General features: G+C 41.4%; 5 protein-coding genes and 1 pseudogene across 12 annotated transcripts; 2 read left to right on the top strand and 4 right to left on the bottom strand.

Moving 5' to 3' along the window:
• Window positions 1-26,171: 26,171 nt before the first annotated feature.
• rpa2 (replication protein A2) lies at window positions 26,172-43,759 on the bottom strand. The gene is made up of 9 exons (XM_052036315.1): window positions 43,612-43,759; window positions 41,245-41,363; window positions 38,164-38,265; window positions 35,302-35,415; window positions 32,378-32,452; window positions 29,941-30,051; window positions 29,145-29,267; window positions 27,213-27,307; window positions 26,172-27,130 (listed from the first exon to the last, which is right to left on the bottom strand). The coding sequence occupies exons 1-9, from the start codon at window positions 43,625-43,627 to the stop codon at window positions 27,046-27,048; spliced, it is 840 nt and encodes a 279-aa protein (XP_051892275.1). The 5' UTR covers window positions 43,628-43,759; the 3' UTR covers window positions 26,172-27,045.
• LOC127581904 (uncharacterized) lies at window positions 39,339-39,433 on the bottom strand (annotated as a pseudogene).
• A 42-nt stretch (window positions 43,760-43,801) lies between the features above and the next one.
• Window positions 43,802-64,938, top strand: LOC127581576 (acid sphingomyelinase-like phosphodiesterase 3b). The gene is made up of 8 exons (XM_052036049.1): window positions 43,802-44,014; window positions 52,672-52,882; window positions 55,284-55,381; window positions 58,468-58,611; window positions 60,682-60,851; window positions 62,400-62,580; window positions 63,229-63,362; window positions 63,758-64,938. Exons 2-8 carry the CDS (start codon window positions 52,839-52,841, stop codon window positions 64,121-64,123), a joined length of 1,137 nt encoding a protein of 378 aa, XP_051892009.1. The 5' UTR covers window positions 43,802-44,014; window positions 52,672-52,838; the 3' UTR covers window positions 64,124-64,938.
• Window positions 64,939-77,723: 12,785 nt separating this feature from the next.
• Window positions 77,724-99,405, top strand: LOC127581575 (XK-related protein 8-like). 3 transcript variants are annotated; one of them, XM_052036047.1, is made up of 5 exons: window positions 77,724-78,252; window positions 82,845-83,035; window positions 86,764-87,060; window positions 90,345-90,464; window positions 99,159-99,405. In XM_052036047.1, the coding sequence occupies exons 1-4, from the start codon at window positions 77,924-77,926 to the stop codon at window positions 90,449-90,451; spliced, it is 924 nt and encodes a 307-aa protein (XP_051892007.1). In that variant the 5' UTR covers window positions 77,724-77,923; the 3' UTR covers window positions 90,452-90,464; window positions 99,159-99,405. The 3 variants fall into 3 exon arrangements, with proteins under 3 accessions (XP_051892007.1, XP_051892006.1, XP_051892005.1); XM_052036046.1 differs by lacking the exon at window positions 99,159-99,405 and having other exon boundaries at window positions 90,345-93,106; XM_052036045.1 differs by lacking the exons at window positions 90,345-90,464; window positions 99,159-99,405 and having other exon boundaries at window positions 86,764-88,652.
• Window positions 96,875-166,395, bottom strand: LOC127581574 (eyes absent homolog 3-like). Of its 6 annotated transcripts, none has more exons than XM_052036043.1 (19): window positions 166,129-166,372; window positions 142,308-142,458; window positions 140,602-140,651; window positions 137,020-137,135; window positions 135,165-135,242; window positions 128,081-128,147; window positions 126,601-126,737; window positions 124,684-124,806; window positions 123,494-123,573; window positions 123,214-123,391; window positions 119,980-120,104; window positions 117,994-118,077; window positions 112,348-112,437; window positions 111,086-111,144; window positions 108,012-108,172; window positions 107,787-107,901; window positions 106,487-106,608; window positions 99,707-99,807; window positions 96,875-99,007 (listed from the first exon to the last, which is right to left on the bottom strand). In XM_052036043.1, the coding sequence occupies exons 2-19, from the start codon at window positions 142,338-142,340 to the stop codon at window positions 98,927-98,929; spliced, it is 1,800 nt and encodes a 599-aa protein (XP_051892003.1). In that variant the 5' UTR covers window positions 142,341-142,458; window positions 166,129-166,372; the 3' UTR covers window positions 96,875-98,926. The 6 variants fall into 6 exon arrangements, with proteins under 6 accessions (XP_051892003.1, XP_051892001.1, XP_051892004.1 ...); XM_052036041.1 differs by having other exon boundaries at window positions 96,877-99,007; window positions 106,487-106,605; window positions 119,980-120,119; window positions 165,972-166,395; XM_052036044.1 differs by having other exon boundaries at window positions 96,877-99,007; window positions 119,980-120,119; window positions 137,062-137,135; window positions 166,129-166,393.
• Window positions 166,396-177,680: 11,285 nt separating this feature from the next.
• Window positions 177,681-196,814, bottom strand: si:ch211-195b13.1 (STKc_SGK domain-containing protein). The gene is made up of 13 exons (XM_052036437.1): window positions 196,187-196,814; window positions 195,259-195,334; window positions 187,841-187,907; window positions 187,715-187,758; window positions 187,253-187,310; window positions 187,012-187,095; window positions 186,756-186,887; window positions 185,368-185,480; window positions 184,465-184,588; window positions 183,317-183,412; window positions 182,978-183,133; window positions 182,063-182,152; window positions 177,681-179,888 (listed from the first exon to the last, which is right to left on the bottom strand). Exons 1-13 carry the CDS (start codon window positions 196,254-196,256, stop codon window positions 179,721-179,723), a joined length of 1,278 nt encoding a protein of 425 aa, XP_051892397.1. The 5' UTR covers window positions 196,257-196,814; the 3' UTR covers window positions 177,681-179,720.
• Between the last annotated feature and the right edge of the window lie 76,306 nt (window positions 196,815-273,120).

Genomic DNA, 273,120 nt, shown 5'->3' with positions numbered 1-273,120 from the left:
AGACTGAAGGAGGAATAACAGCAAGAAGGGTTGGTGAGGGGGCAAGATGCCTGTAAGAGGATCCAAGTAAGATGTGTTTTGTCCATGTGTGAGGCAGAGTGCATCTAGAAGTGTTTAAAGTGTGTCCTGTGTGTACATAGGTCTCCATATGCCTTGGAGTTCCTTGCCATTAGACTAAGACCTCATTCTGTCAAGTCAGTCTGGTAGTTAGTGTGCATAGGCCTCCCACATTTAAAAAAAAATCACCAAAAGCACTGCTTTTGACCTTCAATTGACCTTTCAACCACCATGAAACTTTTGACCTTCACTCAAGATCAGCAAAATGGCAAAAAGTATGGTAGCATTCTCTTGTGTATATTTTACTTTTCATTGAGACAACAGAAATATTCAGAAGGACAACTACTCCAACATTAATATAGGAAATGAAATAAATAGGGCTATTGACTCTACAGTTTCTTCTAAAATTCTCTTTTCATTTGGCAAATCTTTTGATATTATTGGAGTCAGGGTGTGCCATTCAAGAATTGCAAGGATGTTTCAAAACTTGGTGCAGTTTTATTAAGTATTACCATAAATCACTAAAAGATCTGTAATCATGATCATTCTGTATATAATCTACAAGTTCACAGATCTCAGACCTAAGATGGTGGGGGGGGGGGGGTGGGGGGTTGGGAGACAACCCTGTCCTCATCAACGGAGGTGCTGTAAAGATAGTTGACAGCTTCAAGTTCCGAGGCATCCATATCACCAGCAACCTCACCTAGTCCCTCTATACTGAATGCGGCGATCAAGAAAGCACATCAGCATATGTACTTTCTTAGGCTTCTGAGAAGATCCGGCTTGTCCATGAGGATCCTCGTGAACTTCTACAGGTAGGCTATAGAAAGTATCCTGACAGGTTGCATCTCAGCCGGGTATGGCAACTGCTCTGCTCTGAATTGAAAAAACCTGCAGAGTGATAACATTGCCAAGTCCATCACAGGCTCGTCATTTCATTCCTTTCAGTCCATCTTCACAGTGTGTTGCTTCAGGAAGACTAATAGAAACGTCAAGGAGGCCTACTACCCTGGCCATTTCCTTTACTCTCTTCTATCTTCTGGGAAAAGATCCAGAAGCTAGAAAGTCCAGATGACCAGACTCAAGAACAGTTTCTTCCCCACTGCTATCAGACTTCTGAACTAATCAGATGCTGAGTATTTAAAAAGTTGTGTTTTTCTGCGCAGGCATTTTCCTTACAGGATCAGCCCGGGAGCTGTTGGATCAGCGTGCCTCTAGCAGGTAGGGGCTGAGTATTTAAAACAGAGTGTTGATTGGTTAATTAGAGGGAGTGAGTACTTGAGATAATTGGCAGGGACAAATATATGGAGGGGTAACTGAAGAGGAGCAGCCAGTGAGTAAGCGGCTCAGGGTAGGAGTGGAGCTCTGAGGCTTTGGCTCGAGAGGCTTCAGCGAGCAGAGGCTGAGGAAGAGCTTGCTCCCAGAGAGGCAAGGCTGGTAAGTTCCTTTAATTTAATTAACTTAGGAGTAGGTTAGGAAGGCAGCAGTTAGGGCAGTCGTGTGCTCCGTATGCAGTATGTGGGAAGTCAGGGACAGCACACTTGTCCCTGATGACTACACCTGTAAAAGGTGCATCCAGCTGCAGCTCCTGACTAACCGAGTTAGGGAACTGGAGCAGGAGCTGGATGAACTTCGGATCATTCATGAGGCAGAGGCAGAGGCAGACATAGACAGGTGTTTCAGGGAGATAGTCACCCCTAAAAGTCATGAGACAGGTAGCCTGGTGACTGTTAGGAAAGGGAAGGGGTATACACAGCAAAAGCAGAGCACCCCTGTGGCCGTTCCCATCAACAATAAGTATACCATTTTGGATACTGCTGGTGGGGACGACCTACCAGGGACACGTTGTAGTGGTCACATCTCTGGCACCGAGGCGGGACCCTTAGCTCAGAAAGGAAGGAGGGAAAAGAGGAGAGCAGTAGTGATAGGGGATTCAATAGTTAGGGGGACAGAAAGGAGGTTCTGTGGGAGAGATCGAGAATCCCAGATGGTCTGTTGCCTTCCTAGTACCAGGGCCCACGATATCTCAGATCGAGTTCTCGATATTCTCAGGAGGGAGGGTGAGCAGCCAGATGTCGTGGTTCATGTAGGGACTAATGACGTGGATAGGAAGGAGGAGGAGGAGGTCCTGCAAAGAGAGTTTAGAGAATTAGGTGCAAAGTTGAAGGACAGGACTTCCAAGGTTGGAGGTGCTATGTACTAGTGAGGCTAGAAATAGGAGGATCATGCAGCTAAATACATGGCTAAGGAGACGGTGCAGGAGGGAGGGCTTCATGTTTCTGGACAATTGGGCTTTGTTCCAAGGAAGGTGGGACCTGTTCTGAAGGGACGGTTTGCACCTGAACTGGAGGGGAACTAACATACTTGCAGGTAGGTTTGCTAGTGCTGCTCCGGGGGGGTTTAAACTAGATTTGCAGGGGGAGGGGAACCGGAGTGTTAGAGCAGATAGTGAGGTGGAGGAGGAAAAGGGTCATGCTAGAACTGCAGGTATAGACAGAAATCAAAGGTTTGTATGTGATAGAAATGTTCTCAGGTGCATCTATTTCAATGCAAGGAGTATTGTAGGTAAGGTAGATGAGCTTAGGGCGTGGATTGGCACGTGGGATTACGACATTATTGCTATTAGTGAGACTTGGTTGCTGGGGGGCAGGACTTTGGCAACTCAATGTTCCGGGGTTCCATTGTTTCAAACATGATAGAGGGGGAGGAGTGGCATTACTAGTCAGGGAAAATATCACAGATGTGCGCAGACAGGACAGCCCGGAGGACTCGTCTACAGAGGCCATATGGGTGGAGCTGAGGAACAGGAAAGGTGTGGCCACACTAATAGGATTGTATTATAGACCGCCCAATAGTCAGAGAGAATTGGAGGAACAAATCTGTGGTGATATAGCAGACCGATGTAAGAAACAGAAAGTTGTAATAGTAGGGGATTTTAACTTTCCACATATTGACTGGGACTCCCACACTTGGAATTTGCCAAATGTGTTCAGGAAAGTTTTCTAAATCAATATATAGAGGTACCAACAAGAGAGAATGCAATACTTCATCTCCTATTAGGGAACCAGACAGGTCAGGTGACAGAAGTATGTGTAGGTGAGCATTTTGGGTCCAGTAACCATAATGTCATTAGCTTCAAGTTAATTATGGATAAGGATAGGTCTGGTCCTCGAGTTGAGGTTTTAAATTGGAGAAAGGCCAATTTTGTGGAAATGAGAAAGGATCTAGGAAGAGTGGATTGGGATAAGTTGTTTTCTGGCAAGGACGTGTTCAGTAAGTGGAAGGCCTTCAAAAGCGAAATTTTGAGAGTGCAGAGTTTGCATGTTCCTGCCAGGATTAAAGGCAAAGTTAACAAGCATAGGGAACCTTGGTTTTCAAGGGATATTGCTGCTCTGGTTAAGAAAAAGAGAGGGGTATATAGCATGTACAGGAAACTAGGAACAAATGAGGTACTCGAAGAGTATAGAAAATGTAAGAAAATACTAAAAAAGGAAATCAGGAAGGCAAAAAGAAGACATGAGGTTACTTTGGCAGATAATGTGAAGGTAAACCCAAAGGGTTTCTACAAGTATATTAAAAGGATAGCAAGGGACAAAATTGGTCCCCTAGAAGATCAAAGTGGTCATCTATGTGTGGAGCCTCAGGAGATGGGGGAGATCTTAAACAGTTTTTTTGCACCAGTATTTACTCAGGAAACTGGCATAGTGGATATGGAAGGAAGGGAAACAAGCAGTAGTGTCATGGAACATATAGAGATTAAATAGGAGGAAGTGCTTGCTGCTTTACAGCGAATAAAAGTAGATAAATCCCCCGGGCCTGACAAGATATTTCCTCGGACCTTGAGAGAGACTAGTGTAGAAATTGCAGGGGCCCTGGCAGATATATTTAAAATGTCCTTAGCCACGGGTGCGGTGCTGGAGGACTGGAGGGTAGCTCATGTTGTTCTGCTGTTTAAAAAAGGCTCTAAAAGTAAACCAGGTAATTATAGGCCAGTGAGCCTGACATCAGTAGTAGGTAAATTATTGGAAGGTGTTCTGAGAGATCAGATATACAAGTATTTGGACAGCCAAGGGCTGATTAAGGATAGTCAGTGTGGCTTTGTGCGTGGTAGATCACGTTTAACCAATCTTGTAGAGTTTTTTGAGGAGGTTACCAAGAAAGTAGATGAAGGAAAGGCTGTGGATGTTGTCTACATGGACTTTAGTAAGGCCTTTGACAAGGTCCCACATGGGAGGTTAATTCAGAAGGTTCAGTCACTAGGTATCCACTCACTAGGTATCCATGGAAAGGTTGTAAACTGGATTTGAAATTGGCTGTGTGGGAGAAGAGAGTGATAGTGATAGTGAATGATTGTTTCTCAGACTGGAGGCCTGTGACTAGTGGTGTGCCTCAGGGATCTGTGCTGGGGCAATTATTGTTTGTTGTCTATATCAATGATCTAGATGATAATGTGGTAAATTGGATCAGCAAGTTTGCTGATGACACCAAGATGGGAGGCGTAGTGGACAGCAAGGAAGGCTTTCAAAGCTTGCAGAGGGATCTGAACCAACTGGAAAAATAGGCCAGAAAATGGCAGATGGAATTTAATGCAGACAAGTATGAGGTGTTGCATTTTGGAAGGACAAATCAAGGTAGGACATACACAGTAAATGGTAGGGCACTGAGGAGTGCGGAGGAACAAAGGGATCTGGGAGTTCAGATACATAATTCCCTGAAAGTGGTGTCACAGGTAGACAGGGTTGTAAAAAAGGCTTTTGGCATCCTGGCATTCATAAACCAAAGTATTGAGTATAGGAGTTGGGATGTTATGGTGAGGTTGTATAAGTCATTGGTGAGGCCAAATTTGGAGTATTGTGTGCAGTTCTGGTCACCTAACTATAGGAAGGATATCAGTAAGATTGAAAGAGTGCAGAGAAGATTTACAAGAATGTTGCCGGGTCTTCAGGAGTTGAGTCACAGGGAAAGATTGAACAGGTTAGGACTTTATTCCTTGGAGCGTAGAACAATGAGGGGAGATTTGATAGAGGTTTACAAAATTATGAGGGGCATAGACAGAGTAAATGTGAGTCAGCTCTTTCCACCTAGATTAAGAGAGATAAGTACGAGAGGACATGGCTTTAGGGTGAAAGGGGCAAGGTTTAGGGGGAACATTAGGGGGAACTTCTTCACTCACAGAGTGGCGAAAGTGTGGAACGGGCTGCCATCTGATGTAGTACATGCGGGCTCACTCTTAAATTTTAAGAATAAATTGGATAGATACATGGACGGGAGAGGTCTGGAGGGTTATGGACTGGGTGCAGGTAAATGGGACTAGTGGAATAACGTTTTGGCACAGACTAGAAGGGCCGAATGGCCTGTTTTCTGTGCTGTAGTGTTCTATGGTTCTATGGACTCCTTCTAGGTCACCGCTTCTTGGTGTTGCTGCCACTCTCCTGGGCCCTAAATTCTACCTCTCTAGATTATTCCATTATTGTCACTTTAGCATTTCTTTTTGCACTACTTCAGATCACACTACTGTCTTTACACCATTCTGTTGCTTTGCACTCGCTGTATTTATTATTACCATGTATTCTGGTTACTATGTGAGCTTCATGCGAGCAAGGAAGTTCATTGCACCCTGGTGCACATGACAATAAACTAATCTGAATCAACCAGATAAAGGCAATCCCGAGCACGGTACTGAATATTGCTGGCCACTCCAGTACACACAATCAACTGAACCCAGCTAAGGTAGCCATGGTTATACAATTTTCAACAGAATCCAGACACTGAAGGAGAAAAACAATCAATGCTCCAATTCTCAGCCAATAACCCATCAGTGATGTGTTAGAATGCTCAGCAACCATAAAAATCGAGTGGCAAAATATAATAGGAATTTGGAATACTGCCTGGTCTTCCATGCACAGAACAATCACAAAGGTGATGACCATCACCTGCAGCAGCATTTTATAATGTGGATCAACTGGCTGCATGGAAAAGGTGAGAAAGTTTAAGACCAAAGATAAATGTGCATTTTAAAACTAAAATCATCCATATGGATATAGACTTTTCAGCGAAAATTTTCAAGAATGGCCCATTGTCATTGGAATGAGATGAAAAGAAGTTTGTCAAACAAGATAGAGATGTACAAGATAGAATGAGTGATAAAAGGGGGCACGAAATTATGCTTCACTCAGTTTTGCTTTCCATAGGCCAGAAACACTTCTTATATGGGCAATGATTCTGGAGGGAACTACTGTCTGTACGCACTCCCATAGTTAGCAAACTTAACTTCATATTTGCTCACTGAAACACAGAAGTCAGAACCTGGCACTTCTTTCCTTCCAGTCTGCTGCTGGACTCATCACCGAGCTTTGTTACAAAGGCAAGTCTCAGGTTAAGTTTATTTTTCTTTATTTCTTAATTTACAGTAGTTTAAAATATTTTTAAGGGTCTTATAACCATTCACAGACCACATCTGTGAGAAAAGCCATAGCGATGATACCTGCAGCACAATGGATCCAATTGGTACACCAAGAGCTTGATACAGTCACAGGGATCATGTAAGGGAGATTGTGGTAACACAGCTTACACAGCTAATCAATTCTTTCCAGACTTTGTGAACTGTACTAGCAGATTGCCCACAATACAGAATCTGATTGAGATGAACGAGCATGGGTACAACTCAAGATAATTCTGAAACTTTTCCCCAAACTCCCTTTGATGCCAATCAAATAGAAAACATTCACACTGACTTAACATGTGTATCTTATTTAATATTTGACAATCTCTTTACAACAGCTTTTAAATTTACTTTTGATGGAAAGGCATCCAAAGCTTCCTTTTTAAGAACATAGAACACTACAGCACAGTACAGGCCCTTCGGCCCACAATGTTGTGATGACATTTTATCCTGCTCTAAGATCTATCTAACCCTTCCCTCCCACATAGCCCCCTATTTTTCTATCATTCATATGTCAATCTAAGAGTCTCTTAAATGTCCTTAATGTATCTGCCCCCACAACCTCTGCAGGCAGTGTGTGCCACGGACCCACCACTCTCTACGTAAAAAACTTATCTCTGACGTCCCCCTTATACCTTCCTCCAGTCACCTTAAGATTATGTACCCTTGTGTTAGCCACTGTCACACTGGGGGAAAAAGTCTGACTGTCCACTCAATCTATGCTTCTTATCACCAAGTCACCTCTCATCCTCCTCCTCTCCAAAGAGAAAAGCCCTAGCTTGCTCAACCTATCCTCATAAGACATGGTCTCCAATCCAGGCAACATCCTGGTAAATCTCTGCACCTTCTCTATAATTCCCACATCCTTCCTATAATGAGGCGACCAGAACTGTACACAATACTCCAAGTGTGGTCTTACCAGAGTTCTATGGAGCTGCAACATCACCTCACAGCTCTTGAACTCAATACCCCGACTAATGAAGGCCAACACTCCATACGCCTTCTTAACAACCCTATCGACCTGCACGGCAACCTTGAGGGATCTATGAATGTGGACCCCAAGATCCCGCTGTTCCTCCACACTGCTAAGAGTCCTGCCATTAACCTTGTATTCTGCCTTCAAATTTGATCTCCTGAAGTGTATCACTTCACACGTATCTGGGTTGAACTCCATCTGCCACTATTCAGCTCAGGTCTGCATTCTATCAATATCCTGATGTCATCTACAGCAATCTTCTATACTATCCACACCACCAACCTTTGTATCATCAGCAAACTTACTAACCCACCCTTCCACATCCTCATCCAAGTCATTTATAAAAATCACAAAGAGCAGGGGTCCCAGAACAGATCCCTGCAGAACGCCACTGGTCACCGACCTCCGGGCAGAATACGCTCCACTTACCACCAGTCTGTCTTCTATGAGCGAGCCAATTCTGAACCCACACAGCCAAGTTTCCCTGGATCCCTTGCCTCCTGACTTTCTGAATAAGCCTTCCATGAGGAACCTTATCAAACGCCTTACTAAAATCCACGTACACCATATCCACTGCTCTACCTTCATCAATGTGCTTTGTCACATCCTCAAAGAATTTAATCAGGCTCGTGAGGCATGATCTGCCCCTCACGTAGCCAAGCTGACTGTCCCCAGTCAGCCTATGGTTCTCTGAATGCCCATAATTCCTGTCTCTAAGAATCTTCTCCAGTAATTTGTCCACCACTGAACTAAGACTCACTAGTCTGTAATTCCCAGGGTTATCCCTACTCCCCTTCTTAGACAAAGGAACAACATTTACCACCCTCCAAATCATCTGGCATTTCTCCTATGGCCAGTGAGGATGCGAAGGTCGTTGCCAAAGGTGCAGCAATCCCTTCCCTAGTCTCCCATAATAACCTTGGATATATCCCATCCAACCCCAGTGACTTATCTATCCTAATGTTTTTCAATAGTTCCAGCACATCCTCTTTCCTCACGTCGACATGCCGTAGCATATCAGCCTGCCGTACACCATCCTCACAAACGTCAAGGTCTCTCTGGTGAATACTGAAGCAAAGTATTCATTAAGGACCTCCCCTACCTCTCCCAACTCCAGGCACGATTCCTCTTTTATCCCTGATCGGTCCTACCCTCACTCTAATCATCATCTTATTCTTCAAGTATGTGTAGAATGCCTTGATGCTTGATCCTACTCGCCAAGGATCTCTCATGCCCCCTTCTAGCTCTCCTAAGTCCATTCTTAACCTCCCTCCTGGTTACGTTGTAATTCTCCAGAGCCCTGTCTGATCCATGCTTTCTAAACCTCAGGTACTTTCTTCCTCTTGACAAGATATTCTACATCTCGTGTCAGCCACAGTTCCATCCTTACCCTGCCTCAATGGGACAAACCTATCCAGAGCCCCATGCAAGTATTCCTTAAACAAACTCCACATTTCCGCTGTGCACTTCTCCAAGAACATCTGTTCCCAATTTACGCTCCCAAGTTCCTGCCGAATAGCGTCATAATTCTCCCTCCCCCAGTTAAATACTTTCCCATATCGTCTGCTCCTATCCCTCTCCAAGGTTATGGTAAAGGTTAAGGAGTTATGGTCACTATCTCCAAAATGCGCCCCCACCGAGAGATCTGAAACCTGACCAGGCTCATTGCCTAGTACCAGGTCCAGTACAGCCTCTCCTCTAGTCGGCCTGTCCACATACTGTGTCAGGAATGCTTCCTGGACACACCTAACAAATTCTGCCCCATCTATCCCCTTTGCACTAGGGAAGTGCCGATCAATACTTGGGAAGTTGAAATCACCCATGACAACAACCCTGTTATTTTTGCACCTCTCCAAAATCTGCCTCCTGATCTGCTCCTCAGCATCTCTGCTGCTATTGGGGGGGGTCTGTAGAATACTCCTAATAGAGTGATTGCTCCCTTCCTGTTTCTGACATCCACCCACACTGATTCAGCAGACAATTCCTCCAGGACATCCTCCCTTTCTACAGCTGTGACACTGTCCCTGATCAGCAAAGCCACTTCCCCACCTCTTTTACCTCCGCCCTTGTCCCTTTTGAAGCATCAAAACCCCAGAATATCCAGCAGCCATTCCTGCCCTTGCAACAGCCAAGTCTCTGTAAAGGCCACCACATCATAGTTCCACGTACTTACCTGCACTAAGTTCATCAGCCTTGTTCCTGATATTTCTCACATTAAAGTAGACACACTTCAGCCCATCCAAATGACTGCAAATGCACGTAGCATTAGGAATAAAGTAGATGACCTAGTGGCACAACTACAGGTTAATAAATACGACATTGTGGCAATCACCGAGTCATGGCTTTATGATGGATGTGATTGGGAACTGAATGTCCAGGGGTACACAGTGTATAGGAAGGATAGGCGGGTAGGCAGAGGGGGAGGTGTGGCCATGATGGTTAGTAGTGATATAAAATCAATAGAAAGGAAGGACATTGGGTCAGAGGAGGTGGAATCCTTATGGGTGGAGCTAAGAAATAGCAAGGGTAAAAGGACAATAGTAGCAGTCATATATAGGCCCCCTAATAGCAGTCAGGAAGTGGACGATAAGTTGCAGTTTGAGATAGAAAAAGCATGCCAGAGTGACAATGTGAAGATAATTATGGGGGATTTTAACATGAAGGTGGACTGGGAAATCCAGCAAGGCAGTAGAACTCAGGAGAGTGAGTTTGTGGAATGTCTAAGGGACGTTTTTCTGGAGCAACTTGTTGAAGATCCCACCAGGGGATCAGCTGTTTTGGATTGGGTGCTGTGTAATGAACCAGAGGTGATTAGGGAACTAAAGGTAAAGGAACCACTGGGAACCAGTGATCACAATATGATTGAGTTCAGTTTCAAGTTTGAAAAGGAGAAGCTGATAACTGGTGTATCGATATTTCAGTGGAACAAAGGAAATTACAGTGGTATGAGAGGGGAGTTGGCCCAAATTGATTGGAAGAGTAAGCTCGCTGGAGGGACGGCAGAGGAGAAATGGAAGGAATTTCTACAGGAAAGAAGGAAAATGCAGGATAGATATATTCCAAGAAAAAAGGTTTTGAATGGAAAAAAGGCACAAATGTGCATAACGAGAGAGGTGAAGGCTAAAATAAAAGCAAAAGGGGCGACGTACAAAGAAGCAAAAATTAGTGGGAAAACAGAAGACTGGGAAGCTTTTAAAAACCTGCAGAGAAAAACTAAGAAGGTCATTAGGAAAGAAAAGATGAATTATGAAAGGAAGTTGGCGGATAACATTCAAAAGGATACTAAGAGTTTTTTTTAAATACATAAGGAGTAAAAGAGAGACAGGGGTTGATATAGGACCAATTGATAACGGTGCAGGAGATATTATAATGGACGATAGAGAGATGGCAGAGGAATTGAATGAATATTTTGCATCGGTCTTCACCGTGGAGGACATCAGCAATGTGCCGGTTAGTCAGGAGTCTCTCGAAATGGAACTGAGTTCAGTTAAGATTACTAGGGAGAAGGTGCTAGGAAAACTAAATGGGCTAAAGACTGATAAGTCTCCCGGACCGGATGAGGTGCATCCCCGGTTTCTGAAGGAGGTGGCTTTAGAGATAGCGGAGGCATTGGTGATAATTTTCCAGGAATCGATAGATTCCGGCATGGTTCCGGAGGACTGGAGGGTCGCAAACGTAGTTCCGTTGTATAAGAAAGGTGGGAGGCAGCATAAAGGAAATTACAGACCTATTAGTCTGACGTCAGTGGTGGGAAAATTATTGGAATCTATCCTCAAGGACGGGGTTACGGAATACCTAGAGGCGCAAGGCAAGATAGGTCCTAGCCAACATGGTTTTGTGAAGGGAAGGTCCTGCCTGACCAACCTATTGGAGTTTTTTGAAGAAATCACAGGTAGGGTGGATAAGGGAGAGGCGGTAGATGTTGTGTATTTAGACTTTCAAAAGGCCTTCGATAAGGTGCCTCACAAGAGACTGATTAATGAGAGGTCATGGAATTACGGGTAGGATAACAGAATGGGTGGAGCATTGGCTGGTTGGCAGGAAGCAAAGAGTGGATATAAAAGGATATTGTTCTGGTTTGCTACCGGTTACTAGTGGTGTGCCGCAGGGGTCGGTGTTGGGGCCGCTCCTTTTTACCTTGTACATTAACGATTTGGATGATGGAGTAAATGGTTTCGTGGCTAAGTTTGCGGATGACACCAAGATAGGTGGAGGAGTAGGGAGTATTGAGGAGATAAGAAGGTTGCAGAGAGACCTAGACAGTTTAGGAGAATGGGCAAGGAAATGGCAGATGAGATTCAATGTTGAGAAATGCCCAGTTGTACACTTTGGAAGCAGAAATAAGCGGGTAGATTATTATCTAGAAGGAGAGAAAATTCAAAGTACGGAAGTACAAAGGGACTTGGGGGTACTTGTACAGGATACCTTAAAGGTTAACCACCAGGTCGGATCGGTGGTAAAGAAAGCGAATGCTATGTTGGCATTCATTTCGAGAGGTATAGTGTATAAAAGTAAGGAAGTGTTGATGAGGCTCTACGGGGCACTAGTGAGGCCTCATTTGAAATACTGTGCGCAGTTTTCGGCCCCACATCTTAGGAAGGATGTGCTGACATTGGAGAGGTTTCAGAGGAGATTTACGAGGATGATTCCAGGAATGAAAGGGCTTACGTATGAGGAGCGTTTGTTGGCTCTTGGACTGTACTCACTGGAGTACAGAAGAATGAGAGGGGACCTCATAGTGACATTTAAAATGTTGATAGGAAAGGACAGAGTAGATGTGGCTAGGCTGTTTCCCTTGGTGGGTGAGTCCAGGACCAGAGGGCACAATCTTAGAATTAGAGGGTACAGTTTCAAAACAGAGATGAGGAGAAATTTCTTTAGCCAGAGGGTGGTGAATTTGTGGATCTCCTTGCCACGTACAGCAGTGGAGGCCAGATCAGTGGGGGCGTTCAAGGAGGAGATAGATAGATATCTAAATAGTCAGGGTATCAGGGGATATGGGGATAAGGCCGGAAATTGGGATTAGAATAGGTTTTTTTTGTTTCCCCCCCTCCATTCCCCATTTCTCATTTCTTTTTTCCCTTTTCCTTGGAGCAGACTCGATGGGCCGAATGGCCTGCTTCTGCTCCCTTGTCTTGTGATCTTTCAACTGCCTATCCTTCCTCAGTCTTTCTACACTCTGCATCTAATTGTACACTAAATGAACCAAGCTCTGACCTATCACTCTGGTTCCCATCCCCTTGCTAAACTAGTTAAAACCCTCCCCAACAGTTCTAGCAAACCTGCCCGCAAGAATATTGGCCCCCCTCCAGTTCAGGTGTAACCTGTCCCTTTCGTACAGGTCATACCTTCCCCAGAAAAATCCCAATGATCAACAAATCTGAAACCCTGCCCCCTGCACCAATTTCTCAGCCATTCATTCATCTGCCAAATCATCCTATTCTTACCCTCACTGGTACGTGGCACAGGCAACAATCCAGATATTACTACCTTTGAGGTCCTGCTTTGCAGCTTCCTACCTAACTCCCTATATTCCCTCTTCAGGACCTGATCTCTTTTTCTACCTATGGCATTGGTACCAATATGTTCCACAACCTCTGGCTGTTCACCCTCCTTCATCAGAATGCTGTGGACCTGATCCGAGGCATCCCTGATCCTGGCACTAGGGAGGCAACATACCATCCAGGAGACTCTTTCACGTCCACAGAATCTCCTGTCTGCCCCCCCTTACTATGGAGTCCCCTATCACCACCACTCTCCTCTTCTCCCCCCTTCCCTTCTGCACCACACGACCAGGCTCAGTGCCGGAGACCTAGTCACTGTGGCTTTTCCCTGGTAGGTTGCGCACCACCGCCCCCCACCCCCCCAACAGTATCCAAAGCGGTATACCTGTTATTGAAGGGAACGGCCTCAAGGGTACTCTGCACAACCTGCCTATTCTCTGTCCTTCTCCTGACAGTCACCCAGCTACCTGCCTCCTGTAGCTTTGGAGTGACTGTCACCCTGTAGCTCTTGTCTATATACTCCTCGTTTATCCCATAGGAGCTTAAGGTCATCCAGCTGCAGATCCAGTTCCCTAACACGGTCTGTAAGGAGCTGAAGCTGGATGAACCTCGTGTAGATGTAGTTATCAGGGAGACTGAATGTCTCCCAGAACTCCCACATCTCACAAGCTGAACACACAACTGACCCTGGAGCCATTCTCACTACTCTGCACTAAAGGGAACACCAAATCAAAGAAAGAAAGAAACTTACCTTCGCCTCTTCTCACCGAAGCCTCTTGAACCAAAGCCTCAGCTCCCCACTCTAACACTGGCCACTTACACAATAGCCGCTCTGCTTATACTTGCCTTATCTTTATTTGCTGCTGTTAATAAGCAATCAGCAGGTAACAATTTGCATATGTGCCTCATTTAAACTCTTGCAAGGCGAAACTCACAAGCTCAGGCACAGAGACTCACCTCTTTTCAAAGGTCCCACTACAAATCTCGCTCCAGCTCCCGATTCTGCAAGGTGAAACCAAATTAATTTTATCTGATTTAGGATATGTTGTACTTCTATCTAAATATGGGTCATTTTAAATAAAGTAAACCAGAGCAATGATACAAACCATGCTTTCAAACCTAAATCCTCTTTAAATTCAACATACCGTTTAAAATAGCATTTTGACCCAACAGTAAAGCTGCTGCAACTAAAATTTGATAACATAGAATCGACATTGAAAACTCAATTTTTTATAATTCTTACCAAAAGAACTTTAAAATCCATTTATTTACAGTCAATGTTCTTAAATATACATAACTTAAAATTATCTAAGGCCAGATTTTGTGGTAGATAAATGTCAAGTTGAGGAAACCTTTTGATACAAATAATGTCCTGAGATTCTCACACCAAGACTTCATCCAAGATTTGATATGTTACTTCACTTTTTAAACAACTCAAGTTAACCACACATTTTGTCCATATGATCTTATTCAAGCCCACATGCAATGCAGCAAAAGGTTATCCATTTAAGATACCTAAGAGTACTTAAAGGCGTAAATATGATAAATTCATTCATTTGAATTAGCTTTGTCAACATTTTGTCTTAGTTCCAAGATTAGATTAGAATAATTGCCATATACACCAGGGTAAAATGAAATTCCTCATTCACATGAAGCTCAGAGTATAGTATACTTAATAATAATAAATACGAGTGCAAAAAGAGCAGAATGGTGCAGATTGTAATTGTAATCAGTTTATTATTGTCACATGCACAGACATACAGTGAAAAGCTTTTGTTTGCATGCCATCTGGACAGATCATTCTTTAAGTATATTGGGGTAGTACAAAAGGAAAAAACACAGAATGCAGAACATGTACCATCACAGAGAAAGTACAGTGCAGGTAGACAAAGTGCAAGGGGCACAACAAGGTAGATTGTGAGATCAAGAGTTCACCTTCATTGTATAAGAGATCGGTTCAAGAGTCTTATAACAGCAGATAGAAGCTGTCTTCGAGCCTGGTACTATGATCAATTCTGAAGTAGTGCAAAAAAAGATACTGAAGTGACAATAGTAAAATAACAGGGAGGTAGAGTTAAGAGTATAGGAACGTGGCAGCGCCACCAGGAAGTCTATTTTATTTTTGCAAATCATCTCTGAAGACCTTCTGCTCGGCTAAAATGCCACAGGTAAAAGCAGGTCTCTGTCATCTCTTCAATTACATTTGTTCAATGATTTGATTGAAGTGATGGTTTCAATCTGTTGTCTGACTTAAGCGGTGGTGGTGGTACTACTTTTATCCTGGACATTGAACTTATTTTGCACTTTCCTCCTTCCTTGTTTCCCCACTACCTCCACAGCAACATCCAGCTCAATTGGAACAAACACTCTATTCACTGGGATTGAGACTCCCAGGTAAGCCCAAGGCTGTTCTAATTAAACATAACATTCTAGTCAGGTTTATTGGATAACTGTCAGGAGCAGTGTTACGTACCAGCAACAGTAGAAACACACCAAGTCATGTATAAAGTGTTGGAAACTATTTTATTAATAACTACTTATGATAATAAGAAAAGTAAAAACATTAGACATTAATCCCAAAACTAAACTCGAAGTGTGTGTGGCAAATTCCCAAACCCCAAGTCTAGGAACAGTTCTCAAAGTTCAGTTCAGCAAGTCATAAGGTAAAACGTGAGCAAAGGCTTTTGCAAAACCACCGTTGACTGAAGACAAAAAATGTACAGAGAATGTAGAGAGAAATTACGAAATCCACATGTTCCATGACGGAACCCATACGACACCTCAATCTCCAATGATCTCCATTGCTTTGTTCCGAAGTATCTGCCATCCTGAAGGCATTCGATACGTGGCCGCCCACAGAATAGGTTAACGACAGAGTGGACTCCACTTGTTTGCTCCAAAAATCCATGCATGGATTGTAGTAACAGACACAGCTATTGTTCTTCATCCATTGGTACAGAGACCAGCAGTCAGTGTCTGTCTCTCTCTCTCCCTTCGACTCACTGAGCAAAACAGCCAGCACGTTATTATCTTGCTGTCTTGATGACACCACACACACTACTACTCTACTGTCCAGGTGCCTTAAAGGGACATTCACCGAATAGCAACCTGGCTCGTAACAGCAGGAAGTTTTACTAATCCAAAGTGTTAAATACAAACAACTTGAGCATAATTGAAACAAATCAGCTCAGATTCTGCAATACTTCAGACACCACCACAGAAAAAAAGAACATCCACATTGTCTGGGCAGGCACGGTAGTGTAGCAGTTAGTGTAACATTTTACAGCGCCAGCAATCCGGGTTCAATTCCGGCCGCTGTCTGTAAGGAGTTTGTACGTTCTCCCCGTGACTGCATGGGTTTCCTCCCAGATTCCAAATATACAGGTTAGGAAGTTGTGGGCATGCTGTGTTGGTGCCAGAAGCGTGGCAACACTTGCGGGCTGCCTGCAGAACACTTTACGCAAAAGATGCATTTCACTGTGTGTTTCGATGTACATGTGACTAATAAAGATATCTTATTTTATAAATCACAACTTTTGAAGCATTCTTTCATGCTAGATATACTACCTGTCCTGTGTATTTTCAGTAGTGTTGATTTATTACATTAAATGCGCTATATAAATTCAGTAAAACATCTCAATGGTTCATGGAAACATTACACAAAATTTGACATTGAATCACGTGAGATAGATAAAGCAATTAAATGACAAAAAGCTTGGTCAAAGAGGTAGGTTTCAAGGATAGTCTTAAATGCAATGGATAATCAAGAGATTTAGAAAATTCCAGAGCTTTAAGCCTTTGGCAACTGAAGACACAACCTGAAATGGTGGCACAAATAAAACTACAGCTATGCTAGAGCCCAAATTGAACCATACAGAGGTTTTGGATGATTCCAGGACTGGTGGTTATAAAAATAGGATGAAGCTATGTAAAGATTTGCAAACAAAAAATGAGAAATTTACAACAAAGATAGTTGGATGTTTATATTAGATCAATGCAGGTCAATCACTTCAGCTATGATGTGAATAGGATCTAGAGAAAGTTGAGCAAGAGTTTTGGATAGTCTCAAATGTATGAAGGATAGAAGATGAAGGTTGGGCAGAACAGCACTGAAGTATCCATGTCTCAATGCAATGGTAGATGTGTTGTACAGTCAGACAATGAGAGGAATTTGGTGATTGAACAGATAAGGTCAAGCTCATCAAATATGACATCAAGATTGTGAACAATTGCTCCCATTTCTAGCAACTTTCCCACAATAAGTTGAGCTGCTAAATCATTTCTGCTTTAATAGAATTCAGCTCTACGGCTTTAAATGAATTGACAGAGTTAAGCAAAGCTCCAGTTAAAAGATGATAACATCAAAATAGTCCCCTAAACTTTCTTGGAAAGTGTTAAGAATTGTCCTCATAAAATGCATTATGTATTTGTTAATGTTAGAGTCAGTCATAAAGCATGGAAACAGGCCATTCAGACCACCATGTCCACATCAACCAGTGGACATCCTTTCCTGTTAATACCATCTTCCAGCACCTGGCCCATAGCCTTCTATGTCTAGATCACAAGACAAGGGAGCAGAAGTAGGCCATTCGGCCCATCAAGTCTGCTCCAAAGAAAAGGGGGAGAAAAGAAATGAGAAATGTGGCGGGGGGGGGGGGGGGGGGGCAATGAGTGGAAAAAAAACTATTCTAACCCCAATTTCTGGCCTTATCCCCACATCCCTTGATACCTTGACTATGTCTAGGCAATTCAAGTGCTCATCTCAACACTTCTTAAATGCCAGAGACTCAGCTTCCACCATTCCATAGTGGAGCGCATTCCAAATACTCACTGCTCTCTGGGTGAAAAAGGTTCCCTGCAGATATCCTCTAAAACTCTTACCCTAAAGCTAGGTCCTCTGATGTGAGGAAAAGTTTCCTGCAATTTACCCTAACTCAATTTTATATACCTCAATCACGTCGCCCTCTTAACCACCTCTGTTCCGGGAAAAACAGACCTAACCTCGCCACATAACTGAAATGCACCATCCCAGGCAACAAGCTGGTGAATGTACCCTCTCCAGCACCAACATAAACACATCCTTCCTATAATGTGGTGGCCAGAACTGCATGCAATACTCCAGCTGAGGTCAGACCGATATTTTATGGATATTGGTTGGAGCATAACCTCCCTGCTCTATGGACTTGCACTAGAATTTCACCTTCTTCAGTGAAGCCTACAGCCCCAAAGTCCATTTCCCTTGTGAACAAAAAGTATTCATTCAGGACCTTCTGGTTCCATGCACAGATTGCCTTTGTCCCTAATGAACCCCACTCCTTCATTGATTGTTCTTTTGCCATTAATATACTTATGAAATGCCTTCAGATTTACCTTAATCCTGTCCGCCAGTGATATTTCATGACTCTTCTTTGCCTTCCTAATTTCCTTTTAAAGTGATTCCCTACAGTTTTTGTGATCTTTATTTACTCCTCCCACCTTTAATTTTTCCTATACCTACCATATGCTTCCTTTATTTCCAAACATCACCAAGCTCAAAGACCTGGGCCTCTGTACCTCCCTTTGCAACTGAATTCTTGACTTCCTCATCAGCAGACTTTAATCAGTATGGATCGGTAACATCTCTTCAATGATCATCAACACAGGTGCACCTCAAGGATATGTTTAGCCCCCTGCTCTACTCTCTCTATGCCCACAACTGTGTGGCTAATCACAGCTTCAATAATCTAGAAATTCACTGACAACACCATTGTTGTCTGAATCATGGGTGGTGATAAATCAGGGTAATGGAGTAAGAGTATCTGGTTGAATGGTACCACAATAACAACTTCATGCTTTAATTCTGATTCTGAATGTCAACAAAACCTAGGAGCTAATTGTTGGCTTCAGGAAGGGGAAGTCGGGAGACCACGTGCCAGTTCTCATTGGTGGTTCCGAGGTGGAGAGACCAAGCAGCTTCAAAATCCTGGGCATTAATATCTCAGATGACCTGTCCTGGGCCCAACACATACATGCAATTACAAAGGCATGGTAGCACCTCTACTTTCTTAGAAGCTCAAGGAGCATGTCACCAAGTACTCTAACTACTACAGATGCACTGCAGAAAGTATTCTGACTGGTTGCATCATGGCCTGGTACAGCAATTCCAATGCACAAGAACACAGGAGGCCGCAGAGTAGTGGACACAGCCCAGTCCATCACGGGCACAACCCTTCCCACCATTGACAGCATCTACAGGAGGCACTGCCTCAAAGTAGTAGCATTATCATAAGGGTCCCCCACCATCCAGGTCATGCCCTCTTCTCGCAGCTACCATCAGGCCAGAAGTACAGAAACCTTAAGTCCCACACCAACAGATTCAGAAACAGCTACTTTCCTATACCAATCAGATTCTTAAACTGACCTGAACAACCCTAACCCTACCTCAGCAATGGAACACTACCATGGACTTGTCTCATTGTGTCTTCCCCCTCCCCCCTCCTTGTGCAAGTAGATGCTTCTCAGTCTATCTTTGGCAGATCCTGTCTTTTTAATAAATTGGCCTTCCCACAATTTAAGACCTTTATTCCTAGTCCATCCCTATCTATTTCCATAACCACTTTGAAGCATATGGAGTAATGGTCACCATCTCCAGAATGCTCCTCCGCTGATACTTCTTCACTTGACCAGCTACATTCCCCAAGATCAGGTCCAATAATTCTCCTTCCCTTGTTGGTTTATCTACATATGGTGTCAAAAAGCTCTCCTGGACACACCTCAAATTCCACCCCCAAGGTCTCTTACACCAAACCAATCCCAGTTAACATTTGGGAAATTGAAATGCCCTTGTACTATAAACTTATTTTTATTACATTTCTCTGATAGTTGCCTACATATCTGTTCCTCTATCTCCAGTTGTTAGGTCCATAATACTCCCTAATAAAGTGACAACACCCCTTTTGTTGACAATCTCTACCCATATGGCCACATAAGAGGATCCTTCTAGGATATCCTCCCTCAATACATAAGTAATGTATTCCTTGACTAACAGTGCAATGCCACATCCTCTTTTACATACCCTACCTTGCCTGCCATGTTTCAACTACGTTAGTGATGGTAACAATGTTGCTCATGATAAAAGTGTAAATGTAGGACAAGCAGCAACTTTTTGGAGCAGCCATTGTGAGAGTGGGCCAGTGTAGGAGTAGGAATCTGAGGCTTTGCCAAAGAGGCACAGGTGAGTAGCAGGTAAAGAACAGGTAAGGTTTTTTTTAAAATAGTAGTTAAATAAAAAGACATAAAATTATAACTAATTAAATAAAATAGGGATGCAGGATCAGATGATGTGTTGTAGCTGCATTACGTGGGAGCTGGTGGACCCCTTTGTGGTTCCTGGTGACCACATCTGCAGCAAGTGTTGGTTGCTTGAGGAACTCAGGCTCAAAGATGACGACCTGGAATCTAAGCTTCAAACACTGACGCATCAGGGAGGGGGGAGAGTTACCTGGATGCTGTGTTTCAGGAGGCAGTCACACCCATTAGATTAACTACTTCAAATTCTGTGGTCAGGTACAAGAGGGTGTGACTGTGAGTGAGGCAGGTAGGGGGATTCAAGAGGTAGTGCTGGATGAGCCTCAGCCCTTGAACTTGTCCAACAGGACCAAGATTCTTGCTCCTTGTGTAGATGAGAGCGAGGGCTGTAGGAAGGATGAGCAAATGAACTGTGACACGGTGGTTCAGGGAGCCATTCAAGAGAGGGCAGAGAAGATGAATGTAGTTGTGATTGGGGATAGTATAGTCAGGGGAATAGACAATTCTGTGTCACAAGGATCGAGAGACCTGAAGACTGTGTTGCCTGCCTGGTGCCTGGGTTCAGGACATCTCATCTGACCTGCAGAGGAATTTGGAATGGGAGGGGAAGATCTAGTGGTCGTGGTCCATGTGGGTACCAACGACATAGGTAGAACAAGGAAAGAGGTTCTGCTGAGGGAATTTGAGCAGCTAGGGACTAAATTAAAAAGCAGAACCAAAAAGGTGATAATCTCTGAATTGTTAACTAAGCAACATGCAAATTGGCTCAGGGTAAATAAGATCAGAGAGTTAAATGTGTGGCTCAAAGATTGGTGCGCGAGAAGTGGGTTTGAATTCATGGGACACTGGCACCAGTATTGGGGAAGGAGGGAGCTGTTCTGATGGGACGGGCTCCACCTGAACCACACTGGGACCAGGGTCCTGGTGAATTGCATAACTAGGGCTGTAGTAAATTTAAGCTAAATAGTAGGGGGGGTGGTTTCAGCAGATAGGAAAAGTATGGATAAAGTAAAAGGAGAGTGCAGGAGCCGTTACTGAAATCTCCAGAATAAATAAGACAAAGTTTAGAAAGGGATACGAATTTAACTTCAGGCAACATGGAGACAAATTTGAGAAGGGTGGTGAATACAGGACTGAAAGTGTTATATTTTTGAATGCGTGCAGTATACAAAATAAGGTAGATGAGCTCATAGCATGGTTAGAAATTGGCAGATGTGACGTTGTGAGCATCATGGAGTCATCATTGAACGATCACAGCTGGGAATTAAACATCCAAGGATACACATCCTATCGAAAAGACAGGCATGTGGGCAGAGGGGATGGGGTGGCTCTGTTGGTAAAAAAAAATGAAATCAAGTCCTTAGCAAGAAGGATCAGAAGATGTAAAATCCTTGTGGGTAGAGTTAAGAAACTGCAAGGGTAAAAGACCCTGATGTGAATTACAGTATATACAGGCCTCCAAACAGTAGCCAGGATGTGGGATACAAGTTACAACAGGAGATAGAAAAGGCATGTAAAAAGGGCAATGGTGGTCATGGGGGATTTCAATATGCAGGAAGATTGGGAAAATCAAGTTGGTACTGGATTCCATGAGAAGGAATTTGTAGAATGCCTACAAGATGGTGTTTTAGAGCAGCTTGTGGTCGAGCCCATTAGGGAAAAGGCAATTCTGGATTTGGTGTTGTGCAATGAACCAGATTTGATTAGGGAGCTTAAGGTAAAGGAACCCTTAGGAGGCAATGATCATAATATGACAGAATTCACCTTGCAGTTTGAGGGGGAGAAGCTAAAATCAGATGTATTGGTATTACAGTTGAGTAAAGGTAACTACAGAGGCATGAGAGAAGAGCTGGCCAAAGCTGATTGGAAGGGGACCCTAGCAGAGATGACAGTAGAGCAGCAATGGCAGGAGTTTCTGGGAGTAATTCTGAAGACGCAGGATCAGTTCATCCCAAAGCAGCAGCAGCATTCTAAAGGGAGGGTGAGGCAACCGTGGCTGACAAGGGAAGTCATGGACAGCATAAAAGCAAGAGGGCATACAATATTGCAAAATATTGCAATACAATATTGCTAGAGGATTGGGAAGTTTTAAAAACCAACAAAAGAAACAAAAAAAACAATAGGGGAGAAAAGATGAAATATGAACTTAAGCTAGCCAATAATACAAAAGAGGATACCAAAAGTTTTTTTAAATATATAAGGAGTAAAAGAGGCAAGAGTGGACATCAGACAACTGGAAAATGACACTGGAGAGATAGTTAGTAATGGAGAACAAAGAAATAGCATACAAACTGAATAAGTATTTTGCTCAGTCTTCACTGTGGAAGAACCAGCAACATGCTGGAAATTCGAGTGAGTCGGGGGCAGAAGTGAGTGTAGTCACTATTACTAAGGAGAAGGTGCTTGGGAAACTGTAAGGTCTGAAGGTTGATAAGTCACCTGGACCGAATGGACTACACCCCAGGATTCTGAAAGAGATAGCTGAAGAGGTTGTGGAGGTAATAGTAGTGATCTTCCAAGAATCACTTGAGTCAGGAATGCTTCCAGAGGACTGGAAAATTGCAAAATGTCACTCCACTCTAAAGGGAGGGAGGCAAAAGACGAGAAATTATAGGCCAGTTAGCCTAACATCAGTGGTTGGTAAGATATTAAGAGTCCATTATTAAGGATGAGGTTGTGGGGTACCTGGAAGCTCAGGATAAAATAGCCAAAGTCAGCATGGTTTCCTTAAGGGGAGAACTTGCCTGAGAAATCTGTTGGAATTCTTTGAGGAAATAACAGGCAGGATAGACAAAGGAGAGTTAGTGGATATTGTTTACTTGGATTTTCCAATGGCCTTTGACAAGGTGCTGCACACGAGGCTGCTAAACAAGATAGGAGCCCATAGTATTACAGGAAAGGTACTAGCATGGATAGAAGATTGGCTGACTGGCAGAAGGCAAAGAGTGGGAATAAAGGGGATCTTTTCCGGTTGGCTGCTGGTGACTAGTGGTGTTCCCCAGGGGTCAGTGTTGGGTCCACTACTTTTCACATTATATGTTAATGATCTGGATGATGGAATTGAGGGCTTTGTGGCCAAGTTTGCAGATGATACAAAGATAGGTGGAGGGGCAGGTATTGTTGAGGAAGCAGGGAGTCTGCAGAAGGACTTGGACAGGTAGGGAAAATGGGCAAAGAAGTGGCAGATGGAATACAGCATAGGGAAGTATGCAGTCATGCACTTTGGTAAAAGGAATAAAGGCATAGACTATTTTCTAAATGGGGAGCAAATTCAGAAATCAGAGGTGCAAAGGGACTTGGGATTCCTAGTGCAGCATTCCCTAAAGGTTAACTTTCAGGTTGAGTTGGCAGCAAGGCAAATGCAATGTTAGCATTCATTTCAAGAGGACTAGAATATAAAAGCAAGGATGTAATGCTGAGGCTTTATAAGGCATTGGTCAGACCACATTTGGAGTACTGAGAGAAATTTTGGGCCCCATATCTAAGGGAAGATGTGCTGGCATTGTAGAGGGTCCAGAGGAGGTTACAAGAATGATCCCAGAAATGAAAGGGTTAACATATGAGCATTTGATGGCTCTGGGCCTGTACTTGCTGGAGTTTAGAAGGGCGAGGTGGCGGGGGGAGATATCATTGAAACCTACTGAATATTTAAAGGCCTGGATGAAGTGGACATGGAGAGGATGTTTCCAGTTGTGGGCGAGTCCAAGACCAGAGGGCACTGCCTCAGAAAGATATCCCTTTAGAACAGAGATGAGGAGGAATTTCTTTAGCCAGAGAATGGTGAATCTGTGGAATTCATTGCCACAGATGGCTGTGGAGGCCAAGTCATTGGATATATTTAAAGCAGAGGTTGATAGATTCTCGATTAGTAAGGGTGTCAAACGTTATGGGGGAAGGCAGGAGAATGGAGTTGAAAGGGAGAAATAAATCAGCCATACTCTAATGGCAGAGCAGAATCGAATGGGCTAATTCTGCTCCTTTGGTCTTATCATGGAAAGTGGACGAGTGCCTTGTGTAAACAAAATGGGAGTAAATTTTTAGGACCAGGAGTAACCGATTTAGAATGATGTACTGTACCAATTACTCAAAAACAGACAAGTGGATCACAGCACATTTTGTTGTACCTCACTATTCATAACATGTTTCCTTTTACAAAAAGTCTCCTTTTAAGATCATTGAGGAAAAAAAAATACTTCAAAGAACTCCCAACAGCAATTTCAAGCCCCCAACTATCTACTGTTTAGGCCTCTGTTTACTAAGATATACATGCTGCTTGTCCTACATTTGCACTTTTATCATGAGCAACATTGTTACCACTGATAGCTGAAATATAACAGGTCTGACAAGATATACTGTACATGTAGCTATCAATCTGCTCAAATGTTCTTAGCTCCATTCATGATGCCTAGTCCTCAGAAATACACTTGCATTCTCCCACTTAGGATGCTGAGGGTGGTAGTAGAGGGTTGTTTTCCAGATTGGGGTCCTGTGACCAGTGGTGTGTCACAGGGATTGGTGCTGGTTCACCTGTTGTCATATATATTAATGATTTGGATGAGAAGGTAGAAGGCATGGTTAGTAAGTTTGCGATGACACCAAAATTGGTGGTATAGTGGACAGTGAAAGTTTGTGTAAGGTTTCGGCAGGATCTGGATCAACTGGAAAAGCAAGGAAAGGAACAGCAGATGGAATTTAACAAGTGCAAAGTGATATATTTTGGGAAATTAAACCATGGCAAAACATACACAGGGAATGGCAGGGCCCTGGGGAGTGTTGTTGAACAGAGGGATGCAAGTACATAGGGACTTGCATGTACAATGCAAGGGATTGCATTGTACATGTACAGGAGTCAGAATATCATGTTAAGGCTGTTCAAGATGTTGGTGAGACTGCATGGAGTATCTTGTGTGGTTCTGGTCACCACATTATAGGAAGGATGTGATTAAGCCAGAGTGTGCAGAAAAGATGAGGATATTGCTGTGACTGGAGAGCCTGAGTTACAAGATAGGCTGGGTCAATTTTCCCTGGAACGAAGGAGGCTGGAAGGTGGCTTTACAGAGGTTTATAAAATCAAGAGGGTCAGCAACAGGGTAGATGGTCAAAATCTGTTTCTCCACCCCCCCAGGGTAGGGAAATTTAAAACTAGAAGGCATAGGTGTAAGCCTAGAGGGGAGATTTAAAAAGGGATACAAGGGACAAGTTCCACCCCTCCCCCCCCCACAGGCGGTGGATATATGGAACAAGCTGCCAGAGGAGGTGGTAGAGGCGGGTACAATTACAACATTTAAAAGACATTTGGACAGGTACATGGATAGGAAAGGTTTACAAGGGATATGTGCCAAAAGCGGACAAATGGGACGAGCTCAGGTAGGCTACTTGGTTGGCATGGACAATTTGGGCCAACTGAGCCCATTTCTGCACTGTACAACTCCTATGACCATTTCCCCTGCCACTGCCCCCAATTCTCATTCATCAAGTCCAAAGAATGAAAAATTGAACATATGACACGTAACACGGTCACTGGCACATCTGCCTGGGAAGCTAACCATTCCAGACAAAACTAGGAACGTTTGCAATGCTACTACCTTATTTGAAACAGAGCTTTACTGTCATACTACATTCTCTCATCACCAAGGCAACCTACTTCCACCTTTAAAATGCTACCTATATCTGCCCCCAATCCCACCTCACCTGCTACCGAAAGCAGCATTTGTACATTCTGTTCTCCACTTCCAGTGCCGCAAATTCAAAAATTACTCCAACTTTAGAATCTGTGCAATCTCAGTGCATCCATTGTTGGCAGCCATCCCTTCACCTGTCTATGCCTTAAAACTGCTGCATTTTGTTAAATTTATTCAATTGTACATAATTGCAAAATAAATAAGTTTAAAAGGCATAGAGGTAATAATATAATACAAAATGGTTTATTGCTTTATTATTCTAACATACAAAGTAAAAATCTTGTTTGCAATCACTTACACCAATAACACCATTTTTTATATCTTTATTCTATGTCTAAACAGCTTTATACAGTTAAAAAGGACAAAAATTCTAGGGAAATAATGACTGAACAAAACAAAAAACTAAATTCCAATTGCTAGACTTCCAGATGTGTGTTGTGACAGCATTTGGGTCCATATTCAATGACATATTAATTTGGATCCACCATAAATGTTATGAAACTACAAACCTGCCTTTCTCCAAAGTTTTCTGGACAACATATGCACTACATAAATTAGTAGCAGTTAACAACATCTAGCACACTTTATCCAAAGGACATACAAGGGCAAGTGAAACATACTTTTCATAAAACCATGGTAATTTTAACAGATGTTCACAATTTGGGGTATTTGCAAAGTTTAGTTATCTTTTCAGACTGTAACCAGTTAAATTATATCAATGTATTTTGTTACTTTTACAACTTTATACAACTAACAAAAAAATGCTTACGAGACTTGGTGCTTAAGACAATTTATACCTCCATTTTAGATCCAAGCAGTAGCAGCGGTATAATTTCCTCTACTATGGCCTTAGAGACACGATGAATCAGATAACATGCTGCAATACTATAGAAGAGATATTTGGAAAGGTCAAGAACATTTTTCAGTCAAGTTGCTGCATTAAAATTATAAAACAGAACCCAAATAAATTGCATAGCAGTATCACTGTTCCCACTTTCAAATTCTATTTAAATTTACCCACACTTTGTGCAGTATCCAAGAAATGGACTCTGCAGGTTTTGGAACAGTTCATGTACTAAAAGCATCCTCAATTCACATTTATTCAGCATCAGTTGATCTGAAGTGATCCTCATCCACTGTAGAATAAATGTGTCCTTCATTGCTCAGAAATTCCACAGCTTGCCTATGTAAAACAAAATTGCAACCATCAGAATTTGTTTAACATAAATTTATTGCAAGTATAAGCTAAACAAAATGACACTAACTTGATAGCAACAATGTTCATATTCTTCAGTGTTCTCCTCATGTAGTCAATGCTCATGCCTTCTTGTTCCCGGCAATTTCGAATTAAATTCAGTACCTGAAGGAACATTATTTTGCCATCACAAAAACATGCAGCTCAGTTTTCAATTGCAAATTTTACTTCCTTTTTTTAAAAAAAAGATAATTTAATTCAAAAATAGCCCAGTATAACAATAGTATAATTAAGGCTATAAAGCAACTAAAAATGTCTCACCACAATTTCAGTTATTATCACACTGTAACAATCCAGAGTGGCAGGGCAGGGGAAATTATGTTAAAGGCATTTATTCAAGTTTCCTTTCCAAAAAGGACACCATTTCTGTTAACATTTAGGTAAAATTAAAGTATTAATTTGTATTTGCATAATTACAAATAACTGAGCCTCATTTAGGACCAACATGGAGCCTTCTGGTGCTGTCAGGATTAAAAGCACATGGTTGCAAGATAAAAAGGCATGGGCGTGTGATTTTCCTTTCTAAAACTTACTTTGAGACTCATGGGCATAACTAACAACTGCTGCATATAGCACTAACTCACATTTGGTCTCTCCACAAAGAAATTGTGAAATTGTTCAAAACAACATACAGGTAGCAGCACACCAGGAAACATACTAAATCAGGACCATGCAGTTGCCAACACAACCTCAATCAAGCAAGAGTAGCTTTTGACAGTTTTCTGCATAGCAACCAGAGTAAGGCAACAGTCCTATTTCCCTTGGCAAGTTACCAAAGCAACGTGGCATAGATTTAAAGTCATTGGCAAAAGGATTACTGGGAAACTGAGGAATTATTTTTCCACCCAAAAGGCAGTGGGGTCTGGAACTCTCTGCCTTAAAGAGCAGTAGAAGCACAAGCCCACACCACATTTAAAAAGATGTGCATGTGCATTTGAAGAGCTATGATTTGTATGGCTACTGACCAGGTACAGATGGGATTAGTCTGGGTACCATCTTTTCAACCGGCACAGACATAAGCCAGGGGGCCTCGTCATTAATTTTCTACAATTCATTTCCCAGATGACCTCTCTGATGTAGTGATGAGTGGCAATTTAAAGGACATCACAGAGATCTGCCGCAGATGTTTGGAAAAATCTTACAAGCAAGTCGAGAGTCAATATGACCTTGGAGAGCAGTCTTTCCAAGAGGCTGGACAAAAATGTTTCCACAGCATTTCAAATATCTTAGTAATGACAGCCTTGGAAAACATTGTTCATCAGTGTGATATAGACTATGTGGGAGTAGTGTTTTTGCAGATGAACACATCTATGCCTCTTGGCCCAAGGTCCTCAACCCATTTTGTGTGCTTAGTTAACATAACCATTCCCCTAATAGTGGAGTGTTGCCAGTGGCATCTCTATGGAGACTCCCATCAAGTATCTCAACAAGTGCTCAAAACAAAACTGCTCTGAAGTTGTACAAGCAGCTTGCATGTATTTCCAAAGTTCCCCATTCAATTCTTCCTATATCACTAGTGTCCCCCAGTAAATAGAATTGGGGTGTTCCACAAAGGTCATATGTAGAAGTCAAAACCTCCAATTTATGCCAGTAACAGAGCATGACTTGTGCCTTCATTAGGTGTACAAATGACAACAGGTAAAAGATTAGTCACACCAAGGCAGAGAAGGATGAATGAGCCTGGACCAACTTCCAGATGGGCTCCAAGGCTCTAATTCCCCTGGAAATGATGGTAGGGCAATCTAATCCAGGGACGTGAGGGGGGCAGGGATGCAGGGGAAAGAGACAAGATTTGGGTGAGAGTCATTTTTATGCACCTTTACAGAGAAGTCAATTACAATGGATATAATTTCCAAGTATAGATTTTGGCTAAACAATGTGCATTTAAAAGGAACATAAAATGTAATGTTATTAGAGAAGGCTCATGCCTAGTTTGTTTTACCTGACTTTGTTGACTTGTTAGACCATTCATCAGTGCATCATTAGCACCAGCATACATTCCAACTGCTCCCACTTCATTTCGCATTGAACTGTGCAAAGCTGGAGCAGATCCTCCAGGTCCAGACTAAAGAAAAATAGACGTGCAGACAAAGCTTCATTGGATTACAGCCTTGAATGAATTTCAACAGTGCTGAGTATTTTTTTTACATTGGCATCCATTGCAAATGAATGAGCATTTTTCTTTCCCCAGTACTCAATCCCCTAACCTATCCAATGTCTCCTCTCCTAATGTGAAGGTGCTGAGTAGTAGCAAAGTATGTTCCGCATATGCAAACATCCCTTCGCTGTAACCAAGATGAGAAAAGTTACATCCTAATTGGCTTTGGGAATTGATCAAACAGCCCTGAATGGTCCACAATTGTTCTTGTGCACTGAAAGAGATTAGCAGTGATGCTCCTTCCTTAGCAGGAATACAAGGTTGTTGCATGGGCATTTCAGATCACTTAATATTCATTCCACTAATAGAGCTCTTCCACATACCTCCGCCCACACCTTCAAGGTGAATTAGTCAGTCAGGAGTAAATGGGATTGTCAATATCTTCGCTCCTGACCATTCCCCAAATGGAACACATTTCTTTTCCATTTCATACAAAATACCTGAAGGGCAATCTTGCGGCCAGCCACAATTCAATAACCAACAATAATGAAGTGCAGTACAATTTCTCATTTTGTTGCCGAGCCGAAGGTTAGGTACGTTATGACAGAAGGCCCAGTTTCATAGATATTTTTGTACCCACCTGTGGTTTGTTCAACAACAAGTGGGCCTGCACCACCTCCAACATGTGTGATGTTAGTTCATTCATGTCTTCCAAAGGCATTATCTTAAAAGCTACCAAGCTCTTCTTGTTCTACCAAATAAGTATAAATGCCACAAGATCAGAAAGCCGTTGAAACAAGTCATACAGGATCTCAAATAGTGTTCAGAAATTAAATACTTTACTGTAAAGCAATATAAACTTTTTTTTAAAAAGCAGAAGACTAATGGAATTTAGAGTCAGAGTACAGAAACAGGCACTTCATGTCAATGCCAATTATCAAGAACTTGCCTCCTGTCTCCATTATCCACTCAGGCAGTGCATTCCAAATATTAAACAACCTCTTGGTGAAAAAATCCCCAAATCTCAAGACCTTACCCCTTACCTTAAAGTACACTGTCTAGTTAGAGGCATCTCTGCAAAAGGGAAGTCTCTCTCACCATATACCCTACGTCCCTCATTATTTTGTATCCCTCTGTCAGCACCCCGACAGCTTCAAAGAAAATAGATCCAACTTATTCAATTTCTCAAGTGAAATATTCCATCCTGGTGAACTTCCTCTGCATCCTCATCAGTGCAATTACATCCTTCTCATAGTGCAGCAACCAGAAACAGAACTAAAATGTTTTATAAAGTTCCACCATAACCACCCTGCTCTTGTATTCTATGCCCCAGCTAATGAAGGCCGGTATCCTATATGCCTTCAACACTGTAATGCTGCCTTCAGGGATCTCTAGATATGAACACCAAGGTCCTTATGCTCCTCAGTAGCATAAAACTCTATTTGGAAATCACAGTGGTTTGACCTCTGACTTACCAGGTAATGTTTATCCCATTTCCTCCCATTCACTGGGGCCCTAGTTCTTGCACTCCTTCCCTCATGTCAAGACCCTGGTTCCCAGGCTCCCTTTAAACTTAATGGGCTCACTGGGAAATTATAATACTGTGTAACATCTAAAACAAAATTAAAAATTCTGTTAGGAGCACTAAAAATAACATCCATTTGTCTAGAAAATCTGCTAATCCAGCACAAAAGTCCAGTGTGCTGGTTTAGTTTTACTATACTTCCGAGGATCTCCTCATTCACTTTGTATAGCCTAACCTTATTAATCTTTCCAAAACTCATCACCTCACATGCTTCAGGGTTAAATTCTATAGTTGCTCTACCCGTCTTACTAGCAGATCAAAATTGTTCTATTGCCAAAGACCTCACTACCAACACCAATTTTTGTGTTCATCTGCAAACTTACTAGCAACAAGTCATTCTTCCAGATCGTGAATGTACATTATAAAAAGCAGGAGTCCCAGCACTGATCCCTGCGATACACTACTGGTCACAGGCTTCTAATCACAAAAACCCCCATCCATCACCTTCGGCCTCCTATTAAGCCAATTTCAGATCCAATTAGCCAAATTGCCCTGGGTCCCATTGCTCTTGCCTTCTGGACCAGTCTCTCAAGTGGGACCATGTCAAAGGTCTAACTGAAGTCCATGTAGGCTACATCAACCGCACTCTCAACACTTATCTCTTGGAAATATCCAATACAATTAGTCAGAAAGTGTCTCCCCTTAAAATCTCTGCTGACTATCCATATTTTCTGCCTCTCCAAGTGAAGATTAATCTAGCCCCTGAAGAGATTTTCCCCCCTCAATAATTTCCCTATTATAACATTAGAATCTATGGCTTATCCTTGCTATCCTTCTTGAATAAATGTACCATATCTGCTGTCCTCCAGTTATCTAGCCAGCTCTCGTGTCTGGAGAAGATTTGAAAATTTCTGTCAGGGCTCCAGCAATCTCCTCCCTTACTGCCCATAGCAGCCTGGGATAAATGTCATTATGCCTTTAAGCCTACTAACACACCCAATATCTTTGTCAATGGAAATGTGTTCTGGAATTCTACCACCCTGCCCTGAATTTTCCCCAATTACAACACCCTTCCAGAGCAAATAATGAATTTGTTTTGTCCAGACTTCAAGATCAGGGACTGACCATCAGAATTAACAGTTTAAATACTGTTTCTCTCCCTCAGAGAATTTAGTTCTTTTCTCCAAACAGCAACAAAAAATATCAAATGCTTCATTTATTCAGAAATACATGAAAAACCAGGACGACATTCAAGCTAACCATAATTCTGCAAATAAAATTTGCCATTTTTAAGCATAAAAATGACAAGCATTGTGGTACAGATTTTGAAGTTACAATAACAGGAAAAAGCATTTAAATTATACGTTCCTTACTTAAATAACAGTAATTAGAAGGAATAATGAGAATAACAATAGAACAAAAAGCATTATTTTCAAATCCAGATATCTCAAGATACAAAAACCGACCAAGTTTAACAAACAAATATCAACTGGACAAAGATCTACAAAATATCAATGCTCTTCATTTAAACAATTACACCATTGTGCATCACCTGGAATGATCGGAGATGTCCAGCTATTTTTACATAGGTGCCTGGAGGAACCACAATATTCTCACTTCCAGCTTCCTGCATTAAAATATGGAAAAACAATTAGAAGTAAAATTACAAACACAGTCAAGAGCAAATACAAACAAGGACAAAATAAAAGCACACAAAATTAAGACGGCCATGTTTGCGGCTAAAGGGAAAGAAAGTTGGTATCGCATTACATCAACAACAAAATGCACCTTGTTATTCAGTAATAGGGAATAAAGTATTATGCATTTGGCAAAAAGCAGCAAATCGAAGTGTGTTAATGACTAAATTATAGAAAATCATTCTCCAATGTTTGTGTTGGGTGGGACCGCCTTTATCAGGTTCCACTCAAATCTATCAAATTGTGACTGTTGCAAGGGCATCATTTCCTGTGGGACCCCACAAATGACCTTTCCCTTAAATATCTATGCAATTGCTTTTATAAAAGTTCTTCTATCACCTGCAGATTACAAAACACATTGTTAAAAAGGTTTCTCTTGCATTCCCATAACTTCTCCCCATCTCTTCAAATGTATCCTTGGTCTTTGAATCATACAACCAGACAGCTTCTATTTACCCCTAAACATTAGGACTTTGAACACTTATCAAATTTCTCAATTACTCCCCCCCCCCCCCCACCCCAAGGAGAAAAACAAGAGCTTTTCCAGTCCATCTTTGTAGCCAAAATTCTTCATCATTGGAACCATTCTAGTGAATCTTTTCTGTACTCCTCTAGGTCTTTTACCTCTCTAAAGTGTGTTGACCATAATTGCGACAATACTCCAGTTATGGCCTATCCAGTACTTTACAGAAGTTCTACACAACCTCCCTAACTTTTGTTCTCTGCTCCTGCATCATTACCTCTGGAGACCCCAAAGATTTATTCTTAGCCTTTTTCTCTCATTAGTGAGATCATTCAAAAACATGTGCACAGATCACCCACATCTGCATCACCACCACTTAACCTTTCCTATGCCACCAATTGTCCAACATCAATGTCCCATATTGGGAAGAACGAAGCAACTGTGTTGGTTCCTCCACAAACACCATTCCCTGCTATTAGAAACACTTTCCACTTCTTTATGTTATCACCTTCTAAATGTCTCTATTAACACATCTGACTGAACAACCCTTACAACTCATCCCCATAAGCTGAGGCCAGGGTTGAAATCATAAATATTTTTGTCCTATCAATCCCTCCCACCACTTCTGATCGAACTTAATTTTTTTTTTAAACTCTTTCCCAGTTCTGATAAAGGGCATCTGAGCTGAAACATTAACTCTTTCCCTAGATACTGCCTAATCTGCTGGTTTTTCCCCAGCATTTTCTTTTAATTTCATATTTCCAGCATCTGGAGGTTTTTGATTTTCAACTCCAATGCCCTCCCTAGCCACTGTTGCACTAGCCCAGGCTGTTTGCATTTTGGATATCCTATCTCACATGGACTCTGTATTTGCTCCTTCATCATCAGTGCACACTTCCATCTCCACTGCGTCTCAGCTCACTTGCTGCTCAAATCCTCAATTATTCCTTTGTTATCTCTGGACTATGGCAAGGCTTTCTAGAGCATTTTCCAAACTTGCATATGCCACTAATCAGAGGTTCATTCAAATTTCACACCATAACCTGCTTGGCCACTGGTCCAGCACACTGCAAATTTGAAAAAAGAGATTTTAAAATCTCTCCAATGTCTTGCCCCACTTTCTCTGTAACCTCCTTGAGCTTACAACCATCAGGTCAGTACTCCTCTAATTTTAGAGCATTTAGTTATTAGGCACTTTAATCCACTCAAATATGTTTTTGTACCTATAAGATACACTTTAAAGCACATTCCTTTGACAAAGTTTTGGGTCACTTAACAAGGCTCGAGGCTCAACATCACATTTGTTGGATAGCTTTTTGAAGGACCTCCAGATGTTTTACTTCATTTCAGGTGCCACAAATGTAAAATGTGCATGGGTACATGCTGAAACTACTCATTATAAAGTTTACTCATCATTTGAAATCAATTTAAATTTCGTGAATTCAATACTTTTGAATATCACTCTCTGTTCTGCTTACATTGTTCAGTTTGAAATGGTAATTCAAGTTATTTTTAAGTACAGATGACTTTGAATCAACAAGATTGGATCATATAATAGATTAAGACTAAAAGTTGAAAGAATTATGAATCTGAGAGGCTTGGGGGAATTATACAAAGCTTGAGCACATAGGACAAGATGGGTATAAAATAGTACTTAGTAATAAGCAATGGAAAGAATTAAAGAGAAAGCTTAGAGATTTCAAACAAAGCAAGATGAAAAACCTTCAGGACAACATTTGTTGAAAAGTCAGAGAATCTTTGGTTTGCGTGCAGACATATGCACTATAAATTAATTATGGTGAATCTGTACAAATTCTAGCTTAGACTTTCAATATCACATCATTATGGAATGGATCTAAAAAAGATTTTCTAGGAGATAACCAAGAGGTTACTGTTCTCAAGGTGTCCCAAGAAATTTAGGCACTTTTCTTCAGTAGAGTTATGAAAGGTTATGAACAGTTTAGAAAATAACACCATATACATGTGTACAATGTAGAATTCTCTGCTGCAAACACAAAATCATTAATTACTATAAAAGCAAAAGAGATAATTTACAGAAGAAGTTACAAAAGCACTATTATATTCTATCAGAATTCTACAACAGCAAAATCATGAGATTTTATCTCCAATTATCAGCTTCAACTACTTAATAAATAAGTTAGCACATTTGTATATGCCATCTTTTAAGAGTGTGTGCACTGGCACAGAATTAGATATTTGGTGATCTGAAAAACAAACTGCACCAGTCATTTGAGTTCATTTAAGGGGCTGAAAAAGAATGCAACACTGAGTACATCATGTTGTTTATTAACTTACATCGGTATCCACCCACTGTCTCACATCCATGGGGGGTCCTGTCATGTCATCCAACTTGTACAGAATATTCGTTGGGGCTTTTTCTGAATCTTTGATCATACCAACCACAGTTACCTGCAAAAAAGGAAATCATTATAAAATAAAAATAGAAAAAGTTGCATGCAATCAGGTCAGAAAGTAGATGTGGAGAGTATTTCAGTATGTCCAGTTTTTATTTCAGATTTTTAGCATCTGCAGTTTTCCTTTCCTCTAACTTGTATTACAAGCTGCTCATTCCACTAGATAAAATTTAGCAACATTCAACTAAAATTTTGTCAATATAACTCGTCACAAGTTAAATCTTAATTTTTGCAAGATTAAATATTACCGTTCTCTCAACTGCTTTTAAGGTTTCTGTTACTACCCAACTTAGAGTAGGGCATTTCGTCTGTGACTGTACAACATAAAAGCATTCGCTGGTTACTCAGCACCTGCAAAAAGAGTAACTGAGTAATTATTTCAGGTCCACTGTCCATAACGCAATGTCCTCAACACTGGAGAAATCAAATACAGATTGGGTGACTGCATTCAGTTTGCAGGAGTGACGCCAAGCTTCTGGTTGCCTGCCACTTTAATTCTCAATCCCACACCCAGTCTGAACTCTGTGGCCTGCAATTACAATGAGTTTTTTTCCTCCATTCGAGGGAAGTAGGCTTTGCAGGCCAAGCCAAAATTTAATTGTTGATCCCTAGTTGCCCTTGAGATGGTGGTGGCGAGCTGCCTTCTTGAACTGCTGCAGTCCTTGAGATGTGGGTATACCTACAATACTGTTAGGCAGAGAGTTCCAGGATTTTGACCCAGCAACAGTGAAGAAACAGCAATATATTTCCTAGTCAGGATGGTGCATGGCTTGGAGGGCAACTTCCAGGTGGTTGTTCCTATGCCTTTGCTGCCCTTGTCCTTCTAGCTGGTAGAAGTTGTGGGTTTGAAAGGTGCTGTCCAAGGAGTCTTGGTAAGTTGCTGCAATGCATTCTGTAGGTGATACAAAACTGCTACTACTGTGTGTTGGTGGTGGAGTGAGTGAATAGTTACAGAAGAGGTGCCTGTCAAGCAGAGTGCTATGTCTTGTATGGAGTCAAACTTCGAGTGTTATTGAAGCTGCACTCATCCAGGCGAGTACTCCATCACTCCTGGATTGAACCTCGTAGATGGTGAACAGGCTTTGAGTTAGGAGAGTTGCTCACTGCAGGATTCCTAGTATCTGACCTGCTCTTGTAGCCACATTGTATATATGGCTACTCTACTTCAGTTTCTGGTCATTGGCAACCTCCAGGATATTGACAGTGGCGGATCCAGTGCTTGTAACGCTGTTGAACATCAGGGGCTGATAGCTGGATCATCTCTTGTTGTTCCTCAAGCTTGCATTTGGACCAACACCTCATCTTCTGTCTGGGCACATTGCAGCCATCTGGGCTCAATATAACATTCTCTAACTTTAGATAACTCACTCTTTCTGTATAAAAACTGACCATTTTTACATGTTATCTATCTGTTCTTTCCTCCCTCCATTAGTATAGCTTGGCCTGCTGGGCATGTTCCACTGCCTTGCAATTAGCAACACACAACACAGATAAAGCAGCTCAATGTGTTCCAAACAGCCACATTAACTCACTTGGTCTTGCCCTATCGCAGATATTCCCCCTTTTTATCGACCCATCCCTCCCCCAACTTTTCTGCAACCAAATTAGTTTTCTCTTTCCTAGTTCTGATGAAGGGTATCAGACCTGAAACATCAAACTTTGTTTCTCATTCCACTGATGCTGCCTGACCTTGAGTATTTTCTGTTTTTATTTCAAAACTACAAAAGTGCCTTTTTCAATAACCAATTGTCTTTTAAACCTGATTAAAATAACTATATTTTTCCATTTGGTGATGGGCTCCATCAAATAGTAATCTTTCCACCCTCATCTGAACAGAAACAGTGCTCCATGTGATGCATCTGAGAATTATTTACCTTGCCTTGCTTAAACAAGCTGGAAAAGATTCTGAACAAGCCATAGGGACTGCAAAATATATTATATCTACACATACACACATATATATATATATATATATATATATATATATATATAAAAATATATATATATATAAAAAACAAAAAAGAACTTGGACAAGAAATAGGAGCAGGAGGTCATTTGCCCTTCAAGCCTGCACCTCCGTTTATCAAAGATCCTTTCTTTCCCATCCTTTGCTTTCTGTCCAACAACCAGTTTTCAATCCATGTCAGTATATTGCCCTCATCTCTGTCTAACCTTGTTACCAATTGCCTTTGTTGAACATTATTAAAAGCCACCTAAAAATCCAAGTATGCAGAATCCACTGGCTCCCCTTTATCCATTCTGCTAGTCACATCCTCAAAGAACTCTGTCAATAGTTAAAAATGATTTTGCTTTCATAATTCCATACTGACCCTATTATTCATTTCAATGTGTTCAGTTATTACACTTTTCATTATAGATTCCAGCATTGTCCCTACTACTGATGTTTACCAAACTGAATGACATTTTTTCTTTAATAACGAAGTGACATTTAGTACTGCCCAATCCACAGAAACAATTCCAGAATCAATACAATTTTGGAAAATGATAACTAGTATTTACCAACTCTAAAGCCACATCTTTCAAAACTTTGGGATATTGGTCACCCTTGAAATTTATATTGTGTACTGTGTATATTGTGTACTTCTGGAGAATTAAACAAATAATCTCAGGTAGAAAATAAAACTGTTACCAGAAAGATGTTCACCAATAAATTGATATCATTTTAAAATTACTCTAAAGATATTGAATCCAGGTATACTTAAGAGCTGAAGTTCTCATTCACCTGGGACAACTCCACCTCTCCAATTCTGAAAATATCCTCTGTTTGTGTGGCAGACATCAGCTGTGACACTGTACAAGGAACGATTTGCTGGGTCCGAGATCTCTATTAGAGTGAAAATAAAGTTAATCCTACAAGGCTATGGCTCACCAGATCCCTTATAACATGTTTAGAGAAGTAAAAACAAAAGTTCATTCACATTAAAGGATATGACTATTCACATACTGTTGCCTAAGCAAGAGACTATTAGTCTGATGGATCTTAAGTAACGAAATCACATTTTTGATTAGTGACAATGTTCTATCCTTAAAAAAATTTGATTTTTTTTAATATACTGTATTTTAAGGAAGATACTATTCTTACTAAATCATTACGGATGTTTGCCATAAATAGCTTTACTAATAAAGATGCATTTTATTTGCCTCATGCTCAGTCAGGGTAATGACTGCAGTGTTACAATACAAAAATACATTCCTAGGATACCATAATATTTCATTGTAACTGTAGTCAAACTGTTTAAACCATAGATGGTTTCACATTAACCATTTTGTTGCTGTTTAAAAAAGTGCAACCGTGCTGTTAAAATTATCAATAAGTAACAATGTTGAATTTTTCCTAGACCAACATTTTTCCTTAAAATGTAACATTGCAATCCACTGGTTAAGAATGTTCAAAGTCTACACTAGGAATAGGTAATTGGTTTATTGTCACATGTACTGAGACACAGTGGGGAAAAAAAAACTTTGTTTTGCATGTCATCCGTAGTCATTTCAAAACGCAAGTGCATTGAGGTGGTACAAAGGGAAAAGCATAACTGAATAAAGAATATAATGTTACAGTTACAGAGAAAGTGCAATGCAAGTCGATAAATAAGGTGCAAGTCCACTTAGTCCAACCCAACAGAGCACTGAAGGAGTTATGGCACTCTTGATCCTCCAATCCAAACACTCATGGATGCAAGCCCTTCTATTTTTAAAGAGGTATCTGCTTGGGCTGTGCACTGCTCTACTGGGACCCTGGCTCAAACATCTGCAATCCACTGGCCCTCTAGTCACTCATGGTTTGGTCTGGGAGGTTGCCTGAGAGAGCAGTGGGGAGCAATGTGACTGCTCACCACTGAGATGTAGGATTCAGTCTGCATTCCATCACTTTTTTCAAAATTTTTTTGTTTTTAGTTTAAAAAATGTTTCACAAATTTACATGTCATCCTTGCACAAGGGTAATACTTATCTTCTATATTATTCCTGTGTACGTATACATGCTGCCAAAGCAGTGAGTAGGGCTATTTTGGTAAATAGTGTGCTCCATCTGCAAGATGTGATGGAAGCTGGTATCACCTGGCTGCAAAGCTCTCCCCAGCCCAGAGATTTCTTTATGGTAACCTCAACACAGTCCCATGAGTTTTCACCAAAGATAAAACTCTGGGCCGAGGAGAGCTGTTCAGTCAGCGGGAGAGACAGCAACTTCTATAATATCCAACAAGAGGTGAAAAAAGAATCTGTAGGATCCAGGAGATTTGTCAATACATGTAACAGGTGTTTCAAATCCCCAACAGCTGAGCCTTATACTGCACCACTGAGTTGCTGTACTAAGCAGGCTGAAACAACAGTGGCCCTCGCAGGCAGCCTCTCCACATCAAGCCTATGGTCAATTCTTTTCTGCATGCATGCCATTAGAGGGCTGGGATTCACGTTGGGTTCATGTACAGTAGTGCATAGCAACAGGAGGGTAGTGATTCAGGCCAGAGCCCAGCACAGCATCAGGAAGGGCAAGTGTTCACCCAAGGTTCCTGGCACAGCAACTACACATCCTTTGATAAATAATGCTATAATAACCCATTTTGGTGGTCTTGTTCCTGGAAAAATATCCCCACTGTTAAGCAAGGAACCAACATACGACAGCTTTGCATAAAGACTTTTTACTGCATCTAAATTATCAGAAAGAAAATCAAGAAATCATGTCTACAAGTTTGCAGATGATACCACTGTAGTAGGCCGCATCTCAAATAACGATGTCAGAATACAGGAAGGAGATAGAGCGCTTAGTGACATGGTGTCATGACAACCTTTCCCTCTACATCAGCAAAACAAAAGAGCTGGTCACTGACTTAAGGAAAGGGGGCAGTATACATGCACCTGTCTGCATCAATGGTGCTGAAGTCGAAAGGATTGATAGCTTCAAGTTCCTTGGAGTGAACATCACCAATAGCCTGTCTTGGTCCAACCACATGGACACCATAGCCAAGAAAGCTCATCAGCGCCTCTTCTTCCTCAGGAATTTGGCACGTCCCCCTTGACACTCACCGTCTTTTATCGATGCACCACAGAAAGCATCTTATCTGGATGCATCATAGCTTGGTATGGCAACTGCTCTGCCTGGGACCACAAGAAACTGCAGAGAGTTGTGGACAGAGCCCAGCACATCATGGAAACCAGCCTCCCCTCCATGGACTCTGTCTATATCTCTTGATGCCTTGGTGAAGACCCCACCCACCCAGGTCATTCTCTCTTCTCTCCCATCAGGCAGAAGATACAGGAGCCTGAGGGTACATACCACCAGGCGCAAGGACAGCTTCTATCCCATGGTGATAAGACTATTGAACAGTTCCCTTACGATGAGATGGACTCTTGACCTCACAATCTACATTATGACCTTGCACGTTATAGTCTACCTGCAATACACTTCCTTGTAGCTGTGACACTTTACTCTGTATCATGTTAGTTTTTTTCCTGCACTACCTCAATGCACTGTGTAATGAATTGATCTGTACAAACTGTATGCAAGACAAGTTTTTCACTGTACCTCGGTACAAGTGACAATAATAAACCAACACCAAAAGTGACCAAATAAAAAGCTGTTATTTTTGTTCAGTTAAAATGATAGCCAAAAAGGGGAAGGGGGGCTGGGGGAAAGGAATCTAACTTGGATATTCTAAAGATATAGCAAACACAAATCAGTGCAACACATAAGGCTGGCCATTCAAACAAGACCAACAAGATTTTCCACATTTTGAAGAAACTTTACATTTTGCCCCTCAATTTTAGGCTGCACCCCAGAAGCAAATTCTATTGATGAAATACTTACAGTTTTTCTGTCACTCTGGCTACCCCCAGCTGGAGAACCAAATCCTCCAGGCGACTGCATGTAGCCCCCACCTCCTGCACCAGTATCTCCAAAGTTTCCATAACCACCAGCAAAAGAACCTAGTAAAATGGGTTACAAATCAGTTGTAGAAGTAGAATAATGCTGTTTCATACAAGGACAATCAGTCTGAAATCACTACCTACTGTCCTTTCCAAAGAGGATTTCTCCCCACCACTCTGACATGGTCATCAATGGTAAGTCCAGCAGTTAAAACCCATCTCTAATTGCCCTGGAGAAGTTGTTGGCAGCAGTCCTTTTGCCGCTGGGTAGGAGTTCCAGGAACTGGAGCCACTGATGAAGGAATGGCAATTTATTTCCAATTGAGGATGGTATACAACTGAGAAATCAGTAGGTGATGGTGTTTCCACATCCCTACTGCCTTTGTCCTTCTTGATAATAGAGGTTGTTAGTTTGGAAGATGCTGTCAAAATAGCCTAGGTCTTTTACTACCACGCATTCTGTAGATGGTGCCTCAGTGGTGGTAATGAATATTTAGGAAGGGATGGGGTGCCAGTCAAGTAGGTGCAATTGCATCCATGCAATTGCAGAGTATTATCAAGCTTCTGACCGGTACCTTGAAGATGGTGGAAAGGCTACAAGGTGTCAGAAGGCAACTCACTCGAGCAGCTTTTGCAGTCACAGTATTTATGCAATGGTCCAGTTGAGTTTTTGATCAATGGTGACCCACCCAAGATTTGGTAAAGGGGTGCTTGCTGACAGCCATGCATGTGGATATCAACAGTAGGTGACTAGATTCTGTGTTGAAGATAGTCATGAGCTGACACTTTTGGTGCACTGTTATTTGCCTTTTATGTGCCCATGTTTGAATGCTGCATTCAGGAATGGGCTGCTTCTTTTGCTGAGTTGCAAATATAACTGAGCATTGTGCAATCATCCAGTCGACCTCAAGATGCATAGTGATTGATGAAATAGCCAAGGTTTGTTGAGCCTAGGATACTGCCTTGAGGAAACATTCCAGTGTACATCTACAAAGTTTTGTAATGTTACAGGAGGAGGTCATTCAACCTATTTGGTCCACAAAGCTACCAGCAAATCTCCAGGATGTGGGAGGAAACAGGAGCACCGAGAGGAAACCCACAGTGACAGGGAGAACATGCAAACTCCACTTAGTCTAGATAGGTAACTGTAGCATTACCTATATCAATAATAGATTCCAAACCCTTGATTGCTACCACCAAAGTGCACGTTATTAACCTCCAAAAAAGACCCTCTTCCTTTGAACAGAGTATATAGAACATAGAACAGTACAACACAGAAACAGCCCCTTCAGCCCACCATTTCCGCACAGACCACAATGCCAATTGAACTAATCCTATCTGCCTGCACGTGATCCTTCTCCTGCTATTCCCCACCTATGCATGCATGTCTAAATGCCTCTTGAACATTGGTGTCATATCTGTTTCCACCACCTTCTGTTTAAAAAAAGAAACTTGTCTCATAAGTCTCCTTTAAACTTTCCTCCTCTCAGCCTAAGCTACGCCATCTAGCTTTGACATTTCCAACCTGGGAAAAAGACTATCTACGCCCTTCCTAATTTCATAATCTTCTACCAGGTGACCCCTCTGCCTCCAACACCCCAGGGAAAACAATCCAAGCTTGTTCAACCTCCCCTTATAGCTAATATCCAATCCAGCCATCATCCTGGTGAGCTTCTTCTGCACTCATCCTTTCCGCACAGCAGCAACCAGAACTGCACACAATACTCCAAATGTGGCCTAACCAAAGCTTTACACAGTTGCAACATGATATCCCAATTTTAAGTCTTGCAAATGTCAACACCTTTTTCCCCTTAATGCTAATGATTTCATTTAACCAGGGTTCGTCACGTCTAAAAGTCAGTCTGAGCGTCCCCTCCCAACCCCAGTGTCCCCATTGCTGTAACATTCTATATACCTTGTACAAAGGAAGACGGTTGTGGGTTTTTTGTGGAGGTAACGATTTCTCGTGCACTTTGGTGGTAGATGTCAAGGGTTTGGAAAGTGTCATTGATATAGTTTAGGTAGGTAACCGTCCCCATTTGGAGATCATCCCTATCTTCTACTCGAGACGGTATCCCTTCTTTACTCAGCCCAGTCCCATCCCCACTATGCCCCCTCCCCCAGCCCAGGCCCAAGGCCCTCCAAAGACCACGGGACCGCCCATTCTCACAAGAGTAAACTCCCAGCCCCATCCTACCGACAGGAGCTGCACACTTTCAGCCTACCACCTCCGCCCACACCAGAGACAGCGGGTAAAGTGCGGCAAGCCGGCCCCAAGCCCCATCACACAGGCCGGGGCAGCACTCACCCGCGCTGTTCCACATTCCCCTCAGCGAGCGCTCGGCGGACGAAACCACGCGCGCCGGCCAGCCACAACCCGCCAAGCAGGCTTCGTGCAGCAAGCGTCGACTCAGGCGCCTTCGTACTCAAAGCCTCTGCCAATCGCTGGCTGCGATGGCGAGGGGTGCTGAGACCGCCCCTTTAGACCTATGCATGACGCAGCGCGGGGAATGCCATTGGCTGAAAGCGGTGAAGCCGGGGGGTTGGTGGCAGTTCGAACCCCGGCTGAGCAGTTGGCTGTTTCCTCAACCTTTTCTGTGTTTTGTGCACATCTGCGTCTTACAAACTTGATATGTAGATCGGAAAAATGCACAGAAATGCTCGATAAAGGGGAAATGCGGAGAATTCTCGCAACTGCCATTGGGAAGGAGGTACAGGTTTTCTGTCTTTCGCAGTGGACCGCTCTCTCCGCCACTCCCTAGTTCGCTCCCTGTTATGTTTGTTCTTCATCAAGAGGCAAACCACGTGGGCTTAACATCTGAACATTTTATTAACCAACACCAGCTGGCTTGCTTTTCCTCTCTTTACAGCCACTTCCTGTTCCCCATGTGACGCCCCCCCCCCCTTACGTTGCCTACTGGGAACTGTAGTTCTTTATTATAAATGCATAATAACACACTACCCACCGCCCTCCCATCCCACTCCCATTCCCACCCCGGGGACTTTCCACTGCTCCCGCCATAGGCACAACACCTGCCCCTACGCCACCTCCATCCAGGGACCCAAACAGTCTTTTCGGGTGAGACAGAGATTCACCTGCACCTCCCTTAACATCATCTACTGCATTTGGTGCTCCATGTGTGGCCTTCTCCACATTGGTGAAACCAAACGCAGACTCTGTGACCGTTTTGCAGAACGTGTGTGCTCCGTTCGTAACCACGATCTGCATCTCCCTGTTGGCAGTCACTTCAACTCCCCCTCCCACACTATCACAGATATGTCAGTCCACGGCCTCCTCCACTGCCAGGAGAATTCCAAGTGCAAAATGGAGGAACAGCACCTCATTTTCCGTCTTGGAATCTTGCAGCCTAATGGCATGAACATTGAATTCTCCCACTTTAGGTAATCCCCACCCCCTTTCCCCACACCCCCCCCCCCCCCCATGCTTCTCTTCTTCCCTTTCTTAGCCTCTTTTATTCTACCTTTTTTTTCTTTCTCTCCTTACCTTTGACCCATCCCCCTGTGGATCTGTTCTCCCCTCCTCCCCTGCACCTGCCTATCATTATCTCTTACCTGCATCTACCTATCACAACCTTGTGCCCACCCCACCTCCCCTCTTTTATCCACCTATCACTGCTCTGCTTTTCCCTCCAATATATTGGGATTCCCATTTTCCTATCTTCAGTCCTGAAGAAGGGTCCTAATCCGAAACGTTGACCGTCTGCTTTTCTCCATGGATGCTGCCTGGCCTGCTGAGTTCCTCCAGCATCATCGTGTTTTTCATCTAGATTCCAGCATCCGCAGTCCTTTGTTTCTCTAGGAGGTACAGGAGCCTGAAGACCCACACTCAACGATGTAGGAACAGCTTCTTCCCCTCCATCATCAGATTTCTGAACGGTCCATGAACACTACCTCATTATTCCTTTTCTGTGCACTATTTATTTATTTTGTAACTTATAGTAATTTTATGTCTTTGCATTGTACTGCTGCTGCACAACAACAAATTTGACGATATATAAGTCAGTGATAATGAACCTGATTCTGAATTTATAGCAGGTTAGACAGTATCTTTTTTATTTCAAAAATAAGTTTTCTTCTTGAAAATGTATACAAGAAGTACAAAAGAAAGCATTGTTTTGTTTTACATTCACAGTGTCGTTCAGTCTATACATTCATAGTGTTATTGGTTCTATGTATAATGTGAGCACTTGCTGTGTATAGAGCACGACTGGACGATGTAAAACTTCTGGTAGAGACATAAGAGACTGCAGATGCTAGAATCTAGAGCAATACACAAAACACTGGAGGAACTCAGCAGGTCAGGCAGCATCTATGGAGGGACATGGGCAGTCGACATTTCGGGTCAAAACCCTTCATCTGGACTGTTGAGTTGCAAAACTACTATTTGAGAGGCTTTTATACAGGGCTTAGCCCCTCAATGTCTAGTGGCAGAAGGATCTGCGTTCCTTCCCCACAAAGCCTTTGCATAGGCAACACCAAGCTTTAGTGCATCCCTTAGTATGTACTCCTGCAGCCTGGAATGTGCCAGTCGGCAGCGTTCCCTTACAGACATCTTGGTGTACTGGAAAACCAAAGGGCGTCTTTCACCAAGTTGATGATCTTCCAACAGCGCTTGATGTTTGTCTCAGTATGCAATCCTGGCAACAGCCATTAGATCAGAGTCCTCTGTAACGCAGCTGCTTGGGATGAACCTTGACGAGAACCCTTGCATCCTTTTCCAGACATTGATAAGATAAGATATCTTTATTAGTCACATGTACATCGAAACACACAGTGAAATGCATCTTTTGCGTAGTGTTCTGGGGGCAGCTCGCAAGTGCCGCCACGCTTCCGGCGCCAACATAGCATGACCACAACTTCCTAACCCATATGTCTTTGGAATGTGGGAGGAAACCAGAGCACCTGGAGGAAAACCATGCAGTCACAAACAAACGTGCAAACTCCTTACAGACAGCGGCCAGAATTGAACCCGGAACATTAACCCCCAAAACTAAACTCGAAGTGTGTGTGTGGCAAATTCCCAAACTCCAAGTCCAGGAACAGTTCTTAAAGTTCAGTTCAGCAAGCCATAAGGTGAAACGTGAGCAAAGGATTCTGCAAACCCTTCTGCAAAACCACCGTTGACTGAAGACAAATCGTAGAGAGAAAATAGAGTAATTACGAAATCCAAATGTTCCACTTTGGAACCCAAACGACACCTCAGTCTTTACTCAGCTGTGACCACTCCACTGCATCTGCCTCACCCCGAAAGGCACTCAATTCGTGGCCGTCCACACAAATACCTGTTTCCCTCTACAGGTCAGCAACAAAGTGAACTCCACTGCTTTGTTCCGAAGTATCTGCCACCCCGAAAGGCATCTGAATCGTGGGCGTAAACACAAATACCTGTTTCTCTTTACAGGTTAATGACAAAGTGGACTCCACCAGATTACTCCAAAGATCCATATGTGGATTGTAGTGACAGGCACAGTTACTGTTTTTCATCCATCGATAGAGACTAGCAGGCTGGTCTCTCACTCTCTCTCTCGCCCTCGCTCTCTCTCTCCTCTGACTGATTCAAAAACGTTATTATGTCCTTTATCTTCTGTTGTCGTAACCATGCCAACACACTATACTCTATCTTAAAGGGACATTCACCAATAGTAACCTAGTTCGTAACACAACCATTAACCACCCATTTACACTAATTCTACATTAATCCCAATTTTTTATTCTCCCCATATTCTCATCAACTTCCCTCAGAAGACATCCCTGAGTGTTTTAATGTATTTTTCAAGTACAGCCACAGTCATAATGTAGGAAACATGGCAGCCAGTTTATCCAGCCTCCTCTACTGCCACGTTGATGCCAGACGCAGGTGATGCAGGTTGGAGGAACAACACCTCATATTCCGCCTTGGTAGTCTCCAACCTGATGGCCTCAACATCGATTTCTCTTATTTTCGGTAACCGCTCCCCTCTTACCCCCCCCCCCCCCCACCATTTTCTCCCCCCCTTTGTCTTCCCTCATTCCTGTGACCCTCTCACTCCTCTTTCCCCTCCCGTGCCCTCATGACCAGCCCATCTATTCCCCACCTCCTTCTCCTTTATCCATGGTCTACTGCCCTCCCCTACCAATTTCTTCTTCTTCAGCCCCTTGCCCCTTCTACCTATCAACTTCTTACATCAGTCCCTTTCATTCCCCCCTCCCCCACCCACCTGCCTTCCCCCTCTTACCTGGACTCACCTATCACCTGGTGGCCTGTGCTCCTCCACCTCCCCTGACCTCCTTATTCTGGTTTCTGCCCTTTCCAGTCCCGCTGAAGTGTCTCAATCAGAAACGTCGTCTGTTTATTTCCCTCCGTAGATGCTGCCTGACCTGCTGAGTTCCTCCAGCATTTTGTGTGTATTGAGCCAATTAACCTGCCTTAGTGATGTTTATCAAAGGATAAATATCAGCCAGGACATTGGGTTAACAATCTTTGATATGATATCATGAGAGAGGGCCATGATACTGGCAACTCTAGCCCACCTTCCATTGTGTGCCTCAATGGTGGGCAGAGAGGACCTCAGTTTACCATCTTATCCAAAATATGACATCTCCAACAGTGGCACACCCTCATTACTGCTTTGGATTCCAGTGTACAATTTGCATTGGAATCTCTGGACTTTGACATACAACCTTTGGACACAGAACCCAGAGTGCATCCACTGACCCCCAGCTGTACACTAACATTAAATGTCTAAATGCCAGTACGATATTTATCAATAGAAAATAATCAGGGTGGAGGAAAACTAGATTAATTTCTGCTGAGGGTAAGGACCTGCCCAGAGAAAAATGAGCTTTATCTTGAAGTGCAATAAGACTTTTATAACCTTTCAGGCAGGATATTGCCTGGGTATTAAGTTTCATTGCTTGGAGTCACAATAAAAGTTAAAATTCTAGAACTTTGTCCATTAATGCTATCAATCAGAACTAGTGAGAAAGCTGCCACAATACAATGGGATTTTTGACGAACATTCTTTTCATTACGAACTGTGGGATCATTTCTGGTCACCAAGGTAAAGCTATCTCTGGTATTATTTGACTAAATTATAGTTGAAGTCTCCTGTTCCTTCAGTTAACTTGTTAAATCATCTGGTTTATCTTTGTCACGATGGTCAGCCTTCCTTGAACAGAGTGTGCTCCTTCTCTTCCTAAGCTGTGAAGGCATCACATTTGCAATTTTTTCTCCCTTTTCCCTTTTCTCCTATGCATTATCCCTCATCCCATTAGTGAGGTGGCACATTGGTGTGTTGGTTAGCACTGCTGCCTAACAGATCCAGAGCTCTGGTTTGATCCTGACCTCTCTTTTTGGAGTCTCTCTATGATGATGCAAGTTTCCTACGGGTGTTCCTGGTTCGTCTCACATCCCAAAGATGTGTTGGTATGTTAATTCACTACCATAAATTACCCCACAGTTAAGGTTAATGGCAAAGAGAGTCAAAGGGAAATTGAAGAGCAGGTGAGAGAGAAAATAAGTAGCAGGAGTACAAAGAGAGGGGGAATGGGACTAATGAGATTGCCTCCTATACTCACGATGAGCTCAATAACCTCCTGTTGTGTCATTGCATATAATATTCCAGGTATATTCCATAATATTCCAGTCTCACCAAGCCCTGTATCATTACAGTAAGAAATCCTTGCTGCTCAAAACCTCTTGCAATGAAGGCCAACATACTACTTGCCTTTATAACTGCTTCCTGGACCAGTATGTTTGCTTTCAGTAAATGCTGTACAAGAACCCCCAGATCCCTTTGTATATCAATACTTCCCAGTCTGTCATTCTGGGAAAGAATAGATACTCTGACTTTCTGTTTTCCTACCAAAACGTATAACTACATTTATCTACATCATATTGCACATGCCATGTATTTGCCTACTTGCTCAACTTGTCTAAGTTGCCTTGAAGCCTCTTTGCATCCTCATCATAACTTTAAATCCCGTTCAATTATATATTGTCAGCAAACTTACAAATATTACATTCTGTTCCCTCATCCAAATTATTGATATAAATTTTGAATAGCACTGATACCTGTGGTGGCCTGGTAGTTACATTTGCCACCCCATTTATTCCTACCTTTTCCTGTCAACCAATTTTTAATCTATGCCAGTGTATTACTCCGAACCCCATGTGCTTTAATTTTGCAATCTGATCTCTTATGTGAGACTTTTTCAAGGGCATTCTGCAAATCCAAATACATCACATCCACTGGTTCTCCCTTATTTATTTTATCAGTGACATACTCAGAAAAAACTTCTGTAGGTTAATGAAATACAATTTTCCTTTTATAAATCCATTTTGATTTTGTGTAATCCCATTGATATTCTTTTAGTGTCCTGTTATCACATCCTTTATAATAGATCTAGAATATTCCCTACTGCTAATGTTAGGCTAATCAGTATGTTGGTCCCTGTTTTTTTTTTGAGCTCCATCTTTTTTTAAATAATGCAGTTACATTTGCCATCCTCCCAGGAAACTCTTTCAAGCTAGGAATTCTGCACTCTTTCCAGCTTAATGATGTCCTTCCTATAGCTGGGTGAAAAGAACAGATGAAGGCAAGCATGCCAAACACCTTCCTCACCACCCTGTTGACCTGTGTCGCCACTTTCAAGGAACTAAGTGGGATTGAGTTTAAGAGCCGCAAAGTGATGATGCAGCTTTACAAAACTCTAGTTAGACCACACTTAGAGTACTGTGTTCACTTTTGGTCGCCACATTATAGGAAGGATGTGGAGGCGTTGGAGAGGGTGCAGAGGAGATTTACCAGGATGCTGCCTGGATTAGAGCATATGGAATATGAGGAGAGGCTTAAGGTGCTAGGGCTTTATTCACTGGAAAGGAGGAGGATGAGAGGAGACATGATAGAGGTATATAAAATATAGAGTAGACAGCCAGCGCCTCCTTCCCAGGGCACCAATGCTCAAGCCGAGGGGGCATGGCTTTAAGGTTATGGGTGGGAGGTTCAGGGGAGATGTCAGGGGGAGGTTTTTCACCCAGAGAGTGGTTGGTGCATGGAATGCACTGCCTGGGGTGGTGGTGGAGGCAGATACATTGGATAGGTTCAAGAGTTTGTTGGATAGGTACATGGAGGAATGTGTGATAGAGGGATATGCGGGAGGAAAGGGTTAGATAGTGTGAGGGTGATGGACGGCACAACATGGTGGGCCGAAGGGCCTGTTTTGTGCTGTATGGTTCTATGGTATATCCCTAGGTCTCTCTGTTCTGCAACACTCTCCAGGGCCCTACCATTTACTGTGTAAGTCTTGTCCTAACTTATCAAAATGCAACATCTTGCAACTGTGTGAATTAAATTCCATCTGCCATTCCTTGGCACACTTCTCCATTCATCTAGATCCTGTTGTAATCTTAGATAACCTTCACTGTCCACAACGCAGCCAATTTTGGTGTCACTCATGAACTTAATTACAACATGTCATCCACATTGTTAATATAGATGACAAACAACAGTGGACCTAGCACTGATCCCTGTAGCGCACCACAGGTCACAGGCCTCCAATCTGAATAAGAACCCTCCACTACCATCCTCTGTCTCCTTCCACCAAGCCAATTTTGTATCCAATTGGCTAGCTTAGCCTGGATCCGATGTGATCTATCCTTCCAGACCAGCCTACCAAATGGGACCATGTCAAAGTCCTTATTAAAGTCCATGTAAATGACATCTACCACCTTGCCCTCATCAATCTCCTTTGTTACCTCTTCAAAAAACTCAATCAAATTTGTGAGACATGATTTCCAACACAGTAAACCATGCTGACTATCCCCTATCAGTCCTTGTCTTTCCAAATGCTAGTAGATCCTGTCCCTCAAATCCTTTCCAGTAACTTTCCCACTACTTCCATTAGGGGCTCACCAGCCTATAGTTCCCTGACTTGACCTTGCAGCCCTTCTTAAGTAAAGGCACAACATTAGTCATACTCCTGTTTTCCTGTACTTCACCAGTGGCTAAATATGATGCAAATATCTCTGCAGGGGCCCCTGTAATTTCTTCCATAACTTCCCACAGTGTACTAGGATACACTTGATCAGGCCCCAGGGATTATCTACCTTTATGCACTTTAAGACCTCCAGCACCTCTTTTGTAATGTGGATATCTTCCAATACATCACTATTCATTTCCCTTAATTCCTTGGTGTCCATGACCTTCTCCATGGTAAATACAGATGAAAAATATTAAGACTTCGACACCTCCTGTGGCTCCACACATAGATGACCACATTGACTATTATGGGGACCTATTCTCTCCCTAATTACCCCTTTGTTCTTAATATACCTATAGAATCTCTTAGGATTCTTCTTAACCTTATCTGCCAAAGCTATCACACCCTCATTTTGCCCTCCTGATTTCCCTTTTATGTGTACTCTTACATCCCTTATACTCCTCAAGGGATATGCTTGAGGAGTATAAGAGATTCAACAGATTCCATTCCATCTAGGCCCTCTGCACAGTCCCAGTCAATAAGAGGGAATTTGAAATCACCCACAATTACAACCTTATTATTCTTACAGCTATCTGCGATCTCCCAATATATTTGTTCCTCTAATTCCTGCTGACTGTTGGGGGGCCTATAATACAATCCTATCAAAATGATCATCCCCTTCTTATTTCTAAGTTCCTCCCATATAGCCTCACTGGACAATCCCCCAATAATATCCTCGTTAAATACCGCTGTGATGTTCTCCCTAATCAAAAATGAAATTCCCCGTCCTCACTTACCTCCACCTGTATCATTCCTGTAGCATCCATACTCTGGAACACTGAGCTAGCAGTCCTGTCCCTCCCTCAACTATGTTTCTGTTATGGCTATGGTATCCCAGTCCCATGTACAAATCCATGTCCTGAGTTCATCTGCCTTGCCTGTCAGGCTTCTTGCATTAAAAATAAATGCAGTTTAGTCTATCAGACCTAAGGTACATCAACAGATATCAAAAGACTGAAATAGTGGTTAACGTAACACTATTACAGCACCAGTGACCCGGGTTCAATTCCAGCCACTGTCTGTAAGGAGTTTGTACATTCTCCCCATGACTGTGGGTTTCCTTTGGGTGCTCCGGTTTCCTCCCACATTCCAAAGACATACCGGTTAGGAAGTTGTGGGCCTGCTATGTTGGTGCTGGAAGCATGGCAACACTTGCGGGCTGCCCCCAGAACACGCTGCGCAAAGATGCATTTCACTGTGTTTCGATGTACATGTGACTAATAAAGATCTTGATCTTAATTAAAACCCAATTATTGCATTGAAAATAGTTATTATGGTCTGAGAAAGTGAGATGCATATATTCACCCAGTCTACATATTTATTTCAGGTTACTTTTGGCATATCACAGATCTTCACTGGGATCCCGATTATAAACTGACAGATAACCCAAATGCTGTTTGTCCTTCATCCTCTAAACCTGTACCAAACCCAGGGGTGTGGGGCAGCTACCTCTGTGATTCCAACTGGGACCTTATCAACCTATCCATTTACACCATGAGAGACCTTCACCCTCAGCCAGACTTCATTCTTTGGACAGGGTAGGTATTTAACTATCTGCAGAAATCAGAATCTAACAGCTAGCTCACAAAATCAATACAACTGTGATTGCGTAATGATTAGCAAAGGTTACTATAATTAAAGGGATGGTGTTAACATGCAATAGGGGGCAGCAAACATTAGTTTGCATGTGGAAAAGGAAATAAGAACCAAAAATGCTGGAAATACCCAGCAGGTCAGGCAGCACCTGCGGAGAAAGAAATAAAGTTCATGTCGCTAAGCTTTAGTCATCATCTAATTACAGATTTCCAACATCTGCTGGATTTTATGTTTATATATCAGGAGTCTGATATCAAGACAATGTCATTTGTAGGTTATTCTTGGGCAGTCCCTTGAGATCAAGGATGACTTGCTTCCACTAGAATTCTGTGGGTCGTGAGATGACCAATGAGGCTAATGTGGGAACTGCAGATTCTTCCACAGTTGGGCCAGAAGGTGCCTGATTGGACAGGCAGGTGTGTAGTTTATGAAGTAGCATGATCTTTCTGTCATTTATGCAGGGCTTCTGTATGCTCCCAAAGCATGAACATAAGGTTCTCAATATCATCCTGAATGCTCCATCTCTACTTTGAGCAGTCATAGACTAGGAATTTCCAAAAGTCAGTGGTGATGTTGCATTTTTCCAAGGAGGCTTTGAGTATATCCTTGAATTTTTTTCTCTGTCTGCCAAGTAGACTATTCTCATAACAGTGCTTGGAATTTAGTATCAGTTTTGGGAGTCTGGTGTTGGGCACACAATTGATGTGGTCTACCAATGAAGCCAACTAAGCATGACTAGGGCTTCAGTACTGGGGATGTTGGCCTGGGAGATGAGACAGACATGTGGGTAATGCTGTAATATCACACAATATGGTTTCCCTTTCACCTCGTTTGTTTGGGAACAACATTTTTTTGAATAATTTCTGATGAAGGAAAAGATTTTAACAAGAATTTTATTGTTGGATTATAACCCTTCATTGTCCAAGCTAACACATTAAAGCTGTTGATAAAAGTGTCTGTAACATGAAGACTATCAGTTGCTTCAAAGTGTAACATAAGGCTTTAATTAAACTACAGGGTCTGCATGAATTAATTATGAGCCAACCTGCCTGATTGAAAATCCTCATCTCAAGATTTTGGAGGCAGGTTTAACTGTGATGGCTAACAGCTTTAAAAACCATTTAGTATCAACATCCATGAACAATGGCCATGTATGAGAGGTGGTAAGTCAGTATCTTGGACTAATACCACAGCCCAAGCTACTATCTAACTGAGAGGATCAGTAAATCTGTTGCAAAATATCTTGCAACAAGGTCCACTATCACTGAAGAACCTTTGATAATCCCCAAGTTTAAAAGTCTTCACCGTGAGGCCCATTTGAGCCAATGGTGGCTCCCATGGACTGTGAGCGTAGCTCCCATAGGAGCCATGGACTAGACCATGGCTGAGAATGGGACCAGGTATGTAGGCAGACCAAGGGCTGTTTGAGGAATCATTGTATATAAATTGCCTGGTACCTTCAGGGCTAATTCTTGGATTTTGAATACAGATCCACGAAATCTGGTTCCAAGTTGGACTTCTTCAATTGCAGCCACTTGGTTTTAGCCTACATGCCCTTGTCGGCCCATTTGCTCATTTATTGGACCAGTTGTGACAGAAATCACTTTTAATCATCACATTCCATCTCAACAGGTGCATTAAACAGGCACTGAAGCACTTCCTCAATAGTATATCCTTGTTCTCCTTCCCATGTGTGTTTGTCTAACCTCATCTTAAATGTATCTCTGCTAGTTGCCTCTACTATTTCTTGTTATAGCCCTGCATTTTTAGCACCCTTTGGGAAATATATTTCTCTTTTAGATTTATCAGTGACTGTTTATGGCCCCTAGTATTAGCTTCCATACAAATGAAAACATTTTCCCTAACTAATTCCTTAATAATTTTAAATACCTCCATCAGGGCACCTCCTTAATCCTTTTTTTTGCTCACTTCTGGTATTAGCTTTATGAACCTTTATTGCACCCTTTCCAGTGCCTCAACATCCCTTTCTCAATATGGAGACTTGAATAATGCACAGTACTTCAGATTTGTTTTGATTAGGATTGATATATGTTTAACATGCTCTCTCTGCTTTTTAGTTCTATCCATTACACAGAATCGTTCCTAATAATTTTTATTGGAGTATGATACAGTGTGTCTGCTATTTGCAGTAAATTTCTGCTATTTCTTTTTTCAAGCTTAGTTCATAGTCATTAACATGGCCAAAATTTGCTCCTGGAACACTGTCTTACAGGAAATTAAGCTAACATAGTCATAATCTTAAGTTTCTAGGGTGCACAAGTAAAGGAAAATGGGTCTGTTGTTTCGAGTAATTAATTATGTTGTTCTTCATGGAACATTCAGTGATGACACTCCACATATTGCTGACAAGAACCTTGGTGAGGATGCAGTACTGGGAATAATTGGCAAGTTAACCCACCTGATACAAGAGGTGTTTCCAGGTATGTGTCAACTATAAACAATTAAATGAACAATAAGTGTAACTGTCTGAACTGCAGTAGTGTCTGCACATAGCCAGCTTGAAACGAATGGGGACCACCAAACAGAACAATTGACATTTTCATTGTCCAATGTAGTTAGCTCACTTCACCTCACCATAATGATTTTAAAAATTTCCTCTAGTACAAACTGTGCATTTCTTGAACATAATATTCTAAAGAAAACACTGTCTTTGTGAAAGAAAAATATTGGTAAACCTTTTAAGGTTGGATGAAGAAGAGAATAGCAATATAATACACAAAATTGGAAAGCAAAGAGAATGATGCATTTTATATGATTTGACTTGGATACTTGGATTTTTTTTTTGTTTTTACAGTTTTTTAAGCAAACCATAGTTAATGTCTGCAGTTGGTTCAGGATCACGACTAGATGAAGTTTTCTATAATAGGGATTGAAAACTGAAATTAATCACTCAGAGGTCATTTGCCAGTTTGCGGGAGACTCTTGTGAAATAACTTACAAACTCATTGGCCTACTTGGATATGTTCTGCACATTGCTAGCTATTTCTCAGATAGTTATTCTTAGTGGCAGCATGACCATAGCCAGTAATGAGTTCATCTATGTAATTCACAGTGAAGTTATTTCTTACCATATATTCACCGTAAACAACCACCGCAAAAATAATTGGAGTCTACACTATAACATATGAATTGTTCATGTTTACATAGCCTTAGAATGAATACACAGTCTTGGGTAGTTGTCTATTGCATTATTATGTCATTGAATATCCACCATGAGTGTAGACTTACTATCTCTAAACACTTTTTTGACATAGTTTTTGGACATACTTTAAAGTGAACATTTACTACTACAAATTGCTGTGTAAGCATTGTGTGAATTTTTCTTTGTCCATTGTCACAAAGTAGTCTTGTAGACTAAGATTCTGAAAGTTTTCTCCCAACTCCATTGCCATTCTGTATCCATACAAGTTTATTTATATAACACAGATGTCTTATCTAATATCAGGGTGTCTTCTTTAAGAATTGTACCACATGACCACCTGTTCTTCATATATATAACTTACATTGCTAGTACTAAACTGGCTTGAACTGATTGTCTGGGAGTAGATGCACTAGAAAAAATGCTCCACCTCTTTTATTTAATACAGCTGTTTGTTATTTCATCACTGAATCTAACTTATTTTAGAAAGGGGAGAGAGAGAGAGAGAGAGAGACTGATTATATATTCATCAACTGAGAATAAACTATTTAGGCAATTTAAAAGGTGAAAGTCCACATATTATCATTGAACTTTACAGCACAGAAGGAGGCCACCTGACCTACCCTGCCAGAGCTATTCAATTAATTCTTCTAATCTTTCCCTTTAGACCTCAAATTTTTCTCTCCAAGTATTTCTCCAATTCCCTTTTGAAAGTTATTTGTGAATCTGCTTTTGCTTCCTTTTCAGGTAACACAGTGTGAAAATCTTAAATTCTCTGCACCAGGTTCTATTGCTAATCTAAAGATCTTTTTCACTCCTTTTCTCACAGTTGCTAAATTGAACATCCACTTACCTTATCAAGTTCAATATGATCATGTTATTATAAGGCAGCTAGGATTCTTTCAGCTTATCCCAATGATCATATTAATTTCCTAAGGTTACCCCTTAGGGATAACTGGGATCAAACATTTATGATGCTATTGATTATGCAACTAGAACTTTTTCTATTTTTCTGCAACTTTTTAAATTTGTTCACAGGATGTGGATGTTGCTAGCAATGCCGTTATTTATTGTCCATCCCTCAGTGTCAACCATATTGTTGGGCCAGGAGTCAAATCTAGGCAAGACCCAATAAGGATGATAGACTTACTATCCTGGAGGACATTAGTGAATTTGATGCAACACATAAGATGCTGGAGGAACTCAGTGGTCAGGCAGCATCTATGGAGGGAAATGGACAACTGGTCAAGACCCTTCATCAGGACTTTTAAAAGGATATCTAGATTCATTTAATCACTTGAATTTAAATATCCCAGTTGTTAAGGTGAGATATGAATTCATGTCTCTCAGTTAATGATCCAGAACACCGACTCCAAGTCTAGTAATTTAATCACTATACTTCCATACAACAATTACATAATATATGCCCAAGAATTATTCTCTCACAACTAGTTGATGTTAGGGATTCAGGAGTTATGGAGTAATATGTATATACCAGATGTTATTTCAATCGAGAACCAGTCTTTAGTTTTTAATGTAACTTGCAAGCAGTAATCAGCTTGAAATTAAAAGGACAGCTTTGTAAACAAACAGTACTGTCCATAGAGCACAGGGTACTGGCCCACAGCAGGAGGCAGACTGCTCAAGAGATATGGTTTGTAAACTGAAATGCCATGAGATGTTCTTATATACATCAGCCAAATGTAAGGTAACGGGAGAATATTAATTGGCCTACATTAAACCAGGCAACACTTGCTAAGTTATTTTATACCATTGTGACCATCTTCAAGGAAGCTTGCAGACCAGACTTATATTGTCACTTAGTACATCAAACATGCTCTATCAATAGTTGGGATATGTGTGTACTCAGAGTCAGCCCACACAACACTAGTTTTGGGTGTCTGGGTTCTCTGTCCTCAGAAGCTTTTAGACCATCTGTGTGAATTACTTTGTCCCAGCAAAGGTGTTTGAACATTCAGAGGTGTCTCCCATTGTAGATATGTAACTCAATGGAAGCACTGTCAGACTCAAAGTATTGAAGTAACTGATATCATTGTAGCTATTTAAATTGTATTGAATCACCTACTGTTATCTTTGTTCTTAAGAGTATAAAACTTTGACACACTTTGAGTTTGGGAGACTCTACCAAGAGGGTCTCCAGGAGAATACCTGCTTGTGGTGGTGAATAAAGACCAATTATATCAACCAGCTTCAGTGCCTCTCCAGTGACTCAGTGCAGTCACAACAGTTGAAATGCACAGTTAACTTTCTCCTCTTTGAACCTGCTTTCTAAAGATGTTACCTACTGCTATATTTTTCAATTTTAATCTAAAGATTTGTGTTTGTAAACTGAGCATATGTTCACAGATACTAAAGTCTACCCTGCAATGGGAAATCATGACTTTCATCCAAAGAATCAGTTTCCTGATACCTATCACAGGATTTACAACAGAACTGCAGACCTTTGGGCACCTTGGATGGACTCTCAGTCTATCCTCATGTTTAACAAAGGTATGGCCAAAGAAAATTACTTCATAGTTACTGATAGACAATGTAAATACAAATTGCTCTTTTTTCTTCTTACCATTGAGTCCTGTTATTTCCAGCTGTCTTCACACCTTCTTTAGCAACCTTACAGTGCTTTGTCTAACTCACCACACTTTATGTGTGTATGTAGTTAGTCACTTAATGTTTGTGGCAGGCACCTGTGTAAGGCCGGACATCAGAGCTGAGTGCAGTGTTGTCCACACCAAAATTCTGCAAATGCTGCAGTGAGTATTGAATATAGGTCTCTCCCTGTTATCAATTAGTTGCTTAACAAATCTTTGCTACAATGAGGGGTTTTATATAATTTAATTTGCAGGTTAACGAAAGTTTTGTTCACTACCACAAAGGGTAGGGAACACATCTGGAGACTTTCAAACACAGGTTCAAAAAAGCAGTAATATTTAACGGTCTCTTTGATCAGGTTAAGGGGAAGGATACTGTGAATAAACAAGCTATTTAAATAGAAAAAAACAACCCTCTTGAGCACCAATGCTCTTCCATCTGCCAACAATGACCATTGGATGAATGACTTATAAGATTCTGCTTGTCAAAACAAGCAAGGTTTACTTTTGATTTACTGCATCCCACCTGGGAGGAGATTAACTAGTTGTGGACTTTTCTCACTGTCCACAGCAACTGGTATCCCCCACAAAAATTAAGGACTTACTGTATCTCCCCCAATATGAATTTGTGCATAAGAAAGGGTTCTTTAGGAACCTAACACCTATGTAAACTGGGGAAACCCTTTATTGACAGAGTGGGAGCAAACTCCAGATGGTTGATAGCTCACTGAAATAAAATAATGTAAAAGATGGATGACAATATTTTGAAGAACAGCGAGGAAGTTCTTCTAATTCTGGGTAGTGCTTGTCGCTCAGCCAAGAAAGCAAAATGCTGGTCATGCATCTCACTGCTACTGGCGGGACTTCCTGGAGAATAAGCTGACTTCTCTAAGGGTGACTTCTAGTAAAAATGAATGGCTGTGAAACACTTTGGAATATCCTGAGGTCATAAATTGTTTTTACAAATTTCTTCTTCTTTCCTTTTGAATTCTCCCTTTCTTTTGTCAAGAGCATTGAAGCCAATTTCAACAGTCCAGATGCTGGGTTAAATATTGTATTTGCATGAAGTCCATGCTTTACTTACTGGGGCAACTTGGAATATCCTTCCACTGTGTCCAACTTCCCATAACACACAGCATTTCTCCTTACGTCATATTTAGACCATTTCAAGCCTAGGTTTTTTTAAAATTAAAACCATTTGGATCAATGCTTCCTCTTAAGTTGGTGGTGATAACTTTTGACCCATATTATCTTGGTAGATTTTCAAGAGTAAGATCAATAGATGTTGTTCAGAAAAACGTGTAGCAATGAGTTGAGCTATAAATCGATCATGATCTAGTAGAATGATGGTACAAACATGAGGACAAATGGCATGCTCTTGTTTCTATAGTAGTAATAGATTTGAGGTGGTTAAGTTTGCCAATAATAGAAATGAGAGCACATGAGTAAGTGCAGTAATAATAAAACAACAGAAATTTATAGAATAGAAACAATTAAATCTCATCAGTATTATAAACTAATCATCAGTATTTAAGATATTAAGATCTTATTGTCTGATTGTGATTTGCCTGTGATTCCCTTTTAGTGGATACTTGTATTTTCTCATAAGGAACATTAATGAACAAAAAATTCACAAAATGTAACACAGAGAATAATTGTCTCAATGTTAAGAAAATCTCTGGGATTTTGGTTCATTGGATATACCAGCTGGAGGTAGGCTATCCGGTGACAGAATCTCAATCATTGTACATTCTACCCAGGATAGGTAACAACTGGCTTTCACCATCTTTGTTCCTACCATGTGATCACAGAACTGCCTGTTCTTTGACCACAGAGAGTCCATTAGGAAGGTAAGGACCAACTGGGAAAAAGCAAGAAACTAAGTCCAATCCAAAACGGTAAAGAAATTGACAAAGGAGGAGAACCCAAGTCATAAATGGCCCTTCTTATTGGACCTTTTGATTGTCTTTAGGAGCTTTCTACACTGAAAAGCTGCTGAATCGAAATGACCAGCGTATTATTGTCCTAAACACAAACTTGTACTACACCAAAAATAGGCTTAATATTGGCCTAAGTGACCCTGCTAATCAGTTTCAATGGCTTGAAGAAATACTTTCGAAGGCAATGACAGCAAAAGAAAAAGTAAGTATTGCCTACATTTTATTTCTGAGTCCAAATGCAAAAAAGAAATATCTATGTTCAGAAAATGAATTTTCTGTTTAGGGCTTGTTCCCTATTTTAAAAAAAAGATCCAGGAGCATATAAAACTAAGATTATCTATACGGTAATTGTTAGTAATTTTGCCAATACGCAAGGGATTTCTAAGGATCCTTATGGAGGATATTGGTCATGATGGGATAGAGAAAGTCAACCTGGAACAATGTTGTAGGATAGGTCAGCATATTAGGACAGAAGGATGAAAGTTCAGGACCTAGGTCCAATCCAGAGCATTACCGGCATTATTGCCCATCCCTAAACTGCCCTTGAGAAGTTGGTGGTGAGCTGACTTCTTGATCTACTGGTAAAGGTACTCCAACTGTGCTATTGGGTAGGGAGTTCCAAGATTTAGACCAAACAAAGGTGAAGAAACAGCAATATATTTTCAAATCAAAATGGTGTGCAACTTGGAAGGGAACCCACAGATGATGGTGTTCCCATGTGCATGCTGCCTTTATCCTTCTTGGTGATGGAGTCACAGGTTTTGGAGAAGCTGCTGAGTAGCCTAGGTAGGTGACTACAGTGCATTTTGTAGATAGTGTACATTGTAACCAGTGTTGAATGGAATAAATGTTTAGGATGGTGGATGAGGTGCCCTTTAAGTGGACTGTTTTGACCTGGATGGTGTCACACTTCTTTAGTGTTGTTGGAGCTGCACTCATCCGGGCCAATGCAGAGTTTTCCATCATGCTCCTGACCTCTGCCTTGTAGACGATGGAAAGACTTTGGGGGTAACAGAAACTGAGTTGCTCGTTGCAGGGTAACTGCAGTACCAATGTGGCTGGTCCAGCTGAGTAGATAGATACCAGTTCAGGAAAAAGAAGAGTGACATCCTGAAACCTTTCTAGCGGACGGATATTAGGACTGACTGTAATATTTCCAGCATTGCCACAGCTGAGAACAGTCATCTCGCCAAAGTACTTCACAGAAGGAAACAGTATTTCTAACATTTTCTGTTTGGATTTTGGATTTCCAGCATCTGCAGAATTTTACATTCGTAGAGATCAGCAAGGATGGTTTAACGCCATCAGCAGTTTATTTTGAGCCAATTTGCCTCACAGTTCCAGGGACCCGGTTCAATCCTGACTTTGGGTGATGTCTCTGTGAAATTAGCATGTTCTTTCCTTGACTGCATGGATTCCCTCCAGGTGCTAGGTTTCCTCCCACAGCCCAAAGATGTGCTGGTAGGTTGGTTGGCTAGTATAGACTAACCCTTATTCTAAGTTAATGGCAATAAGAATCAAAATGATGTTGATGGGCATGAATGAGAGACAATAAGTTGCAAAGATGCAGGGAAATAAGGAGAACAGCAACATGACTGATGGGGTTGCTCCGTGGAAACCAGCATGAGCTGAGTAACTTCCTTCTGTGTCATTATGAGTGTAATCTGTTAAACCGCACATGAAATAATAATGGTATTGAGATGCATACAGGATCAGCTGAATATTATCTGTATATTCTCTGCATTCATAGGTTTACATTATTGGACATGTACCTCCAGGCTTTTTTGAAAAGAGGAGAAAAGTATTCTGGTTTCATCAGCACTTCAATGAAAGATACATTAAAATTGTTCAAAAGTATCACAATGTAATAGCTGGTCAGTTCTTTGGACATCACCATACTGACAGCTTCAGGATGTTCTATAGCCATTCAGGTAGTGAAATGCATTTTTATTCCTTTTTTATTTCCCTGCAAACAGGCATCAGAATCAATTGATTAACACACTCATTGATCAGCTTTAATTTTTCAATGCTTTTCAGGGAAGATTTAAGAATGGCGATCAAGATGAGGATAAGTGACTAAAGAGCCAGATGAAAAGATGCTTTCTGAGAAGGTTTATAAAGAATAGTGTCAAAAATATTCAAGGAGGTCATTCAAAGACCAGAGCTGACTGAAACTTTGCAACCAATGGTAAAACAAAGCAAGTGTGATGATGAGGAGAGATGGGGATGAAGAGGTTATGGGGATGTGAGGAGACGATTGTTCAGGAGACCGCAGCTACAAGAGCAAAATACCATGGGGAATGTAGGAAAGTAAGGTTTTAAAGGACTCTCAGAGGCAGGAGGGGGTGAAAATGTGTACACGCATGAAGAGAAGGATCTGGATTTTGAATTGGATACATTGGTGAGCAGGGAACTAGTAAAGGTCTGTAAGGAAAGGAGCAATGAGTGAGAGTCAGGATACAAGAATTTCCATTTCCCAGCAAACTCTTGAAGATCAAGGTGTTTGATAATATGCCTTAAGCTTCATGACAGGCCAACAGAATGAATACTATAATATACATCTTTCAACTTTCTCGCAGGTTCTCCCATAGGAGTTATGTTTATTGCACCTGGCATTTCCCCATGGAAGACAACACTACCTGGTGTAGAGAATGGAGCTAACAATCCAGGAATACGATTATTTCAGTATGACACAAATACATTGGAAATTCAGGTAAGAGGAATCCATACTTGCTGCAGTGAATTTGTAGAGCTTTATAAACTTGTGAATATATTTAAGATGCTTGGTTGATGTATCCAGCTGATCCCCTAGCAGTTAAAACTGCTGTACTTTCAATATCAAATCTTTCAGGCCCTAGATTTGATTCCTTGTCTATGTAGGGTAAGCTGGAGTAACAGTGTGAAGTGAACTCAGAATCCACAAGAAGAAAAGGGTAAAATAACACCTAAAAGGTGTGATTGGTGCTGCAATTCGGACACATTTCACCACACTTTTTTAATGGAATAACTCATTGGGACTGGCATGACACAGAGTAAATATTTTAGTTACTCTCACCAATAATTCACATAGACTCACTGTAACCATAATAACTTTTGACTTTCCTACAGAGTATGGTGACGTATTACTTCAATTTAAGCTATGCCAACACAGTGACTCCACTATGGCAACAAGAATACAATTTAACAGAGGCATTTGAAGTTCCAGATGGTACAGTTCAATCTATGCAAATGGCTCTGGATAAGCTGTACAATGATGACTACTACCTACAGAAATATTATAAATATAATTCTGTCAGTTATGATTTAAGTGAATGTGATAGGAATTGTAGAATTGATCAGATCTGTGCAATTAAAGCAGTTGACTTTGTTAAATACGAGGAGTGTGTACAAAGAGAGAGCTCTTCTCCCACTCATACTGCAACATTGCCTATCATTTCATTTCTGCTTCTTTCTTTGCTGCCTCTTCAGTTCTAATATTCACCAGGTCTAAATAAATATACCAAGGTATGAGGATCATTGTTTAACTTTAAAGTGATAATAGTTGTATTTCAAAATTCATATGTATTTGATTCCATTTGATTCTTCATCAAAGCCAAAACGGAAAAATCCTTTGAGGGTTCATTGTTTCTGTATAATTGTGGAACTGACAATAGAGAAGGAAGAAAAATTGCAAGTAAACAGCTATTGTTACAGTCAATCAGTGTGGAAGATGATCTTTCTGACTACTCTTCTGAAGACAACTAACATCATGGCATTACTGAAATTTTCAAAATGCTATTAAGGATCATATTTCAGAGCATTCTTTGCATGGTTGGATGTAAAGAACTTGATAATGATTCAATCATGTCTGTCGCCATTATACCTTGCCAACATATACGTGTGTACCAAGAATGGGGGCAACCCAGCATATTTTTGCCCAAGATGTCTGTTGAGAAGAGGAAGACTGTGGTAACGCAAGGGTATGACCAGTGAGGCAAGGAGGGACAAAACAGATATTACTGAAAGAATTTTGTCAAATTGCCAAACTTGGCCAACTTATTCTCATCATTTGAGCTTAGTGTTCAAACATCAGCCTCTTAGATGTGCTCAGGTTTTTAATTATGAGTGAGGTGCAGAGAGATTATTTTTATTTGATCAAAATCCTTCTGATTATCCAGGAGTAATTGTCAGGTGCTTACGTCACCAATCATTTTATAGTCAATGCTGTCTGGATTCCCTTTATTGTATCTATTTTTTAACTGATGTGCAACATGATGATATGGAAACAAAGTTTAACAAATATTGTATCAAAAAATCTTTTGTCAGTGTTTGTACTTTCTCTGTACATTGGCGGAACAAAAAATTATCGACATACAGCACAGAAACAAACCCGTTGGCCCTACATACTTCCACACAACAAATTTCAAGTCATAGAAATCAGTGACAATAAATCTGAATCTGATTCAGATTCTGATCCCATTTGATTCTCTTCACATTACCTTAAACTCTCCCCAGATTCTCCCACTCACCTACACATTAGGGGAAATGTACAGCAGCCAATTAACCTACCAATTGGTACGTCCTTGCGATGTGGGAGGAAACCATAGCATCCAGAGGAAATCCATTTACTCACAGGGAGAATACGCAAAGTCCACACACACAGTACCGGAGGTCAGGACCGAACCTGGGTCACTGGAGTTGCAAGGCAGCGACTATACTGTAGACTATTCAAGATGGATGAATAAAGGAGAACCCGCAGGGATTTATTAGAAACAAATCATGTTTGACTTGCCAATTGAACTTTTTGATGATATCTTTGCAGTCGATGTTATCTATATGGATTTTCAATAAGTGCTTGATAAAACCCCACACAAAAGAAAAGAAGGTTGCAAATCAAGACCACCAAGATGTTGCAGAAAATACAAAGCAGAATGACAGGATAAAGCAAAATAAGAGAAGCTTACAATGCTGCAGAAAGAACACAAGAAAACAGGAGCAGGAAGACTGTGGTAACTTTCTAATCCCCATAGTCTTGCAAATTCTCCCATTTCCGATATGTATCCAGCTTCCTTTAGAATGCTACAATTGAAACCTTCTCCACCACTACCTCTGGCAGAATTGCAGAATCGAGCCACTCAATGTAAAAAAAAATTCCTCATCGCATTCAGTTCTTTTGGCAATCACCTTCATTCTGTGCCCCCGCCCGGGCCCTCCCCCCCCCCCCCCACTGTTGTGTAACTGCCCAAATATGTATCTTCTGAATGAATACTTGGCATCTGATCATCTGATTTCATGGAAGGTGGCGGTGATATAGACATTGGCATTAAGGAAGAAGAATGTGAAATTTGAGATCAGAGAGAGTGGGCATATTAAGGATGTACCATATTTAAATTTAGAATAACCATCATGTCCAGGCTCTTAAAGATGCAAGGAAGAAAATGGAAAATTGAAAACAGCAGATGCTGGAAATCTGGAATAGAAACAGAAAATGCTGGAAACACTCAAATGGTCAGGCAGCATCTATGGAAAGTTTAATCCTGTAACTGTGTCCCATTGTTCATAATTCTCCCACTAGTGGAAACACCTCAACACCTGCCTTGTCATGCTCCTTCAGGATTTTGTATGCTTCTAAAAAATCACTTCTCATTCTTCTAAACTCCAAAAAATATAGATCTAATTTCTTTCGCCTTTTGTGATAGTAGTCTCAGGAATGAGCCAAGTGAATGCTGGACTGCTTCCAATGGAATGCTTCCAATGTTGGGGAGGGTTTAAACTAGGTTGGTAGGGGGATGGGAACCAGAGTGTTAGGTCAGATGATGGAGCAGTTCGTGTAAAGGCAGATGCAATGTGCAGAGAGACTGTGAGGAAGGATGGACAGTGGATAGGGCATAAATGCAGTCAGTTGGATGGGTTGAACTGTGTTGACTTAGAGCATGGATCAGCATGTCGAATTACAATGTTGTGGCCATTACAGAGACTTGGCTTTCACAAGGGCAGGATTGGCTGCTTGATGTTCTGGGGTTTAGATGTTTCAAGAGGGATAGGGAGGGAGGTAAAGGGGGGGGGAGTGGCATTGCTAATCAGGGATAGTATCACAGCTGCAGAAAGGGATCGTCTACTGAGTCAGAGTGGGTGGAATACAGAAACAGGAAGGGAGCAATCACTCTATTGGGAGTATTCTATAGGCCCCCAATAGCCACCAGCAATGAGGAACAGATAAGTAGGCAGATTTTGGAAAGGTGCAAACAGGGTTGTTGTCATGGGTGACTTCAACTTCCCTAATATTGATTGGCACCTCCTTAGTGCAAAAGGTTTAGATGGGGTAGAATTTGTTATGTGTGTCCAGGACGGATTCCTGACACAGTATGTGGACAGGCCGACTAGAGGATAGGCCATACTGGATCTAGTAGTGGATCAGCAACGAACCTGGGCAGGTGACAGACCTCTCAGTGGCCAAGCATTTTGGAGACAGTGACCAGAACTCCCTGACCTTTAGCATAGCTATGGATAAGGATAGGAGTAGACGATATGGGAAAGTATTTAATTGGGGGAGGGCTAATTACGATGGTATTAGGCAGGAACTTGGCAGCGTCAATTGGGAACAGATGTTCTTAGGGAAATGTGAAAATTGTTTAAGGACTACTTGCATGGGGTTCTGGATGGGTTTGTCCCACTGCAACAGGGAAAGGATGGTAGGATGAAGGAACCATAGTTGACAAGAGAGGTGGAACATTTAGTCAAGAGGAAGAAGGAAGCATATTTAAGGTTAAGGAAGCAAAAATCAAGCAGGGCTCTTGAGAATTATGAGGTAGCCAGGAAGGAGCTTAAGAAGGGATTTAGAAGAGCTAGAAGGGGACTTGGCGAGTAGGATTAAGGAAAACCCCAAGGCATTCGACACATACATGAAGAACAGGAGGATTACGAGACCAAGGGTAGGACCGCTTGGGGATAAAGGGGGAAACATATGCCTGGAGGCTGAGGACATAAGGGAAGTTCTTAATGAATACTTTGCTTCAATGTTCACCAGGGACGGGGACTTTGATGAACGTGAGGTCAGCGTAGAACAGGCTAATGTGCTGGAGGATGTTAAGGTACCATTGAGAGTATCCTGACTAGCTGCATCTCTGCCTGGTACGGCAACTGTAACATCTCTGACCATAGGTCTTTGCAGAGAATTGCGAATACAGCGAGAAAGATCATTGGAGTACCCCTTCCCTCCATCTCGGATATTTACAATACACAATGCACACTGTCACAAACCAGCAACAAAAGAAACACACTGAGCATGATTCAGTGTTAAAAACTATTTTATTAATCACTACTTATGATAATACGTAAAATAAAAGTTAAAAATGTTAGTATGTTAGAATTCAAAAATGTTAAACCTTGAACGTTAACCCCAAAACTAAACTCTTCGTGTGTGTGTGTGACAAAGTCCAAAACTCCCAGTTCCTGAATGGTTCTTAAAGTTCAGTTCCGCAAGCCATAAGGTGAAACATGAGCAAGGGCTTCTTCAACAACCACCGTTGTCTGAAGATAAGATGTAGATGTAGAAAAACATAGAGAGAGTACATACGAAATCCAAATGTTCCACGATGGAACCCAAACGACACTTCAGTGTTTACTCGGTAGTGACTTCCTCACCCCGAAAAGCATCCGAACCGTGGTCATCCACATACAAATACCTGTTTCCTTCTACAGGTCAGCAACAAAGTGAACTCCACCGGATTACTTCCAACTTCCATACATGGGTTTCAGTGGCAAACACAGTTATTGTTTCTCATCCATCGATAGAGAAAACAAGCAGGCTGGTGTCTCTCTCCCTTCTCTCTCTCTCTCCTTCTTCTTCTTACTTCTTCAACAACGTCATTACGTCCTTTATCTTCTATTGACGTAAGCACGCCCCACACACACATACACACAGACTCTCTATCTTAAAGGGACTTTCACTGAGTCCATAACACCTCCCACCTAAAAAAAATTTTTCCCAAGAAAAATTCAACCGCGCATACAGTTAGTAATGTTAATAATTATCATGCTACACAACTACAGACTATCAGATTAGTACAGATACATGTTTCCCATTTAACATCGGGAAAGACAATCAGCAATCACATTATCTTTGCCTTTAATGTGAGTTATCATGAGATCAAACTCTTGCAAAATTAAACTCCAGTTTAACAGCCTTCTGTTGTTGTTTTTGACTCAGCTCAGAAACACCAATGGGTTATGATCTGTATACACAGTCAATGGTTTCTGAGCGGTGCCAACATATACACTGAAATGTTGCAAGGCTAAAACAAGCGACAGTAATTCTTTCTCTATGGTGGAATAATTCTTTTGATGCTCATTAAATTTCTTTGAAAAGTAAGCTACAGGATGGTCAATATCATCAAGGTCACCCTTCTGCAACAACACAGCTCCTGCAGCTTCATCACTGGCATCTACTGCTAATGAAAATGGCTTTTCAAAGTCAGGTGTTTTGAGCACAGGATGGTAGCATAAAATGGCTTTCAGCTTCTCAAATGCTTCTTGACAAGAATCCGTCCAAACAAACTTTACTCCCTTCTTCAGAAGATTAGTTAGGGGAAGAGCAATATCAGCAAAATTTTTACAAAATTTTCGATAATATCCAACCATTCCCAAAAATCTTCTAACAGTCCTCATACCTGTGGGAATAGGGAACTCAGATATTGCTTGAACTGTTGCCTGAACAGGAGCTTGCTTGCCTTGACCTACAACATAACCAAGATACGTCACAGTGGCATGGCCAAATTCACTTTTAGCCAAGTTAACTGTAAGGTTAGCCTTGGAAAGTCTTTCAAACAACCTTTCTAACACAGAGATGTGATCCTCCCATGTATCATTCCCAGTCACTAAGTTGTCAATGTAGGCATCTGTATGTTTTAACCCATGAATCACTGAATTAATCATTCTTTGAAATGTTGCCGGAGCATTTTTCATTCCAAATGGCAAAACATTGTATTCATACAATCCAGAAGGGGTTACAAAGGCTGAAATCTCCCTTCCTCTATCTGTTAATGGAACACACCAGTACCCTTTTAATAGGTCAATCTTTGTAAGAAATTTTGCCTTTCCCACTCTGTCTATGCAATCATCCACCCTAGGAATAGGGTAAGCATCTGACTTTGTTACAGCATTCACTTTCCTGTAATCTGTGCAAAATCTAACAGTTCCATCAGGTTTAGGTACAATAACACAGAGCGAACTCCAATTTGAAGTAGAATGTCTAATAATATCATTTTCCAACATGTATTTTATTTCCTGATCAACAAGTTTACTTTTTTCCACATTCATTCGATATGGGTGTTGTTTGATTGGTTTTGCATCCCCAACATCAACATCATGGGTAATTATCGATGTTCTGTTTGGAACATCTGGGAACAGATTTTTAAATTTTAAAATTAATTCTCTCATCTGTTGTTTTTGTGAAACTTGTAAATGGTCCAACTTCGTTTCAAGGTTCTCCAGGATATTTTGGTTTTTTAGTTTCGATGGAACAATATTTGGTCTAAATTGGCCTTCCTCAACATCAACATCAGGCATTCTAGAAACAACCTTTACATCATCCACCAAGGCCACAACTGAATCCCTCTCATAATAAGGTTTTAGCATGTTTACATGACAGAGTTGTGTTTTCTTGCATCTATCTGGTGTTTTGATTATATATGTTAAATCAGTCACTCGAGATTCAATAACATAGGGTCCAGAAAAACGAGATTGCAAGGGATTATTTTGGCTAGGGAAAAATACCAACACCTTTTGCCCCACTGCAAATGTCCTAGGCCGAGCACGTCTATCAAAATATGTCTTCATTCTTATCTGGCTTGTTTTCAAATTCTCTCTCGCTAGCTGGCAGACTCTCTCCAACCGAGTTTTAAATTTTTGGACATAGTCCAACAGACTCAAGTGCACTTCCTCATTAACCCATTGCTCTCTTAACAACTCCAAAGGTCCTCTCACCCTATGTCCAAATACAAGCTCAAACGGACTAAATCCTATTGACTCCTGGATTGATTCTCTAACAGCAAACAAAAGTAAATGGATACCTTCGTCCCAATCCTTGGTGTTTTCAAAGCAATAAGTCTTCAGCATATTTTTGAGAGTAGAATGAAATCTCTCCAGAGCTCCTTGAGATTCTGGGTGATATGCAGATGATACAATCTGCTTTGCTCCCAGCTCATAGACTATTTGTTGAAAAATTTTTGACATAAAATTACTACCTTGATCAGATTGGATTTCTTTTGGCAAACCAAACAAGGTAAAAAATTTTACAAGAGCCTTTGACACCGTCTTGGCCTTAATATTTCTAAGGGGTATTGCCTCTGGAAATCTAGAAGTGGCACACATGATGGTTAACAAATACTGATTTCCAGTCTTAGACTTTGGTAATGGACCAACACAGTCCACAATCACCTTCGAAAAGGGCTCCCCAAAAGCAGGAATTGGCTTCAAAGGAGCCACAGGGGGTTTTTGATTTGGTTTACCTACCATCTGACATGTGTGGCAGGTTCGACAAAACATCACCACATCTTTTCTCAAACCAGGCCAATAGAGTTGTTTCAAGATCTTCCCTACAGTTTTATTCACACCAAAATGGCCACCCAAAGGCATACTGTGGGCCAGGTTTAAAATCTCATCCCTATAAACTTTTGGAACAACAACCTGATGAATAACTTCCCATTCCTCATTAACAGGAACATGAGGAGGTCTCCATTTCCTCATTAACAATCCATTTTTGACATAGTATCCAGTTGGCACTTTTTCAATCTCCTCACATGAGAGTGCTTTTTCTTTCAATTCTGTCAACTCAGGGTCCTTTGTCTGTTCCACCATAAAATCCTTCCTCGACAAAGACAAATCTTTAAATTCAGGCTCACTATAAGGATGTTGATCCTCCAGTGAAGACAGAAAAGTCTCAGATAAGGCATCATAATTTTCTTCCTGTTTAGGACTGTCACAAGGAACTACATCAGACTGCACCGGACTGTCTGTCTTGGCTAATTCTCTAGCTCTAGCTCGAGTCACCGCACATGATGGGTAAACATCTGGATCATTCTCAGACTCATCAATCCTTGGTTTGGTTGTTAACCGTACCACAGGAACAATTTCTCCATCTGCAAGGTCATTTCCCAATAACAAAGAAACTCCTTCCACTGGCAAACTAGGTCTTATCCCTATCTCGACTGGTCCTTCTACGAACTTTGACTTTAAAATCACCCTGTGTAAAGGGACAGACATGGTCTCACCTGTAACGCCTCGCACTAGATTTACTTCACCAGTGTCAGTTTCTTCACCAAAATTTAAAACACTGTCCAGCAAGAGAGATTGGCAAGCCCCAGTAACTCTAAGAATTTTCACTGGCACCTGGGGTGACTCATCATTCAGTGAAACAAAACCCTCTGATACATAAGAACGGAATTCCTTTCTCACCTCCTCCAACTTTTCAGCCTTTACCTCTTGCAAGGACTGATCTTTAACAGCATCTCCTAAACCTTTTTGATTTTTAATTGCCTGAAAGCAAGCATTGGGCACAGCTTCCTTCCTTTTCTTCAAAAGGGCACAATTAGATATCATATGGCCAGGTTTCCTACAGTAATAACAAGTACGCTCAACAGGTTTCTCCAGCCCTGGCTTCTTTTCATCTTTTCCTTTTTGATTACCTCCCAATTTAATCTCCGGTTTACCTGGATTGTCTTTGTAACTCTTTTGAAAGGTTTTAGGTTGTCCCCATTTGGATTTATGGGTTAAAGCATAATCATCTGTCAACCTAGCAGTTTCTTGTAAAGTTTCCACTGCCTTTTCATTTAAATATGTTGTTAATTCAGCTGGAACACATCTTTTAAAGTCTTCCACTAATATCAATTCTTTCAATTTATCAAAATCCCCATCTACATTTTTAGCCATGCACCATCGTTCAAAACATATTCTCTTTCCATTGGCAAATTCCATATAAGTCTGATCTGCAGATTTCCTCAAGTCTCTAAATTTTTGTCTGTAAGCTTCAGGTACCAATTCATAGGCCTTCAATATAGCTTGTTTTACCTTGGTATAATCAGCTGCATCCTCAGCAGACAAAGCAGAATAAGCTTTTTGAGCTTTACCTTTAATCACACTCTGTACCATAAGAGCCCATCCTTTCCTTGGCCAGTTTGAACTCACAGCAACCTTTTCAAAATGTTGGAAATACTGATCAACCTGATCTTCTTCAAAAGGAGGGACTAATCGAACCTCCCTGCTGGCTGAAAAACCATCATCAGAATCAGATTCCACACTCCTACGCTTCATTTGTAACTCATGCTGCCTCTGTTTCTCCTTCTCCTCACTATCCAGCTCCATCCTCTTCAATTCCATCTGCTTCATTGCTAGATCAGCCTCTATCTTCATCTGAGTTAGCTTTTGTTCAGTCTCTAATTTCTTTCGCTCGGCCTCTAATCTCTTTTGCTCTCGTTCAGCTTCTAATTTATTTTGTTCTCGTTCAGCCTCTATCTTTAACTGGGTTTGTTCTCGTTCAGCCTCTATCTTTAACTTGTTCAGCCTCTATCTTTAACTGAGTTTGCTCTCGTTCAGCCTCTATCTTTGCCAGCTGCACCTGTGCCTCAGAAATTGCTATTTCACTTCCAGGAAACTGTTTTAACACTTCCTTCTCAAACACCTTCTTTTCCACATAATGGCCAGCTATCAGTCTCTGAATATCTGCCTTTCTCATAGACTGCTTTACTTCTGTAAGGTTTAGCCTTGTAGCAATCTTTATCAAATTATCCTTTTTCGCCACCTCCAATCCCTTTTGGGTTGGTGACTCCAAAAATGCCTTAATATCCATTGCTGCTGGTTTCCACACACACAAGCCAATTAAAAAGAATTTATCAGACCTCCCTCAAAAATCTTTGGATTGAACCCCGAACAAATCTTGTCAATCTGGGGAACGATCCCAGACGACACTCGTTAATCTTTGGATTGGATCCCGGACGAATCTCGTTAACCTTGGGAACTATCCCGGACGAATCCCCCAATTTTGTCACAAACCAGCAACAAAAGAAACACACTGAGCATGATTCAGTGTTAAAAACTATTTTATTAATCACTACTTATGATAATACGTAAAATAAAAGTTAAAAATGTTAGTATGTTAGAATTCAAAAATGTTAAACCTTGAACGTTAACCCCAAAACTAAACTCTTCGTGTGTGTGTGTGACAAAGTCCAAAACTCCCAGTTCCTGAATGGTTCTTAAAGTTCAGTTCCGCAAGCCATAAGGTGAAACATGAGCAAGGGCTTCTTCAACAACCACCGTTGTCTGAAGATAAGATGTAGATGTAGAAAAACATAGAGAGAGTACATACGAAATCCAAATGTTCCACGATGGAACCCAAACGACACTTCAGTGTTTACTCGGTAGTGACTTCCTCACCCCGAAAAGCATCCGAACCGTGGTCGTCCACATACAAATACCTGTTTCCTTCTACAGGTCAGCAACAAAGTGAACTCCACCGGATTACTTCCAACTTCCATACATGGGTTTCAGTGGCAAACACAGTTATTGTTTCTCATCCATCGATAGAGAAAACAAGCAGGCTGGTGTCTCTCTCCCTTCTCTCTCTCTCTCCTTCTTCTTCTTCTTACTTCTTCAACAATGTCATTACGTCCTTTATCTTCTATTGACGTAAGCATGCCCCACACACACATACACACACACTCTCTATCTTAAAGGGACTTTCACTGAGTCCATAACAACACGTAAGGTTTATAGAACCATAGATGACCCCTCTCATCTCTCCCACGACCTATTTGTCCCACTGCCATCTGGCAAGCGGTACCGGAGAATCCGGGCCAGAACTACTAGATTGCACAACAGCTTTTTCCCCCAGGCTGTCAGGCTCCTGAATACCCTGGTAGACAAATGCCGTGTCAAAAGCTCTGGTTTGCACAACAGCGTGTAAGAACTTTGGCTGCTGCTGAACATGTTTATACAATTAGTACAACATACTGAGCTTGTATTTCTCTTCGTCCAATTCGGTTTTGCACTAACTCTGCACTAAATTTGTATTTTGTATATACCCTTTTTTTGCACTATTTGTACTTGCACAATTTTGTTTTTGTTTTTTGTTTGTGTTCATTGTATGTCTTCTGTTCTATGTATGTCCTCTGTTGTGCGAGTCTGGGGGAAACGACATTTCGTTCCACCATGTGTTTTTATAGCGTGGATGAATGACAATGAAGTAACTTGAACTTGAACTTGAAGGTTAAGAAAGTGGTAGTGTTGGAGCTTCTGAGAACCGTTAGGATAGATGTGTTCTATGTTCAATGCCAATATATTCTTCCTTAAACAGTGAACCAAAATCATGCGCAATATTTCAGGTGTAGCCTCACCAGCACCCTGCATAATTGTTACAATAGTTCTCTAATTCTAATCTCCAATCCTCCATCTGCCTTCCTGACTACTTGCTGCTCTTGCTTGCTAAATTCTTGTGATTCATGCACAGGAACACCCAGATCCCACTCCATTTTGCTCATTTGCAACCTTTTTCTATTTAGATAATAGTGTGCCTTTAGATTTCTCTTATTGAGGTGCATGACCTCACACTTTGCCATATTAAACCATATTTGGCAAGTTACTGGCCACTCACTCAACCTATCTATATCCTCTTGCAGAGAGCAAATATCTTCATGACAACATGCCCTCCCATCTATACTCGTGTCATCAGCAAATTTAGATACCTACACTCTGCTCCCTCCTCCAGGTCATTAATATGAATTGAAAATAAGTGAGGGTCAAGAACTGGGGTATTCCACTAGATATATCCTTGCAGCCTGTAAAATACTAACTTATTTTGACTCTCTGACTTCTACGCAATAACCAATTTGCAATCCATTCTACACACTTCCCCTAATACTATGTACTCTTGTGCATTTGTCTTTTATGTGGCTCTTAGTCAAATGCCTACTGAAAATCCAAATCCACTACATCTGCAAGTTTCCCTCTATTGACTCCATTTGTTACATCCTCAAAAAAACTCTAGCAGTCTTCATACCTGGAATGCACTGCATTGGAATCGGTGCAGCATAACTTTACAAGGTTGATTCATGGGAGGACAAGGTTGTTCTATGAAAATGATTGGAAGAGATTTGCTTATGCTCACTGGAACTTAAATGATCACCGCAATATATAAAGGATTCTAACCTTACATGCAAAGAGGCTGTTTCCCCTTGGTGGAAAGTCCAGAACTCAGGGGCATAGCCTCAAGAAAATGTCAGCTATTGAGGACTGAGATGAGGGGAAATTGCTCAACATCACTGTATTTGGAATGATAATGATTAGATCTGGAGAATATTCAAGGCATATGTTGAATATGCATTTTTTGGCACTAAGGGGATCAGAGACAAGGTGAACTTGAGACATGATTTTATAGACTTCAGGAGACTTTTGACCTACTGCTTCTGGAAACTGACCTATCAACATCAGGGAACAATGAAAGATGTGGGCAGGATGGTGGAACAGCAGGTAGTGCTGCTTCACAACACCAGGGACCTGGATTTGATCCTGACCTCGTGCGCTGTCAGTGTGAAGTTTGTACATTCCCTGTGAGTTTCTATTGAGTGCTACTGTTTCCTCCCATTTTCCAAGATGGACTAATCGGATAAAAACAAACTGCTGGAAGAACTCAGCCCCACAGATGCTGCTTGACCCACTAAGTCATGGTCAACATTTCGGGCTGAGACCCTGCATTAGGACTGAGCGTGTAGAGGGAAGATTGCCAGTGTAAAGAGGTGAAAGGGAGGGGTGAGACAGAGCTGGAGGGTGACAGGTGGATCCAGGTCAGGTGAGGGAGGGGGAGTTTTGACACAGAGACTGGTAGGTGATAAATGGAAGTAGATAAGAAAAAAAGGCAGATGGAGCCAGGTGGGGGAATACAGAGACAGAGACTGGAAGGTAATAAGAGGAAACAGATTAGCATGGGCAGGCAAGGTAGTGCAGGACAGGCACGGTAGAGTAGCAGTTAGCGTAACACCATTACAGCGCCAGCGACCTGGTTACAATTCCAGCCGCTGTCTCTAAGGAGTTTGTACGTTCTCTCCAAGTCTGCGTGGGTTTCGTCCGGGTGCTCCGGTTTCCTCCCACATTCCAAAGACATACAGGTTAGGAAGTTGTGGGCATGCTATGTTGGTGCTGGAAGCGTGGCGACACTTGCGGGCTGCCCCCAGAACACTCTACACAAAAGATGTATTTCACTGAGTGTTTCGATGTACATGTGACTAATAAAGGGATCTAAATCTAAATAAAAAAATCTAAATAAGGGAGGGATGATGGGCAGATGGAACCAGGTGACTCAAGGGATATGAAAGTTAGACCAGGGAGAAGAAACCCAGGTGGGTGGGTGTATGGCTGATGGAACCAATGGGGGAGGATAACAAATTAGGGGGGGATGGAAAAGATGACCAAAGGGGAAGAGAATCTAGGTGAGCTGGTAGGAGTGGGAAAGGAACACAGGTGGCATGGGTTAGTTGGTTGCTATTAGTTACTCCTTATTGGTAAGTGGTAATAGAATCGGAGCAGAGTTGATGGGAATGTGTGAGGGAGACGTTGCAGGGCTATGGGGGAAGGGGGAACTGCTAGAATTGCTCTGCTGGGAGCTCACATGGATCCGATGGGCTCAACGGCCTCTTTCTTTGTCATAGAAAAAAGGAATAATAATGGAAAACAATGTGATTGTAACCAATTCATCTGGGGATGGGATGTAATTTCTCCTTTCAACAACCTTGGTGGAAATCCTCAATGTGTGTGCCAAAGGGGAAGCTTTAATTTGTACAACTATGTCAGTCACTGGGGTAAAGTGGGTTTTGGGAGAAGTTCTGTTGCTCGCTTAGAGCCGCGCGTTCCAGAATAGCACTGGAAGGTATCGAACCCCGATCTGGAGTGTTCAGATACATATGGCATTAAAAAGCTATTTAGACACTCAGCTGCGGGATTTTCTTGGAGTGGTGAAAACAACACTAGAGGGTGCCACAGAAGGGAGCATTGAAGGTGTGTCCACTCTTGTCTGCTTTCGTATCCTCCTCAGATGCCATACAATTAAAAGGGGAAAAAAAGTTCCTTGTAGATCTAACAGTGGAAGAAAGTTAATTATGCAGTGCAGGCTCTGTGGGGAGAGGCAAAGTAGGCAGCAACGACGCGAAGCCAAAGTACGTTGGGGAGGGACAAATGTTTCAAAGAACAGTAAGAGACCAGCTCCAGAGTAAATAGTTGTAAACTTTTCCCCGGAAGTTTGGTACAAAAATGTATCCGAACGATGAGATTCGTTTCTCTGTCCTCGACCTGCTCTTTATCTGGCTCGGTCTGGGCACTTTCCTCCTGGACCTTGGTACCGATGCCTGGGTCGCGTTCTCCTTCTACCTGGCTGGAGACTATTTTTGGGGCAGCGCTGTGTTGATTCTGGTGCTTTTGTGCTCGGCGGTCGTCCAACTGTTCAGCTGGTTTTGGTTTGCTGGGGATCGGGAACAGTTGGAGAGTTTTTCCAACTCCGGACGACTACCGAAGTTGAAGGCCACGCCAGGAGACCGCGTTCTGGGCCTGTTGCATTGGTTTCAGCTGGGATTCCTGGTCAGGTCAGTAAAGGCATGGAGAAAGTTGGGCGTCAGGGCAACAGCACGGGGGGGGGGGGGGGGGGGGGAGGGAGAAAAGAGAGAAGAATAAACGGGACGAGGTATTGGTTTATTATTGTCACTTGTACCGAGGTACAGTGAAAAACTTATCTTACAAACCGATCGTACAGGTCTATTCATTACACAGTGCAGTTACATTGAGTTAGTACAGAGTGCATTGATGTAGTACAGGGAAAAACAATAACATTACAGAGTAAAGTGTCACAGGTACAGAGAAAGTGCAGTGCAATAAGGTGCAAGGTCACAACAAGGTAGATCGTGAGGTCAAAGCCCATCTCATCATATCTGCTTGAGATACGGCCTACAACGGTGGTATCATCTGCAAACTTCCAGATGGAGTTAGAGCAGAATCTGACCACACAGTCATGAGTGTATAGGGAGTAGAGTAGAGGGCTGAGGACACAGCTTTGTGGGGCACCAGTGTTGAGAGTAATCATGCCGGAGGTATTGCTGCCTATCCTCACTGATTGCAGTCTGTTTGTTAGAAAGTCAAGGATCCAGTTACAAAGGGAGGTGTTGAGTCCTAGGTCTCGGAATTTGGTGACAAGTTTGCTAGGGATTATTGTATTGAAGGCAGAGCTGTAGTCAATAAACAATAGTCTAACATATGTGTCTTCACTGTCCAGATGCTCCAGAGCTGAGTGTAGGGCCAGGGAGATGGCATCTGCTGTAGACCTGTTTCGGTGATAGGTGAATTGCAGTGGGTCGAGATTGTCTGTCTGGGAGGCTGGAGTTGATGCGTGCCATGACCAGCCTCTCAAAGCACTTCATGATGGTGGATGTCAGAGCCATTGGTCGGTAGTCATTAAGGCATGTTACCTTTCTTTTCTTTGGTACCGGGATGATAGTGGTCTTCTAAAAACAGGAGGGAACCTGAGATTGAAGCAAGAAGAGGTTAAATATGTGTGCAAATACCCCTGCCAGCTGATCAGCACAAGATCTGAGCACATGGCCAGGGACACCATCTGGGCCAGATGCTTTCTTCGTGTTCACTCTCTGGAAGACTGATCTTACATCCTCAACAGTGACCATGGGTTCAGTTGCATTAGGGGCTGTCAGGGTGGGTGGTGACAATCCACTTCCCTACTGTTCAAAACGAGCATAGAATGCATTAAGTTCATCAGGAAGGGATGCGCTGTTGTTAACTATGCAGCCCGTCTTCGTCTTGTAGCCTGTTATGGCACATAAGCCCTGCCATAACAGATGGCTGGTCTGGCACTCTATTTTGAGTCAGCATTACCTCTTGGCATCCCTGATAGCTTTCTGAAGGTCATATCTCGATTTCTTGTACAGATCAGGATCATCAGATTTGTGTGCAGCAGTCCTCGACTTCAGTAGGGAGTAGATCTCTTGGTTCATCCATGGTTTTCTGTTTGGGAACACCCGTATTGTCCTCTTTGGTACACAGTCCTCTGCACACTTGCTGATAAAATCTGTGATGGTGGCATACTCATCTAGGCTGACAGCTTTGAACATGGACCAATCCACTGTCCCAAATCAGTCACATAGGAGCTCATCTTCCTCAGACCAGCACTGCACAACTCTCTGTACCGGATCCTCCCACGGTGGTACGATTTCCCAAAGTGAGGACAAGGGATGGCTCGGAAGGCACCTTTGATGGTTGTACAGCAGTGGTCAAGGGTGTTAGCACCCCTGGTGAAGCAGGAGATGTGCTGATAGTATTTTGGTAACACACTCTTAGTTTGGCCTGATTGAAGTCACTTGCAATAATGAAGAGGGCCTCAGGGTATCCTGTCTCAAGGTTGTTGACCATGGAGTATAGCTCTTTGAGTTCAGGCTTCATGTCCGTCTGTGGTGGGATGTAGACTGCCATCAGCATAGTTGAAGTGAACTCCCTTGGCAGATAGAATAGTCGACACTTCACCATTGGATATTCCAGGCTGGGTGAACAGGCTCTCGCCAGGACCGTCACGTCTGAGCACCACAAGGTATTGATTAAGAAGCAGACCCCTCTGCCTTTAACTTTGCCTGAGGATGCAGTACGGTCCATCCGATGAATTGAGAAGCCCTCAGCTTGAAAGGGCCTTAGCCCTCAGGAGGAAGTGAAGGAAACAGGGAGGAGCAAAACAGGTGAAATAAGTTCCAGACAGGCAAAAAAAAGAGTAAGTTACTGGACTAATATCCAGAAGCTTGAACTGTTGATTCAGATTCACAAGTTTGAATCCCACCAGCACCTCTGGGAATTTAAATTCAGGAAATATGTTGGTATCATTATTATACGTAAGGTTGTTGTCAAACTCCATGCCTTACTAATGTCTTCAAGGGAAGGAAATCTGTTCTCCTTGCCCTGTCCTACCTAGGATGGTTGATTCTTAACTGTCCTCTGAAATGGGTCAACAAGGCACCTGGTTCAAATGGGCCGTTAGAGGTGGGTAATGAATGTTGGCATGGCCACTGAGGTCCATGTCCTCTGAGAACAGAATGTAAATAGATACAGAAAACAGATAGACGTTAATATATCCAAGAACTTATTGCACTATGGCTGGCAGTATTGTTTACATATGCTTTTGCCAAATGAAATTGTTTTATCCAGTCTTGGGCTCCTAGATTGCCTTAAGGTAAACCATATTTTTCTCAGAATCAGATTTATTATCACTGACTAGTTTGATGTAAAATTTGTGGTTTTGCAGCAGCAGTACAGTGCAAAGAAAAGGAATAATGAGGTAGCATTCATGGGCCATTCATGAATCTAATGGCAGAAGGGAAGAAGATGTTTCTGAAACATTGAGTGTGGGTCTTCAGGATCCTGTACCTTCCTGATGGTAGTAATGAGAAGAGGCCATGTCCCGAATGGTGAGGGACTTAGTAATGGATGCCATCTTGAGGCACCATCTCTTGAAGATGTCCTCAATAATGGGGAGGGTTGTGCCTGTGATGCATAGTGTTGTTCAATATTTTGCCTTTATCGGGGGGCCCATCTTTCTACATGCTGCAGCTTGAGCTTGTGTTCCTGCCTGTCAGGTACAGAGGATGGCATTGGTGCCCAAAAAAGATATTTTCCAGCTGTGGTGCAGTTGTTAGTCATTTTAAATCAGAATTGGTTCAAGTTCTGTTTCAGGGATTAGAGTGCAGTTTTAGACTGACACTGTTGCAGGATGCAATGTTGAGCTGTCTTTGGTGGATGTTAAAAGATCCTGTGACAGAAATTTTCCCAGTAATCTGATCAATATTTATCCCTTAACCAAGCGACTAATGTGGTAATTTTCTCATTTCTGTTTGTGGAACCTTGCTGTGCTCATTTTTGGCAGTTTGCTTTGTATGTCAGGTGTAAGTAATTCATTGGCTGTAAAGTGCTTTGAGGTGGTTGCATTGTGAAAGGTGGTGTTTTTTTTCTCCTTTTAAGACAAGACAGGCCAAAATGGGTTGTAACCTACAATTTTAAAAAAAGCAAATTATATTCTGGGCAGTGTAGAGGAGCAGAGGGATCTGGGGGTTCAGATACACAGATCACTGAAAGTTGCCACACAGGTGGATAGGGTAGTTAAGAAAGCATTATGGGATGTTAGCTTTCACAAGTCGTGGGATCGAGTTTAAGAGCTGCGAAGTAATCTGGTTAGACCACACTTGGAGTACTGTGTCCAGTTCTGGTCGCCTCATTATAGGAAGGATGTGGAGGCGTTGGAGAGGGTGCAGAGGAGATTTACCAGGATGCTGCCTGGATTAGAGAGTATGGATTATGAGGAGAGACTAAAGGAGCTAGGGCTTTACTCATTGGAGAGAAGGAGGATGAGGGGAGACATGATAGGGGTATACAAAATATTAAGAGGAATAGATAGAGCGGACAGTCAGCGCCTCTTTCCCAGGGCACCAATGCTCAATACAAGAGGGCATGGCTTTAAGGTAATGGGTGGGAAGTTCAAGGGAGATATCAGAGAGAGGTTTTTCACCCAAAGAGTGGTTGGTGCATGGAATGCACTGCCGGGGGTGGTGGTGGAGGCTGATACGTTGGGCAAGTTCAAGAGATTGTTAGATAAGCATATGGAGGAATTTAAGATAGAGGGATATGTGGGAAGAAGGGGTTAGATAGTCTTAGGAGTGGTTTGAAGGTTGGCACAACATGGTGGGCCGAAGGGCCTGTATTGTGCTGTAATGTTCTATGGTTCTATATCTAGCTGTGCAGAATGTCAATACAATTTTATTGCAGAGCATTTATCAAAAGACATTTTTACATCCTGGAGATGGAGCAGAGGCTGATTCCTGCAGATTGAGGATTGATGAATTGGCCTGAAAGAGAAACAGCAGATATTTCACAGTGTGGAAAAGTACATGCAGAACACTGCATTAGTTTAGGATAAAAGTCACTCTGAGAAAAGTGTGAAAAGCACTTGGGGTGTGTTTATGGATCAAGGTGAATTTACAATAATTATTTAAGGAATAGTTAGATGCTGTGGAAAGAACTGTATGCATTTGAGGCCCATCAGTGGGCTTGAGTTGAATGGCTTTCCTTGTCTGTGTCCTCAGGATTTATGAAATGACATACTGTTGTTTTTATCATTTGAATTTTGTTCCCTCAGGTACGTAGCAGCACTGGAACTAGGCTTCCGAGTATATAAAGAAAAGGAGACCATGGGCTTACAGTATGCCATTTACTTGGCCTGTGATATCAGCATGTTGCGACTTTTTGAGAGCATCTTTGAAAGTGCTCCTCAACTTGCACTAATGCTCTACATCATTATGGAGAAGAATCAGATGGAGATTCACCAGTGTAAGTGCTGAGCAAGCAAGGTTAATTAACTTGTTCAGTCATTTTGCTGACTGAGCCACCATTTAATGCATAATTCTAATTGCCATGGAACTGAATGGGCTGCTGAACCAAATATGAGGACAGTTAAGAAGTAATCGCATTGTGCTGGATCTGGAAACACATGTAACAGACTGGATAGATTTTTTAAAAATCTGAATGAATTAGTAAATCAGATAAATTTTTCTGACAAATCAATGTTTTCATGGTCACCATTGTTGATACTAGTTTTACTTTCCAAAAATACTTAACTGTTTTAATTTAAATACCTCAGTTGCAATTGCAGGATTCACAAGATCACAAGACAAGGGAGCAGAAGCAGGCCATTCGGCCCATCGAGTCTGCTCCAAGGAAAAGGGAAAAAGAAATGGGGTGGGAAAAAAAGAAAAAAGAAAAGAGAAAAAAAAAACTATTCTAATCCCATTTTCCAGCCTTATCCCCATATCCCTTGATACCCTGACTATTTAGATATCTGTCTATCTCCTCCTTGAACACCCCCACTGATCTGGCCTCCACTGCTGTGCGTGGCAAGGAGTTCCACAATTTCACCACCCTCTGGGTAAAGAAATTTCTCCTCATCTCTGTCTTGAAACTGTACCCTCTAATTCTAAGATTGTGCCCTCTGGTCCTGGACTCGCCCACCAAGGGAAACAGCCTAGCCACATCTACTCTATCCTTACCTGTCAACATTTTAAATGTCACTACGAGGTCCCCTCTCATCCTTCTGTACTCCAGTGAGTACAGTCCAAGAGCCGACAAACGCTCATCATACTTAAGCCCTTTCATTCCCGGAATCATTCTCGTAAATCTCCTCTGAACCCTCTCCAACGTCAGCACATCCTTCCTAAGATGTGGGGCCCAAAACTGCGCACAGTATTCCAAATGAGGCCTCACTAGTGCCCCGTAGAGCCTCATCAACACTTCCTTACTTTTATACACTATACCTCTCGAGATGAATGCCAACATAGCATTCGCTTTCTTAACCACCGATCCGACCTGGTGGTTAACTTTTAAGGTATCTTGTACGAGTACCCCCAAGTCCCTTTGTACTACCGTACTATCAATCTTCTCTCCTTCTAGATAATAATCTACCCGCTTATTTCTGCTTCCAAAGTGTACAACTGCACATTTCTCAACATTGAATCTCATCTGCCATTTCCTTGCCCATTCTCCTAAACTGTCTAGGTCCCTCTGCATCCTTTCTATTTCCTCTATGCTCCCTACTCCTCCACTTATCTTGGTGTCATCCGCAAACTTAGCCACACAACCATTTATTCCATCATCCAAATCATTGATGTACAAGGTAAAAAGGAGCGGCCCCAACACCGACCCCTGCGGCACACCACTAGTAACCGGTAACCAACCAGAACGAGATCCTTTTATTTCCACCCTTTGCTTCCTGCCAACCAGCCAATGCTCCACCCATTTTGCTACCCTACCCATAATTCCATGACCTCTCATCTTATTAATCAGTCTCTTGTGAGGCACCTTATCGAAGGCCTTTTGAAAGTCTAATTACACAACGTCTACCGCCTCTCCCTTATCCACCCTACCTGTGATTTCTTCAAAAAACTCCAATAGGTTGGTCAGACAGGACCTCCCCTTCACAAAACCATGTTGACTAGGTCCAATCTTGCCTTGCGCCTCTAGGTATTCGGTAACTTCCTCCTTGAGGATAGATTCCAATAATTTTCCCACCACTGACGTCAGACTAATAGGTCTGTAATTGCCTTTGTGCTGCCTCCCACCTTTCTTATACAACGGAACTACATTCGCTACCCTCCAGTCCTCCGGAACCATGCCAGAATCTATCGATTCCTGAAAAATAATCGCCAATGCCTCCACTATCTCTACAGCCACCTCCTTCAGAACCCGGGGATGCACCTCATCCGGTCCGGGAGACTTATCAGTCTTAAGCCCCTTTAGTTTTCCTAGCACCTTCTCCCTATTAATCTCAACTGAACTCAGTTCCAATTCGTGAGACTCCTGACTAATGGGCACATTGCTTATGTCCTCCACGGTGAAGACCGATGCAAAATATTCATTCAATTCCCTTGCCATCTCACTATCGTCCATTATAATACCTCCTGCACCGTTATCAATTGGTCCTATGTCAACCCGTGTCTCTCTTTTATTCCTTATGTATTTAAAAAAACTCTTAGAATCCTTCCGAATGTTGTCCGCCAGCTTCCTTTCGTAACTCACCTTTGCTTTCCTAATGACCTTCTTAGTTTCTCTCTGCAGATTTTTAAAAACTTTCCAATCTTCTGTTTTCCCACTAATTTTTGCTACTTTGTACGCCGCCCCTTTTGCTTTTATTTTATCCTTCACCTCCCTCGTTATCCAGAACTAGAGTCCAGGCATCTGGATACTGGCCCAGTAACTTAACCATCCTGTTATTACATCTGGATGCTAGTCCAGTAACTTAACCAACATATTGGACCAGTATCTATGGTGTAATAATAACTTAACCACAGTGTTACAACATCTTGGATATTAGTCCAGGAACGTAACCACTCTGTACCACACCCTGGTCACCAGTCCAATAACTTAACCACTTGCAACACCCTGGATACTGGTTGAGTAACTAACCCATTTTGTTAGTATACTGTGCATACTAGTCTAGTAACTTAACCACCATGTTACCATAACTGGATACGAGTCCAGTAACTTAACCTAAACACCAGTCCAGCAACATAACCACCCTGTTAACGCACCCTGGATACTAGTTCAATAATTTAACCACTGTGTTACTACACCCTTTATATTTCCGCCTTGTGAAGCAATCCTTGAAAGGAGGAACGATGAGCAGACAATGTACTGAGTAAAGCGATGAAAAGAACTACTGACAATATTACTTTGCTTGTCTATCATAAAGATAGAGTTCAGGTACATGGTTCCCTGAAAGTGGAGTCACAGGCAGACAGGGTGGTAAAGAAGGCTTTTGGCACGCTGGCCTTTATCACGCGGGGCATTGACTCTAGAAGCTGGGAGGTTATGTTGCAGTTGTATTAGACACTGGTGAGGCTGCACTTGGGGTATTGTGTTCAGTTTTGGTCACCCTGCTATGGGAAAGATGTTATTACACTAGAAAGAGTGCAAAAAGGATTTGCAAGGATGTTGTGTTATAGGGAGAGGTTGGACAGGCTGAGACATTTTTCCTTAGAGTTCAGGAAACAGAGGTGATCTTAGAGATATAAAATCATGAGGGGCATAGATAGGGTGAGTGCACTCAGTCTTTTTCCCAGGGTTGGGGAATCAAGAACTAGAGGGCATAGGTTTAAGGTGTGAGGGGAAAGATTTATTAGGAACTTGAGGGGCAACTTTTTTTTTATATACACAGAGTGGTACATGTAAAGAATGAGCTGCCGAAGGAAGTGGTTAAGGCAGGTACAACAACTTTTAAAAGACAGTTGGACAGGTACGTGGATGATAGAGGTTTGGAAGGATAAGGGCCAAACACAGGCAAACGGAACTAGCTTGGATGGGTATTTGGTTGGTATGGACCACTTGATCCAAAGAGCCTGTTTCCATGTTGTATGACTCTAATATAGCCTTTAAAGGGTTATCTTATGACTAAGAGTGAGGCAGTTTTAGAAAACTTTATCTTGGCTCTGTGGTATTTAAATATTATGTTTAACTAACTAAGCTTTACAAGCATTTTCTGCTCACTATTGATCTAATTTCCACAGATTTCTCACTTGTTGCTTCTTTCCTCTCCATTGCCTGGGCTCTGCTGGACTTTCACCAATCCCTTCGCAAGTCTCTTTCGGACAAAATGCATCTTCGATTAAAGTCGGCTGTGCCTTACTTCCTGTGTAACCTGCTGCTCATCTGGCCCAGGATTGTCAGCATTGCATTATTTGCAACTGTATTCAGACAGTATGTCTTCTTGCACTTTGCTATGGTTTGGCTGCCGATGTTCTTCTGGGCATGGCAACAAGGCACAACCTTCATGAACAGCTTTCCAGAAGAGGTCTTCTATCGAGGTACGGTGGCAGTGATCTTGTATTTCACTTGGCTTAATGTCGCTGAGGGAAAAACGTGCATCAGACAGATTATCTATCACTCATTCATAGCAGTGGATTGTGGAATTCTGGTTGGCTTTTGGTGGCTCCACAGAGACCCAGTTTTAACTGCTCCCTACACAGTTCAACTACTTATTGGCGCATCATCATCTTATCTTATCGGTGTGATTGTAAAGTGTGTTTATTACAAGTATCTCCATCCCTTTGTCACAGCAGAGCACTTACCAAGTACTGACGAAACAGACAGTTTACAGGAGGATGCATTCCGATCGATTTGCGAGAGCAGACCTTTGATGAACAAGAGAATGAAAATCCTTTCCAATAGTTTTTACTATCTTCTACCTGAGGGAAACAGCTTCATCACTAAAATAGAGGAAACTAAAATCTAAAGATACAATATTTTCTTAAATGCCGGTTTATACCAAGGAATTTCCTCTGCAATTGAACTTAATGTTGGATTTATTTCAGGACAACATGTTCTACGGGACATTTCAGCTCGAGTGAGCAAAGTTGAAGCAGATTATTGTATTGTTATTTTTTTCTCCAAATTTCTCTCCTCCCTTCTTGCCATTCTCAGGTGCCACAGTGCTGGAATAGGAGTCAAGTTGGTTAACTCACTATAATACATTAATGAGCAAGTTGTAGCTTCGCACTGTGAATCTTCAGGTTTGGACATCCAACAGGTAGTTCATCCTCACAGTCCGTTGCAGTAGAGCTATACTGATCAATCACAAAGATCATTGGTTTACAATCACTATTGACAATATGTAGATAATAGTGACTCTACCCCTCCATTTTCCCCATCTCACCTTTTTAGCTGAGAGCAAGGAGGTCTCGTTTTTATCTAGACAATGGACAGTGTGGAAATCTGCTGTACTTGAGCTAGATGTTCAATGGTGATCTACCAGGAGAAAAGGGCAAAAGTGCAAGTTGTCTGTCACACATTTGAAAAAGCTAATGTATTTGCAATAGTTCCTCCTGGTTAGTTGTTGTGAAGACAATTGCATTATCGATTGACATTTTCCATCTACTAAATAACTCCAGGATGTTCATCTTCAATGTGTGCTACGTCTGTTGTTGAGCTATTTAATGGCAAATTAAAATCAATATTCAGCTGTGAAGGGGAACTTCTTCATCTTCCCTGTGTGTTACTGTCAGTAGACCAGGAAACATTAATTGCAAATTACTCCACCAAAGTCGACCATGCGACATGAGCTGTAATTCTAAACCCATGTGGTTCCATTTCCCAAAGTCCTTAATTCCCTTCATAATCTTATTGTAAAATCATCCTTTAACATTTGTGAATTTTGCCTGAAATTGTCCTTATTTTATACTAATTCATACCCAGCAGCATTCTTGTGAATCTGCACTGACCCCACATAGTGCAGAGCCCAGAGCTGCACAAAGTGCTCCAACTGTGCATTTACTAAGTGGTTATATGGATTTGCCAATGCATCTCCCTGCTATTGGAAATAGGTCCTTCCTATCCAACCTTTCTGAGCTCCTTAGTATTGTAGAAGCATGTAAAATAGTAAGAGAAGTTAGGTGGTGTTTTACTGCTTCAGACAATTAAAAATGAGCAAAGCATAATCAGCCATAAAGTTTAAGAATTCAACAAATTAAAGCTATTTTAAAATATTTCTTTAAATCTAGCTTAGTTCCCTCAAATGACATTGACAGATTTTACACTTAATTGGTGTAGATTTGGTACAATGTATTCATTGCAAAATCAGGGATGTAAAATGGAACAACTTATAGAATTGGAGATTTACAGCACTGAAGGAGATCATTTTGTTGGCCAAGGAAGAGCTATCCAGTCTAATCCCAGTTTAACCTCTTGGTCCACTGCCTTGCAAGCTAAGGAACCTCGAGTGCATGTCCATGGACTTACTAAATGTGGTTAGCCAATGGGTTCCTCACCATCACCAACTTCTGAGTGGGGAAAAAATTCTCATTGACTCCTTTTTAAACCCTTCTACTGATTACACTACATCTATGCTCCACTCTCCCACTGCTGGTACCGACCTCTTTACTAAGGTAAGTAGGTACTTCCTACTCACCCTCCCTAGGCCACTAATAATTTTATACATCTTGATTAGAATTCCTTGGTTTCACAAAAAAATTATCTAGTCCTAGCAACATCCGTGTTATTCACTTCTACTCCCTCTAGCATACATACATTCATTCTGTATCATGGTTACCAAGCCTGTATACAACACTCTGTAACCAAACTAGTTTTATACGGTTCCAGCACAACCTCCCTGCTTTGGTATTCCCTGCCTTGGCTAATAGGTGAAAGTCTCATGTATGCCTTCTTAATAACACCTATCATTGCTAGGTTCAGGGATGTGAACTCCCAAGGTTCCACTCTGTATTTCCTGGCTGTGTTTGCTCTCTCTAAGTGCATTACTTCATACTTTTGTATATTGATTTCTGTTTGCAGTGATTCTGCCCACTTGTCCAAATCCATACTTTCCTGCAAACCCTTTGTTTTTTTGGTAAGGTAGCTTGGATGCTGTTTGGTAAGGTTAGCAAAAGACATCTTACCTACTGCAGGATAGGGGAGAAAAAAAACAAGGCTCAATCTTTGGGTTTGGAGACCCAAGACACTGCAGTTGCTGGAAATCTGGAGCAACCCACAAAAAGCTGGAGGAACTCAAGGGGGTCAAGCAGCATCATGCCAGCTGACCTGCTGAGTTCTTCCAGCTTTTTGTGTGTTGCTCAATCTTTGGGCTTCCTTGAGTTAACTGATTTCAGATGGGAAAAATATCAGCAGAACTGCAAGTGACCAGGGCTGAAACGCTCCGGAGAAGGTGAAATTAGATGAGATTAACACATCAGACCATGAAGTGAGCTGCCTTGTCAAGTTTCCTGATAAACTTCACAGTTATTTTAATGTATGTGTTAATTGCAATTTAAATGAGGTGCAGCATCTGTAGAAATGGAGGTGAATATCTGCAGAACAGTAAATGAGAAGATTGAATGGGAAAAGAGTATTGCTTAGAAATTGGATTTCACCCGTTCCAGGTACATTAAACATGCTCCTTGTATTATGTCGGCACTAAATAGAACCCATGCAAACAAAAAGGACCTGTATGATTCCTGTAAAAAGCCATATGGAAAGCTCCTAACCGCTGCTTGTTTGTCACACTGATCACTGGGAAAGGTTTCAAACCTCAAATGTTGTGAACACTGAATTTCCAATTTCAGCTAACCCTCACCTCCTGTGTTCCCCTCTCTCTCAGAAACAAACAAGCTGCTGGAGGAACTCAGCGGGTCAGACAACATCTATGGAGGAAAGTGGACAATTGATGATTCGGATCGAGACCATCTGGAGTTAGAGGGGAGATAGCCAGTACAAAAAGGTGAGGGTAAGGGGTGAGGCAAGAGCTGGCAAACAATAGGTGGATCCAGGTGAGGAGAGGTGATAGGCAGATGGAGGAGGGAAAAGTGGAAACAGTGACAGAGGCTGGGAGGTGATAGGTGGAGGTGACAAAGAGCTGCAGATGGAATCTGATAGGAGAGGAAGGTGGCGCATGGAACCAAGTGAGGGAGGTGGGGAGGGCAGAGGGGACCACTGTGTGAGTGATGGGGACGGGAGTGAGTGCAGGAAGAACTGGATAGATCGAGAAAGGTCCAATTTCAGTCTATGAGCTTTCCATCTCAAATCGAGTGCCTCCACAGGTCCAGACCTCGGCACTTATATATAATGTGTCTTAACATTTTCAGGAGTTATATTTATTTTAAAGCCACTAAGCTCAGATGTTCTTGGTGGTGGTGGTTCTTTGAATGCTCTGAGTGCTGACCTTTCAGTAGATGACTGACTGCCCAGAGAAAGCTTCATGCAGTTCAAGGCCTTCACATTAACCAAGCTGCACCCATCCTTTGCTATTCCCAGATAATCACCTTTGGTTAAAATTCACTCACACCTGGAATAGAAGATTCCACCTTGTGTATTCATATGAGTGCATTGACATTTCTAAATATCTTGTACAATATTTACTAAGGAAACACAGAATTTAAGCACTTCCATCTTTGCTGAGTTCTGATTCACTGGGCGTACCTTTGACTGTGCCAGTAAGTACAATGTGCTGCAAAGGTACATTAGTTATCTGAGTCCACGATTCCAATGTTTCATCATCACCTTCGTATTTTCATTCTTCACTAAACCAGAAATCTCAGCCTTGGGTTTTCAGTTGAAGAATGATGTGGAATTTCACATTATGATCAAAATTTACCTGCAGCAGAATTAAGTATTTCTAAAGATCAGTATATCTTACGTAATCAAAAGTGCCAAGAAAATAGTAAAATTGAGTTAGATATAAAATTTTAATATTGTTTTAGGACATGAAAACAATTGGCTGATACATAGGTTGGACTAGAAGAACCAATTTCTGGGTGGGTTTCCAATTGTAAAATTAATGGTTGGGTTTCATTGTGAGAAATTCCAGTAAAAAGTATCTTAGAGTTGGATGTTGCCACTAGTTGGTTATTGATTGGTAAGGATGTATCATTGGCCCGAATCTTATAGGCTGCTGCCATTGGTTTGGCCGTTTGTTCCTGACCTAAGCACAGTACTCACTTCCTCAAAATCAGCTGGATCCACACCCATCACATTGCTCCACATGCAGAGCCCAGCTTCGTTCACCACTTGAATTTGTATCTGGCTTGACTAATCCCAACTGACCCAAGTCCTGGACTGCTGCATCCAGCATTGAAGGTGCCAATGTCTCCTATTTGGTTGCACGATCCAGAGACCCCATCTATATTTTCAAAGTCGACCAATTCTAAACCCAATACAGATGGTTGAATTGCCAGAGGTGAGCGGGCTCTCTCAGACTCTGCAGATTAGAACATAGAAAAACTACAGCACAATTCAGGACCTTTGGCCCACAAAGCTGTGCTGAACATGTCCCTACCCTAGAAATTACTAGGCTTACCCATAGCCCTCTATTTTTCTCAGCTCCATGTACCTATCCAACAGTCTCTTGAGAGACCCTATCATATCCGCCTCCACCGCCGTTGCCAGCAGCCCATTCCACGCACTCACCACTCTCTGAGTAAAGAACTTACCTCTGACATCTCCCCTATACCTACTCCCCAGCACCTTAAACCTATGTCCTCTTGTGGCCACCATTTCAGCCCTGGGGAAAAGCCTCTGACTATCTACCCAATCAATACCTCTCATCATCTTATACACCTCTATCAGGTCCTCCCTCATCCTCCGTCTCTCCAAGGAGAAAAGGCCGAGTTCCTTCAACCTACTTTCATAAGGCGTGCTCCGCATTCCAGGCAGCATCCTAGTAAATCTCCTCTGCACCTTTTCTATGGCTTCCACATCCTTTCTGTAGTGAGGTGACCAGAACTGAGCACAGTACTCCAAGTGGGGTCTGACCAGGGACCTATATAGCTGCAACAATACCTCTTGGCTCCTAAATTCAATTCCCCGATTGATGAAGGACAATACACCATATGCCTTCTTAACCACAGAGTCAACCTGCGCAGCCTCTTTGACCATCCTATGGACTCGGACCCCAAGATCCCTCTGATCCTCCACACTGCCAAGAGTCCTACCATTAAGACTATATTCTGCCATCATATTTGACCTACCAAAATGAACCACTTCACACTTATCTGGGTTGAACTGCATCTGCCACTTCTCAGCCCAACTTTGCATCCTATCTATGTCCCTCTGTAACCGCTGACAGCCCTCCAAACTATCCACAACACCCCCAACCTTTATGTCATCTGCAAACTTACTAACCCACTCATCCAGGTCATTTGTAAAAATCACAAAGAGTAAGGGTCCCAGTACAGATCCCTGAGGGATTTCTTAGCTCTGGTGCAGGATTAAAAACTTCATCAATTTCAATCAGGATTCTTGGCTTGCACATTACAGGGCAAAGGAGATGGGAAATGTTTTTTAGATTATTTTATTTAAAAATATTATTTAATTCTATTTTAATTATTTTAAAAACACTCATACCAATGGACTGGTACAACAGCACAGTGTCTACAAATACTGGAGTATTTGTCAGAGTTTTGGAGAAAGACAGGAGTTTGAATCCCACCAGCACAGCTGGGGAATGTAAATAATTAAATACATATAGAATTTTAAAGGAATTTAACCATCCTAACCTCGTCTGGTCAAGATATGACTCTAGACCCACCAGTGTGGTTTATTTAACTGGCTCCTTAGTTCAGGGGTGAACAGCAAATACCACCATTACCAGCAACATTCTCATCCTGTGGATGAATAGAAAAGAATAACTTGATTTTTTTAAAAAATAGTTTTTAAATAATCAGTGCAAGGTTAGTTTAAAAACTTTGGCCCTGTAAATTACTCCTGACTGTAGAGGGGGTCAAAAGGATATCAGAGAGAGGGAATGGGATTGTTTCCCTGGGAACTGGTATGGACTCAGTGGGCCAAGTGGTTTTCTTCCATATCTACGATGTAAGATAATTAGGGGTAGAACTTTGACAGGAGCTGGACCCCTTTAAACAACAAGGGGCCTTTTCCCACACTCCCTTTCAACTCATTGTACCTGTTCTTATTAAACACACCAGGGTAATCTTTCCTGCGTTCCCTTTAAATTTATCATTTTGTTGGAAAATTTATTATACTATTGTCTAACATTTCCTTAAAAAAATACTGAATGAAATGTGTATGAGTATTGATAAAAGAAACAGCCAACAATCCAGAATATCCGCTGGTCAGGTGGCACCAAAGTCCTGAGGGTGCTGGATTATTGCATTCTACTGGTAAATATTTCTCACTGCTAAGGAGTCATTTAGCTCACTGAGTCTATATCTGGCTCACAGAGAAATCCCAGTCCCCACTAAGTTCCCCTGCAACCCATTCTCATCAGCGCCTCCCAATTCTACCACTCACATACACACTAGGGGCTAATTAACCTACCAATCTGCAGGCTTTGGGATGGGTACGGTCAGCACCCAATGAGGATTGAACCCAAGTCACTGGAGCTGTGAGGTAGATGGACTGCAGCAAATCAAGGCTGTGGCCCATCTCCCTATTGGGAGGTAGGGGGGAAGTAAGTGGGTATGAGCATTTAAAGCCAGCTTACTGGAGCTGCCCAGAATCTTTTGAGATGTTGACTGCCCACAAATAGCACTGAGAAAACTAATTTTTTTTTAATTAAAAAAAACAGAAACTGATGTGGATAAGGTGAATGGAAAGTAAAAAAAAGACCAGTTCTTGGCCTTTAATGACCTGGCGGTGCAGAGTGCAAGGTATTGAAGTTTGCAGATGATATGAAAATAGGTGGGCATGAAATTATTTAGACTCTGCATATGAACATAGGCCAAGTGATTGGGCAATAACTTGTCAAATGGAGTTTAATGTGGGAAAGTGTGAGGTCTGCACTTTTGTAAGAGAAATTAAAGACAGACTATTATCTAAAGGGAGAAAATTGTGGTTCAAAGTACAGAGGGAAGTCTAAATTTTCTTCTGAATGACTTTGCAAAAAGTCATCAACAGGTGCAGCAAGTGGTTGGGAAGGCAAATGGTATATTGGCCTTTGTTATTTCTGAAGTCCAACTCTTGCAATAAAGTTTTGTGACCATAAAACAGGGCACTGGTGAGGCCACACCTGGAGTACTGTGCTGGTTTGGTATATACTGGCAGTAGAAGCAGTCCAGAAGAGAGTCACATGATCAAGTTCTGGGATGAGGGGGTTATCATCACAAGCAGCTAAAGAAATTAGTTTATGTTCTTTTGGAGTTCAGAACAATGAGGGATGATCTTACTGAAACATAAGATCATGAGGAGGCATGACAGGGTAGACAGAGGATCTTGAACAAGACATTGTTACAAGAGTAGGGGCAGTCATTTAAAATGGAGGTGCATAAGAACAACTTCTCACAGAGGGTGGTGGTTCTCTGCAATTCTCTATCCTGGAGAGGCTAGATCATTGGGAGTATTTAAAGAGGAAGTAGATAATTTTTTCTGAAAGATCAAGAAACTAAGGGCAATGGGTAACTGGCAGAGATGAGTCCTGGGACGGATCAGTCATGATCATATCGAATGACAGGATAGGCTCAAGGGGCTGAGGGACTCCTGCTATTTTCTTCTGTTCTTTGTTAGAGGGAAAGTTCCTGAGACACAAGAGACTGCAGATGCTGGAAATCTGGAGCAACACACAAAGGAGCTGGAGGACCTCAGTGGGTCAGGCAGCATCTATTGAGGGAAGTGGACAGTCAGCATTTCAGGTTGAGACCCTTCACCTAGACTTCAGATGTCCAGATGAAGGATCTCGACTCAAAATGTCGACTGTCCATTGTGTTGCTCCCTGAACCCTAAAGTGTTTTTAAAACTCCAGGTAGGCCCTAATTTTGCATTGCATTCAAAAAACAGTTTGGTATCAGATTAAAATGTGCATTGAAATCTGGAGTAGGGGTTGAATCCAGAACCACCCAATCTGGGCCAGGCTAACATCATGCTGTGGAACAAGATCATCTCAATAGTGCGACAGAAGGAACAGTGGCCATTGCTGGAGACAGTCTAGCTACAAATGAGAGGAATGCAATCAAGTGATGATGGTTCCACTGGGCTGGATAATGGAAGTACTTAATGGTCACATAGCCAATGGGTAGACGTGGCAAAATGCATTACAGAATGTCATCCAGCATTTATATAACATGTTTAATGCCATTAAACGGCAATTCATAGGAGAGCAAATAGATTAAAATGAAAACACATGCTAAATTAGTCTAGGCCATTGATTGGATTTGAGTAAACTAAAGGCAAATGATTTGGGAGCAGTTTATGAAGGAGAGGATATCACAGGTCTTAGACTGAAAGTGTGCTTTTTGCTTAAGTGGTGGAACAAAGGAAGTAAGGTACTGCACAAGAACCAGATCTCAGGGGCAAGATGGGGAGGAGCAATGCTAAGTATTTGAACATGTGGATAATAATTCTAAGAGGTTTTAGTTCACTCGGCATCAATGGAGGCCATACAGCAGAAGGGCAACAACTGAACCGAATAGTGTTGGAGGTCAAGGGGACACCTGATAGAACTATATAAAATCATGAGAGGCATAGATATGGTAGATAGAGTCTTTCACCCTAGGAAAAAAAATGTCTGATACTAGAGTGCATAGCTTTAAGGTGAAAGGGAGAAAGTTTAAAGGAGATTTATGAGCCAACTTTTTTTTTAAAAACACAGTGCCAGGGGAAGTGGTGGAAGCAGATAAAATAGGCATTTTTAAGAGACATTTAGAGAGACACATGAACAGGCAGGGAATGGAGGGATATAGACCACATGCAGGCAGATATGATTAGTTTGGATTCACATCATGGTCAGCACAGATATCATGGGCTGAAGGCTCCTGTGCTGTACTGTTCACCTTCTATGTACACCTTAGGGTTTGGGCTGCATAGTTTTATCCGAGTCTAAATTTATGCACAGTGTCAAATGAAGTGGCTGGTAGAAGAGAAAAAGGACCTGGATTTATATTTGCTCTCCAAGATGATGTCCCGAAGTACTGCACAATTTTGAAGGAGAAAATGCTGGATGGGATGCAATGGATGGTCTTGCAATGAATGGCTAATCCAGTGAGTCCAATATGCTGAGGGAGTAATGAGGAGGGTTATACTGGTTGTAGGTCAATCTTCCACTGAAAGGTGGCCAAAAAACTCTCAATCTAATAAAGTGGCTTCAAACAAAACCTCAATCAGCCAATTTGCATTCTTGAATTGACTGGTATTAAATTTTTATTAACATCTTTACCACTACAGTGTTACTTACATAATTATATCCCATCATGTTGCTATATAGCTGCCTGCATTGTATGAAACAAATATTTAAGCAGATCACTCAACTTGAAATTAATTTTTATTACCTACATAGACAGTAGTCTGTTGGACCACTCAGAGTCTCAATGCATGTTAAAACACAGCAATTCACACAGCAGTAGTGTTTGTATTATTTTGCTATGGGAAAGTATGTATGGGAGCCAAGTAGCTATGCCATAGTTTGTACTCATGGTGCAAACACAATGGACATTAGGTGGATAACGCAAGAAAAAAAGCATACATAACGTTAGCTTACAAAGCATAATGGTACCATAGAAAGCTTAAGAGAATTATGTCAAGTGCATTACAGTGGCATTAGCCAAGATGTCATGATACTAAGTGTTTATATCACACTTAGAACTATTCTTTTAAGTATTGGGGGAATAAAAGGCGAAATGGTCTTCACAGTTATGCCTGGGATAGTTTGTGTTCAGCTCCTGTCAAGATCACAGGAGTTGATCCAACTTGACCTCAGTGTTGTATATTGAACTTAATTTGTTGAGTATAAAACATTCATCTTGGGCATAACACAGAAGATATTTCAACTCACTATCTTTGTGAAGCATCATAGTCAAACCTCTCTTAATATTTCTAGTATTTACTCCTGAAGTTGAACTGAATTTAACTTGAAATGAAATAATGGATTATTGTGCAAATCCCCAAAATGCATGGCAAACACTAGATGAGAGATTGGAAACTAATTTTCAACATTACAATTGCATTCGATAGTTAGGAATAAATAGTTTATAAATATTTTAAATAAACAGCAGTGGGTCCAGCCAACTATTTTTTTTTGTGTTGCTTTATTTATTCAGAGATGGACTAATACATGTTATTATCAGCATCTCAGATATCCAAGTTGCTCAAATCAGGTATTTTCTAGGTGGCATTTGACTAAAAAAAGGGAAAGTAGCAAAGTCCACTTGTAATATCATAAAAATATGCCTGAACAATCTGACTGGAGCTACTAACAGCAGAAAATCACTAATATAGTGATTCTGTTGATGTCAAAGAGGACAAAATGAAACAATTCAATTAATGGGGGAAATGGGAAGAGAATATGCACCATCAACATCAGCATATTTCTCGTACCATTACTCCTTTAGTCACTTCACCTCCTATTCCATTCCTATCACAGGACTTATTTGTTCTTTCCTCCACCATCTTCGCAACACACTTCTCCCCAAACACACCCCCCTTCCCAAACAACTCTTCCTGCTTTAAGTCAGTTCTATTTTCCAGTTTTGATGAAAAGTCCTTCACTTGAATCATTAACTCTTTTGTGGTTTTAATCGAGCCTCACATCTCCATCCTCTATACCACCAAGCAGTGTTAAAAAGGAAGATTAGCTGCTGAGTTTGAGGTTCTATTTCATGCTGTGCCCTGCATCAGCATGGGAACACTCAGAATTAAGGTGTTTATTAAAAAATCTAATAGAATTAAAAAGACCCCAACTAAAATGAAGTTTTTTTTTAAAGAAAACAGTAGATAGGCCTGCTTATTCAAATTTGTCAAAAAAAATCTCCAATGCATTGCTGCAGCCAATCTCCCAATACAACACTGCTGGATCAGATAATGCTGAAGAATTGATGTTCAGGAACATTTATACAGCAAGATTTCCAAAGAATGTCTTGCACAAAGTCTCCTTATTAATAACAGCAAAGGTTTCAGTGCATTTTAAAATGAACAGACACTGGCTTGACTATAGTTCAACACAAGATATGGTCCTATTTTAAAGGTCCAATTCAAAAGATTTTTGCATTTGAATAGATTTAAAATAAAAATCAAGGTGGTAATTTCACTCTATAAAGCTCTTGCAACCTGTGCATGTCTATTTTTAAGTTAATGTCCAACATTAATAAGCAGATCACTCAGATAGCTGGGCTGCTCACTGTCCTAACACTTTTGTCCAGGGTTGACAAGAATCATTATGAACAAAGTTAGTGGTCCACACTGAAGCAAGATGCAAGCCATTTGTAGCAGTAGCTCAGCTTTGTGCTCCTTTCCAGTTGTTCACAGATAGTCCAATTCCAGAGCTTGATGCAATGACATCAGGTCACCATGATTCAATATTCTCCAAAATGGCATGTTGTGCTAGAATTGAAGAGTATGTATTAAGGAATCTAAGTAATAACCAAATTCTAAATAAACTCTGCAAGACAAATGTAAATTTTATTGGCAAGAAGACTGCAAACAAAAAAATGTTTATTTTCTGTTTACTGTTTTTCTGCTTCCTCTAATTCAGGCTAATGTTTGGCAATATGCACATGTAAAACTGAACACTGAACTTATGTAGACAAAAGAGATTGCAGATGCTGGAAGCTTGAACACAAACAGAACGTTGGAAGTATTCAGTGGGTCAATCAGCATCTGTGGAGCAAAAGGTGCAAGTCGACGTTTTGGGTTGAGGCCATGCATCAGTCCCATTTTTACATGCTGAAACTTCCACAGAAGTTGTTACATCCATGGAAGGCATGATCACTTCATGTCACTGCAGCTTTAGAGTCATTGTCAGCAACCTAAGTGGTATCTGTTTTTGTTATCCATGGGAAGTCTGTGCCCATATACCTCAGATTAACAAAAAAAAATCCATATTTCCAAATATTTGTGCTTACATATTAAAATAAATCTTACATGCCCTCCCAAAATAATTGTTCAAGTGATCAAAGCCAATATTTTATCAAACTTAAGTAATAAGTTATTGCATCCTTTTGTTATTTATGACACTTATTCCTCATCTGTGCCACATGAGCACAATTACTTTCACTGAGAGACATTCCAAGTTAAACTGACCTGTTTAGCTGCATACTCCTCATCCCGACCATCTCCAATGACGACATATGTCACTCTCTTTCCAAATCTGGACACAATACGTTCAAAACAGCTTTCTTTGCCTCAAAAACAAAGTCGGTGAATAGAGTGAGTCTGTTTGCTCAGACTACGGAATTTTCTCTACCTACACTATATGGTTAACTACACAACAAAGTTTCCCTTCAGTAATGCAATTGACAATGCTTAGTAAAGCAATGTGGAACATTGTTCAGTATCTCACTCTCTAATATAGAAAGTATGGCATACCTACCTAATCACATGGGCATTAAAGGTTCTCCTCCCAGATCACCCAAGGGAAATTTTCCAGTGCCTTTATTCACATTCCTCTTTAAACCACTACTAAACATAGATGCATCATCAGTCCTTCATCTTACTGTATGTGGGCTATTGCTGCAATGCTCATTTACCCACCCCAGATTAATGCATTTCATGAAAATCAGATATTTGAACAACAGAATGCTCAAGCTGTTCTTTAAGAATTGCCTTGCATGTTAACTTTTTAAAAAAAAGTCAAGGAAGCATTCTCTGCAGCTGGAGCCTCTTCTATTTTAGTCTAAACAGGCAAGAAGAGTAAACCTCATTCTGAAGGCACTTGACATCAGTGTGCAACACAGGCACAAAACAAATCATATACATTCAAGCAGATTATAGATTGTTATTATCTGATATACAGATGGTTGTACTATAGGGGAGTAAAGTGTTATAGGAAAAGAAGATTTGAAGCCAAGATCAGATCAGCCATTGAATGGTAGAGCAACTCAAGGGACTGGATGGCACACTCCAGAATTCCTATTAGTTATGTAATAAAATAAGCTGAAAAGAATCTCATGTGGTAAATTCATAAGCTTTGAAGAAATACATCTTATACATTTTGAAAATGTGTCAGAAAATTAATAGGCTATGCTGTGAACAGGAAGTTGCATTCACTCTTCCAAAATACTGTTTCATTTGCTTTGCTATTATGCCTCAATTACTGCTGTTTCCCACACCCTATTTGATCTTTGTGCTGAATTCTCATCAGCTAAGGTGATCTGTAGGAAACATTTCCCCATAGAGGTAGATAAAAGTAGAGGACACAGATTTAGGGGAAGGACGAAGAGATTCAGAGGGGATGCGAGGAAAATCCCACCCCCCCCCAGAGTGGCAAGTACCTGGAATGCAGCGCCTGAGAGTAAGTGATTTTAGCTGGGTTGCTGACAGCATTTAAGAAATGTCTAGGTGAGCACTTTAAATCACCTAGGCGTAGGTGGCTACTGACCAAGTGTTGGGCGATGGGTTTAATACAGAAAGGTGCCCAATGGTTGGCATGGACAAGTTGGGCTGAATGGCTTGTTTCCATGCTGTAGAATTCTATGACTTTAATACAGAGTGCAAATCACAAAAATAATACATTGAGTCATATAGCATAGAAACAGGCCCTTTAACCACCATGTCAAGCATCAGCTACTCATCTACATTATCCCATTTACCAACACTTGATCTGCGGCCTTTTATGCACCGGTGATTCAAATGCTCATCTGGGTATTTCTTAAAATATTAAGAGGATATCTGCCTCCACCACCCAAACAGTGCATTCCTGAATACAAACACCCTCGGGGTAAAAACTTCCTCAGATCCCCTCAAAACCCCTTAGCCCTTCCTGTAAAATTAAGTTTGCTAACTTTATACACCCTTTTTATGGGAGAGAAAATCCCACTATCTGCCTTATCTATGCCCCTCATAATTTTGAATACCTGTACAAGCTCCCACCACCCCTCACTCAGCCTCTTTGGCTCTAAAGCGGTTAAAAAGCCTATCCAGTCACTTCTCTAACTGAAATGTTCCATCCCAGGTAACAGCCTGGTGAATTTCCGCTGCATCCTCTCCAGTGTATAATATCTATTTCAACTTTGATTCAAAATCATTGTCCAATGCTGGAGTATTGCTGGCACAATCAGCTGTTCCAGGATCCAACACATACCATTATACCTCAACTCTTCTCATATACTCAGTAGATTTAATATGCATGTAACATTTGTTTGCAGTTACAAATGTGACAGCACACATTTGTGTGCTTTGAAAATCATTCACACAAGTCTCTGATTTACATGGCACAGAATTGTTAAATGACTTACTCATGCTGGAATGCAACATTAGAATTGGAAAGTTAACTAGCAGCACCAAGTTTCACACCAGAGATCCAAGGCAGGTTTATGAAATAATTCTAGAACCCACAGTGACACAAGAGACTGCAGATACTGGAATCTGGAGCAAAAACTGCTGGAAGAACTCTTGTGAGTCAAGCAGCATAAGTGGAGGCAAAGGAATGGTCAACACCTTGGGTCAAGATCCTACATCAGGACTGAGAGTGTAGAGGGAAGACAGTCAATATAAAGAGGTGAGAGGGTGGGATGAGACAGGGACTGGTAGGTTATAGGTGGATGCAGATGAAGGGAGGGAGAGGGGTGATGGGCAGGTAGGTGGGAGGGAGACTGACACTGGTAGATGACAAGTGGAAACATAAGAAAAAAATATTTTAGGCAGATGGAGCCAGGTGGGGGAGTCTAGGTATTGAGGGTGGGCGGGGGGGGGGGGGGGGGGGGGGGGGGGGTGGGGGGTGGAATAGATGGAAAGGTGAACAAAAGGAGAGAGATCCTGGGTGGACTAGTGAGAGTGGGAAAGGAACACGGGAGGAATGGGTTACCTGAAATTCATACCATTGGGTTGTAAGCTACTTGAGTGTAACACCCAGAGAAGGGGAGGGGAGGTGGGAAGGGGTGAACTGGCAATTAAGTCATGGTACCTGCGGAAGGCTGGGGGAGGGGGGGGGTGGGGTGTGGAAGAGAGTTTGGGGGAAGTGGGAAAGGCTGTGGTTGGTGGTAGGATCCCGATGAAGCTGGCAAAAGTGGCAAAAGGATGAAATACTGGTTGCAGAGGCTAGTGGGGTGAAAGGAGAGGACCAGGGAAACTCTGCATCTATTCTGTCTGGGAAGTGAAGGAGAGGAAGTGTGTGGGAAATGGAGGAAACACACAGGAGGGCTCCATCGTCTAAAACAGACAGCGAGCCGTATTTCCTGGAGGAGGAGGACATTTCTGAAGTCTTAAGAGTGGAAAGCCTCATCTTGAGAACAGATGCAACAGAGACTGAGAAACTGGGAGAAACAGTGTCCTTGCAAGAGATGGGGTGGGAGGAAGTGTAGTTGACATAGCTGTGGGAATCTGTAGGCTTATAGTAAATATGTCAGGAGGTAGGGAGGGAAGAGTGGATCCAGGTGAAACCAAGCATAGATGACCTCTTTGCAGAGCACCTGGGTCTGTCCGCAGCAGCCATCTTGAGCTTAGCTCCCATTCCCACTGACCTGTGTCCCCTCAGATTTCTCCATTACCATGGTGAAGCCAAGTGCAAACTAGAGTAGCCTTGTATTCCTCTTGGTGAGCCTACAACCCACAGTATGAACTTTCCATCTTCAGGTACCCCCCCCCCCCCCCCCCCAATGCCTTTTGCCTTCCACCCAGAGTCTCTCTCCCTTTGTTCACCTTTCCAACCCTCCCCCCACTCATTACCTAGACTCGTCACCACCCCCCCCCCCCCCCCCCAACCTGGTTCCATCTGCCGATCACCCATATACCTGTCTACCTGGATTTCCTCTCACTTGGTTCATCTTTCCAATCCCCTCCCTCACCAGTTTCCATCTACCCATCAGCTAAAATGAACTCCATATCTCCCAATCTACCTCATCGTGGCCCTTGCACTTTGTTTACTTGCACAACCCTATATTCTGCAACCCTATATTCTGCAACACTATATTCTGCAACCCTATATTCTGCAACCCTATATTCTGCAACCCTATATTCTGCAACACTATATTCTGCAACACTATATTCTGCAACCCTATATTCTGCAACCCTATATTCTGCAACCCTATATTCTGCAACCCTATATTCTGCAACACTATATTCTGCAACCCTATATTCTGCAACCCTATATTCTGCAACCCTATATTCTGCAACCCTATATTCTGCAACCCTATATTCTGCAACCCTATATTCTGCAACCCTATATTCTGCAACCCTATATTCTGCAACCCTATATTCTGCAACCCTATATTCTGCAACACTATATTCTGCAACACTATATTCTGCAACACTATATTCTGCAACACTATATTCTGCAACACTATATTCTGCAACACTATATTCTGCAACACTATATTCTGCAACACTATATTCTGCAACACTATATTCTGCAACACTATATTCTGCAACACTATATTCTGCAACACTATATTCTGCAACACTATATTCTGCAACACTATATTCTGCAACACTATATTCTGCAACACTATATTCTGCAACACTATATTCTGCAACACTATATTCTGCAACACTATATTCTGCAACACTATATTCTTTTGGCTATCTTAATGTACTTACAGTATGTATGACATGATCTGCCTGGCACACAAACAAAACTTTTTAAATTGTATCTTGGTACACGTGACAATAATAAACCAGTAATTATCTGGTTCCACCTATTGAAGGGCGGCGAATGTTGTCCCCTTGTTCAAAAAAGGTAGTACGAATAGTCCAGGGAATTACAGACTGGTGAGTCTCACATCTGTGGTGGGTAAGCTGTTAGAAAGGATTCTAAGGGATAGGATCTATGAACACCTGGAGAATCATGGACTGACTAGGGACAGCCAGCATGGCTTTGTGAAGGGAAGATCTTGCCTCACAAGCCTGATAGAGTTCTTTGAGGAGGTGACCAGGAAGATTGATGAGGGTAGTGCAGTGGATGTGGTCTACATGGATTTTAGTAAGGCGTTTGATAAGGTTCCTCATGGTAGGCTTCTTCAGAAGGTCAGAGGCCAAGGGATCCAGGGAAGCTTGGCTGTGTGGATTAGGAATTGGCTTGCCTGTAGAAAGCAGAGGGTTGTGGTGGAAGGAGTGCCCTCAGATTGGAGGGCAGTGACTAGTGGTGTCCCGCAGGGATCGGTTCTGGGACCTCTACTTTTTGTGATATTTATTAATGACTTAGATGAGGGGGGTGAAAGGCTGGGTTAGTAAGTCTGCAGACGACACTAAGATCGGCGGTGTTATGGATGGTGTGGAGGGCTGTCGGAGCTTACAGAGGGATAGTGATAGGATGCAGAGCTGGGCTGACAAGTGGCAGATGGAGTTCAATCCGGAGAAGTGTGAGGTGGTACACTTTGGAAGGACAAAGTCCAGGGCAGAGTACAGGGTAAATGGCAAGGTACTTGGCAGTGTGGAGGAGCAGAGGGATCTGGGGGTTCATATTCACAGTTCACTGAAAGTTGCCTCACAGGTGGATAGAGCAGTTAAGAAGGCCTATGGGATGTTAGCTTTCATAAGCCGTGGGATTGAGTTTAAGAGCCGCGAAGTGATGATGCAGCTTTACAAAACTCTAGTTAGACCACACTTAGAGTACTGTGTTCAGTTCTGGTTGCCGCATTATAGGAAGGATGTGGAGGCATTGGAGAGGGTGCAGAGGAGATTTACCAGGATGCTGCCTGGATTAGAGCATATGGAATATGAGGAAAGGTTTAAGGTGCTAGGGCTTTATTCACTGGAAAGGAGGAGGATAAGAGGAGACATGATAGAGGTATATAAAATATTGAGAGGAATAGATAGGGTAGACAGCCAGCGCCTCCTTCCCAGGGCACCAATGCTCAAGATGAGAGGGCATGGCTTTAAGGTTATGGGTGGGAGGTTCAGGGGAGATGTCAGGGGGGAGGTTTTTCACCCAGAGAGTGGTTAGTGCATGGAATGCACTGCCTGGGGTGGTGGTGGAGGCAGATACATTGGACAGGTTCAAGGGTTTGTTGGATAGGCATATGGAGGAATGTGCGATAGAGGGATATGCGGGAGGAAAGGGTTAGATAGTGTGAGGTTGGTTTGATGGACAGCACAACATGGTGGGTCGAAGGGCCTGTTTTGTGCTGTATGGTTCTATGGTTATCACTACCAGGCTCTGCCTCTAACCTTTCCCTTCTCCTCCCCCACATGGCTCTCTCTGCCCAAAATATTCTTCTTCTTCTTGCCTTTTCACCTATCTCCTAGCAGCCTCTGCCTCAGCATTCTCCCCTCCCCCACCTGGCTCCATCAGCCCATCATCTCCCCCCTCTTCCCCCCCCCCCCCAATCTGGTTCCACTTATCACCTACCAGCCTCTGTCTCGCCCTCCCTCTCACTTTGATATACTGAACATCTTCCCTCTACACAGATGCTACTTGACCCAGTTATTCCAGCCATTTATTTTGTTTTTATTCTAGAACCTACGTTGAGATTGGCTGAATATTAGAATTTAAATGACAACATATCTTGAAGCTACAAGACCATATGAAAAATTAATATGGCACCCACCAACTGCAGAGAAGGCTATAAGAAGATACAATAAAAAGCACCCACAAAGCTACCCTGCAAACGTTGTTGATTTTCTATTCCCTCAACCAAACTCTCACCAGTAAACACAGATGGTATGTTTCCAAGATGCTAATTAAGCTGCACTATGGTCTACTGAAAGAAATGCTAATATATAGCAGTTACTCCCTTAACACATTTTATATATTAAGGCTACACAGAAGCAGGATCCAAATTTGCATCAGAGTAAAAGTGAGACTACATCAATATTCCTTTACATTGTGTCACCAAATGTGATCTAAAAAATTTCCAGTTAGTGGTGTTACATGTAATTATCTAGTAGGAAAGAACTGAAAAATAAATTTCAGACCAAATCCCTTACCTATTTTTGTGGCGCTGTAAATATTTTCAATAGGGAAAATTTCACCTAATCCATACAGCAACACTTTAGCCAGAGCTGGAACTAGTTGCGTTGTGGTGACCAGGATATTAATGCAATTTCTTCTGAAATGGAAAGAAAAACTCAAACTGGACAATTTATTGTTTTAAATATTCATTCTCCTTAAGTAAGTTTCCCCCTTTGTTTAACAAGTTAATGAAGTTAGTATTATAGAAAAAGGTCTCTCTCTCACCTGGCCATCCAGTGTCAAAATCAAGCAATTAGGTCAAACATTAGACTCTCAGCAAAACAGAGTCAGCTCCTGCCCAAAGCAGGTGCCCCGAGTGTAGTTTCTCAGAGCACACCACACTGTACAATATGAAATGTCTCCACTTCTCAGGTTAGCAACCCTTTAGGTGCTCTTCGAGCAATATCATTGTTTGTACTGGATATACTATTGCTAGGGGAAAACAGATTGAAAAGGTTTTCACTGCAACCAGCATGAGAGGGGAATCATTTTTCACTTTGTGTTTAACACATGCCCAAATATCCTGCAATCCAGGGATATGATTGAGTTGGTTCAGGGTATTACTACAGAAACAGCTAATTTAGTGGTTGAGTTTGGGAGCCAGATGCAACCACAAGAGGGAGGTTAAAGACCGAGGGAGCATCTGACTTGGAGGCCTGAAACCCAGGAGTGGAAATGGTTGGGACGATCCTGTCTAATGCAGTCAAGATCTTATTTTGCAGAATCTGCAACATCACAGTTCAGGTAAGGCCTAACTTTTATTCTTTAAACATGCTTCCATGCTCAGAGTGCACATATTTCTGAGCCTGGTGCTCACCATCAATAAAGCATTAGGTTTTGATCAGATATGTGCAACAATCAGGGTGGCACACTGGGTTCATCCTGATTTGGATGCTGTCTGTGTGGAGTTTGCATGCTCTCCCTGTGATTACATGAGTTTCCCCTGGTTGCTCTAGTTTCCATCCACTGGGGGTTATAAGATTAATTGGCCACTATAAATTGTCTCTAGTGTGTAAGTGAGAGGTAGAATCTAGGGGGTGCTGAGGGGAAGGTAGGAAGAATAAAATGGGATTAGTGTAGAGTTAGTTTAAAATGAGTAACCGATAGTTGGTGAGGATGCAATGGACCGAAGGGCCTGTTTCTGTGCTGTGTGATTGTATGACTCTAACCTGATTTCAATGCCACAACAGTCTAGATGTGGAAGGCAGCAGAATGATAAAATAAACATTTTAACTTAATCCAACAACATTTTAAAAGCATATTTTGATCAGCTACCTTGATTGAATTAGCATTAATGATTTCAATGCAGTTGCTAGCCAGGAGTCCGTCAAAACCTCTACATCTGCTTTTAATTGTTGTAATGAATCCCTCTTGGCTGGGTTGAGGAGCTCTGTGAAAAACAGAATGTAACATTTTGTTTATTTGTTACCTCCTGTACCAGTGATTGATGCAGCCAACAAGAATGAAAAAAATCATTTCCAAATGCAGCAAGTAGTTTACCTCCAACATTTGTACTGTAAGTGTTGTAAATTTTCTTTACTTGTCGATATCGAAAGGCCAGCTTTCTCATCCAATCAACACCTCCCTGACCAATACCTCCTGAGGAATGGCTCGAGCCAGGCACTGATCCATGAAAACCATCAGCAGCAAAGTCATAGTTCCTGAAACCAAGAAGTTCAAACAGCTTAAAAGTTATTACTCAAATGCTAATAAAAAAAAAAACCGTTGACTTGTACTGACATGGGGTAAAAATAACACAAGAAATGGGAGCAGGAATAGACTATCTAGTCCTTCCCTCATTGTCCAGAAATCTGTTGATCTCTGCTGCAAATGAATACAACAACTGAACTTCCATAGTCTTTCGGGGATAGAATTCCAAAATCTTGGTATCCTCTGTGTGAAGGAAGCTTAGTTTACAATTAAGTCAATATTTTACATTTTTGCACAATATTCCATCTTCACAATTCTGTGTCATTGAGACTCGTCACCCCTTGACCAAATACCAAGCATCCTCTTCGTAAGCTCCTGCTAATTCTATTCCAGTATGTTACTATAAGTAACTGAGAAACTTTAGATACATTTAAAAACATAAGAAAATAATAAGTTAATAAACTAAGTGAGAAGACCCAATTCTCCACAAGCTGTTTCAGTACTCTCTTTATAGTCAATTTATTTATTCTCTTAGGTAAAGTTCTGTAGAATTTGGCTCTGTCCCAATTCAAGGCGGTGTTCACCCAGTCTTTGTGATCCATGTACTTGCAAGCTTGTATTATTGGGAATGTTAGTAAACATTGCATAGTTCTACAGAGCCCTCTCCTTTGGAGTTCATGTTCCAATTAGAATGGAATCAGTTACATTTACTGGAAGCAGGGCTGAGCTCTGAGTGGCAGATGCATCACCTGGAAATCCTCCCTGACTCCCTAGCTTCAGAATAACCAACAGCAAAAACTAAAAGCAGTGGTAATTTGTCACCTGCATAGGGTTATCTGTGGAGTTTGAGGGGCTCAAACTTTGAGCTCGTTAGGATGAAGGTTGCTGTGGAGATGGAAGAGAATCTCAGCATGACATCTTCCTCTCACAACCACCACTAAGATTTCACAATGTTTAAAACTTTCAGAGCTGTGATTTAGTCATAGAAGGATGCCATTCATATTCATGTTTTTACAAAAGAGCCTTCAAGATGTGTGTTTTTTGTTATCCGTCAGAAGTCTGTGCCCCTAGCATTCACAGATAACAAGGATTGCATGTACTGAACCATTCAAATTATTCATCTTTGGTTCATCATGTTTCTGTAATTATGAAGCTCAATAACTACTGCTTTCCAAAGTCAATGTACAATCAACTTAATCACTAACAAAAAAAAAGCACACATTTGTTTATAATATATTAAAGAAATGGCTTCTTTCCATCAAAACATGTACGTGATCCAAAGGTGCAAAAACACTGAGAAAATGACACAGATTGTTTTGCTATAATAAATGAAGAATGCAGACATCTTGTCAGCTTCCAAAAGGGCCCAAATCTTTCAATTCAAATAGCTTGTCTGTTTTGCTTGCAAAGTGTCTATTTTGTTTGCACGACTGGCAGCTTTTTGAATTTGAAACAGGAATTATTTAACACTGCATTTGCAGCAATTTTACTTTGCCTTGTTTGCTTCGTCAATTTTTAAGTATTTATAAGGAAAATTACAATCTTTATGGTAAAATCAGATTATCCTTTCGATCTTAAATGAATTAAAGACAAGGTCTGAACAGCGAGAAAAAGCTTCCACTTTAAGGTTAATAATCAAGGAACTTGTAACCATTAGAAATGTACAGTGTGCTATATTATTTAGTCACGTGTATTGGTGCTGATAGAATCATAGAGTCAAACAGCACAAAATCAGGCCCTACGGCCCATGCCGACTATGTAGCCCAGGGAGCTAGTCCCATCTGCTTGCTTTTGACCCATGGCCCTCTAAACCTCTCCTATCCACGTACTTATCTAGACGGCTTTTAAATGTTGCTAATGTGTCCGCCTCAACCACTATTTCTGGCAGCTCATTCCAAATATGCACCACCCTTTGCATGAAGAAGCTGACCCTAATATCCCTTTTAAATCTCTCGCCTCAGATCTTAAACCTATGCCCTCTGTGTTTAGCACCCCCTCCCTGGGAAAAAAGACTATGTGCTTTCACCCTGTCTGTGCCCCTCATGATCTAGTGTACATCTGTCAGACCACCCCTCAATCTCCTATGTTTCAGGGAAATAAAGTCCTCGTCTACGCAACCCCTTCTTGTAACTCAGATCCCCAAGTCCAGGCAATATCCTGCTAAATCTTTTCTGACAGTAAAATAAAGGTCCAAGGGATTTAAAGCACATCCAAGTTTCCTAAATATTAAAATTTACATGGTGCTTTGTGGTTTGCTTTCCGTCTCTATAGAATCTATAGTAAAGCAAAGGAATTGGCCCTTTGGCCCAACACATCCATTCCTCCCCATCTTTCTCTGGTGGTTACAGAGGTCTACAAATGCAAGCCACCAGACAAGTATATCCAAAGAAATGAGAGTAAATCTTTCCATCCTTTTGCAGCAAAAAATTCCCAGTGAATGACTCGGCACGCTCCTCAGACAGCCCAAATGAAATTGTATTCTAGGGCTAGAAATTTAACAAACACAACAAATTGCAAGTGTACATGTACATCATAGTTAGTCGCATCTACACTTATGTACAATTAACTAGGAAGAGGAATCAGCCATTCAGTTCTTCAAATCTGGTCCAGCAGTTATTTAGATCATGGATGATCTGTACTTTAGGTCCATCTAGGAATCTGAAGAACAGCCTTGCTGAACAAAAATCTATCCATTTCAAGTTTTGAAGTTTTCATTTGCTCCCAGACTCAACAACATTTTCAGGAGAGTCTAGACTTTTTACTATTCCCATGTGAAGTAGTTCAGCATTAAAAAAATATGTAAGTAGTGTAAAATGTGTAAAACCAGATTCAGTTATTAATCTTAACTTTTTTTTTGCAATTATGTAGTAGTAATGAGTAAGCACAAGACTTTAAATTAAAATGCAAATGTTTAAATGTATTACGTTAAATCTTGTCCATTGTCATCAGCTGCAACATCCTCCACGTGAACTTGGTCACACTCCTATTGAATAAGCAAGATAAAAAGCAAAGGTGTTAAATTAAGGCATCTAATTTTCGTACTATACAAGAAGCCTATCAGAAAGGAAAGGTGTTATGTGAGGTTTGTACAATCACTGATGAGCCATGGAAATTTGAGCTGTAGTGAACACTAATTAGACTTTTAAGTACAATATCCTTGCCCAAATTCTGTGTTTGGATGCAGATATAAAAGCAGGTCTATTTTTGCCTTTCTAGCACAGAACAGGAGTGAAGAAACAGACCAAAAGAAAATAAGCGGATGCAATATGAAATTTAAAGTTGGCAGTGCATTTAAAGACATTGCATTGTTAAAATCACATAGTAATTGAAACCTAAATATTAATAGTTCAAGACTACAATTGTTTGTCTAGAAGTCACAAGAGTGCATAAAGGTTGTGGTGAGTCACATGTAATGTTCCTTTCTTTAGCTCTGCAACAGTAATCATGAGATAATATTTAAAGAAACAACTAAGGGAATGGATTGTCCTAAGGTTAGCAAGCTGCCTGAACTGCAAGTTGAATGTTGTTGGGAGCACACCATTTCTTCCAGTTCTCAAGCACAACTTCCTGACAAGTGGTGAGACTCAACTGATCAGCGAATTCCTGAGCAATGCAGGGCCTTTCTGACCACAAGTGGCTGGTTCCATCCTCGAATTTTACTACAGGCACAGAAGAGAATCTGGGAAGAGACTGGTGACTGGAAGGGCTGGGAAGGCAACAACTTTACTTACACCTTACAAAGCAAAGATATGTCTCCAGCTGTTCAGCAGACCAGGTAAGCCAACTCACATCAGAAATGCTTGGAACACCAGTGGCAGGCTGGCAGTTATCACGGGTCTGTTGAGCTTTTGGAGAATGATGCTCGAATGAATTGCAAATGGAAAGTTGAGACTAGTAGATTGCTTTACTTGCCATCCAAACAACAGCTTCAGAAGAGCAATAGTATTGGCAATTATGACAGTAAATGCAGTTGAGCCTTCAGGGGATATGCCTGGAAGTGTTAGTACAAAATAATTTGCAATTTTTACCTATTTTATACCTGATCATAATTACAATATATCAACAGATTTCAACTGCTAAAAGATTAGAACATCAAGGCATAACCAACCTCAAAGTTTAAATGAAGATACTTGAACAGAAGTATTTCTGACACATTAATATTATGCAGCTATCCAATATTTGTTACCTCTAAATCATTGAAGAATAGGTGAGTGTCAGCAAGATCAAAGATCATTTCCTCCATCCGCAACCCTAACGTCAAAGCTGATGCAGCATCCTGTAATGATATAAATCAACTTCAAGTTTTATTTAATGGCAGATGACACCCAGAATAATAATGTTAGCTCCTCTAGTTCTGGATGAAGTGACCGAATTGAATCATAAAAGGTAAGTTAAACTTTGTTTTTGCGCATTCTCCAGTGATTGCCGCTGAAAGATTCATACAGTATAATACAAGGACAAGAACAGGCTCAGGTGGACAGTGACCACCACTCCCTAACCTTTAGCATTGTCATGGACAAGGATAGGAGCAGAGAGGACAGGAAGATATTTAATTGGGGAAGGGCAAATTATGAAGCTATAAGGCTAGAACTTGTGAGAGTAAATTGGGATGACATTTTTGAAGGGAAATGTACTATGGGGATGTGGTCGTTGCTCAGGGATCTCTTGCAGGATGTTAGGGATAAATTTGTCCTGGTGAGGCTGAGAAAGAATGGCAGGGTGAAGGAACCATGGGTGACAAGAGGAGTGGAACAACTAGTTAGGAGGAAGAAGGCTGCATACATAAAGTGTAGGCAGCAAGGATCAGATAGGGGTCATGAGGAATATAGGGTAGCAAGGAAGGAACTTAAGAAGGGGCTGAGGAGAGCGAGAAGGGGACATGAAAAGGCCTTGGTGAGTAGGGTTAAGGAAAATCCCAAGGCTTTTTTCACTTATGTGAAGAGCAGAAGGATGACAAGAGTAAAGGTAGGACCGATTAGAGACAAAGGTGGGAAGATGTGCCTGGAAGCTGTGGAAGTGGGACAGGTTCTCAATGAATACTTCTCTTCAGTATTCACCAAGGAGAGGGGCCTAGATGACACTGAGGACAGTGTTGGTAAGGTTAATGTTCTAGAGCATGTAGATATCAAGAGAGAGGATGTGTTGGAGCTGTCAGAAAATATTAGGACAGATAAGTCCCCGGGGCCTGACGGAATATTCCCCAGGCTGCTCTGCGAAGCGAGGGAGGAGATTGCTAAACCGTTGGCTAGGATCTTTGAGTCCTTGTTGTCCACGGGAATGGTAGCGGAGCATTGGAGGGTGGCAAATGTTGTCCCCTTATTCAAAAAAGGTAGTAGGGATAGTCCAGGGAATTACAGACCAGTGAGCCTTACGTCTGTGGTGGGCAAGCTGTTGGGAAGGATTCTTAGAGATAGGATCAATGAGCATTTAGAGAATCATGGACTGATTAGGGACAGCCAGCATGGCTTTGTGAAGGGAAGATCATGTCTCACAAGCCTGATAGGATTCCTTGAGGAGGTGACCAGGCAGATTGATGAGGGTAGTGCACTAGATGTGGTCTACATGGATTTTAGTAAGGTGTTTGACAAGATTCCACACGGTAGGCTTCTTCAGAAGGTCAGAGGGCATGGGATCCAGGGAGGCTTGGCTGTGTGGATTCAGAATTGGCTTGCCTGGAGAAAGCAGAGGGTTGTGGTGGAGGGAGTGCATTCAGATTGAAGGGCTGTGACTAGCGGTGTCCCACAAGGATCGGTTCTGGGACCTCTACTTTTCGTAACATTTATTAATGACTTGGATAAGGGGGTAGAAGGATGGGTTAGCAAGCTTGCAGACGACACAAAGGTCGGCGGTGTTGTGAATAGTGTGGAGGACTGTTGAAGATTACAGAGGGATATTGATAGGGTGCAGAGCTGGGCTGCGAAATATCAGATGGAGTTCAATCCGGAGACGTGTGAGGTGGTACACTTTGCAAAGGCAAACTCCAAGGCGGAGTACAAGGTTAATGGCAGGATTCTGGGCAGTGTGGAGGAGCAGAGGGATCTGGGGGTTCATATCCACAGATCACTGAAAAGTTGCCTCACAGGTGGATAGGGTAGTTAAGAAAGTTTATGGGATGTTAGCTTTCATGAGTCATGGGATCGAGTTTAAGAGCCGCGAGGTAATGATGCAGCTCTACAAAACTCTACACATTTGGAGTACTGTGTCCAGTTCTGGTCACCTCATTATAGGAAGTGTTGGAAAGGGTGCAGAGGAGATTTACCAGGATGCTGCCTGGTTTGGAGAGTATGGATTATGAGGAGAGACTAAGGGAGCTAGGGCTTTACTCTTTGGAGAGAAGGAGGATGAGGGGAGACATGATAGAGGTATACAAAATATTAAGAGGAATAGATAGAGTGGACAGCCAGCACCTCTTTCCCAGGGCACCAATGCTCAATACAAGAGGGCATGGCTTTAAAGTAATGGGTGGGAAGTTCAAGGGAGATATCAGAGAGAGGTTTTTTACCCAAAGAGTGGTTGGTGCATGGAATGCGCTGCCTGGGGTAGTGGTGGAGGCAGATACGTTGGTCAAGTTCAAGAGATTGTTAAAATTTAAAATGGGGGATATGTGGGAGGAAGGGGTTAGATAGTCTTAGGCGTGGTTTAAGGGTCAGCACAACATGGTGGGCCGAAGGGCCTGTATTGTGCTGTATTGTTCTATGGTTCTATGGCCACAATGCCAGTGATCAAAAAATGCAGCAACACCACAGCGAAATTTACACATGGAAAATGAAAATGTCTTATTGGGACAATAGGATCCATCAATAACACCCATCAATGGTAAAACATTGACTTTGGAAAGCAGGAGATACTAATGAGGTATATTTCACAAGGTTGTGGTATTTACATAGAGGAGTACAGCGCAGGAACAGGCCCTTCAGTCCACGATGTTGTGCTGAACTACTAAAACGCCCAACTAAACTGATCCATTCTGCCTAGATAATATCCATATCCATCCATTCTCTGCACATTCATGTACCAATCGAAGAGCCTCTTAAACGCCTCTATCGTATTTGCCTCCACTACTACCCTTGGCAGTGCACTGCAGGCACCCACCACTGTGTAAAAAAAAACCTGTCCCACATATCTCCTTTGAACTTACCCTTCTCACCTTAAATGCATGCCCTCTGGTATTAGACATTTCAGCCCTGGGAAAACTATACTGGCTGTCTATCTACGCCTCTCATAATCTTATAAACTTCATCAGATCTCCCCTCAGCCTCTGCCGCTCCAGAGAAAACAACCCAAGTTTGAGCAATTTCTTATAGCACATGCCCTCTAATCCAGGCAGCATCCTGGTAAACCGCTTCTGCGCCCTCTCCAAAGCCTCCACATCCTTCCTATAATGGGGAAATCAGAACTGAATGCAATACTTCAGATGCAGCCTAACCAGTTTTACAAAGCTGCAACATAACTTCCCGACTCTTGAACTTAATGCCTCAACTAATAAAGGCAAACATGCCATTTACCACCCTATCAACCTACGCAGCCACTTTCAGGGAGCTATGGACTTGGACCCCAAGATCCCTCTGTACATCAACACTGCTAAGGGTCCTGGCATTAACTGTGTGCTGTCTCTTTACATTTGATCTCCCAAAGTGCAACGCCTCACACTTGGCCAGATTAAACTCCATCTGCCATTTCTCCGCCCATATCTGCAACTGATCTATATCCCACTGTATCCTTTGGCAATCTTCTACACCATCCACAATGCCACCAATCTTTGTATAGTCTGTGAACTTACTAACTCACCCATCTACATTTTCATCCAAGTCATTTCTATGCATCACAAAAAGCAGAGGCCCCAGTACGGATCCCTGCAGAACACCACTAGTCACAGACCTCCAGCCAGAATAAGTCCCATCGACCACAATCCTGTTTTCAATGGCCAAACTAATTCTGAATCCAAATGACCAAGTCACCACGGATCCAATGCATCTTAATCTTCTGGATGAGCCTACCATGAGGGACCTTGTCGATCGCCTTATGGAGACAACATCCACTGTTCTACCTTCATCAATCACCTTTGTCACCTCCTTGAGAAACTAAATCAAGTTAGTAAGACATGACTTGCCTCGCACAAAGCCATGGTGACTGTCCCTAATTAGGCCATAATTTTCCAAGTGTTCATAAATCCCAACCCTAAAATTCTCCATTTATGTTTTTTTACATTGTTATATACCAGAGGAACATAACAGGAAAAGCTGCCAGTTACAGTCTGCAACTGTGTCTCCTCCTTTCTGTCATGTGAATTGATTTTAACCAGATTTAAAAATGATAAGAGTTTGCCTTTGAACACCCACCTGGACTGTAGCAAGCTAACAGCTGGTGCACTAACTAGTCTTATAGTTAGTAAGATCAGAAATTGACTTGATGGGTCAAATGGATTCCAATGTCATAAGGAAATATGAATAATGCTGGAAATAATAAGGTCTGGCAGCATTCGTGGAAAGACAAAGAGTTAACATTTTAATCAAAGACCCTTCATCAGAACTGGGACAGAAAGAAATCAAGTTAGGTTTAAGTTACAGAAAGGGTGGGGTGGGTGAGAAATGGAGGAGAAAGGGAATATCTCAAGTCATTTCTTCAGTTTGCAGAGGTGACCTGCTGCTCCCTGTTGCCTACCACTTAAATTCTCTGCCCCACTCTGCCCTATTTGTCTGCAGTCTCCTGCACTGTAACAATCAGATTCAACACAAGCTTGAAGAACAGCACCTCATCTTCGGTCTTGGTACGTTACAGTCTTCCAGACTCAATAATGAATTTTACAACTTGAAGTCGTTTCCTTTCAGGTAATTCTGTTTCTCTGTATCAGAACTGCCATTTCTACTGCAACTCATCCATCTGATATTGGCTCAGTTTCTCTCTCTCCATCAGCACAACATAACCTGCTGGGCACATCTGAGACCATGGCATTTTGCAACTTTTATGCTCCTTTGTGTTCTCACTCTCTGACTGCCCTCATTTCAGAGCTTTTGTTCATTCTCTCAATCTAACTGCCCCATTGACCAGATAAACTCTGAAACTTATCCTCATAGCAACCATAGCCTCACCCCATTCCCTTTCTCTTTGACTAATCTGTGCACCCCCCCCCCCCCCCCACCCTCTCTTTCCTAGTTCTGCTGAAGGGTCTTCTGTAGTTTTTTCTGATTTTCAGTTCTGATGAAAGGTTATCGGTCTGAAATATTAACTAAACATCAATTCTGTCTCTCTGTGTAGAGGTTAACCAACTTGAGCATTTCCAACATTTTCATTTTTCCAGTATCTAGAGTAGTTTGCTTTAACCTTACTGTTAGTATCAGTTCAACTTTGTGGCATTGTTTAACTTTGGGGACTAAATGCAGGAACATTAATTTCACCATAATTCCCTGTTTCTATTGGAGATTTAGACAAATGTATTAAAACTTGGTATAAGCAGATTGGCCTGGCACTGATCATAATTTATAGAGATCATCACACATGAACACAGTTTAATGTGGATGTAGTACTCTGACATGCAACTTGATGCATCTCTAGAAGCTCAAGGAGCAGTTGCTATGGCTCTGTCATTCAGCAGATTGGCTTTAGTTTAAAATTAAAAATAAGGCCAACATCAATTATTTCCTGTTCATGCAATTGTTCATCTGTATAAAACATTGTTTCCCCTTAAAAGAAGTTCCAACACTATTTTTTCTAAAAACATGCCATTCCCAAAAGTACAATTCTCAAAACTAATTAACTGCACCTTTTTTTTAAATGTTGGTCTGTAATTAACTATTCAACCAGCTTAACATTATGCTGATTAGTCATTTCCTACCTTTCCAAATCTTTGTGCATATGACCCAGTAAGCAGTGAGTGAAAGATGATAATGGTTTCATCCAAATCCCAAACAAATACACGCTGCAAAGGAACACATAAAAAAAATTATATATTTTCCTATGTGCATCTGAGAGAAGTTGCCATCCCAAAGCTTCTAAAGCTGTCTGTGAAATATCTACCATTGCATTTCTCTTCAATATTTCCCTCATTCTGAAGACAGCAGTTCCATTAACACTTCTCACCATGATTCTGATCATCATCATTCAATGTTAAAAATGGAAACAATTTTTGGTCAAGTTTACGAATGCTGATTCATGTCCTAGTGTAGAATGTGACTCTTGCAGTACAATACATTGCAAGGAAAGGCAACTCTTCCACCCGAGCGCTAATACTGGGACAAACCCAGATATTCACGTGGATGTCCCTATATCTGGTGTTGGCATTGCCTTAAGTTGGTATCAGCATCCTTCATCCAGACCCCGCTCCCCGTGGCTGCCTCATGCTAATTTGTACCCAATGGTGCAACACTACTTTCTCTAGGCCTCTCAGCTCCTAACTTGGTAAATCTGCTTACTGAACCCTTGCTTGGTTAAACCTGAAGCAAGCACAGCAGTCCCCATGCAAATAGGTAGGAGAAAACAATTGCTTATCTTTTTTCTAAGAGTTTTGCTTTTGATGATTTTACCTAATTTTAATGATTTTAGTTGATTTTTAGTTTAGATGTGCTTAGTAATTGTAAAAAAAAATTTTAAATGTCCCCGATGTTTACAAACATCAAAAACATTCAAAGGCCCCGAACACAATGACAACTTTGGCAGGCTACAAATCTGAGGAACAGAGGCTCACCAGATATCAAAGTGACTCTGAGAATCTACCAAGCTGCTGATGTTGAAACAGCCTCTATGCTATGCTGGGCCACGACACCGTTCTGGGAATTGGGCTCCCAGCAGAAAGTTGCAGTCATTTTGGGGCAGCAGAAGGTCTGTCCCAATCTCACAATATTTATCCAACAAAAAGGGCAATACAGACTCACTGAACACATACGCGGGAAGGTGCAGTGTTTACAAGGACAGCATTGCAAACTCCTGGCCTGAATCAAGGGGAAGACTGAAGTAAGCAACTTTGTCAGCCCAGATATCATCAACTGGCTATCAAATCTCAGCATACAACTTTATTGAGTAAATTTTTTGCTATTATTTACCTTAACCAAATAAAGAAAATTGTTAGAGGTGCAACTTTTCTTATAGAACTACCTATTCTTGAGAATCAGGTGTATCCACAGCACTTATTGAACCAAAACTAGATTTGTGCTATGTCATATTCTTAGAGACCATTCAGCATGTTGTGCCTATTTTGGCTCTCTGAAAGAACTAGACAATTAGTTCCTCTTGGATTCTCCAATATATGTCAAATACCATTTTGAAAGTTGCTGTTAAATCTGTTTCTCTTTTAGGCAGCACAATTCAAAAAAAGTACAAACTGGGCAAGATTCTTCAAACAGATCAATGATTATTTGCAAGATATTTCTATGTATAAAAAAAAGTTAGCATATTTACCTGGAAAGCTCTTCACTTTATTGTGTTTACTATATGCCAGACATACTATAAAGGGGAGTAATAATATTGTGTAGGCAAAATGGTAGCTACCTTCCATCTAGGAATGTGTTACAAATAGCAAAAGCAGCTTGTTTTAGTGCTATTAACGAGGAGAAGAATTCAGGTCTTCAATAACCACACAATATCTCTGAGCATTGATTCTAGTGCTCAATTGCAACATGAACCTGTCCTTCCTACTCCATGGAGAAGGGTATTACTTGCACCCAGCAAGATAACCACTGAATTTTAGTTAGCAATAATGTCCACATGTGTATCTTTCAAATGAAAATGTGAATCAGAAGACAATTTCCCCAAACAATTAATTTATCACTATTGGCCCCCTCTAGCCCCATTTCTCTACAAAAGTTTAATGAAAGGCTAAACATACCTCCAGTTTATTGTCAGGTGGTGGGGAAGAACAACTCTTCTTTCCTTTCCCCCTGGATTTTCCGCTTGGATGTTTTTGGGATTGTTCCTTAAGTTCCTTTATTACTGTGGTTGACAGAGTTTGCCCTGCAACAGAAACTCCTGAACAAGAATGAAAATTAAGCCAGTACTTCTGAAAATTACTACATAATTTTAACATATGCAATTTCTTAAAAAAAGTCCAACAAATTTAATTTTCTACTGCCGCAAAATCCCAGTTGCTGGCTTTCAAAGCTCTCCTGCTTCTTCAAAACCATTTTTTTACTCAGTCCTGTTTAAAACTGAGCATTTGTAACAAATAATTGGATTGGTTTTCCATAAAAGTGCAGCCATAGAGAGTTTAACATTTAAAGTAAAAGACTTTCTTTCAACATTTTGGTTTCCTTCCAGTAACACATGCTGTTAGACTGTTGTCTGCAGGCTTTAGTGTGCATGCCAGTTCTCTAATGTCCCAGTAAAATAATGTCACACCATCAACAATCCAACAATGAATAATCTGACAACATTCTTTATCACAATCAAAGTGCAACCTTTATTTGTGATCTCATTGAAACATATAAAATTCTTATGCAGCTCGACAGGGAAACCTTGACCCTAATCACACAAAACTAATTTACTATTTGGATTATTTATAGGGGAGATTTTAAACAGCTTGATACAGTACTATAAACCTGAAGATGGTTTCTAGGGAATTACCAATCAATGGTCTGACAAATCTCATTATATTTATTTTTGCAGATATGGGCATGGAATGTTTCTTAGAAAGTTGCTTGTATTCCTGATCCAGCAAAAATGGGAAAATTATGGAATTCCATTTTTACTATAATCCCTATCCATCATGACAAAATAGTCAAATTATTCAATGTGAAGTTTAATGCCAGTAATCCTTTGAAAAATAGACACGCATTGAAATTCATTCTCTCAGGTTTGATTACTCTGGAACTACTTGTAAATTTTAACACATGAAAATAACAACATTGGGAGGTTAGAAGGATGTACATTGGCTGGCTTTGGCTTAGAAATTTATTTCAACACTAGGAAGCATTCTAAGAATTTAAACTGCTTTTAAAGCCACAGCAAAGGATGCAATCAGATAATAATATGTTTGAAACTAGACAAAGTGCTCTTGTGAGTTTGTGAAATATTGTACATGAAAATGACTCCATGTAGTGAAAGAATGATCATCTCTCATTCCTCTCTGCTTAACATTGCTCTCAAATCTCATCTAATGTCGAGGGATCAGCAAGAGATACAACAAACCTTAAACAGAGTTAGGAAAATCTATTATGCATGGAAGGATCAAAGGTCAGATACATCTGCATAGGGTTTTACCAAGCAAGTGCGCATATAACCAAGGAGCTATTTCATGTCAATTTTTTTTTAAAGAACAGGAGGTAAATAAGTGCAAATAAAATCAATGCTGCGCACCATCTACCTTCACCCAAAAATAACAAAAGCAAATAACCATAAAAATGAGTAAAGTATGGGAAAGTCAGATGACCACCTACATTTAGGTAACCAATAGGTACTAATTTTATGGAGATTTAACATTGGAATCCATTCCAATCAAACGGGTACCAGAGCTGGCCCCACGGTATCATTGCCATTTGCCAAGATTCTGAGATGTAAATAATTATCAGCAAAAAACAACCAACTAGGTCACAGGGACTTGACAAGACCACAATAAAAACAATTAAAATCATGCCAGTCCTTGTGGGAAATGACACCCAACTCCTGTACCATTTCACAAATCTATCAACCAAATGGAAGGAACTGCAAGATGCAATCAATAGAGGGAGCACGTACTGACCACTGATTTTGACCTCCCTCAAAAGCAGTGGGCAGCATTAGCAGATGCAACCCAAGTCACGGATGGTTACAATGACCTGCTCCAGTAAGAACTGTTGCAGGAAGTACATCATTTCTCTTCTTGGAATGTTAGGCCATTGACTGAACATCCAACTGTGAGGATTTTCATGTCACCTAAAAGATCGGACTCAAGAGTCTCAATGCTATCCAGCAAAAAGCAACCCACTTGACCAATATCCCAACCATCACCCTAATCATTCATTCCCTAGCACTGGCCTACAATGTGCTGGAGCCTACTCACACCAGCACAGTGTAGGCTCTCCAGGTTCCAGGCTGCATTATTTTGATGTGGAATTACTAACATCTACACTCAGATAACTAATAGCGTGGCATCAAAATGTATGTATTGGTATACTTAATTCATACCCAAGAGGTGACACAAGGCAAGTAGAGCTGCTCCAGCAATACTGACTTCGTCACCTCCAATGCTGCCTGTGCAGAGTTTGCATTCTGCGTGATGCGTGTTTTCACATGCTGCTCTGGTTTCCTCCCACATCCCAAATCCCAAGAAGACATGCAGGTTGGTAGATTAATTAGCCATTATAAATTGCCCTGAGAGTAGGTGAGTGGTAGAATCTGAAAAAAGTTGATGGGAACATGGGGAGAATAAAATGGCATTAGTGCTATGGGTGCTTAATGGTTGGCATAGACTCTGAAGGGCCTGCTTCCATGCTGAATGACTCCAAGAATGAAAATCTTCTATTCATTAAGAAATTAAGAGCCCTCACAGAAATTAAACTTATGTAGATACCAAGAAAAATCCAAATTGGGCAGATTATTTTTGTTTCTTTCTGGCTGAAAACTGGGTCCACTAAAATGAGATGTCACACAATATTACCATGATTCATGTGCATCTTCATTCTGATTTTAAAAAAAGTAGATTTGGAAATTAAGATCAATACTTAGCTGCTTCCCTATCCCATTCACTCAAAAATAAAAATCCAGGAAATTATTTGAAGTAATCAGTAAGGACTAACTTTAAAAATGCTTCCATACATTGATAGGCATCCCTTTAGTAGGAAGATTTCTAATTGTGAAGATGACTAGTTTTAATGCACATTTAGTGTTACCATGAGCCCCACCATTAGGTTTCTTTGGAGGAATAAAGGCTGTTAATTTTTCTTATATATCTTAATTAATTCGATATCAGTCCAAGGTTCAACATGTATACCATCCCACCTCCTCAATCCTTGAAATATTAAAAGCTAAAATCTTTGCAAAAAGATTTATGCAGCAGGCATATTAAACATAAAGCAATATAGTTACACATTAGTACTGTACATGTTAATAGTCTGTTTTTTTGAAAAGAACAATATTACAATATTACCTGATTGAAAAGTCTCATCTTTGGAATTGGAAACCTCTGCTTCTGTTTTTTGCAGTTGGTAGGTGACAGTTGTGCTGCTGGCAGGTTGAGGGTTTGAAGTCACGGTCGATGCATAATTTGAACTTGGAAAGTATGGCACATATTGGCTTTGCCCAAGGGATGTGTAGGAATGATACTCCTATGTAAATAAAAATGGAGAGGGGCAATTTTTGTTTTTTTTTTATAAAGTGGTTTAAGATAAAATGACAAAACTAAAAACAGAACAAAAAAAATTATGTACCTGATTAGAACTGCTGGGAGTTGCAACATTGGCAACAACAGCACCACCAGAATAAATACTAGTTCTTGGGAATCCTGCACCTGACAGAAATGAAAATTAAAGCAACTTCAAAAATAGAGACACGGTAAAACTGGTAATCTGCTATCTGTTATTCAGAAATTTGGATGATTCAGCATCTGGCTCACCAGGTGATGTTTCCTATGGCTCCTTTCACTCACCAGAGCCCCATTCCCACACTCCCTTTCAACTTACCTAGTTGATTAGAAAATTTATCTAAAAATAGCAAATTCAAGAAGCATTGAGGTATTACCAACATCAAATAGTCTGGAAAATCTGCCAACCCAGCACGACCAATATCCTGAGCATGCAAGATTAATAGTTTTTTTTTACTGTGCATGATATCTTGTGATAAGCATAGATTTAAGAACTATTACTCTAAAACTCTGATAAATCAGTATATAATTTTTCAGAAATCCTGATGGTTTGGCATCCGGCTCACTTATGGGTCTGGATGGAACCAGGGATGGAATTGGGAACACACAGGTTAGAAACACTGGTAGGTTTGCAACTGGAACTGATGTCTGGAGTGCTTACCTGTTTCCGCCAGTTTTGACAAACTGAAGACATACAAACTGAAACATACAAGTTTGTATTTTCCGCTAGCTTTAATCTCACTGGGTTCACTGGAACATTTATTATATTATTGTGCAATATATAAAGTGAAATATAATTGTGTTGGGGTATTAATAGGAGTAACATCTAATAGCTTGGAAAATACATTTGTCTGGTTCGACCAAAGTGCCATGGGTGCCGGATTATCAGAGTTTTACTGTAATTAGAAAGAATCAGTAATGTTACTAATATTTAGAACACTTTACATGGTAAAAAAATGCCTAAATTGCATAACATGGTAAAATACACACTTATTGTACATATTCCTTTTATATAGAGACTTTAGGCATAATACTAATGTTAACACAAGGACAGAACACATGGAAAAGATCGGTGCATGAGAGGTCATTCATGGTGCAAGCTGGGAGTGGATTGAGGAAATATGGAAGCCCAAATTAAATGCTATTGAAGAGTCTGTATATGTCCCCCCCCCCCCCCCCCCACCACACCAAATGTTCATTACAGCATAGAGGTATGGAAAGACATAATGAATAACAGGGTACACTATATACTTTTACCTTGAACAGGATATGTATAGTATGCTGGACTGGTTTGGTCTGAGCTAAATCCTGTACTGTAACTGAGGTATCCAGGATGACTGTGTGATCCATCTTCTGTTTTCACACCAGGCCACAATGCATCTAAGATTAAAATGATGAATCCAAATATGCATTACACAATTTTACACTTCACAAAATAAAGGAAGTCAAAGAGTTGTGTGTTTGTGTATACACACACACACACACACACACACCAACTTGGATACATATATAAATCCAAAGCATAAGCTATATTAAGGAGTCTTCAAAACATTACCAGGAGAATTTCAGTCTTCTCGGTTGCACACTATCTCTATACCATCAAAAAATGTAATAATTTATCCAAACCTATTTAAAACACAATTCAGTCAGCAGCAATAGTCAACGTTTCGGGTCGAAACCCTTACTAAGGCTTACCAAATGTCCAGATGAAGGGTTTTAACTCAAAATGTCAACTGCCCATTTCCCTCCATAGATGCTGCCTGTCCTGCTGAGTTCCTCCAGCATCTTGTGTGTTGCAACTGCTAGTGCAGTTGGACCTTCAGAAGGCCTTCAATAAGCAGCCGGATAAGAGATTATAAAATAAAAACCACAATGCGCAATAATGGTGGTAGTATACTGTCAATGATCAAGGATCGGTCAACAGTAATAAGCAACAACTCATTTTCAGGTTGGGAGGCTATGACCAAAGCTGTGCCACAGGGATTGTGAACAGCTGGGGCCCCAGAATGAATCCATATCAAAGACGTGGATAAAGGGGACAAAGTGTAACAGATCCAAGTTTGTCACTGATACAGAGCCAGATGGCAATTGGACTACTGATGGGATAAATGAATGACTGAGGATATTGTAGATGGAATATAATGCAGGAAAAAAATTGAAGTTATTCACTTTGATAGGAAAATTGAAAGGTATAGTATTTTTTAAATGGCAAGACACCAAGATGTGTTGGTGTTCAGGGGGGTCTTTGTGATTGTGCACATGAATTATAAAGTTAACACAAAGGTGCAGCAAGCAATTAGGAAGACAAACAGTACGTTAGCCTTTATTGAAAGAGGACTTGAGTGGCAGAGTACAGATGTCTTGCTACTCATTACATATCGCCTTGATGCGGTTGCACCCATGATATTGTGTACCAGATTGATTCCTGCAATGCCAGGTTTGTCATGCAGGGAGAAGTACAACAGATTGGACGTATTTAGAGCAAAGAAGAATGAGTGGATGAGAAGATGAAAAGAAACATTTTCCACCCAGAGGATATTAAATCTTTGCAACTCACTATCCTAGAAAGCTGTGGAAACTCAGTTGCCAAGTATATTCAAGACAGAGGTTATTCAATTTTGATACTTATGGAGTGATAGATTTTTATATATCTAGGGAATCAAGATACGATGTTAGTGCACGAAGGTGCCATTGAGTTTGTAGATCAGCCATGATCTAAATGGTGGAGCAGTACAAGAGGCTGAATAACCTACTCCTGCTTCAATTTGCTCAGTACCCTTTAAATGGCCTTCACATCCTTCCAAAATATGGTGCCTGGAACTAGATTTAATATTCCAGTGGGGAACAAATGTCTTTAGATCTAGAAGTTTAAAACACTACATTCAAAGCCCAAGATCCCATTTTTACGGAGCTTTATTCACCTGTCCTAATACTTCAAAACATTTTGTGCAGTCTTTAACTTAAATCTATCACTGCTGAGATGAAAATAACGTAATATTCTCTTAAACTTTATATAACAGCCTTTTAGATTATAGCTTTGGAAAGGTTTTTAGCCATTTAAATTTCAACCCAAATCAATATTAGAATAACTACTTAGACTGCAAATGAGCAAAGCATCTTAGAAAATATTTTGATATATTTTATGTATGTGAAAAGGGTCAAAAGTCCCCTTACCAAATGGAGGTAGTCCGTAAGGCTGACTTGACTGAGGATATGCAGTGTAAGATGCTGACTGCTGCATTGCTGAGTATCGTGCCTCTCCTATGTAAGAAGCTTGCACTATTGGTGGAGAGAAAAGGTGTGGATATGGCCTAAAAAGATTAGAGATCGATGAGTTATGTAGTGCCCTTAAATCATTGTTTATTAGTCTGAAGTAAAATTAAACAGACTTAAAACTGCCTTTCCTTAAAACTCTCATATTTGTCAGTAGCTTGACAAATCAATAAGCAGTGATTGCAGGATAAACACTACAGAGAGTATTAGAGCATTATTAATCCTTTAAAACAATGTTGAGGAATTGAACTAAGAATTAATTAATTGCCAATGATGAAAAAGTATATGAAGCGATTCAGAAATGATATGTTTGTACATCATACATTTCTGACAAAATACTAAAAGCCATTACAGAAGCTATTTCAACAAACAATATTAAAATGCTCTCTTTATTATGCAAGGGTTCAAATAATTTCCAAAGGCATATAATGAACACACACCATCTGTACAATCCCACTTAGATGGAAAATTATATTGTGTTTATTCTTTCTTCACGATGCAGGCAGCCCTGGTAAGGCCAGCATTTAGTGCCCATTAACTAACTGTCTTTGTAAAAGTGGTGTAGAGCCACCATTTTGAACCGTTGCAGTCCTTTGGTGAAGGTGATACCCACATTGTTATTGGGCATGGGGTTTCTGGACTTCGACCCTGTGACAATAAAGAAATGACACTATATTTCCAAGTCAGGATGGTTTGCAACTAGAGGAGAATTGCAATAACTGGTGTTCCATGCATCTGCTGCCCATGTACATATTGGTGGTCAGCTAGCAAGATGCTGTGGCAGTAGCAAAGCCAAGTAATTTTGTGCACTTTGTAGACAATCCACAAACGTTCAGAAATACTGCAGCCTAGTTATTGGGAGAGTTCATATGGAAAACACAAGAGGATAAAGTTAAAGGAGTAAGGAACAAACTGCTCCCTTCTATCATTTCACTTTCACATTATATACTGAAAGTGGAAATATAAAGGAGGCAACCCAAACAAAAAACAAGTAACATAATTCTTTAAAAAAAAACTGTTGTAGAAATATAATTGTTCTAGTGATAGCACCAGGCATATTTAATTTTATAAATTTTAGTTATTTTTCCCTCATTTATGAGGGTTATAAATAGTGAATAATAATAATTAGCAATAATCTTATGGAATGAATTACCACAGAATAAAGTTATTTAAGAGCCAACTAGAGGGAAGGGATTGAGAGGCACGGAAGAGAGAAAGGATGGTTTGATCAACAAAGTCAGACTCTTGTTGATTGGTCTTCCATTTTTCCTAGAAAATATTACATGTTGCCTGTGGCCATGACTTAAAATTATTGAATAATCAAAACTGAAAAATCCTGAGTAATTTCAAGTCAACATTGCATACTTAAACTGAAACTTACTTTGTAGGAAATAATAGGGCATTGTCTTGATTTGGCACCCGTGGATTATAACCCGTGCAAGTTATAACTGTAAAAAGCAGAAGATATTTATTTCAATCATCTGGACTCAATGCTAGAAATATGGAATCTCGTTGCTACATAGCTAAATGAAAGGTAAATGTATGAAGTTTATGCTTTAGCAACTCAAAGCCAACAGGACTTGTCAAACCTTTTGGGGGTCCAATCATCTTGGTTCTAGCGCACTTACATTCTGGATTATTTGCAGAAAACCAAACTGAGCTAACCTTCCACATCTGTAAGGTGCCCAGCAGAGTGTGGGCAAGTCACTACCAAAAATCCTACTCCCAGACCAACCTGACAACTTGTGGCAGGAGGCGAAACTGGGGGATAAACTTAGTCTCCTTTCAACATCTATGAAACTACATTAAGAGAAATGTATTTTTAAATTTGTCTAGTATTCAGGGACATTTAAAACTTATTACAAATGCAATAAATATTCTTAAAAATCAAAACTTTAAAAAATAATATTAATTAAAAGTACAAACCACCGAGAAATAATTAAGAATGTTAAAATAAGTAGAAAAAAAATCATAACACACTACTCATCACTTAATCTGGTCAAGGATTCCCATTAATATGAAAGGAGTCTACGATCCATGGCCAGGATCGGAGAGGCAAGTTCTTCAGTATTGCTGTCAGTCACCCAACATAACCCAAATTTACAGCTGTGTACACAAGTCCAGGACTTGCTCATATGGGAGTCTCTGAGAAATGCAGGTAACAGCCAGCACACTGCAGTCCTTCATACATAGCAGGAAATCAATTTAACATCATGTATTTTATTGGCATTGGTATTGGTTTATTATTGTCACTTGTATCGAGGTACAGTGAAAAGCTTGTCTTACAAATTGATCATACAGGTCAATTCATTACACAGTGCAGTTACATTGAGTTAGTACAAAGTGCATATTATCTCAAATATGTGAACAGTATAAACTGTCATTTAATTTTTCTTTTAAATAGGAACATCTGAAGATGGTTAACTGAGAAATGAAAATCAGCTAGCTCCTTAACCATCTCAGCTGTAGGAGAAAAGGTCCCAATTTTTCAGCTCCTCTCCGATAATACTGCATCCAAATGTTTGGAAATCCTGATGGTCTGGCATCTGGCTCACTTGATGTCCAGAGTGTAAATGGGGTGCATTGCTAGAACCAGGCTTGGGGTCTGGAACACCAGGAGTCAGGAACATGGGTAGGTTTGTGGCTGGAGCCAGGGTTCAGACTGCTCGTGTCATAGAATCATAAAGCTTGGAAACAGGGCCATTAGTTGTGTATTTCCTGCTCCATATAAATATACTGGGTTTACTGGAAAATTTATTATACTACTGCGTAATATGTAAAAAAAACAGATAAAAGTGTGTTTGTGTTTTAATAGGAATAACATTGAATAGTCTGGTAAATCTGCTTGTTCAGCATTACCAAAGTTCCAAGGGTGCCAGATTATCAGAGTTTTGCTGTATCACCATTCATTGTTGCTACCGGTCAAGGGAATCACAATACCTTTCCTACAAAAGGAGAACTAAGAAATGCAATGTCACGTATAAACTTATTTATGCTTAAGTTTTGCATTTGATAATTTACATCTTGAGGTGAAAAATCTATGAAAAGTTTCAATAGTTTTTGGTATTTTTTTTCACTCTTAAGCATACCTTTAGGATACAATTCCCTCACCTTTTACTCAGCCACTTCTTATTCCTCACAAAGTACACGTCTCACTGCGCTGACCAACAGGTGCCACCTATTCACCCAACAAATTCCTTCTGCAATCTCTAGCATCCTTCTTCAAAAGGCTCATAATTTCATACCTCTAGCAAGGATCAATTAAACTATTTTAAAATAGTATCAAGCTAATTTTGGTATCTTAAATTTTTACTGGCAGACATTGATTAAAATGTATACAAGAACATCTCTTCATATCCTAAACAAGCCCAGTTTCAAGCTCAGTCTTTTGCCCCTATCACATTTCCCTTTAAAAATAACTGTTTAACAGCTGCAAGTACAAGTTGTTTCATAATTTGACAAATGTTATCATTAATTCTTCACTTCTGAGATGGTGGTTTCCCCACCCCAGGTCCTCGGCTGTGCAATGAGGGATTACAGAAAAATCAATTTCCTAGTCTTAGATTATGCACATTTATTGCACAATCACAGTAACTGCTTTGATTTAAAAGTTTTTATTTTAAATGCTCTTAATATAAATTGATATCTAATGTTTAAAATTCAATTTATAAGAGCACAGTGGAGCTCAGTGTGGTAAAGCATTTGGCCAAACTGATCAACGACAGCATTTATTCTCCACTCCAGCCTAAATGCCAGCTTTTTTCCCCTTACACACAAGGACAAGCATTGGGTATTTCAGTGAGTAAAGCTGCTACAATAAACAAATTTGATGATTTTGTAATTGTTTTTCCAAACATATTCAGTTGCGGTCTGCAGATCTTTTGATAGTGGAGAAACGGCCTTTGTGTGCCACAATGAAGCATTCTAATAGAAGAAAAGCAAGCTAGGTTGCTGCAAATGGCAAATCCGTCCAATTCTCTGGACTAATTTTAACATTTAATCAAAGAAAGTGAATTAAGTATGTCAGGGTCATTTAATTTCATGAAAAGGATGAAAATTAGTTCCCATGACATCTTTGTCAAGGCTAATAAAGATACTTTAAATAATTATATATATTGTAGATAGTTATAGAAAACAAAATCCTTGCCAGGCAAGACACGATTGTTGCTGCACTTCTGGCCTCTTATGTTTTGTTGTCTAGTGCTCCACCACTGGCAGCATGTACTCAGCTGATTAGTCATTAAGTTCTATAATTCTTTTCTGAAACGTTGCTTTCCTCCTCTGGGACATTTTTCAAAAATCAATCTCTTTGATTAAGGTTCTAGTCAACCGTTCTAATATCTTATACGGTTCAGATCAAATTTTGTTTTATTTTGTGGATATTTTGGGATGTTATATACAGTGGCATGCAAAAGTTTGGGCACCCCTGGTCAAAATTTCTGTTACTGTGAATAGCTAAGCAAGTAAAAGATGACCTGATTTCCAAAAGGCATAAAGTTAAAGATGACTCATCTCTAATATTTTAAGATTACTTTTTTATTTCCATCTTTTACAGTTTCAAAATAACAAAAAAAGGGACCGAAGCAAAGGTTTGGGCACCCTGCATGGTCAGTACTTAGTAACACCCCCTTTGGCAAGTATCACAGCTTGTAAACGCTTTCTGTAGCCAGCTAAGAGTCTTTCAATTCTTGTTTGGGGGATTTTCGCCCATTCTTCCTTGCAAAACGCTTCTAGTTCTGCGAGATTCTTGGGCCGTCTTGCATGCACTGCTCTTTTGAGGTCTATCCACAAATTTTCGATGATGTTTAGGTCGGAGGACTGTGAGGGCCATGGCAAAACCTTCGGCTTGCGCCTCCTGAGGTAGTCTACTGTGGATTTTGAGGTATGTTTAGGATCGTTATCCTGTTGTAGAAGCTATCCTCTTTTCATCTTCAGCTTTTGTTTTTTACAGATGGTATGATGTTTGCTTCCAGAATTTCCTGGTACTTAATTGAATTCATTCTTCCCTCTACCAGTGAAATGTTCCCCGTGCCACTGGCTGTAACACAAGCCCAAAGCGTGATCAATCCACCCCCGAGCTTAACAGTTGGAGAGGTGTTCTTTTCATGAAATTCTGCACCCTATTTTTCTCCAAACATACCTTTGCTCATTGCAGCCAAAAAGTTCTATTTTAACTTCATCAGTCCACAGGACTTGTTTCCAAAATGCATCAGGCTTGTTTACATGTTCCTTTGCAAGTTTCTGACGCTGAATTTTGTGGTAAGGATGCAGGAAAGGTTTTCTTCTGACGACTCTTCCATGAAGGTCATATTTGTGCAGGCATCGCTGTACAGTAGAACAGTGCATCACCACTCCAGAGTCTGCTAAATCTTCCTGAAAGTCTTTTGCAGTCAAATGGGGGTTTTGATTTGCCTTTCTAGCAATCCTTCGAGCAGTTCTCTCGGAAAGTTTTCTTGGTCTTCCAGACTTCAACTTGACCTCCACCGTTCCTCTTAACTGCCATTTCTTAATTACATTACGAACTAAGGAAACGGCTACCTAAAAACGCTTTGCTATTTTCTTATAGCCTTCTCCTGCTTTGTGGGCATCATTTATTTTAATTTTCAGAGAGCTAGGCAACTGCTTAGAGGAGCCCATGGCTGCTGATTGTTGGGACAAGGTTTGAGGAGTCAGGGTATTTATAAAGCTGTGAAATTTGCATCACCTGGCCTTTCCTAACGATGACTGTGAACAACCCTTGCCCTAACAAGCTAATGAAGGTCTGAGCCCTTGGTAATAGTTACCTGAGAGCTCAAATCTCTTGGGGTGCCCAAATTTCTGCATGGTGCTCCTTTCCTTTATTCACTCTAAAATTGTACAAAACAAAAATAATACACTAATCTTGCTTAAAATGTTGAAAAGAATGTTTCATCTTTAACTTTATGACTTTTGGAGATCAGTTCATCTTCTACTCACTTAACTATTCACAGTAACAGAAATTTTGACCAGGAGTGCCCAAACTTTTGCATGCCACTGTAAACAGAAGTTATTATGGATACAGGTAATTCAAATAGACAAACATTAATGATATCAAATGCATGGCATGCTGTTCTTCAAGGCTTTCAGAATGGAAGTGAACCAACAGCTTCAGTTTCCAGCAATTGATGCATTCTCCCAATCTTTTCCTGATCCAAGCCTTGTAACTACAATGCTGGTCATTTTTTTTTTTAAGAATTTTATTTACAGCGTGGTAACAGGCCCTCCGGCCCAACGAGTCCGCGCCACCCATTTTAAACCCAAATTAACCTACCTGTACGTCTTTGAAATGTGGGAGGAAACCGGACCACCCAGAGGAAACCCACGCAGACACAGGAGAACGTACAAACTCCTTACAGACAGCGACAGGAATCGAACCCCGATCGCTGGCGCTGTAATAGCGTCGCGCTAACCGCTACGCTACCATGCCGCCCTCCAGTGGGGTTATTTGTAAAGTCCATTTTATGGAATCCAAGCTCTTTATCATTGTGTGTGAAGCATGCTAACAAGGCACCCATCCTTGCAAACCAACAGAACCTAAGTAACAGTACAAATTCTGTTGCAAACCTCCTCCAAAGAATTTCTTTCCTCCTTCACTTCTGAAGCACCTCCATCGGGACAACCCTAAAAAAACAAGATGACAAAGCATGGTGGTGCTTGGCCAGCCCAGTGCATCTCCCATGGAACTGTTGTCAAATGATAGCTGTGCCTCTCAACTTCAAATGCTGTGCAAGCATCCCTGGTTTTATATGCTTTAGCAAAGACCAGGTTCTGACAACATCTTTTCATCCACATACCAAAATGCCTCTATAGATAATTTTTCCTATTGGTCTTCTAATATAATTAATATTGCTTGTGTTCACTTGCATGCATTTACTTGCTGCTATCTCTCTGCACTTCAGTTTCCCAGCTTTCACTCTAAATCACATTAACCTCTAATCCATCAAGTCTCATTTTACTTACCTCACTACCTACTCTGAGCAAGATCAAAAAAGGCAGGCTTTTTACATTTTAGCTGTCTATTATTTCATCAGTACTAACAAAGACTACACAGTTTTCGTCATCTGTTTTATTTTAGCATTTTAATTTTTTCCCTCTACTACTTCCCCTTCTTCTCAAAGGTCTTCACATGTACCATGGCTCTGCAACACTTCGAGCATCTCTTCCATTCACCTGTCCTTTTCAATCCCCAACTATCTAGTTTACAGCCTGTCATCAGAGTAAAATCACCCTATCAAAACTTATCAGTCATTTCCTGAGTGCCAGTGATTGTGATGTATCAATTCCCTCATGCTTTCCACAGACTTCTATTTAATTGTGTTCAGTTCTGGTCGCCACATTATAGGAAGGATGTGGAAGCTTTAGAGAGGATGCAGAGGAGATTTACCAGGATGCTGCCTGGATTGGACAGTCTGTCTTATGAGGATAGGTTGAGTGAGCCAGAGCTTTACTCTTTGGAGAGGATGAGAGGTGACTTGATAGAGGTGTACAAGATGATGAGGCATAGATGGAGTGGACAGTCAAGGACTTTTTTCCCAGGGCGACAATGTCTAACACAAGGGGACATAATTTTAAGGTGATTGGAGGAAGGTATAAGGGGGATGTCAGGGGTAAGTTTTTTTTTGTTACACAGAGTGGTGGGTGCGTGGAACGCACTGCCTGCAGAGGTTGTGGGGGCAGATATATTAGGGACATTTAAGAGACTCTTAAATAGACACATGAATGATAGAGATATTGGTGGGGGGGGGGGTGGGATGCTATGTGGGAGGGAAGGGTTAGATAGATATTAGAGCAGGATAAAATGTCAGCACAACATTGTGGGCTGAAGGGCCTGTACTGTGCTGTAATATTCTATGTTCTAATTAGTGTCATGCATTGTCAATTCTTATTTTAAACAAATTTCCTAGAAATATTTTAGGTTTATTTTCAAAATGTTAAAACTGGGTAACTCACAGTAAAACAAGAGAAAGAAACAAACCACACTTGGGGTTAACAGACTCATGTCGAGAGTCTCATTTACTCCAAGCGCTCCTCCCTTCAGAGCATGATCTTCCTTTGGGGCTAGGTTCCCCAAAAAGAAAGGAGAAAATACACTCACAACTGAAATGACTTTGGAAGTAGAGACACAAGAGACTGCAGATGCTGGAATCTGGAGCAACACACAAAGTGCTAGAGGAACTCAACAGGTCAGGCAGCATTTATGGAGGGAAATGGACAGTAGACTGGAATGGATCAAGGGTCTCGACCTGAAACATCAACTGTCCATTTCCCTCCATAGATGCTGCCTGATCCGCTGAGTTCCTCCAGGTCTTTCGAAGCAGCTAGCCTAGATTTCAAGGAGACACACTTGACTGTAAGTGTTTTTCTCTTCTTTAACCAATCTTCAACCACTATTTTAATTTCTTTTGTAAACTACACATTTTTAGACAATGTAACTCCAAATATCTTACTTGAGCCAGGATATGCATCAACAGATCTGTTCCCTGTTGCAGTCTCAGATTCACTGCCTTGAATCACTTCACTTTTAACTACATAAAGAACAAATATTATTAAAAATAATCTTTGGTTCAAAGAAATGGAAGTTTCTCATTTTGACATATATCACAGTCCTCAAATAAAGAAATACTCCATAAAAAGTGGGAAAACAGCAATGGATTGCTTTCCATAGTCAGTGAGGAAGATGATGGAAAAGGTTTAATATAAATGCAAACAGTTTAAATCCACTGGGCAGAAAGAGTTGGAAAACAAAAGTATATAAAATAAAGCTTGCAGGGGTTAACAATGCTAAGCGGAAAACTTATTATAAATACTTAAACTAGAGGTAAAAGGAAAAGTGGATTCACTTAAGTCAATAGTGGATGAAACTATATAGAGGAAAATTGAAGACTCATTTAAATATTATTTCTAATTCAAATAATAAAACTGGAATAAAAAGCCAGCATCAATAATGGTCATTATGACATTCCTGGATTGTTTAAATATTCATCTAGTTCAGAAATGCCCACTAGGGAAGGAAAATGCCACCTTTACTGAGTCTGATCTGTATGTCACTCCAGACGCACCAATAAAGTTGATATTAAACTACCTCTGCAATTCTCAGAATGAAATTGGAATGGACACTATGCGTCAGCCTTGAGATGGAAGTCCACATCTCACGCACAAAAAAAAGCATACGAAAGCATTCTAGTTGTTAAAAAACAGACCAATGGAATATACATTAATAAGACAGTCTCAGAAGAGCTCCAAATTGGAGCTCAAAGTACAAAATAATATAAATTTACAGTATGCAAAATGAATGCTTAGCCATTCAGACCAGAAAATACATGTTCTGTTATTGATATGTACTGTTCATTTATTTGAGCCACAGTGGCATTTGACCTCCTTGCATTTGGGAAGTCAAATAGGGGTAGGGCATATACTGAAAATGGTAGGGCATTCTGGAATGTGGATAGACCTAGGAGATTAAGTCCATAGATCCCTGAAAGTGGCAACACAGGTTGATAGGGTGGTGAAGGTGGCATTTGGTATGCTTACTTTCATAGGTCGGGGCATAGAAAATAGAAGTTGGGACATTATGTTGCTACTTTATAAAAAAAATTGGTTAGGCCACATTTAAAGCATTGTGCACATTACTGGTCATCACACTATAGGAAGGATGCGATCGTGCTGGAGGGAGTACAGAGCAGATTTGCCAGGATGTTATCGGGATTGGAGGACTTCAGTTATGGGGAAAGAGTAGGTAGGCTGGACTTATTTACCCAAGAACATGGAGTGTCCTGATAGAGGTAGCCAACATTATAAGAGGCATAGATGGTGTAAAGAGTCAAAAAATTTTTCACATGGTAAGGGTGTCAAAAACAAGAGGGCAAAGGTTTAAGGTGAAAGGAAAGAGTTTTAAAGAGGATCTGAGGAGAAAGTTTTTTTTATAAACACAGTGTGGTTGATAACCAGAACGTGCTGCCAGAGAAGGCAGTGGAATCAGATACAATGACTCTGTTTAAGAGGCACTGAGACAGGCACTTAAATGGGTAAGGCATAGAAGAATACAGTCCAAATGCAGGTAAATGGAATTAGTGTAGATGGGCATTAGTGGAATTAGTGTTGATGACATAGTAAAGGGGCCATTTCTGTACTGTATGACTCTGTGACAGTTTGGTCCTTGACTTTGAAAGATGCAGTGCGAGAGAAAAATAACATAACTATCAGGATCCCTATCGAAACTGGAGAGAGAGGTACTGCCCTTCACAAGAAGGTCACAAGTCAAGTAGCCATCCTATACTCTTAGTCGTCAAGGGTTCAACTGACCTTCTGCTTCATTCAGCACAGTTAAATTAATAGCTTGATTACCATCCTCAAACTTTTGCTTATCGTTTCTGTTAGTCTGACTTTGCAGTCTGACAAAGTTCTGCAGTTCCCTAGATCTGGAGAAATAAAAGATAAAAAGTTATTATTGGTAACTTTCATTTTTCGTCTTTAAAACTTTAACTTTGAGGTACAATTAAGAACCACCTACTTAACAACTTCTTTCTTTTAACAAAGAACAATTGTGATCTCCTTCTCTAGTATTGAGCAATTTAGTGACAATATGAATTAGCTGTCAAGCAATTAATAAACTAAAAACAGTAGGTCCTGGAAATCTGAGATAAAAACAGAAAATGCTGGAAATTCTCAGTAGGTCATTGACCCAAAATGTAAACTTTTTCACTCTCCACAGATGCTGTCTGACCTGCTGACAATTTCCAGCCTTTTCTAATTTAGCCAACAATATTCCATCAATGTATCCTACACCAATTCTCATTGGGGAGAGCTAGATGGACACTGTGGAATTTTTCAAATTTTGTGTGAAATGCTTATATGAACATGATGCTTATTTAAAAGTTGTTTGGAGGTTTGTGCCAATTGCAGCTGAATGCATTCACATGCAACACATCAGTCCACAGAACTTCAATATAAGTGAGGTGATGCATTTTGAGGGGGAGGGCTCTAATAAGGGGGTAGGATATATACCATGAATGGTTGGGAGTACTGAAAGATCAAAGGGACCTTGTTGTACAAGTCTAAAGATCCCTGAATTGGCAGCACGTGAACAGGGTGGTGAAGGATATTTGCCTACATTAGTTGCGGGATAAAACAAAAGCAGGTCTTGAGATAACTTTATAAAAGATTGGTTAGGGCACAGCTGGAATATTATGCGTACACTATATAAAGGACATGATTTCAATGGAGAGGATGCAGAGGAAATTCACGAGGATGTTGCCTGGGACAGAATATTCAGTTATGAGGAGAGTCAGAGAGGCTGGATTTATTTTCCTTGGAGCAGAGGATGCTGAGGGAGGACCTGATAGAGGTATACAAAATTATGAAAAGCATAGATAGGGTATATATACTAAGAAACTTTTCCTCATGGCAAAAGTGTCCAAGACCAAAGGGCATAGGTTGAGGGTGAGGAGTAAGACGTTTAGAGGGGATCCAAGGGAGAATTCTTTTCATGCTCAGAGGTTGAAATCCGGAACACACTGCCTGAGAAAGTGGTGGAGGAAGGTACTCCCACATTGTGTAAGCAGCATCTGGACGAGCATTTGAAATGCCAAGGCATAGTAGGCTACAGGTTTGGAATAAGTACAGATAGGTACTAGATGATCCTCACAGACCTAGTGGTCTGAAAGGTCTGTTTCTGTAAGACTCTCGCTCTCACACACACACACATATACAGCGGCATGCAGAAGTTTGGGCACCTCTGGTCAAAATTTCTGTTACTGTGAATAGTTAAGTGAGTAGAAGATGAACTGATCTCCAAAAGTCATAAAGTTAAAGATGAAACATTCTTTTCAACATTTTAAGCAAGATTAGTGTATTATTTTTGTTTTGTACAATTTTAGAGTGAAAAAAAGGAAAGGAGCACCATGCAAAAGTTTGGGCACCCCAAGAGATTTGAGCTCTCAGGTAACTTTTACCAAGGTCTCAGACCTTCATTAGTTTGTTAGGGCTATGGCTTGTTCACAGTCATCATTAGGAAAGGCCAGGTGATGCAAATTGCACAGCTTTATAAATACCCTGACTCCTCAAACCTTGTCCCAACAATCAGCAGCCATGGGCTCCTCTAAGCAGCTGCCTAGCTCTCTGAAAATTAAAATAAATGATGCCCACAAAGCAGGAGAAGGCTATAAGAAGATAGCAAAGCATTTTCAGGCAGCTGTTTCCTCAGTTCGTAATGTAATTAAGAAATGGCAGTTAAGAGGAACGGTGGAGGTCTGGAAGACCAAGAAAACTTTCCAAGAGAACTGTTCAAAGGATTGTTAGAAAGGCAAATCAAGACCCCCATTTGACTGCAAAAGACCTTCAGGAAGACTTAGCAGACTCTGGAGTGGTGATGCACTGTTCTACTGTGCAGAGACACCTGCACAAATATGACCTTCATGGAAGAGCCATTAGAAGAAAAGCTTTCCTGTGTCCTTACCACAAAATTCAGCATCAGATGTTTGCAAAGGAACATCTAAACAAGCCTGATGCATTTTGGAAATAAGTCCTGTGGACTGATGAAGTTAAAATAGAACTTTTTGGCCGCAATGAGCAAAGGTATGTTTAGAGAAAAATAGGGTGCAGAATTTCATAAAAAGTACACCTCTCCAACTGTTAAGCTCGGGGGTGGATTGATCATGCTTTGGACTTGTGTTACAGCCAGTGGCACGGGGAACATTTCACTGGTAGAGGGAAGAATGAATTCAATTAAATACCAGCAAATTCTGAAAGCAAACATCACACCATCTGTAAAAAAGCTGAAGATGAAAAGAGGATGGCGGATGGCTTCTACAACAGGATAATGATCCTAAACACACCTCAAAATCCACAATAGACTACCTCAAGAGGCACAAGCTGAAAGTTTTGCCATGGCCCTCACAGTCCCCCGACCTAAACATCATCAAAAATTTGTGGATAGACCTCAAAAGAGCAGTGCATGCAAGATGGCCCGAGAATCTCATAGAACTAGAAACCTTTAGCAAGGAAGAATGGGTGAAAATCTCCCAAACTAGAATTGAAAGACTCTTAGCTGGCTACAGAAAGCGTTTACAAGCTGTGATACTTGCCAAAGGGGGTGTTACTAAGTACTGACCATGCAGAGTGCCCAAACTTTTGCTTCGGGCCCTTTTCCTTTTTTGTTATTTTGAAACTGTAAAAGATGGAAATAAAAAAGTAATCTTGCTTAAAATATTAGAAATGAGTCATCTTTAACTTTATGCCTTTTGGAAATCAGGTCATCTTTGACCCGCTTAGCTATTCACAGTAACAGAAATTTTGACCAGGGGTGCCCAAACTTTTGCATGCCACTGTATGTGGTGTGTGTCTGTCTGTGTCTGTTTTTTTATATACATATATGTGTATATATGTGTGTATATATGTATAAAAGTGGTACCTGCACGTTATAGAATCCAAATCATTTAGTAACAGCATCTTGATCCCTTCAGTTTTGGATAATCCACAATTATATGAAAAGTATTTTCAGTAAACTTCTCTTCATTTTTAAAAGCAGGCAATGCAACCCATTTCTTGCACTCGCTCCAGGCAGTTCCTCTAACTAATTTTTTTATTCGTTCAACTAATATAATACTAACATTATTTGCTTACTGGAACTATATGGAATGGAATTTGAGATCAAAACCTTCCAATTCTGAGGTGGGAATACCATCTCGCAGCAAATTAGGTTACTTAAAACCTGGACTTCTATGTATACCAGAACAATGACCAACTTGCTGATTCATTAAGAAACAAAATATTTACAATTGGCTAATTAAATGGGTGAAGACAAGCTCACCAGCTACAATCATTTATCCTGCAGTACTGTAATACATCAAAACAGACATGTATTAAATAGTTTACATAAACACCAACCTCAGATTTTGATCATCCGTGATATCCAAATCATGGCGTATTTTTTTCACCTTCAAAAATAAAGATTTTAACACAATAACTTAGAGTATTCAAAAATTTAAAAATAGGGGTATTCAAAACTTACATGTGCTAAAAGTCATGGATTATGTTCCTCATCATTGGTAATTGGTTTATTATTGTCACATGTACCAAAGTAGAGAAAAGTATGTTTGCATGCCATCCAGACAGATCACTCCATACATAACAAGTACATCGACGTAGTACGAAAGGTGAAAAAAAATAACTATAACAGTGTTCTGCAGAAAAAATGCAGTACAGATAGATAAATAAATAAAGTCCAAGGGCCATGACTAGGTAGATTGAGAGATCAAGGGTACATCTTTATTGTATTAGAGGTCCATTCAAGAGTCTTATAACAGTGGGATAGAAGTCATCCTGGAGCCTGGTGGTATATATTTTCAAGCTTTTGTATCTTCTGCCTGATAGAAGGGAGAAGAGAGAATGACTGGGGTAGGAGGGGCCCTTGGTTCCGTTGACTGTCTTCCCAAGGCAGTGGGAAGTGTAGACAGAGTCAAAGGAGGGGAGGCTTGTTTTTGTGATGGACTGGGCTGCGTTCACAACGCTCTGCAAGAATTGCTATATGTGTTACATAAAATGTGAGTACATAAACATTGTTCCTTTTTTTAAATGAAACAATTTTACCAAAAAGGACTCTTTCCTCCCGTGCCATTAGGGACAGTAGATTTCCAAAGAGGATGAGATCATTCAGAATCAACTGCTTCCTCAGGAACTCGAATATATCTGTGGTATCAGGTATTGAGGAGTGGAACTATACTCACAAATCAATTGTTTTCCAGACAGAGAAAGGAAAGTAAAAGATTGAGGTTTATGGCGTTGGAGGGGCAGAGAAGGGGGCCTGACTGTTCCAAATGGACCAATCACTTATGGCATCTGGATGCAGCAGTTAAAGAACTCTCTACTCTGTATTTTAGACTTTTTTCCATTTTGGAAGAGTGTGTGATTAGTTAACAATGTTTTTATAAAAACAGCTCGGACAAGTTAAAGATTACTATGTGCAAGACAATAAAATCTTTATTGGCAAACCATAAACAATGCCAGGGATAGAAAACAACGGTTGTGAAGGAGGAACAGAGCTATCGAGATTATTGAAGGTACAGAAAATGTAAAAAGCCCATCACTCTGTGATCCTGGAAATGTATTAGAATTAAAAAGAACAATTATCACAGTTGATTCAACACATGCATCCAAGCCATTCCCCACAATCACTCCCTTTGGTTGAGAGTTCCACATCCTCACCACTCTCCAGTTAAAAAGTTTCTTCTGAAATTTGTTGAACTCTTAGTGATATTACATTCATGACATTGATTGATAACACTTGTACATGGCAACTTGAAGCCAAACAGGGTCGGGAGAGTGGAGGTGAGAGGGGCTGGGGCAGATGCCGAGAGCAGGCACACAAGACAGATGGTAATGGGGCAAAAAGGGACAGAGATGAAAGAGAGGCAGAGGAGATAAGAGCAAGCGCATCTGTTACCTTAAATTATTGTATACACACCTGAAATAGACTTTGAAATTATGTGAATGTCTGCTGAGTATGAGTATCCATTAAATAAAATATAAATTGTCTCACTGGCAATCCTGTGTTTAACAAAGCACATATTAAAACTGCTTATGTTGATACTTACAGGTTGTTCCTGCGAGCCCTGTGAACCTTCCATTAAAGTTGAGGTCTTGTGGTTTTCTCCCCTTCACAGCTCAAGACAGTGACACTGCTTTGTCTTCAAAGTGAGGTCTGTCAGAAAATTGTGTGTCTTATATATTGTCATCACAGGTTATCTGTAAGAGAAAGAACAAACTGCAGATTTAGTTCAATCTCAAATTACGTGTAACACCAAACCTATGGGAGAAACCATTATCAACTGCACAGAATGAAAATATGAAGCATGCTTTATAGTTAAGCCTGGAAAGATCAATTAGCTAATAAAGCAGTACATATTCCATGAACCGCATGAAATGAAATAACAAGGTCAACTGCCACATGCAAGTCTGATTCTAGACAAACAATTCCCCAGAATCAAGGTCAATTTACACGACTTGCCTCATGATTAATAAAGACCATAACAGCTAACCCTCTGAATACACACGAGTTGTGAATTCAAATGAACCTACATTAACAACAAATACTCTGTGAAGCAAGACAAAAAAAAGTTAAGTACAAGCTAGTTAATTTCACATTTCTGTGCAAAGAATCCCCACCAAATGTCGACATACATCCAGGGAATCTTCTCCCCTTTCAATACGCAAGAGTGTTACATGAAGGTAGGGAGTAGGTGACATTTTTTGATTTTCAGAAGCCACATGACAAGTCCCATATAAAAAGATGGCAAAACAATTGAGCCCATGCAACAAAAGGTTCAGTGGCTGTATGGATTAACAATTTCTCCAATGGTACAAAAATTGGCCATGTTGCCATGAGAAAGAAAGTTCTAGGCTAGAGGAAGGTATCAATGAGTCAAGTGGATACAGAGATGACAAATGAAATTCAGTCTGGAGAAATGAGGTTGCACATTTGGGAGACGGAAAACAAAAGCAAGGAAATGTATGATGAATGGTAAAACAGTAGTGTAGAAGAATATTTTTGGAGTGTTAGTCCAAAATCCCAAGACAGATAGAAGAGGTGGCTGAGAAGACATATTGGATAATTCCCTTTATTGAGCAAGGTCATGCTAGAATTGTACAAAACATTAGTCAGACCTCAACTGAAGTACTGCATCCAATTCTAGTCTCCACACTACAGGAAGATTGCTAGAACACAAGCGGGTGCAGAGGAGATTCATGAAGATATTGCCAGTGCTGGATAATTATAGTGATCAGGAAGACACATCAAGGCAGGAATAAAAACAGAAAATGGTGAAATACATACAGGCCAGGAAACATTCCTTATTTATCTCAAATCATTTGTTTCTGCTCTTTCAACATGCTTTAATACAATTTTAGCTGTTTTTTAAACTACATCACAATGATTCTAAATTAAAATAAAAAAATAACTTAAAGCCTGTTGAAAGATTATGAAAAATAAAAATTAGAAGCATTTCAGTTCCATCCTGGCTTTGACAAAAGCCAAAGGCCGATTCCGAGGTGGCTAATGAAAGCAATGTGGGACCCACAGATTGGCCGATACAGCAGGCGGTGTGTAGTTTATAAGGTGCACTCCTTCTGACGCTTACATGGAGCTTGTGTGTGCTCCCAATACGTGGCTTCAAAGTTCTCAATACCATCCTGAATGCTCCTTCTCCACTGTGACTGGTAATGGGCTGGAGGTTGCCAGGAGTCAGTGAGGATGTTGCACTTGTTCAGGGAAGCTTTAAGCACATCCTTCTCTGTCCACCTAGTTAGTAATCTGCTCCCAGAACAATGCTCAGAATAGTGAGCCTATTTCGGGAGTCTGGTCTCAGGCAAGTGAACAAAGTGGCCTGCCCAATGTAGCCCACAAGGGTAACTAGGGCCTTGATGCCAGTATTGATGGCCTGGGAGAGGATGATGACATTGGTTCATATCATTCCATTGAACTTGGAAGACTTTGCAAAGAGAATGTTGGTCGTATATTTCCAGTGCCTTAAAATGCCTGCTGCAGGTGGTTCAGAACTCAGAGCTATACCATCTAAGGACTACTTGCCACCAAGGCCTCACCAACTTACTACTGGCCTTTCACAGCCAGAACAGGTGAATGCAGATGACAAGAAGCAAATACAGTGATTTCAGATGGTAGGCCAGGTCCACTAAGATCCAGCCATGTACGGGTTAAATAATGCAACAAAGGGGATGCAGGAACAAAGAGGCATGGCTTAATGGTGGCAGTTTACCAGCACATTAAGCTTCTTGGTCTATATAATGTGTTATTAATGGTAAGGCAGTGTTGAGGGGAATAATTTTTTTGGTGCATTATGATGATCTGCAATGCACAATCTGAAAGCAAATTGGATTTTTATTTAAAAGTAAGACATTTGGAGAGGAATAAGACAGACTGGAATGTCCTACAAGGAGCCAGCAATGACTCCAAGACAAATTGTCTTCTCCTGTGCTATAACAATTCCATAATCTTAAGTGAAAAAGCACCAGAACTGAAGCAAATATTACTTTTGTTGCTTCATTTTACCACGTAAAAAGTCAATATTTGCAGCAAACCAGAAATTCGTCAACAAACATTGATCCAGCAACCTCAAACAGCCCGAAATTCGTCTTGCAGACCTGCTTCAAGAACTTCTCTAAGTTTGGGCAGGGAGAAAAGATCATCTGCATCTCGAGAAGACAGTATAAAGTTGCAAAGAAATGTTATCATTTACTTATTGAGACACGTGGGGCAGCCTTTGGCCCACTGAGTCTATGCTGAATCCAGCAAATTATTTCCCATGGCCCTGCAATTATATTCTCTCTGTCTCATTCCCATTAACTGCACTGTCATTCTTTCATATTTTACTTATGCTAGGGGTAATTTACAGTAGCCAATCTGGATGTAAAAGGAAACCAGAGTGCCCAATAGACCCCACGCAGTCACAGGGAGAACATGCAAACTCCACACAGTCAACACTAGGTTCAGAATCGAATCTGGGTGCCTGGATTATTTTGGAGTTATGAAATTATAAATAGCAATTATGAATTAAAATGAGAACCAGTCTTCAGGAAATAAAACATGTTGACAATTTAACTTCAACTACTACTTTAAGGCTATTGAAACCAATCATTGGGTGTGGGACATTCTGATTCTGTCTCATTGAAACTATGCAGTAGATGACAATAGATGGATGTTCACGTTACTTGGTGGTCATTGAAAACTTCAGGATGAGATCAGGGAAGACATTAAGTGGCCATCTCCTATATTGACACTTTGTTAAAGGGATATACCTGCCACTTAATGCACAGTTCAGGACAGGTCTGTTTTGTCACTTACTATTCTGGCCAGTTGTATATTCATGATGCCATCCCTCAACACAGTGACAAAAGTATATTTTGGGTGTCTGGGTTTGTGCTCAGAAGCTTTCAGAACATTCACCAAATATTCAAAGGGGGTTCTGCTAGTTGGGATGTGTTAACATTATAAATATGTAATTCTGCAAATTTACCTGACTATATTCAAAATGTTAAAGTTAAGTAGGTGATTATACCCATTGAAACTGTAGTTATTCATTTACTGTTATCATTGTGTTGAAACAGTATGAAACATTGTGTCAGGAGAGTGAGATCTTCAGACACTTCAGAAGATCGGCTGTGTGAATAAAGACTTCTATATCTCCCAGTTACAGCGTGGTTCACTTCAGTCAGTCACAACACCTGATGCCATACAGCAGCAATGCTAACTGCTGCTCTGCTATATTCAACGTTGCAAATATTTAATATGGAAGCCCAATATTGTGCAGAATGAGCAGTGTTACTTTCCTTTGCTTCATCCTGTAAATAGTTTCATTTTACGGTAAAACTCCAATAATTTGCTATAGACCATTACAGCACAGTACAGGCCCTTCAGCCCACGATGTTGTGCTGACATTTTATCCTGCTCTAAGATCTATCTAACCCTTCCCACCCACATAACGCTCCATTTTTCTATCCTTCAAGTGGCTATCTAAGAGTCCCTAATGCACCTGCCCCTACAACCTCTGCCGGCAGTGTGTTCCACTCACCCACCACTCTGTATAAAAAGATCTTGCCTCTGATATCCCCCTTATACCTTCCTCTAATCACCTTAAAATTATGTCCCCTCGTGTTAGCCATTTTCGCCCTGGGAAAAAGTCTCTGACTGTCCACTCGATCTATGCCTCTCATCATCTTGTACACCTCTATCAAGTCACCTCTCATCCTCCTCCTCTCCAAAGAGAAAAGCCCTAGCTCACTCAACCTATCCTCACAAGACATGCTCTCCAATCCAGGCAGCATCCTGGTGAATCTCCTCTGCACCTTCTCTAAAACTTCCACATCCTTCCTAAAATGAAGCGACCAGAACTGAGCACAATATTCTAAGTGTGGTCTAACCAGAGTTCTATAGACCTGCAACATTACCTCACAGCTCTTGAACTCAATAACCCAACTAATGAAGGCCAAAACACCATACGCCTTAACAACCCTATCGACCTACATGGCAACCTTGAGGGATCTATGGACATAGACCCCAAGATCCCACTGTTCCTCCACACTGCTAAGAGTCCTGCAATTAACCTTGTATTCTGCCTTCAAATTCAATCTTCCAAAGTGTATCACTTCACACTTTTCCGGGTTGAACTCCATCTGCCACTTCTCAGCCCAGCTCTGCATTCAATCAATGTTCTGTTGTAATCTACAGCAACCTTCTACACTATCCACAACACCACCAACCTTCGTGTCATCAGCAAACTTACTAACTCACCCTTCCACATCCTTATCCAAGTAATTTATATAAATCACAAAGAGCAGAGGTCCCAGAACAGATCCCTGCAGAGCACCACTGGTCACCGACCTCTAGGCAGAATACACTCCATCTACCACCACCCTCTGTCTGCTATAGGTGAACCAATTCTGAATCCGCACAGCCAAGTTTCCCTGGATCCCATGCCTCCTGACTTTCTGAATGAGCCTTCCATGAGGAACCTTATCAAATGCTTAACTAAAATAAAGCTATCTGACTATTCAGAACTCCTGCCTTACCTGGCTGCACTCCTCTCCCAGTCACATGGCCCTGGGTTCTTATGCTCCCTTTAAACTTGCTGGCTCGCTGGAAAATTCACTGTAATTTTTTGTAACATCTAAAAAATATGAATTACAGGTGTGTAGGGGTATTAATAGAAATAACATCCAATAATCCAAAAATTCTGCTAGTCCAATAACAAAGTCCTGAGCATCAGAGGTTACTGTAAATTTAAGTCTGGTATATGGACATTCTGAAAAAGACATGAGATACCCAAACCATCTGCATGATAAAGAATACAAGCAGTACTAAAACCAGACACTACAGATGGTTTTCAATACACCAAGCCCATTTATATCCTCAAAGAACTGCAATATTTTTAGTTGTACCTAGCAGAGAGGGAACAGATGGATGTGACATATTTGGATTTCGGAAGGCTTTTGCTAAGATTCCCCACAGGAGGTTGGTCAACAAGGTTAGAGTACACAAAATTGAGGCTAATACACAAGCATAGATTGAGAATTGATTAACAGATAGAAAACAATGGAATAAACAAACCTTTCTTAGGTCAGTTGTGAGTAATGGGGTAGTGCAGGGTATGAACTGGGGCGCATGCAATCTGTATCAACACTTTGGGTGAGGGGACCAAATGTATTATTTCTAAATTTGATCATGAGACAAAACTAAGAGGTGGGGGGGGGGGGGGTGAGGTGAGGTGGGGAATGAGTGTAGTGATGAGGATACAAAGAAACTCCAAGAGAATATAGACATGCTGAGTTGGTTAGCAACAGCAAGGCAGATGGAATAATATGTGGTAAAATGTGATGTTACTTACTTTGGTAGAGAAAAAAGAAATTGGGTAGTTTTTAAGTGGTAGATTTAGAAATGATGTTCAAAGAGACTTGGGCTTCCTTGCATACAAGTCATAAATCTACCATGCAGATATAGCAGGCAGTGAGGAAGCCACTTGGCCAAAACACCATTTGTCTTCATAGGTAGAGATTTGAGTAGAAGTCATACCTCAGTTTCATAAGGTTTTGGTAAGAGTATACATGAAGTGAAGTACACAATTTTGGTAGATACAGAGAAGACATTTCCATTGATTAATCTAGAACTGGGGGAGTTGTCACAGCCTCAAACTAAGTGGGCTGCTTAGGGATGAAATGAGAAGAAATTTCTTCACTCAAAAGGGTGGTGAAACTTTGCAATTCTCTACCCCAGAGAGCTATGGAGACTCGGTCACTAACTGCATTCAAAACTGAGATGATTTTTGGATATTAGAGGGAAAATGGCACTGAGAAGATTAATGACAATCTTGCTTGTTGGAGGAGCAGGCTTGAAAGGTCAAACAGCCTGCTGCTGCTCCTTATGGCTTATGCTCTTCTACATTTGTCTCATGGGATGAGGAGCTCCTCTATCCTATTACAACCTTGGTCCCATCTTCCCAGGCTCTGATAGTAGTTACATTTTAGCCTAAATAACAAGTCCTAGCCTGGTTTAAAACCCACTCCCCATATTCCCAGACAAATGTATTATTTGTTCCTCTCATCACTTCCCAACCACCCCTCCCCACCTTCCCTTAACTTCTTCACAACAGCTGTTCTTCCCAAAACTATCCACGCCTTGAATCGATTCCTCAAACACCACATTATCCAGCTTTTATCTATGCTGCATGACCTCGCTGAAGATCACAACTGTTTTCTGCACTGGATTACATCAAAACTGAATTCTGTCAGTTCTCATGCTAAAATGGTAAATTAACGTGGAATTGTATGGAGGACTGTGTACAAAAGAAGACAATACGGGTGTTCCCAAACAGGAAACCATGGATGAACCGGGAGATCCACTCCCTACTGAAGGAGAGGACCGCTGCACACAAATCTGGTGATCCTGATCTGTACAAGAAATTGAGGTATGACCTTCAGAAAGCTATCAGGGATGCCAAGAGGCAATACCGACTCAGAGTCACTGACCAGCCGCCAGTTATGGCAGGGCTTACATGCCATAACAGGCTATAAGACGAAGTCAGGCTGCATAGCTAACAACAGCGCATCCCTTCCTGATGAACTTAACACATCCTATGCACGTTTTGAACAAAAGGGAAGTGGATTGTCACCATCCACCCTGACAGCCACCAACGCAGCTGAACCTGTGATCACAGTGGAGGACGTAAGATTAGTCCTCCGGAGAGTGAACACGAGGAAAGCACCTGGCCCAGATGGTGTCCTGGGCCGTGTGCTCAGATCTTGTGCTGATCAGCTGGCAGAAGTATTTGCGGACATATTCAATCTCTTGCTGCTTCAATCTCAGGTTCCCACCTGTTTTAAGAAGACCACTATCATCCCGGTACCAAGGAAAAGAAAGGTAACATGCCTTAATGACTACCGACCAGTGGCTCTGACATCTACCATCATGAAGTGCTTTGAGAAGCTGGTCATGGCACGCATCAACTCCAGCCTACCAAACTGGACCCATTGCAATTCACCTATCACCGAAACAGGTCTACAGCAGATGCCATCTCCCTGGCCCTACACTCAGCTCTGGAGCATCTGGACAGTAAAGACACATACGTTAGACTATTGTTTATTGACTACAGCTCTGCCTTCAATACAATAATCCCAAGCAAGCTTGTCACCAAACTCCAAGACCTAGGACTCAACACCTCCCTCCATAACTGGATCCTTGACTTTCTAACCAACAGACCGCAATCAGTGAGGATAGGCAGCAATACCTCCAGCACGATTATTCTCAACACTGGTGCCCCACAAGGCTGCGTCCTCAGCCCTCTACTCTACTCCCTATACACTCATGACTGTGTGGCCAGATTCTGCTCTAACTCCATCTGCAAGTTTGCAGATGATACCACCGTTGTAGGCTGTATCCCATACAGTGATGAGTCAGAGTACAGGAAGGAGATACAGAGCTTAGTGGAATGGTGACATGACAACAACTTTTCCCTCAATGTCAACAAAACAAAAGAGCTGGCCATTGACTTCAGGAAAGGGGGCAGTGTACATGTACCTGTCTACATCAATGGTGCTGAGGTCGAGAGCTTCAAGTTCCTGGAAGTGAACATCACCAATAGCCTGTCCTGGTCAAATCATGTAGATGCCACGACCAAGAAAGCTCACCAGCACCTCTACTTCCTCAGAAGGCTGAAGAAATTTGGTTTGTCCCCTTTGACTCTCACCAACTTTTACCAATGCACCATAGAAAGCATCTTATCTGGATGTATCACGGCTTGATATGGCAACTGCTCTGCCCAGGACCGCAAGAAACTGCAGAGAGTTGTGGACACAGCCCAGCGCATCACAGACACGAGCCTCCCTTACTTGGACTCTGTCTTTACCTCTCGTTGTCTTGGTGAAGCAGCCAGCACAATCAAAGACCCCACCCACCCAGGACATTCTCTCTTCTCTCCTCTTCCATCAGGTAAAAGATACAGGAGCCTGAGGGCACGTACCACCAGACTTAAGGACAGCTTCTACCCCAACTTGATAAGACTATTGAATGGTTCCCTTATACAATGAAATGGACTATGACCTCACAATCTACCTTGTTGTGACCTTGCACCTTATTGCACTGCACTTTCTCTGTAGCTGTGACACTTTACTCTGTACTGTTATTGTTTTTACCTGTACTACATCAATGCACTCTGTACTAACTCAATGTAACTGCACTGTGTAATGAATTGACCTGTACAATCAGTTTGTAAGACAAGCTTTTCACTGTATCTCGGTACAAGTGACAATAATAAACCAATACCAATACCAAGAATTGTCTTGCTACCACCACTGCTGTGCCTGAAAACTGTCTCTTCAGCTTCACACAAAGACTGGATCCTGGCTTGGGTTTAACTACACTTAGCTGAATTACACTCCTTTCCCACATCTGCAACCTAGAATAACCTCCCCGCTGTTTTTTTTTTCCCCCTGCCCTGCAACAAACTAAATTTGGTAATTTGGTTTATTATTGTCACATGTACCGAGGTACAGTGAAAAACTTTGTTTTGCATGCCATCCATACAGATCATTTCATTACAACATCATATTGAGGTAGTACAAGGAAAAACAATAACAGAATGCAGAATAAAGTGTTACTGTTACAGAGAAAGTGCAGCGCAGGCAGACAATAACGTGTAAGGCCATAATGAGGTTGATTCTTGTCTCTGTGGCGCAATTGGTCAGTGCGTTCGGCTGTTAACCGAAGGGTTTGAGCCCACCCAGGGACACTGGTGATCCGGCAGCTTTTATGGGCAGGCACGGTAGTGTAGCGGTTAGCATAACACTTTACAGCGCCAGCGACCCAGTTTCAATTCCGGCCACTGTCTGTAAGGAGTTTGTACGTCATCCCCATGTCTGCATGGGTTTCCTCTGGGTGCTCCGGTTTCCTCCCACATTCCAAAAAGACACATGGGTTAGGAAGTTGTGGGCATGCTATGTTGGTGCCGGAAGCGTGGCGACACTTGTGGGCTGCCCCCAGAATACTCTACGCAAAAGATGCATTTCACTGTGTTTCGATGTACATGTGACTAATAAAGATACCTTATATCTTGTGACGTCAAGAGGTCATTTCCTAGATCCAACAGAGAAAATCTACAGACAACAGTGAGAGACCAATTAAAAGCCAGTGACAAAAAACAGGTGGTGGATAGAAAAAGAGCAACTTGCCGATAATCATGAATGAAATCTTCAGTGCTGTCAAAATCATCTAGCTAAATACCCAAGGGCCCATCCCATTGTGAGCCAAGAACAGAAGATTCCTAGCCTACATTAAATTGCCCTTACAATAATAAACCAAAACGATATTAGCCTTCCTAAGTACAACTGTATACAGATGCCAGCCCTGTGGGTCATGCACTAAAATGTCCAGATCCCTTTGTACTATAACATTTTGTAGTCTCAACTTTTAAATAATTTGTCTTTCATTCTTTCCTCCAAAGTGGATGACTTCACATTTTCCCATATTATACTCCATTGGTTAACTTCTTGCCTCTCTTTGGAGGCTTTGTATCTTCTCAATTTGTTAATCCACCCATCTTTGAGCAAACCTGACTGCAATACACTCAGTCACTCCATCTAGGTCATTAAAATAGATAGTAAATAGTAGAGATCCCAGCACTGATCTATGTAGAACATTAAGAAGTGCACATAGCAAAATATTGAAAATGTTAAGTTTTACAATGTTTTTATTTTATTTTCAAATTTGTTGTATCTTTTTCCCTTCTGTCTAACTGATTTGGCTGCAGTTTAGTCTTCACTGTTATCCTTCCTTTATCAATCCAGCAGTTAAGGAGATAAACTAGATGAGCAGTCTTTCACCAACAGTACAAGTCTCCCTTTGCCATCCTGTCATCAGTTCACATGATATATGCCCCATGATGCCCTGCTCCTGTAAACTCTGGACCAATTTCTTCCTTTAGAAATTAGAAGGAGAAAATAATATGGGTAGATGATAGTGTCTTTTATTCTTGTGTCAGACCAGTTCAGAATTCTTATACTCCTACGCTTGCCTTTTCTTCCTAGTAGCAGCTGTAGAGGAGTTGTTACCACACAGAGGAGGAGCAAGGATGGATCCTTGATGGATGTCATGGCCACAGTAAGAGACACCATTGCAGATGATTCTTTGAATGGTACCAGGCCAGCCAGATGGCTGTGGGGAGACATTGCAGGAGGAGTGGTCAGCTGTGTTAAAGGCTGCAGACAAGGATGGAAAAAAAAGAGGTAACTTGCCCTCCTATCACTCCCGCATCCCAAACCTTTTTCTTTCTTAAATCTGCTACCCTCTTCCTTTCCACTTTTTCTGTTTTACATCTCTTCTTTGTCTTTTAGTCATGTGTATCCTAGCTGCGCTCTCTTTCCCTGCCACCCCATTGCCCATTCTAGATGAAAGTTGAGACTTTAACTGCTTCCTGTAAACATAAAATATGGGATTAAATGTATTTAGTCGTCAAGGGAACAGAATCTGTCTTCAAATAAAAACCCGAGATATTTTAGTATTCCTCTCTGCCCTTTATCTATTTCAACATTTTTTAATTAAACAATATAGACCTGTAGATAATGTTGAGATGCCTTTTAGTTTGCATTATACATAGCAACAATGAACAGAGAAGAAAACATTTCTAATGTGTACAGCATCCTGTTAATTCTTATTTTTAAATAGATGTTCTGTTGACCATTTTGAAAACAAATGAAAAGAGAATGTTTGTGTTTCAGTTTTATACCAACAAAGCAGAAGGCTATTCTTAAAGAATTAACTCAATTTTTCTCAGTCTTTGCCTAGATTTTTCCAGCTATAGTAAAACTATGTTAATCTGGCATGCTCAGGATTTTGGGGCAGACTTTACAGATTATTGGATGTTATTTTAGTAATACTCCAACACGGATTTGAAAAGGCAAAGACTGATTAGTCAGTATGACTTGGGAAATCACGTCTCACAAATTTGATTAAGTGTTTTGAAGAAGTGACCAAGACGACTGATGAGTACAGGGTGGCAGATATCGTCTACTTGGACTTTAGCAAAACTTTTGACAAGGTCCCGTATGGTAGGCTAGTCTGCAAGGTTAGAACTAGAATGAGCTAGCCAATTGGATACAAAATTTGTTTGGTGGTAGGAGGCAGAGGGTAGTAGTGGAGGGTTGTTTTTCCAGATCGGAAGTCTGTGACCAGTGGTATGCTGTAAGGATCGATGCTGGGTCCTCCGTTGTTTGTCATATATATTAAAGATTTGGATGAGAATGTAGGTGGCATGATTAGCAAGTTTGAAATTGTTGGTATAGTGGACAGTAAATAAAGTTGTCTAAGGTTACAAAAGGATCCAGATCAATTGGGAAAGTGGACAAGAGAATAGCTGATGGAATTTAACTCAGACAAGTGCGATGAAGCATTTTGTGAAGTTAAAACCAAGGCAGGACATACACAGTGAATGGTGGGGCCCTGTGGAATGTTGTTGAACAGAAAGAACTAGGGGAGCAAGTACATTGTTCCCTGAAAGGCAGCACAGGTAGACAGGGTGGTGAAGAACACGTTTGAGACACTGGCCTTCATTAGTCAGGGCAGTGAGTACAGAAGTTGGGACATTATGATGCAGTTGTACAAGACATTAATGAGACTGCACTTGGAGTAATGTATACAGTGTTGGTCGCCCTTTTATGAGATATCATTAAACTGGAAAGGGTGCAGAGAAAGACCTGAGGGCCTGAATTATATGGAGAGGTTGGGCAGACTAGGATTTTATTCCTACAGCCTTAACAATCCTTTATACCTAGGTTTAGCGAGATGCAGTTTTTACTGAAAAACTTTAATTAATCTAGACCAGCTCCACTCACCGATCAATAAAAAGTTATTTTTACTGCTTTTCTATGGAAGAGAATTTGTTAATAAATAGACAAGAAATCATAAAATGGAGCAGACAGGCCAAGGAGGTTGTACATTTCATTTTTTTTTGTTAACGGATGCAATGCAACGTTTTGTCAGACTAATACAATGAATTAATTGATGCACATTTACTTTTTTTAATATTTTGACAGGCGGTTTATGCGCTATAGAGGCCATCCTCAGGTTACGAATGGGTTCCGTTTTTACAGAAGTCCATAAATCAATTTTGTCCACAAGTCAGAAGTAACACAAAATCATTGTACGGTAACCATTCCTCCACACTATTGTAATGAAAGGTGCTGATGAGGGCGAATTTACATGAACATTTATTGTTTTCAACTACCTAGTTACAATCATATAGAATCAGGATGTCCCACATTCAAAGGCTAGGTTCAATGGGCTTGAAATATCAGTGTTCAATAGAGTATCACTGCACAAGCATCAATTGAAGAGATTTCTTGTCAATTTCCAAAGCAACTCTCTTAAGTGGCCTCCAGCTGTGAAACTGGCAGCATGTGTCCTTAAGACACAATGGTGCCTGATTGCTGTGGGAAGGTTTCATGTAAACAGGATTTTTCCAACTGATTCTATTTGAATTTAATATTTATGGGAGCTCATTTGTAAAGTACAGGAGTCCATAAGTCAGGTGTTGGTAACTTGGGGAGGGCCTGTATACTTTTAAGAATATAATGCCATTAATAAATTGTCTGCCTCTACATTCTCTAATTTTGGCCAATCCAAATTTCCAATCAGTAAAAACTGATACAATCAGCTAAAAACAATCAATCACTTTTTAATTATAAGGCAAAATTTTTCTCAGATGACCACGAGTCTTTGGAACTCCCTTTCTCAAAGGGCAGTGGAAGCAGAGTATTTGAATATTTCTAAGGCAGAATAGATTGTTTTTTGATAAAAAGGATGCAAGTTTTCCTCAGGTAAATGGGAATAAGGAGCCAAGGCCATGAACAGATCAAGCACAATCTTATTAAATAACAGGGCAGACTCGATGGGCTGCGCGGTCTTCTACTGCTCCAAATTCTAATCCATGAAAATTTAAAAATAAAAACTGTATTCTGCCAAGCCCATGTATACATATCTAGGATCTCCTCTCACATACCAACATGCTAACCCAGGAGATGGCTCCACAAACACCCCTTATTCTCAGCAATGGATTTGCAACAACCTTCAGCTGGTGGATAATCCATATTAGCCTTATTCTGAAATGCACACCACCAAAGAAACCAGTCTTTAGGCAGCCTAATCCTTTCCACATGGTATAAGGAACAGCTGAGACCTATGCTCCAGAACGGGCTCTGCCTCCAACCAAGCTGTTTCAAAGCATCAATAATACTGGCTACTTTTAACTTCCCAGCTCTCTGGAAAACTGCATACAAGGGCTCAGTCCCCCCAAAATTTGAACAATCCAATATGGCTAACTTGAAGTCTTAGATGGTGCTATCAAGAAACAATTATAAATAATCAGTTCCCCAATACCTAGTTCTGGTTACATCAAGATCACTTGACTCCAGACCTCACTATAGTCCTGCCTACACGTGCCATTTATAGCAGAGACAAATTCAATTGTGATGTCCTAGAGAAAACTAGATAAATATCTGAATAACTGAATAAAATAAAACTTCAAGGCAATGGAGTGAGGGCAGGGATGTTAGATTAAGTTCTTGCAGAGGGCTAGCAAAGACTGAGGAGGCCATTACCATCATGTCCTGATGCCATAACCTACGATTCTGTGAACAAGACCTACTTAACATTGGGGTATAGACTGATAAGTGGCAAGTAATGTTTCTGTCAAGCAATGACCATGTCCACCACCCAAATTCAAAAGCATTAGAATTGCCAGGTCCCCAGAATGAAATCTTGAGGGGGTAGGGAAGATGAATTTGCCAAAATCATACATACTATGTAGACAAGAACAAGTCAAGATACTAGACAGCCTGTGGTGATTGACTCATCTGAATCCCCACAGCTCTACAGTTCTTGCAACCATCTTCAGCTAGTGGATGATCCTTTCAATCTACTCCTGTAGCTCCATATCACTAGAGAATCCATTTACAAAGCAAAAGTCAGGAGTATGATGATACACTCTGCACTCCTCTGGATGAGTGCAGGTCACTCAAAGATAATATTCAGGACAACTCAACTGCCTTGATTAGCATCTTGTACACAATTCTCAATTTTGATTTCTTCTACCATTAGCATATCCAGGATGCAATCTTTATAATCTACAAAACAAAAAACTTTTACAATAACTCCTAACTCACCAATTCAACCACCTTGAAAGGCAAAAAAAGCAGGGGCACAGGAACAACCACCACCTGCAAATATCCCCTCCAAGTTTCCCACCATTCCAACTCAAAAATATAATAAGTTCTTATTCTGATTCAAAACAGATTAGGATTTGCACATTTTTATTTCGCTAAGACCAGCTGACTACATTAAAGATAATAAGCAGAGAAAAAGACGATAAATTTCCAATTGTGTAGGGCTAAGATAGCATTTTTTCCCCAAATGAAAATTAATATTGTGTCTTTTGTCCCTATACACTAAAACTTTGCTAATCCAGCACACTTTGGACTTTATTTGGTACCAGGCTGGCAGATTTTCCAAGTTATTGGATATTATTCCTATTAATACCCCAGCATACTTTTAATTCACTCTTTAAAAAAAATGCACAATAGGACAATAAATTTTTCCAGAGCACCCAAAAAGTGTTAAAGGAGGGCAGGAAACAGGGTCCCAGTGAAATAAAATGTAAAGAAACAAGGAACAATTCTATGAGATCAGAGAACATAGCAGCTCCACAGGAATTAGAAGTCAACCAAATAAAACAGGTGAACAGCAGCACAAAGTGGTTCACTTAACAGTCTAGAAATTCAATTCAGCTTCAAGTTCAAATGGCACAAGTTGCAAATGTCATTATACATCAAATTAAAAATTACCGCTCTCAGATCCCATATGAATTAGATTGTTATGTGCGAGTTGAAAATGGATAGATTTCTTAAAATCAGCCTGCTCCATAAGGTGGCAAAAAAAATCAAGACCATTCTGTATCAGATCACTCTGACACTTACCCACAACAAATTACATGGAACGTGATGCAAGACAGTGGATAGTCAACGTAAGACCTATAAAAAAGTAACAAATGCATACAAAACACACCCAAAACTGATTAGCTTTATTTCAACCCATTTCATTGTTTCACTGATTCAGTTACCATTATACTTCCTATTACTAGTTTGATATCTAAAGCTTCATATTTACATTAGAACATAGAACAGCACAGCCCAGGAACAGGCTCTTCAGCCCACGATATCTGTGCCAACCATGACACCAAATGAAACAAATCCCATCTGCCTGCACACAATCCATACCTCTCCATTCCCTTCATGTTTATGTGTCTGTCTAAACACCTCTTAAATGCCACTGTTGTGTCTGCTTCCGCACCAGGCGAAACAATCCAAGTTTGTCCAACCTCCTTTGATAGCTAATCCAGGCAATATCCTGATGAACCTCCTCTGCATCGTCTCCAAAACCTCCACATCCTTCCTGTAATGGGGTGACCAGAACTGAACACAATACTCCAAATGCAACCTAACCAGAGTTTTATACAGCTGCAATGTGACTTCCTGACTCAAACTCAATGCCCCGACCAATGAAGGAAAACATGCCATTCACATTCTTTGCCACTTTCAGGGAGCTATGGACTTGGACCCCAAGATCCTGCTGTACATCGATGCTCTTAGGGATCCTGCCACTTACCCTATATGTTCCCCTTACATTTGACCTCCCAAAGTGCAACACCTCACACTTGTTCAGATTAAACTCCATCTGCCGTGTTTCCACCCAAATCTGCAACTGATCTATATCCTGCTGTATCGTTTGACGACCTTCATTATTCACAACTCCAATTTTTGTGTCATCTGTAAACTTACAAATCAGCCCATCTATATTTTCATCCAAGTCATTTATATATATCATAAACAACAGAAGTTCCAGCACTAATCCCTGCAGAACACCACTGGTCACAGACCTCCAGTCAGAATAACACCCCTCTACCACTACCCTCTGTCTTCTATGGCCAAACCAATTTTGAATCCAACCTACCAAGTCACCATGAATCGCATGCATCTTAATCTTCTGAAGCAGCCTACCACGAGGGACCTTGTCAAATGCCTTACTAAAATCCATGTAGACAACATCCACTGCCCTACCCTCAATTATCTTCATCACCACCTTGAAAAACTCAATCAAATTAGTAAGACATAACCTGTCCTACACAAAGCCATACTGACTGTCCCTAACAAGGCCATGCTTTTCCAAATGTGAGTAAATCCTATCCTCAAGAATCCTCTCCAATAGCTTCCCTACCACTGATGTGAGGTTCGGTGGCCTATAATTTTCTGCAATATTCCTATTGCCTTTCTTAAATAAAGGAACAACACTGGCTACTCTCCAGCTTCTGGGACCTCACCTGTAGCTAGACAGAATACAAAGATCTTTGACAAGGCCCAGCAATCTCCTTGCTTGTGATATACAGTGGCATGCAAAAGTTTGGGCACCCCTGGTCAAAATTTGTGTTACTGTGAATAGCTAAGCAAGTAAAAGATGACTTGATTTCCAAAAGGCATAAAGTTAAAGGTGACACATTTCTTTAATATTTTAAGTAAGATTACTTTTTTATTTCTATCTTTTACAGTTTCAAAATAACAAAAAAGGAAAAGGGCCCGATGCAAAAGTTTGGGCACCCTGCATGGTCAGTACTTAGTAACACCCTTTTGGCAAGTATCACAGCTTGTAAACACTTTCTGCAGCCAGCTAAGAGTCTTTCAATTCTTGTTTGGGGGATTTTCACCCATTCTTCCTTGCAAAAGGCTTCTAGTTCTGTGAGATTCTCGGGCCATCTTGCACGCACTGCTCTTTTGAGGTCTATCCATAGATTTTCGATGATATTCAGGTCGGGGGACTGTGAGGGCCATGGCAAAACCTTCAGCTTGTGCCTCTTGAGGTAGTCTATTGTGGATTTTGAGGTGTGTTTAGGATCATTATCCTGTTGTAGAAGCCATCCGCCATCCTCTTTTCATCTTCAGCTTTTTTTTCTACAGATGGTGTGATGTTTACTTCCAGAATTTGCTGGTATTTAATTGAATTCATTCTTCCCTCTACCAGTGAAACGTTCCCCGTGTCACTGGCTGCAACACAAGACCAAAGCATGATCGATCTACCCCCGTGCTTAACAGCTAGAGAGGTGTTCTTTTCGTGAAATTCTGGACCCTTTTTTCTCCAAACTTTCCTGCATCCTCACCACAAAATTCAGCGTAAGTTTGCAAAGGAACATCTAAACAAGCCTAATGCATTTTGGAAACAAGTCCTGTGGACTGATGAAGTTAAAACAGAATTTTTGGCTGCAATGAGCAAAGGTATGTTTGGACCAAGAAACCTTCCTGGATGCACCTAACAAATGCTGAGCTCTCTAAGCCTCTTGCATTAAGGACGTATCAGTCAAAATGCAGGAAGTTAACATCACCCACTATGACACCCTGTTGCTTTTAGATCTTTCCATAATGCATCTACATATTCCTTTATCTCCCACTGGCTATTGGGAAGCCTATAGAATAAACCCAGAGTGATTGCAGCTTTCTTATTTTGAGCTCTACCCATATTGTCTCAGTGGATGAGCCCTTCAGAATGTCCACTGAGTGCAACTGTAACATTCTCCCTGATTAGTAATGCAACTCCTCTTTCTCTTTTACTTCCCTCTCTGTCACATCAGAAGCATCAAAACCCTAGCACCTTCAGGTGCCAGTCCTGTCCCTCTCTCAACCAACTCTGTAAAGGCCACAACATCATAGTTCCATGCACTGATCCAGCTCCATGTTCATCTGCATGACCAAAATACTCCTTGCATTGAAAGAAACACACTTCAGCCCATCAGTCCCACCATGTTCATTTACTTGGCCTGTCAGTCTTTCCTATCAGGCTTACTTCTCCTAAACCCTAGCTTCCCCTCAATCCCTCCACCTGCTGGCCTGTTGCTTTGGTTCCCATGCTAGTTTAAACCCTCCCAAGTAGAACTAGTAAACCTCCCTGCAAGGATATTGATGCTCCTCCAGTTATGGAGCAATCTGTCCTTCTCGTAAAATTTCCCCCTGCCCTGGAAGAGGGCCCAATGAAGCCCTCTCTCCTGCAGCAGCCCCATAACCACACATTTAACTGTACAACCTATTTCTTGCCTCACTAGCACATGGCACGGGGAGTACCCTGAGATTACCACCCTAGAGATCCTGCTTTTTAAACCTTCCATTGAAGTCCCTAAATTCTCTTTGCAGGACCTCGTCTCTCTTCCTGCCTCTGTCTTTAGCACCAACGTGGACCACGACCTCTGGCTGCTCACCCTTCCCTTTAAGAATGTTCTGTGCCTGCTCAGACACATCCTTGACCCTTGCACCAGGGAGGCAACAGACCATCATGCTCACGGCCACAGAAACGCCTGTCTGTGCCGCTAAAGAGTCCCCTATCACTACTGCTTGCCTAGACTCTGCCCTGCTGTTCAACAGAACCTGGTTTGTTTACAGCCATGCTTTTGAAAGATGTTCTTTAACAAATTCATTTTGGAAAATGCAGTCCTTAGTTTTCATGCTTGTCTTAACTATTCAAACAGCATGAAATTTACAGCTGCTAGATTACACCACACCCTTAAAAGTAAAGGCTAAAATTAAATTTACATGATACTGTATGAACAAGATCTAGAAGCTTTGCAACAGTTATGGACACTGTGGGTTCACAATTAACACTGATTTTATAAAGCTGACAGGTTACAAACAGCCTTATGAATGTGTGAATACATGTGCGAATATGATCCTCAGTGCTAACAACTCTTCTTTCACTCCTACCTCATGTCATCATTCCACTCTAACCTTTCCATCGTCGGTCTTCTACATTCTTACAAATAAACAAAACTGTTTCAGGAACAGTACACCAGCCCTCTCCTAAGCAATACATATCTTTCTTCTTTAAATATTGATGTTATTCAGTTAAAACCCTAACTGTACTACAGGAGGCAATGCTAACTAGGAACTAGTTATTCAATATAGCAAAAAAAATATGAACCATAAGTCAAAACATATATCGTAGTCTGCACCTGTGGGGCCAACATTTTAATTCTGCTTTTGCCACTGACAGACCCACTATTGTTTTCAGAACTTATTGATCATCTTTGACACAGACAACTCCCAACTCCTACTGCACATCTTGTTTTTATTGACACTAGCTTCCTTAGTGTATTTTTGTTTCAATGATCTCCCATATCACCCAACAGTTATTAAGCATTTTGTCAGACATTTACGCAACATCTTTCTCTGACTAAGCAAAATCTATTCCTTTTTACCAGCCAAACTAATCAAATCCATGCTTGTCTCCAAACTCAAATGAAAAGGACAGACTGAAAATGTTAGCATAGCAAGTGTAAAGTGTTGCATTTTGAGAAGATAAACCAGGGCAAAACTTGCACAGTAAATGATAGGACCATGGAGCATGCTGAGAACAGAGAGACCTTAGGGTACAAATACGAGTTCCCTGAAAGTGACTAAACAGGTGGACAGGGTGATGAATGCAGCGTTTGGCATGCCTGCCTTATCAGTCAGGGAATTGAGAAGAAGAGCTGGGGTGTCATGTTACAGTTGTACAAGAAATTGGCAAGACCACACTTTAAGTATTGTGTGCAGTTCTGGTTGCCTAGCTATAGGAAGGATGTGAGGGTGCAGAAAAGGTTCACAAGGATGTTGAGATTCACTGTTTTGAGTTATAAGGAGAGACTGGATAGGCTGAGGCTGTTTTTCCTGGAGTGTACAAGGCTGAAGGGTGACCTTATGGAGGTATACAAAATCACGAGGGGCATAGATAAGGCATAGATCACAGTCTTTCTTTTCCCCACATGGCAGGGGAGTCTGAAAGTAGAGGGCATTAGATTTATGGTTAGAGGGGAAAGATTTAATGGGGACTCGAGGGGCAACGTTTTCCCCACACAGAGCATGGACGGTATGTGGAATGAGCTGCCAGAGAAAGTAGTAGAGGATACAACTGCAATGTTTAAAAGACATCTGGATACATATGGATAGGAAAGGTTTAGAGAGATATGGGCTAAACGCATGCAAATGAGACTAGTTCAGGTAGACACCTTGGTTGGCATAGACAAGTTGGGTCGAGGAGCCTGTTTCCATGCTGTATAACTAAAAGTTTTTTGGATAAGCATACAGTGACATACAAAAGTTTGGGAACCCCTGGTCAAAATTTCTGTTATTGTGAACAGCTAAGCAAGTAAAAGACGACCTGATTTCCAAAAGGCATAAAGTTAAAGATGATATGTTTCTTTAATATTTTAAGCAAGATTACTTTTTTATTTCCATCTTTTACAGTTTCAAAATAACAAAAAAGGAAAAGGGCCCGATGCAAAAGTTTGGGCACCCTGCATGGTCAGTACTTAGTAACACCCCCTCTAGCAGGTATCACAGCTTGTAAACGCTTTCTGTAGCCAGCTAAGAGTCTTTCAATTCTTGTTTGAGGGACTTTCACCCATTCTTCCTTGCAAAAGACTTCTAGTTCTGTTAGATTCTTGGGCCGTCTTGCATGCACTGCTCTTTTGAGGTCTATCCATAGATTTTCGATGATGTTTAGGTCGGGGGACTGTGAGGGCCATGACAAAACGTTCAGCGTTTGCCTCTTGAGGTAGTCCATTGTGGATTTTGAGGTGTGTTTAGGATCATTGTCCTGTTGTAGAAGCCATCCTCTCTTCATCCTCAGCTTTTTTTTTACAGACGGTGTGATATTTGCTTCCAGAACTTGCTGGTATTTAACTGAATTCATTCTTCCCTCTACCAGTGAAATGTTCCCCTTGCCACTGGCTGCAACACAAGCCCAAAGCATGATCAATCCACCCGTGCTTAACAGTTGGAGAGGTGTTCTTTTCATGAAATTCTGCACCCTTTTTTCTCCAAACATACCTTTGCTCATTGCGACCAGAAAGTTCTATTTTAACTTCATCAGTCCACAGGACGTGTTTCCAAAATGCATCAGGCTTGTTTAAATGTTCCTGTGCAAACTTCTGACGCTGAATTTTGTGGTGAGGATGCAGGAAAGTTTGGAGAAAAAAGGGTGCAGAATTTCATGAAAAGAACACCTCTCCAACTGTTAAGCACGGGGGTGGATCGATCATGCTTTGGGCTTGTGTTGCAGCCAGTGGCACAGGGAACATTTCACTGGTAGAGGGAAGGATGAATTCAATTAAATACCAACATGTTCTGGAAGCAAACATCACACCATCTGTAAAAAAAAAAGCTGAAGATGAAAAGAGGATGGCTTCTACAACAGGATAACGATCCGAAACACACCTCAAAATACACAATGGACTACCTCGAGGCACAAGCTGAAGGTTTTGCCATGGCCCTCACAGTCCCACGGCCTAAACATCCTCAAAAATCTACGGATAAACCTCAAAAGAGCAGGGCATGCATAATGATCTAAGAATCTCACAGAACTAAAAGCGTTTTGGAAGGAAGAATAGGCAAAAATCCCCCAAACAAGAATTGAAAGACTCTTAGCTGGCTGCAGAAAGCGTTCACAAGCTGTGATACTTGCCAAAGGGGGTGTTACTAATTACTGACCATGCAGGGTGCCCAAACTTTTGCTTCGAGCCCTTTTCCTTTTTTGTTATTTCGAAACTGTAAAAGATGGAAATAAAAAAGTAATCTTACTTAAAATATTAAAGAAATGTGTCATCTTTAACTTTATGCCTTCTGGAAATCAGGTCATCTTTTACTCGCTTAGCTATTCACAGTAACAGAAATTTTGACCAAGGGTGCCCAAACTTTTGCATGCCACTGTATATATTCTGCAAACCTGCAATACATTTGCTGTTTTATCCCCATCATTTGATCTTTCATCTAAGATGTATTCAAAAGATAGGCAAGTTTACATTAACAATTTCCTTTTGGCAATTGCAGCACAGAACTTAAGAAGCTGGAGTGAACCATTCTTTCAAAGTAGATAACAAATGGCCAAGGCAGGAGGAATGATTAGCAAGTTTGATGACACAAAAATTGATGACGTTGTAGATAGCGACGAAGATTGTCCAAGGCTACAGCAGGATAGGGATCAGATGGAAAGTTGGGCAGAGCATTACAGATGGAATTTAATCCTGACAAGTGAGAGTTGATATATTCTGGGAAGTCAAATAAGGGTAAGATATATACAATAAACGGTAGGGCACTAAGGAACGTTCAACATAGAGACCTAGGGGTCCAAGTCTATTGTTCCCTGAAAACGGTAACATGGATGGATAGGGTGGTGAAGAAGGCATACGGCATGGATAACTTCATAGGTCAGGGCATAAAAGTGTTGGGGTGTTATGTTGCAATTTCACAAAATACTAGATAGGCTGCACTTGGAGTATTGCGTGCATTTCTTGTCACCACATTACAGGAAAAATGTGATCGAGCTGGAGAGAGTGCAGCGGAGATTCACCAGGATGTTACCTGGTTCAGAGGACTTTATTTATGTGGAGAAATTTTTTAGGCTGGGCTTGTTTATCCTGGAGTGAAGGAAGCCAAGGGGTGACTCGAGAGTAGTATATAAGATTCTAAGAGGCACAGATAAGGTAGATAATGAAAATCTTTTTCTCACTGTAGTATCAAAAACAAGAGGACAGAGGTTTCAGGTGAGGTGAGAGAAAGGAGTTTTAAAGGGGAAATGTTGAGGTTAGTTTTTCTTTACACAGTATTGTTGATAGCTGGAATGCACTGCCAGAGGTGGCAGCCCATTTCTGTGCTGTACAACTAGGACTATGAATAACTGTGTTGGTAAATTAACCAAAATAAACTAATAGAAAGATAAGCATAAATAAAGAATTCTTAAAAGATAACATGGAAAAAATGCAACTACTGGGAAATTATCATAGGAATTCATGAAATACTGATAATGATAGGAATTTTGGAAAGACACAAAAATATGTCAATGTCTGAAAGAATGACAAGACTTGTAAACTAGAAGCTGACCCAATAATTTATTATTGGTTCTAAAGCCGGCAAGGTCGAAATCGAAGGAAAAATCCACGTTTTCATCCCAGCATTTTAATTTTCTCAGTCAATAAAGTGCATTAAAATCAACAAAACAATTTATCAACAATAGCAGGCGGGTACATAATGCTTGAAAATAACAAAAAATGCCTCATTTTTATTAAATGGTTTAGAAATTAGCTATTTCACATATCAGTATTCACATTAAGAATAAAAGAGGGTGGGAAACTCAATACCTAAAGTTTTCTTATTTGTAAAATGTTGATGGACGGCAGGAGGTAACTTCATTCCCAGTCACTGTACAGTGGACCACGATTTAGCAGGAAGCGGCGCTTGCCAGCTAATGCGCAGGCGCAACCCCTTGTCCTTGCATAGGCGACAGTGGATACTCACTATTTGGCAGGGCACACTCGGGGCCCACGTCCTTACTGCCCCATCGAGCCTGGTCACACAGACACACACAAAAACTCTCTCCAGCCGCACTCAGCGCTTCAATAATTTCATTGAAGGAAATCAGACAGAGAGTGCTCAGCTACGCTAAGGATTAGAGTCCGAGAAGGCGAACACAAAAACAATCTCCCCCTCGATTCCAACCTCATCCCGCTGTTAGCTCCAGTAACTGCAAGTAGCTGGCCGCCATTGTAGCGCTGCGCAGCACGCTGGGATTTCCGGTTGGTCCTCGAGTGAGGGGAAGGGGAGACACGTGGTTCATGCGGAGCGTGTTCCCGCCAAGAAGAGAGGGAATTGCATTGTTATAGCGCCTTTCTCAGGGTGCCCCCAGATACTATTCCCCCCCCCCCAGTAAAATAATTTTTGCAGGGTGCTTCCTGTTGCAATATTAGAGATACAACAAACAATTTGCACATAACAACACTCCTGCAAGTAACCAGATAAGCTATTTTAGTGCTTGAAAGTACATTTTGCAGGGGATAGAAATCTGAAATAAAACAGGAATTCAGCAGCTTAGGCAGCATCCGTGGAAAGAAAGTCAGAGTTAGTGCTTTAAGTTGAACATCCCTTCCCCAGCTTCCCTGCGACTTAATGTTTCAGGTCGAAGACACTTAATCAGAACTGGGAAAGTGAACACAAATCAGTTTTAAATTACAGAGAAGGTGGGATAATGGATCAATGGGACAGAACTTTTGACCACATCTCATCTATTTCCTGTACCTCCACTCTCACCCTCTCTCTTGGACAGAGAAGGAAAGAGCTTCACTGGTCCTCACCTTCACTCTGCTTGCTTCTGCATTCAGCAAATCATTGTCCTTAATTTTCCCCAGCTTCAACCAAATTTCACTACCAAACACATTTTCCTCTTCCCTCCACTTTCAGCATTTCAAAAGGACCGTTCACTTTGTGACTCCCTTGTCCGCTTTTTAGTCCACATGAACCACTCCCCTTCTTATGGCACTTTCCTGTGCAACTGCAAGACATGCAGCTCCTGATCTTTCACCTCTCCCTTTCCCACCATTGAGGAACTCAAACAGTTCTTCCAGATGAAACAACACTTCAGTTACACTTCTTCCAATAGTGTAACACATTCAGTGTTCACAGTGTGGAGAAAACAAACACATTGGGTGACCACTTTCTGGAACACCTGTGTTCAGGGTAGGCACAGTAGTGTAGCAGTTAGCATAATGCTATTACAGCGCCAGCGACCCGGGTTCAATTCCGGCCGCTGTCTGTAAGGAGTTTGTATGTTCTCCCCGTGTCTGCGTGGGTTTCCTCTGGGTGCTCCGGTTTCCTCCCACATTCCAAAGACGTATGGGTTAGGAAGTTGTGGGCATGCTATGTTGGCACCAGAAGGGTGGTGACACTTGCGGGCTGCCCCCAGAACACTCTACACAAAAAATGCATTTCACTGTGTGTTTCAATGTACATGTGACTAATAAAGATATCTTATCCGTCCACAGGGACAGCCCCTAGCTTTCTGTTGTCTGCCACTTTAATTCTCCACACCACTTCCAGTCTGACCTTTCCGTCTGAGGCCTCCTCATCTTCCAACTGGGCATGTCGAGCCTGTAGGATTCAGTATTGTATTTTCCAACTTGAGATAAATTACTCTCTTTTTTCCGTTTGTATTAGAACTGGCCATGGCTGCCTGTTATCATCATTTTGCTTCAATTATTCTTCTCTTTTTTTCATATAGTTTGGCTTGCTGGGCATGTCCCACAGCCTGACTATTAGAACACATTACACAGACAAAGAAACTTACTCTGACCTTAACTATGACATTATGTCATCTGGTGTCACCCTGCAGAGACATTTCATTCACTCACCCACCTTCCCTGCTACCTAAACTAACTTGCTTTTTCCTTCTTTCCCAATTCAGATGAAGGGTCCTGGACCTGAAAAATTAACTGTTTCTCTTTCCACAGATTCTTGCTGCCTTGCTGAGTGTTTCCAGCATTTGCTGCTTTTATTTCAGCTTTCCAGGACCTGCAGTTTTTTTTTCCATTTTCATTCCCCTTTTGGGTTCAGTTCAGTTCAAGGGAGTGAAATCTCATTGGTAGTAGACAAGAATGTGGAATTAAAGAACAACAAACAGTCTGCTGGAGGAACTCAGCAGGTTGACTGGCATCTGTGGGGGGGAAAGGAATTGTCGACATTTCAGGTTGAAACCCTGCATTAGGACAGAAGGACTGTGGAATTAAGATTTATTTATTTCAAAAATAAACTTTATTCATAATGAAGAATATATACAAGGTTACAGTCAGATCCGTCATGGTCTTGTTAAACAATAGAACTAATTTGAAGAGCCAAGTGCCCTGCTCTTGTTCCTACCCCTATTCCCCCTGGCAGTCCCAATCTTTTTAAAACATTCTTAATCCACTCTATTATTCCAGGTTTTGCACTGGCAATTTCTCTTCTGGTGTCGATCTTAGCCCAACTCATAATGTGCTCACTGCACCCAGCTGACATTCAGGTCATTTACTTGATGGAATTCACTTCTCATAATCAGCTCGAGCAATACTCCAGCATTCCCATGTCTCTAAAAGCAGATCAAGTCAAGTTGGTATTGGTATTGGTTTATTATTGTCACTGGTACTGAGGTACATTGAAAAACTTGTCTTGCATACCGATCGTACAGGTCAATTCATTTCACAGTGCAGTTACATTGAGTTAGTACAGAGTGCATTGAGGTAGTACAGGCAAAAACAGTAATAGTACAGAGTAAACTGTCACATCTACAGAGAAAGTGCAGTGCAATAAGGTGCAAGGTCACAACAAGGTAGATCGTGAGATCATAGTCCATCTCATCGTATAAGGGAACCGTTCAATAGTCTTATCACAGTGGGGTAGAAGCTGTCCTTAAGCCTGGTGGTACGTGCCCTCAGGCTCCTGTATCTGCTACCTGATGGAAGAGGAGAGAAGAGAGAATGACCTGGGTGGGTGGGGTCTTTGATTATGCTGGCTGCTTCGCCAAGGCAGCGAGGTGTAAAGACCAAGGAGGGGAGGCTGGTTTCCGTGACGCACTGGGCTGTGTCCACAGCCCTCTGCAGTTTCTTGCAGTCCTGGGCAGAGCAGTTGCCATACCAAGCCGTGATGCATCCAGATAGGATGCTTTCTATGGTGCATTGATAAAAGTTGGTGAGTGTCAAAGGGGACATACCGAATTTCTTCAGCCTCCTGAGGAAGTAGAGGTGCTGTTGAGCTTTCTTGGCTGTGGCATCTACGTGATTTGACCAGGACAGGCTGTTGGTGATGTTCACTCCCAGGAACTTGAAGCTCCCAACCCTCTTGATCTCAGCACCATTGATGTAGACAGGTGCATGTACACCGCCCCCTTTCCTGAAGTCAATGGCTTTTGTTTTGTTGCCATTGAGGGAAAGGTTGTTGTCATGACACCATGCCACTAAGCTCTCTATCTCCTTCCTGTACTCTGACTCATCGCTGTTTGAGATACGGCCTACAACGCTGGTATCATCTGCAAACTTGTAGATGGAGTTAGAGCAGAATCTGGCCACACAGTCATGAGTGTATAGGGAGTAAAGTAGAGGGCTGAGGACGCAGCCTTGTGGGGCACCAGTGTTGAGAATAATCGTGCTGGAGGTATTGCTGCCTATCCTCCCTGATTGTGGTCTGTTTGTTAGAAAGTCAAGGATCCAGTTACGGAGGGAGGTGTTGAGTCCTAGGTCTCGGAATTTGGTGACAAGTTTGCTAGGGATTATTGTATTGAAGGCAGAGCTGTAGTCAATAAACAATAGTCTAACATATGTGTCTTCACTGTCCAGATGCTCCAGAGCTGAGTGTAGGGCCAGGGAGATGGCATCTGCTGTAGACCTGTTTCGACGATAGGCGAATTGCAGTGGGTCGAGATTGCCTGGAAGGCTGGAGTTGATGCGTGCCATGACCAGCCTCTCAAAGCACTTCATGATGGTAGATGTCAGAGCCACTGGTCGGTAGTCATTGAGGCATGTTACCTTGCTTTTCTTTGGTACCAGGATGATTGTGGTCTTCTTAAAACAGGTGGGAACCTGAGATTGAAGCAGGGAGAGGTTAAGTATGCCTGCAAATACTTCTGCCAGCTGATCAGCACAAGATCTGAGCACACAGTCAGGGATACCATCAGGGCCAGATGCTTTCCTCGTGTTCACTCTCTGGAAGACTGATCTTACGTCCTCAACGGTGACCACGGGTTCAGCTGCATTGGAGGCTGTCAGGGTGGGTGGTGACAATCCACTTCCCTTCTGTTCAAAACATGCATAGAATGTGTTAAGCTCATCAGGAAGGGATTGTTGTTAACTATGCAGCCCGTCTTCATGTAGCCTGTTATGGCATGTAAGCCCTGCCATAACTGATGGCTGGTCAGGGACTCTATTCTGAGTCGGTATTGCCTCTTGGCATTCCTGATAGCTTTCTGAAGGTCATATCTCGATTTCTTGTACAGGTCAGGATCACCAGATTTGTGTGCAGTAGTCCTCAACTTCAGTAGGGAGTTCTACAAATCTGTTCTACTGTTTAATAAGACCATGACGGATCTGACTCTAACCTTGTATATATTTTTTATTATGAATAAAGTTTAAAATTTAAAGTTGAGTTTATTGTCATGTGCACAAGTACAGTGAGGTACAGGTACAATGAAAAACTTTTTTTGCAGCAGTGTCACAGGCACATAGAATCAGACAACACAGAGAACATAAATTATACATAAATTGTACGTAAATTAACAAGACGGTGAACAAAAAGACTGTGCGAAACAAGACATTAGTGCAAAAACACAATTAGAAACAAGTCCAGGGTAGAGTCGGTAGTGTTCCATTGCTGAGGTAGGGTTAGGGTTGTGCAGATCAGTTCAAGAACCTAATGGCTATAGGAAAGTACCTGTTCCTAAACCTGGTGAGATGTACCTCCTGCCTGATGGTAGTGGTCAGAAGAGGGCATGACCTGGATGGTGGGGATCCTTGATGATAGATACCACCTTCTTGAGGCAGCCCTTCATGAAGACACTTTCAAAGGTGGAGAGGGCTGTGCCCATGATGGGCTGAGCTGTGTCCACTACTCTCTGCATTCTCTTGTGCTCCCGTGCATTAGAATTACTTGGTGATGATCATAGCACTGTTTGTGAGTATGCACAATATTCACTAGCTAGTGAGTATCCGCAATGCTCACTAGCAGTTAGGCACATAAAACAATTCTTAAAGGGGTGACAACGCTAAAGCAACAATTTCATAATTGCCTCAACATCGATTTCTCTAACTTCCAGTAACCCCATCCCTTCCTTTACTTCCCCTCCCCCAACTCCTTTGTCTTCCCTTATTCCTGTGGCTCCCTTCCCCTTGATAACCTGCCCATCTCCTCTCCTCCCCACTTCCATCCTTTATTCCATGGTCCACTGCCCTCTCCTACCAGATTCCTTCTTCTTTAGCCATTTGCCTCTTCTACCAGTCACCTCTCAGCCTATTACAACATCTCTCCCCCCCCACCCCCCACCCACCTCCCTTCCCACTCTCACCTGGACTTGCCTATCACCTGAACTCACCTATCCCCTGCCTATGTGTGCGCCTCCCCCTCCCCCCCACCTCCTTATTCTGGCTTCTGCCCTTTTCCTTTCCAGTCCTGATGAGGGGTCTTGGCCCGAAACATCGACTGTTTATTTCCTTCCATAGATGCTGCCTGACCTGCTGAGTTCCTCCAGACTTTTTGTGTATTGCTCCAGATTCCAGCATCTGCAGAATTTCTTGTGTCTCAATTATTGTCCACAGATCAATATTACATAGTGCACATACACAACAGTCCCTACAAATCTTCAAGACCTATGTGATCTTTCCAGTTCTGAAGCATGAACATTCTTGAAGCGAATCGCTCCACCAGTGGCAGCTGTGCCTTCAGTTGCCAAGACCTGAACACTGGAATTCCCTCCCTAAAACTCTCCTCCTGTCTACCTCCATCCTTTCAGACACTCCTTAAAACAGACCCGTGTAACCAAACTTGTGGCCATCTGGTCCTGTCTGCTCACTCTGTGGCTTTGTGTCAAGTTTTCTTAGATAAAGCTTTTGGGAGATTTTACTGCATTAATGTTGCCACATTAATGCAAGATATTGTTATTCTTGTGCATCTTGACCTAATCCCGCTGCTTGATTTACTTTTGTCCTTCATGTGGCTGTAGAATACTTCATATTTTAATAATTTAGTTATCAAATAGAATTCCTATGTCTATTATTTCACAGGGCTAAACTGGCACCCAAAGGAATTCAATAGCACTCATTACATAGCATTGTGTTGAATCTGAGGCACTGACCATTGTTGGTAGTTACGCTCAACGTGAGCCTGCTTTCCAATCTTTCATCCAACCTATTCATTTAATTTTCCATTCCTTTTTGCCTAATGTCTTTTCTAACATCCACAAAAATGTGCTTGCTACTAATATCATATAATAAATCATTTCAAATCATTTATTTTATCCCATTGGTTACCTTAGGAGTGGGGCTGCTGCAAACTTCTAAAAGTTATTCAGGTGCAGAGTTTTGTTCTGTGTCCTATGATTTTAATTCCTTCTAAAAATCAAAAAGGGTCAAGGAATAGACCGGTTTATTGGTTCAAAAAGAAATGAGAGTTACTATATTTATCACAATATAATAACACAAAACATTCAACACACAACAGATGTGATGACACCTTGGTGATGTTCGAAGGAATTGGAATTGGTTTATTATTGTCACATGTACCAAGGTACAGTGAAAAACTTGTTTTGCATGCCATCCACACAGATTTCATTACAACAGTGCATTGAGGTAGTACAAGAGAAAACAAGGAATGACATGTTCCAGTGTCCAACATGGAGGCAATGGTCTCTTTGATCTCACTCTTCTTCTTAAGTTAGTAAAGAGTTAAGTAAGAGGTTAAACTATGGCCAACATGAAGGATCCAACTTGAAGAGCTCTCGGTAGACAGCCTGCTTTTTACCCTTCATGCACAAACATAAATTCATCAACACCTCAGGAAGCGTACAAAGAGAAAGCACTGGAATCTGCACTAAAAGGGGTCATTGTAGCACTATAAATAAAGAGGTGCAATACTAGCAGTGCTAGGGTTCTAGAAACCTAGGACAAACCCCTGCCCTCTCATGGAACCCACAGAGCAATTAATTGCCCTTGGCTCAGTGCAGACAGGCTGCCTGTGAGGGTTGGCGTTGGGTGGCTTTTAGGGCAAGCAATGAAGGAAGCTGTTGTCTCCCCTCTCCTTGCTTGGCTGCAATGCTCCCCCCAGCCTGAAGTCAGACTTAGGCAGGAAAGGAAATGGAGACCATTTGTCAGAACTGGGAAAGAGAGAAAACAAGTTGGTTTTAAGTATCAGAGAGGCCGGGGAAGGGATATTCATCTTAAAACATTAATTCTGTTTCTCTTTCCAAAGATACTGCTTGATCTGCTGAGTATTTCCAGCATTTTGTTTTTATTTCAGATTTCCAGCATCTGTGATTTTCTTGCTTTTCAAGACCTAAAGATGTTCCGTCTGAATGTCACATCGATCATCACTCGCTCTCAAGGAGTGGACTTACCAGTCATCAACACATTCAAGCACAATAGATAAGATATATAAGATATTTATTTATTAGTCACATGTACATCAAAACACACAGTGAAATGTGTCTTTTTGCATTACTGAGAATGTGCTGGGGGGCAGCCCGCAAGTGCTTCCACTCTTCTGGCACCTACATACCATGCCCGCAGCTCCTAACCCATACGTCTTTGGAATGTGTGAGGAAACCAGAGCACCCGGAAGAAACCCACGCAGACACACATGGAGAATGTACAAACTCCTTACAGACAGTGGCAGGAATTGAACCTAGGTCGCTGGTGCTGTAATAGCGTTATGCTAACCGCTACACTACTGTGCTGTGTTCAAGAGACTCTTGGATAGACACATGAATGTGCAGGAAATGGAAGTATATGGACATTGTGTAGGTAGAAGGGACTAGTTTAATTGGGCATTAGATTACTAATTTAAATAGTTCAGCACAACATCGTGGGCTGAAGGGCCTGTTCCTGTGCTGTACTGTTCTATTTCTACATTCATTCTCAGTTCTCCACCCAACTTGTAGAAAAGATTGTACTCAACATTTCCTGATCCTTTGATGTCTTCCATCTCTTTAATGCCCGCCCACTTCTGCTGGCAATGCAGTGACAATCTCGCGACAGTACTGCCAGGGATTTTGCATCCACACACTACTACCATACCTGCTACCCCTGCTGGCAGCAGTCATGCCTGGAGTCCTCTCTGCATGGATGACAAACAAAAACCAGCACCCTGGGTCAGGGCAATAGTGATGTCAAGTTTTCCCACCCCAGCTTTCTCTGTCTCTGAGAGAACATTTCACTCTCTGTGTCATTCCTTGTTCTCTGCAGAGGATAAAGAATTGAAATCTCACAGAATAAAACACATGAGTTTGGCTTTGCAACTACATTTGAAAGAAAGGCAATTATTGTTTAGTAGTGTTGAATTTCATAATCACAAACTAACACAACTGCTGGTAATATTGTGATTAGTTCTGAAGATTAGTTCTTCAGAACTAATGGGAAATCGTTCAACCTGTGGCAATAACACAGCAGAATCAAGGTTACCCACACTTCCGTAGTCGGGCTGCAGGATGGAGATCATGCTTGCATTTGTGTAAACTCAGTGATGAGTCCAAGCCATCATCGACATTTCCCTGAACCTTACAGGAGGATCGACCTTACACTCAACATCCACAAGACAAAGTTGCTCTACCAACCTGTCCCGGTTGCCCCACCCCACCCTACCCTACCCTGTAACAATAAAGCTTCGTGATAAGACCCTGAAATATATGGACCATTTCCCATATCATCAGAGCCTACACTTGGCCACCTTCACCACCACCTCAATGCACATTTTTTCATCGACTGAGGAAAAGGGTTTGAAGATCAAGACATCAGACCTGGCACAAAACTCACTGATCATTTGGAGGCCAGGAATCAGCAATGACCAAGACTACCTAGAGCAAGCCTCTCAAGGTACAGAAAATATGTCTCTGCCAAGCCTTCCAACACGGTACAGTAGCGTAGTGGTTAGTGCGATGCTATTACAGCACCAGTGATTGGGGTTCGATTCCCGTCACTGTCTGTAAGGAGTTTGTACGTTCTCCCGTGTCTGCGTGGGTTTCCGCCGGCTGCTCCGGTTTCCTCTCACATTCTGAAGACGTACCGGTAGGTTAATTTGGGGTTTAAAAATGGGCGGTGTGGACTCATTAGGCCGGAAGGGCCTGTTACCACACTGTAAATAAAATTTTAAAAAAATTTAAATTTAATATCAATGTCTTCCACTAGACTAATGTTCCCAGTGGCGAGGCCTTAGTTATGCACAATCAGCTTTGTTAGGCAAGCTATGCTGTTCACATGCCCAACCCCACACTTCCAAAACAGATGGGTCTCCTCTGAGCTCAATCAGGGGAAGGCATTAACAGATGGAGAGAGGAAAAAAATTCAAGGACATGTTCAAAACCTGCTTGAAGAAATGCAACATCCCCACTGACACCTGGGAATTTCTGTTCTATAACTGGTCAAAGAGGAAGAGCAGCTTTTGGGATGGTATTGAGAAACTTGTGCTCATGAATCCAGAGCACACAGAAGCACTGAGTTGCAGCAACCCTTTATCAGGTCATGAGCAAGACTTGAAAACAAATTAGCTTCTTGATCTTGTGAACTTAATAGTGCTTTTTTGTCTGCAACTGACAATACCTCTTGAGCAGTTCATGACAATTAGATTCTTAGTTTCATTGCTCAGCTGCTCCCTCATGTATCAGTTGCTGAACAGCTGTGCACAGCTCTTGAAAGGTGTGATTACTGATGCATTGAGACTGATAATCATTCTTGTGGAAGCAGAGTGGAGCACCTCACAAACAAATTACTGCCTGCCCTATAACCCACCACATGCCAAATCTGTGGAAGGGATTGCTGGTCACTTATTGATCTCATTAGATACCTAGGAACCTGTAGAACCAGAGTGGAAGTGAGTTACCCTCAATCCCAAGGACTGCCTACAAATAAAGGACAATGATGTGATTCTAATGTAATTTGTCTGTTACTTTTCACATAAAAACTGACCAATATTTGGAATGTGATCTCTAAATCCTCATTAAGATCCTGGAATACTGTAAGGGGAAAATGAAATTTGACATTCATTCAACAACTCAGTGCCAAGCCAGTGTTTGTTTATGATTGGCCATAGTTTATAATTTATGCTCATATTAGAAAAATGGGCAAGATGTAGGAGGCATACAGGAGGGAAGTCAAAGCACCAAGACGACTTGTGTCTTCCATTTTAGTCAATCAACCTTGACATCTTAAATCAGAATCTTTTGGGTTTTGTTTAAAAGTGTTTCAAATAATTGGGCTCCAAGATCATTGGAGAGAATAACTGCATTAAAGAGTAAAACGTTCAAGCTGATGTGGGGGTCTTCATAAGGTGTGACAACATCCCCACCAAGAGGCCAAATAGTTCATTACCTATTCCAGTTATTTCATTCAGAGAAGCTGTCTGGATTTATTTTTCTCCTGAATTTGCCAAAGAATTTTTTAAAACCCATTTTCTCCTATCACAGGGCACTCAGATGCTAATAAAGCAGGGAGGGTAATGATAACTTTGTCTAAGCTCAGTGAGTATGTACTTGTATTTGACCTGTGCACATTTTACTGAGGAAAAAATGCTCAAGCTATTACATGATCAGCTGCAATGAGCCATCCAAAACTTGTACATAAAGGAGCAGCTTAGCAAGGAACTATATTTTTCCACAAGCAGCTCAAGTATTATTGTTGGTTGCAGATAAATGCATCACAAGGTCATGAAGCTGCTTCAAGTCATGCTCAGTTAAACAGCGCTGGGATTAAGTGCACCAAGGGATTGCTGCTTTATTGAGGAATCTTATAATCATACCATGCAGAAGGCCAGCTGCCCTGTTAGTGACTTCTTGAAAGAGCTATCAAATCAGTCCTGCGTGCCTGCTCTTTCACTATAGCAGTGAAAGTTTCCTTTTCAATTGTTCAGCTGTCATGCTTTTGTATTAGGAGTCTGAAGGCTGTGGCTCCAAGTCCCACTCCATAGATTTAAGCAAAATAACTACCTGAGACAGCACATTGCACAGATGTAGGTGCTTTGGGACCTAGTCTCCTAACAGCCAACTTGTTAAAGTTACTTTGCTAACTTTTCTGGATGTTTACTCCAAGATTCCTCAATGCTCTTCAGTACCCTGTTTAATAGCACTCTTTAGCCTCATTTGCCCAGCCCCATGCATTTACTCTCACTTACCTGGACTGAATTCCACTTGTCATTTTTCTATCCACCCAATCTTCCCTTTGCTACCTTCAAGTTTACAATACTCTGATGTAAGCCAGTGTTCTAAATGGGGCACATTTGTATCTGAAGTAACATTGCCCATAATTTCAAAAACATGCTCATACTTCGTATTGAAATAAAAACCAACTCAATCTATATTGAAATATGCATTTTATTAAGTCAATGTTTGCTTTTGATTTAGAAATAGTTTGCAGTTATGTCAACAAACACCAATAGACACTGATGTTGTACCACAAATATGAACATAGCTACAGATTACTAGAACTCAGATTTGCATTAAGTATATTTTTTTAAAACAAGATCAGGCAAGTCTTCACAAATCCATGCATGAAAACCTAATCTAAATAGGCTTCAAATTTGATTTCTAATTTAGAACAAGAGTGATGTACAAATATTATAAAACTCAGCCTTTGAATAAATTTAGTTTCTACGCTGCTAGCTCTACCCACATAGGTTGGCACTCCAGTACCAGACCACAGACTTGTTAGATTCTACATTCAATGTGGGGTTGCAAGGAGGGTGGCCGGTTCTTATTCAAAATGCTTAATCCTCTGAAATGCTTAATCCTCTGAATTTATTATTTCTAACTGTTCCCAACAGAAATACATTAGACCTAAAGTAGGTGAAGATCCCCTTTCCAAATGACTGTTGATATTGTTCAAGAGGTCATGAACATCACTGCACACTAGCAAAATTCTAGCAACAACTCTGAACCCATTATCCACTTTGTAACACACTAGCAACATAACTGAAGCAGCATGTGGCAAATACAGTACATTATCAAATTCAACACAACCAAGATTTTAAAAAAATAAATTGTTTCAAAAATCTGAAGATATGTACCATGCCCTTTAAACATCTAAAATGTTTTAAATATAGAAATATCTTCCAAATGTGAAAGAAATATCAATCCAGTTATTAACATTGTGCACTGAATATTCCATAGCTTAAGCAGCAATGGTTGGCATATCTGTAGACAGCCTGGGCTAAGTATCACTTTCACCTTAAGAGCAAATCCTCTCACACTGAGAGATCATTTCACGTCCTTATCCCCCACCAATCCCATTTAATGGATTGATGGAACAAGACTTCATTCTGTCTCCCCCTTTGGGGGGGGGGGGGGGGGGGGGGGGGGAAGAGAGAGAGAGAAAGAGAGAAGAGGGGAGGAGGAAAAAAAATGGATTTCCTACCTCACCCCAAACTTTAACACTGTTCCAGTTTGAAGCTCAGGCTGTGCAGGAAAATATGCAACCCACCACCCAAGTCTTTTCTTCCTCCTGGAAACCAACTGGCTTTTAAAAAACCCACTCAGCAACCAATTTAATCAAGTCTTTTTCTCCGGCCATACTGTTGATGCCTCTGATCAGACCTGGGCTTCAGATATTAAACACAAATTTTAAATGACATGACAATTAATCTTAAGTGAAGGATTGGTACATTTAATTTTGATGTAGAAAAAACTAATTAACCTGGGGCCAAGGATTCACATTAAGAGCTTAGTTGGAAGAGTTTATCTGCTCAAAGATAAATTGATGAACATCTTCAGTCCATACCATGCCAAAATAGTACAATATTCAAAAGCATCAACTCTGCTGATTAAAGATCAATGTTCCCAATTGTATGATTAAGCATTAAAGACCATGACAGTTCAAGTTCTTCCATGGAATGTTGCATTTTGGCAATTTCAGGTAATTGAAGAGTTGATCTATGTTGGGTAGATGTCTTAAACCCACAAGTTCTTGGCAAATAGCAGCATCATTTGCTCTTCATGCCAGAAATCACCTCATAGGAGCAATATTTCCCTCTCAGCCACTAATGTAAGCTGGTTTTCCTATTAGAAAAATTGGAGTTGTATAGATCAAGGTGGTGCTAAAGATGGTTCACTGCAGCGAGGATTGGCTCCAAAGAATGCATTTTAGTTGTATAACATCAGACAAAGTCTCAAGACCTTACTGCAAAGTGTGGAAAAGCTGAAGGAAAATAAAAATTGACATTTGGAATTGACCTTTAAGTGTTCTACACAACATCCAGGGGAACATCTCTCTATAGAGGAAAGTTTTCTTCACTGAAAGACTGGAAGGAGCAACTTCTGCATAAAGAATAAGGTGCACAATGTGCAGCTTTGTATCTCAGCTGTTCATTGTCATTTGAAATGCCACACAATTTTGCACTTATTATAGATAGGTATCTACAGGAGGCACATAAGAGAAACCAAGGAATGCTTCAGCAGCCTCTCTCATGCTGGCTGTAATCGGAAAATCTTCAGGAGAGTTTGCAACAGAGTTTGGAACTGGCTGCTGAGTAAATTCGGGGTCAAAGTATTGTAGGTCAGTGGGTCCAGACTGAAAGAAAATTAGAGCAGAAATTACAGTTAAAATTTTGTAACTTGGTAGGGTATTAATGCACAAAAACTTGATTTATGGAATTCTTTCATAAAGAAACTCAAGCAGGAGATAACCAATTAGTCACAAACCAGCACCATAATTCCACAAGACCTTGCTGATACAATCTTGGCCTCAACAGCACTTTCCCCACAACCTTCATCTCCCAACTTGACTATTCAATGACATTCACAGCTCTGGAGAAGTTCTAAGAAATTCATCCTCACCTCCATTTTAATACGCATCACTGTCCTAGTTCTAGATGCCCCTTGGTAGGGAAAAAAATCCTCTATATTCAACCTGTTGCTCCCCTTCTGAATTTGGTTTCATTAAAAATTACTTCAATGAATATAGGTCAAAACTGCTCATCTCTTATTCCAAGAATGAACCTAGTGCTTCCTTCACTGCCTACAAGTATATTCTTAAATATGGATACCAGAAATTGTGCCTACTCCAGATGGTCACTTTTTAAAGTCACTGCTTCTTGCAAAGGTAAACATTCCAGTGGCCTTTTAATTACTTGCTGTACATCCATATCAAGCCTTTATGTACAAGGACAAAGATCTTTACCCCATATCAGCTGGCTTTAAAGCTAGTCCCAATATTACATGCCTTGTTTCACTTAGATAATGGCCAATGAAAGCAGCAAATTGATATTAATCCTTACAAACAAAAATCAAGTCTACCCCAGTAAATTGAACATCCTAGTGAATATCCATATGTATCAAACACTGGATACAATATTTATCCAGATAACAACTGATGACAGGACACTGACAATTGGGCCTTTTAACAGATAATAATCCATGTACAGAGATTAACCCTCCCCTTTTTGTTTAATGGCTTTATTGCACCAAAAGGCAGCAGAAATTGCACTGAAAACATCCACTATTTAAAATGCATTCATAGAACAGTTCCACTATTTACAGAAGATTATTATGAACATTATTTGCCCTTGTACATGCCAATGTAACATAGCACACAAAGTATACCAGCATTCTCCTGGAACTCAATCATACCTTCTAATTCAAATGCCTCAGTGATTTTAAGAACATTGCTTAAAAACAAACATTTGGGTCAGAATAAATGTTTAAGCTTTTGGGGGAAAAATGCATCTTTATTTGGATGTTAAGAGCATTGTGACATGTGCTTGCAATATTAGGACTACCTTTAAAGCCATTTGCCAGAGTTTCCTACTCCACCAAGCTACTTGAGATTTACTGGTGAAAGAATAGTTTCTCTTGGTGCACAAGCCCAAATATAAAGTCTACTCAGGCCATTTGGAAATGAAATCTTCAAATAATGCTAGAGATTAAAGCCAAAACATTAATCCACATGATTGAGGATTTCTTACTAGAAATCCTCATTTGTCTGCACTATTGAAGTACTATAACCAACAATAAATTATTGTGCAGTGGATAATGGTTACCACTTTAGTCACTTTAAATGTGGCCATTTAACTGATGGAAACACCACACCCAATACCAAGAATAAAATGGCAACATGGCAAGCTCTTACTATCATGGACTTGCACACCATTCATGGCCCTTGAGACTGATAAGTGGCAAGCCAAGTGCCTTAAAGCAGTTCTGAGAAAGCAGGGTGCATCACAAATGACTAGTTTTCACCATCTACATCTTCCTGTCACTTTTGAAAGTTCCAGAACTGTATCATTAGTGTACAGCCCCTAGCTTCAAGCAATCAAGTGTAACAACTCTGCCACTGCAAGGAAAACTTACCAAGTAACTCCTGTTATCAGTTTCATCCAGACTCAAAGTTACCTTATAAAAGTGTTCCAAATAGACACCAAGCAATTTGTGGTTTATGTCATTTGATTAAGACTATGCCACTAAGTTTTAGTGAATGCTTATTTAACATTAGACCCCTTGGATCTTTATGGTGATGGGCAAGCTCCAGCCAGTCTTAATTACTTGGTCCCTCAAAGAACATTACACAAGTGCCACATACCATCAAGGTCCTTGTTTCTCTTGCACTTCACAACTACACAATTAGTGGAGTGAAGCATCTTTAAAGCAAGGAAACAATCACAATTACTTAAGGAACAGAAGTTGTCCTTTTACTCAAAAGCATAGTCTTTGAAAGATTTCAGTGAATAAACTTTAGCAAATACTCACCACTGTAGGAACAAATGGAGGAGTGATTTTCCTTGCCATGAGGTCATCCCAGTTAATTGTTGAAAAGAACGAATGGAACTTCAGCTCCAACTGTAGAATTGGAGATAAAACAGTTAATAAAACTAGGAACTTGGCAAGTTTACCCAACCATTGTTCAGTTAGTTGGCTGACCTCTGGATAGCAAAGACAGACAAATGGGGGTAGAGTTTCCTCTCACCATTAAGCAACCAAATCACTAATGTGAAAGGTTGTCACTTTAATCTAGGATTTGGTTGTATGATGCCCACAAGATCATACAACTCAAACTTCATTACAGTCTTGTGCACAAGTTTGTCCCTTCAGACAGATGGGACAGTGCTTGGTTATGACACCAGAACTATGCTCCAGCAAAAACACTGCCCTCAAACAAGTGAAATTGGCAAATTTCAATATGAAGTGGCCATCAAGGTTCAGAATATTATAAACAAACTGAGCAGTGCCACCCAGGGCTGAAAAGTTAAAGTGGTTGAAGATAAACTGAAAATCACCAAGAGTGGTACTTCCCCAATGTAGTGAAAGTAGATCAGGCAATTTAGCAGTTATGTTACTGAACTAGTATCCAAACTAGGATCTGGAGACAGGTGTTAGAATCCCATATTAGAAGGCAAGGAATTTAAAGCCATTAATTGGAGTCAAAACCCACTTAATTCACTAATCATTTAGGAATGAAAAGCCAGCATCCCCCTCTGGTCTGATCCAGGTGAACTTTAACTTCCTCCAGCTTGCAAGGGGCAATTAGGAATTAATGAACATCTGCCTTGCCAACAGCCCATTAATGCCATAAAGTCTGCTTGCTGTTAAAATACATTGCAAGTTTGAGCATTTAAAGTTAACAGGTAGCAATCTCCTTTATCCCATCTTGGCAGAAGTACTCACAAAATCATTCTTGGCGCCCAATCTCTGTGCTCTGTCCTTTTGCAGCAGACCCTGAAGAAGATCTTGGGCAGAGTTTGACACATTGGGTTTTAGGAGCAGAGGCTTGTGCAGGATGTTGTCGTACATTTCAGCCATATTCCGACTGTAAAATGGGGGCTGAGAGAAAGGATCCAATTATGATCTGGAGCATTGTACAAAAATCTCAGACAGCTTCAGTTTGGAACACAGTGGTGTTGTAGTTTGACAATGTAAAGATGCAAGCCCATTTTCTGAATGCCACATAATAAATTAACAGTTTGTCTTCAATGTAACCCATGGTATGATTTCAATCATACCTACCAATCCATACAGCATTTCATATAGCACCGATCCCAGGCACCACCAGTCAACTGCTCGGTCATAAGCTTGCTTCTGTAACACTTCAGGGGCCAAATACTGAAAAACAAGATTAGATATTTTTGTAAGTGATATTATGTACAAAGTGAAGATATTTTTATTTAATTATTGCCAATGAGCACTTTCTGTTTATAACCTTGTGGTAGATTTATCAGCAGCACATCCCAAGTTACACATCCCACCCCCAAATTTCAACAGGCTGGTGCTTTCAAACAAATTCAGCTTGGGTCAGATTGGTTCCAGAGGGAGCATGCCCAATTTGGATGCAGAGTAAATGCAGCAAGGATTTGTTTCATGGGAAAGAATGAGGAGATCATGGGGGAAGTTTTCTGAAACAGAAAATGTTGGAAGCGCCAAGGTCAAGCAGCATCTATGGGGTGTGAAATAGTTAATGTTTTGGTACAAGGATGGATCAAAATAACTGGGATGAGAAAACAGGTTTTAAGTTGCAGAAAGGGAGAGGGGTGGAGAGCAGTACCATGGTCAGGTACAGACTAAAAATGTTAAGGTAATGATTGATTAAAAACCAGCAGTTGGAGCCAGAGTAGTTAAGAGCACATGGCTCAGACCAGATAAGGATGGAGAGATCTCCTTCCCAGTGATATTAGTGAACTAGATGAGTTTCCCACTGCAATCTACAAGCTTCATGGTCATCATTATGAATGGAGGTTGTTCCATAAAAACAAATTGAAATATACAGTTCTGGTGAGGGAACAGGTGGCTTCCATTTTGTGACATTAAAAATAGGAAATCCTCCCATGTTTAGGGAAGGCAAAGAGTTTGTGAAGTCCATATTTGTCTAGCCCAAGTTGGATGGGCCCATGAAATACCTGGAGAACCAGTCAACATTTGCAGGATTTGATAAATAGATCTTCCAAAATTAGAGCTGACGATCAAGGAAAAATAGCAAATGGAGGGGAAGACAGATTACATCCAGGTAACGAAATTGCAAGCCTGTTCTCCCCTCAACCCGATTTTATAATTTGTGCAAGTGATCTTGGTCTGGTATTTCTAAAGCTGACTAGATGTGCAGTCACGTGGGATTCTGTTCCCTCGCTGAATTTCATAAGAGGAAGCTTATCATCACTTACCTCTGGGGTGCCACAAAATGTGGAGGTGGTTCCATCCGGTTCCACCCCTTCCTTGCACAGCCCAAAGTCCGTGAGCACTATGTGGCCCTGAGAATCCAGCAGGATGTTTTCAGGCTTCAGGTCTCTGTATTCAAGGTTAAATACAATTAATGCACGAAACCACGTCTTTTAGTCTCTTTTTGCATAATCTTGTGCAACATGAGCACCTTTACTTTGGTTACAGTGATCCATGATACTATGTGTCTGAAAATATTCCCATCCGCTACTCAGCGTACAAATTGAATCCCAGGGTCAAGGATATTTGAAAACCCAGGGGAACAATGTTAACCCCACTCAAGCACCCTTGCTACTCAACATCCTTCCACAGAATGAAAAATCAGATTGAATACAAGACATTGTTCCTGATCAGTTCAATGGCAAGTCAGGCTTCAATTACCATGTGTAATTATTATTGTGACCAGGAAGAATGCATCACCTTTACCCATGTTTCATTCACCTTTAATCCACAGGTTCAGATTGCAAGGTTTTATAGCTGTTATTAAACAGCCCTATTAACTTTGATTCTCATTTGAATGCAGGTTCCTTATGGGACTTGAGAGTTTGGAACCCAGCCTCAAGTTTTAGAAATAGTTGTTCCTTGCAGCTGACCACTCAAGTTTCATTGTGAACAGAACTGCACAGTGAAAAATCAAAAAACACTGCAGATGTTGGAAACTGCAGAAAGTGCTGGAAATAATCAGGTCAGGCTGCATCTGTGGGAAGAAACAGTTAATGTTTCAGGATGTAAGATTTCAAATTCTGATGAAGGGTCTTCAATCCAAAACATTAACTCCATTTCTTCCCACAGATGCAGCCTGAATAGCAATGCAAACCAAGCTCGCTGTTGGCTGGTTACACACTCACCTGTAAACAATGTGCAGGGCATGCAGGTAACCTAGGGCACTGGCAATCTCAGCAGCATAGAATCTGGCTCTGGGCTCCAGGAACACATGTTCCCGCTGAAGGTGGTAGAAAAGCTGGAGGGGAAAGAGGAGCATTTTAAATGGGTCAGTTACTGGTATAACAAGGACCATGCCCAGAAATGTAAGACCACCATCCCTTCATTGCCATTCAAGAACTTTGCAGATAGCCGTTAACCAGGAATTGATGGCACATCTGTGGAATGTCAGAGGTCAGGAACAATGACAGCTGTCCTGACAAGTGTTAGCAAGCTCAACTCAATTGGAGCATTGAGTAGTGACTAAAGAACTTCTCTTCAATTGAAGACTTCTAGAACTAACAGAAGGACTATTTAATACCTACAGGGCAGGGGAATTTTGCGGTGGATTTACACATCAAATACATTTAATATTGCTGTACCAGACTTTGCATTCGAATGCACAGAAATGCAAGCAGCTACAGGGAGTAGTGCAGTCCACTGAATACATCACTGGCACATCTTTCCCCACCGTTAGTATCTACAGGAGGCACCGTCTCAAGGTGGTAACATCCAAAGATCCCCACCATCCAGGCCTGCCATCAGGCAGGAGGTACAGAAGCCTGAAATCCCACACCACCAGGTACAAGAACAGCTACTTCCCTTCAACCAGTTAACATAGAACAATTACAACACAATTCAGGCCCTTCGGCCCACAAAGCTGTGCCAAACATGTCCCTTCCCTAGAAATTACTAGGCTTACCCATAGCCCTTTATTTTACTCAGCTCCATGTACCTATCTAACAGTCTCTTGAAAGACCTATCATATCAGCCTCCACCACCATTTCTGGCAGTTCTTGAACCAATGGGCACAACACCAATGACTAGTTTAGCAACACTGACCACTTTCCACTAAAATGGACTTGTTTTTGTGTTCTCTTGTAAAAAGTCTATTTGTTTTTCTTGTGAATGCTGCTTATGTGATGCTATGTGCCTGTGATGCTCAATCCACCTGTGCAGGTATACTTTTGTATATGGCAAAGTCAACTGACTTGGAAGTGACATACATATCCATATACTATTTTGTTTAAACTTATGAATTTATCACTTCACAGCTCAGTTCAAATGCCAAAATCAGATTTTAGTTTTATTCAATCAACTCAACACTTGAGAATCATGACTAAACATTAACCACCAGCTACTGATGCTCTATACATTAGCAAAGGTGATTAGATGGCTAATGGGAGTTGAAGCCTTCAGTGACCTCATTCAATCACTGAAGTGTATACAGAACCCAGAGAATGGACCACTTATTTTTTTTAATTTATATATACACATCTGCTATGCTGCAATGAAATACTCAAATGTTACATACTTCACCACCATTCACATAGTCGAGGACAAAGTAGAGCTTGTCTGCTGTTTGGAAGGAGTAGTGGAGTCCCACTAGGAAAGGATGCTTCATGTTTTTCAGGAGGACACTGCGCTCTGCCATTATGTGTTTTTGCTAAAATAGATGATGAACACTTAGCTCAGTGTTGAAAAGATAGAGGAATTGCATTACTCTGCTAAATTACCAAGAATCCCCTTCACTTTGCCCAGGTATTTTATAGTTAAATGGTAAAGCTCACCTCTTTCTTCTTCAGGATCACCTTCTTCTGCAGAACCTTTACAGCAAAATATTTTTCTGTTTCTTTGTGCTTGGCAAGCAGCACCTGAAATGAATAGTGGTCACAATCTTAAGAGCTGCAGTACTCATAACTGCTACAAATTCAATGACAGCTTAATGAATACTAATGACTGGTAAAGGGACAAAAACAAAAGATCAGCCAATTAAGTTCTGTTATTAAAACAGAAAAGGACGGTACTAACCTTTCCAAAACTCCCTTTTCCAATTATTCGCAGATAGTCAAAGTCTGAAGGCTTCACACTATTTACACAAAATGAAAAGTTTATTTTCTATTAGGAAGTACAGCAAATCCTTACCCTTTATCATACTTGTGAAAACATTACTACATTGGCAGACATTGAAGCTGCATTGTGTGCAGCCAGATCAATGACAACCACTGGAAATTTTGCAAATACCCCATAATCCTTCTCTTGAAATTATCCTATTGATGCCTGCTTGACACAAAATAGTTTACCTATCCCACAAAAATAGCTCTTCTGATAATGAAGGAAGGCATCCCTTGGTACCAATCCAGATTACAAGATTAAACTCCGCAGGATTTAAACCTATAATCTTCTGATCCATGTGTAGCTAAGTAACAGGACAAGCTGGCACTGTCAAACTAATTGACGATCATTTTAGAGCTGTACAAGTATAGCTCTTACCTATTTGGTGGAGGAAGGTCAAATTCTTCTGATCCAATGCTTGACTGGAAGACAAGAGTGTTACTAGGATTAATAAATCAGATACCACAAACTGTGCACTTCCAGAAATGCAAAACATCTACTCACATCAGAACAGGCATCAGTTTCCTGCGGTTGATTTTGGTCAATTTGTAAGAAAGCACGGACATCAGGGCTGCAAAACAATCATGTAGTTTAATCAAAAAATGCACAAGGCAGAAATGATATTATGAGTGTTTTAATATTTGCAATTAAAACCTGCAGATACCACTTTATAGACTCACTTTGAGCTAGTTTCAGAAGCCAGAAACTGCACATTTAAGAATGAACTGCCTTGACAGGAGGCAGCTGTGTGTGTCCGTGTAGAGTGAATAAGTACAACTATTTCAAAACTAAGTTTATTAGTAGTACACTCAACTCTAGTCTGGGTTACCCAAGCTTAACTTGAGAAAACATGGGTAGAGCTGCAAAACAAGCATTTAGTTTTAATTAAAAATGCATAAGGCAGAACTGATATTATGACTGATTTAGCATTTGCAATTAAAAACTGCAGATACCACTTTGTACAATCACTAAGCTATTTTCAGAAGCCAGAAACTGCATATTTAAGTAGTAATTGCCCTGACAGGAGGCAGCAATATTAACCACACATTATGGACAAATTTAAAGTCACCACCAGATGGCACTCCATTTTCTGCCAAGATGTTTAAAAACAAAACTTCAAAAGTATAGTCAACTACTCCAAACCTATTATGTTGTATTACTCAGCTCTATTCTAGGTTATAGAAGCTTTAGTTTGGTCAATTTGTAAGAAAACAGACATCAGGGCTGCAAAATGACCATTTAGTTTCATCAAAACATGCACAAGGCTGAACTGATATTTTGGTTAAACTAAATGGTCATTTTGTAGCTCTGATGTCTGTTTTCTTACAAATTGACTAAAGTTAAGCTCCTATAACTTAGAATAGAACTGAGTGATAAAACTAAATACACTCAATAGGTTTGAAATAGTTGACTATTTTTTTTGAAAAGGTTTGTTTAAAAACATCTTGGCAGAAAAATGATGTAAGAGTACCAGCTGGTGGTGACTTTAAATTTGCCCACAAAATGTGTGGTTAATATTGCTGCCTCTGTCAGGGCAATTACTACTTAAATATGCAGTTTCTGGCTTCTGAAAATAGCTTAGTGATTGTACAAAGTGGTATCTGCAGTTTTTAAATTGCAAATGCTAAAATCAGTCATAATGTCAGTTCTGCCTTATGCATTTTTTTTAAACTAAACCAAATGCTTGTTTTGCAGCTCTGATGCCAGTGTTTTCTTACAAGTTAAGCTTGGGTAACCCAGAATAGAGTTGAGTGATACAACTAATAAACTTAATGGGTTTGGAATAGTTGACTGTACTTTTGAATAGGTTTTTGAACATCTCAGCAGAAAAATGATGTAAGAGTGCCATCTGGTGGTGACTTTAAATTTGCCTATAAAATGTGTGGTTAATATTGCTGCCTGTCAGGGCAATTACTAAAATATGCAGTTTTCGGCTTCTGAAAATAGTAAAGTAGTATCTCCAGTCACTAAGCTATTTTCAGAAGCCAGAAACTGCGTATTTAAATAGTAATTGCCCTGACAGAGGCAGCAATATTAACCACACATTTTATAGGCAGATTTAAAATCACCACCAGATGGCACTCTTACATCATTTTTCTGCCGAGATGTTCAAAAACAAACCTTTTGAAATAGTTGACTGTACTTTTCAGAAGGTTTTTGAACATCTTGGCAGAAAAGTGATGTAAGAGTGCCATCTGGTGGTGACTTTAAATCTGCCCCCAAAATGTGTGGTTAATATTGCTGCCTCTATCAGGGCAATTACTACTTAAATATGCAGTTTTCAGCTTCTGAAAATAGCTTAGTGACTGGAGATGCCACTTTACTATTTTCAGAAGGCAAAAACTGCATATTTTAGTAATTTCCCTGACAGATCACAAGATAAGGGAGCAGAAGCAGGCTATTTGGCCCATCGAGTCTGCTCCAAGGAAAAGGGGAAAAAAAAGAAATGAGAAATGGGGAATGGGGGGGGGGGGGGGGGGGGGGAAGACCTATTCTAATCCCAATTTCCGGCCTTATCCCCATATCCCTTGATACCCCTACTATTTAGATATCTCTTTCTTGAACACCCCCACTGATCTGGCCTCCACTGCTGTACATGGCAAGGAGTTCCACAAATTCACCACCCTCTGGCTAAAGAAATTTCTCATTTGTTTTGAAACTGTACCCTCTAATTCTAAAATTGTGCCCTCTGGTCCTGGACTCACCCACCAAGGGAAACAGCCTAGCCACATCTACTCTGTCCTTTCCTATCAACATTTTAAATGTCACTATGAGGTCCCCTCTCATTCTTCTGTACTCCAGTGAGTACAGTTCAAGAGCTGACAAACTCTCATCATATGCAAGCCCTTTCATTCCTGGAATCATCCTCGTAAATCTCCTCTGAACCCTCTCCAACATCAGCACATCCTTCCTAAGATGTGGGGCCCAAAACTGCGCACAGTATTTCAAATGAGGCCTCACTAGAGCCCCGTAGAGCCTCATCAACACTTCCTTACTTTTATACACTATACCTCTCGAAATGAATGCCAACATAGCATTCGCTTTCTTTACCACCGATCCGACCTGGTGGTTAACCTTTAAGGTATCCTGCATGAGTACCCCCAAGTCCCTTTGTACTTCTGTACTTTGAATTTTCTCCCCTTTAGATAATAATCTGCCCGTTTATTTCCGTTTCCAAAGTGTACAACTGCACATTTCTCAACATTGAATCTCATCTGCCATTTCCTTGCCCATTCTCCTGAACTGTCTAGGTCTCTGCAACCTTATCTCCTCAATACTCCCTACTCCTCCACCTATCCTGGTGTTAGCCACGAAACCATTTACTCCATCATCCAAATCGTTAATGTACAAGGTAAAAAGGAGCGGCCCCAACACCGACCCCTGCGGCACACCACTAGTAACCGGTAACCAACCAGAACGAGATCCTTTTATTTCCACCCTTTGCTTCCTGCCAACCAGCCAATGCTCCACCCATTCTGTTATCCTGCCCGTAATTCCATGACCTCTCATCTTATTAATCAGTCTCTTATGAGGCACCTTATCAAAGGCCTTTTGAAAGTCTAAATACACAACATCTACCGCCTCTCCCTTATCCACCCTACCTGTGATTTCTTCAAAAGAAACTCCAATAAGTTGGTCAGGCAGGATCTTCCCTTCACAAAACCATGTTGGCTAGGACCTATCTTGCCTTGCACCTCTAGGTATTCCGTAACCCCATCCTTGAGGATCAATTCCAATAACTTTCCCACCACTGACATCAGACTAATAGGTCTGTAATTTCCTTTATGCTGCCTCCCTCCTTTCTTATACAGCAGAACTACATTTGCGACCCTCCAGTCCTCCAGAACCATGCCGGAATCTATCGATTCCTGGAAAATTATCACCAATGCCTCCGCTATCTCTAAAGCCGCCTCCGCTATCTCTAAAGCCACCTCCTTCAGAACCCGGGGATGCACCTCATCCAGTCCGGGAGATTTATCTGTCTTTAGCCCATTTAGTTTTCCTAGCACCTTCTCCCTAGTAATCTTAACTGAACTCAGTTCCATTTCGAGAGACTCCTGACTAACCGGCACATTGCTGATGTCCTCCACAGTGAAGACAGATGCAAAATATTCAAGTCCTCTGCCATCTATCGTCCATTATAATATCTCCTGCACCGTTATCAATTGGTCCTATATCAACCCGTGTCTCATTTACTCCTTATATATTTAAAAACTTAGTATCCTTTTGAATGTTATCCGCCAACTTCCTTTCATAATTCATCTTTTCTTTCCTAATGACCTTCTTAGTTTCTCTCTGCAGGTTTTTAAAAGCTTCCCAGTCTTCTGTTTTCCCACTAATTTTTGCTTCTTTGTACGTCGCCCCTTTTGCTTTTATTTTAGCCTTCACCTCTCTCGTTATGCACATTTGTGCCTTTTTTTCCATTCAAAACCTTTTTTCTTGGAATATATCTATCCTGCATTTTCCTTCTTTCCTGTAGAAATTCCTTCCATTTCTCCTCTGCCGTCCCTCCAGCGAGCTTACTCTTCCAATCAATTTAGGCCAACTCCTCTCTCATACCACTGTAATTTCCTTTGTTCCACTGAAATATCGATACACCAGTTATCAGCTTCTCCTTCTCAAACTTGAAACTGAACTCAATCATATTGTGATCACTGGTTCCCAGTGGTTCCTTTACTTTTAGTTCCCTAATCATCTCCGGTTCATTACACAGCACTCAATCCAAAACAGCCGATCCCCTGCTCCAGAAAAATGTCCCTTAGACATTCCACAAACTCACTCTCCTGAGTTCTACCACCTTGCTGGATTTCCCAGTCCACCTTCATGTTAAAATCCCCCATAATTATCTTCACATTGTCACTCTGGCATGCTTTTTCCATCTCAAACTGCAACTTATCGTCCACTTCCTGACTGCTATTAGGGGGCCTATATATGACTGCTACTATTGCCCTTTTACCCTTGCTATTACTTAGCTCCACCTGTAAGGATTTCACCTCCTCTGACCCAATGACCTTCCTTTCTATTGATTTTATATCACTACTAACCATCATGGCCACACCTCCCCCTCTGCCTACCCGCCTATCCTTCCTATACACTGTGTACCCCTGGACATTCAGTTCCCAATCACATCCATCATAAAGCCATGACTCGGTGATTGCCACAATGTCGTATTTATTAACCTGTAGTTGTGCCACTAGGTCATCTACTTTATTCCTAATGCTACGTGCATTTAAATATAGCACGTTTAGTCCAGTATCTGCTATTGATTTTGTTGTACTTCTATTGTTCAGCAGATTATCCTGACTTTTCACCTGTCTATCCTTCTTACCATCTTCACTACATACTATCTTAGACATGTTCCTATATACCTCATCCTGTATCCTAACATCCTGATTTGTTGTACTTCTATTATTCAGCAAATTATCCTGACTTCTCACCTGCCTGTCCTTCTTGCCACCCTCATTGGACTTGCTTCTATAAACTTCCTCCCTTACCTTAGCATCTTGTAACCTAACATCCTGGTTTCCATCCCCTTGCCAGATCAGTTTAAACCCTCCCCAACAGCTAAATTAAACATTCCTGCCAAGATATTGGAACCTTTGGAGTTTAGGTGCAACCCATCCTTAGCGAATAGGTCATGCCTCCCCCAAAAAAAGTCCCAATTATCCAAAAATTGGAAGCCCTGCCCCCTGCACCAGTCACTCAGCCACACATTCTTCTGCCAGAGCTTTCTATTCTTTCTATCATTGACACAGGTAGTAATCTTGAGATCACTACCCTTGAGGTCCTACTTCTCAACCTTCTCCCTAACACCTTGTATTCCTCCTTGAGGACCTCTTCTCTTTTTCTACCTATGTCATTGGTACCTACATGTACCAAGACTTCTGGCTGCTCATCCTCTCCCCTCAGAATATTCTGGACCCGGTCCATGATATCCCGTACCCTGGCACCAGGGAGGCAACACACCATCCAAGATTCATTGTCAGTATCGCAGAATCTGCTATCCGTACCCCTTACTATAGAATCCCCAATAACCACTGCACTTCGCTTCCTCTGCTGGACCATAGTACCGGGCATGTACTGGCTTCTGAAAATAGCTTAGTGACTGGAGATGCCACTTTACTATTTTCAGAAGCCGAAAACTGCATATTTAAGTAGTAATTGCCCTGACAGAGGCAGCAATATTAACCACACATTTTATAGGCAAATTTAAAGTCACCACCAGATGGCACTCTTACATCATTTTTCTGCCAAGATGCTCAAAAACAAACCTTTTCAAAAGTACAGTCAACTATTTCAAATCTATTGAGTGTATTTAGTTGTATCACTCAGTTCTATTCTAGGTTATAGAAGCTTAACTTTGGTCAATTTGTAAGAAAACAGACATCAGGGCTGCAAAACAACCACTTAGTTTCATCAAAACATGCACAAGACAGGAACTGATCATGCCCATTTTAGTATTTGCGATTAAAGACCGGAGATGCCACTTTGTACAATCTTTAATTGCAAATACTAAAATAGACTTCAGTTCTGCCATGTGCATTTCTTTTAAAAACTGAACCAAATGCTTGTTTTGCAGCTCTGATGCCAGTGTTTTCTTACAAGTTAAGCCGGGGTAACCCAGAATAGAGTTGAGTGATACAACTAAAAACTTAATAGGTTTGGAATAGTTGTACTTATTCATAACACCTTGACACAAACAAATGGCTGAAAGAGTGCCATCTGGTGGTGATTTTAAATTTGCCCACAAAATGTGGTTAATATTGCTGCCTCCTGTCAGGGCAATTCATTCTTAAATGTTAGTTTTTAGCTTCTGAAACTGGCTCAAAGTGGGTGTACAAAGTACTATGTGCAGTTTTTAATTGCAAATGTTAAAATAGTTAGAAGATGCACAAGGCTGAACTGATGACTATTTTAATATTTGCAATTAAAAATTGCAGATTTAAAGTCACCACCAGATGGCACTCTTACATCATTTTTCTGCCGAGATGTTCAAAAACAAGCCTTTTGAAATAGTTGACTGTACTTTTCAAAAGTTTTTGAACATCTCGGCAGAAAAATGATGTAAGAGTGCCATCTGGTGGTGACTTTAAATTTGCCTATAAAATGTGTGGTTAATATTGCTGCCTCTGTCAGGGCAATTACTATTTAAATATGCAGTTTCTGGCTTCTGAAAATAGCTTAGTGACTGGAGATGCCACTTTACTATTTTCAGAAGCCGAAAACTGCATATTTTAGTAATTGCCCTGACAGGCAGCAATATTAACCACACATTTTATAGGCAAATTTAAAGTCACCACCAGATGGCACTCTTACATCATTTTTCTGCCGAGATGTTTAAAAACAAACCTTTTCAGAAGTACAGTCAACTATTTCAAACCTATTAAGTGTATTTAATTGCATCACTTAGCTCTATTCTAGGTTATAGAAGCTTAACTTTAGTCAATTTGTAAGGAAACAGACATCAGGGCTGCAAAACGACCATTTAGTTTCATAAAAATGCACAAGGCAGAACTGATATCATGACTATTTTAATAGTTGCAATTAAAAACGGCAGATACCACTTTGTAGACTCACTTTGAGCCAGTTTCAGAAGCCAGAAACTGCACATTTAAGAATGAATTGCCCTGACAGGAGGCAGCAATATTAACCACACATTTTGTGGGCAAATTTAAAATCACCACCAGATGGCACTCTTTCAGCCATTTGTGTGTGCCAAGGTGTTGTGAATAAGTACAACTATTCCAAACCTATTACGTTGATTAGTTGTATTACTCAGCTCTACTCTGGTTTATCCAAGCTTAACTTCATTAATAATACACCATTTTGCACTCCATCCTAAACCTACTTTGTTAATGTGCATTCAGATAAATCATCAACAAGGTGCATCTCATGCTCAGGAAATAACAAAATACACTTACTGTTGGCAGATCTGAGGGTTGGACACCAATTTCTGTATGAAGTCATTCAAGCCTATTTTTCGTTGTTTTATGAAAGCTAGAGTTTAAAAATAAAACAGAACTCACATTAGGCTCCACATCTTCTCACTTTGTTAGGGGTTTCTTTTTAATACGACATATGGTGTATTTTTCCTTCACCTCTATACAATACCACCATTCACAGGGAGAATACAATGTTGCACAAGTAACACTGCAGATTTACACTTCACGGAAATAATCAGTAACTTATGCAACATTTCAGTCAGCATGTTACAACCATTTAGGTTTATACTTGGGGCGATTGAGAAATAACTGAATTTCCAAATAACCTATTCTTTAAAAAAAATGCAAACTTAACAAATTAAGAGCAAGAATGGATCATTTAAACCTGCTCTGTCGTTTAACAATATTATGGCCGATCGGATTGCAATCTTCAACTTCGTGGGAAGCGACACACTAAAGTTCCATTAACACACACACTTGCATCAAAACGTACAAACGGCCCATAACCCCACCACAGAGAACCGCTGATAATTTCAAGTTTACAATTAGGCGCGACGGTACCATTCAAAGTAGAGCATCCACTTCAGACACGAGCGAGCTGCCCCGAGCGGACCGCAGAGTTAGTGGTCGTGCTGGAAAGGAGCAAACTTGAGCGCCGGGCTGTCACCGGGCCGGGATTGTGAACCGAGGCCCCATGTGCTCCCTCGGCTGCAGACCAAACCCCCAGCGTTAGCTTGTGCCTCTGAGTCAGCGAGTTCAGTTCATTTTATGGACGTTTCCTGTACAAAGTGGCTGCCACGTTTCTCATATTACATTGACAAAGATCCCAGGATCGGGAGCAAAGCGCTGGGGGACGTGGCGAGGCCGCGAAAGGCTCCAGAGAAGCCCCCAAAGCGTTGAAACTTACCAGACAGGAAGACAACGATGCCTCTCATTTTGGAATAAGTGAAGTCGCTTGGTGTCTCAGTCATCGCCATGGTGGTAATAATCCGCAGGAGGAACGGGGTGGAAGATCACAGGAATTAATTCTTCAAGCAAAAAAAAACTACCCTATCCGTTACCGCCTGGGACTAGCAGAGACTCAGCAGCGAGCGTTCCCCGACTGACCTTCTTATAACACCGGCGCTCGCCGCTTCTCCGCCCCTTCATGCGTCACGTTTATTGTTCGGGCGGGGGAAAGGAGGGAGTCCCCGCCCGTCGGCTGCAGACGATTGGTCGCAGCTTGTCCGAAACAGTTGCTGCGGCTGAGGTCGTGCTGGTTGGGGAGAAATATCGTTCATCCCGCTCCCATCCTGGGGGGACCAGTAACTGCAGAGTCTCATGATCTGTTCTTGTTTGCATTTCAACGCATCTGAGGCCGTGAAATAGACTAACTGGTTGTCAAACGGCAGAAGGCAAAATTAACCTCACAGTTGCCGGAACCAAGGGCACCGGTGGCGGGAGCCAACAGCCAGAGAGACATTTTGCACCCGCGATCAGTTATTTTGGTTTGAGACCAGTCACCAGAAACTAGATTTTGCATCGCTAAACTCAGGGAGCTGTTGAAGATTGAGAAGCTAGACTTTAAAAACGAGGAAGATTGGCGACAGACCCATTTACACACGGAGGTTTTAACAATGAGTCCCGGCTATAAATTAAAGATAATTGAGAGACGGGCTCGCTTTATAATCTTGTTAGTGCAGTTTTTGAAGAAAATGCGTGAAGTATTACCAGACCGAAGCTTACACAAATATAAATACTGCAGAAGACTGGAATGAATGTTAAAATAAAAGGGGCGTTGGAGATCACGGAATGGTTACAGCTGGAGACCATTTAGCTCGCCTGCCTCCTAATTTAGGATCTATCAGCTAGAACCGCTCCCCTACCTTGGAATCGTTTTGGTAAAATCTCTTTTGCACCCTCTTTAAAACCATTGCATCTGTCCCAAAGTGTGCATCTAGAATGGAACACAATACGCCAGTTGTGGCTGACCCAGTGTTTTATAAAATTTCACCCTTCAGCGGTTGGTGCTGCTGTTTCACAGCTCCAGCGGCCTGGGTTTAATCCAAATAAAAACACAAAAAGCTGGAAACATTCAGGCTGCATCTGTGGTAATGTTTCATATCGAGAACTTTTGTCAATCTTGTTCTGACAAAGGGTCTCGGATCTCAACGGTTAACCCCGTCTCTTTCTCTCTCTCTCTCTCTCCACAGATGCTGCCTGACCAGCTGAGTGTTTCCAGCATTTTCTCCTTATTGCAGATTTCCAGCATCTGCAATACTTTTTCTGGGTTTGCTCCATCTGTGCCATTTGCGTGGAGTTTGCACATTCTAGCCCTGACCACAAATGATCTGGCTTCCTCCCATATCCCAAACATTGGTAGGTTAATTGGCTTCTGGAAATGAACCTTTCTGTGCAGTGGAAAGAAAAAAATAAATCAGAGGGGAGTTGTTGACCATGTTGTGGGTGTAAGTTGTAGGGCTACAGGGGAATAACAAGAGGGAGAACGTGACTGATGTCATCACTGCTGGGAGCTGGCATGGACCTGATGGACAGAATGGCCTCCTTCCTTGTCATAACGGGAAAAGTCTTAACATCCTCACTCTTGTACTCCATGCCTTCTTTGTCAAGGCCAGGGTCCCTGTTTTACCATCTTTCTCACTCTTGCCATGCCAGTCTCAAAGAAACAATGCATGTCTATCCTCTGGCCGCTTGGTCTTTTCTCACGCTCCCTCTTTGCCTCTCTTATTCCCCTTTCCACTTCCCTCTCAAACAGCATCTCTCACGGGCTCTTTGCTTTCTGCTTCATTTTATTCTCTATTTTCTTGGTCACCCATATAGCTCTGGCTTTTAATTTCCCTTCATGGGAATTACCTAGAGTGTAGCTGAAACATCTCTACTTTAAAGGCCTCCCATTGCTCAGTGATAGTTACCCTGAAAATCAATGATTCCAATTTATCAGCGCCAGATCTGTTCTCATCCCACTGAAATTGTCCCTTCTCCATTTGATGAAAGCTCAGAGCTGTGTGTATTTCTGCTCTAAACCAGGGATTTAAGGTTACTCAAGTGAGATGTTTTGTTTTAGTCTACTTAAGGTGCATCCAAATTAATTCTAACTCCATCTACAAGTTTGCAGATGATACCACTGTAGTGGGCCGTATCTCAAATAACAACAAGTCAGAGTACAGGAAGGAGATAGAGAGCTTAGTAACATGGTGTCATGACAACAACCTTTCCCTCAACGTCAGCAAAACAAAAGAGCTGGTTATTGACTTTAGGAAGGGGCGTGGTTCACATGCTTCTGTCTATATCAACGGTGCTGAGTTCAAGAGGGTTGACGGCTTCAAGTTCCTAGGAGTGAACGTCACCAATGGGCTGTCCTGGTCCAACCACGTAGACGCCACAGCCAAGAAAGCTCACCAGCACCTCTACTTCCTCAGGAGGCTAATGAAATTTGGCATGTCCCCACTGACCCACACCAGTTTTTAATCAATGCATCACACCTGGATGCACCACGGCTTGGTACGGCAACTGCTCTGCCCACAACCGCAAGAAACGGCAGAGAATTGTGGACCCAGCTCAGCACATCACGGAAACCAGCCTCCCCTCCATAGACTCTGTCTATACTTCTCGCTGCCTCGGTAAAGCAGCCAACACAATCAACGACCCCTCCCATCCCAGACATTCTCTCTTCTCCCCCCTTCCATCAGGCAGAAGATACAAAAGCCTGAAAGCACGTACCATCAGGCTCAAGGACAGCTTCTATCCTGCTGTTGTAAGACTATTGAACAGTTCCCTCATACGATAAGATGGATTCTTGACCTTGTAATCTACCTTGTTATGACCTTACACCTTATTGTCTGCCTGCACTTTCTCTGTAACTGTAACACTTTATTCTGCATTCTGTTATTGTTTTACCTTGTACTACCTCAATGCACTGTGTAATGAATTGATCTGTATGAACTGTATGCAAGACAAGTTTTTGGTATCAGTATGTTATTGTCACTTGTACCGAGGTACAGTGAAAAACTTGTCTTGCATACCGATCGTACAGGTCAATTCATTACACAGTGCAGTTACATTGAGTTAGTACAGAGTGCGTTGATGTAGTACAGGGAAAAACAATCATCGGAACATGTGACAATAATAAACCAATTCCAAATGATGTTGCGACTGTGGTGACTTTATGCACACTGCCCATTGATATAATATCCCATGTCAGAATGCCAAAGGGGTATGGAGAAATTTCTTCTCTTCGAGGGTAGCAAATTCCTGAAATTCTCTGCCCTGAGGGTGGTGGAGGTCAGATCATTGGATATATTAAAGTCAAGATAGATAAATATTTGAAAACCCAAGGAACTGAGGGTTAAGGGGAACTGAGAGGAGAGGAGTTGAGGCCAGCATGGGTTGGCATACTCCTGCTCCTACTTTCTTGGGCTGTCATGTTCTTGTCTCAGAAACCAATAGAGTCAAAGCCCATGCAGGTCAAAGAAGCCCATTCAGCACATCATGGAAACCAGCCTCCCCTCCATGAACTCTGTCTACACTTCTCGCTGCCTTGGTAAAGCAGCCAACACAATCAATGACCCCACCCACTCTGGACATTCTTTTCCCCCCTCCCATTGGGCAGAAGATACAAAAGCCTGAAAGCACGTACAACCAGGCTCAAGGACAGCTTCTATCCTGCTGTTCTAAGACTATTGAACAGTCCTCTAGTACACTAAGATGGACTCTTGACCTCACAATCTACCTTGTTATGGCCTTGCACCTTACTGTCTGCCTGCACTGTGCTCTCTGTAACTATAACACTGTATTCTGCATTCTGTTACTGTTTTCACCTTGTACTACCTCAGTGCACTGTTGTAATGAAATAGATAAGATCTTTATTAGTCACATGTACATCGAAACACACAGTGAAATGCATTTTTTTCATTGTGTTTTGGGGGGCAGCCCACAAGTGTCACCACGCTTCCGGCGCCAACATAGCACGCCCACAACTTCCTAACCTGTATGTCTTTGGAATGTGGGAGGATCTGCATGGATGGCATGCAAGACAAAGTTTTTCACTGTATCTTGGTACATGTGACAATAATAAACCAATTTACCAATCAATTCATTCAGTCTGTGACAGTTCTTTGAAAGACTCTTCCAATTTTCCTGAGTACATTTTTTTGCCCTTCAGTTATTTATCTAACTAACTCTCCACTTTGTGTTCAGCCTTGATATGATAACACTACTATCCTATAATGGTACTGTTTCACTTTCACGATCCTTCAGTCTATATTTCTGCAGCTAGGAGCAGAAGAATTGGGGGAGCATGAGCTACTTTGGACTTACATCCCCCCTCCCCAATATGACTTGTATATGTACTAGAAGAACTGTGACCTGCAGGACAACAGACCCAGAGCAACAAGTTAGGGTTACATTAAGTAACTCTTTCTTTGACTAGCACACATGCAATGGGCTGAAGGACATCTCTCCCCCATGCTGTAAATTTTCTGCAATTCTTTCCAAGAAGGCAACATGCAAGACAGCCCACTGCCGCAGGCACAGTTTTAAGGAATTATGAAAAGTACAGAAGCTACAATTCCTGACATCAAAACTTGTGGGCAAAGTTCAAATATACTCTGGCAGTAATTTCTATTAAGGGAGATGTTTTCAAGGTCTGTGGAATGGAAATTTACTGGAGGACTGAGTAATCCAAATAAGACAAAATAAAAGAAGGTCAAATTCTAGTCCATTCGAAGAATTATGCAAACCTGCCAAGAACTGATGTTTGCTTCTAATGTTGATACTCTTCTTGAAGCGTTGCATTGCCCTGACTAATTGTTGAAGACACAGCCAGCATTTAATCTAACACCCAAATTATGATAACTCAACAATCGTGTACAAACCGGCAGTAAAATCTGCCCAAGATAGCTCAACATTTTACTGTATTTTAATCCATAAATAAGCACATTTCCAATGACTTTGGCTATTGTGAACGTGTATGATTATGCAGTCTGTCATCACCAGGCACACAAACACAGCATCAGGAACATGAGGTGAATTTTTATTTGTTGCTATTTCCACTCTTCCCTCCTCCATCTATCACCCTCCTCAAATGGATCCACCTACTGCTTGCCAGCTCTTGCTCCATCCCTTCCCCTCATCTCTTTAAACTGATGAAAGATGAAGGATCTTGACCTAAAATCTTGACTGTCCATTTCCATCCACAGATGCTGCCTAAGCCGTTGAGTTCTTCCAGTAGCTCATTGTTTGCTCCAGATTCCAGCATCTGCAGACTCTTGTGACTCGTGAATTTTGTTTTCATGCTTGACAGATTATTCTCCTTGCAATTACAAAATAATTCATAGACCCTGAACACTGTAAGCTAGCTTTTAAGAGTCACAGACACATAATCCATTATCAGCTTCAAATTTCTCTCTGCAAAAGCCAAATCACAGATGTGCAAATCTCAATGCAAAATAACATTCTTACCACCGAAGGATGCTTTTTATACAACCTGTTTTCATGACACCTTCTTCCTGCAGTGTCTCTTTGCACTGCCTGTGTTACTTCCTGCTTTTAATCATTTTATACAGCACAAAATTGTTCTGTTTAATGTTTTTGCCAGTAGTTCCCTGTTAATAGCAATGGACTGACTAATGAAGGTGGCTCATCAGATGTGGCATGTTGAAACATTGTGGTTATGCACAGAACAGGAAATAGCAGAAAAATCCAGGCTGATTCATATGTCAAATCCATCAATTTTTAATATGGAACTAGATGGACATTTAAAAACAGAAAAAAAAAGCAAAATTTAGAAAGGAGTGTGGAAACTAATTGCAAAGAAAGAAAGATTTGTGTTTGCAAAGCATTGTTCAGCCCCTTCAGGTGTTCCACAGTGCTTTATGGTCAATTAAGTACTTTTATAAGTGTGGGGACTACATTAGCGTAGGGAACGTGGCAGCCAATTTGTGCATTGCATTTCTCATAAACAGCAATGTGACTGTGATAGGATGGCTAATATTGTCATGATTGCTGGTTGAAATGGTGGTCAGGATGATTCCCCTACTCTTCTTCAAGACAGTGCCATGGGATCCTCCCCAATGAAGCTGATTGGGCTGAGCTGTTGCATGATTAACATTCCAGATTTCAATGCAATTTGATGGACCAGCCCTTGTACGTGAATGTTAAAATAAAATACTGCAGATGCTGAAAATCTGAAATAAAAAAACAAAACATGCTGGTTTCACTCAGCAAGTTGTGTAGCATGTATGAAGGGTGAGTCAGAGACAACTGAACTGTGATGTAAAGTTGGAAATGAACCAAGTTTTATGTTGCAGAGAAATGGGGCAGGGCATAGAACAGAAGGGAAGGTGTGAGGTAGGGCAGAGGCCAGGAGAGATTGAATAATTGACAGGAATTGTGTGGTGACTGCACTGGATGAAAGAAGGTGGTAAATGCCAGGGAATAACCTGTGGTTGTCTGAGGGAAGGGTAAGTAGGAGGAGGTAAGTAGAGAGGGAAAAAGTACTGGTCGCTGGAATTGTGTCCTACAAGACTGGAATGGATACAATCTGAAATCGTTGGGTTGAATGTTGAGTCCTGGAAGCTGTAAACTGGAAGATGAGTGCTCTTTAGAGTCATAGAGTCCTACAGCACAGCCACAGTGGCTATTGCACCCATCTGTACTCATCCCATTCACCTGCCTCCTATGCCTTGTTTCTTGAACTTAAGGTGGAACAGTGCAGGAGGCCAGTGGCAGAGACACCAGCCTTCACCAGCACCACCACCATTCATGTCAGTCAATCCCTCCTGGCCCATACGCTGTCAATGACCTTCCCAGTGGTCCACCAGTCTTTCTCTGCAAACTTAAATTTGTTTCATTTCTACTTCCCGTTCCAGTGAAAGGTCACTGACCTGAAACTTTAACACTGTTTCCATCTCAAATGTTGCTGCCTGATCCACTGAGCGTTTCCACCATCTGCTGTTTTTATATTAGCGCTAGGATGGTAGGTTTTCCTCAGTACATCGTCATATTGGATCACTGAAGTGCATGAAAGAAGGCAGGGTGGGAGAGATCCAGAATCATAGAGTTATACAGCATGGAAAAAGGCCTTTCGGTCCAACTCGTCCATGCTGATGAAGGTGCCTCCTGAGCTAGTCCCATTTGCTGGTATTTGGCCCATATCCCTCTAAACCTTTCTATCCGTGAAGCTGTTCAAATTATGCTCCTTTTATGGAAGCTGCCTCATTTTCCAACTATTTGAAGCAGGGGATGGAACAACGAGTTGGCCTCCCTTATTTGCAATGGATCTTCCTCACCTGATGGATCCACCTCACCTGACTAATTTGTCCAGGTTAATTAACCTTCCCCAACAGATCAAGTCGTCTTTTCAGTGTCAAAGCCAGCTTTACCTATCAGTGATAAAACTGCCCACTCAAACAGTACAGCAGTTACACCTTACAGCCTTAGAGAGATACCCACACCTGCATGTTAGTAGCACAACACCTGGTCTTACCTTGCACACTCTACCTGTCCTTATTAAAAACTTGCAATTACCAGAGCCTTGGGAGGTTTGCTACTGCACAGAGAGGACTTGGGACTTTTATTTCAAATGTCATATTCAGTATATATAAAATGACTTATTCTAAAAAAAATCTTGTGAATTTTTGTTTTCTATTCTTGGGAACTTGTTTTACTTTGAATTATTAGCCCAGTAACATGAGCATTACGTTACATTTACAGAAGATGTACAAAGGTGCCTTGATGTCAGAGTTATGTTTCCAAAAAGATGAGCCTTAATGAGCTGAGTTTTTTTTTTGTTTCATTTAAATGCCCTTGCAACTAAATTTCATAAGGCTTTAGTTTATTGTTTTGCTTGTTGTTCCTGAAATGGAGGAGATCAACTGAAGTGCAAGAGATTTGATCACTTGCAGGGTGTAGCCCGTGTTCAGCAACATCGACATGTGGCTACATATTCCGTGACGTGCTGATGCATGAATGATTCTTATCTGTTACTTGTCTCCCGGAGACACATTTGTGCTCATAATCCCACCTTTCAGGGGAAGGCTGAACCATGTATTGAAGGCTTACATTTTCCTTTATAAATTTCAACTTGGAAATTCTTGATTGTATCTTCCCTTGAAGTTTACCGAAGAAGCCAGAATGGGACACTAAGAAAACCATGGCCTGAATCTTAAAGCTCAGCAAATCCATTTGGAACTGTTGGCTTTTACAGTGTAACTGTGCAGAACATCAGGATTCTCCAATGACAGTAGAGGTCCCAAGATTTCCCTTAGCTGATCACACCCCCAGCCCAGCTGTCTTCCCTTGCCAAACTCCTCTTGTAATTCAGTGGGTCAGGCAGCATCTGTGGAGGTGAATGGACAGTCGATTCTTCGGGTTGAGACCCTTCATCTAGTCCAGATGAAGGGTCTCAACCCAAAACATCAACTGTCTGTTTCCCTCCACAGATGCTGTCTGACCACTGAGTTCCTCCAGCAGTTTGTTTTTTGCTCCAGATTTCAGCACCTGCAGTCTCTTGTGTCTCCTCATGGAATTCAATGGGGAAGGGCATGGGAAGGGTGACTACAGACTTCTATAGTTCTCCAAAGGGTTGGGTTTGCCCAATGGGTTTATGCCTTTTAATGGAATGTTCCATCTGAGGAATTAATTTTAAGTGCAAGATGATTCCCTTTGTATCAGTTAACTGAATTGATTTAAATGCATTTAATTATTTCCATTGTTTTCCACTGCTTTAACTCTTTTAAGCTTTTCTACTGCTATTTCTTGTCATATTTGTGAAATTCAGAGTCATTCTGGTTCCAAGCAATTCTGGGGACAAGGCCTGCCATTTTCGGTCAGAAAGGGCTAGTGTTGCCCTTGGCCTCATTGGTCGGCTGGCAGTCGAGCTCTTGGAGGAAGGTTGCACCCAGAGACTCATTGGATGCACAAGGGGACTTTGGGAATGTGACTGGTGGAGGATCCCAGTCAATGAATCTATTGTAATGAAATCAGAAAATGCTGAACATTGGGCCCATTAACATGTGAAGGAGACTTCAGGAGCACTTGAGGAGCAGAAGTGCGTAATGGACATTGGTAATGCGTAATGTTATGTTTCCATCTTATGGTGGAGATCCTCATTAGTTTTATTTTGTTTGATGATGCTGGGGCAAGATATATAAAGTGTCATCTCACTGAGTTACTTAGAAAAGACAACTAAAGAGAAAATTTAGATTATATCTATGACAAATTTTTAAAAGACTTTTTTTGTTTTCACTTCCAGAAGCAATTTCTGACTTGCATAAGAAACACAGAAATTCTGATTTGTATTCTGAGTGGCCTTTGTTCTATGTCTCTTGACACCCAAATTCCAACAAAAATCCATTACTCTCAGCCATTCCAATGCTGCCTGGCATCAGGATTTAACCCCTTAAGTCCTGGTATAATTCTGGTAAATCTGTGTGTACCACATAATCCACCGTGAAGCCGGACACCCAGAAATGAGTTTAGTATTGTACCACTTATCGTTTAATCTCAACAATAATGATTAAGTTCCTCCCTAATGTCTGTCAACCCTCTCGAGATAAAGATCAACATTCCATTAGCCTCCTTGTGGACACTGCTGATAGGCTCTGGGATGGTGACGTGGGACTTGCCCATAAATGCTTGAGGTCCTCATGTTTGACACTTGCTATTTTTATTTCCATTTTTCATCATTTGTAGTTTTGCTTTTTATCTCAAACATACTTGACAGTTGATCATTTCAAATGTAAGTTGTTTAACGTGAGTTATTCATTGAGGTACAATTGGCCTGGCTGGTACTGAACAACAGAGAATAAATGACACACAAGGAGGCATTCAGACTTGTATGTTCGTGCCAGTCATAAAAGAGTTATTCAACTTAACTCCACATAGGATCATACTCTTAAGGCTTCCTATTCCAAGGAGGATTCCTTGAAAAATCTCAGAAAACTAACCGGTGTATTTTTTAATTCTATTTTTTCATTGTGTTGTCAAAAACAAACGAGCTTTTCCTCTGTCGCGTGCACTAACATGTGCCTTGAACGTTTGAAATATCATTGACTTTGATGGAACCAAGTTTCATCCTTTACTCTGTACTACCCTGGAATGTCAGTTGTGATTTCTAGGTCTGAACGTTCTGGACTGGAACTTTGAGGAATTATGTGGAACAGCATTGTGAAAGATACTGGCCTATGATCTAAAATATCAGGAAGCACTGATAACATTAAACAATGTAGATTCCCCAAAGAGGCACTGTTTTTTCTTCCATATCCACTTGTTCCACAATTTCCTGATGATCTTCTGTTGCCCACCCAAACACTTCCTACATCACTACATCAGATCAAGTGGGATTTTGCTGTACACTGATTGGCTGCCATATTTTCTATGATAGCAAAACCACTTCAAAAGTACTTCATTGCCCATAATATGCTTTGGGACTTGCTGAGTTTGTGGAAGATAGAATACACTGAGAGGTTACTGGACTAGTAATCAGAGATCTGGACCATTGATCCAGAGACCTCACGTGGCAACCGGGGAATTTAAGTTCAAGTAATTAAATAAATCTGGAATTTAAAAGAAGTGATGATGGTGAAACTATCAGACAATCATAAAAACCCGTCCGGTACACTAATGTCCGTCAGAGAAGGATATCTGCTTTCCTTATCCAGTCTGACCTATATGTGACTCCAGACCCACCAATGTGGTTGACTCCTAACTGCCTCCTTACTTCATCCTGTAGATCTGTACATTATAAAAAAATGGTCTTTGTTTTTCTCTTAGGAAGACTAAGAATCTCACCATCAAATTCCATAAAGAATTGAAGCATTTTCTGTTGTAGGTTTGTGGATAATCTTATCTCACTGCTCATACAACCTAGGCATTACAAAGATGTTGGTCTAACCATGGGTTATTGATATTGTCTTATTGTTTGTACAAAATACAATGTTAACTAAAGCTCAAACTCCTAGACTAGACAAAAGAACTAGAGATCTGGCAGAAAGAATGAGAACGTCAGGAAAACAAGAACAGCAGGACATCTCAGCTTGGTAGTGTGATGCCATTCAGACAGTTCCATAATAGGCTGAGTTTAGGTTCCCCACTGGTTTAACAGCGTGCACATTAGGAGCTGAGCTTGCTGCCTTAAACACAAGAATCTCTCAATGTAACCAAGCATTTTCCTGTCCGTCTTTTTCTTTTAGCCACTGCACTCAACTATCTTTAGAACGAGTTGCCTTAATCTGAAGTGATCCCCTTTCACATGAAGTTATTTTCACAGAAATCTCCTGGTTGTACCAGAGGGACACTGTTCTCAATGAGGTCACAGCAAGCCTGGGAGACGGTGTTAGGAGACAGCCAATTTCCAGGTATTTCTCAGCTACTGACAGGAAAGGCTAGGTGGAGTTTTGGTGGGGTTTGTGCACCTGTGGCTTGAGGGCTCTGATCCTTAAAGAAATCAGATCTTTGGTGGCTTTGTGTGTTTCTATGGCACCTTTTGCACCCCTTTCAGAATGAATCAAAGCACTTCACAACCAATGAAATACTTTTTGACATATGATGTAGAAAGCACAGCAGCAAATATGTGCACAGCAAGCTCAGTCAAGTATGACAATAGATATAGAGTTACACAGCGTGGAAACAGGCCCTTTGACCCAACTCATCCATGCCAACCAAGTTGTCTACTTCAGCTAGCCCCATCTGCCTGTGTTTGGCCCATATCCCTCTTCACCTGTCTAAATGTCTCTTACAGGTTGTAAATGTACCTGCCTCTACCACTTCCTCTGGCAGCTCATTCCATATACCTACCACACTCTAGAGAAACAAAGGACTGCAGGTGCAGAAATCTAGATGAAAAACACGATAATGCTGGAGCAACTCAGCAGGCCAGGCAGCATCTGTGGAGAAAAGCAGGCGGCCAACGTTTCGGGTCAGGACCCTTCTTCAGGACTGAAGATAGGAAAAGGGGAAGCCCAATGTATATAGGAGGGAAAAGCAGAGCAGTGATAGGTGGACAAAAGAGGGGAGGCGGGGTGGGCACAAGGTGGTGATAGGTAGATGCAGGTAAGAGATAGTGATAGGCAGGTGCGGGGGAGGAGGGGAGAGCAGATCCACTGGGGGGTGGGTCAAAGGTAAAGAGAGAGAGAAAAAAAGGTAGAATAAAAGAGGCTAGGAAAGGGAAGAAGAGAAGCATGGGGGGGGGGGGCTGCGGTTGTGGGGAATGGGGGTGGGGATTACCTAAAGTGGGAGAATTCAATGTTCATGCCATTAGGCTGCAAGGTTCCAAGATGGAAAATGAGGTGCTGTTCCTCCAGTTTGCGCTTGGAATTCTCCTGGCAGTGGAGGAGGCCGAGGACTGACATATCAGTGATAGTGTGGGAGGGGGAGTTGAAGTGACCGGCAACGGGGAGATGCAGATCGTGGTTACGGACAGAGCACAGGTGTTGTGCGAAATGGTCACCTAGTCTGTGTTTGGTTTCACCAATGTAGAGGAGGTCACACCTGGAGCACTGAATGCAGTCAATGATATTCAGGGAGGTGCAGGTGAATCTCTGTCTCACCTGAAAGGACTGTTTGGGTCCCTGGATGGAGGTGATGGAGGTGGTGTAGGGGCAGGTGTTGCACCTATGGCGGGGGCAGTGGAAAGTTCCCTGGGTGGGAGCGGGATGGGTGGGAGGGGGAGGAGTGAACTAGGGAGTTGTGGAGAGAGCGGTCCCCGGGAAAGGCAGAAAGGGGTGGGGAGGGGAAGATATGCTTGGTGGTGGGGTCCCGTTGGAGATGGTGGAAGTGGCGGAGAATGATGTGTTGGGTACGTAGGCTGGTGAGATGAAATGTGAGGGCAGAGAACGGTGTGTTGGATACATAGGCTAGCAGAGAATGATGTTTCATCACATTTCATCCCACCAGCTTTTAAAGTGTATTTAGTGTACTGTGGGGATATGGTACTCAATTTCATAGAATGGTTATAGTGCAGATGCTGGCAATTCAGCGCATTGAGTCAATAATGCAAACTGTATACAACAGCAATATGATAATGATTAGGTAACCTGATTTAGTGACGTTGACTCTTGTGAGAAATATTGATCAGGACACTGAGGAGAACTCACAAGTTCCTCTTCAAGATGGTGCCATGGGTACTTTTCCATTTGCTAGAGAAGCAAAAGGGAATTCAGTTTATCATTGTATCTGAAAGCAGGCACCTCCCTTCTTGCTGTGGAATGAATTGACCTGTATGATCGGTATGCAAGACAAGTTTTTCACTGTACCTCGGTACAAGTGACAATAATAAACCAACACCAATATTACCGTACCAGGGTGTTAGTGTATGGGTTCAAATGTCTGGACTGAGAATTGAACCTATTGAATGAGGAGAAAGCATGTTCACTGGGCCATAGCTTACTCTTAAAATATATTTTTAAAAGCATTAACAAAATATTCAATGAGCAGTCAAAATTTATTAAATGTATAAGTCCCAGTTAATGTGCCATGCATCAATTTGAACTTTGATGACATTAAGCATAGCAATTATTCATCTGTGTATAACTGATTAAGTGCAATGTTCTGCAAAGATTAATTATTTCTTCTTGCTGGATAAGAAAATATTTAAGATTGCTTGAAGTCTCTGATGGGAAATGACCCGTGCTGATCAGGATGGGTCAGTGCAAAGTTCTCAACCCAGGCAGTGTGTGTAGTTTCAGTTTCCTGAGAGTGGGGGTCTAGAGTGATGGGAAGGTGGGGGGAAGTACACTCCCTCCTCCTGGTCAGTGTGGGTGCTGGCATGGACAGGGTCAGGTTCAGCAGTAATACCTCAACCTATCCAGGAGCAGCTGAGTCTTGTGAAGAGTTTAGGGTTCCATCCCAGTCTCCTGGGGATCCAGGTGCAACAATATCTCTGGGCTGGTGGTGATGAAAGCCAAGGGCTGCTGCTCCAGCCTGCTCCCCAGCACTCCATGCTGGAAGTATGTGTGTGTAGATAAAAGTGTGGATGGGACTGCAGAACGTCTTTGACTAAAAACCTGGAAGTACATATCCTTCAGCTTCTACCCCTCTGTTATAAGACAATTGAACGGTTCCCTAGTAAAATAAGATGGACTTTTGACCACACAATCTACTTTGTTATGGCCTTGCACTTTATTGTTCACCTGCACTGCACTTTCTCAGTAACTGTAACACTTTATTCTGCATTCTGTTATTATTTTCCCTTGTAGTACCTCAATGCACTGATGTAATGAATGATCTGTATGGATGGCATGCAAAACAAAGTTTTTTACTGTATCTCAGTACATGTGACAATAATAAACCAATTTACATCACACTCCAGTACCACCTACATCTGAATTAGTGTTGCTTCAATTCAGAACAGTTGGGTAACAAGAAGAATTGCGGGCAGATCACAGAGACTCATGGTACCTGACAGACACTGGGGCTAAGAGAGTGAAGTGATATTTCCCTGAGCACAGGATATTAAAGGTCGATCTAATCGAAGCATTTAAGATGATTAAAGGATTTGATAGAATGGATAAAGCAAGACAATTTCCTCTGATAGAGAAGACCAGAACAAACAGCTAACACAGAATTAGAATTCGGGCCTTTGTCAGCAAGTACTCCTTCACACACAGGGAAATGGATGTTGAGAACATTTTCCCCCGACTGAGGCAGGGGAAGAACTTTTCATTTCAATACCGAGATCATTAGATCTTTGCTAGGATATGTCTCCTGAGTAATGGAGCTAAAATACAGGTTCAGCCATGAACGCATTGAATGGCAGATTAGCACTCCCACCTTCCTTGGAGTCTGTTCACTTTCAAATTTTATCCCACTGCTAACACCAAACGATGAGGCACAAACTGAATGAATTAATTGTTTCAGCATCATGGCAAACTATAAAGTGAACTCTATATTGTGAAAGAAATCACATCAAAATCCATGGCATGGTTTCTGTGAGATAATGATTCATGGCCGATCTATTTTCCAAACCTTTCTCATGGAGACAGTGTCTCTTTAAGATGGGCACACTCTCTGCACTAATTTCAATAATTAATCTTTGACTGAGCAGAAAATTGCCTTCAATCAGCAAATACTTAGAGCACAGAAGCAGTAAAATTACTTAGTACACTAGAAGTAAGAAACCATAGAAATATGTCTAAGTCCATAGTAATTTAGTCAGCTAGGATTAATGGACAGCTTTTGCCCTTTATCCCAATGCACAGATCCACATTATTATTTTTACAAGGGAGCTTTGCTGTATATTTAAGAGTTAGAGAAACATACTGCCAGAGGAGCTCAAACCAGAGAAGAACCCCTAGGAGAGTTCAGATCTAGAGGGCATGGCCTCAGAATAATGGGGTGCCCTTTTAAGACTGAGATGAGGAAAATTTTGTCTCTTAGAGGGCTGTGTGTCTTTACAACTCCTTCCCATAGAGAGCAATAGGGACTGAGTCCTTGGGTATATTTAAGGCTGATATCAATATGGTTTCTGATCAGTAAGGGAAGCAAAGGTGATGGGGAAAGTGCAGGAGAGAGGACTTGAGGAATATTGGATCAGCCATGATCCTATTGAATGTAGAGCAGGCATGAGGGACTGAATATCCTACTCCTGTTCCTATTTCTTGTTGGTTTATAGTCTCATGACTATGGATCATGTTTCTTGCTTCCTTGATCAGTTACTGTCTAAGACATGGCAGCAACATCAGAGGCTCCTCACTCATTTCTGCACTAGAGGTTGAAGATCTTTCCATCCACTACTTTATTTGTTCAGAGACTGCTGCATGTTGGCACATCTTGGAATGCCTTGCTTGTGTTTCTCTGACTACAGTCTCCGAGGATGCCAAACCCAACTGCGTGGATCTCAAACCTGCCTTTATCCTGGCAGATGGCACTGACACTGCATGCAGCTTAACAAGTGACTGCAAAGCTGAGGCTCCTTGTAAGGGTGGCATGGTGGTGCAGCAGTTAGTGCCACTGTCTCAGAGTTCCAGGGAACTGGTTCGATCCTGACCTCAGGTTCTGTCTTTGCACAGCTTGCATGTTCTTGCTCTGACTCTGTTGGATTCCTCAAGGTGCTCTAGTCTTCTCTGACATCCCAAAGATGTGCTGGTAGATTAATTGGTTACTGTATGTTAACCATTGGTGTAGGTTAAATGCAAAAAAGAATTAAAGAAGAGTTGATGGGTATGTGAGAGAACGATTAAGTTGCAGGGTACCAGAATATAAGGAGAGGGAAAATGGCACTGATGTGATTGCTTCCTTGGTTCCTGGCAAGGCCTTGATGAGCCAAATGGCCATCTCCTGTACTGTTATAAATCCATCACAGCCCAGCCAGATACCAACCTTTTGATCTTAACGCAAATATAAATTTCTGAGATAACCTTCATCATATTGGATGTCCATGTGAATCTGGTACCACTTGACAGGGCATTCTCCTTTCTGTAACGAGTACTTCTTCTTCCACAGGAGTGCACATTCACATTTGCTGTGCTCATGATATTAAGAGCTGCAAAGAGGTCCACATGCGAGAGGGCCTGACTGACAGACTAGAAATGCGACATATCTTGCCAAACCAAAGGCAGACCATATGATCAGGTCGGCATGTTGCTGTTGGCATACTCTTGGTGCGTGGCACATTTCACACCACGTGCTGCCTGGTTGACAGCTGCTAAAATACATGTGAGAGTAGGCCGGGACAATTACAGGAACATGGAATGTATTAGCTCTATGTACAGCATACTTGCTGGTGATCCCTGGGGCTACTGTCTACAAAATCATTGGGAGACATGTTCAGAGTCCAATCTTCCATCTGTGACTCTGGTTAAAACAGCCCCTTTCTGCAAGGAATAGAAATTCAAATTCGCAATCCTTAATTTAAGTCAATCATACGCTTGATTTTTTTTAACCCAGAAATTAACCTAATTATTATTAGTTGCCTGCAGCAGTTTTACGATTTTGTACATAATTCCCTGTTCGTGTTTTCTTGGAACAGAAAATACCTGTTTTACAAAACATTTAAATTGGACAGTGGACTGCTTCTTAGGTGTTACCTGTATAGATGATATTTGTAGTCAGTTAACAGCATTAATGTACTATATCACTTCAGGACTTGTTTTCATCCCGTTGTGCAACTTAACATTACATCTGCACTGCATTTTCAATATCTTACCGGATTGCTGTAATCTAATTATATTGACACACACTAGCAAAAGCCTTGGTAGATGATTTTCACCATTGCTGTATGCGGCAGGTTGTTCTCATTGATCACAATTCACTTTCCGTCAGATCTTCACACCTTTTCCTGACTCTTCCAAGGTTCTACTGGCAAGTGACTCTATGTTAACCCTCTGTCTAACAATTATGACCCTGCTCTGATTTGAACATTTAACTTATACCCTTCTTTCATCTGGAAGTCTTCAGCTGTAAAATTTACTTCACATTTTCTATACTCACTCTCCATTTCACAGAAACCGTGTGCTACCACATCTCAAGCAGCCAACACCGACTTACTTTGATGAGGAGGGGCTGCGTTTCTAATTTGGCAGCATTCTGGCAGGTAGTTTCCAAAGGCCACTCAGTCGTGTTACGTTTCACACGTCTGAGTGGGAAAATTTGTAAAGTTGTATTTATATTTGCTGCATTATCTTTGGGGAAATTTCAATCAGTACAAACTTACCTGGAGTGTTGTTGTTTTGGAACAACTTCTTGGCAGGAATTCTCATCTGGAAATTGGGATATTTCTTCTTTATCTGCATAAGAAAGTATTTTTACATTAATTAGTGAAATTGAGTTAAGTGAAGTGAAAACATAAAATGCTGGTGATACTAAGCAGGTCAGGCAGCATCTGTGGAAAGATACTGCCTGACCTTGTGGGCTTGTGGCTCGACCAGTGCTCAAACCATTTAGATCAGGATGCCATGTTGGAAAAGTTAGATAGGAAAAGGGGTATCCTGCACAGGAAGCATGTAGGATAGCCAATTCCCCTTTTGAATATAGGTCACCCTGATCAATGCAGGACTGTTGACAGCCCTAGCTAGAGCTGGAAAATGGGATTAGGTTGCATAGCTCTATTTTAGATGGCAAAGACCCAATGGCCCAATTGATGTCCTCCTGAGCCATTACAAGCTATGACTTGATGGTATGACAAAAGTGGTGTACAACTTCTGTTGCAGTGAGAGCCAGATTTACAATCCAAACCACATAAGAGGTGCAGGCAAGGGAAACATGCCATTTTAACAATATGTAACTGGATAGCGATAATTTCAGTCTTGTTTAAAGACATAAGTGACACAGTTCTCACTGATTCCTCACTGTCTCTTCATTACTCCCCTCTCTGCTCCCCCCTCCCTGCCCTGTCAACATATATCTGGTGGTCCTTTCAATCTTGCCAGACCTGCGTCCACCAGTACTGTACCCCAGTGTTACAAGGTGAAAGATCCACACCCATCAGAACAGTACCCAATTTATAATGACAGGCCCCTGCCCACCAGGACATAGTCTAGAGCTGGATGTAGCCCTGGATCTGGACTTGGCCCCAGAAGATTGGACTGGGTTTGACTTGGTCCCTGGGTTTCATAACTGTATCCCTGGTCCTGGGCCCAGTGCTGAGCAGTTGTCCCAAGGTTGGGCCCAGGGATACAGGTCCATTGTTGAGTGGGCTCCAGGGACCCTGGGTCTGTGTCATGAGGGCCACAGAGACAAGGCAGAGAGTGAGGTGTCCTTCACAGCGCTGCTTCTGGCTTCCTCTGCATTTCTCCTGATGATGTCACAGCCTGCTCCTGTTAAGGAAGAGAAGACACTTGAGGACTGTTGGAAAGCCTGTGGATGGCGAATAGCCAGGCAGGAAAGAAGTGGGGCTGAGTGGGCAGTGATCTTGGGCTGTGCAGTCCTGCCCCCATGGGCAGTGTTCTGCACCATGAACACCTGACTATCAGGCACACTGGATAAATATTCAAAGCTATTCTCAAGGTTTTGGGGGTAAATGTGACCTGCACAAACCTAATGTTTAAGGATGTTAGTAGAATCCTTGGACTATTAGTCACTCCAAGGCATCGGTGTATTTCCCAATATCTGTACACAGCAATACACACACACACAGATACAGAACATGAATTAGTCAATCAGCAATAAATGAAAATAAATACAGAATCGATATTGAGAAATCACCTTGTGTTTGCAATTAAAAGTTCTTCAATGCATTACTTGGTTCCTATAATCAGGTGAGGTTCCTCCATCTGCAGTTTAGCTGACAATACTTTGATAAAGCAGTATAAAAAGCTTGCATTTCTATTGTGCCTTTCGTGACCTCACCTCCATGATCTGTGACTATTTCCAAAGTATTGTCACAGTTGTAGAAAACACAGCAGCCAATTAGCATACGGCAAGCTCAACAACCTGGAATGTGATACTGATAAAACATTTTCTTACTTAAGGAGGTGTTCGATGAGCAATGAATGTTGGCTAGGATAAAGGAGGTAATATCTTTGCACTTCCTCCAAATTTTTACCTCTAACTTTCAGGACCTCAGTTTAACACCACATCTAACGAAAGGCATCTCTGACAGTCCAGTATTCCTCAGTTCCTGAAACTGTCAGCCTAGATTGTTGTGCTCAGTTTGGTTTGAAGTCCCACTTCCCACTTGAAGCCAAGATCTTTGGACTCAGTTCCAAGTGTGTTACAAACTGAGGCACATATAAAAATGTAATACATTTTTTAAACAAATAGATGGAAAGGTTTAACACATTTTTATTTTGTAAAACTGAAGATTTTTGTATCCATGAACATGGAGATTTATGATTTAGTATCAAGAAATCAGGCCCAGTTGAGATTGTGATTTCAGGTCTAAGCTCAATTGACCTCAGAACTTGTCCAACTATCTCTGTCATATTCATCAACATGTCAAGCTTTCTTAGTTAAAATAAACCCTGTCTTGATAATTTAATCACTAACTAATAGCCGCCAGTTATTTGGCATATTATGTTGGAGTTCAGTGAGAAGGGCTTGAAAGAGAAAAAGTGATTGGACAAATACTCTTAGATGTGCCTTGGATCCATTTTGCCCTCTTACAGGAAAGGAACTGGTGGGCGTGGGATCGGACACCAGGAATAGGAAAGCAAGAGCTGATTCTCTGGGCAGACCCCTCTGCTGTAGATTGGTGCACTAACTGGGACAGCTCCTGTCCTCATTGTCTTCTTCTCATCTCCAGTCCACGTCTCCAGCCTACAATGTCTTCTTATCAGTCCAGATCAGGCATTTTGGATGCATGTTTTCCACCAAAACTCTCTGGTGGGCAAAATGTAGTTAAAATGCAGTGTGGAGGTCTGATATTTATGAAGTAGCGGGGTGGGGGGGGTGGTGCTGAACTAGAGGGGGAGGTTGTAAAGGATGAACAGGTTGAAATTAGAGTTAGTTTTGTGCACTGAATGAGACCACTGTACAGTTTATTTATTGGGTGTTTGGATGATCCCCAGGATACCTGACACTGCCAACTGGAGGATACCAAGCTTAGAGGTCTTGGTGGGCTTGATGATAGACTGAACGAGTTTCTCGATTTTGTCCAGAATGGTGTTGATGGGGCGATCCCAGTTAAACAGAGCAGAGATTTTCCATTTTTCATGTTGCTGTAGGTGATATATTATCCATTCTGATGGGTCTCACTTTCACACAACTTGCACTGGCTTCTATTGATCATAATTTTAGCTTCCAGGAGCCCTTCCAATGGGCAGATTATAGAAACATGAGAAAATCAGAAGAGTGAAATGGTGAAACCGATTCCTCTTTCTTAACCCACCATCTGTAGGGTGATGTTATGTCACAAAAAACCACTCTGCTCACAGACTTTGCAGTCAAAGGTGGAGTTTAAGGTGTTTATTTGGGATTAAGTTTGAATGTTGCCTTCCTTCCAACTTGCTGCATGTTGATGGTTTGAAGGTCTTTTTCCACACCTTCCTTCCCGTTCCTTCTTTATTGTCTTTGAGTCAACCCATTATGTCACCAGCTGATAACGAGTGACCAAGAGGCACAGGATGGTTGTTTGTCTTTTTAAATAGATTATGGGCATTAATCAATAAAGGAGTATGACTGAGTATAATCTGTTTTGAAGAGGTTAGGCTTGGTTACAGCAGGTTGTGGAAGGGATGTAATCTGATTCATGTGCCTATAATGGAAATACTTTTCTTGTGACAGACTTGACATCTGTATGCAGTGGTTAATGCCAGACGTTCCTTGTTGATGAAGGATGGAACTAACAAGCCCAGCTGTGTGTTTCAGCAAGGCACGTTACTTCCTTGGAACTGCAGGGTGTTTCCAAACCCCTTTAGTCTTCTTGGAAGAAGCAAACCAGTGAAGATTATATTGTGTACATGAATTGAGAGGATAACTTCAGTTTTCATGTTTTTGTTGCAATATGAGTTTCTCAATACTGATGGCTCAAGGTTATCTTTCCCCTAATGAATAGGGAACTATCTAATACATTACTCTTTGCTAGCTCTGCAGATTATCCTCATACTTTTGTTATTCATGTGATCACTAGGTTAAATCAGAGGAGGAATGTGCTTTAATCCAATATTTTCCAAGTGTGACACACTGCGAAGGAATAACATTCTTTTAGCTGCTGTAATAATTGTTTTGGTTAAAGGAAATGATAGGTGAAAAAAACATTGAATCCCATTCAATAATTTATTTGTGCAGCTTTGTTTGTGCATTCATAAATAAATATTTCTCCTCTCTTTGGTACGTTTCTCCCTTTAGTTCTCCTTGTTTTACTGTCATGTTTCCATCCAGGAGTGAAGATTGGTGACTAACCCACGGACATTCTTCTTCTTTAGCAGTCCCTCAGGATTCAGGATGACTTGCTTCCTCTCCAGATGAGGTGGCTAATGAGGCCAATATGGAAACCACAGATGGAGCAGGAGATGGCTGGTGGGGTGAGTGGATGAGTGTTTTGTGAGGTACACTCCTTCCGCTGCTTACACAGGGCTTCTATGTGTTCATGATGCATGGACTTGAGGTTCTCAATACCATCCGGAATGTTCAATCTCAGCTTTAACTGGTCATGAGCTAGATGTTCCCAGGAGTCAGATTTCTTCACAGAAGCTTTGACTATAACCTGAAATCTTTTACTCAGCCCACCCTGGTAATCTTGTGTCACAACAGTGTTCTGGGTGTCTGGTGTCGACATGGTATTTTCATTGAGCATGTTGTTCCATATCTGGCATAGTCCATAGTGTTGAGTGGAAGATAGGGAACATGAGGAGGTGATTCAGTCCCTGGAGCTTGACTCACCATTCATTGAAACCATGGCTGATCTACTGCTCAAATCCAGACACCTGCATTTTCCCCAAGAAACACTAGTCACAGACTTAACATTAACAATTAACCTAGTACCAATGAATGTTGAAGATACTTTCAAACTGTGCACGGAGGAGTTTCTTTACTTCATGGAAAGGTCTGACTCTGACCTTTAGACTAAGGCTCCCATTCAAGACTCCTTAGGCAGGTGAGTTTGTTTCACTATCAGTTTACCCCACACACCTGGATCAAATCACCCTTCTGTTACGGACTCAGTGAAAGTCCCTTTAAGATAGAGAGTGTGTGTGTATGTGTGTGTGGGGCGTGCTTACGTCAATAGAAGATAAAGGACGTAATGACGTTGTTGAAGAAGTTAGAAGAAGAAAGAGAGAGAGAGAAGGGAGAGAGACACCAGCCTGCTTGTTTTCTCTATCGATGGATGAGAAACAATAACTGTGTTTACCACTGAAATCCATGTATGGAAGTTGGAAGTAATCCGGTGGAGTTCACTTTGTTGCTGACCTGTAGAAGGAAACAGGTATTTGTGTGTGGACGACCACGGTTCGGATGCTTTTCGGGGTGAGGAAGTCACTACCGAGTAAACACTGAAGTGTCGTTTGGGTTCCATCATGGAACATTTGGATTTCGTATGTACTCTCTCTATGTTTTTCTACATCTACATCTTATCTTCAGACAACGGTGGTTGTTGAAGAAGCCCTTGCTCATGTTTCACCTTATGGCTTGCGGAACTGAACTTTAAGAACCATTCCGGAACTGGGAGTTTTGGACTTTGCCACACACACACACGAAGAGTTTAGTTTTGGGGTTAACGTTCGAGGTTTAACATTCTTGAATTCTAACATACTAACATTTTTTTTAACTTTTATTTTACGTATTATCATAAGTAGTGATTAATAAAATAGTTTTTAACACTGAATCATGCTCAGTGTGTTTCTTTTGTTGCTGGTTTGTGACAAAATTGGGGGGGGGGGTCCGGGATAGTTCCCAAGGTTAACGAGTGTCATCTGGGATCGTTCCCCAGATTGACGAAATTTGTTCGAGATTCAATCCAAAGATTTTTGAGGGAGGTCTGATAAATTCTTTTTAATTGGCTTGTGTGTGTGGAAACCAGCAGCAATGGATATTAAGGCATTTTTGGAGTCACCAACCCAAAAGGGATTGGAGGTGGCGAAAAAGGATGATCTGATAAAGATTGCTACAAGGCTAAACCTTACAGAAGTAAAGCAGTCTATGAGAAAGGCAGATATTCAGAGACTGATAGCTGGCCATTATGTGGAAAAGAAGGTGTTTGAGAAGGAAGTGTTAAAACAGTTTCCTGGCAGTGAAATAGCAATTTCTGAGGCACAGGTGCAGCTGGCAAAGATAGAGGCTGAACGAGAACAAAATAAATTAGAAGCTGAACGAGAGGAAAAGAGATTAGAGGCTGAACAAAAGCTAACTCAGATGAAGATAGAGGCTGATCTAGCAATGAAGCAGATGGAATTGAAGAGGATGGAGCTGGATAGTGAGGAGAAGGAAAAACAGAGGCAGCATGAGTTACAAATGAAGCGTAGGAGTTCGGAGTCTGATTCTGATGATGGTTTTTCAGCCAGCAGGGAGGTTCGATTAGTCCCTCCGTTTGAAGAAGATCAGGTTGATCAGTATTTCCAACATTTTGAAAAGGTTGCTGTGAGTTCAAACTGGCCAAGGAAAGGATGGGCTCTTATGGTACAGAGTGTGATTAAAGGTAAAGCTCAAAAAGCTTATTCTGCTTTGTCTGTTGAGGATGCAGCTGATTATACCAAGGTAAAACAAGCTATATTGAAGGCCTATGAATTGGTCCCTGAGGCTTATAGACAAAAATTCAGAGACTTGAGGAAATCTGCAGATCAGACTTATATGGAATTTGCCAATGGAAAGAGAATATGTTTTGAACGATGGTACATGGCTAAAAATGTAGATGGGGATTTTGATAAATTGAAAGAATTGATACTAGTGGAAGACTTTAAAAGATGTGTTCCAGCTGAATTAACAACATATTTAAATGAAAAGGCAGTGGAAACTTTACAAGAAACTGCTAGGTTGGCAGACATTTATGCTTTAACCCATAAATCCAAATGGGGACAACCTAAAACCTTTCAAACGAGTTATAAGGACAATCCAGGTAAACCAGAGATTAAATTGGGAGGTAATCAAAAAGGAAAGGATGAAAAGAAGCCAGTGCTGGAGAAACCTATTGAGCGTACTTGTTATTACTGTAGGAAACCTGGCCACGTGATATCTAATTGTGCCCTTTTGAAGAAAAAGAAGGAAGCTGGGCCCAATGCTTGCTTTCAGGCAATTAAAAATCAAGAAGGTTTAGGACATGCTGTTAAAGATCAGTCCTTGCAAGAGGGAAAAGCGGAAAAGTTGGAGGAGGTGAGAAAAGAATTCCGTTCTTATGTATCAGAGGGTTTTGTTTCACTGAATGATGGGTCACCCCAGGTGCCAGTGAAAATTCTTAGAGTTACTGGGGCTAGTCAATCTCTCTTGCTGGACAGTGTTTTAAATTTTGGTGAAGAAAGTGACACTGGTGAAGTAAATCTAGTACGAGGCGTTACAGGTGAGACCATGTCTGTCCCTTTTCACAGGGTGATTTTAAAGTCAAAGTTCGTAGAAGGACCAGTCAAGATAGGGATAAGACCTAGTTTGCCAGTGGAAGGAGTTTCTTTGTTATTGGGAAATGACCTTGCAAATGGAGAAAGTGATCCTGTGGTACGGTTAACAACCAAACCAAGGATTGATGAGTCTGAGGCTGATCCAGATGTTTACCCATCATGTGCGGTGACTCAAGCTAGAGCTAGAGAATTAGCCAAGACAGACAGTCCGGTGCAGTCTGATGTAGTTCCTTGTGACAGTCCTAAACAGGAAGAAAATTATGATGCCTTATCTGAGACTTTTCTGTCTTCACTGGAGGATCAACATCCTTATAGTGAGCCTGAATTTAAAGATTTGTCTTTGTCGAGGAAGGATTTTATGGTGGAACAGACAAAGGACCCTGAGTTGACAGAATTGAAAGAAAAAGTACTCTCATGTGAGGAGATTGAGAAAGTGCCAAGTGGATATTATGTCAAAAATGGAGTGTTAAGGAGGAAATGGAGACCTCCCCATGTCCAAAAAATTTAAAACTTGGTTGGAAAGAGTCTGCCAGCTAGCGAGAGAGAATTTGAAAACAAGCCAGATAAGAATGAAGACATCTTTTGATAGACGAACTCGGCCTAGGACATTCGCAGTGGGGCAAAAGGTGTTGGTATTTTTCCCTAGCCAAAATAATCCATTGCAATCTTGTTTTTCTGGACCTTATGCTATTGAATCTCGAGTGACTGATCTAACATATATAATCAAAACACCAGATAGACGCAAGAAAACACAACTCTGTCACGTAAACATGCTAAAACCTTATTATGAGAGGGATTCAGTTGTGGCCTTGGTGGATGGTGAAAAGGTTGTTTCTAGAATGCCTGATGTTGATGTTGAGGAAGGCCAATTTAGACCAAATATTGTTCCATCGAAACTAAAAAACCAAAATATCATGGAGAACCTTGAAACGAAGTTGGACCATTTACAAGTTTCACAAAAACAACAGATGAGAGAATTAATTTTAAAATTTAAAAATCTGTTCCCAGATGTTCCAAACAGAACATCGATAATTACCCATGATGTTGATGTTGGGGATGCAAAACCAATCAAACAACACCCATATCGAATGAATGTGGAAAAAAGTAAACTTGTTGATCAGGAAATAAAATACATGTTGGAAAATGATATTATTAGACATTCTAGTTCAAATTGGAGTTCGCCCTGTGTTATTGTACCTAAACCTGATGGAACTGTTAGATTTTGCACAGATTACAGGAAAGTGAATGCTGTAACAAAGTCAGATGCTTACCCTATTCCTAGGGTGGATGATTGCATAGACAGAGTGGGAAAGGCAAAATTTCTTACAAAGATTGACCTGTTAAAAGGGTACTGGTGTGTTCCATTAACAGATAGAGGAAGGGAGATTTCAGCCTTTGTAACCCCTTCTGGATTGTATGAATACAATGTTTTGCCATTTGGAATGAAAAATGCTCCGGCAACATTTCAAAGAATGATTAATTCAGTGATTCATGGGTTAAAACATACAGATGCCTACATTGACGACTTAGTGACTGGGAATGATACTTGGGAAGATCACATCTCTGCGTTAGAAAGGTTGTTTGAAAGACTTTCCAAGGCTAACCTTACAGTTAACTTGGCTAAAAGTGAATTTGGCCATGCCACTGTGACGTATCTTGGTTATGTTGTAGGTCAAGGCAAGCAAGCTCCTGTTCAGGCAAAAGTTCAAGCAATATCTGAGTTCCCTATTCCCACAGGTACGAGGACTGTTAGAAGATTTTTGGGAATGGTTGGATATTATCGAAAATTTTGTAAAAATTTTGCTGATATTGCTCTTCCCCTAACTAATCTTCTGAAGAAGGGAGTAAAGTTTGTTTGGACAGATTCTTGTCAAGAAGCATTTAAGAAGCTGAAAGCCATTTTATGCTACCATCCTGTGCTCAAAACACCTGACTTTGAAAAGCCATTTTCATTAGCAGTAGATGCCAGTGATGAAGCTGCAGGAGCTGTGTTGTTGCAGAAGGGTGACCTTGATGATATTGACCATCCTGTAGCTTACTTTTCAAAGAAATTTAATGAGCATCAAAAGAATTATTCCACCATAGAGAAAGAATTACTGTCGCTTGTTTTAGCCTTGCAACATTTCAGTGTATATGTTTGCACCGCTCAGAAACCATTGACTGTGTATACAGATCACAACCCATTGGTGTTTCTGAGCCGAGTCAAAAACAAGAACAGAAGGCTGTTAAACTGGAGTTTAATTTTGCAAGAGTTTGATCTCATGATAACTCACATTAAAGGCAAAGATAATGTGATTGCTGATTGTCTTTCCCGATGTTAAATGGGAAACATGTATCTGTACTAATCTGATAGTCTGTAGTTGTGTAGCATGATAATTATTAACATTATTAACTATGCGCGGTTAAAATTTTCTTGGGAAATTTTTTTTTTTAGGTGGGAGGTGTTACGGACTCAGTGAAAGTCCCTTTAAGATAGAGAGTGTGTGTGTATGTGTGTGTGGGGCGTGCTTACGTCAATAGAAGATAAAGGACGTAATGACGTTGTTGAAGAAGTTAGAAGAAGAAAGAGAGAGAGAGAAGGGAGAGAGACACCAGCCTGCTTGTTTTCTCTATCGATGGATGAGAAACAATAACTGTGTTTACCACTGAAATCCATGTATGGAAGTTGGAAGTAATCCGGTGGAGTTCACTTTGTTGCTGACCTGTAGAAGGAAACAGGTATTTGTGTGTGGACGACCACGGTTCGGATGCTTTTCGGGGTGAGGAAGTCACTACCGAGTAAACACTGAAGTGTCGTTTGGGTTCCATCATGGAACATTTGGATTTCGTATGTACTCTCTCTATGTTTTTCTACATCTACATCTTATCTTCAGACAACGGTGGTTGTTGAAGAAGCCCTTGCTCATGTTTCACCTTATGGCTTGCGGAACTGAACTTTAAGAACCATTCCGGAACTGGGAGTTTTGGACTTTGCCACACACACACACGAAGAGTTTAGTTTTGGGGTTAACGTTCGAGGTTTAACATTCTTGAATTCTAACATACTAACATTTTTTTTAACTTTTATTTTACGTATTATCATAAGTAGTGATTAATAAAATAGTTTTTAACACTGAATCATGCTCAGTGTGTTTCTTTTGTTGCTGGTTTGTGACACTTCACATTTATATTCCATGCAATAAAATCCTAGCTTGTGTAACCTCTCCTCTTAATCCTTTGTTCCTGGTATCACTCTGGCAACAATATAAACACAAGTATTTTCTCTTAGTAGCTTCTTTCTTCACTTGGCAAAGTATAACTGTTTTTTTTTGAGCGCATAGAATCCTGGGATGGATATGTTGTCTTGTTGTATTTTACTTCCAAAGGTGGAGTAAGTCTCCTGCCCAGGGAGAGAAACCCATGGTGATTGGATTCAACTGGAGAGAGTTATGACCCAGAGGTTTAAGATTTCTCAGCCAATCACTGCAACTCTTAGGAACTTCATAGACATTAATGATTGGATGGGGCATCTTGGTTGGCATGGGCCAGTTGGGCTGAATGGCCTGTTTCTGTGCTGTATAACTCTACGAAGTTTATAAACATTGACATTAAAAGCAGCTGGTGGAGCAATATGTAAGGTCCCCCCTGCAGTGGAGGATGAGCCACAGCCCATGGTAAAACTCTGATCTTTTCTCGCTATGCTTTACACACAAAAAAATACCTGTCTCAAAGTAATCGCGTGAACCAAATATTGTCTTAAAGTTGGCACAGAAAGAGTTTTTATGGAGTATTTATGGGTGCAGACTTGAAGGGCAAAATGAAGACAGTAATTTTATTGGAGTGTTGTACTGACAGAGAACCTCATTGAACAGCAGTGCACATTTGAAAATTCTGCTGCATTCCTCTACTGTAAATGGAAACATTTTCAATAAACTGCAGCAATGAGTATCTTGCTTTTAGATGTTTTCCCTGGAGCAAAGGAGGCTGAGGGGTGACCTGATAGAAGTATATAAGATTATGAGGGGCATAGATAGGGTAGATAGTCTAAATCTTTTTTCCCATGGTAGGGGTATCAAAAACAAGAGGGTGCAGGTTTAAGGTGAGAGGGAGGATTTTTAAGGGGGTCCTGAGGGGGAAGATTTTTCCACTGAGCAGAGTTGATATCTGGAACACTGTGCCAGAGGAGGTGGTGGAATCAGATTCAATTATTATGTTTAAGAGGCGTTTAGACAGACAGGTAAATAGGCAAAGCATAGAGGGATACAGTCCTAATGCAGGCAAATGGGATTTGTTTAAATGGACAAAGAGGTCGACATGGCTGTGTTGGCTGAAGGACCCAAATCTCTGCTGTGCAACTCAATGACTCTATAATCACATAACAACAAGAACAGGGAAATCAACAAACATCTTTGAGATTAAGGTCAGGTTGGCTGATGAATAAGAGGCCAGAGAGCATGGGTAATTGGGCATCAATAAAATTTAATAATAGACCATGTAGTTAAGAGATTCTAATTAGCAACCAGCATTGCTGAAATGTTTAACAGGCCCGCATCCTTTAACTGACGGGCTTCCTGTCTTTGCAAAAACGAGGGTTTGTCCAAAGATCCTGAAGTAAAGATGTTTAAAAAGAAATAACCCAGTAATTTTATGAAGGAGCTAAGAGAGAGAGAAAAAACGATAAACTATATGGCTGTGGATTGAAAGTCAAAAAACCGCAGATGCTGGAAATCTAAAATATTAATGAAAAATGCCGGAAAACTCAGCAGGTCGGGCCACCTGTGGTGAGAGGAATCGTTAACTTTTCTGTCAAAGATCCTCATCAGGACTGGGAATAGGAGAAAACAGTCAGTTTTAAGTTGCAGAGAAAGTGGGGGAGAGATGGACAGGGCAAAGGGAACGTCTCTGATAGCGTTGCCAAGGTGATTCCAGTGTTTACAAGACATCTGGTGAAATAGATTAGTGAAGAATGAATAAGAGAGAGGGGGGGGGGAGAGAGAGAGAGAGAGTTGTGGGAAGAGGGTGGCTGATGGAGATGGGAGAGTGAGCGAGGGAGCTGGAGAGGGAACGCTGACAGACGATGAGAGTGGAGGACGTGTCTGGTGGTGGAATCTTGTAGAAGATCAGAGAAATTGTGAAGGATGAAGGTGAAGACCAGGGGAAGAGGAGATGAGAGCAGAGGTTTGGGAAGTAGATGAGGTGCAGTGGAGGGCTCTGTCGACAATTGTAAGGGGAAAACCATGGTTAAAGAAAAAAGCAAAATATTACGGTAGGCACCTGTATGGAAAGTTTAGTCATCAGAACAAATATAATGGAGACAGAAACTGAATGAATGGAGTGGAGACCTTACAGGAAGCAGGTTGGGAGGGTCAAGAAAGCTATGGGATTTTATGGGCTTGTAATAGAGGACAGGATTAGACATCTTCAGAACATTGCACTCTGGAACTAGCAGTGTGAACACATTAGTTTTATGATTGGTCAGTTACACCCTTGGGACTTAACTCACCTAAAAGAGAAATTTTTGACACATTTCTCATTCATTGAAACATGTCTGTTCTTGCAGTTCTGGCTAATGTATTCCGTATGTTGTGCTCCATACGTTCCCAAAGTACAATTAACATCAATCTCTCAGAAACATTTCTTCATCATTGGGATGAGTCAGAAGTATTGGGCTGTGCATAGTTCCTTAACTGAAAGGAAATCTGAGAAAACATCATTGCGTTTATTGGAACTGTTCCATTTTCAAATGGTCACATGGTCTAAATAGCACAGATTAGGTACAGGACACAGTTTCAGATGACTGTACACCTAATAGGACACCTAGGTCTTCTATGGAACCACCTTTGTTTACCTAATCAGTAACTGTATCAAGTCAACATCAACCCACTTGCAGTGAATTGAAGTCAAACTTGTTTCATGGATGGCATTTACATACGTTAGTGTGGCTGCGTTCAGAGGTGGGATGGCAGCCTGCAAGCTCACTATCGTTGATGGTCATCGTGCTTTATTTTGCTCAGTTGAGGGGAAGGGGAGAAAGAGAAAGAAAGGGATACAAAGTCAGGGTGGGACGAGGGGAGTGAGAAGAGAGGACACAAAAGATGGGTGCCAAGGGATGGGGGGGGAGATGTAAAGGGGGGAACGTGAAAAGGGGGGCATGAAAACAAGATGCTGGGGTGAAAGGGCAGGAAAAAAGGGGTGGAAGGGTGAAGGAAGGACGAAGAGAGAATGGGGAAGGGGGGATGAAAACTTGGGAAGAGAGGGGGCAATCATCTAGAAATTTGAAATGTAGACTAAACATAGTCTAAATGGAATGTCCATGGAATGGAATCCTTGAGAAAGGTGAATTTATCGAACTTATCTAGGGTTTTGGTGAGACATCTGGAATCTGGACATCTGGAATATTGTGAACAAGTCAGGTCTTGAAAGGCCTGGATAAAGTCGATGTGTGGAGGGTGTTTCCATCAGTGGGAGAGTCCGGGATCTGAGGGCACAGCCTCAGAATACAGGGACATCCCTTTAGAACTGAGATGAAGAGGAATTTCTTCAGCCAGAGGGTGGTGAAGCTGTGGAATTCGTTGCCACAGAGGGCTGTGGAGGCCAAGTCATTGAGTGTACTTAAGGCAGAAACTGATAGGTTCTTGATTGGTAAGGGGGTTAAGGGTTACAGGGAGAAGGTGGGAGAATGGAGTTTAAAAAATCAGCCATGATTGAATGACGGAGCAGACTTGATGGGCTGAATGGTCTAATTCTGCTCCCATATCTTAAGGTCTGTGGTTTTATGGTCTAAGCTTATATTTGCAGCAGACTGTATGCAACAAAAGTTCAGCAGATTGATTCCCAGGAGTGGGGGAAATAGGGGTGAGGTGGGTGCAGGGGATTGTCCCACAGGTGAGACTGACCTGACTGGACCTGGACTCAAAAGAATGAGAGGTGGTCTCAATGAAACATTGGAAGTTCTTATGGAGCTCGACAGGGCAGATGCAAGGATATCTAGAACCAGGAGTCACAGTCTCAGAATTAGGGATTGGGACCGAGATGAGAAGAAATCTCTTCACCCGGAGGGTGGTGACTCTTTGGAATTTTCTACCCATGAGGGCTGCAGAGGATAAGCCACTGAGTAGACTCAAGACCAAGATAGATAGGTTTTTGATTATTAGTGGAATCAAGGGACATGGGGATAATAAAAAGAAAATGATGGTGAGGTAAAAGATCAGTAATGATCTCCCGAATGGTGGAGCAGGAACAGGAGGAGGGACAACTCTTGCTTCTCTTTCTTATGTTCTTCTTATAAAACATTGGCAAGGTGGGATTTTGGCCTGATACGACTCTGATTGTGCCCATCCACATTCAGTGTCATTTGTATTAGAATACTGCCCAGAGCACCATTGGAGAGTCTGTCGTTGGGAGGGACCGGTGGGAGGGAGGGGGGTGAATCAGTGATGGGGAAGCGAGAAGCTGCTATTGGGAACAGAGTTTATGAACCTATGATGAGGGAATGGTGGTGGGGAGCCTTCTATTGGGGAGTGTATCTGTGGAGTCTGTGATGGAGAGGGGGGGAGGTGATTAGTACTTTAATTGACTGTTTCCCCAAATTTGGGGAATTAAACTCAAACTTGTATGTATTGAAAGTTTGAGTTTATTTCCCCAAATTTGGAAAAGCAGTCAATTCCTTCAACGAATTTATGAAATCTCTCATCAGTTGTGGTAGTGCTGGACATTGGTGATCAGTCATCCACTGGGGTCAGTGTTACTCTGGACTCAAACTCTCAACAACAGGCAGCTAAGAACACATTTATACAGTGTGAACCCTAAGAAACAAATGAAATATTCATGAATTGAGAAGATAAGAACATACATATTCCCTGCTATAGGAAAGAAGTTATTAAACTGGAAAGAGTGCAGAAAAGATATACAAGCATGTTGCCAGGACTTGGGGGACTACGTTATAGGGAGAGGTTGGACAGGCTAGGACTTTTTTCATTGGAGTGTAGGAGACTGAAGGGTGACCTTATGGAGGTGTATAAAATCATGAGGTGCAGAGATAGGGTGACTGCACTCAGTCTTTTTACCAGGATTGGGGAATCAAGAATGAGAGGGTGTTGGTTTAAGGTGAGAAAGGAAAGATTTAGTTGGAACTTGAGGGGCAACTTTTTTACACAGAAGTTGGTACATATGTGGAATGAGCTGCCAGAGGAAGTGGTTGAGGCAGGTACAATAACAACTTTTAAAAGATAGTTGGACAGGTACATGAAAGGTTTAAAAGGCTATGGGCCAAACATGGGCAAATGGGACTAGCTTGGATGGGCAGTTTGGTCGGCATGGATGAGTTGGGCCAAAAGGCCTGTTTCTGTGCTGTATGACTCTATACGAATTGCTAGACTGACCTTCAATGCCAGAAAAAAATAACGTTTCTTCTGTTTATAGACTGGACAGACAGGAACATTGTTGTGAACTGTTGCCACAAACTCCTTGTTAACTATTCCCTGGTTATTGACCAGATGGTGCTCAACCTTGTTGTCCTATTCAACCCTCAGTAGAGTAGGCAATCCTCCATTGCCCAGGTGACCTATGCTGTAACATGGCCTGAGTGATCTTCCATAAGACTTTGCTGACTGTGTGCTAACTTGAACCAAGCCCTGATCACCCATCAGATACACCCTGCCCCTGAGCATTAACTACGTGTTCAGCTTCCTCCAGGATCTGACAATATCTCTATAACCAAATCCTCCTGTCCGCACACTCCAAGATCTCTGCATTCCTTCAACTCATCCTTCCCTTTTTTGCTCCATCACCAGCAGCTGTCCCTTTACCAGGTCTCTGAACTCTGAAGTTCCTTCCCTGAACTCCTCTACCTCTCTCTCCTCTTTTAAAGCTCACCCTGGGGTGACAGACGTGGTGCCTAATCATAGGAATCAATTTAAATCAATTAACTTGCGACCAACCTAGACATGATGCAAGGGAAACATTAAGGGTGAAGAAATTTTGGAACCTTAAATACAAAATCACTTGTTCCTCCCTAACCTGATAACCACAATCTCAAACTATGCTTACACTTGTGAAAGTAATTAATATATTGTCTACTCTCATTTACAGTACTAAAATTGGATGGGTAACTGTGTGATGTATAAGAGGAAATTACACTCTTATACTACACAGATATGAAAATGCATTGATTTCACAATTGTTTGGCAAGCATTGAGTCACCAAAACAGAACATAAATCCCATTGTAAGAGAGCAGGGAATTGACTTTCCATCCTTTGATGATAAATATTGGTTGAAGTGATTTGGTACTAAGTAAAAGTTGCAGGGATAGAGATCCAACAGAGTCCCTTTATTTCCCTGCATCATACAACAGCCTTCTAACTGCAGGTGGCTTCCCTCGAGTGTCAGAAAATAGATAGATGATGCCACAATGCCGAAATTTGTGCAGTTGTCTCACAACTCCAATAACCCAAGCTCGATCCTGGCCTCCGGTGCTGTAGGTGTGGAATATGCATGTTGTTACTTTGACAACATTGGTTTTCCCTGGGTATTCTGGTTTCCTTCCACACCCCAAAGATACGCTGGTTATTTGGCTAATTGGCCAGTAAATTGCACCTGCGGTAGAAGGGCGAATTGTCAAATCAGGGTGGAAATGGTGAGAATGTGTGAGAGAATGGGTTGCAGGGAAAGAAATGGGGCATGGGTTTGATGGATTGCTCTCAGACTCGATGGGCTGAATGGCCTTTTTCTACATAGTGAGGGGATATAAGTCAATACAGGAGGCTGATGTCAGGTTGTGGCAATCAGAGTGCTGTCAGGTATCTGAAGATGCTCATCCTTATATTTGTCAGGGACATTAATGGTGATAGAACCTTTCCTGTCAAAACCCTTTGATATAAAACCATTCCCTGGCCAAAGGATTTCAAAGATATTCCTACAGTCTCTGATCCCTTGTATTCCCGCCTCCCACACAGACATGTGCACATGCACCTCGGACAACAAAACATTCAGTGAGCCTCCAGCAGGGAAAATCAAATGTCGCAGTTTTGATTCCCAGTCTGAAACAGAACTACCACTTCAAGGTCCCTCTAGACTTGGGAGGGTTATAGATAATTAGTCAGTGTTCCCATTAATGATTTGCTTTTCCTTTCTCATGCCAGTGACTTCTGCTGCAAAATATGCTTGTTCAGGTTTCTGTGAAGTGTAGGTTTGGGTCAGTTGCAAGCCCATAAGAAACAGAAGGAGGATTGGAACAACTTTGCCTCTTAAGGCCACTTTGCTTTTCAATAAGATCTTGCCTGATCCACTTCCTTAGCTCCATTCTGCTTGATTCACTTATCTCTTGATTCCTGCTGTGTCTAAAATTTCTGTCTTGCTCTTACTTGAATGTTCAATGACTGAACAGCCACACCCTTTGGGATAGAGAATTCTGAAGATTTACAATCTTCCAAAAAGTGATACTTCTCATCTCAGTCCTAAACAACCATCCCCTTATCGAGATATTACTTTCCCTCTTTGCATCTACCGCGTCAATCCCTCTCCGAATGAGGAGTGATCCCTCATGATCATATCTCAGTCCTCCAAGCTCCATTTAGTATAAACCTGTCTTGTTCACTAACTCCTCATAAGCCTCAGGAATCAATCTAGCTAGTTTCTGTAATATTATCACAGAGGCAGTTACTCCATTGTTAGTGCTAAGATGTGTGAAACATTAAGCAAAGAGGGGTCCTCTCCCTGCCAGTAATCATCTGAAAAAGCATGTGGATGTGTAAACATGCATAAGTTTGGCTCATAACATTAAAAGTGTGTGTGTGTGTGTGTGTGTGTGTGTGTGTGTGTGTGTGTGTGTGTGTGTGTGTGTGTGTGTGTGTGTGTGTGTGTGAGATTGTTGTGCAATTTTCAGCTACAATTTTGGATGGTCACAATACTAAATTCATAAGCCAGTAGTGATAATTTCTGAGGGAAATAACCAAGTTTATTGAGATATCAAAGAAATGCCTTAGATACTATCACAGAAGCTGCTTACAATGACTAAAGGATGATATATTTTTTAGATGCTTCTGGTGGAATGGGGAAAACCTTCCTGATTAATTTACTCTTGGCTAAAGTTCAAAGACAAAACATGATTTCCCTGGCCATGACATCATCAGGCTTTTGACTGGGGAGAAAACTGCACATTTGGCATTTAAACCCCCTTTTTACCGGGCAGGCACGGTAGTGTAGCAGTTAGCGCAACACTTTACAGTGTCAGCGACCCGGGTTCAATTTCCGCTGCTGTCTGTAAGGAGTTTGTACATTCCCCCCGTGTCTGTGTAGGTTTCCTCCGGGTGCTCCGGTTTCCTCCCACATTCCAAAGACATACAGGTTAGGACGTTGTGGGCATGCTATGTTGGCGCCAGAAGCGTGGCGACACTTGTGGGCTGCCCCCAGAACACTACGCAAAAAAGATGCACTTCACTGTGTGTTTCAATGTACGTGACAAATAAAGATATCTTATGTGTGGAGACTTGAACATTAATATTGGATGGGGAAAAATTCTAAAAGGTTGTAAACTTATTGTCTGGGATGAATGTACAATGGCTCACAAAGCACCCACTGCAGCATTAGATCAAATGTTGCAAGATATTAGACACAATAATAAATTAGTGCAAGGTGATATTTTAGTGCTAGCAGGAGATTTTTGTCAACAGCTACCAGGAATTCCACAAGGTACTAAAGCAGATGAATTGAAAGCCTGTATTGAAGCATCATATATTGGGGAAAATGTTAAATGATTACACTCGAAAATCAATATGTGAGCGCATTTGACGGGTGATCTGTCTGTGAGAGAGTTTCCTTCGACTTTACTTAAATTAGGAAATGTGGAAATTGAACAAGAAGACTCAACAGGAACGATTTCAATGAAACACTTGGGCCAACTTGTTACATCAGTTCATGATCTGATGCAAGCTCTTTCCCCAAATGTCATTCAACGCCATTTGAATTACCAATGGTTGGGTGAAAGAACAATTTTAGCACCAAAAACTGATGCAGTGCAGGCCATGAATAAAGACTTTCTTTTGAAGATTCCCAGACCACCTGCACAATATAAATTTATTGACAGTGTGACAGACATTGGCTGTACATTCTCCTCTCGAATTTTTAAACTCTCTCTTACCACCTAGTGTGTCATCACATAATCTAGACCTAAAAGAAGGAACTCCAATCATGCTACTCCGGAATTTAGATACACCAGTACTATGCAACGACACAAGATTATCAGTTCAAAAATTACTACCTCATGTAATTGGGGCTACAGTAATGACTGGTAATGCTATTGGGTAAAATGTCTTCATCCCTCAGATACTAATTATTCCATCTGATCTATCTTTTCAATTCAAGGAACTTCAGTTCTCTCTTCAACTTAGTTTTGCTGTGAGTATTAGCATGGACATTCACTTGAAGTTGTTGGCCTTCATCTCGAAACTCAATGCTTTTCCCATGCTTAGCTACATGTTGTTTTCTCCAGAGCTGGAGATAAAAATAATCTGTACATTTTTACACTGGATTCAAACGCAAGAAATATAGTGTATTCTGAAGCACTTCAACATTGAAACCTAGTAAATTTACACATTGTGCATAGATACATAGCTACTTAAATGTAATTTTTGCATACATTTTTATTTCCAGTGTGTATGATTTTATTGGCAACTTTAGTTAAACTATGTAATTTAACCCCTTAATTATATTATTCATGGAGTAATTATATATTTAAGTTAGATTTTATTTCATTTACAAGGAGTGTTATAAAAACTAATTGAATTGAAATAAATGCAAATGTCATGATTGCCAGCATTATAACCCAGGCACTGTAGAGTATAGCAGTTTGCTGTAAGTAAATACTGGGCTTGTTGTACACCCCCAGCCTGAGGCGTAAAGGAAGAAATACTTGGCCAATGAGCTGCGCAAACTAAGCCTTGGCCATGTGAAGTAGACGAATGTTAAAAACTCACGAAGCAGTGTAAATGGAGGAGGGGTTGATTCCTTCATACTCACCACACGGTGCAGTGCAAGGAAGTCTGAAAATTGCTTGACCAAAGTCCATGATAAGGTCCCAGCTGACATGACAATCTTGTACGTCTGCAAAAAGAACCAACTGCCATGCTATTGGAACAAGAAACAAAAGATCCTTTCATACAAACCAAATACCATTTTATTAAACCCAGAGAAAGAGGACATTAAGATTACCTGCCGACCCCAGGTAATGAATAGGTTCAGTTTTCACGGAAGCCCATAAGTCGATCTTGTTCATGAGTCGGAAAATACACAAAATGACACCACTGTTGTTGGCAAAATCTCAGATGGCAATGAGGAGGTGTACAGGAGTAAGATAGATCAGCTGGTTGAGTGGTGTCGCATAACAACCTCATGGTCAACGTCAGCAAGACCAAGGAATTGATTGTGGACTTCAGAAAGGGGAAGTCGGGAGAACACACACCAGTCCTCACTGAGGGGTCAGCAGTGGAAAGGGTGAGCAGCTTCAAGTTCCTGGGCATCAACAACTTGGAGGATCTATTCTGGACCCAACACATTGATGCAATCACAAAGAAGGCAATCCAGCGGCTCTACTTTGTTAGGAGTTTGAGGAGATTTGGTATGTCATCAAAGACTCTTACAAATTTCTATAGATGTATGGTGGAGAGCATTTTGACTGGTTGCATCACAGCCTGGTATGGAAGCTCCAATGCACAGGGTTGCAAGAGGCTGCAGAGGGTTGTAGATTCAGCCAGCTCCATCAAGGCACAACCCTCCCCACCATCGAGGACATCTTCAAGATGCGGTGCCTCATGAAGGCGACATCCATCATTAAGGATCCTCACCATTCGGGACATGCGCTCTTCTCATTACTACAACTGGGGAGGAGGTACAGGAGCCTGAAAACCCACACTCAATGATTTGGGAACAGTTTCTTCCCCTCTGCCATCAGATTTCTGAATGATCCATGAAACCATGAACACTACCTCATTTTTTTTTGCACTATTTATTTATTTTTGTAACTTATAGTAATTTTTATGTCTTTGCATTGTACTGCTGCTGCAAACCAACAAATTTCATGTCATATAAATCAATGATAATAAAAACAAATCACTTGCTATGTTAACTATACCTCCACAGTATTGCAATGAATTGCATCAAAAGCAATTAAGACTGATAAGAAAGAACAATTACTTAAAGTGGAAAGAGAAAGGAAACGAGTGCTGTTCGTAGGAATGAATATATGTACGTATGTCAGACCTTTGAATTTAATAATATTATGGGAGCTCGTTCGTATGTAGGGGTGTCCAATAGTGGGGAGTTCTTAACTGCCTGCATATGGCAGCCTTCATATCGACAATTGTCTCGTGGCATTTATTTGCATGAAGGGAATCATAGAGAGATACAGCAGGGAAACAGGCCTTTCGGCCCACCAACCACCCATTCACACTAATCTGACATTAATCCCAATTTTTATTCTCCCCACATTCTCATCAACTCCCCCCAGATTCCCATTCACTTACACACAATGGACAATTTACAGCAGCCAATTAACCTACCATCCCTCACGTCTTTGGGATGTGAGAGGAAACTGGAGCACCAAGAGGAAGCCTACGCACTCATAGGGAGAAAATACAAATTCCACACATGTCAGGATTGAACCTGGATCTCTGGCATTGCAGGGCAGTGGCTCTACTGGCTGTGCCACGGGGCTGCCCTTTAAAATGAACCCAAAATCTGAATGACATTCAAATTATATTACCTTGGTTAAAAATCTAAATATGAAATAATAATACTCAGAGAATAGTGATGAATGCCAAATACCAGGGTTTGAAGATTCATCAACAGAAAAGGAGAGAAAGGTTTGTTTAGGACAGCAGCCACAAAGATTTCCTTATCACAAAAGCTTAACTGATGGAATCCTAGACAGCAAACACATGTGGCGAGAAAGTTACGTATACACTAATGTCAGGTTTGATGATGTACAGTATTGATCCCCTTATCTATGGAGACGTTAACTTGTTGGAAGGAGTTCACAGAAGGTTTATTGGATTGATACCTGGAAAGGTAGGTTATCTTCTGAGGAAAGGCTGGACAGACCAGGCATGCATCTGCTGGACTATGAAAGAGTGATCGGCAATGATTAAAACACATAAGATCTTGAGGGGTCTTGACAGGGTGGATGTGGAGAGGATTTTTCCATCTGTGGGAAAATCTAGAACTAGAGGTCACTGCTTAAAACTAAGGGGTTGCCCATTTTAGAGATGAGGTGATTTTTTTTTTAAGGGTGGAAATCTCTTCCTCTAAGGGTCATGGAAGCAGTCTTTGACTATTTTATCAGACCTCTTAGATAGATAGATAAGCAAGGGGTGAAAGATCAAGCCCCCAGAACATTCTCTGCAAAAAGGCATTTCACTGTATGTTTCGATGTACATGTGACTAATAAAGAAATCTTATCTTATCTTAAATAGATTTGTTCCATCACAGCTCCACTCTTGTCGATGAGTTGGAGGGTTCTGGATTCAAAGATCTCAGTTGACTCTTCAGTATGCCATTGAGGGAGGTTTGCATTGTATTTTGGATGAGATGTTAAACCAAGTCCCCAGTTGTGCAGATGTAAACAATCTGCAGGCACTATTTTGAAGAAAAGTTGAGAAATTATTCTGTTGTCCTGGCTAAGGTTCATCCTGCAACCAATTTTGCTCTACACCTAGTCATTAATATATTGATGCTTATGGAAGTTTGCTATACTCAAGTATTTCACATTTTCTGTTGCAACAGTGATTGTATTTCAAGAAGTAGTTCATTAGCTATCAAACACATCCTGCAAAGGTCATAGCGACATACAGCACAAAAGTGGACCTCTCTGCCTACAATGTCCACACCAACCACCAACTACCCATCTACACGAATCCCTTGACCTCAGGTCCTCAAAGGTGCTATAGAAATGTAAGTCTTTCATTTGAACTACTTGATGATCTAGTAAAGAAATGGAAGTTTAAAAATAAATTATTGCAGATGCTGGAAATCTGAAATAAAAACTGACATTGCCAGTAACAGAGAATTAACCTTCCAGGGTGATGACTTTATATTGGCTAGAAATGCTAATTTATATTGCAAAAAATGCTAGAAATGAATTTAAATGGCAGAGAAAGTGACTGGAGAGAAGAAAAGGGAAGGTTGGAGACAGGGTGGAGAAAAGTAGAGACTAAATGACACAAGGTGTGGTGGTACCTGCTGTGGAACTGTGCTAACTGGGGAGGTGTAAATAGGAAACAACGAATGAAATCTGAAATAACAGAAGTGGAGAAAAAATGCTGGGAATGTGAAATACAAGACTGCAATGGCTGATTATCTGAAGTTGTTTAATCTGGTGTTGAGCCCTGAAGATTTACTGTGCCAAGGAAGATGAGGTGCTGTTCCTTGACCTTACATTGAGCTTTGCTGGAACAATGCGGGAGGACGATGGCATGGTCAGAGTGGAGTGGGAGAGGCAACTGGAAGTTCACCCTACTGACTGAATGGAGAGGATTTGTAAAGCGATCCCACAAACTGCATCTGGGTTCCCCAGAGCAGAGGAGACAACAACATGAAATGCAAACACAAAATACTAAACTGGAACTGTAAGCGACATGCTTCCTCACCTGGAAGAAGTGACTGGATCCCTGCATCACAGAGTGGGAAAGAGGCAAAAGGGCAGCCTTTGCATCTCCTGTGGTTGTGTGAGAAGATGCCATGAGAAGGCAGTTGGGTGTTGGTGGAGAGAGAAGCAGAGAACCAGGAAGTCGCAGAGAGAATGATCCCTTCAGAATGTTGTGAGGAAATTACAAAAGATGATCTGGTGAATGTGGATGGTGGAAAATGAAGACAAAGGGCACCCTATCCTTGCTCTGAGTGGGAGGACAGGGGTGGGGGAAGTGCAGGAAGTTGGACAGATGTAGTTGAGGTCATTGTCAACTGGGATTGAGGGGAAACTATGCTTGAGGAGAAAGGAAGACATAACAGAAGCTAAGTGTCGAAGGTATGGAGGGAGTAAGCATCCAGCCCTTCGAGTCTGGTCTGCCATTCACTGGGATCATAGCTTACCTTCTGCCTCAGCGCCACCTTCCAGTACCATCACCAAATCGCTTGATTCTCTTCATACCCAGGACTCTTCCAATTTCTCTTTGAGTGAACATACAACTGAGCCTCCACAGCCCTCGAGGGTAGAAAATTCCAAAGGTTCACTACCTCCTGAGTGAAGAAATGTCTTCTCATCTCCGAGCTAAATGGCTGACCCTCATTGATAAACAGGATTCATCAGCCATGGGAAATATCCTTGCATCTAACCTGTCAAAGCATGTTTGATGAGATTTCCATTCCTTCTTCAAATCTCTGGAGAATACAGTCCCAGTTCTACTCAATCTCTCCTCATGCAGAAAACTGTCCATCCCTGGAACCAGTTCAGTGAATCTTTGCTGAAACCCCTCTTTGGAAAATTCATTCTTTCTTAGGTAAGGAGACCAACACTGTACATGACACTCCAAATGTGGTCTCACCAAAGCCCTGTTCAATTGCAATTTAAATTCCTTTCCTTTTATTCAAATCCTCTTATAATAAAGGCTAACATACTGTTTACCCTCTTAATCACTTGCTGCACCTGTGTGTTGTTCTTCAGTGACTAGTGTGCAAACACACCCAGGTCACTCTGAACATATGCGTCATCCAATGTCTCATCATTGTGTGCAGCAAGGGGGTGATCACATAATTCCACATTGCATTACACCTGCCACCTTCTCGCTGACTGACACAGCTTGCTCAAATCCCCTTGAAGTGTCTTTACATCTTCCTCTGTATTCACAATCCCATGTCAACTGGAAAGATGACATTTGATTGCATCAGTTAAATTGTTGACATACATTGTGAACAGCTGGGGCTGAAGCACTGATCCTGTGTTACCCACTTGTCACAGCTTACCAACCTGAGAACGATCCAATGACCAATTCTCAATCCATGTCGGTGCATTATGCCCAATTCCACATGCTTTGATCTTGTTGACCATTCTCCTGTGTGGAACCTTATCCAACACCTTCTGAAAATCCAAATACGTCATATCCAGGGTCCCCCTGTCAATCCAACGAGTCACATCCTCAAAGAACTCCAGTCGATTAGTCAAACATGACTTTCCTTTCATAAATCCATGTAGACTCTGCTCAATCCTCTGATTTTTTCTAAGGTATTCTGTTATTGCCTCCCTACACTGTTTAGGATAACCAATTGGTAGTTCCCCTTTTACTCCCTCACTCCCATTTTAAATAGTGGGGTCACATTTGCTACCTTCCAACCGTCAGGAGGTATTCCAGGATATATAGAACTTTGGAAGAGCTTGGAACTTGGAACAGATAGATTCACAGAGTCATAGAGCATGGATACAGGCCCTTCAGCCCAACCAGTCCATGCCGACCATGGTGCCCACCCAGCTAGTCCCAATTTCTTGCATTCGGCCCATATCTCTCAAAGCCCCGCCCCTCCATGTACTTATCCAAGTGCTTCTTAAATGATACTATTGTACCTGCCTCAAACATTTCCTCCGGCAGCTAGTTCCATTTAGCCACCACCCTCTGAGTGAAAAAGTCGCCCCTCAGGTCCCTTTTAAATCTTTCCCCTCTCACCCTAAACCTATGGTCCCTAGTTTTAGACTCCCCTACCCTGGGGAAAAGACTGTTACCATCCACCTTATCTCTGCCTCTCATAAATTTAAACATTTCTATAAGGTCGCCCCTCATTCTTCTACGTTCCAAGGAGCAAAGACCTACAAAGAGGGAGAAATTGGGAGAATAGAATATTTACTGGAAGCAGAGTGGGAGGAAATGTAGTGAAGGTAGCTATTCTCTGATGTGGAGATAGAGGAGTCAAGTAAAGGAAGGGGATACTCAGAGATAGATCACGTGGAAGTGGGAGCAGGGTGAAAATCAGCAGCAAAACTTTAGAGCTTTGTACAGGAGCAGGACGTGGTACCAATACAAGGAAGGAGGTGATGCGGAGGAACTGAGTCAGACTGAAAAAAGGAACATTTCTCATATCCCACAAAGGGAGCAGCATAGCTTGAGCCTTCAGCTACATCCTGAAAATGAGTGGAGTTAAAGAAGTTGTTCTGACTCTGAAGAGCAGCTAGGCCAAGTGGGGTGGTGGTAGAGAGGGAGTTTTTAGGCCTCTGATCAAGGGAGAACTGAAGGACTCTCAGGCAATCCTGGGGTGGGATGGAGGTGTAGAGGGATTGGGCTGCCAGAGTGAAATCAAGCTGTTATTAGGTATTGACACTTTAAAATACAACCTCTCATGGGTAAAAGATCAGCCGTGATACATGAGGGGCTTATTACCAACCCTTCTTCTGTTTTGTATGTTTTTAAGGAAATATACACAATAATCAGAGCCCTAATTTAATGTAGTTGTGACTTCTTTCCTTATACTCCTGCTAAACAATGAAAGTGAGTTTAATGTAGAGGTGGGAGTGGAGGTGGGGTGAAGTCTGCATGTCATGAGTTAAATTGCAGTCATACCTGCTGAAATGTGAGCTGCCAGGATGTAATGGTGGCGTTCCAACTATAGCTGAGTTGGTTGCAGCAGCCTTGCCTGTTTCAGTTCCCAGATACAGTTAAACTGCTTATCAAGGAAAATATCCCAAGGTGGCTTTACTGGAGGGCAGCTCATGATGAATGTGGAATTCTCTTTGGTTTGCAGAGTTTAGGGCACATATCCAGTCTACCTGGAGCCATCAGTAGATCCTGACTCAGTTGAAATGATACAGCTTTGGTAACCAGATTAGTCTCTCCCCATTTGTATTTAGCCTGATTTTGGAGACCATAAAAATGTCCCACCTGTAGATCAGACTTCAGATTAGAATTCCAATGAGCTAAACTTGCTTTAAGCAAGATTTGGAGGCCTTTGATGGCGACTAAAAGCAAGTTGAGAAAGATGGCTCCAGAACTACGAGGTTAGACCAATTAGGAGAGGATAAATAGGGTAAGTCCCCTTTCTATTCAGTTGGTGACCTAAAAGAGATTTTTAAATAATGAGAAATTTTAATAGAGTGGACAATTTTAATGAAGAGCAGAACTAGAGGTTATTGTTTCAGTGTAGTCACTGGGACTCAGAATAAACTTCTTTAACCAGAGAGTGAAATGTGGCACTCACTAGTACAGGAAATGGCTGAGATGAATAATATAGATTGGGTACACAAAAACTTTTGGGCTGAAGGGATATTTCCCTGTTAGGATAGAGGACTATGGGCCAAAATTGCTGTGTGCACTGTACACTAAAGCATGAAGATTACTGAGCTCTCCCACTCCTGCACAAGCCTCACTCCTATCCACTCCCCCCACCTGATCCTCACTCCAAATTCTTCCATGGTCTCTGCAATAGAGGAAGGACTTACTCTACTGTACACTGCAACTTGGGGTTTAATATTACGTCAAGTCCAATTTGGGCATCCTTGGTCCAGTTACATCGAAGGGGGAAGGTGGATATGTACACAAGGGAGAAATAAATAGTTGGTTACAGGATACCCTAATGGTTAACTTGCAGGTTGAGTTGGTAGTAAAGATGGCAAGTGCAATGCTAGCATTCATTTTGAGAGGACTAGAATATAAAAGCAAGGATGTAATGCTGAGGCTTTAGAAGGCATTGGTCAGACCATATTTGGAGTATTGTGAGCGGTTTTGCACCCCGTATCTAAGGAAGGATGTGCTGGCATTGGAGAGTGTCCAGAGGAGGTTTACAAGAATGATCCCGGGAATGAAAGGGTTAACTTATGAGGCGCATTTGATGGCTCTGGGCCTGTATTCGCTGGAGTTTAGAAGGATGAGGGGGGATCTCATTGAAACCTATCAAATATTGAAAAGTCTGGATGGAGTGGACGTGGAGAGGGTGTTTCCAGTAGTGGGAGAGTCTAGGAACAGAGGGCACAGCCTCAGAATAGAAGGGTATCCTTTTAGAACAGAGATGAGGAGGAATTTCTTTAGCTAGAGGGTGGTGAAGCTGTGGAATTCATTGCCACAGATGGCTGTGGAGGCCAAGTCATTGGGTATATTTAAAGCAGAGGTTGATAGGTTCTTGATTAGTAAGGGCATCAAAGGTTACGGGGAAAAGGCAGGAGAATGGGGTTGAAAGGGAAAAATAAATCAGCCATGATTGAATGGAAGAGCAGACTCAATGGGCCAAATGACCTAATTCTGCTCCTATGTATTATGGTCTTCTGGTTACTCTGACATGGTTAGAGGAGGAAAGATGGATTTGGGGCTCGTGGATCGTAAATATTAGCATGAACTAGTTGGGCCAAATGACCAATCTCTGTGCTATATTTTCCATGTGATTCTGAGTAATTACATAGCTCAGGCCAACAGCATTGTGGAAACTGACGGTTTTGGGGATGTATATAAGGCAAATGTATATAAATTTTCTTAAAATTTTTTTTAGAATTTTTATTTACAGCGTGGTAACAGGCCCTTCCGGCCCAACAAGCCCGCGCCACCCATTTTAAACCCAAATTAACCTACCTGTACATCTTTGCAATGTGGGAGGAAACCAGAGTACCCGGAGGAAACCCACGCAGACACGGGAGAACGTACAAACTCCTTACAGACAGCGACGGGAATCGAACGCCGATCGCTGGCACTGTAGTAGCATCGTGCTAACCGATGAATGTAAATCAGTGTGTGTCCAGGAGTACCTATCTACAAACCTTGTCTAATGGACTAATAAAGGTTTGCATATTTCTGAAAACATGACCATACATTCTGCCCCACTCAGGTTTTAACACAAATAGGGAAACAACACAAATTAAAAAGCCTCAGTAAATCCTTACACTGCCTTCCAGATGTTTTGTATTCTAACTGGGTCATTGAAATATGTAAAGAATTTTATGTTGCCAATTTTTATTTTATCACTTTTGGTGCCAGATTTATTGGACTGAAGCAGATGTGAACTGTGATAACTGGAGGTAATATACCTTGATTTATTTCCTTGCTTGTGACTTGTCTCAAATGTCTGGATTCACGTCAATTCTACCATGCCTTTCCTATCAGATATCCAAACTGTGACAGGAGAATTCTGGATATCAGAGATCAAGCTTGCTTATATTTCAGTGCCTGACTAATTTCTTAAATTTGTCAGTATAACAGGTCAAATCTTTAAAATAAAATCAGACCCTTTGATGTGCTCTTCAGCAGATTCCCTGCTTTGAAACAAAGGCCCAGATATGTCTTCATAATGTGAAATCACTCCCTGAAATTCACTGACAGTTCTCTAATTCATGAAGATCTGCCCACCAGAAAAGAACATCAACAATGGCAATAGATCAACAGACTGTGAAAACCTGTTATTGTTCAAACCCTGAGGGTACTTTTTCATCTCATGCATGGGAAAGCATTTGCCAACCATTTATGGGCATCTAAGGTTAAAACTTTGCATCCCAACAAAACTAAGAACATCAAACTGGATCTTTACCGTTTGAAAATGTCCAAATGCACTTCACAGAGGTCTGATGAGAAAGGATGCCAAGTCTTGTCAGCAAGTACTGGGCTGGTGAAAAAAGCTCTGGCAGAGGTGGCTTTTGAGGACGTTGGGGATTGGTATGGCAGAGGGTTTAAGGAAACTCAAGCATTCAGAGCCTAGGCAACAGCAGACGTGGTAATGGGCAAAAAGGGGGACAATCCACAAGACATCAGACTGAAGGCGCAATAGACTGCAGAAGCACACAATGGAGCTGGAGGAACTCAGCGGGTCAGGCAGCATCTGTGGAGGGAAATAGTCAACATTTTAGATCGAGACCCTTCATCTGGACTCCCATACAGGCCCTCCTGAACTGACTCATGCTCGAGTCCAGATGAAGGGTCTTGACCCAAAATGTCGACTGTCCATTTCCCTCCATAGATGCTGCCTGACCCGTCGAGTTCCTTCAGCTTCTTTGTGTGTTGCTACAGATTTCCAGCATCTGCAGTCTCTTGTGTCTACAATAGACTTCAGATGCTGGAAGCTGGAGTCTCAGTTCAGGAGGGCAGGGTTGCTGGAAGTGGTCACAGAGAAGACACAACCAGGAGAAATGGTTAAAATATGAGATTGAGAATGTTCAAGGTTTATAGTTTGGGGGCAGTTCAGTCAGGGCAAGTGAGCAGGAGGTGAGCAGGAAAGGAGATGGGAGGAAAACTGGAAGGATGACCAGTTCAGGACACTTGGATGGATATGGAAAAAAGTGAGTAACAATGGAGATTTGGACATAAAATCAGTAAGGTGCTAAAACAGTGGACCAGGTTGACTAGCTAACTGATAAGCACCACAGAGAAGGAAACTAAACCGCTGAGGCCTGAGGTTTGCATTCTGTTTGAAATGAACCTGCTCACTCTGAGAATAAGTTTGTAAATCTCAAATCCCCAACCCCAACAACACAGCTGAGTTTCCTTTGCATTATAGCCAGAGATACTAAAATCACCAGTCAGGCAGGACACCTTCAGTATGAGCACTTTCTTGTGGTTCCATCGCCAGCTTGCCTGGATAATTCAAAAGGATTTTGTTTTCTGGTAATGTAATTGTTGCTCAGGGTATTTTAACCATATGTCCAACCAAAAGTTCTGCCAGTGACCATTCTGCACAGCCAAGGGTCACTCAGCAGTGGTGTGAGGTATATCACTTTAATTTCTCACCTGCTTGGATCAATCAGTGAACGTTCAACATCTAGAACCAGGGTTCCCATGGATGTCTGCAGTCAGGAAATGGGAAAAAAGTGTCCCTACCATTTATTTTCCTCCTCACTGATCAGTCCTAGTGACATATCCCCTATGGACATTGGGTGAAGATAGGGTTGAGTTTGGCTGGTACTGCCCCTGTTATGTAATTCCACTCCCACCACACTTCACTTCTGTCACTCAGCCTCTCATAGTAAACACTGGCCACTTAAATGAATACTCGTTGGATGCACATAATGAGAGGATGGAGAAGAGTGCAGAAATTCTGTAGCTTGGAGTTGGAGTGCAAGTCATTTCACGTGTGTGGTGCAGGAGATCCACTGATACAAATTTAACAACGAGAATTCTACCACAGTTTGGCTATTTTGCCGTGAGTAATCATATGTCAGAAGCTGTAAGCAGAGAGAGAGGCTTTGAAGTTGTGCTCAGGGTAATTATTTGAGGAATGAAGGAATAAATCTCTGCAATTTTAAGATTAAGTGCACCAGGAAATAAAGCTGTGACCTGTAAATTCTTTTCCATTGATGGAAAATCGGAGCTTGTGAGCTGTAATTTTCCAAGCTGCAATTTTCATGAATGTTGACTCCCCTTGGATCATTTGACGATAGACTCAGCTTTCTAATAAACTGAAGATATAATGCCTATGCCAGCTAGTCCCTGCCATATATTCAGGATCTTGTAGCTCTTCGATATAATGAGTATGACACATTATTCAGATAATCCTCTGTAGACTCCAGTAAGGTGTTTGACAAGACCCGGCATGGTAGACATCAGAAAAACAGAAGCCCATGTGATCCAAAGGGAAGTGATGGCAGATTTTAAAGTTGGCTCAGTGACAGAGAACAAAAAGTAATGGTGGTGGGAATTTCACTGAGTCAAAGGAAGAGGGTTAGAGAATTTGCAGATGATCTGAAAGTTCAACTAAAACATCTGCCTAGGCAGGATAGGTTAAGTGAGTGGGCACCAAGATGACAGATGGAGTGTAACATTGGGAAATGTGAGATTACCTGCTTTGGCAAGAAGAATAGCAAAGCAGAAACAGCAGATGCTGGAAATCTGAAATAAAAACAGAAAACTCTGGAATTCTCGGCTGATCAGACAGCATCTGTGGAGAGAGAAACAGAATTAATGAAGGGTGATAGAAGAGGTAGTTTTAAATTGCTGAGATAGCAGAGGGATGAATAGGACAAATAGGGTGAGGTCAGGTCAGGATTAGTGAGGACAATTAGAGGGCGATTATTCTCTTTGAATCACGCAACCACAGGAGGTGCGATACCTGCCCTTTCGCCATTTCCCTTCCTGCCATCCAGGGACCCAAGCAGTCTTTCAAAGCAGTGATTCACTTGCACTTCTTCCAATCTAGTGTACTATATACAATATTCACAATGCGGTCTTCTCTATACCTGCAAATTGAAACTACCTCTTTTATCTCTCTTTCCTAGTTCTGATGAAGAGTCTCTGATCTTAAAACATTAACTCCATTTCTCCTTCCACAGATGCTGCCTGATCTACTGAGTGTTCCCAGCATTTTCTGTTTTGATTTAGGAAATACATGCTTAAGAATTGTGTTTTAAAGCAAAATCCAGATTGGGTGATTGCTATGTGGAACACGTGTGTTCGGTCTGCAGGACTGACCCAAGCTTCCTGTTACCTACCAATTGAATTCATCATCCCACTCCGACCCTTCTCTCTGTGATCTCTTGCAAAGTTTCAGTGAGACCCAATGCAAGCATGGGGGGCAGCACCTCATCTTCCATCTGAGCAGAATGCAACCTTCTGGGCTCATAGAACATAGAGCAGTAAAGCACAGAAACAAGCCTTTCAGTCTACAAGGACTGTGCCAACCAGGTCGCTAAATTAAACTAAACCTATCTACCTGCACATGATCCATATCCCTCCACTGCTTGTATGTCATGCACCTGTCTAAATGCCTCATAAATGCCACTATCATGTCTGCTTTTGCCACCACCCCTGGCAACGCATTCCACTCTCTGTGTAAAAAACTTAGCCTGCACATCTCCTTTAAACTTTCCCCCTCTCACCTTAAAGCTGCTACCTCCAGTATTTGACGTTTCTACCCTGGGGGAAAAAACCTCTGACTATCTACCCTATCTATGCCTCTCATAATTTTATAAACCTCTATCAGGTCTCCCCTCAGCCTTAGACAGTCCAGAGAAAACAATCCAAGTTTGTCCAACCTCTTCTTATAGCTCATACCCTCTAATCCAGACAGCATCCTGGTGAACCCTTCTGCACCCTCTCCAAAGCCTCCACATCCTTTCTGTAATGGGGCGACCAGAATTGAACACAATATTCCAAGTGCAGTCTAACCGAAGTTTTATACAGCTGCAACATTCCTTCCTGACCCTTATACTTAATGCCCCAAATGATGAAGGCAAGTATGCTGTATGCCTTCATTACCACCCTATCTACTCGTGTTGTCACTTTCAGGGAGGTATGAACTCAATACTGAACTCTCCAACCTTAGGTACCTCTCTTTCTCTGTGAGTATCAGAACTGGCCATTTCTGCTGCAACTCACCTATCTGTGATATTGGCTCAGTTATTCTTTCTCGCATTGTATAGCCTGACCTGCTGGTATATCCCACAGTCATGATATTACGAAAACACAACTCATACAAAGAAGCATAACCACCCTCTGACTGCCGCATTTATCCATTTGACTGGATGACTGATTCCGATGAGAACTCTGGTCTCACCCTATCACAGATATTCCCTTTGTCCAATCCATCCCTCCTACCACCTTCTCTGCAACTTAAAACTGTCTTTTCTTATATCTTTGTTCCCAGTTATGATAAAGGTTTCTGACCGGATATGTTAATTCTGTTTCTCTTTCTTTAGATGCTGTCTGACCTATTCAGTGTTTCCAGAATTTTCTGCTTTTATTTCAGATTTCCAGCATCTGTAGACTTCTGATTTTAGTTCATGTACTTCCTAATCTGCCCTGTGGAAAAATGGCAAAAACATTACTGAAATGTTACAAGTCTTACAGCACTCAGACATAACTTCGCAGTAACTCTCTTTAGAGCTGTCTTTTTGACCTCTGAGCCAATCTGAAGGGAATCTTCATGATCTATGTGTTATTTTGGGGCTTAGAAGATGTAATTGGGAAATTGAAAACCCCGGATGTTTCCATTATCAAGAAACAGTGGAATTTATAAAGTATCGTTCTTAATCCTAGGATTTTCCAAAGGTTTTATGGTCAATAGAACATTGTTTGTCACATAGTCATTATTGTAGGAAACACAGCAGTAAGTTTGTATGCAGGTTGCTACCTGAAACAGCAATTTCACAGAGAATAAATAATCCATTTTATTGATCTAGATTGAACAATACCAGTACCGATAATTATTGGTAGGACAGCAAGAATAATCTCTCTGACCTTCTTCAAAATGATACCATAGGATCTTTAATGTTGACCTAAGAGGATTAGACAGGACCTCAGTTTAATCTTACCCAGAAGACAGAACAGCTGACAGTGCAGGATTCCCTCAGTGCCGCACTGGTATCATCAACTTAGATCTTATGCTCATGTCTCTGGAATGGGACTCAGCTTCTAACTCAGAGACGTTGAATCAGCTGCCCACTTAAGCCAAATCCCTGTGTGTTAATGCAAATTAATAACAAAGAAACAGCAACTTTTCAGCTACTGTCTAAATAAAATCATTTTACATAATTAGTAATGAAAATGAAAGGGGGAAATCAAGATATAAACAGAGCAAATATTCCAAGAGCAATGTTATAAAAAAGTCAGTTTCATTGGCACATATGTTTGGTTACATTATAACTTGGAAATTTGATACATTGCCAGGTACTCCCACTGACCTGCAGGGTTTATGGGAGCATTCTACTAAAAATTGCAGAATACTGCAATAGGGTTCAAGAAATTAATTAGAGATGTTTCCAGCTGATATTTCACCACACAGAATGTAGGGGTCCAAGAAGCTGATTCACTTCTTAGAACCAATTAGGATGGGCATAAACAATGTCCTTGCTGGCATTCAGTGTATCAATAAAAAATACAGGTTTAGCATGATTTTATTCTAAGGATTCACTGGGTGGTAGAAGAGTTCAGGTTGGACATCTGCATTACACCACACATGACTCCACTGAAGCCAATGGAATGTAACGTTGAGTATGTGTAAAACAAGGCAGTCACCATCCAGCAGTAACCTCTCCCAGCAGAGTTGGTAACTCAGCCCCATTGACAATGAATGCCACAACAGTCATCCAGAAATCGAGTCACTTCCTTTTGAGAGACCTTCACAATCCCACAGTAGGGAAAGGGTGGATTCAGGTAGAATTCTAAAGCATTTATCTGGACATTCCAACATCTGTATACAGGAATATGCCAGTACCTTTAAAATTAAATTCCTACAAGGCAAAAGGGGAGTAACCTACTTAATGGGAAAGAGGGATTTTGTAATAATATTTGGATCAGGGATGTAGCATAACAAGGGCTCCCAGAGAAGGGACGCAGTGGATGAGACCTACCATCTCACCATGTGACCTCTCTTTCATTTGTTACCACAGTCAACTCCCTCCCTCCACTATCTCTGTGCATGTGTCTCTCTATGTTTGTGTGTGTAAGTGTCTGTGTCTGAGTTTGTGTGTGCTTATGAAGTTTTATGTGTTGGTGTCCTTGTGTATATCTCTGTGTGTGCGTGTTTGAGTGTGTGTATGTGTGTGTGCATAAATGTGTGCATGCGTGTGTGCGTGCATGTGTGTGCGTGCGTGCATTAGCATGAAAGAGTAGTATTTAAATGGTTACAGAACTCACCATTGCATGTCTTGAATAGTCATGACATTCTTTTCCACATTGCCCCATTGTTCAGGTATCCTCACAATGGGCAAGCAGTATGTCTGCCACTCCAGCCAGTATATATGGTGGCCCTGGAAGGCCTCCTGCTCTCCCGACCCACAGAACTTCTCTGAGCACCTCTGTGTTCTTCTGTGTCAAGCTGCAAGTTCCCGCCAATACTATCATAATCTGTCTATTGCTATTATGTGTGTACCATCTCTCTGGCTGAGATGGGAAGTATGCCTTTAAGGGTTGGGCTTGGTTCCAAAAGCTGCACTAGATTGGGTAAGACCTTGCTGGAACTGCGTAGGTCTAATTTTAACTCATGATTATTCTCCAAACCACTGTAGGTTTACTTCAGGCCAATTATTTTTGCAGTGTCCCAACTTGGTATTCATGCCAAACTCAAGCGCCCAGTTAATGCACCAAAAAATGTTGAATACCAATGTCTATCCAGCACAGTCCAAAAGGGTGGAGGAAACAGTAATAGCAGCTTTCTAACTAGATATATACTCGAAGGAAAATACTTTTGGAGGAAAAATACTTTGGCCTCTTCTGTTCTCTATCATTCTGCGGTTCACTACAATCAAATTAAAATCAGAAATAAAGGCAAACGCCAAAAGTCTGAAATAAAAACAGAAAATGCTGGAAACAACGGATCAGAAAGCACTTGTGAAAAGAGAAAGAGTTAATGTTTCAGGTTGACTCTGTTTCGCTTTCTACAGATGCTGTTTGACCTGTTGAATGTCTCCTGCATTTTCTGCTTTTATTGTATTACTGTGTCAATGGTTGTGAAGTGTGCAACTGGTGAGAGCAAAAACCACATATCAGCTGAGACTACATCTCTGTCTCTTCTCACCAGCACTGTGTAAAAAACAGCCTGACATTTCAACGTGATTGTAACATTACTTTTACTTCTTACTATGTCCACAGGGAAAAGATATTGAATAATGCTCAAAGTCACTTATTGCAGGAGTGTGAAAATCACTTAATAAGTATCAGTTATTATTACACTCAGCCACAAATGATCAGTTTGAAATTAGCAGCAGTTAAGCAATGAGAGTTACTGTGAGAGAGAATTTCCCACATGGACTGGTTCTGTGGGGTTTTGCTGTAAGACTGCACCATAAGAGGACAATCTAAACTCCAAATACATTAAGTGTTAGTGCAAACAGAAATAATGTACCACAGCTCACTGACCCTGCATTTGGGAAGCTCAAGGTTTGGTGTGGAATGAGGCCATTGGAGGACAGTGGAGGTGAATGTTCCAAGGTTTATGACCCTTGTACTCTTGAGTCAGCTGATCCTAGTTAACAGCAATAAAGTGGCCTTGAACTTAGGGAGATAAAGCAGGATAGCACAGTCCTCCCTCCACACTCCCCTCACTAACCAGAAACTTCTGTTGTGGAGTGTGTCTACATTTGTAGAGGAGGGAATGGATTCCCAGCATCTTACACCCCCACCCCTCTCCCTCCACGTCCTCCCTCCACTAATAGTCTGAGAAGACTCATACCCGAGATATGGCTATTTAATGATGTTTAAACAGATGGCTGCCAGTGAAGGTGGACTGGACTCTAGAATGGTGTCTGCCAAACTGTGCCAAATATTACAGAAAAGTTGGGGTGGAAAATCAACAGTGATGTGCTCATTCTACAGGGTACAATGAATACAATGCATCACATTTAGCAGTGATAAGGCTTCAAAAGCGAGCCCTGTCAGATGGAATTTTGGCCAGTCAACATCAGTAAAACAGACCAAAGTCCAAGGTTAAGTTTATTGTCGTATGCACAAGTGCAGGTATGCACAGGTGCAATGAAAAACTTATATGCAGCAGCATCATATAAGCAGCATTCACAAGAAAGACATAAATTAATCTTAAATTATACATAATTTTAACAAGAAAATACAATTAGAACAAAAAAAAGCAAAGTCCATTTTAGTGTAAGGTGGTCAAAGTGGGTCACAGTGTTGCTAAACTGTAGCGATTAGGGTTGTGCTGGTTGGTTCAAGAACCGAATGGTTGAAGGGAAGTAGCTGTTGTTGAACCTGGTGGTGTGGGACTTCAGGCTTCTGTACTTCCTGCCCAATGGTAGCTGTAAGAAGATGGCATGGCCTGGATGGTGGGGATCTTTGATGATAGATATGGTCAGTATCATATTTTTAGTTGTGGGATCTTGCTGTGTGCAAATGAGGTGTCATGTTTCTTATATTTCAACAGTGAATACATTTTAAAACTGTGTCATTGGCTGTAAAGCACTTTCTGATGTGAGGCCATTAAAGGTGAATTAATATGGGATGTGGTATTGATCAAGTGTGACTGGAACACCCCACCTAGAACAGCACAGTAGAAGAGTAATTCAGGAGCATGAGTGGTGACTATGAATGTGAGCCTTAGTGAAGAACAGAATAAATAGCTTCATGTATCTGCTGCATGCTATCAAATGATACAGCCAGCTCACTTACAGTGTAAAGTTTGCTGTCCCATACCAGGTCGTTATCATAGGTGAAGGATTCACACCAGCTGACATCAATGACTTTTGCCTGGAGTGTTTGCGATGGAGACTGGCCCTTGTGGAGTACAGAGTCGGCCTGTCCTTCAGCTGCAGCAGTCCACTTCCTCACCTGTCAGTGAGCATTAAAAGTACCTGACCTTAAACCATTAGACCATAAGATATAGGAGCAGAATTAGGCCATTCGGCCCATCGAGTCTGCTCTGCTATTCAATCGTGGCTAATTTTTTTTTAATTTCAACCCCATTCTCCCACCTTCTCCCTATAACCCATAACCCCCTTACCAGTCAAGAACCTATTGATCTCTGCCTCAAATACACCCAGTGACTTGGTCTCCACAGCCCTCTGTGGCAACGAATTCCAAAGATTCACCATCCCCTGGTGTACATTTGGAGTACTGTGCACAGTTCTGCTTGCCCTGTTACAGGAAGGATGTCATTAAACTGTAGAGGCTGCAAAGAAGATTTACAAGGATGTCACTGGGACTGGAGGGCTTGAGTTATAAGGAGAGGCTGGGTAGGCTGGGACTTCTGTCCCTGGAGCATAGGAGAATGAGGAGTGATCTTATAGAGGTTTATAGAATCATGAAGGGCATAGATAAGGTGAAAGTCTTAGCCAAAGTCTTTTCTCTAGAGTAGGGGAGTTCACCGGTAGAGGGCATAGGTTTACGATGAGAGGGGAGAGATTTTAAAGGGACCTGAGGGGCAAGTTTTCCACACAGAGGGTGCAGAGTATATGGAACAAATGACAAGTGCCAGAGGAAGTGTTAGGGGCAGGTACAATTACAAGGTTTAAAAGGCACTTGGACAGGTACTTGGATAGGAAACGTTCAGAGGGATATGGGCCAAAATGGGACTAGCTCAGTTAGGCAACTTGGTCAGCACAGACAAGATGGGTTGAAGGGCCTGTTTCCCTGCTGTATAGCTCTATGATTCTATGACTCTAAATATGAAATTAAGTTGAGAAATTGCTATCCATTACTAGCACTAAACTTTGGTTATAGTCCAGCCTTTAACATTAGTACTGAGCATTAACAGTATCCACATGTTCATTCTATCATGCTAATACTTAATTACCCATCCAATTAGGTATTAGCTTTACAAAGTGAACATCTATGGTGTGTAATGCTAATACCTAATTGGATTCCCTGCCAGAACATGCAATTGGCTAAAGATATGTTAAAGGAAACATTATGGTGGGTTGTGCACAGAATCATATGGTAAAAAAGGTCCCGCGCGATTCCCTTTGGGAGCAACATAGAAAGCTCCCAACCTTGACTCATTTGTTGTGCTGACTTTTGTAATGTTCCTCCATGGTATCGTGGAACTGAGGGAAAATGTGGAGCAGGGGAGGCATGGAGATCTTTCGGTACCCCTCCCCTTCCCACACCCATGTGCCCCAGTCAAGTCCTGTCCTCTGACTGACCCCACACCACTGAAAGGTCAGGATGATGAAGGGGGCAGAGAATGCAGCATGGGCTCAGATGTGAAGTGTATAACAAGGTTCAATCAGTGATGAAACAGCCAGCAATGTGGTTTGCATTACCCTGAGAACTGAAATTTGATGCTGGGAGCAAGAAAAATAATGTTGCAGTGTGAAGCAATTAATTGAGGCTTCATTGGTGATCCCTGCATGGTGGGCACCTAATTTTTTTGTGAGTGCTCATTGAAGATCATAGGTTACACCCAAAAGCTCCAATCCATGCCACCAAGGTAGGAAATACGGTGTGGGCAACTTGTGACATCAATAGGTACATCAGGAACACTAAGGTGCATTGCTACGGAGTGCCTGAATCAGTTTCAGCTGAAAATGATCTCCAGTGCGATCTACACTGAGAAAACCCACCTCTATACCCAATGTATGCATGAAAACTAACATTAATATGTCGAATTTCTTGGCTCAAATCTCTCCAATACTGATGACACTACCATATTGACTCTGTAAATAATAATTTGGTAAGAGAAATTGCTTACCCCTTTTTTCAGCAAATGCATTGCAGAGAATTTTACTCCTGGCATCTTCTCAGTGTCTTTCATGCTGAAGTTATGATGCACAATTGTGGAGCTAAGAGTAAAGAACAACTGACAACAACAGTGGAGCCTACCCTTGTGGGTACAGATCAAAGTCAACAGCCAACTATACTTCTATTCCAGCCAGTAGCTGTCTGTTGAGTATTATCTAAATGGGAAGTTTGATCGTCCCACAATGTGGCCTTGGGGGGGGTTAAGAGAGAGGTGTTTGGATGTTTAACATGGTCAAAGAACAGAAGAAGGTGAAGCTTAAAGTCAATAACAAAACAATCAATCTTTTCCTGGCTCTCCATGGATTTCACTCTCAAATTCAATGTTCGGTGGGAGCGTTTTACATTTTGATTTTACCTTGTTCTTTCATTGAGCTCCCATTGTTGTTGGGTGCTCTGGATGAGAAGTGAATAGGGAGATAGAGGAGAATTTAAGCAATTAATTATTAACCACCTACTCCAAACTAACTATAAAACGAAAGTTTGTTATCTTCTGTGGAGAAGTTTTAATACTTTGATCTGCTAGTTGAAAATTAACATACTAAAGTATTGAACTTTGTCAATTCATAAGCAGTTCTTCTAGAAGTTCCATGCACATTTGTAGAAAATTGGTGTTGAAATAAGAGTTAATAAGAGAATTCACAAAATAAAATCACTCTGGATGAGTTATTATGAAAGAACAGATGTTGCAAAAAGCCATGACTAATTAATAAACCTCAAAATATCACTTGACCTTTGCAATTACACCACAAGAAAGTGAACAAATCTCCCTCAGTCTCTTTACCAATTTACAAAACACATGATCCAGTGTAGAAAATGTTTCCTTCCTAATCACAAATATGAAAAGAATTGCATTTATGTCTTAGTGTTCTTTATAGCCAGTGACAAGCCTTGGAGGTATGCCTGCTGTTGCAGTACATATCTTGTGTCACTATTTTGTTCTGCCCTTACCTTATGTCCACACAGGAACACTTCCACTGGATGTTTTTGCCAATTGGGAATGGGGACTCTCAACAGAGGACACAAGACCAAATGGCAGCTCTTCCCCTCCCTACGCCTCTTCCCCTCCCTACGCCTCCTCCCCACCCCACCCCCGACCCCTCCATCCACTCCACATCCTTGCCAATCATCTTAACTGGAAGTCTGCAAACTCATTGCAAACCAGAGATAAAACTAGAGCTGTAATGGTTTTAGGATTATCACCATGTGGGGTCCTTCCTGGCAATCAGATTTTTCAGTGGAGTCTCTATAAATGTAGTGTGGGCAAAGAAAAGGGTTTGACTTTAATCTGATGTTCTTCTGGTGAATATTTATCCATTAAATATGGAGTTTTGATTTGTTAAGCATGTCCTTTTCCTCTAACAACAGTGATTGAAGCAAAGATACTTCAATGCCTGGGAAGAGCTTTTGGCATATAGTGACTTTGGGATGAAAAAGGCACTATATCAATGCAAGCTCCTTTTCTCTTCTACATCATTAGGTGTTTATGGCCCAATCCAATGGCCCAAGGGAAATATACCCACTGTACAATCAAATATCTACATTTCTCCCTTTCTTGTGATAACAGAGTCTGACTCTGCAACATTCTCTCTGGCCGCTTACACACAATTTCATTTTAGAAATCCGCAGCACATCTGCTGATTAATTATTCAAGAGCCCTCAAACCCTCACCCAGCACCCCCCAGCTCCAGCACTGGGTCACAAGTCTAGCTCCAGGCCACACATTCAGGCCAATTAGCCAAGCTCCAAGCTCCCTGTGTGAATTACACTGCTGACCCCAGCTCCAGCCCCTTTGCTGAGCCCCAATTTTCCTAGATTGCAAAACGGGGGAAAGGTAAGGTGTGCCTTGTTTCACAGCTGCATTTCTTCGATGGATCTTGTTCCCATCCACAGGGATGTGATTGGACGACTGTGGCTCCCAACTCCAAAGAAAATGTTAAAGTCAAAATCAAAGTCGAGTTTATTGTCATATGCAGAAGTACATGTGTGCAGAGGTGCAATGAAACACTTCTTGCAGCAGCATCACAGGCACATAGCATCAGATATGCAACATTCACAAGAAAAACATAAATTAAACATAAATTATAGACTATTTTTTGTGATAGCTTATGCAAAGAGCTAGTACATGAATGATGGGCCAAAGACTGCTATCCATCTGTGATTCTTGGAATCTCTAATGAATGCTGTTCGATTCAGTGGGAACTTTGCCTAAAGCTTGGGGAAGCTGAAGATGGGGCCAGAGCAGGAGCTTGACTTCAGGTCAGGATCTGGGGCTTGGGGTCAGGGAGAGGGACTGGGAGCTGGGGTCTCCAGCTTGATTGTGGGCCTGGATCTGGGGATCAGTGCAAAGTCTTGGGGCTGGAGTCGGAGTCTGCACAGCGAGCTTGGCGCTTGATTCGGGGCCATAAACTGTGGTCTGGAGCTAGAGTTGTAACCTCGGGCTGGATTTGGGATCCCAGGGCTAGAGCTTGAGACCACTTTCACCCACCTCAGCCAACCTTCCATCTCTTGTACAATGGGCTGGAGTGGGATCCGCTGGCAAGAACCGGATCCCAGGAAGAAAGGAAAAATATTATCAGAAGAAGTTAGTGTGATAAAAAGAAACCACTTGACATTTATTGCAACTTTGAAGGGCAAAGATTACGAGGATACCTTGACAGAGAACATGATAATTTGCTTTTAAGTATTAGTTCAAACAGTGGTGGAAAACATGGCATGACGTGAACTGGGAATCAGTGACATGGAAGAATAAGCCCTTAGGGTTGCATTAGATGTGGACTTCTAATAAGAATACATTTTTCTTTGATTCAAGCATTACACAGAATAGTTCACAGCGGTTTTAATGGTAATGTGTAAAATTTTTATTATATGATAGGTTATAACCTCTTTTCTAAAGTAGATCATGGATATTTCATTGATGCATATTCTACACTTTCTGAAGCATTATGGAACTGAAATCAGACAATGTGACACGAATAATGAGAAAGCATGACATTCAGTATTAATATTATCCAAAAAATTTGAAATAGTATTTAAAAAAATGCAGGGGTTTGACATTACACCAACAACTTGGTTTTCATTGGAAGGTTTTTTTTAACAGTAACAGCATCGCTAGAAGTCAGGAGAATGAGAGGTGACTTAATCGAAACAGATAAGAATTTTATGGTAATTGACAGATAGGTATAGGATTGATGATTCTTCTTGCTGGAATGTCTAGAACCGGGAGTCAGTCTCAAAATAAGGGGTCGACCATTCAGGACAGAGATAAAGAGTAATTTCTTCATCCAGAAGGTAGTGAATCTTTGAAATCCTCTGAGGAGCTAATATAGATATCAATAGATTTTTGCACATTAATGGAATCGATGATATGGGGTTAGCGCAGGAAAGTGGTGCTGAGGGAAAAGATCAGTCATGGTTATATTGAATAGCGGAGGGGCTGAATGCCTTTTCCTGCCTCTATTTCCAACAGTATTTGTATGGAGCACAGTAAAACATGACATGATATTTTACTGTCTGAAGGGGCAGTGAATAGGCAGTGGAGACACAAGTGATTGCAGATGCTATGATCTACGGCAATAAACAAACTGCTGGCCAGGCAGCATCTGTGGAGGCAGAGGGATGGTTGATGCTTCAAGTCGAGACCCTGATGCTGCCAGATCCACTCAATTCCAGAGTCAGTGGAAGTTGGAAGTGAAAGTGCTGGAGTATAGGACCTTGGCCACTGGTGGTGTTGTCACTAGAGATGGGGTAAAGAGAGAAGGGGAAACAGAAACAGTTAGATCAAAGCAACTGAGAGACCGGGGATTATGGGGCTGAAGGAGGTTGTAGAGATGGGTGGCATGAAGCCATTAAAGGATTTAAAGATTAGAAACTGGATTTCATCCGTTCTTGGTGCATGAATAGGAGCTGTCTACTGCCCAGTGGGGAGGCCTACAAAAAAATTTCAAGAGTTGTTAAACTTATCTTAAAAAAATATTACCAGCATGTTTATCCTCGAGCCTGCTGCATTAAAATATTGCCTGTGTGGTTCCTGGTGGCAGCAGCATGCACCATCTGCAAGTTCTGACCAGTGGAATGTATTGGAGCCAGAGAGAACACTCCTCTTAACAGCTACTAGGTTGACAACTTGGTATGGGATTTGCTCCTTGTGTGACTGTGAGTGGAAAACACGGGTCATAGGTTGCACATCTTTGTACTAATTTTAGTTGTTACTGTGTGTCATACACATTGATGACACATGGGTGCAGAAATGACTCACACCCAGAGAGGCCTGGACCAATTTGCCCATGGGCGGGACGTCCACTAACAATGGGCACAGTGACTTTAAGCGTTAAAAAGGCGCAAATCTGTCCAATTTATAGATAATTGGCTTGAAATTTGTTCATACGACTCCAAAGAAATGAGCTGTGCTATTGAACATTTGGTTAAACCAGAGTAGAGCAAGCTTACACACTTATTTGGGTGCCTTATCTCCTGTTGTGAAATTCACCTCATTTCTTGGCAGGATCTTCACTTATCCTGAAAATTTTTTGCTGATGTAAAACTCTGTCAAGGTATATTAGCAGTAGTGCAGCATGCAAAATACAACTGCAGTGAGATTTTCAACCTCACTCTTCTGAAAAATGAGTTTCCTCATTTGCTCACAAAACCACCAATTTTTACCAAACCCAGTTCCATGGAAGCAGTATGATTTAAGGGAGCAACACTCAAACTGCCTTTGTTGTCTTTGCTGAGAATTGTGACCCCTACAACCTCAGGTAAAACCTCACACTTGTGCCTTGACTGTTCTGCTCATGGTGGTGAGGGTCAGAGTCACTTTCTTAGCCTCAGGATCACTAGGGAGTTGCTGTGGTTTCTTGCCAAATCTCACCACTTGCTGCTCATGTTTGCAGTTTTTCTCCAGGAGTGAAGCTAAAACTGACACTCCTCATTAGTTGAAGAACTCAAAAAGACGTCACAAGATATTTGGTACAAATTGGCAATTTCTCGATCTTTCATGCATATGTGTAATTTAAAATTTCTCCTGATGGAAAATTCTGACTTCTGGTTGCCACTACTGTCAAAAATTCATGCAAATTATAGAAATCTGAAATCTGGTCATACAGCTCGGAAACAGGCCCTTTGGCCCAACCGGTCCATGCCAACCAAGATACCCACCTAAGCTACACACAAAACACAGAAGGAACTCAGCAGGTCAGGCAGCATCTATGGACGGAAATGGACAGTTGTTGTTTCGGGTTGAGATCCTTCATCTGTCGATGTAGATGCTGCCTGACCTGCTGAGTTCCTCCAGCTCTTTATGTGTTTCTCCAGATTCCAGCATCTGGAGTCTCTTGTGTGCCCATCTAAGCTAGTCCAATATGCCCACATTTGGCCCATATCCCTCCAGCCTTTTTCTATCCATGTACCTGTCCAAGTGCCTTTTAAGTGTTGTTAATGTACCTGCCTCAACCACTTCTACTGGCAGCTCATTCCATATACTGACCACCCTCTGTAGCTGGAAGACTGCCCAGAAGAATGTTCCTTTAAGAGCTTCAGTGCAGGGTGACACATGGAAACATGACAATAGTGCAGCTAAAGTTCTTGCTCTTTATGAGATTTCCACAGACAACTTTACGGTGACCCAAATGCTGTCTTAATGCCATGGAACTTTTAGGAGCAGTTTCTTGGCCTCTGTCATTGGTGAATTGTGAGCGAAGGAAACCAGTGAGGTAAAGGGAGCAAGACGTGGTGTTCAGAGGAATGAGTTTTGTCCACTGAGCCAAGCTGGGATATTTTCTGATATACCTGGGTTTGCCTTGGGGTCTCCAGTTATTAATGGAAATTCCAGGGCTCAGGGTCTCTGGGACGAACTCTAGTTCAATGCAGGCTGAAGGATCTGCCCCGCCGACAGCTGCCTGTCAGCACAGCTGGACAGTTGTCTTAATTGGGTGCTGCATCAATTCAGCTAACAACTGCCAGCTGGTGTGTCAAAGGCCATTTTTGTCTCAGCCCTCTCCAGTGAATCAGAGGGAAGCAGGCTATAAATCTTTCCCACTGCAACATCTGAAAGAAATTTATTACAGCAGGTGTAGAAAGATTGAGCTGACTTTTGTAGCGAGTTTGCAGTGAGTTGACTGACCCACCATAACCTTCATTTGACACCACAGGATTATGAAAGCACCAGAAAAAATTGTTTAGCAGCATCAAATTATAAAAGGTTGATGTTTATTTTGCATTTGTAATGTTTTGTCAGTGCTGTGTACAGAGCAGTATTTATTCCCAGTAATCCACAGCAGATTAAACCCTGGTGGTGGTATCACAATGAACCCATCATCAGGTGCCAGTTAATGGGCCCTACTGGTTGATGTCAGTCTGCAGAGAGCAGCCGCACTAACCTTGTTTCATCCCAGTCTACACTGGGATTGGATGGTGGACCCCAGGCTAAAATAACGTGACAGAAGTGCAATGGAGGTGAATTTGTGAAAGTAGCCAAGTCTCAGAAGGATTGCTGTTACTGTTGACTCCCGATGAAGATCATGTCTACTCTGCCTCTCGATGGACGGAATCCACACTGTGACTCGAGGAGCCACTGGGGAGAGGTGGTTGAGGAGGACTCTGGTGATGACTTTCCCAGTGGCAGACTTGTCTCCTTTCTTGAAGGGGTCACCGTTATGGGATTTTCAATAACCACAGCGTGTTTGAAAATCAAAAAAAAATGAAGATGCTGTAAATCTAAAACAAGAAGAGAAAATGCTGGAAGTACTCAGCAGGTTAAGCTGCATCTGTGGGAAGAGGAACAGAGTCAATGTTTCAGGTCAAAGACCCTTCGTCAGAACTGAAAAGAAGACCAAAGAAGCTTGTAAAGTTGCAGGAAGAATGCAACACTGGTCCTTTCACTCCTTCCCTTCCCACCATCTAGGGACCCAAATAGTCTTTCCAGGTGAAGCAGTGATTCACTTGCTCTTCTTCCAGTCTAGTTACTACATTTGGTGTTCACAATGTGGCCTCTTCCACACTGGAGAGACCAAATGCAGATTGGGTGATTGCTTTGTGGAATGCCTGCATTCAGTCCGCAGAGGTGACCCTGCGCCTGCCACTTCATTTCCCCATCCCACTCCCACTCTGACCTATCAGTCTGTGGCCTCCTGTGGTGTCACAGTGAGGCCCAATGAAAGCTTAAGGAATCTGGACTCAACATTGAATTTTACAACTTTCAGTAACTTGATTTTTTAAGTAATCTATCTGTGATATTAGCTCAGCTTGTTGTTCTTTCCCCTCTCTCTGGGGATGGACAAACCCAACCTGACCTGCCAGGCACGTCCTCCTTCTCTGCATTTCGCAACTCCCACATTCTTTTGTCTAAGTTCTTTTGTCTATGTTCTCACCATCTTTCTACTCCCATTCACTGATTGAGCAGATAACCTGTTTACAGCTTATCCCATGGTCACCCTGGTTTCAGCCAATCAGAAACATCCCCCTCGCCACACTCCCTGCAGCCTCTGTCTCCTCCTCAGTTCTGATGACGGCTCTTCGCTCTGAAACATTGCATCTGTTTCTCTTCCCATTGCTATCTGGTAACCAAGACAACAGTCCTTTCAAATATGCTTTGTACCTTTCATTAGAACACATTGCAAGCTTCCTCATGATTAAACCTCAAGGGGCAATTACATTTTATTAATAATAAACCATGACACTATTACCCTCTCATGATTTATTATAAATAAAATGTAATTAATAAAGTATTGAGATTAAGGAATGGATTCTTGCACATCCCTGAATGTAATTGGAGACACAAGAGACTGCAGATGCTGAAATCTGGAGCAGCAGACAAAATGTTGGAGGAACTCAGCAGGTCAGGCAGCATCTATGAAGGGAAATGGACCGTCAGCGTTTCAGGTCGAGATCCAGTCCAGATAAATGGTTTTGATACGAAACGTTACCTGTCCATTTCCCTCCACAGATGTTGCCTGACCTGCTGAGTTCCTTCAGCTTTTTGTGTGTTGTTCCTGAATGTAATTGCTCAACCTTTGGTAGCCAAGCCTTCAGTAGCTAGGCCTTTAGCCAAGAATTTCCATCCTAAACCTCTCAAACTTTTTCTTTCCTCCTTTAAGATGCACCTACCCCTTCAACCATGCTTTTGGTCATCAGGTCCAATATCTTCTTATGTGTCTGTTTATTATTGTTCTTCACTCCATTTAGGGACATTTTGAAATTTTATACATGGAGATTTTGCTGTTTTTTTTGCCTGAACAAAGAGTGTGCAAACTCCACATAGATAGCAACCCAGGTCAGATTGAACCTTGGTCACTGGAGCCGTGAGGCAATTTTATTTGCTGTGCCATTGTGCCACTCAGACATTTATGAGTCTTGGAAGGAGAATGTTAATTGGCAGGTGAGCAAATGTTCACATTTAATGTGGTTGGATCTTCCAATAACTGCAGCAGAATAACCTCCATAACCAACAATATTAAAGCAGGTTTAACACAAAGGAAGTAGTCATAATTTTAGTAACCAAAATATCTTAAAGTTTTACAGTGCCTTAAACCTAGTGAACCTTCTCAAACTGCTTCATGGTAGTATTGACCACTGAACAGGATTTGACGCCAAGCACATAAGGAGATACTGGATGAAATGAGCAAATACTTTTTCAGTGAGAAGGATTTCAAGGAGTGTCATGGACAGGGAGAGAGGGACTTCAGGAAAATGGACACCAAACCCAAACATAGGGAATTAAAATGGTTAAGTATAAACATGGCCAACATCTTGTGTTTTAAGAAGTGTCTTCCGAAAGAAGAGGGAGACACCAACAACAACTTGCTTTTATATTACACTTTAACATATCAGAAACCTCCAAAGATGCTTCATGGACACACTATCAAACTAAACATATTTGGATGGTTAAGAAGGCATAAGGTATGCTGGCCTTCACTAGCTGGGGGATTGAGTTCAAGAGCTGAGAGGTAATGTTGCAGCTCTAAAAGACTCCAGTTAGACCACACTTGGAATATTGTGTTCAGTTCTGGTCGCCTCATTATGGGAAGAATGTGGAAGCTTTGGAGAGGGTGCAGAGGATATTTACAAGGATGCTGCCTGGATTGGAGAACACGTCTTATGAGGAAAGGTTGAGCGAGCTAGGGCTTTTCTCTTTGGAGCGATGGAAGATGAGAGGAGACTTGACAGAGGTGTATAAGATTATGAGAGGCATAGACAGAGTGGACAGCCAGCACCTTTTCTCCAGGGCAATAATGGCCAATACTAGAGGTCACCTGTTTAAAGTATGTGGAGGAAAGTTCAGGGGAGATGTCAGAGGTAGGTTTTTTACAGAGAGTGGTGGGTGCCTGGAATGCACTGCAGGGGATGGTGGTAGGGGCTGATACAATAGGGTCATTTAAGAGACTCTTAGGCACATGGATGAAAGAAAATTAGAGGGTTATGGGAGGTGATGTAGAGAGGGGGATAGTACAAGCCCTTCGGCCCATGATGATGTGCTGAGCTATCACGGCCCATAAGGTTTATATAGGTCGGCACATCATCATGGGCCGAAGGGTCCGTACTGTGCTGTATGTTCTATGTTCTATGTTCTATATGGAGAGATGGGCAGATTTCAGAAGCAAATCCAGAATTTGGGGACTGGGAGACTGAAAACTGGTCTCTTTGAATAACAAGGAGATGGGATGCAAGCCAAGCAACAAAGGGTTGGGAGCTGGGGGACTCTAGAGTTGCAGTGAGTTACGGAGATAAGCAAGGAGCTACAACTACCTTCCGATCATTTTGAATAATCGTTCACTGAATTGGCCATTGAGCTGTCTCAGACTCCAGTACAAAGCACAGGTCAGTCAAGGAGTAACAGAGTTCAGCACAGATGTTGTGATGTGGTTGCTGTTACAGTCCTCAGTCACACCTTTGTTACATGTAGATTTGACTATTACAACAAACTTCTGTTGCTTCTCTTTTGTTATAAACTGCCTGTGTCCCAACTTACACCAAGTAACATTCACGGAACAGCCCTTCCGTTTTCGGTTAAACAATGCCTTTCTTTTTAAAATTCTCATCCTTCTTTTCAAATCCTACCATTGTCATGGTTCCCCACTCTGACACACACACCTGTAATCTCCAACAACCTCCAAGATATCTGCTCTCCTCCAGTCCTGAGCACCTACAATGAAAGCCGTACCTTCAGCTGCTAAGGCTCTAAACTCTGAATTCCTTCTCCCCCTAGTTCCCTCCCTCCCTTTCCATGACAATCCTTGAAACCCTCTTCATTGACAAAGTATTTGCTCATCTGTTCCAATATCTCCTTTTGTGCTAAACTTCAAGTCCTGTTCAACGGTCAATCGTACTATGACGTCCTTTGAGAAGGTTCATTAGGTTAAAGCCACTGTGTAAATACAAGATATTTTGGTTACTAAAAGAATGACTGCTTCTTTTGGTTCCTATTAGAGATTTTCATGAAGTTACTTTGGGATATTCCTTGCAACCGTGACTCTCTTTTCCCACTAATTGGAATCAGTGGAATCAATGAACAAACAGCGAGCATCGTCCTTTAAAATGGTAAACATCACAAGGTCAGCTTTACTATTAATGCCATGGAATCCCTTATGCCTTCTGTAATTCATATGCTATTTAACAGAATGCACCACAGACTGGCTTTCTTGGAGACCCAAGAGACTGCACGTGCTGGAATCTGGAGCAAAAAAACAAACTGCTGGAGGAACTCAGCGGATGTTGACCCGGTGAGTTCTAGAACAGCTTTCTTATTGGGCAAATTTCTGCAAGTATTAAACTTAAACTTTCTCCTCTGAGCACCTCTGCCTGTCCATGTTCCTCTCCCTGACAATGCCTGCTGTCCATTGTCTGCTCCCTAAGACCCACTTTGAGTTTTTCCCCAATGTAGCTTCCACTCTCAGGGGTAGAACTTGCTCCTAGTGCTTCACTTATGCAGAGAATGGGCACTGAGCTTGAAATGTATGACATGGCTCCAAATTCTTGTCTGTTATTAATCAACATAAAATAAGCTTTTGTGCTACTCCCACTCATCAATTGATTTTGACCAATCAGTGGAGTCAGTTTGGTGTGTGGCTGGCACCATTTAAAGGCAGCCTAAACCTCTTAAAGTGGAGGTGCGATCTGGTGCTTTTAACCATCAGTTGGCAGTCTGCACAATGGCAGGTATAACAGAAGCTGCAAGGGCTCCTCGCCATCTATTTTTTTGACACAGTATCAGAGGTTTAGGTGCAGGAGAGGGGAGAAGTCCTCTCCATTGGGCAATAAGGAGATATCATCGAACATAGAACAGTACAGCACAGGAACAGGTCATTCAGCCCACGATTTGTACTGAGCATGATGCCAGATTAACCCAATCCCTGACAAGCAGTACTCATTCAACAGGGAAGGGTAAAGACACAGTAACAGGATCAAGGGTAACCTTTGTCTGTGGACTTCAACAGCAGTTTTATGATTAAGTTAAAGCCACTGTATAAATCACTGTATAGATGACAGTGACAATGACTTATTTTTCCTTCCACTGGAAATTACTGCAATTGGATCAGTAGCAGGAATGATCATTCAATTCAAATCCCAATCTAACCTAGGACCATAAGTCAGCCGAGGCTTTAGTGGGTTGTATTCTTGTCTCTTGAGTCAGAAAGTTCAAGTCTCACTCCAGCAATATGATCTCAAAAATCGAGGTGAACACTTCAATGCGGTACTGAGAGAGTTCTGCTCTGTTGGGGATGCTGTCATGTGAAACACTGAAGCACTCTCTATGCTATCAAGTGGACGCAGAGGTCTCCTCAATCAATGCCACTAAATCCAAACACCTGGTCATTACCTCATTGCTGTTTGTGAGAGCTTGCTGTGCACACTTTGGCTGCCACATTACACTAGCAGCTACACTCAAAAAATATTTCATTGGACGTAAAGTGCTTTTGAAAGTCTTTTTGCAATATCCTGCAGAGATCCTATTAAATCAAGAGTGGTAACTGAGCTATCCAGAGATCTGTAGTCTTTGTAAAACACTTGTCCTCGACATCTCTATAACAAACAATGTAAGTTTCCTCTCCCTCCTCAGAGAAACAGCTTGAAAATACCTTCATGGAGATATTGCCCCTTTAAAACTGTTCAAACTGACACAAAAGAAGGTCACTGAGCTAAGGTACAGCTCAGTGATGTGAGTCACATTAAGACTAAGCTACAATCTTCTTTAATCAATTCACTAGAGCACAGATGAGTAGAATGAAGTCCTGGCATTTGAGTCATAATCTGCCAAGGTTTACAGCAGAGCGCACAAAAGCTTTAAACTAAAAATACAAAGTGAATGTACCCAGCATCCAGCAGTCAGCCATTTGCTAATTAATTAGGGCAGGTTTGAAGTCTTCAAGGACTTCATTGCATAATAAATCAGATCAGCAAAAGAAAACAAAAGATGATTTTAAGAGCATTACATTGTTTATTTCTGGAAAATACCTTGCTGACTTGTGAAATGATCTTGGCTGCACAAGGTCATCCTCTATAAACATACCTGGCCACTTGACCTTACTACGGATTATGCAGTCCAATTGGTTTTGTTGAACCACTTTTGACTGCTGAGAGAAAGTTTTCAATGTCATTGGTTAAGTGGGGAATTCATTGTTAACTCATGGAACATCTTTTCCCTTTTTTCCTAATACCTTCCATCCCAGAGATCTGACACCTTGTGGGATGTAGTTCCTTGAGGCCTGTGTTCCTTTCGTGGACTTGCCCAAGTAACCATTCTGCAAGCCTTAAGAACCAAAATCAGCAGCCTGCTTAACCAGAGGAGGAGCTGCCACCAAGCAGAATTCCATCTCAGCCAACCCTCGCACACAAATTGTGAGAAACAATCATGCTTTCATTGCAAGCAAAAACGGTAAACTGTTTTCTCATGATGAAGAATTAATTTGATGGTCGAGAGATGGACCCATGTCAGGAAATGAATCAACTAAACATTATTATTATGGGTGCAATTTAAAATAATAATGCATGCAGCCAGAGCTGTAATTACAATCAGATGAGAAGCCCAGTGAGCTGAAGAAATCCACCTTGTCAACTAAAGAGTAAAAGCTTTGGTTGCCTGCCTGCTCCAAATAAATTGATTGCTCTTACAGCTAAAGATATCCTTTAATCCAAAAGGTCGTCTCAGCAATTTCTCTCTCTTGCTGAAAGGGAGGAGGAAATAAGGATTTTTCAAAGAATTATCTCATCTAAGGTAAATAACATAGAAATATAGATAGAACAGTACTGCATAGGAACAGGCCCTTTGGCCCACCTGTGCTGAACATGATGCCTATTCAAACTAATCCCATCTGCCTGCACATAGTCAGTATCTCTCTATTCCCTACCTGTTCATGTGTCTGTCTAAATGCCCCTTAAACATTGCTATCGTATCTGCTTCCACCACCTCCCCTGGCAGTGTGTTCCAGGGACCTACCACACTTTGTTTAAAAACTTGCCTCGCAAATCTCCTTTAAACTTTCCCCCCTCACCTTAAACCTATGCTCTCTAGTATTTGACATTTCCACCCGGGGAAAAAGACTCTATCTACACCTCTCAACATTTTATATACTTCTATCGGGTTGCCCATCAGCCTCTGATACTCCAGAGAAAATAATCCAAGATTGTCCAAATTTTCCTCATAGCTAATGTATATTCTGGGGCAACATCCTGGTGAACCTATTCTGCACCCTGTCTAAGGCCTCCACATCCTTCCTGCAGTGTGGTGACCAGAATTGCATGTAATGTTTATCATTGCAATGCAAAACAGGCTTGGCACTCCCTTATCACTGGATCACCAGAGACCCAATGAATTTTCCTCTGTTAACCCTGCTACAGCAAGCCCTTCATTGTTTGGTCTAATATAACCTGCACATCATCCATTTATGATACTGGCTGAACCTGCTAGGCATTTCCTACAGCTTTGCATTTCACAAACTTATTTTATCTCATTCCCAGTTCTGATGAAGGGTCTTCAACATGAAACATTAATTCTATTTCTGTTTCCATAGATGCAGTCTCACCTCCTGAGTGTTTCCAGCATTTTCTGTTTTTATTTCAGATTTCCAGCATCTGCAGCTTTTTTGATTTTCATCTGCCAAGATTTAGCACATTCTCCCATCAATGGAGGGAGCTGAGTTATCACCCAGGATTTGGGTCCCCTAAGTTTCAGGATGTAATGGTTGTCAGCCAGTTCCATCCAGAGGTGTACCATCTGTCGGTGAGGTTTACCCGATCTTCATCCATTCAGTGGGAGTCACTAGGAAGTAATTAGGTGCAGAAAAGTTGACAGATATTACCCTTCCCCACATAGCCCAGTCAGTGTAGGTTCACTCCCACGCCAAGTATGCATTTCTCAGAGAAAATCAAAAAATAACTGCAGATGCTGAAAATCTAAAATAAAAACAGAGATTGCTGGAATCATTCAGCAGGTCAGACTAGATCTGTGGGAAGAGAAACAGAGTTAATGTTTCAGGTCGAAGACCCTTCGGTCCTGTCCTCTTTTGGAAAAATATTGGAAAGATATTTTTAATATTATTTCAACTGTATTGAATATTGATTTACAACCCCATCCTATTACCGCAATTTTTGGGTTACCACTGATGGATTCTGGCTATTTATCCACTTCTGCTTGTCGTATGATTGCTTTTGTTACATTAATGGCCAAGAGATCCATTCTATTTAAATAGAAGGACCCTATACCCCCTACCACATTTCAATGGTTTTCTCAAACTATAACATGTTTAAACTTAGAAAAAATTAGGAGTGGTACTGCTGATCCTTTGCTTAAATTTGAGGAAGTTTGGAGTCCATTTATTCAGTATTTCCATATGATATAAGAAGACCTTTTTCGAATCCCTTTCAATAACCTTTGAATACAGAGGAGCGGAGCTAATGACATAATAATGTTTTTTTTAACCAAAAAAGAAATATCAGTCCAGTTTTGTTTTGAAGTTTTTGGTTTTCTTTTGTTTATTACTATACTTTTTTTTGATTTGGGGGTTTTCTTTTCATATAATCAAATTTCTTTTCAATTTCTTTTTTGTATCACGCTCACTTAGCAAGAGAGCGGGAGGTCCAGATTATATATTTTACTCCTTGTGAGTATAAATATTAACTGTTATTATGGTCATCCCAATCTCTTTGCATCATATGTATAATTATTAATGTTATGTATATTAATTTGAATTAATTTGAAATTCAATAAAAAGATTGAAAAAGAAAAAAAGAAAAGAAAGACCCTTCATTAGAACTGGATTTCTCAGTTTTGCTTACCAATCTTTTTTGTGTGTCTCAGATTTCATTCTAAATTGCAAATAAATATTTCCTTTAATTGTTCATTATTTTTAATTTGTTTTTTATTGGGTTGCTCCAATGTGACCTAACTCCATATATCTAGTGTCCCTAAAACCACTTTTATCGACCTTGGATTTAAGATTAACAATTGACCCCATGTGAATTGCTATTTGCAGAATCATGCATTGGTTACAACACAGAAGAAGACCATTTGGCTCATCCAGTCTTTGTTGGCCTCTGGTGAGTATTCTTGGTCCCATTGCCTTGCTGTTTCCCTATTCCCTCTCAAGAGGCCTATCCAGCTCCCTTTTCAAGGCTCCAATAGGTGCTGTTTTCACCAGCCCTGGTGGCACGTTCTGCAGCTCGTAGAGTTGCTGTCTGACAGCTCCTGGGTTCGATCCTGACCTTCAGTGTGAGTTAGTAGGTGAATTGTCCTTAGTGTCTTGGTGAGAGGTAGAATCTGGGAGGAGTTGATGGGAATGTGGAGATAGTAGGTTACAGGGGAAAAATTTCGTGCCAGAATGGGATTGCTGTGTCAGCTGGCATGGACTCAATGGGCTAAAGTGGCCTCCTTCTATTATGTAAGGAAATATGAAATATGAGGTATCCCGGTGCTGTGAATCCGAGATCCAAACTCATCTCTGCATGGATATGCTTTTCCCCACATACAATAAATTTTAAATCTGTATCCCCTTGTCTTTAAACAATCTGCTAACAGGAACAGTTCCCTCTATTACCCTGTCTAAACCTGTTCCAAATAAACAGAATTCCAAATGTGTACCATCTTCTGCATTTATAAGGATTATCTGAAACCATTTCTGTAAAAGGTCTGATTCAAAACTTTAGACTGCCCATTTGTTCCTAGACTAGCTCAATCAACAGAGGTAGCTTCTCTCTGTCTACTCCATCAGTTCCTTTTAATACCACGAAAATGTTTTCTACAAAGCCATGAACTATAATGCTTGCAAAAACAGAAGATGCCATCATGGGAAAGACAGGTTCTAACTATGATAAAGGCTTAATATTGTACCTCTTCTGATTACGGCTGTTCGAAACATGATCCATGTTTAGAAAGTAGTACAGTTTGGAGCTGAGAACCAAAAGGTGATCTATTATTTCCTGGTGCTTAAGGATGAATATTAGTGCTTAGAATAAGAGCTGAAATGTCTGGAGCAGAGATTTAGTATTAAAGCTTAAGACTGCTAGGAGGATTAAGGATCTATTAACGGATATAAAATGAAGCACAAAATCGTAGGCAGTGTTTATTAAATATTTACATCAACTATTACCTTCAGGTGGAAGCAGCAAAATGAAATGGATGGGTTAGATAAAGACGGGGTGGTAGGCGTTGTCTACATGGACTCTAGTAAGGGATTTGACAAAGTCCCACATGGTAGGTTCTTCCAGAAAGTTAGGGCACATGGGACCCAAAGTGTGCTGGCTAATTGGATCCAAAATTGGCTTGGTGATAGGAGGCAGAGGTAGGTGGTAGAAGAATGCTTTTCCGATTGGAAGCCAGTTGTGTACTGCAGGGATCAGTGCTGCATTTGCAATACATATTAATAATTTGGATGTGAATGTAGGAGGAATGATTAGTAAATTTGGGGATGACATGAAAATTGGTGGTGCTGAGGATAGCAAGGAAGGTTGTCTAAGGCTACAGCAGGATGTAGATGGAAAGTTAGGTCGAGCATTGGCAAATGGAATTTGCCTCTGCAAATGGATGCCTCTGGAGATGGAATCAGCATCTGCAATCCTTTGTTTCTCCAGATGGAATTTAATCCTGACAAGTGTGAGGTGACGTATTTTGGGAAGTCATATAAGGGTAGAATATATACTGTAAATGGTAGGATGCTAAGGAATGCTGATGAACTGAAGGATCTTGGGGTTCTAGTCCATAGTTCCCCTAAAGTTTCAACACAGGTGGATAGGGTAGAGAAGATGGCATATGCCACGCTTACCTTCATAGGTTGGAGGTCAGAGAAAATTGGGACATTATGTTACAACTTTACAAAACACTGGTTAGACCACACTTGGAGTGTTGTGTGCAGTTCTGGTCACCGCACTAGAGGAAGGTTGTGGTTGCAGTGGAAGGAATGCAGAGGAGATTCACCAGCATGTTGTCCGGATTGGAAGACTTTTGTTATGGGGAAAGATAAGGATAGGCTGGGCTTTTATTTTGCCTGGAGCAGAGGAGACTGAGGGGTAAGCTGATAGAGGTATATAAAATTATAAGAGGCATAAATAGGATTGATAGGCAGAATCTTTTCCCACAAGAAGGGTATTAAAAACAAGAGGGCATAGGTTTAAGAAGAATTTGAAAGGGGATTTCAGGAGAAAGTTTTTTCACACAGTGAGTGATTAATATGTGGAACTCATGGGACAGAGGAGATGGTGGAATCAGATAAAATCACTACTTGCCGGAAACATTTGATCAGGCACTTGATAGGCAAGGTTTAAGAAGGTACAGACCTAATGGGATCAGTATAGATAGGCAAAAAGGTCAGCACGGACATGGTGGGCTGAAGGGCCTGGTTCTGAGCTGTATAATTCCATGAGTCTATGAAATGGAAAAGCTAATTTTACGGCAAATATAGCATCAGACAAGGATTCGGAGAATTTTGCAGAAAGTAGGAGAGAAGCTAATGTTGTAAGATGAGAAAAAGGAGATAACACAACTGACTAATGAGGATCAACCATGCTACCTCAGGAATAAAAGCACTTCCATTTCGGTAGCACCATTCACAACCTCAGGCTCTCCCAATGTGCTTTACAGAAGAAGTACCTTTGAAGGACAGTGGCTGTTGTACGGTTGGCAACATCGGGCAAGATCCCAGAAACAAGATAAATGACCAGATAATCTGATTTGGTGAGGTTGTTGACGTATTTTAGTTTTGTTGCACTGCTTCAGATTTTGCACTACAATCTTTGCACCATTCTGCAGATCTTGCACTTGTTGCTACATTTATTGTTGTACTTATCATTACCAGATATACTGTTTACTCAGTGAGCTTCATTCGAACAAGAAATTTCATTACACCCTGGTGTATATGACAATAAAGTAATCTAATCTAATCTAATCTAATAATTACTGGACAGGATAACACGAAGAAGCCCCCAACTCTTCTTCAAGCTAGGACTATAGTATCTTTCATATCTACCTGGGATTACAGAAGACCTGAGTTTAACAGAAAATAAAAACAGAAAATGTTGGAAACACTGTGGAAAGAGAAACAGAGTTAACACTTCAGGTTGAAGACACTTCATCAGAACTGGGTTTAATGTTTCATCCCAAGACACAGCAGCTGGGATACAGCACTAAGGTCTCTGGTGCAAAGCTGAAACCCACAAGCTTCTGACTCAGAGTTGAGAGTGCAGCCGCAATGAGCCAGAATAATCTCTTTATTCTTACATCAACCTTTGCAGTGTTTTTTAAACATCTTGAATGTAGTACCAAAAAGGCCTTCTGAATATAGATGGAGATTTGGGCAGTATTGGAAGTTGAGAGATCCTGAAAAATGCGCTTTTGAAAAGTGACAACTTTGTTGAGCCTCTTCTCTGTCCTATTAAGAGGAAAATTGCCACACAAACT

The sequence above is a fragment of the Pristis pectinata genome, chromosome 22 (assembly GCF_009764475.1).
Source record: "Pristis pectinata isolate sPriPec2 chromosome 22, sPriPec2.1.pri, whole genome shotgun sequence".
NCBI lineage: Eukaryota > Metazoa > Chordata > Chondrichthyes > Rhinopristiformes > Pristidae > Pristis > Pristis pectinata.
Note: the sequence above shows the minus strand (reverse complement) of the source record. Positions and strands in the feature narration are given on the sequence as shown.

Coding starts and splice junctions, on each gene's coding strand:
- rpa2 (XM_052036315.1), bottom strand. Junction 29,268..29,940: donor TGTTGTTGAACAAACCACAG/GTGGGTACAAAA, acceptor ATTTTTCTTTAG/TCTGGACCTGGAGGATCTGC. Junction 27,308..29,144: donor TAACAAGTCAACAAAGTCAG/GTAAAACAAACT, acceptor ATGTTCCTTCAG/GTACTGAATTTAATTCGAAA.
- LOC127581576 (XM_052036049.1), top strand. CDS start 52,839: ATGAGAGACCTTCACCCTCAGCCAGACTTCATTCTTTGGACAGG. Junction 58,612..60,681: donor TATCCTCATGTTTAACAAAG/GTATGGCCAAAG, acceptor GATTGTCTTTAG/GAGCTTTCTACACTGAAAAG. Junction 63,363..63,757: donor CAAATACATTGGAAATTCAG/GTAAGAGGAATC, acceptor ACTTTCCTACAG/AGTATGGTGACGTATTACTT.
- LOC127581575 (XM_052036045.1), top strand. CDS start 77,924: ATGTATCCGAACGATGAGATTCGTTTCTCTGTCCTCGACCTGCTCTTT. Junction 78,253..82,844: donor CAGCTGGGATTCCTGGTCAG/GTCAGTAAAGGC, acceptor TTGTTCCCTCAG/GTACGTAGCAGCACTGGAAC. Junction 83,036..86,763: donor TCAGATGGAGATTCACCAGT/GTAAGTGCTGAG, acceptor TAATTTCCACAG/ATTTCTCACTTGTTGCTTCT.
- LOC127581574 (XM_052036040.1), bottom strand. CDS start 142,340: ATGGAAGGTTCACAGGGCTCGCAGGAACAACCT. Junction 140,652..142,307: donor AGGGCTCGCAGGAACAACCT/GTAAGTATCAAC, acceptor TTATTTTTGAAG/GTGAAAAAAATACGCCATGA. Junction 124,807..126,600: donor TTACGGACTACCTCCATTTG/GTAAGGGGACTT, acceptor TTTTAATCTTAG/ATGCATTGTGGCCTGGTGTG.
- si:ch211-195b13.1 (XM_052036437.1), bottom strand. CDS start 196,256: ATGGCGATGACTGAGACACCAAGCGACTTCACTTATTCCAAAATGAGA. Junction 187,096..187,252: donor GAAAAGGGAGTTTTGGAAAG/GTTAGTACCGTC, acceptor TATTCATTTCAG/GTGCTGCTTGCCAAGCACAA. Junction 183,413..184,464: donor CATTTTGTGGCACCCCAGAG/GTAAGTGATGAT, acceptor CTTGTTTTTCAG/TATTTGGCCCCTGAAGTGTT.